The sequence below is a fragment of the Nomascus leucogenys genome, chromosome 11 (assembly GCF_006542625.1).
Source record: "Nomascus leucogenys isolate Asia chromosome 11, Asia_NLE_v1, whole genome shotgun sequence".
Classification (NCBI taxonomy): domain Eukaryota; kingdom Metazoa; phylum Chordata; class Mammalia; order Primates; family Hylobatidae; genus Nomascus; species Nomascus leucogenys.
Window position 1 is genome coordinate 58578548 of NC_044391.1, and position 282471 is coordinate 58861018.

The window sequence follows — 282471 nt, forward strand, 5'->3', positions numbered from 1 at the left end:
ACTCTGAAATTAGAAAACTACCAGCAAGTCAGGAAAATTTAAAAACTGTAGCTCTAAGAGGAAAAGGCTGGAACTGGGCCCGTGGCCTCAAAGCAATGAGTAACGTGGAATTCTACTAATACAGGGATCGACAGAGCTGGATTTATGTGTATGCCGTCACCCCGGCTCACCCCGCCTTGGGGCCTGAATAATCCAGATCAGCTGTAGCTCTATGCACAAATCTAATCAACCAGATTGTGGCCAGAGGTAGAGGCCTGGATTATCTGCTTGGGTTTTTACACTACCTGAATTAATAAATTAATTGTCAGATCTCCACTTCATGACATGGGAATTCACCACATTCTTTCAAATCGTCTTAAAGGAAGGGCATCACCCAGTTCCACCCGAGCAAGAGAGAAATCCCCTCTGGTCACAGAAGCCCGGCCTGGCCATCATCTCATGACAGTCACCTCCTCCCACTGGGGCTTACTATGTTCCATTAAAACTCACTTAATCCTGCAACAGCCTTACAAGGTGGATTTTGTGACTGTCTCTGCCACTGGCCTGCCCCTGCCCAGCCACCCTGCACTTACAAGTCTAACCTAAACTTCTCATCTTCACCTTCAGGGCTCCCCTAGAAGGGACAGAGCCTTTGTTATCTGCCAATGAGGTTACCTCCCATTGCATAAATGAGACCTTCTGGGGAAATGAAGTGGAGAGAGGTCTGACCCCCTTCAGAGCTGAGGACCTTGCCAAAGAAGGAAGCCTGATACCATGGCCCAGAACGTCAGGCTGCTGCCTCCCAGCCAGACTGACCCACAGAGCACAAGCATGTGACAGTCACAGAGCCTCTCTGTAGATTGTCCTCAGAGCCCAGGTCAGGAAACAACCAGCACTCAAACAGCTGGCTCTCTTGCCTGAGACCAAGGCCAAGCCTCTATTGGCAGACCTGTCACCAGCCTTCACTCCACTCTGTGATACTCACAAATAAGGAGGCTGGCAAGCAAGCACATTACTTGTTAAAGAACATACACATGCACTTTCACTCAGCAACATGAAACAAAAGGGAAACCATTCACAGTTTTATTCCTCCGGGCTTTTCCATCATCACCAATTGTACTGAATGACGGTCACACTTTGAAATCATTAACAAGCTGAGAACCAACCCCTAGTCTGGGATAACAGGGGGAGGCAATGCCCACAAGAAAGCAAGACAGAATTAAAATTGAACATTTCAGCCAATCCGGTAGTTTTCAAAAAGTCAAGCAGGAGCATGGTGAGGTTTTCTTTTTATGAAGGCTCCATCGGCACTGTCTGGATTCCTGCATGGGCTCCACGATGGCTTCTGCAACCAAACTAACCCACCTTCTTGTGCCAGGGGCTCCAATGCCTTACCACCACCAATTGGGCTAATGGGAACCTGACAGGGCCTGCAGCATCAGAGCGTCCGGTGTCCAGGATTTAATTATTCCCATGTGAGAACAGTCACTCACCTTCTTCAGCATCATGAACTCGTTCTCAGCTGTGGCTCTGAGGGCCAGCTCTTCTTCATACCTGAGGAGAAACAACCCAGGTGGAAAGGCCCCTGGGACTGAGGACCTGGCCAGGCCAGAGCCCAGGTGTGCCAAACTCCCTGGTTTTCTCCTTTCTCTGTGCCTTTGGAGAAGAGGCTTGGCCTCTCTGGACTTCTATTTCCTAGCCACAAAGAACCCATTGGAAGGACACTGGACTTGAAGTCCAGGTCCCTGGTATCTGATCCCAGCTTAACTGAAGTTGCTGCAAAACCTGAGGCAAGACATTTAATCTCTTTGCGTCTTGGTCTAAATCACCTGAGGTGCAGTGAGTCATTCAGTAAATATTTGTGGAATTATTTAAAAACAGACAGATGTTCCACAGAGCCTTTAAATTCTACACTGTACAAAACATAAAGCTCTATGAAGCCACCCCCATGAGGTTTTATTCCCCCTGCCCCAATATCCAAGGACTTGAATTCCTAGAAGCAACCCCTTGTTCAAGCCATTCCCCCACCCTCCTCCACCAGGCCAGCCCTCTTCCTCTTGCCTGTGAGATTGTAGCCCGGGAACAGCCCTGCCCCCACAAGGAAGACCAGAGTTCCCAGAGCCCAGAGCATGGTTTTCATAACTTTATTTATTTATTTTTTTTGAAACGGAGTTTCGCTCTTGTTGCCCAGGCTGGAGTGCAGTGGCGTGATCTCAGCTCACTGCAACCTCCACCTTTCGGGTTCAAGCGGTTCTCCTGCCTCACCCTCCCGAGTAGCTGGGATTACAGGCACCCACCACCACGCCCAGCTAAATTTTTTTGTATTATTAGTAGAGATGGGGTTTCACCATGTTGGCCGGGCTGGTCTTGAACTCCTGACCTCAGGTGATCCACCCACCTCGGCCTCCCAAAGTGCTGGGATTACAGGCATGAGCCACTGCGCCTGGCCTGTTTTCCTAACTTTTGAATTCCATGGTCATTTGGGGCTACAGTAAGCACTCAGCTCTATAATTACCAGCCTGCACACCCCCAGAGTGGGAGACAGACCTTGACACCTGCACGCTGAGGATTGTGTCTACATTTGCTTCACCCCAAGGGAGGTGAGGACCCACTGCTGGGTCCAGCCAGATGGCAAAACCTGAACTTCCAAGAATCCCAAGGAGGGTTGGAATTACCAGGATTGATTGAGGTCAAAATCACCCTTCACTCTGTCTGTATCTACAAGGTAAGTACAGTGACCCAGTGAGTTTAGACCAGGTAATGAACAAGCTAAACAACTCAGGAAAACCCAGATTTACATTGGTATTTGAATTGTGGAGCCCTGCAGAACGAGAACCTGATGGTTTATCTGCAGAATAAATAAAGGAAGAATCCAAGTTCATCAGATACTTGGAATGACTTCAGCCAGTTCATTTTCAGATATCTCTCCAGGGCCTTTCCCTTTCCCCCCATCCTAGCTCTGACTGCTCCGGGCTCCTCCTCTCCAGCCCTGCTGGCCTTGCTCCTCCTGTTTCATTTGTTCCTATCTCTTCATCTCTGCATCAGTCTGTACCCTGGATGTGTGTCCCATCCCTCCCAGACAGGGAACTCTTCTCCTCTATAAATCTTTTCCCGGCCCCCAGCACAGGGCTTCAAGAACTACAAGCTGACACGAGACAAAGCAGACGGTAAAGCAGAAGTGTCTGATAGCTCGTCAGGGCAACACTGGCCTTCAGCAGTCTCGGCTTCTGGAGGAGTTGTGTGATCTCAGCTAAGACCGACTCCACTGCCTAGAAACATTCCAGCCCTGTCATGCTCACTTCTTCTTGTAGCCCTCGAGTGCCTCCTGCGTGCAGTTCAGCTCTGAGGCCAGCCTGCCGCTGTCGGCCTCCATGCACTCAGCCTCCCGCCACAGAGTCGCAGTGTAGCCCTGGAACAGGGGCTCCAGGTTGCTCTCGCAGCACTCGCAGTTCTGGTAGAACTGCAGCTTGGTCTCCAGCAGTTTGTTCTGCTGCTCCAGGAAGCGCACCTGCCATTCAGGAAGGAGGAAAGAGACTGAGGGGAAAGCCTGAGGGCAGGTTTTCCCTGGTCCCCCAGAGCTCTTTCTGCCCTTGAGGATGGCCCCCGCCCTGCAGCAGCCTGTGACCTTCCCCAGGAGGCCAAATTATTGGCAAAGTCTGAAAGTGCAGGTCACAAGTAGTCCCCAAGTAACTTCTCTCCACCCACCCCACCTCCCAGAAAGAGCACACTATTTATAAACATTCGTTTATTCCACACAGAATGAAATTAACATCCTGCAGAAATATTTCATTCTATGCGTAGCAGGCAAATAATGACCCCCCCAAAGGTGCCTGCACTAGAGGGATCTGAAACATGAGAAGGACTCAGCCCATTATTACTGGCTTTGAAGATGGAGGAAGAGGACAAGCCAAGGAATGTGGATAGCCTCTGGAAGCTGAGAACAACCTCCGGCAGCCAGCCAGCAAGAGAACAGGGACCTCAGTCCTGCAACCACAAGGACCTCAATTCTGCCAAAAGCCTAAATGTCCCTGAAAACAGGTGCTCCCCTGGGGCCTCCAAAAAGAAATGCAGCCCTGCGGACACCTTAACATCAGCCTTTGAGGTAGTAAATTTGTGTTGTTTTAAGCTGCTAAGTTTGCGGGCATTTGTACAACAGCAATTTTTAAATGTACATACCATGACTCTTCCTTACTCTGGTGCTGGGGAACTGAAGCCCAGGACAGGGGATCCCAGACCAGGAATTAGGAGACCTCTCACTCTAACTCTGCCACCAACCAGACCACTTCGCCTCATTCTCACTGAATTGCATTGTAAAACAAGACAGGAGAAATACATTAGCAGTGGTACACTGGCAGCTCCAGGCCCTATCAGACCCACAGGCATGTCTTACTTGCCTTGCGCGCTGTTTTATAGAGATCTGATTAGTTGCCAACATTTAATAACTGAGTAGTTTCAAGTAAGAATCTGGATCTCTCTGACCCTCTTGACATACCAGAAGTTCTGGCAAGGCTAGGTAGGCCTGTGGCTGGAGTGAGCAGCAGCTACTGTCCCTCTAGGTGGGCATGCCTCTCAAGTTTGGCTTCATTCATGTGACCTGCCAAGCCCCTGCTGAAGTTTGCATTTACCAGCCCTAAAGCAGGTGATTTCTTCTCCAACCCTAACCTCTTGGGAGTACAAGCCTGGTACAAACCCTCAACTGTCCAACTGTCCGTGCTTGAGGGACAAGGAACAAAAACTCTGATTATCCAAAAGGCATCTGCCTTGGATTTTAACGTGCAGACCCAGGTCATGGGACAGCCCTCTGGCAGGATTAAACCCACCATATCAATGCACTTTAGTCTGGAGCTCAGTGCAGTTTGGAGCCTGCAGTAAGAAGGCTGGGGGGAAGAGAGTGGCCATCAGCAACCCCAAGGGAGAGGAAAGCCAGCCTGTTGCAGTGGTATAAGTTCCTCTCTCCAGACCCAGAACTGACGCCTCTCAACGGAGACAGCAGCATTCATGGGTGATGCCCAAAAGGCCACATGCAGAGACCCCTTTGAGCCTGCACTCTCAGGGCTCTCACTGTGCTTTTGAGCAAATTAGGAAAAGATGCCTCCAGCCCCCTGCCAGGGCACATGGCTCTGCAAGCAAAGCCTGGGCTGGATTCCAACCTCCCCTGCTCTTGCTAGGTGTCCTTGTGCAATGAATAACCTGCCTAACTCTACAGTGAGCTTCTTTGTGCTGATGGAAGGGAAGAGTAATCTGGACAGCCAGTGGTATGTTAACAATGGACGCCCAGCACCTCTGTGTGCAGATATGCCCACTTCTGATGTAGCGTTGATCTGAGAGCAGAAATTCCACCCACCATCGCCCTGGTTTGTGCCTTCTTATGTAGTCCCAGGGTTTAGATATACACACCATTCAGCCCTGGAAGACGAGCTTCTCCTCCTTTAAACTTTGGTGGCTGTCCTCCCCCAAAGACTGTGAGCTCCTAGGGAGGGCATCATTAGGTTAAAGGAAACCAGAGCTATACACTCAACCAGGAGGACTGCGAAACTGCAGCATCAGAAAAGTCAATTCAACAGTCTCTCCCTGGACCATGCTTTAAGTTTCTCAAGTCACTGCCTTTAATCTATGCATGTGCTGCAGGGCATAAAGTGCCTCAGGCAGAAGTCCTAAGGGTTCACAGCCTTCCTATGAAGTCCCCACCAAGGAGGAGCAGACAAGGAGCCTCTGACCCCTCTGCATCCTGGCTCCTGCTCCATGCTAGGGACGGTGGAATCTCCTCTAAGAGGGAGGCCAGACATGCCTAGGCAGAGCTACCTGCTCTGCCCACACTGTCCTACTGTGTGCCGGTGAGATCGGGAAGATGGACGGCGCACACACATCACACTTGCTGCTTGCCTGTGAGCGGCAGCAGCAAACCCTCCTGTTCTGTCTGGTGGTTTCAGATTCATTTTGCATTTGACTTACATGGCAACATTTGAAAACCAAGACTCTGATTCAGCCACGTTCTCAAGGCCACATGCTAGTCAGTAGCAGAATTTGAACCACCCCATCATCGAGTTCCAAGTCCCTTTCCCCTTCCTAAGCCACAGTCCCAGGAAACAGCTCACAGACCCACCTTGTCAATGGAGGCAGCAAACTTGTTGAGACACTTGATCTGCTCCTTCTCCTCATGCTTCACACACTGGGCATTGGGGTCGATCTCTAGATTGAGGGGCGTGAGGAGGCTCTCGTTGATGGTGACAGATGTGATATGGGGTGGGCTGGGCCTGCAAAGGCCCCCTGCCCAGTAGCCAAACCTGCCCCTGCTGTGTAGGGGCCATCTACAACTCACTGCAATCTGAGGAGACCCCACTGTACACAGGCTCTGACTGCCAAAGCCTCCGAGGTGCCAGTAGCCTATCGCCCCAGAACTGCCCCCATGATGGGCCATGGCACTGACACAGCTGTGATCCCCAGGCTTGGGCACAATGGCAGAGTGGGAGCTAAAGTTCTTGACCCTGCAGCCAGAGCTGATGTGGCAGGATTGGCTCGCCATGCCTCTGCTCTGTGGAACAGTCCCCTGGACTGAGGATTGAAGGATGACACGGTCTCACACGGGAGGCCTGTTATTCCTCCTGCCTTTTATTGGGCAGGGGACAGGCCTCCTGACAACATAAAGGCAGAGAATGTTATTAATGCCATTTATGAGCATGAGAATCTCCCGCTAGGCAGACCGCAAGGGAAACTGAAACCTGCCTCTTTTAATAGGCATATCAAAGAGACCCTGCTTCCCAATAAACCTGCCCTTGCCATTCCAACCTCACAGGCCTAGACACATCTATCAAGCCCCTAATTCCCCTCCAACCTGTGAGAGGACCAGGAATCATCATCCCATCAGGCAAGTCGAGGCTTGGGCCAGCACATTCTTGAAACTCCAAGGGACCTATATCCCACGAAGGTCCCACCAAGCCCATCCTTTCAGGTTAGGCACTTGTGGGGCAGACCCTTCAAGCCTTTCCCTATGATTGCCGTTAGCTACAATTCATCTTATAGGGCAGCCATTGGACTTTGTGTTGCCCCCCTTGAAGGCAGAAGTCATGTCTATTCACCTTTATATCCCCTCTGGCAACTAGTACATACCAGGTCACCAGGCAGCCTTGGTTGAAATGAATGGACTGGACTCAGGAAGGAGCGGCCAACATCTACAGAGCATCTTTATCTAGTCCACAAACACTGACTGACCCTCCACTATGTGCCAGGCCCAGTCATTGGCCTCAGGAGCCTGCCTGGAGCAGGCGCCTTCATTTGGCAGGTAAGGTCTCACCAGAACAGGCCCTCAACTACAGGCTGGGGGAAATAAAGCTAGGTGGACAGTTTGCCTTTGAAGAACCTGACCTCACTGAAGAGACAGAGGCAGGGAAGAGTCACAGCCAGAGAAGGAAAGATGACCAGGTAAGGGGCACAGATAGCATGTTCTTAGCCTTCCTAGGAAGGTCACTTATAGCTGGCCAGAGGGTCACAGAGGAGGCAAGACCAAAGTCAGGTCCCAGAGATTAGCAACGTCTTCAGGGAGAACAGAGGCGGGGGTGCAGTCTCCAGGCAGAGCACAAACCTAATTCCTAGAGAAATTAACCAGTGCATGAGATCCTTCACAAAGCAGGGCCCTTGGCCAGGGACTGCCCGCCCCTGCCTCCCCAAACTATAGGGCACCTTCTATGTCACACCAAGAACAGGATGGAAATGGGGTTTAATGGGGAAAGTGCCTGCCTTTTTATACAGCACAGCAGCAGTCTGGAGGCAATTTTGCCAAACCGCCTCAGCCCCAGGCCCTTGAGTAGAGCTCTCTGTGCATGAAGACAAGAATAAAATATAATCTTCTGGAATTCTCTCTCAGAGAAACAGGCTTGGGGAAGGGGCACTAGAAAAGAGCCAAACACCACAGGAGAGAGTAGGAGTCTTTCTGGTCTTTTTCTCTCACATGTGTGCACACGCATACACATATACATGCATACACATGCGTGCATGCACACATTCCTCACAAGAGAAAGACACAGAGTTCAGAGTCACATGCTAGGAGCAGAGTGTAAGGATGGATGCAGAGGGAGCAGGTTCCATCCCAGCCCCAGGAAGCATCAGTCTGAGATGAGGGCCTTGTTTCTGCATCTGCAGCACAGAGCTCCAAGGGGAACCAAGACAGCAGAGGAGGCCTGGGGAGGCGCCCTATAAATTGAATTCTGTAAAGAAACAACGCCCTCCAGCCATTTGTTCTTGTGGCCATGTGGCTACCTCACCGCTTGCTGGCCACGGAAGGACAACCCCCACACTAATCCTAACCCATGGGGAAGAGTTGAGTGTGTCTGAAGGTGAGAGGGTTCCTCCATGGTGGACACACTAAACAAGGGAAGCAAAATAGAAACCAGAGTTCAAAGCTGATGCTCTGGAGGACCTGTCTCGTGTTGGTCTCTATTTGTTTATTTCAGTCAACCAGCATTTACTGAGCACCCACTATATACCAGGCACCTTTAGATGAACTGGGAATATACCAGTAAATAAAATAGACAAAAACACATACTTTTGTGGATTCACATTACAGTGGGAGAGATAAATGGTAAACTTAGATAAAGAAATTATATGTTAGATGGCAATGAGTGTTACAGAAAGAAGAAAGAAACAGGTTAAGGGGAATCAGGAGAGCTGGGAGAAAGAGTGGGTACAATTTCGGCTGTGGTTAGAGTAAGCTCCACTGAGAAGGGGACATTTGGACAAAAGTTTTAAGGGGGTAAGGGCAAGCCACATGTGCCGAGGAAAGAGCTTGTGCAAAGACCCACAGTGGGAACAAACAGGCCTGGTGTTCCCACCAAGAGCAAGGAGGCTGGTGTGGTTTTTGCAGTGAGAGTGAAGGAGTGAGTATGGGCATGGTCAGAGAGATACAGCAATGAGGGGTCTGCACACAGGTCATGGAAGGCCAGTGAGTTGTTGTAAGGACATCTGCTCCCACACAGAGTGCGGTGTAGAGCCTTGGAAGGTTTTGTGCACAGGACTGACAAGACCTGACTTGTTTAAATGATCACTCTGACAGCTGCCTGGGAAACAGACTGTAGGTAACGTGACAGTGAAAGGAGGGAGAAGGGTCAATCCTAGGAGATGGCAGAGGCTCCTGACAGGGAGGAGGGTATGAGAATCCCTGGAGGGCGTGAGAGGTGGCCAGCTATGGATAGAATTTGAGGAAAGAGCCAACTAGATTTCTTGACTTACTGGATTTGAGATGTGAGACAAGGGGAAGAGTCAAGAACGCCTCCACACTTTCTGATAGGTTAAACTTGTCTCTGCAACAAAGATAAGCAGTAGCACACTGAGACAAATGCCAAGGCGAGTGCCCCAAATGCTCATCGTGGCTTTGCTGACTTGTGCAGCCTGGCACAAGTCACCTCCCCTCTCTGGTCCCCAGTGTCTCAACTGTACAAGAAAGGGTTGGACCGGCTGACTTTCAACATTTCCTAAGGAAGGCATGCGGTCTCCTTTTTGTTGGAAATCCTTGAGAGTCACCTTGGCATTTGTCCTCTTTCCAGGATTAAGAACCAAGAGATCACTATCTATCCAAACTCAGAGCCCCCGTCTTGTTCCCTAAGTACCAAGATTTCTTTTTTGTTTTGTTTGTTTGTTTTGTGTGTGTGCTTAGATTTTTAACCCAGGCTGATTGAGGAATAATTGTCATACAAAAAGCTATATATATTTAATCTATACAACTTAATGAGTTTGAAGATGTGTACACACCAGTGAAAGAGTCACCATAATCTATGAGATAAACCTATCCATCACCTCCAAAAGTTTCCTTCTACCCTGTTTATTTATTTATTTATTTATTTATTTATTTATTTATTATGTGATAAGAACACTTAACATAAGATCTACTCGCTGAGCAAATTTTTAAGCATACAATACAATATTTTTAACTATGCACACTATGCCCTATAGTAAATCTCTTGGACTTATTCATCTTGTATAACCAGCACTTTTTATAGTTATACTGTTCTATTTTGAGCTGATAACTTCAATCACACGCAAAAACCCTATACTTGTACTCCCTCTCCCCAGCACTTTATGTCAGGATTCACTTCTTTTTATATTGTGTATGCATTAACCAATTTTATGGTCATAGGTTATTCCTCATACTTTAGTCTCTTAACTTTTATGCTAGAGTTAAAAGTGACTTACATATTACCAATACAATATTATATTATTCTGCATTTGTCTATATATTTATCTTACCAGTAAGATTTATATGTTTCTATGCTTTCATGTTGCTGTTTAGCATCCTCTTGTTTCAATTTGAAGAACTCCCTTTAGCACTTATAAGGCAGGGCTGGTGATGACAAACTCCCTCAGCTTTTGTTTGTCTGAGAAAGTATTTATCTTTTCTTTATTTTTAAAAGACAATTTTGCCAAATATAGTACTTTTTGTTTGGTGGCAAAGTAAAAACTTTTGCTTGGAGCAAAGTAAAAACTTTGCAAACTTTGAGTATATCATCCCACTCTTTCTAGCTTGCAAAGTTTCTGCTGAGAAATCTGCTAATAGTCTTGGGCAGTGAGGAGGAAAGTTCCCTTGAAAGTGATGAGTCATTTTTCTCTTGCTGCTTTCAAAATTCTTTTTGTCTTTGACTTTTGACAATTTAATTATAATGTGTCTCAGTGTAGACCTCTCTAGGTTCAACTATTTAGGGTCCTTTGGGCTTTATGAATCTGGATCTCCATTTCCCTCCCCACATTTGGAAAATTTTCAGCCACTATTTATTTCAATAAATCTTTTGTACATTTTCTATTTTCCCTCTAAAACTCCTATGATGCATATATTGGTTTGCTTATGGTGTCCTGTAAAAATCCCACGGTTTTTGTCACTCTTTATTTTTCTTTTTCTTTCGTTCCTCTGACTGGCTAACTTCAAATGACCTGTCTTTGAGTTTGTTGATTCATTCTTCTGCTTGATTGGGTAGGTTGGTGAAACTCTCTACTGAATTTTTCAGTTCAGTGACTATTCTTCAGCTCCAGAAATTCTGTTTGGTTCTTTTTTGTGATTTCTATCTCTTTGTTGAACTTCTCATTTTATTCATGTGTTGCTTTCCTAATTTTGCCTAGTTGTCTATCTGTGTTCTCTTGTCACTCACTGAACTTCTTTAAAACTATTATTTTGGGCCAGACACTGTGGCTTACACCTGTAATCCCAGCACTTTGGGAGGCTGAGGCAGGTGGATCACCTGAGGTCAGGAGTTCAAGACCAGCCTGACCAAAATGAAGAAACCGTGTCTCTACTGAAAATACAAAAATAAGCTGGATGTGGTGGTGGGCACCTGTAATCCCAGCTACTCAGGAGGCTGAGGCAGGAGAATCACTTGAACCCGGGAGGTGAAAGTTGCAGTGAGCTGAGACTGTGCCATTGCACTCCAGCCTGGGTGACAGAGCAAGACTCAGTCTCAAAAAAAAAAAAAAAAAAAAACTTATTGTGAATTCTTTGTCAAGCAGATCGTAGATCTTCATTTCATTAGGATCAGTTACTGGGGCTTTATTTTGTTCCTTTGATGGCATCATGTTTCTCTGATTTTTCATTATCTTTGTAGCCTTACATTGATGTCTGTGCATTTGAAGAAGCAGTCACCTCTTCCAGTCTTTTTAGGCTGGCTTTGGCAGGGAAAGCCCTTCAGCAGTCACCCCAGTCAGCAATCTGGGTGGGCCTGGTGCCAGAGTCTACAGGAGGGTGTGCTCAGTGCCAGGGTTCTCAGACAAGTGGGCCTGGTGCTAGGGTCTGGAATCCATAAACAGACTTAGTGATGGGGTCCTCGGGTGGGGCTAGTGCTGGGGTCCACAGACTGGCAGGTTTGGTGTCAAGGCCCATAGGTAGGCCCAGTGCCAGGGTTTGTGGGCAGATAGGCCTGGTGCTGGGGTCTGCAGCTGAGTGGGCCTGGTGCCAGGATCTAGGATCCTCAGTTGGGCCTGGTGCCAGGGTCTACAGATAGGCCTAATGCCAAGGGCCAGAGTCTATTGGTATATGGACCTAATGCCAGGGTTTGTAGAAAAGTTAGAAGTTCACTTCACTTTCCTTTTCACAACAGAACTCCCAGGCTGAGAGGATCTCTCTCTCCCTCTGTCTCTCTCTCTTTCTCTTTGCTCTCTCTCTGCATTGTGTTATGTAAGCTTGGCGAAGGGGTGACATCGGTAAATCCTTCTTACCCTTTTTTAATTCACCTTACATCTTTTCTTAGTTCTTTACTCTACACAGGTGCTATAACCTCTTACCTGGATTCTAGAGCTCTCATAAAGGTATTTTTGTCCATAGAAGTTTGCTAAATTGGTATTTCTCTGGGGAGATCAAGGGCTGGAACTAACCCACTATCTTGCTGACATCACTCTCCCAAGATTTCTGGTAGTTGTTCTCCATCATTTCTACACTTTTTTTGGTCCCCCTGAGTGTGATATTATCTGAGCCCTAGGCCTCTAAGGCATCAAGATGAAGCCTCAATGTCATGCCTTTGACCTTTAGCTCAACACATGACATTCTCCTGCTTTTCAAGAGTGACCATTTTCACTCTGATGAGGAAGAAAGAAGCAAATCAGGCTCTGAGTTCTTTCCTTTGCTTCTTCTAATTGCTAATGTCACACTCTCTTCCTCAACCAATAGACCTGTTCCTCACCTTGTGCCCCATTCCTCACCTGTGCATCCCTGAGCTGCTTCTGGTTTCAAGAATTACTCGCAGAAAATAAAAGCCAACTTACTTTGTTGTCTTTGGAATTGATATTATATAGCCTGCCTTCAGGCTGTTATAAAGGTAGCCTTTTAAAATCTGGGTTCAGGCCAGGCGCAGTGGCTCACACTTGTAATCCCAGCACTTCAGGAGGCCGAGGCGGGTGGATCACCTGAGGTGAGGAGTTTGAGACCAGCCTGACCAACATGGAGAAACCCCATCTCTACTAAAAATACAAAAAATTAGCCAAGGGTGGTGGTGCATACCTATAATCCCAGCTACGGGAGGCTGAGGCAGGAAAATCGCTTGAACCCAGGAGGCGGAGGTTGCGATGAGCCGAGATTGCACCATTGCACTCCAGCCTAGGCAACAAAAGTGAAACTCCCTCTAAAAGAAAAAAATCTGGGTTCAAATATCTCTCTCTTTAGCAACATTGATTTCTTTACATGCCTAGCTCCTTCCTTTTTCATTAAAATTATTTATGAAAATACCTGCAGAATCTTATTTTATATTTCTTCCTAGGGTCTCTTACTATGTGTCATACCAATAATTTCTTGAAATTTAATTGTAAAACATACTTTTCTTAAAATGTTCTTCCATTGCTGTGATGGAAAAGCAAGGAACAAGGTCTCTTTCTCTTCGGTTTATTTATTGTCATATCAGCAATTAGAGCTTTTTGGACCAGGAAAGCACTTAGTCTCATGGATTACTCTGCCCTCTGGGAGATAAAACTGTTGGGGAGGGACCTCAATAATTGCAGGTGCTCTGTTCCTAACATCTGTGTTCAGGTATCTGGCATGTATTCTGATACAGGAAATTGTTCATTCAACAATATTTAAAGCCTTGCAGTCTGTAGTTTTTAAAGCATCATCTCCATTCTCTGGTGAGGTAGTTTTCTTTGCAGTTTTGCTTAGAAAAAGAAGCAAAAGTATTTATCATCACTTAAATACTTCCTTCCTTGATTTCATAAGATTTTCAAATGCCTTCTTCATAGTATATCCTTAAGTCATGAGTTCCATCCCAACAACTGATGAATTTACAATTATCTCTTTTTGTTAACATTCCGTGTTTACCTGCTAATTCCCTATATTCATCATGCTTTTTCAGAATTTTTTTTTTTTTTTTTATTTTTTTTATTATTATACTTTAGGGTTTTAGGGTACATGTGCACAATGTGCAGGTTTGTTACATATGCATCAAAAAGTGGGCAGAGGACATGAACAGACACTTCTCAAAAGAAGACATTTATGCAGCCAGAAAACACATGAAGAAATGCTCATCATCACTGGCCATCAGAGAAATGCAAATCAAAACCACAGTGAGATACCATCTCACACCAGTTAGAATGGCCATCATTAAAAAATCGGGAAACAACAGGTGCTGGAGAGGATGTGGAGAAATAGGAACACTTTTACACTGTTGGTGGGACTGTAAACTAGTTCAACCATTGTGGAAGTCAGTGTGGCGATTCCTCAGGGATCTCGAACTAGAAATACCATTTGACCCAGCCATCCCATTACTGGGTATATACCCAAAGGACTATAAATCATGCTGCTATAAAGACACATGCACACGTATGTTTATTGCGGCACTATTCACAATAGCAAAGAGTTGGAACCAACCCAAATGTCCAACAACGATAGAATGGATTAAGAAAATGTGGCATATATACACCATGGAATACTATGCAGCCATAAAAAATGATGAGTTCGTGTCCTTTGTAGGGACATGGATGAAACTGGAGAACATCATTCTCAGTAAACTATCGCAAGGACAAAAAACCAAACACCGCATGTTCTCTCTCATAGGTGGGAATTGAACAATGAGAACTCATGGACACAGGAAGGGGAACATCACAATCCAGGGACTGTTGTGGGGTGGGGGGAGGGGGGAGGGACAGCATTGGGAGATACACCTATTGCTAAATGACGAGTTAATGGGTGCAGGAAATCAACATGGCTTTTTCAGAATTCAAGGAAGACCCATGTTTCAGCAATTTAGATGATGGGGGAATATGATAAGGCTAACTGAGGACATTAGGGAGAAAAGCATCTGTCTCAGCAGTAGCATCAAGTTTCTTCTCCACGGTGTGCAAAGACTAATGGAAAAAGGCTTAACATTGTTCAGTATCAACGGCATCTCCAATAGCCCACGTGCGGTGTTATCTTCTCAGGAGCAGCTCCCCCTGCTTTCTCTGAGGGGGCTGTACTTGTTTATTCTCAAAGATAGAAAACTGGGTCAGGCTAGTAGATCTGCATCTCATATGCAACACCCCTGTTAGGCAGAATCTCCCATCAAGGCTGGCTTTCTCCCTGATATCCGTGCTGGTCATGTTTACCTCTGGCCCAGTTGCTGGTCTAATCTTGCTAATCTTGTATCCAGGATCACACAGCACAAAGCATGGCAGCTTTATAGAGAGATACGCATCTGGGAACACTTTCCCCAGCAGGACCTAAGTGCAGGGCAGGCAGAATGTCCTGGATAACCAAATGCATTATTGTATTCATGTAGTGTAAACAAAGCTAGCTGCTGTTAAAAAAAAATGTGTAATAGCCCAGGTGATTAATCATCAAAGGAGAATGGAGGATGGAAGAAGTCTGCTCTGATGGGGAAGAATTTATTATCATTGACATTGTTTAGAATTGCTGGTGATTGGTGATAATGAAGACTAATTTTTAGTCTATTTTATTATTGTTGTTAAATTCTGTACAAAAAAACTTACTCCTTATGGTCTATACATAGGGTGGAACAGTCCCACTGCCCCACATGCAGCTCTGTACACCACTGAATGGCTCAAACACAATAAAAGCTTATTCTTTGCTCACTTAACACTACTGAGAGTGTACAATTGTCAGTAGGGCAACTTTATTCCAAATAGTCATTCAGGAACCAAGTTCTGATGTTGCGATTCTTTACCTCACCTTGCAAGATACAGCAAGCCTTTGAGCTGTAGGATGCTGGATAAATTGCCAAAGAAAAGCTAAGAATCTTCAATTCTAGGGACTGAGAGAAGAATGCACTACATGGCCTTTCTGTTTTGCCTTCAGCTTAAGGATAGCTGGATTTTTTACTAACATCGGCAACATTATGAGGGTGTCCAAAAAACAGAAACAAAAAAACCCAGATAGATAGATCTCAGCTTGGATCTTCTGATATGCTCAGATCCTGAAGGAAAGCTGACAATTTTTGGCCATACTCCCCAGAAGGGAAACCACCAGGACTGGAGGTCCCTGTCAACAGAGAACAAAACTACAAAGGGAGCCCCATTCATGGCCCACCAAGCTGCCCTGCCTGGCATTCATCTTTGGCAGTCAGCCTTTACTTAGTAGCTACCTGAATTTGCCTGGTGATGGTATCATGGCCATGCAAGCTGGTGCTCTGTGGCCGATAGGGGTGACATAGTGGTCACTGAGTGCCTATCTTCCTCCTCATCCATGAGTCCTTGGCCCAACCTCATCCACTCATCCATCCATTCAATCCATGTTGTCTATCCAGGGCCTGTTTGTCACCACACTAGACACTGGTGACACCAAGATGGACCACAGCCAGGCTCTACCCTCATGAGTCTCACAGTTACTGCACAAGATGGAAAATCAAACATCTACAGTACAGTGTGATGACTACTGTAACATCTTAATAGAGATGTGCAAAGATGCCTGGCTCTGTTGAAAGGAAATGGCCCCTGAACCAAGTCTTGAGTTTCCAGACCCAGGGAATAATGCATAGAAAGGTAGAGAGGCATGATCAAGAATGACCCTCAGAGAAGTGCAGTTGAGCATAGTTGGAACAGAGTGTTTCCCTGCAGCGTGATGAAAAGTGAGGTTGGAAACAGGCTAGGACAGGACACAGAGGCCTGTGTGCCACCCCTAGGAGTTTAGACTTTCTCCTATCAACAGTGAAGAATTTTCAATTCTTCTGTGTGGTAGTGACACAAAGAAGTGGGTGGATCAGGATGAATGAATTGATGGATGGGTGAGAAGAAGGAGAGACTGGAGGCTTGGCCAGATCAACTAAGTAGTGGAGTGAAGAACAGATTATGGAGCATAATAAATTAAGCAAGAAACCCAGCTAGCAAGCCAACACATGAAATGAAATGAAAAATTACATAGGCCTGAGCTAAGACAGTGTTGGAGGAAATGGAAAGAACCACAAGATATCTAGAAGGCCCATCAATTTATTGGATGTCAGGGGAGAGAAAAGGAGTGGTCCAGATGATGGTTCTCATGTTGTCAGCTTGTGAGAGAGACTAGGAGGTGGTGCAATCTCACTGCATGGAGAGCAGGAGGAAATGCAGGCATGGTATTTGTGGATGAATGTCTGAGCTCAGTTTTCGGTATGCTGAGGTTGAAATGCCCATGGGACATTAGATGGAGAAGCACAGAAAACACTAACTTGTATCAAGTATGTGTGATGGGCAGAATGTGCTCAGTGCTTTCCAGGCATCAGTTCGTTTAATCTTCCCCAAACCCAGTGTGGGAGGGTGTCAGCTAGAATGAGCTAGGCTATTTAGTGGCAACAAACAGCCCAAAAATCTCAGTGGCTTAAAACAGCAGTGCTTTGCTTCTAACTCATCCTCCACATCCACCACTGTTGCCTAAGGGCTTTGCTTCTTAATAAACTTACTCCAGGTCACTGGAACAGCCGTGATGGAGCAGCCCCTCCCTGGAATTTTTCCAGTTGCTGTGGCAGAGGGACAGAGAGGTCTGGGGATCACACGCTGACAGTGCAGCATCAGGACTGGAATAGCCTAGGACAAGCTAGGCTATTTATCACTTTTGCTCACACTTCACTGGCTGGAGCCAGTCACACCAAAGGGCAGGGAAAGGCAATCCTGCCGTGTGCCTGGAAATGGGGAGACCTATAACTATCTGGTGGCCAGGCTAACGACAATCTCCGGAAGATGTAGTATTCTCACTCCAGAGGTCACTAAGGCTCAGCTAAATGGGTTGGTCACCAGCAGGTCAGTACAAGAGCCAGCTTGTCCAAGGCCAGTCTCCTAAACCCCACATCACTCTGGCTGACTGTCCAGAGGAAGCTGGATGTGACAGCACAGCACCTGGGCAGAGGGGAGTCCTCAGTTGCCACTATTCCCCATCTAATGACGAGGACTCACACATCCCCCCACAACAAGGACGATGGTTGGCGTTAGGAACACCTCTGCCGAATGCCTTTCAACTAAGAGCTTGGTATTAAGTGAACTCTGCTTCCCTGGAGGTTGAACTTAAAGCCATCTTGCCATCTGTATTAGTCCATTCTCACGCTGCTGTGAAGAAATACCCGACACTGGGTAATTTACAAAGAAAAGGGGTTTAGTTGACTCACAGTTCCACATGGCTGGGGAGGCCGCCGGAAACTTACAATCACGGCAGAAGGCACCTCTTAACAAGGCGGCAGGAAAGAGAATGAGTGCAACTGGGGGAAATGCCAGACTCTTATAAAACCATCACATCTCATGAGAACTCACTCATTATCACAAAAACAGCATGGGGGAAACTGCCCCCATGATTCAACTTCCTCCCACCGGCTTCCTCCCACAACATGTGGGGGTTATGGGAACTGCAATTCAAGATGAGATTTGGGTGGAGACACAGCCAAACCATATCACAATCCAAGGCACAGTTTTGTGTCAGCAATAAGCATTTAAGACAACAGAATGGCAAACACAAGCCAAATGCCCTTCTCTGGGGAGTACACCCAATGTCAGGCCCTCCCTGTATACAGTATAAGTCAATTAAAAGCATCGAGATTGACCACAGCTCCTCCTGAGCTGGTTGAGAGGATTAAATGAGATAATTGTGCAATGTATTTAGCACAGTGAGTAACATATACTATACTGCATGCTCAATAAATGGTAACTTCTACTGTTGTCTCCACCTTAGGGTCTCACAGGCATCTCAAGCCAATGTGAACTTGAAAATAGCACAGACTATGGGGTCCTAATTTAGCGTGGCTACAAATTATTCTACACATCTCACTGTCCCTGGTTTGCAAGAAAAACTCAGGGTCATTGCACAGGCCAGATGCAAAACGTCATAATCAGTGAAGCGCTACACCACAGTCACTATCCTGCTGGCTGATGCAAAGATGAGGCAGCAACATAGCAAGGACAGCGTGTCATTCCCAGGTCATAAAAGGAGAAGCTTGCACAGGATGGTCCCTGAGAGCCCATGGGGGCTGCACCATGGTCCCTGTGACCCTGAGCCTCCAAGTAAACTTCATGTTATATCCAATGCACTTAATGCAGCCTGAAAGCCAGTAATTCACTTTAGAAATATTTTTGTCCCCACAGAAGAGTTTTGAGTGAAACTTCATGTATTTAGTACCTTATAAAGTAACACCTCCTTCTCTTGTAATTCTAGATCAGCAGAAGGTCCCTGTCTGTGAATTAGAACCCTGCTTCTAAGATGCTTCCAAACTAAGTGAGACTGATAGCTGGGGGAGAGGACAGAGATCCCAGGGCAGAATAAGAGCTTTGATCCAGGACAAGAAGGGGGAGGGTGCAGCTACACCTGAGGCAGCATGGAGGCAGAAGCAGTGTTTCTGGGATGCAGAGTTCTGAGAAGAGAGTGTACATGACCAGGCTGAAGAAAGGGGGTGTCTGAGGGAGCAGCTTAGAATCTCCTGCATCTGATGGGGAAGGGAGACACAGGCTCTTCTGATTTCTAGGGTGAAGAAGTAGCCCTAAACTCCTATGGAAGGCTATGTACAATAAACTAGGATATTCGCTGTGGTATTGTGTGAGGAAGGGGAGAGCAGATGCATTTTTCCTGTGTTCCCTGATTTGCAGCCAAGGCCTAAAGCTGAGCACAAGAGGTTGTCAGCATCCCTCCTCTTCTAAGACAGCTGCACACACCTACCTGGTCACCACCCCTCATAGCCATAGGCCCAAAAGATGGTCTCAGAGGACAACTGAGATGGAAGGGCCATCCAGCAGCACGGAGGGCAAGATGTGGCCATATGTTGCAAAGCAGCACCAGGGTAGGGGACCTTGTGAAATCAACCCTCCAACAACAGGCTTGTGGGCCACCACCTAAATTTAGAGGCAGCCACGGAGCCTGCTGCCCTAACAAGCTATCACCTAGGCAGGGAGCCCTGCCTGACAGTTCCTCCGCTGACTCAATACATGCTGCAAATCTCAAGAGAAGGAAGGTGGAAGTGTGTGATGAAAAGACCCCCATCCCACCAGGCCATGAGAGCCATAAATATGTTAGTTTGCGCATGTGGGGAGGTGGCCTAGTGGCGGGGGAAGACAGAAGAGGTTTAAATGGAGCTAAAACTGAAAGCTTACAATGAATTTCAATTGTCTTAATTTCTGGAATGATGCCAATACGCAACAGTGATTGCAAATTACGGAATCCAGGTAAGTCTGTTCCACTTTACTATAGCAGTTACTAAGTCCTCAAATTTAGTGGCTTTAACAACCAAATTTGTCTTACTTGGGGACTGCAGTCCAAGCAGGGAGAGCTCATTGTATCTGTTCTAAGGAGCTCCTGCACCCTCAGGCAGCACCCACAGAAGCACAGCGTCCAGAGCAGTGGCCACCTTTCCCCTGCTGCTCAGACCCCATGAGGAGAAGAGTGGCCAGTCCCAGCCCCTCACTGCTTCCAGAGGACACTGCTGGCCCAGATGGCACCCAGAGGGGTGCCCCGTGCACCCAGATCCCTGAAAGCCTGCACTGTGAGTGCTCCTGAGGAGAGCAGGCTGGGTGTGCATCTCATGGGAGTGGGTGGGGTGCAGGGTGGAGAGGACTTGGGAGGTGCTGAGCAAGGCTGTTGGGGGACCGGGTTAATGTGTGGGGCATAACCAGACAGGCGGAGGGTGACCAACAAGCTCAAGCACGGGGCTTGGCTTCAGGTTCAACATAAGGCCCACTTCAGGTTGCCCAGCCTGGCTAGAGCCTCCCTGTTCCTGGAGGGATCCAGCAGGAGTGGTACAGCATGGAGGGTGGGGTGGAACACGACGCCCTCCAGGGCTACCCCCTCCAATCATTCAGAAGGCTTGTGGGAGGAGTGTCAGAGATGAACAGGAAGAAAACCTTGGCCCAGAAACGCTTGTCATTACCCCAGAGCTGGAGCTCACCCAGCTTCATCACACCTGCATGACATGCATCCATTTCATAGACCAAAACCCTGAGTTCTGTGGCTCAGAGAAGCCCTGTGAGTCATAGCTGTGCTGCAGAGGGTGCCTTAGAAAAGATGTCCTGGACTGCCAGGATTGCCACAATGTTCCCACCAGAGGGCACCCTAGCCTGGCATCAGGAGGTACCCAGTGCTGCCACCTGGGAGAGCCCTTTTCCTACAAGAAGCCCTCCTACACTGATCAGCATGGAGTGTGGCTTTCCTGGCTCTTCCCTGCCTGGATTTTTTTCACTTTCTCAGGGGCTTCTCTACATGTGCTCAGCACTTGGCTGTGTACCGCTCCCTGGGCAACCCACTACCACCATCCCAGACATTAACTTTCTAAATAGATCTTATGAGCCAGTCTCCCCTCTTCCAGCCCGTTATATGCCTTCGCAGCTTTAGTTCCCAAAAGTTCCACTTTCAAGACGCATCTCCCCAGGCACCAAAGGCTCAGCAGAAGACATCCGAAGGCTCCTGGGCCTGATTTTCAGGCTGGCCCTAGCAAAGCTCACTAACTCATCTGCTAGGGTGCTTCCAACTTCCTTCTGCTACACAATGCCACAATGAATAGCCTGTTCTTTGCATAAGGACTGCTTTCATATGTGGGGTTAGATTTCTCTCAGGAGTGTGAGTGCTGGGTCATTTACACATTTACACGTGCCTGAATTCACTGAACAACTCTACGTTGCTTTCCAGAATGTCTATACCACCCCACGCTCCCAACCACAGTGCCCGAGGGTTCTCATCCTCCCACCACTCCACATCCACCTTCCTGATCCTTGCCATTCTGATGGTACAAACGTATCTTGTGGCCTGATCTGCGTCTTTCTAAGGACTGGGGGGCAGTCATCATTTCTTCATATTCCTTTTAGCCATTTGGGCTTTCCCTTTGATGAACTGTCTATTCAGATCCCTGACTAGCTTTCTACTGGATTTCCTTTCCTTTACTTTTGGATTTGCAGGCATCCCTTATATATATAGACGTTTCTTATACACACACACACACACACACACACACACACACACACATACACACACACACATGTATAAGGAACTTTTATATATATATTTATATAAATAAAACTTCTCCCAGGCTATCAACTACCAACTAATTTTTTTTTCTGTGTAGTCTTTCACTAAACTGGAATTTTTCACTTTAATGTGGTCATGTCAATCCATTTTTTTTCTTTTTTTTTTTTTTCTTTTTGAGACGGAGTCTTGCTCTGTCGCCCAGGCTGGAGTGCAGTGGCACAATCTTGGCTCACTGCAAGCTCCGCCTCCCGGGTTCACGCCATTCTCCTGCCTCAGCCTCTCGGAGTAGCTGGGACTACAGGCACCCGCCACTACGCCTGGCTAATTTTTTTGTATTTGTATTTTTAGTAGAGATGGGGTTTCACCGTGGTCTCGATCTCCTGACCTCGTGATCTGCCCGCTTCGGCCTCCCAAAGTGCTGGGATTACAAGCGTGAGCCACCGCGCCCGGCCATCGATCCATTTTTTACCTGGTCTTTATTTTTAAGGTTTGCTTAAGAAATCTTTCCCCACCCATAAGTAAGGACATTCTCCTACATGGCCTTCTGCTTGCCTTTTAGCTTTATCCGTCCTGGCCTTTAATTCATCCGAGGCTTCCCATGGGACATGGTATGAACTAGACTCCAGCTCTATGCTTTACATATGGTGTGTCTATTTTTTACAAATCTCACCAACTGAATAAATGGCCTTTTGCTTGTTGCAACCCTCATTAAATACCAAGCTTTACTGATGGGAAGGGGCCTGTTGTGAGTGTCTGTGCCGCTCCATTAGTCTATTTACATATTGCTGCACACTTTATTATTACTATTTACTATTTTATCTCTAGTCCTCAGGCACCTCTTTGCTTTCCTTTTTCATAACTGGCTTTGCTATAAATAAGCTTTACTCTTTCAGAAAAAAATTAATTTTATCAAGTTCCTCAAAATAAATCCAGCTGGAATTTTTGTTGGGTTTGTATTGAATTTGCCAACTAATTTAGGGGCAATTTATAACTTTAGAATGCTAGGTCAAAGTATTCCTGAATACAGCATAATTCCATTTAATCAGATTTTCTTGTTTTTTCTCATTATAGAGTTTTATATTGTTCTCCATAGAGATCTTATGCATACTTTACAAAGTTATATCATACTTTATTGTTTTTAATCTCTCTTAGGAATGACATCTTTTTTGAGCTCTTGTCGCCCAGGCTGGAGTGCAATGGCGTAATCTCAGCTCACTGCAACCTTCACCTCCCGGGTTCAAGCGATTCTCCTGCCTCAGCCTCCCGATTTGCTGGAACTACAAACGTGCCGGCTAATTTTTTTTGTATTTTTAGTAGAGACGGGGTTTCACCATGTTGGCCAGTTTGGTCTCGAACTCCTGACCTCAAGTGATCTGTACGCCTCGGCCTCCCAACATGCTGGGATTACAGGCGTGAGCCATTGTGTCCAGCCATATTTTCTATATATTTTCTGATTAGCTGTCACTGATAAAGAAAAGCACTTTTGATTTTTGTAAGTTGACTTTGTAACTAGCAGCACTGCTCAACTTTTCCTGTTCCTTCTACCCTGTATGGGTTGACTGTGTTGGGTTTTCTACACAGCTGATCCCATTGTCTGAAAATAATGGCAGTTCTATCTCTTCTCTTCCAATTCTTACAGACATTTCTTTTCTTGGCCAGGAATTCTAGCATTTTACAGCATGGCCTTGAGAATGGACACCTTTTACTTGTTCTCAGTCTTCATTGGCACTTGCCTCAAGTTCATCCTTTAGGTGTGACATCCTCTAAGCTTCAACCATGGTATCCACCGCCCTGTGAATACGTCTGTGCTCTCTTCCATGCACTGCCTGATATTGCCTCCACCCTTCTGACCTTTCCAAATCCCTCTACCTTTCAAATCCCAGCTCAAGTCTGACTTTTCCTACAAAGCCTCTGACTGCTCCAGCCCAAAGCAAGCTCCCACTCCGAGGAAAAGGAGGCTTGAAGAACTGCTTCATCCAGAATACAACTTGTGCATACTTACAAATCTGCCCAACTACACTGTTGGATCCTTGAGGACAGGGGCTGTGTATTAAATCTCTCTCCCTCCTCTTCAGTACAGAGAACTTGCATAGTAAATAGTAGTGAGTATGTGAAGGTACCACATCTTATCAGCTCTGGAGGTGCGTTGTGAGTTTAAGGCCAGAAGGCAAAACTGGAGGCATCAAGAATTCTTCCTGCCTGGAGCAGGAAGCCGCGTGCACCTTCTGCACTCCTGAATTGCATGCCTTCCACGGGCTTCACATGCACCACCCCAGGTCATCTTCACAAAGGCCTAAAAGGCCAGTATTAGAATCCTCATTTTTCAGATGAAGACACAAGGTTTACAGAGATTAGCTAATTCGTCACACATACACAGTGACCAAAATGTGAGCTGCAGCCATATTTCCAGGACTGCCAGATCTAATGACTTCACTGCAGCAGGCTTCCCATGGAAATGTCACTTCCACAGCCAGGTCAGCAACAGACCTGTGGCCAGGCACACCTGGAGAAGATCAGAACAGTCCCCTTTGACTCAATGATTTCACTTCCAGGAATTTGTTTTAAGGAAATTACTAGACATGTGCCCAAAGATGTGTTTCCTAATGTTCATCTCAGAGCTGTTTATCAAAACTCCATTAAGAAGGGACAAAAAATGTGAAGGAACATGGATATTAAGGCAAGAAAGAAGTGACAAAAGTCAAAGCATCAGGGTGTCAGAAACCCAGCAGACAGGCAGGCAGACACCAGAAAAACACACAGGAATAAGGCCAGGGGGTTGCACCCCAAGAGAGGCAGGCAGGAATCTGAGGACCAGATCAACAGGGCAAGCGGTCATTCCTCCAGGCCAACCCAGACCAGGTGTGAAGGGCAGGCACAGAGTACAGGCCCTGGTGACTGAAACAGCCTGTGGCTCTGCTGGACCCTTTATGGGCCCATGGTTAGGGCGGGAACCAATCACAGCCTGGAGCCCAGGAGGGAGGAGGTAGCCTGGGGATTTGGGTGCTGCTGTCTCTTTTCAGCTTCCTGTCTAAGTCTGTTTTCAAGGGACTCCTGGTCTGCAGTTCTCTTTGTTCTGAGCCATTTACAAATAGATGCTCTAATTAAGGCTTTCTGAGGCGGCAATGATTGCCTTGTAAAACTGCTTTCTGCTTACCCAGGAATGGTACTCTGCATCTCACTAGCTGTGTACACTGTCCCTTTGCAAGGCCCTGCCAGGTGCCTGCAACCAAGACCCAGTCACCCTGCTAGCACAAAGTGAGGTGGGGGTGGTGCTTCCCCCGACCAGGCACTCCTCGGTCCTCCCAGCCTCCAGCAAGCTGTGGATTGCCATTTATATTTCACAAGTAAGGACCCTGGGGGAAAACGCCTGTGCCATGGCACAAAGCTAGTAAGAGATATAGTTGGGCTTCGAATTGTGTCTTTTTTTTCTCCAGGGTCCATGTTATCTTCAGCTCCAATCAGGGCAGGGGTGGGCACGGTCATGGCTCCCCCACCCCAAGGAGGTCATGTGTCTACACAGAGCCCCTCGGTGGAGAGGTCCAATACGATCCAATCCTGCTGGATTGAGACAGATGAGCCAGGTCAGAAGACAGCAGCGCAGTTTCCAGCATGGTGATGGAGAAATGCTTCACAGAAGGTTCACTGCCCTGCAGTCCTCAGCATTTCACCAAGAAACAGATGCCCCATAATCATTGGATATGTGTGGAGAGCATTCCAGGTGCTCACTGGTTCCAGTGTGGGTGAAGAGCCTGGTCTTTCTTGGCTGTCTAGCAGATGTTTGACCCAGCCAAAACTGAACACGACAGCACCAGCCAGCCCAGCCTCCCTCAAAGATGCTCCCCAAATCCCACTAGCCACTCAGCTGCAGTTAGCCACACCCAGGCCCCCCAGGTACCCTCAGGCTGTTCCCCCCTGGTGTGTCTTTCACACCAAGATCCCATATCACACAGCCCACACCCCCAGAGTTCCCACCCCAGACACAAGACTCTGGAAGCCTGTCCACAGGACCCAAGAAGAGGGGCTAGGAGAGTCCTTTTTTTGGATCCATGGCAGATGTCCAGCTCCCTAAGAGACTTCAACAGCACCATCGCCTGCCTTCCCTCAGGCCCACAGAAGATGGGCCCCTCTTCCATCATTCCCAGATCCCCACTCTGGGATATAACTGGCCCACTCACCCTGAGCGGGACTGGGAAGGGCAAAAATGAGAGTCACAGGAGGGTTACTATTAGCCCAGACTGGGTCAGTGTTGGGTTGTGGCTGGGTCAGGACACAGGTTCATCAGTGGAGTCCTCCTCATCCTTTCCTGACAAAAGTAGCCTAGAGATGTGTGTTTGGAAGGGTTGACGGGCTCAGGTCCTCGGTTTAAGGCAAACCTCCTGGCTCGGTCCCACTGTCCATCCATCAAAGCCATTGCCTGTCCTAACCCAAAGGAACAAGGGCCCAAAGTAAGAGAGCTTGGCTTTAGGAACAGCCACATGAGCTAGCACCCTTCTCTCACCCAATGTGTTCTCTGAGGTGAGAGAGTGATCTCATTTAAGGACCCTGCTGACGTCCCTCACCTCCCGCACCTTCCCTCCTTCCTGGTGCGTACATACACCCCAAGACCACATCACTGAGCTTCCCTGCTGGGAACCTAAAGAACACCAATCAGCCTGGACATTGTGGGGGCCTTCCCCCCACCTGTGGCTTCTCATCTTTCCCCCTAGCCAAATGTTGGCTCGCCCACATGCATGCTACTTCCAAGCGCCCCAGGTCTCTGTAGGATTTCCGGAACCTAGCACAGTGGCTAGTGCATAGCTGGTGGGCACCAAATAAATATTTCCTGAATAAATGAATACACATAGTCTAGTCTGCAAATCAGAGCCGGACTCTTTTCTGGTCATCTCTCAACCCTGTACTACCCCACCCCAATCCTCCTCAAGCCCAGGTCCCCACTCTCCTCCATGAGTCCCTGGAGCTCTGAGGTATTCCATACTCCCCGCTCCTGATCCCATCAGCAATGACGCCTGGAACTCTGAAGCATAGCCCTGGCACTGTCCTGAACTCTCGGAATCAGTTTCTTCCATGTCCCAGATGGTGTCCCTGCACTAGGAATACCCAAAGTGCAAAGAACATGCCCTCCTCCCACCCCCAAATCTCTACCCCCACTCCCATCCCTGACCAGGCTCTGGGCAGGAATAGGATAGGAGAGGCCAATCTTGACAACGAGGAAAGGAACCTTCCTTTGAGATAAAGACAGGAAAGCCTACAGCAAGAGGTTGTCTGGGAGGCAGCCCCCTCCTTGGGACAGGCCAGCCACTCCACCCCAGGGCTTGGCCATGGGTCCAGGGCCCATAGCCCAGCTCTGCCCCTTTTAGAACAGAGTTCAGAGAGCAGGCTTCACCCCAGGTCACTGCACCCATTCCCCTCGCTTGGAGCGCGGAATGCAACTAATGCTTTCAGGAACCCCTCTCCCCGCTCCACGGCAGTGCCAATGGGAGGGGCAGGAGCAAGGAGGAAGCTTATAAAGGGCTTTGAAGATGAAACAGGGCCCGTGGCCGGGATTGTTGATGCAGCCACACTGAAGAGGCAAGCAGGGTTCTAGCTTAAGAGGCCAGGGTGATGCCAAGCCAATAAAATTCAGCTATTGTCTCTTTGCTCCCTGTTTTAATGCCAGCTGCTCCTGGCACATAAAAGGGCCTGCCATCAGCCAGGGAGCACAGGCCCTTGGCTCCATCCTCCGCCATCTACTCCACTGTTCAGACACCTCCTAACCTCCATCATGACTTGTGGCTTCAGCTCCATGGGCTGTGGGTTCCGCCCTGGAAACTTCAGCTGTGTCTCTGCCTGCGGGCCCCGGCCCGGCCGCTGCTGCATCACCGCCGCCCCCTACCGCGGCATCTCCTGCTACCGCGGCCTCACCGGGGGCTTTGGCAGCCACAGCGTATGCGGGGGCTTCCGGGCCGGCTCCTGTGGACGCAGCTTCGGCTACCGCTCCGGGGGCGTGTGCGGACCCAGCCCCCCATGCATCACCACCGTGTCGGTCAACGAGAGCCTCCTCACGCCCCTCAACCTGGAGATCGACCCCAACGCACAGTGCGTGAAGCAGGAGGAGAAGGAGCAGATCAAGTCCCTCAACAGCAGGTTCGCGGCCTTCATCGACAAGGTGGGTGTCCTGGATCACACCCTTCCTGACCCCTACTTATGTTCAGGACCCAGGCTGGGCACTGACAGGGAAGTCAAAAGCAAGAACTTGCCCACAGAAGTTCCCAGGCCAAAGGGAAAGGTAGTCACACTTCTAGGACACAGACAGAAAGACAAAAATAGGACCGGGAGCTACCAGACTGATGGGGGAGATTAACTGAAAACACAAAAGCAGAACGAGGGGCAGAGCCTTCCACACTGAGTGATATTATCACCTAGTGAGCAAAGGACCACTGTGTGGGCGCTCAGGGCATTTGAAGCCGAATAACTGCTTAAATGCCAAGGAGATGCTGTCTCCATCAAGGCAGGGCTAGTAAGTGTGGTGCTGAAAGACTGTCTGGAAGTGGGTCTTGTGGATGGCACAGAGCTCTTTCTATACCACACAGTGATTTGGCCACTGAGCAGGGGCTAGAGTAGTTTGTCAAAGCCACTGCTCCTGGGGCTCAGGATCCAGGGGTGAGCAAGAGACATGGTCCCCAACCTCACGGGCTTTATGGGGAGGCAGGCAGTGCACAGTCTGGGTTTGGTCGAAACCATCCGTGGAGTCAGTGTCCAACTCGAGTCCACAGCCACCTTCTCCACTGAATCCAGGCAACCACCATGTGGCAGTGATGTGAGAGACTAGGAGAAAAGGCTCTGACTAGGAAGATGTTCTGGGGTTGGAAAGAGCCCTCCAGAGCCAAAACCTCAAGAAAGGAGTCACACTAGAGAGATGCCCACCAGAAAGGATCGGGAAAAAAAATGTGGAATTTCTAATAGCATGAGAGACCAAGGATAGCATAAGATAGGACCTACCAAGGATGTGGCCAAGTTATTAGACAAAAGAAGCTGAGTGGAGTAGTGGGCCAACCTCATGGCTGGGAGAGGGATGTGAACATTTCCTATAATTGTCAAAGTGAGAGAAGACGCCCCTGCAGAGCAGAAGATTGCAGTTTGAGCTCTTCTCTGCCATTGTGAGCTCTCAGGCAGTCAGGGAATCTCCTTGGCCTCCAATTCTTCATCAGTAAAATGAGGGGGTTGGAGCACAGGACATTCCTACTCTCATATTCCAGGTGACTATTATTCTAATTGCATCGTTGTTGTAGGGTTTGAATAATTGGCACATGCTTTATTTTTCAACTTTCACAGTTTGCCTTTCTTAAAAGGTCCACCTGCCTTGGTGTGACTGAACAGCAGTAGCTGTTCAGTGTGGGGTGACTTTCTGTTAAAGGGTTCTTTTAATCCTCGTAGTAAGGTGAGCTTTAACCTCCCCACTCTACAGAAGGAGTGAGTGCTTTATCCAAGGGTACATTGTTAACAAGTGGCAGCAGAATCTGAACTCTTCAAGCATTTTCCATGACACCAGGTAAACTGACTTAGAAGAGATTAACTCCCAGGAAGAACTTCCAGGTGGTGAACTGGTTAAGCCCTGGTGGCGTTTTTGAGAGAGACGACATAACCCCTTCCAGGGAAGACTCTGGGTCAGAGAGTTGGGGGCTTTCAGGCCCTGGTGCTGGGAACCCCTCTTGCCCTCTGATGCTACAAGAAGAGGTTCTTAGGCTCTGCCTCTGGGTGGCAGGTGCGCTTCCTGGAGCAGCAGAACAAGCTGCTGGAGACAAAGCTGCAGTTCTACCAAAACCGCGAGTGCTGCCAGAGTAACCTGGAGCCCCTGTTCGAAGGCTACGTCGAGACTCTGCGGCGTGAGGCCGAGTGCGTGGAGGCCGATAGTGGGAGGCTGGCCTCAGAGCTCAACCACGTGCAGGAGGTGCTGGAGGGCTACAAGAAGAAGTGAGTGTGGGCAGGAGGGGTTCTGGGCACAGGAAAGAGCATGGTGGCAGCCCCCTGAGCCCGGAGGAGTATCCGGTCTGCAGCTGGCATCTCTGCCTGAGAGTGGAGAAGAAGCTGTACCCCCTGCTGGAGATACAGGGGTCCCTTGGGTGTGGGGGATGGAGGTTCAGCTTGTCTTTCCATCAGCAGATCAGGGAAACAATGCTCTCTCCCTTTCTCCATCCATTTTTCACAAAAACTTGTATTCCTTGGTCCCTTTGAGACCAGATCTCAAAGTCCTGGACATGTGTCTTCCTAAGTTTGCTCTCTCACTCAGCTAACACTATCTGATCACCTACCACATGCCAGCACACCGTGCTGGTGCTAGTGACGCAGGGCCACACAATTCACACAGTGCGGGTCCTTGTGGAGCCTGCAGTCTGCTGGAAGGCAGGCATGACAGAGCCACAGATCTAGCCCTTCAGCTACAAAGTATGATATATGGTATGAAGAATACGCACTGGATCCTCAGAAGGAATCTGCTTTTGAGGGGTGGCCAGCTTCCTTCAGTAACATTCTCTTCATGGACTCCCCAGGCCCAGCATACCCCTCCCTCCCTGTCTCTGAGCTGCCTCCCACAGCTCAGGCCAGGAGGGGAGAGACAGAGCGAGGATCCCACCACCTGCAGCTGAGTGGGGGTAGGGGAGGGCTTGAAGGAAGAAAAGATGGAGACCTGGGTGAGAAAAACAGCACCTCCCACTCGCCAACCGCACACATTCACACACTCAGCTTCCAGATCCTGCCCTCCCAACCTCCACCAAAACAGGGGAGTGAATCACCCGGGCATGGTGGTGGGCGCCTGTAGTCCCAACTACTCAGGAGGCTGAGGCAGGAGAATGGCATGAACCTGGGAGGTGGAGCTTGCAGTGAGCAGAGACCGCGCCACTGCGCTCCAACCTGGGTGACAGAGCGAGACTCCATCTCAAAAACAAACAAACAAAAAAAACAGGGGAGTGGGTGCTCTGGTTCTCCAGTGCATCCCAGTAGGCCCAGGCCAGCAGCCTGGTTCCTCCAGAGCCCCACCCATTTCACTTGGGGGCAGGAGATGGTCAGGGGGAGGTCTAGGAAGGAGGCTCCTTTGCACACATGCTCATGGCCAGGATCAAGAGCTGTTCAGACAAGGTCCTGTTCTCCTTGCTCACCTCAGGTATGAAGAAGAAGTCGCACTTCGAGCCACAGCAGAGAACGAGTTTGTGGCTCTAAAGAAGGTGAGTGAAGCCCAGCTGGCCCTGAGCCCGCCCTGAGTCCCGCCACCCATCCTCTTTGTCCTGCCACGTGGCAGCCAGGTCCTCAGAGCCCTCTGAGGAAAGCCGGCCTCACAGCCCCTTCTACCCCACGCAGGATGTGGACTGCGCCTACCTCCGCAAGTCAGACCTGGAGGCCAACGTGGAGGCCCTGATCCAGGAGATTGACTTCCTGAGGCGGCTGTACGAGGAGGTGAGGGGCTCTCAGCCACGGTGGGCACAGATCCCCCCATGGGATCCCCGACCCTCTGCCCAGACAACCACAGGCATGAACCAGGCCTGCTGACATATGAACCCAGGTTCACGGCTGGAGGGTTGGCAGGGAGCAAGGAGAGGGAAGGAACAGGGAGGCAAAGGGATGGAAAACCAAAAAGGAACAAATTTAGTAAGGGGCAGGAGAGTGAGCACCCCAGACATCTGTGCCTTGGGAACCTGCCCTGCGTCCTTCCCCTGAGCCAGTGGACTGCAGCATAGACCCCACACAGCATCAGACAGACTTGAACCCATTGCTCTGGCCCAGGCCTTTCTCCGGCAGCAGTAGCCTTCCTTCATGGGGTTGGTCTAGGAGAATGGAAAGAGGCCCCCCATACAGGGTCTGAGCCCCTGGAAAGCATCTGGACCAAGCTGGCTGCACATGGGCCTGAATAATTCCAAAAGCAAGCAGTTGAAAAGCGGTTGTGTTTTCCTCTAACGGGATTTCCTATTTGTGCAGAAAGTTATGTAATTTCATCAGGTTTGTTTCTCCAAACATGAGAGGTTTGCTCCCGATGAGCCAAAAGGATGATAGGCATCCAGGTATTAGGAGAAACCCAGATAAGTGAGTTGTCCTTCCTTTCCTCACCTCCTGCAGGAGATCCGCATTCTCCAATCCCACATCTCAGACACCTCCGTGGTTGTCAAGCTGGACAACAGCCGGGACCTGAACATGGACTGCATTGTTGCTGAGATCAAGGCACAGTATGATGACATTGCCACCCGTAGCCGGGCCGAGGCCGAGTCCTGGTATCGCAGCAAGGTGAGCGGCACAGGACACCTGCCTGCTAGACATGGCAGTGGGAGGGATGCGAGATATCTAGTAGAAAAGGCTTCTTTGTCTAGAGATTCTGATCCCTAGATGATAAGAGGGTGATAAGAGAAAAGCCAATAGCTCTCAGGTTGGGGTGGCAGGGCAGGACTGCCACGTGTGGTTGCACAGGCCGAGCACTGCACAATCTGTGCAATCATCTGAGCTGTCCTGAATGAATGGGATGTCTCATCCTGAGCCTCATGAACATCTCTGCTTCCTGCAGTGCGAGGAGATGAAGGCCACGGTGATCAGGCACGGGGAGACCCTGCGCCGCACCAAGGAGGAGATCAACGAGCTGAACCGCATGATCCAGAGGCTGACGGCCGAGGTGGAGAATGCCAAGTGCCAGGTATGGGAGCCCGGCCCACCCCTCAGTGAAGGAAGAGACTAGGGTTAGCCCTCAGCAGAGGGATTTGAGTTAGGTTCTGGAAAAGTCTTCCCAGTGCAGTCTCACGGGTGACAGAGTAAGATGAGAAATCTACTGAAATATTTCTGATTGACTTGGCCAAGGTGTGTGTATCTGGGGTGTGAGTGTGTGTGTGCAGTGTAAGTGAGGAGGGAAGGAAGGTTAGGAAGCTGATTGGAGAGATAATATTTTAAGATAAAAGTTGAATGATCCTATTGGATACTGGCTGGGATTTCAGGAAACTAAACTTCACTTTATCCTCTCCATATTCCCCCTACCCCCCAGAACTCCAAGCTGGAGGCTGCAGTGGCCCAGTCTGAGCAGCAGGGTGAGGCGGCCCTCAGCGATGCCCGCTGCAAGCTGGCCGAGCTGGAGGGCGCCCTGCAGAAGGCCAAGCAGGACATGGCCTGCCTGATCAGGGAATACCAGGAGGTGATGAACTCCAAGCTAGGCCTGGACATCGAGATCGCCACCTACAGGCGCCTGCTGGAGGGCGAGGAGCAGAGGTGGGTCCAACCCAGCCCTAAGCACTCCACTTGCATAGACCTGCCCACCTTTGATTTTTCCCTATCTCAGTCTCAGTCCCCAGGTGACATTGTTGCCTCTATGGATCCCAGATCCATATCTTCAAGTTGTCTCATTCTCAACTCTTCCAAGATCCATACCCTGCCTGGTTGCTAGGACATCACCTATTCTAGGGCAGGGTTGCTGGCCAAACTCCATCCCTGACTTCGTCTTCCCAAGAGGGCCTTCCCCTTCTGAAAGTTGAGCCTATCTAGACCTGACAGATATGGTTGTTCAGGTTGTTCACTGCACAAAGGCAAATGACAGCTGAGAGACAATTAAGAATTGAAATCCAACCATACTCTACTTGCTAAATAGTGTGACCTGACATTGCTTCAACTGCCAGAAAGGCAACTTTTTCTAAGCTGCACAAGGGAATAAATGTAGGTCAGAAATAGCCCTGAGATGACCCATTTCAGCACCTAGGGGAAATTTGACGACCTCATTCTGACTTCTTTTATCTTCCCCTTCCTTACTTTTTCACCACTCAGGCTGTGTGAAGGTGTTGAAGCTGTGAATGTCTGTAAGTAGCTTGAGCCCTGAAAAGGAAAATGTAGACTTGGGACAAAGGACTTCTTGACTATGAGTATATGCAGAGACTTTGGGAGGAGTGTTTCCAATAATTCCCCCAGTAAAGAGGGTAGGTTGGTCATGCAGCAAGACAGACTGAGGTTAGCTCGCAGGAAGAACCTCACAGCATGAATATGTTGGGGAGGGGAAAAAATAACAAGATGGCATTGCAAGAAGGGACCTCAGATGTCACTCATAACCTTCACCTTGTATAGATGAGAAAGTTGAGGCCCAGATAGAGGAAGGGACTCCAAAAGTCACAAAGCAGAACCAGGACCAGAACCCCGGTCTGCTGGCTCCCAGGCTAGGGTTCCCTCCACACCTTCAGAATAGAACTGGAGGCTCTTCACATCCTTCCCTGGATGGTCGACACATCAGACAGACCAAGGAAGGTGGCTGGATGGGATGGCCACCAGCAGGGGTCTCTTGACCCTGCCCTTGTTCCCACAGGTGTCAGCAGCTCCCGGGGTGGGGTTGTGTGCGGGGACCTCTGCGTGTCAGGCTCCAGGCCGGTGACGGGCAGCGTCTGCAGCGCCCCCTGCAACGGGAACCTGGTGGTGAGCACCGGCTTGTGCAAGCCCTGTGGCCAGCTGAACACCACCTGTGGAGGGGGCTCCTGCAGCCAGGGGAGGTGTTAAGTAGCCCAAAAGAGAGCCAGGGGAGCCCCTTCTGCCTGCCAGACATGCCACTGCCCCACCACCAGCTGAAGACAGCAGCACATCGCTGGCTTTTCCCTTTGTGTTCTGAGAATACACCATCGGCTCATTCCCACCAGCGGCTCCTCCCCACCTCTCATCCCACTGGAAAGGGGCCTGTGGCTGGGGAATAGACCCATTCCTTCCCCCATCTCAGCCTTCAGCCCCTCCCAGGGAGAAAGGCCTTCCTTCCCTGGAAGGAGCACTGTGAGACTGTTCCCCCTGCCTCTCTGGCCTCTTGTCTCCGCTTTTCCAATAAACTTGGGGACCTGCTTTGTGTGCTGTAATGTCTTGCTTTCTTGGGGCCTGCCCACACCCACCAAGTGGTGAGCACCCCAGCCTGATGATACGGCCTGAAGACTAGAGTCATTCTGGCCTGTTCTCCACCTGGACACCCATAGTGCCCTGTCCCCAGATGGTTCTGTCATCTCCTGGCCAGGCAATGCAGACTGTGCTCACAGCACCTTCTACCTGTCACACCTGTGACAGTCTGGATGGCTCTGAAGGGGACCAAGGAGGCCAGAGGTCAGCCGGAAGGCAGTGCATGTGCATGCGCATGTTTATATGTGTGCACGTGTATGTGTGCTTGTGTGCGTGTTTGAGTTTTGTCCCCTTCTTGCATACACAGTCTCCACTTTATCTTCCTAGCATATCCTCACTTTGCTCCCCAGCCATCCTACCACAGCAGCAACCACCAAAAGTGCCAGCAGCCACCCTTGGGGGCTGCCCTGTGTCAGTCTGGACCCCACCCCATTGCCACGTCCTCCTCATGCTGCCCACCAAAGAGGGAAAGATGAGAGCATTGGCACCTGCCCCTGGCCCACCCTTCCCCCATGCATACACCTCCTCAGTACCTGGCCGCCTTCTCCACAGCTGACACGAGGACACCATCTACTCACTCCCTCAACTGCCCCACTCACTGCCCTCATCCGAGATACCTCACAGCTTCAACCCCAAGGCTAAGAGGCTCCTCTGCCCGTTGCTTGGCCCAATCTCTCCTGTCCTCCTCTTGGAAAGCTCTAGAGAGCTCTGGAAGACTTTGAGAAGTCCCTAACCCCACCCTCGAGGAATCAGGCCTGGAACAGTCCTTGCAAAGCTGCAGACCACCTCCAGGGTAGCGCACTGCCTTCCTTGCTGGCCCTCTTCATTTCTCCTCTTCACCCAGCCCCTGGCCTCTCCCACCCATCTCACCAGGATGTCCTTGGAGGACCTACCCCCTTCCTTTGCTCCCCCTGGAATCTCCAGGCTCTCCAGGACCTTTTAACCTCCACCCAAGCTCCAGGGGCTCCCCAGTGCCTTCTCTCCCTCCCACCTCCCAATTCCTGAGTCTCGGACCTTTCACCTCCTTGTCTCCCAGGCCAGGCTCTCAGCAACTCCCAGGCAGCTCTGCTCACTGGCTCACACCTCACCCTGCACCTTGCCTCAAGCATCCAACTACCCCAGGGCCTTTTCCCACCTCTCTGCACTCTCCCTAGGCAGTCGCATCAGTCTCTCGCCTTCGGCTACCACCCACAGTTAATGTCCTCCCTGGTTAAAATCCCCCACCTGGGCTTCAGAGCCCTGATGATTCTCCTACCCTCCCTCCTCGGCTTAGACCCACCAGCTCCAGTTCCTACAAGACACCTCCACTTGTCAGTCTTAGAGATGCTTCGAACTCAGCACACCTTCCAGCTTAACTCATTGCTTCCCACCCTCTCAACCGGAGTCTCCTCCAGTCTCTCCTGCCAAGATCATCGACACAGTTGCCCAGACCAGAACCTATGATTTATCCATGCCTGCACCCTTAATATTCATTAAACCCCAAGGACTTCTTTTTCTGCCTCCTAAATACCTCTCCGTCCCCCTCTTTCCTCTCTCCTTACTGCTGCCAGCACATCCAGCCACCACCATTTTGCCTGGAGTCCTGCTCTTCTCCTTTCCATGCCCCACCTCACAGCAGCAAAAGAGACCTTCGTCAAACACAAGGCTGAGCTTTCAGTGGGTCACCACTGTCCCTGGAACAAAGTCCAGACTTAAACACAACATACCATCCCCTGTATGTCTAGCTCTGACTGATCGCTCATTGCTTCTCACTGCTTCCTATTTCCCATTGCCCCCCACCTTTCTCCTCTACTCTGGTTCAAGATGTCCTGAACACCTGTCAAGTGAGGGGTTGGACCACAGGCTCTCCAAGGGCCTTTTCAGTTCTGCCCGTCTTGGGAAGGGGCTCTGATTTCTGCTCTGGGGTTTAACACTGCCTTCTCAGGGGTTAAGGAGGATACTGTAAGGACTGCCAGCCTCGGGAGGTCATGGACGTGCCACCTGGGGGAACCCAGAGGCTCCATGCCTCTGGCAGTGACACATCTTCCTTCCACCCAACCAGCTCAAGGGGCTAGACAAGATTGTTGGCACCTCTGGTCCTGAGTCCCTGAGCCCCATCTTCTCCACCACCACTACCACCTCTCCACCAAGGAGGGGGTGGCTATGAAGAGCCCTGAGCCTTGGTGCTGGGAGAAAAAGAGAAGCACAGCTGGAGGATTGTTAAGCAGGCAAAGCTGATTACTTCTTCAAGGAGGTAATATTGAAGCCGAGACCTAAAGGAAAACCAGGAGCTCATTATTCCAACAACAAGTCATCATTGAGCACCTGCTGTGTAGCAGGTACTGTTACACATGCTTGGGTTCCTATAAGTGAAAAAAAATAATTAAAGATGCTTGTCCCTGCAAAGCTTACATTTGAAAGCAAGAAGTGAACTGAAGTAAGGAGTTAGCCAGGACGAGAGATGTGCTCCAGACATGGGAACAGTATGTGAGAGATAAAGATGGAGCTGGAAAAGGAGCATGGGGCCATCCAGGAGCTCTGATGTATCAGGAAGGCCACCAAGGAGAGTGGGGGCTGCTCTCCAATGCCTCTAAAAGCTGAAAATGAGCACTTCCTTCCTACCTCCTCCTCCATAGCCCCTCCTACCCCAGCTCCAACTCCATTCCATGAAAGCTTTCTTCACCCAAGGGCATTTCTCATTCCTCCTTCCTTCCAGGCACTTTTCTCATCCTCTTGCAGAGGTAGATGCTATGGGCCAATTCATGAGGCCTTCCATGCTTCACAGAGAGCCAGCTGCCTCCTTCTCTGGAAGCTTCCTGCTGGCTGCTGAGGAATGGGAGCTAGCTGGATGGTGGATCCCTCTGTGCTGACAAGCCTAAGTAGGGCGAGTGTGGTAGTGCCAGTACCCAGACTAACAGTGCTGTGACATCCACCCTTCTCTGCACACCAGCTGAAGCTCTCATTCACTCAGTGGGCTGCTGCTGTCACCTGCCTTTAAGTGGGTAAACTACCCAAGGCTCCAAAAGCTGAAGGAGCTTGGCCACACACTCCTGCTGACAAAAGCTGGGATGCCAAACCTCCAACTCCCAGTATTTCCTACCAGCCCACTCTGCCTCTGCTATTCAGAGGCTGAGAATGCTGCACTGTTATGATGTCATGGTAATGGTAATAACAACAAGAGCAGTCATAAACACTAATTGTTTAATATCTGTTATATGCCACACTATACCCCAAACTTATTTGTGTTGTCTCTTTTAATCCTCCTGTGGTAGCTATCTTCAGAGATGAGCCCCCAACAGCTCCTCCCTCTCTGTGCATGGCACTGCTCATATCAAAGGTGGAGCCTGTTTTTCCTCCCCTTGATCTTGGGCTGGCCCCGTAACTGCTTTGACCAATAGAATCTGATGGAAAGCACCTTCTGCAGCTTCTACGCCCAGGAGGTCTTAAAGGGACTGGAGCACATAGGGAAGAACAGAGGCCCCGGCCATCAGCTCCTGAGCTCTTGACCAGAGCTAGCTCCAAATGCCAACCGTACGAGTGAAGCCATCCTGGACCTTTCAGCAGTGCCAGAGCCCCAGTCAATGATATGAAGCAGAAGAATCACCCAGGCAATTCACACAGCTATGAAAAATATTGTTGTTTTAAGCCACTAAATTTGGGGATGTCTTGTTACATAGCAATAGATAAGTGGAGGGCAAGTTGGTACCTGGCAGAGAGATGCTGCTGAAACAAAACTCAAAACCCGTGTCGTTGACTTTGGGCCCAGGCATCAGGCAGAGCCTAAATGTGCTCAAGGAGACAATTAGTGAAAGCTGGAGACCTAGCGAAGAAATTGTCACTGGATGCTGGAGAAAAGGCCTGGGGGTAGGGGCTGCTTCTTATGGCTGCAGCTCCTGTGGTCTTTAGAGTTCTTGCTTTTTACTGGCCAATCTCTGTTATGGTTAATAATGCTTTATGTTAAACTTTCTCTGTTCAAATTATTGTCTTCTGTTTGGACCCTGACTGATACACCCTGGCCAACCATGTCAGCTGAACTCCCAGCTGGTGGCCAGCACCAAGTCCAGCCTTGTGAGATTTTGGCCATATTGGGCCTTTCAGACATTCTAACCCTCCAAACAGCATCATGTAAAATAGAACTACTCAGTAAACCCACAGAATCCTGAGGCATGATAAAGTATTGCTGTTTTAAGCCTCTCCATGTGGGTGACTTGTTGTGTGTAATAGAGATCTGAAACACCTCCCTATGGCCCAGTAGATATCATCATCCCATTCTAAATTTGAAGGAACTAAAGCTCAGTGAGACTTAGTGATTTGTCCACAGTTACAGACTAGTAAATGGCTGAACCAGCACTCAAACTCAAAGGGCATTAACATAGCCCTTTCAAACACGATCTCACATAGGGAGCTAGAAGGACCTTAGGAATACTGTCCAATCTCCCCATTCCACAGCCAAGGCAGCTGAACATCAGGGGATGGAAGCAATTTGTCCAAAGTCACACATGTGGCAAATGGCCATCGAGGCTCAGAATGAGAAGCCCAGTTCTCCTGACTCTCAACCCAAGGCTCTTCCTCCCCTCACAGTGCTTCTCTCACATACTTCCCCTCTCTCACATACCTTCCTTCTATTCTCACCCTGTCTTTTTCCCCATGCACTTTCCCCTCCAGGAAGGCCCTGGGGTGGGGGCGGTGGGTGATCACCTTGGTTGAGAACCCCTAGAAAACATATGGCCACATCCAGAGACATTTTTAGTTGTCACAAGAAGGTGGTGGAGGACCCTTGGCATCTAGTGGATTGAGGCCAGGGATGCTACTAAACATCCTACCAAATGCACCCAACAGCCCTAAAACAGAGAATGACCCAGCTCACACTGTCAATAGTGCTAAAGTTGAGAAATCCTGGTCTAGAGAAACCCATGACCCCATAAGATTCCCTGGCTCCGTGAGTCTTCTCTCGTTTTCCCCAAGGCCTGGGCTGCTTAAGTACAGATGGGCATCACCTACTGTGGTCATTTTTAGCTACTGAAAAATAGTGGATCAACAGGTCCTGAGGCGCTCTGGCAGGGAGCCCCTATCACAGGAAGGCCCTGGCATTTTCAAGACTCTGAGACACTAGACTTGATTCGCTACAATGAGTTTATTGGAAACACAGAGTGAAACAAAGACAAAGGAGAAGGCAGCAGAGTCATTAGTTTTTCAGAAGCTCTTGCGGGCAGCCCCGGAAGGGAGATGTTCTCCCCACGTGTGGGCCTGTCCCTTGCAGAGTCACAGAACCACCATCCAGGGTCCGAGTCTCCATTCCACAGGCAGAAGCACATGGGCAGAGTCCCAGGTCGTGCAGACAGGGACATTCCCGGGCCTCCCCCGTTCCTCCAAGCTTTGGGGAAGAGGTCAGGCAAGACCAATGCATACAGCAAAAAACAGAAGGCAGGCGGAAGAAAAGGACGAATCCTCGGGACAACAAATTGACTACCAGGAAAGGCTACAGAGAGAGACCACGGCGCCGCCCGGGCCTCCCCGGACTCCTGCGACCGGGGATGGCTCCCGGAGCGGAGTGGTGGGGAGGGCACTTAGAGTGCAGGCAGCGGGCGGCGGCTATTGGAAGGCCGGCGCGGGCGGCGGGTTCCGGTGGCGCGGGGTGCTGGCTGGGTGGAGAGTGACGGCGACTGGCGCTGGCGGAGGCCGCAGCCTCCTAGCACTTCTTACAGCTGCCGCCGCAGACGCCAACCCCGATGGAGGGGGCGCAGGCGTTAGTGGTGCCCACCACCACGTTGCTGTTGCTGGGGACGCTACTGACTCTGGTGGAGACAACAGGGGCAGTAGTGGAGGCGCAGAGATCGCCACAGACGACGCCACCGCGGGAGCTGCTGACGCCTGCAGGGGGAAGAAACGGAGGCGCGCGTCAGGCGCAGCCGCGACCTGAGTGAGTGGGTTTGCTGCGAGCCCATGCGCCCTTTCCCCAGAGGCTCCCAGACCCGCCCAGCGGGAGGAGGGGACGGACCCCACTACTTACAGACATTCACCGAGCCGACGCCCTCACACAGCCTGCGGGGAGAGAAGGGGACAGGTCAGTGCTGCGGAAAAGGCGCCGGGCCCCCGTGACTGAGGTGGAGGGGGACATCTGTGGCCCTCCATCTGAGCACTTGCCCAAGGGAAGGGGCAAGAAATGCTCTCCGCCAGGAGCCAGCGTAGACTCGGGTCACCGTGAGGGTCTGGGGACAGAAGGCCTGTGAGCGCCTCCCTCTCCACCGCTTCTGAGCTGTGCAACCCCAGCTTCAACCAACCTCAGCCTAGGCCTCCTCATCACGAAAACCTACTTCGTAGATCTCTTGCTAGGACTGAATCAAATAAGAGGCGCCCAGTGCTTAGTGCCTGGCTCATAGCCCTTAAGAGCTATTAGCTGCCACTACCTCGAAGTTGGCCCTGACTGAATCGCAGCTGCATTTGAGGGGAGCAGATTTAACTTCTGAAATCCGGTCTGATTGGTGTCATTAGATTATAGGCATCAGGAGGGTAGACATTTTCGTCTATCCCTTTCTGCACTACCTAAAAACAATGCCTGGCTCAATACAAAACTGTTGGATAAACGAATGGGATTTTAGAACAGGCTCAGAGACTGCCCACCACCGTCCTCTCATCTGGCAGATGGAAAGGTTGAGGCCCAGAGGGAGGACATATCCAGTGACAAGGCAGGGCTGTCACCCCAGACACTCATTTCTACCCAGCCCGCATTTCCCTCCCGCACAGCTTCCCCTAAGGGAAGAAAATGGAGTTCCCCTGAAAGCACATTGGCCAAGGATTGGTGAAATCAGCTTCAGATAAGAGAAGCCACGGCCACCATCAAATCATTCCATGCCCAGTTTCCCTAGGTAACATACACCAAAGCTCCTGAGTTCATTCCAAGAGCCCTGTGTGATGGAGGAGTGGGCCACTCAGATTCCAATGCCATCTCCATGTGTCTCTCCAACTTCCAAATTCAGACTTGGAAAACTCTTCCTCCCAGAATTCTTCACTTACGAAATTCCCCAGGCCCAGCCACACCCCTGCCTCTGAGCTTTCCAATGGAACAACTCGAGTTTGGTGGAAATCTCATCATGTGGTCACTTTAATTTCTAGGTCCCAAACCTGTGTTCCCCATTTCCCAAATACACAAGATGGTCCCTCTCCATCCCCAACCTTCACCCTCCTCTCCCCAGTGTCAAGGGCCTGACTGTCCACAAAAAAAAGGAGCTTCGAGTGAGACCAACTGACCAACTAGGGGAAAGAAACCAAGGGCAAAGAATGAGCTCACAGTCTGGGAGCGTTGTCCTTCGGGGAGCAGGAGCTGTAGAGCTGCCCTCCAGCCATAGGAAGGCTGAGTGACCAATGGGTCTTCTCCACTCCCCCCACCTCTGAAGCAAGCAAACAAGCAAAAATCCTGAAAGCAAGGCATAACTGTCCCAAGGGATAAGTCCTTGCTCTCTGCCTAACTCATTCCCACCTGCCGCAATGGAAGACTACTTTGGGATGCTCATTGCCACTATAATAGAAAAGCATGGTTGATAGTGTCATCTATCTGAAGCTGTCCTTATGGGATATGTCTGAACTCCCAGGTCTGGAGATGGGGCCAGGGCCAGACTAGGAAAAAGAGAACGAGTCCTGAGAGGCACATGCAGCTATAGCTGGAAGGGAAGAAGCACTACCCAGGCAAGCTGGCCCCAAGCCTTAATTAGGCTTCTCAGTAACAGGAATACCTGCTGCCAGATTACTGGATCTCAACTGAGATGAACAAGACTGCAATCTCAGATCAGTGCCTGGGTGAATATGAGAGACTCAAACGGGGCTAGATCATACTTAAAGGACTTACACAAATTACCTGTCTGGTTGCAGGGTGAGGAGGTTAAGAAACAAAACTTGAATGCTGCCAGGAGTGTGAGGACAGAGCACGCTGAGAACCCTGGCAAGGCTGGGAAAGGGAAAGGTCTATGGGACCCACCTCTGCTCCTCGCCCTCCAGCAGGCGCCTGTAGGTGGCGATCTCGATGTCCAGGCCCAGCTTGGAGTTCATCACCTCCTGGTACTCCCTAATCAGGCAGGCCATGTCCTGCTTGGCCTTCTGCAGGGCGCCCTCCAGCTCGGCCAGCTTGCAGCGGGCATCGCTGAGAGCCGCCTCACCCTGCTGCTCAGACTGGGCCACCGCCGCCTCCAGCTTGGAATTCTGAAGAGAACAGAGAGAACAAGGTAGATTAGAGTCCCTGGGTCTCTCTGATGCTTACCTGGATGAGACCATGCTCCCCACCAAGCTGGGAGCATCCCAGAACAGAGCCTCTTGCCTTCATCACCTGGGACTCACAGAGACCACAACCAGGGACTCTACATGGACAAAGGGGCTGGAGAACGAATGCTGAAATCCAGATACGGCACACATAGGCTGTGTGACAATGGTTAGGCCCTCAGTCTCTCTGACCTTGGGCACAGATGCGCCATACCTGGCACTTGGCATTCTCCACCTCGGCCGTCAGCCTCTGGATCATGCGATTCAGCTCGTTGATCTCCTCCTTGGTGCGGCGCAGGGTCTCCCCGTGCCTGATCACCGTGGCCTTCATCTCCTCACACTGGGGGAAGTAGAGATGCTCGTGAGGCTCAGGGTGGGGCCTCCCATCCATTCAGGGCACCACGGATGATTTGCAGGTTGTACGGTGCTCAGCCTGTGCAACCACACGTGGCAGTCCTGCCCTACCACCCCAACCTCAGATTGGCAGCCATCTCTTCTCATCCCTAGTGCATCCCCAGAAAAGGAAGCCTATTTAATAGATAATCTCAAATCCCTCCCACTGCCATGTCTAGCAGGCAGGCGTCCTGTGCCACTCACCTTGCTGCGGTACCAGGACTCGGCCTCGGCCCGGCTGCGGGTGACAATGTCGTCATACTGTGCCTTAATCTCGGCGACGATGCAGTCCATGTTCAGGTCCCGGCTGTTGTCCAGCTTGACAACCACGGAGGTGTCTGAGATGTGGGATTGGAGAACGCGGATCTCCTGCAGGAGGTGAGGGCAGTGACTTTAGTTGAGAAGACAGCCCCACCCACCATGTCCTGACTCCATCTCCTCAGGCTTTCTCTGGTCCCCAGCCCTGCCCCCTCACACAGCCTCAGGGACTGCAACCTCTACCCACATTCTGTCCAACACTCCCACCCCCATCTCTCCTCTCTGCTGGCTTCCAGATCTCTGCCTGGCCCCTGAGCCCGCACCTCCTCGTACAGCTGCCTCAGGAAGTCGATCTCCTGGATCAGGGCCTCCACGTTGGCCTCCAGGTCTGATTTGCGGAGGTAGGCGCAGTCCACATCCTGGAAAGGTGGGGAGTGTTGGAGCTCAAGGACCCTGGTGATCCAGCCTCTAGATTCCTCTCTCTTCCCACCCATTCCATGAAGCCTGGGGAAAGGAGTCCCGAGTGTCTCATTCCCATGTCCTCTCCTTCCCTTCTGGCTCTTCCCGGGGTGACCTGGCATCCTCTGCCCCTCTGAAGACAAACCCTGTTTGTCTTGGGCATGGCTCACCAGCCTTTAACTGCTCCTTACCCTCTTATCTCTCTTTTCTCCCCTTTCCTGCTCCAGAAAGCCTGCCCAGACTGACCCCCCAGCTCTCACACCCTGACCCTTTCCTGTCCCTCAGCAGTGCTCCAAGAGCCCAAGGGCTACTCCTGGTTCTTCTCCATCCTCCCTTAGACCCTGGGATTGTGTCTCTGCCTCAAGGTCAGACTCCCCAGAATGCTAGACAGACTGCACTGTCTCTCAGCAGAGACATTGAGTCTGCTATGTCTCCAGGGAACTCATTCACAAGCCACAACCTCTGGAACACAGCAGGACACACAGAGGACAGTGCAGCCATCCCCTCACCCAGGGCAGGTGTTGGTGGATATTCCCGGGTCATTGCCCATTGACAAGGCCCTGGATGCTCCATACAAAGGCCTGCATCTGGGCAGTCCTAGCCTGCTGTGGAAAGGTCATTGCACCCCACACTGAGGTTGAGACCCCCTGTATGTCCCCAGGAAGAGCCTGTCATTCTGAGATCCCACAGATCTGTGCTTCTCAATCCTGTGTCACTTGCCTTTTTCAGAGCCACAAACTCGTTCTCAGCTGTTGCTCTCAGAGAAACCTCCTCCTCATACCTGACACAGAGCAGAGAGCAGAGAGGAGAGGTCAGGGCAGGGCAGGTCTCTGCAGAGCCCCCATCACATCACACTTCATCACAGCGATAGGGGCAGTACTAGAAACACCTCCACACAGCCCTGGCCTGGCAGCCTAGCTGAGCCCTTTCTGATTGGATGTGGGATGTGTCTGGGATTCTCTCTCCACTTTGAACTATGGAGGGAGAGGGCTCATCTGGGACCTCCCGGTCCTGTTCCCAAAGGGGCTCTGAGGTCCCCCAGGAGGCAAATAGGACTCAGCCCCCAGCCCCATCCTGGGAGTAAACAGCATGGCCTCCCAGGGACTGTAGCCCCAGCCTCCCTTCACTGGTATCAATCCCAGCTCAGGTATGGGGCCTCCTGGACCCGCAGACCCTCAGGACTTAGAACCCAAGGCAGTGGGACACCCAGAGCCCAAGACCTGTCACTCGTGAGAGACCCTGGGCTCACATCTGACACGTGCTACACATCTGAAAGGGCAGGTATAGGGGCTGAGGGTTAGGAGAGAAAGCCTCGACCCTGCAGAGGCTTCCTCCCCACCGAGCGCAGGGGAGAGCTGCTGGGTGATGTGGCTCAAGGAAGAGAAGGCTGAGGTGGGACAGAGACAGGTCATGGGAGTCACAGCCCTCCTCTTACACAGGTATCTGGGCAAAGATTCCACAAAGGAAAAGACCCCGCCACCCTCGGTCAATCTAATGGTCATGGCCACTCACCCTACCTGGGAGTTCTTATTGTCTAATCCAGGGTACTTAACCTAAACCCCATTCCTGTGCCCAGCGTCCCTCCTGCCCACACTCACTTCTTCTTGTAGCCCTCCAGCACCTCCTGCACATGGTTAAGCTCTGAGGCCAGCCTCCCGCTGTCAGCCTCCACGCACTCAGCCTCCCGCCGCAGAGTCTCGATGTAGCCCTCAAACAGGGGCTCCAGGTTGCTCTGGCAGCACTCGCGGTTCTGGTAGAACTGCAGCTTTGTCTCCAGCAGTTTGTTCTGCTGCTCCAGGAAGCGCACCTGCCATTTGGGGTGAGGAGGGGCAGATGGTTTCTGGTGCCCCAAAGCCAGCTCTGGGGGCTTGTGAGGGAGGTGCTTTAATGGGAACCCCCAAATCTGGAGCTTGTCTGAGATTGAGTAGAGGTGGGCAGTGGGAGACAGACAATTTCTGGATTTCCTGGTCATGATCTGTGTCTAGATTTCCCACTCAGGAGTGGAGCAAGGGCTGGGTGGTGTCAGTGCCTGCTCCCTGGGAGTTGAGTGACCCCCCCCCGCCCCAAGCAGATGAACACAAGTGGAGGCTCAGCCCCTCACTATGAAACTAGGTGATCAGCAACCCTCACAGGCAGAGTACTCAGGTTCAGATCACAGATGGGATTTCTGGGGATGGTGCCAGGAAGAGGGTGTCACAGGCCATCTGGAAGGGAGCTCAGCTGTCCCAGCCCTTCCCCTGTGTCATCTGGAAGTCAGTGCACCCTACTCTGTCACCCTGGGGCTGCCCAAACCCCTCTGAGTTCAGCAGCAGCGGTCACATGCCTCCCACCCCCAAATCCCTGATGTCTAGCTTGTGCCCCAGAGCAGCCTGGCCACACTTTTCCTTCACAAGCTCCCCCTATCTGAACTGTCAGCTGAGTCTGCATCTTGAGTGCATGTGTGTGTATGTGTATGTATGTGTATGTGCATGTGTCTGTCCATCTGCCTGTATGCCTCTCCCATCAGACTGAGATCTCAGGCAGGCAGCGGTCTTTGTGCCTCTGACTCCATCCTCAGTGCCCAGCCCTGGCTGTGTAGGTGGTGGGGGTTCAGGAAGGGTGTGATCCAGGACACCCACCTTGTCGATGAAGGCTGCGAACCTGCTGTTGAGGGACTTGATCTGCTCCTTCTCCTCCTGCTTCACACACTGCGCGTTGGGGTCGATCTCCAGGTTGAGGGGCGTGAGGAGGCTCTCGTTGACCGACACGGTGGTGATGCATGGGGGGCTGGGCCCGCACACGCCCCCGGAGCGGTAGCCGAAGCTGCGTCCGCAGGAGCCGGCCCGGAAGCCCCCGCATACGCTGTGGCTGCCGAAGCCCCCGGTGAGGCCACGGTAGCAGGAGATGCCACGGTAGGGGGCGGCGGTGATGCAGCAGCGGCCGGGCCGGGGCCCGCAGGCCGAGATGCAGCTGAAGGCGCGGCCACCACAGTAAGATCCACAAGTCATGGTGCTTTTTGGGGAAGAGAGGAGGTTCTGAGGATGGAGACGTCCGAATGGAGAGCACAGTGGTCGGGGCGTCAGGCGTTCACTACTTGCACCTCTGTAGGCCTTTTATATAAGTGGGGAGACTGTGACCACGTGGGTCGGAGCAATTAGAAGGCTTTATGGGCTTGGGTTGTTTAGCTGCTGTCGCTCCCCACTTAATGTGCTTAATTGGTGCCCAGAAGCAGCCAGATGTTTATGATCCTTTGCCTATACTGCAGTTTTCTTCTTCAAAGGACCAACTCACGTCCCGCACACCCACCTCAACCTCCCAATACACAGTTGAGGAAACTGACGTCGGACGAAGGAGTGGGCAGTGACTCAGGTTGGAATGGAAGGGAAGGCGCAGAGCTGCTGCTCTTCCTGTCCTGCGGGGTTTGACATTGTCGATGCCGCTGTCCGCGGTGCTCATAGGACTAGCCAGGAATGTTGGGAGCGGGAATCCCATGATGTGGAACTTGGGGGCGCTTGGTGGTTTCTCCGAACTAGATGACCTGTTTCTGCACCCCAAAAGCCCCATGTTTACAGAATCTGTAACTTAGTCACCTTCTCAGGAACCCAGTTCCTCCACACCTACTCCCAAATCCCTTATCTATACCTATCAACATGTTTTTCTCCCTCTCTCTCTCTCTCCCACTCTCTGGTGCACACACACATACACACACAAACTCACACACAATGCACTCACATGCTGGCCTTCCTACTCACAATCTCTCCTCTCTCTTTCACACACACACTCACACACACGATGCTTTCACATGCTGGCATTTCTACCCACCATCTCACACACACACACACTCACAGGTCCTCACCTGCACATTCAACTAGCATGTAGACTAGTCCTCAGCCCACCTTATTAGGTCATATTGGCCAGCCTCGGCTGAGCGGAGGCATTCCCTCCCTCAGAGTGTCCCATGCGGCCTCAGGGGCACACACTAGCCCACTGGCCCCAGGAAAGCACAATTACTTCCCACAATTACCCTTGTAGGCCCTAGACAAGGATTGAATGTCTGGATGTCCTCTCAGGCCTCTGTAACCTCCAGGGCCTAGAAGGTCTGGGATGAGCACCACTGTTATGCATCTGTATAGTATCTGGCTCAGAATATGAGATCAAAAAGAGCCACATGAGGAGAGCATCCAGCCCCTGCCATTATCCCCTGAGTCCCTGCTGCTTTCCACACTATACTCCTTGAAACTACTGCACAGAAGTTTCTCAGTACCCTTGGCAGGTGCCAGAGAACAGATCTATATTTGTATGTGCCATCCATCCAGTGTGAATAGTGTGGGTTTTAAACTCACGAAGGCTAGGTAGGAACCAAGGCTCTGCCCTGAGTACCCCTGTGTGATCTAGGGGAAGGCAGTTGACTTTCCTGGGAAATAGGTTAAGGCTTTCCCTCCTGCTACTGCCTTAGAGTTAAAGAAATGTGTACATGCTCAGTGGACTCCAGAGCACAGAGCAGATGGGCTTCATTACAATCATTAGGAGGCGGTGGGCTCAGGGGCAGTGTTTATTGAGAATTCACGTTCTGACCTGCTAATTGAACCAACCAGAATTTTATTTTAATGAAATTGATTATGATAAAATCAAATAGAGTAGACTACACCAGAAAATAGCAGATTGCACCATATGTCATGGGAATAACTTGTTACATGCCCTTTTTGTTTCAGTTGTATGGCATATGTGTACGTATGTGCATACCCAGTCACTATGTAAAATTATTTCTTACTATAGTTGCAGCTGAAAAGTTGAACTATCTATTTCTCACTGTATACAAAAACCAAATTAAAATGGATTAAAGACTTAAATGTAAGACCTGAGACTATGAAACTACTAGAAGAAAACATTGAGGAAATGCTTAGGACATGGGCCTGAACAAAGATTTCTTGATCGAGACCTCAAAAGCAAAGGCAACCAAAGCAAAAAATGGGCAAATGGGATCACATCGAGCTAAAAGAACTTCTGCACACCAAAGGAAACAATCAACAAGGTGAAGAAACGACCTACAGAATGGAAGAAATATTTGCAAACTATTCAACTGACAAGAAATTAGTAGCTGCAATATATAAGGAACTCAAACAACTCAATAGCAAGTAAACCAAATAATCTGATTTTAAAATAGGCAAAAGATCTGAATAGACATCTCTCAAAAGAAGACATATACATGACCAACAGGTATATTGAAAATGCTCAACATATCATCAGAGAAATACAAATCAATACCACAATAAGATTATCATCTCAACCCAATTAAAATGGCTTTTATCAAAAAGACAAAAAAATAATGGATGCTGGCAAGGATGTGGAGAAAGGGGAACACTTGTACACTGCTGGTGGGATGTAAATTACTATAGCCACTACGAAAAACAGTATGGAGTGTCCTCCAAAAGCTAAAAATAGAACCACCAGGTGATCCAGCAATCCCACTACTAGGTATACATCCAAAAGAAAGAAAATTCATATATCAAAGAGATGTCTGCACTCCCATGTTTATTGCAGCACTATTCACAATAGCCAAGATTTGGAATCAAACTAAGTGTCCATCGATGGATGAATAAAGAAAATATGTTACCGGTACACAATGGAATATTATTCAGCCATAAAAAGGAACGAAATCCTGTCATTTGCAACAACATGGATGGAACTGGAGGACATTATGTTAGGGAAAATAATTGAGGCACAGAAAGACAAATTTCAGATGTTCTTACACATATGTGAGAGCTAAAAATAATTGATCTCATCAGATAGAGGGTAGAATGATGGTTACCAGATGCCGAGAAGGGTAATGGGGAGGGGAAGATAAAGAGGTGTTAGTTAATGAGTACAAAAATACAGTTAGATAGCAGAAATGAGATCTAGTGATCAGCAGCACAATAGAATGACTATAGTTAATCATTTATTGTGTATTTCAAAATAACTAAATGAATAGGCTTGGAATGTTTCCAACACAAAGAAATAATAAATGTTTGAGGTGATGGATATTCCAAGTACTCTGATTTGATCAGTACACACTTCATGCTTATCTCAAAATATCTTATGTAGCCCATAAATATGTTAACTATTATGCACCCATAAAAAGAAAACATAAAAATAAATAAATAAATAAAAAGTTTGAATACATGGCATATTAGTTAAGCACACAGACTCAGATTCCAAACTGCCTTGTTTCGAATTCTAGCTCTGCCACTCTCTAGCTCTGTAAACTCAGGCAATTACTTAGCCTCCATGTACCTCATTTCATGATTTCTAAAATGAAGATAATAATAGTACCCACCTCATAAAGTTGTAAAGATTAAAAGAGTTAATCCATGTAAATCACTTAGAACTAAGCCTGGCACACTCTAAGTGTGTAATCGTATTAGTTGTTGTTGTTGCTGCTGCTGCTGCTGCAGACATATCAACAGCATTGATGGGATATACTCACCCACACGCCTAAGCCATCTGTGTCCAGTTTTCATTAACCGCCTATTTTAAAGAACTTGTAGAAGGATTAAATGAAATAATGCATGGACAATGTTTAACAGCACCTGGCACATAGAAAATGCTCAATAAATGTTATCTACTGTATTCTACAATGGGAGCCAGTCCAAGGGGCAGAGGATCTGAGACCTTCGACCATGGTTACTCCATTTGTCCTCGAAAAGAACCCCAAGACACATGCCCCTCCTTCAATCTCTGCTCCAGCCTGATTGCCTCAGAGAAGGTCCAGTGAGAATCTCTTCCCTTTGGCAAAGCAACACACCACCAATCCTTGGGCAACCATACTACTGGATGAGAAGAGAGGCTTGGATAATCTAAAAATTCTGTAATCTGTGAATAATTCATAAGTGTGTATTTATTATTTGGACTTAACAGACCATCAGAAATCCTCAGTCATAAATTAAATGATGGCACACTCACTCATCTTTATTTTTGCCTGATCCTAAAACCTCCTGATTAGTCAGTAGCCAGAGGATTTCATGAGGTCGAGGATGGGGGACATGGCCTTGATAATTCATCCAAGTATAATGGGGCTCCAATGAGAGCAAGAGAAGGCAAGCTTTCATTGCAGATGGACAAATGGAAGTTGGAGTTGAGGAAGAGCTTCCCAGAAGGAGACAAGTAGTCATTATTTTCTAAAGGAGCTTGCATTATCTCTTCCATTTAGGGAGGCTTTAAGTAAAAGAAAGACACTTCTTATTCTGCAGTGGCCACCATTTTTGTGGAGACAAGGTGAACCAAAAGACCTTCAGATCTGGAGATCAGAATCTCTTCTTTTCGCCCAAGTGGACCTTTATTTCAAGCGGCACCTGTAAAGACTGGGCAAATTAGGTGGTTTTAACATTAGAAAGTTCTTGTTCAGTGCTCCCTTCAGTTCATTCTGCTCCCTGGAGGGTATTATAAGGCAGACTCCTCAAGATAGTTGATTGCTTAGACTCGACAACATTTTCCAGATGGGGGACTCGGGGATTTTGTGACTGATATTTCCTAGCTCTATGCTCAATCCTGTCTTAATTTTGGAGGGAAGGAGGCACTAAGAGGAGGAAGGAGACATGGGTTCTGGAGCTCCCAGTCTGGTAGAGCATATCCGAATTCATGAGAAAGGCCAGAAGTCTAAAGAGGGCTATTTTTCAGACATACTGTCAGATACTGAGGAATGCAATGACTGCTGACAGTGCCCTTTCTGGGACAATGTGCAATTGCAGCTAGTCTGATGGGAAAGGCAAGAAAGGCTCCCTGGAAAGGGTGAGGACAAGTTTTAGGCAAAAGGCGGGCAGGACAGTGTTGATGAGAAGATGTGCATGGAGGCATTTCACACAGTGAGAGACAATGAGACAGGGCTTGTGGGTGGAAAACAGGTGATCCTGTGGGGCCTTGCAGGAGTGGAGAGGATCATGAGATACTGTGACAGTGGAGAGAGAGGGAGAAAGCTGGTTGAGGCACAGCCCTCATAAGCAGGGACAGTGTCGTCCCCAAGACTCTGCTACACAGCTGTGGGCTGGAAGGCAGCCTGTGGGCTCTACATCTGGAGCATCTGCATGCTGGGCTTACAGGTGTCCAGAAGGCCATGCCCTTACTAACCTTGCAGCTGGCTCATGCTTTCTATTCATTGAAAGCAGGTGCAGGCCAGGGTCCAGTGAAGGAAGTTGAGAGGTAGTGGGGTGGCTGCTTACACAACACCTGGGATGTTGAGATGTTGATAATGGAATTGACCCCAGGCGGGTTGGTTCGGTGACTGGGGAGAGGCCCAAGTCAGAGCCCTGCCTTCTCAGCCAAGAGAGCCCAGGATGCTGGCCGATTATCCATCAGAACTCTCCAGAGAGAAGTCCCACTGGACAAAGGGCCAGAAGACCCCTGTAGGATGCCTGGGTGGAGCTGGAGCCTGACTCAAAAGCTCCGCCCTGGTGACATTCATCCCACTAACCAGCTGAGTGCCTGCACCTCCCTCGCCCCATGTCCCTGCCCTGTGAGGGTTCATTACTATAAATCTGGAACTACGGTGCCCACCTCTTCCAGTGGGTCTACACACACTTCCCCTTGGTGCTGTGCTGCTTCCCCCATCCACCTCCTCCTCCTCTGCTCTTTCATCCCTGGAGTGACCCGTCTACCATACTCCCCGGATCTTCTCCCATTTTTCCTCCACTGTCCTCCAGTTTCCTTCGCTTCCTGACTATCTCCCAATATCTCTCCCTCATTTTCTTCCCCACCCATGCAGCACTCTCTTTCTCTTCTTCTAAGTCACCCTTGAGAAGAATAGTCTAAGACCAAGTATTTCTTTCTGCCTCTTTTCCTAGAAATCTCCTCTGATTTGCTTCTCTCTTTCCTTCTCCAATCCGACACCTGGTCTCGACTCTTCCCCAAGGCCTTCAAGATCCTTATTCTCATTGGCTGACTTTCCCTACCACCCCCTTATAGCCCAAGCCAAGGACTTTGCATGGTTTAAGGACACATCTCACTCACTTCATTCTTCCTTCAGGCCCCAGCAAGGAAGGTCACCCCCCTCTACCCCCACCCCCAGGAATGGCCACATCATCTGCTTCATGTGTCCCCACCCTGTCCTACCACAAAGCTTTGCACAATAAACCATCAAGCTTTGATGGCTCCATTACTCAGCACTTAATATGCAGCTGGTATTCTTTTCATTCATTCAACAAATATTTATTGAGCACCTACTATGTGCCAAGCCCTTGGAATATATCCACGAAGAAATCATTTGTACACATTGATGTGTTGCAGGGTTTGCATTTTTGTTGATCATCTGGGTATGTGTCCCTGCTTTTCTCTTAATACTGGAGGCTTGCCAAGAACAAGGGTGAGCTCTCCTATACTCTCTGGCCCTGAACCCTGAGAGCAACCTGCAGGGCCCTGCAGAGGGCATGGGGCAAGATGAGTGTTTGTGTTTTTATGTTATGTACAAACACCAGCTACTGTGTGATACTTACTACCGATGGTCGATGGCGTACAGAAGGGAGTGCAATGGGACAAACGCATCCCTTCCTTTGGGATCAGACACACAGGTTCTGGGTGCCAGCTCTGCTACTAACACACAACCTGAGCCTTAACTTCCCTGGACCTCAGTGTTCTCATCTATAAAACGAGAATAATAACACCAACCTCAGAGGGTAACTGTAAAAATTAAATGAGTTAATGCATGTTGGACTCTTAACATAGTATCTAGTATGGTGTAAGATGAACATCAAAAGATTTTATTATTAAGTTTGGAAGAATAGTCATAAAATAGCTTTCTACATGAAACATCTACTACTTACATAACTTAAGAAAAAAAATAGCCACATACCCCAGAAAATCTCTTGCATAAATGCACCAGAAGACATGAGAAAGGATGTTCATAGCAGCTCTGTTCAATCTACAGAACTCTGGAAACAACCATATGGCTATCGAGGTAGAAAGGCAAATAAACTGTGGCATAGCCATGCAATGAGTGCAATCCACAGTGAAAATGACCACAGGAAAGCTACAGGAAGCAACTTATTTAATGAAAGAAACCAGATGCACAAGGATCCGTGCAACATGAGTCCATTTATGTGAAGTTCAAAAGCTGGAAAAAGAAACAATATGTCATTGCAAGATGGGTACATTGGTTCTAAAACTGTAAGAAAAGCAAAGGAATAATTAAACACAAAATGCAGGAGAGGAGTCACCCTAGGCCAGGAAGGAGTAGGGTACAATCAGAACAAGGTACATAGGAAGCTCCTGAAATACACACGTTCTATTTTTTCCTATAAGTGGTAGGTATTGGTACAGATCTAACCACCTATGCATTCTTTTGTGTTGAAATATTTCACAATAAAAATAATTGTTATCTCCATAAAGTTAAAATCTATCCTCTTTACCTTGCCAGAGCCAAGACCATAGAGTGGAGATTCTGCCATCTTCCCTCCCCTCCTCTCTGTCACCTTCCCTCCCCTCCTCCCTTCCCCATGACAAGGTTTTTTCACTCTGAATAAAACAAGTTGAATGTCCTTTTAGGTCTTCAAAAATTAGCAGCAATTAATTCCTGAAGTTCAATGAAATGGTGTCACATTTGAATTTTTCATACCTTGTTTTAAATTACTTCTTACATCTTTAAAATTGCTTAGTAAGGACCAGCCATTAGTAATTAGCTTGTGTTTATACATGTTGTTTTTATAAGGAGTTATACTGGTAGAAAAGGTGAAGTGTGGATGAGATGTACTTTGACTCACAGTGCTCCTCAGGACACCCAACTGCTGGTTTACTGGGGACATCACTGCTCAATTGTGGGCAGTGCCCCGAATTCCAGATGAGGGTACAAAGAGCTTCAGAAGTTCTGGCCCAGCTGCCCTGAACTCACAAAGGGACAGCAGGTGCCATACTCTTCTCTGGGGTGACCAGATGGCTCAACACAGTCTGTGACCTCCCACATTTGTCCTGTCACAAGGCCACACTCTGAATGTTTTGCACAGATACCCTGAGAGCCCTATTCTCTTCTATTTTTTTCCTCTCCTCTCTTTTCCCATCAATCCTGCCTCTGTTTTCATTCCCTAAGGCTACTCTGCCTGCCTTTGCCCTTGAAGCACAGCAGCTCCAGGGGGCTACAAGCCAGGTCATTTCACTTTTCTTCTCCTCAATTTAATGCAAACCTCTGTAATTTACGAGCTAATTTTTCTAGGACCTGCTCTGTTGGAGTGGGGGGTGGTTCATTGGGTAAGTAGAACATAGTACAATCTGTCAAAGTATTGCCATATACCAGAGGTATGCAAAAAACTAAAACTGATGTTTTCCACCCCGTCCTCCAATTCTTAGCCACGGGGTGCTGCACATCTAACTCATACTCCTTCCCAGCCCCCAAGTAGCCTCACATCGCCTTGTGTCCCTAAATGGCCCCTCATGGTTCTAACCATCCCAACCCACTTTGGCTCTGCCCGTCTTCCTTAGATTGACTCTCTCACACCCTAAATTCACAGATAGTTCCCTGTAAACAACTTTCACTACCCTCTTGAACTTATCCAAAGATTAGGAAGTCAAGGGGTTGTCACAGCTTATGGGTGAGAAGGCATCGCAACTCCTGGCTCCATCACTTACCAGCTGGGAGACTTTGGGCAAGTTATTTAACCTCCCTGACCCTTGGTTTCCGCATCAGTAAAATGGGGATAATGGTACACACTTCATATGATTGATATGAGAATTAGAGATCATTTACGATGTACAATGATGATCACATAGTAGGTGACCAATTAAAAAGAAACATATTCTTGTCAAACTAAGGTCTGTGTTTCTCTACACAGTTCTTTCTAATTCTAATTCTTTACACAGTTTTTCCTAATACAGGGGTAAATGTACTCAAGTGATCCAACCTCCATCTCCTGGATTCAAGCAATTCTCCTGCCTCAGCCTTCTGAGTAGCTGGGAATACAAACACGTGCCACCATACAGGGATAATTTTTGTATTTGTAGTAGAGACAGGGTTTCACCATCTCTGGTCTTAAACTCCTCAACTGAGGCTGGTCTTGAACTCCTGACCTCAGGTGATCCACTTGCCTCAGCCTCCCAAAGTGCTGGGATTACAGGTATGAGCCACTGCGCCCAGCTGTGATTCAATTTAGCATCATCAGTCTGACATTTTATGCTTCCTAGGGTGATATAATAAGAGTTATACAGCATCTTTTATGAAGTATTCTGGCCCAACAATGTTTAATTTAAACCTAATCCAGCCTCTAGCCCAGTGCTGTCCAACAGAATTTTATGTGAAAATAAACAATAAATAAAATAAAAATAAATAATAAAGAAGTGTTCTTTATTTGCACTGTCTAATAAGGTAGGCACTACTTACAGGTAGCTGCTGAGGACTCAAAATGTGGAAAGTGCAACTGAATAACTAGATTTTTAACTTATTTAGTTTTTACTAACTTAAATTTAAGTAGCCACATCTGCCTATTGTCTACCAAATTAGACATCCCAGCTCAAGATTTACTGTCTAGTTTATAGAAAATACAAGGGCTATAGCCACAAATTAAATTATGTAAGATGTAGTTTTAAAATCCTTAGAACAGTTAGGAAAATTGAATCTGAGATGAATACTGAGTGGTGCTTTGGAATTATTGTTAATTTTCCTGCTTAAGAAAATAGTACTCTCCTTATTCTTAAGAAATTCCTGCTGATGTATTTAAGGGTTACATGCCATGCTTTCTGTCACTCAAATAATTGGGCAACTGTGAAAGTAAATATGGTATAATGTTAACTATTGAATTGGGGTAACCAAGTAGAGCATCAATGCATGCGTGTTGTATTATTCCAATTTTTCTCAATGTTTGAAAGCTCTCATCATAAAAAAGATAAAAGACAAATATTTAATAATCTGCTGACGGTTCCCACGGTAGGAAAAGTGAGATGGTTTTCAGCTGCCAACTGAAAAATCTGGAGATGGGGAAATCCAGATTTGTGTTTCAGGAGCACTTTAGCCACAGCTGGGATGGAACTGAGAGATGGTATTTATTGATGCCTCAGCCTTTCCTGAAACCCCTCTCCCCACATCACACTTAACACATAGGTCTCCTCCTCCCAGTTTCTCCCAGCACCTGTCCTCTCTTCTCTTCGCCTCGCCAGGCTCTCCTCCTCCTTCTCCTCCTCTCCTCTGCCTTCCCCTTCCCTCCCCAGTGCCTGCAGATGAAGGAATGCCCTGCTGACAAGACACTTTGAAGATGAAACATGCTGACTCCCCCAGAGCCCAAGGCTGACATCTTTTACAAAGAAGAGGGTGCAGGCCACTCCCCCATTAAAGCACATTCTGGAGAGGCATTGGACCCCGCTAACCACCCAAGCCCATAAAGAACAAATTGCCCCAACACCGTCTTCACAGCCAAGCCCCTTCAGAATCTGCACATAAATAGGGCTGTGGTGCCCTGAGGAGCACATTGGAGTTTCCATCAGGACTCCAGGTCCCCTATCCTGTCCTCTGCAACCCAAACGTCCAGGAGCATCATGACCTGCGGATCAGGATTTGGTGGCCGCGCCTTCAGCTGCATCTCGGCCTGCGGGCCCCGGCCCGGCCGCTGCTGCATCACCGCCGCCCCCTACCGTGGCGTCTCCTGCTACCGTGGCCTCACCGGAGGCTTCGGCAGCCACAGCGTATGCGGGGGCTTCCGGGCCGGCTCCTGCGGACGCAGCTTCGGCTACCGCTCCGGGGGCGTGTGCGGGCCCAGCCCCCCATGCATCACCACCGTGTCGGTCAACGAGAGCCTCCTCACGCCCCTCAACCTGGAGATCGACCCCAACGCGCAGTGTGTGAAGCAGGAGGAGAAGGAGCAGATCAAGTCCCTCAACAGCAGGTTCGCGGCCTTCATCGACAAGGTGGGTGTCCTGGATCACACCCTTCCTGAACCCCCACCACCTACACAGCCAGGGCTGGGCACTGAGGATGGAGTCAGAGGCACAAAGACCTCTGCCTGCCTGAGATCCCAGTCTGATGGGAGTGGCACACAGACACACAGACAGACAGACGGACACACGCACACACAGACACACAGAGGCGCTCAAGATGCAGACTCAGATGGCAGTTCAGATAGAGGGAGCTTGTGAAGGAAAAGTGTGGCCAGGCTGCTCTGGGGCACAAGCTAGAAATCAGGGATTTGGGGGTGGGAGGCATGTGACCGCTGCTGCTGAACTCAGAGGGGTTTGGGCAGCCCCAGGGTGACAGAGTAGGGCGCACTGACTTCCAGATGACATAGGAGAAGGGCTGGGACAGCTGAGCTCCCTTCCAGATGGCCTGTGACACCCTCTTCCTGGCACCATCCCCAGAAATCCCATCTGTGATCTGAACCTGAGTACTCTGCCTGTGAGGGTTGCTGATCACCTAGTTTCATAGTGAGGGGCTGAGCCTCCACTTGTGTTCATCTGCTTGGGGCGGGGGGGGGGTCACTCAACTCCCAGGGAGCAGGCACTGACACCACCCAGCCCTTGCTCCACTCCTGAGTGGGAAATCTAGACACAGATCATGACCAGGAAATCCAGAAATTGTCTGTCTCCCACTGCCCACCTCTACTCAATCTCAGACAAGCTCCAGATTTGGGGGTTCCCATTAAAGCACCTCCCTCACAAGCCCCCAGAGCTGGCTTTGGGGCACCAGAAACCATCTGCCCCTCCTCACCCCGAATGGCAGGTGCGCTTCCTGGAGCAGCAGAACAAACTGCTGGAGACAAAGCTGCAGTTCTACCAGAACCGCGAGTGCTGCCAGAGCAACCTGGAGCCCCTGTTTGAGGGCTACATCGAGACTCTGCGGCGGGAGGCTGAGTGCGTGGAGGCTGACAGCGGGAGGCTGGCCTCAGAGCTTAACCATGTGCAGGAGGTGCTGGAGGGCTACAAGAAGAAGTGAGTGTGGGCAGGAGGGACGCTGGGCACAAGAATGGGGTTTAGGTTAAGTACACTGGATTAGACAATAAGAACTCCCAGGTAGGGTGAGTGGCCATGACCATTAGATTGACCGAGGGTGGCGGGGTCTTTTCCTTTGTGGAATCTTTGCCCAGATACCTGTGTAAGAGGAGGGCTGTGACTCCCATGACCTGTCTCTGTCCCACCTCAGCCTTCTCTTCCTTGAGCCACATCACCCAGCAGCTCTCCCCTGCGCTCGGTGGGGAGGAAGCCTCTGCAGGGTCGAGGCTTTCTCTCCTAACACTCAGCCCCTATACCTGCCCTTTCAGATGTGTAGCACGTGTCAGATGTGAGCCCAGGGTCTCTCACGAGTGACAGGTCTTGGGCTCTGGGTGTCCCACTGCCTTGGGTTCTAAGTCCTGAGGGTCTGCGGGTCCAGGAGGCCCCATACCTGAGCTGGGATTGATACCAGTGAAGGGAGGCTGGGGCTACAGTCCCTGGGAGGCCATGCTGTTTACTCCCAGGATGGGGCTGGGGGCTGAGTCCTATTTGCCTCCTGGGGGACCTCAGAGCCCCTTTGGGAACAGGACCGGGAGGTCCCAGATGAGCCCTCTCCCTCCATAGTTCAAAGTGGAGAGAGAATCCCAGACACATCCCACATCCAATCAGAAAGGGCTCAGCTAGGCTGCCAGGCCAGGGCTGTGTGGAGGTGTTTCTAGTACTGCCCCTATCGCTGTGATGAAGTGTGATGTGATGGGGGCTCTGCAGAGACCTGCCCTGCCCTGACCTCTCCTCTCTGCCCTCTGCTCTGTGTCAGGTATGAGGAGGAGGTTTCTCTGAGAGCAACAGCTGAGAATGAGTTTGTGGCTCTGAAAAAGGCAAGTGACACAGGATTGAGAAGCACAGATCTGTGGGATCTCAGAATGACAGGCTCTTCCTGGGGACATACAGGGGGTCTCAACCTCAGTGTGGGGTGCAATGACCTTTCCGCAGCAGGCTAGGACTGCCCAGATGCAGGCCTTTGTATGGAGCATCCAGGGCCTTGTCAATGGGCAATGACCCGGGAATATCCACCAACACCTGCCCTGGGTGAGGGGATGGCTGCACTGTCCTCTGTGTGTCCTGCTGTGTTCCAGAGGTTGTGGTTTGTGATTGAGTTCCCTGGAGACATAGCAGACTCAATGTCTCTGCTGAGAGACAGTGCAGTCTGTCTAGCATTCTGGGGAGTCTGACCTTGAGGCAGAGACACAATCCCAGGGTCTAAGGGAGGATGGAGAAGAACCAGGAGTAGCCCTTCGGCTCTTGGAGCACTGCTGGGGGACAGGAAAGGGTCAGGGTGTGAGAGCTGGGGGGTCAGTCTGGGCAGGCTTTCTGGAGCAGGAAAGGGGAGAAAAGAGAGATAAGAAGGTAAGGAGCAGTTAAAGGCTGGTGAGCCGTGCCCAAGACAAACAGGGTTTGTCTTCAGAGGGGCAGAGGATGCCAGGTCACCCCGGGAAGAGCCAGAAGGGAAGGAGAGGACATGGGAATGAGACACTCGGGACTCCTTTCCCCAGGCTTCATGGAATGGGTGGGAAGAGAGAGGAATCTAGAGGCTGGATCACCAGGGTCCTTGAGCTCCAACACTCCCCACCTTTCCAGGATGTGGACTGCGCCTACCTCCGCAAATCAGACCTGGAGGCCAACGTGGAGGCCCTGATCCAGGAGATCGACTTCCTGAGGCAGCTGTACGAGGAGGTGCGGGCTCAGGGGCCAGGCAGAGATCTGGAAGCCAGCAGAGAGGAGAGATGGGGGTGGGAGTGTTGGACAGAATGTGGGTAGAGGTTGCAGTCCCTGAGGCTGTGTGAGGGGGCAGGGCTGGGGACCAGAGAAAGCCTGAGGAGAGGGAGTCAGGACATGGTGGGTGGGGCTGTCTTCTCAACTAAAGTCACTGCCCTCACCTCCTGCAGGAGATCCGCGTTCTCCAATCCCACATCTCAGACACCTCCGTGGTTGTCAAGCTGGACAACAGCCGGGACCTGAACATGGACTGCATCGTCGCCGAGATTAAGGCACAGTATGACGACATTGTCACCCGCAGCCGGGCCGAGGCCGAGTCCTGGTACCGCAGCAAGGTGAGTGGCACAGGACGCCTGCCTGCTAGACATGGCAGTGGGAGGGATTTGAGATTATCTATTAAATAGGCTTCCTTTTCTGGGGATGCACTAGGGATGAGAAGAGATGGCTGCCAATCTGAGGTTGGGGTGGTAGGGCAGGACTGCCACGTGTGGTTGCACAGGCTGAGCACCGTACAACCTGCAAATCATCCGTCGTGCCCTGAATGGATGGGAGTCCCCACCCTGAGCCTCACGAGCATCTCTACTTCCCCCAGTGTGAGGAGATGAAGGCCACGGTGATCAGGCACGGGGAGACCCTGCGCCGCACCAAGGAGGAGATCAACGAGCTGAATCGCATGATCCAGAGGCTGACGGCCGAGGTGGAGAATGCCAAGTGCCAGGTATGGCGCATCTGTGCCCAAGGTCAGAGAGACTGAGGGCCTAACCATTGTCACACAGCCTATGTGTGCCCTACCTGGATCTCAGCATTCATTCTCCAGCCCGTTTGTCCATGTAGAGTCCCTGGTCGTGGTCTCTCAATGAGGCCCAGGCGATAAAGGCAAGAGGCGCTGTTCTGGGGTGCTCCCAGCTTGGTGGGGAGTGTGGTCTCATTTGGATGAGCATCAGAGAGACCTAAGGACTCTAATCTACCTTGTTCTTTCTGTTCTCTTCAGAACTCCAAGCTGGAGGCGGCGGTAGCGCAGTCTGAGCAGCAGGGTGAGGCGGCCCTCAGTGATGCCCGCTGCAAGCTGGCCGAGCTGGAGGGCGCCCTGCAGAAGGCCAAGCAGGACATGGCCTGCCTGATCAGGGAGTACCAGGAGGTGATGAACTCCAAGCTGGGCCTGGACATCGAGATCGCCACCTACAGGCGCCTGCTGGAGGGCGAGGAGCAGAGGTGGGTCCAACCAAGCGTGGCCCAGAACCACCCTTCCCCATCCCTGGCACAAGCCTACCCTTGCCCTTGGCTGAGCAATGGCCAGGGCTCTGGGGGAAAACAAAATTATTATTATTCACTTCCGGTGTGGGGAGGGCTGGTGTGTGAGTTTGTCTGAGGCAAGCTGTTCCCTCAGACTCTGTTCTTAATTGACCAGTTGTGGACCCTACCCTATGAACTGGGGAGCTTTTTCAGCCACTCTGGGGCAGTCACTAATGTTGCCTTTTTCTCTTTTGCCCTCAGGCTATGTGAAGGCGTTGGGGCTGTGAATGTCTGTGAGTATTTGGGGTCCAGTGTGGACAGATTTACTAACTCCCTGTGATGGAGGGCAGAGTTTGGAAAAAGGAGTGTCACTGAGATTGAATATAAAAGAGTGGGCTGGCATCACAACAGGAGGGATTTGGGGTTAGACATCCAAAAGACCCCAGCTCTTGGACTAGATGGACCTAGAATTATCCACTAAAGATGCTTCTGACTTTTCATACCAGAGCTCAGGTCTTGAGCAGGGGCGGTGGTCAGGAAGGCAGGATGGCTTGCCCTTCAGAATTTTGACTCAGCCTTCGGGGTTCACAGGTGTCAGCAGCTCCAGGGGCGGGGTCGTGTGTGGGGACCTCTGCGTGTCAGGCTCCCGGCCAGTGACTGGCAGTGTCTGCAGCGCTCCGTGCAACGGGAACGTGGCGGTGAGCACGGGCCTGTGTGCACCCTGCGGCCAATTGAACACCACCTGCGGAGGGGGTTCCTGCGGCGTGGGCTCCTGTGGTATCAGCTCCTTGGGTGTGGGGTCTTGCGGCAGCAGCTGCCGGAAATGTTAGGCACCCCAACTCAAGTCTCAGGCCCCAGGCATCTTTCCTGCCCTGCCTTGCTTGGCCCATTCAGTCCAGGAGCCTGGAGCAAGTGCTCAGCTACTTCTCCTGCACTTTGAAAGACCCCTCCCACTCCTGGCCTCGCATTTCTCTGTGTGATCCCCCACTTCTGGGCTCTGCCACCCCACAATGGGAAAGGCTACCCTAGAAAGAAGTCCCCTGGCACCCATAGGAAGAGGCCTCAGGAGCAGGAAGGGCCAGGACCAGAACCTTGCCCATGGCCACTGCCTTCCTGCCTCTCCCCTTCCTCCTCTGCTCTTGATCTGTGTTTCAATAAATTAATGTAGCCAACCTGGGTCTTGTCTGTGTCTCTATTACCCTCCTTAAGGTTCAGGGTTAGGAAGGGTCCCCGAAGTCACATGGAGCAGCAAAAGGCCAAGCCAAGGGTCTCCAGTACAGTTTTCTATCCCTCGCCTCACAGAAGGTTCAGATTTAGCCAAGGGTTGTGCTAGGCCCCTATTTGATGTAACTTTATCCACAGAACCCTAATGATACACCTTGCAGATGAAGAAGCCAGAACTCAGAGGCACTCAATAATTGGGGCAGGGTCCCCCACTTAGTTGGGTGGTTCATCTGGCGTTTAAGCCCTGTGTGTGTCGCTAGTGCTCATTTCTCTAAACTGCAGCTGTCTCCCAGAAAACATCTCATGCATATCTGTAAACTGATGGATCATGAAAATCAGATTCACCAATCACTCAAAGCTTGAGACAACATCACCCACTGCTTTGGGAGGGAAGACTCATGCCTGAGTAACTTATTGGAATTCTTTAAGGGGTGAATACATGAATATGATTTAAAGTTTCAAAAAGCCTTTGATGTTAGCTTTCTTTTTTTTTTTAATGGCGTCACTCTGGAGTTTTGGAGACCTGCCACAGCTGATACATTTTCCTCAAAGACAGAAAACAGCACATAGCAAGATGATGTGGCATAGAGGGGGGACACGGACTCCAGCCAGACTGCCTGGGCCCCAAGCTGGGCCCTGGTCCTTCCTAGGTGAGTGGGTTGGGCAATGTATTTACCCTCTCTGTGCCTGTTTCCACACCTCGAAAATGAGGATAACAGAAAGGGCAACCACCTCATAAGTTGATGAGTTAAAGGATTTCATATATGTAAAAGGCTTAGATGGTGCATGCCACAAAATTATCACTCTATTTTTTATCATTAGTGTTATTCGTTTGCAGAATGTAAAGTAGAAGTCCCTCTAGGGATCAGGGCCTCTTATGGCCAACCTCTTATTACATTTACATCTGTGATCAGAGATTGCAAGTACAGAGAGAAATCTCCGTGGTTACCAGGGCCATTCAGCTCCTTCATGCCTGGAAGTATTAACTTGACACTGACGAGGTAGGGAAAGGGGAAGATGACAGCTCAGCCCCACTATGGACCAAGGTGACTCCCTGAACATACATCTTTAAGCCAGAGTGAATCTCTAAACTTCCAGTCCAAGGCCCAGAAAATACAGCAGAAATGGGAGTCCCCCACCCCTACCCTTCTGGGCACTAGAAATGATTAAGAATATTAAGAGACCAGAAGTGAGCGGATTGAAAAGAACAAAGTCTCTTGTAAAAGCTAGAATCAAACCAAGGTCTCTCAGCCACCCCGATGGAATTCTGAGCAGGACACAATCCTGGAAAGTTCCAGAATTTGTGATCAATCATTCCAACCAGCCCTCTGTGCTGTGACATCACACGGCTCAGAAGCTGGCCCTAGGCCAGGTGCAGTGGCTCACACCTATAATCCCAACACTTTAAGAAGCCAAGGTGAAAAGATTGCTTGAGCCCCAGAGTTAGAGATCAGCCCGGACAATACGTGAGACTCTATCTCTATAAAATATAAAAACATTTAGCTGGGCGACGTGGTGTGCACCTATAGTCCCAGCTACTTAGGTGGCTGAAGCAGGACAGCTTGAGCCCAGGAGGTTGAAGCTGCACAGTGAGCCATGTTTGCACCACTGCCTCCAGCGTGGGTGACACAGCAAGACCCGGTTTCAAAAAAATAACAAAACAAGAAGCAGCAGCAGCAGCAGCCCCTGTCAGGAGTCCAGACCTGAGTCTGGAGTATTTGGGGTCCAGTGTGGACAGATTTACTAACTCCCTGTGATGGAGGGCAGAGTTTGGAAAAAGGAGTGTCACTGAGATTGAATATAAAAGAGTGGGCTGGCATCACAACAGGAGGGATTTGGGGTTAGACATCCAAAAGACCCCAGCTCTTGGACTAGATGGACCTAGAATTATCCACTAAAGATGCTTCTGACTTTTCATACCAGAGCTCAGGTCTTGGGCAGGGGCGGTGGTCAGGAAGGCAGGATGGCTTGCCCTTCAGAATTTTGACTCAGCCTTTGGGGTTCACAAGTGTCAGCAGCTCCAGGGGCGGGGTCGTGTGTGGGGACCTCTGCGTGTCAGGCTCCCGGCCAGTGACTGGCAGTGTCTGCAGCGCTCCGTGCAACGGGAATGTGGCGGTGAGCACCGGCCTGTGTGCACCCTGCGGCCAATTGAACACCACCTGCTCAAGCACCAGCTCCATCCCTCCCTAGTTCAGAAGCCAACTACAACTCCAGTCCTGATGCACTTCTCACCTCTCCCAACTTCAGCCTAGCTGGGCCTTAGTGACCTGCCATATTTCACTCCCTCACCCTCCCTCTAGCTCTGACCCTCTCTTCCTTCCTACTCCGGCCCCACAACCCTCACCTCCCTCTAGGTTCCCATTCCTGCACAGGCTCAGACAGATGAGCAAGGTGGGAAGGAATCAAACAAATAATGCCCCGGGTGCAGAATGGCGAAGAAAATGGAACATCTCATTGTGTGACCTTTAGCAAGTCACCTCCCCTCTCTGGGCCTTAGTGTATCTGCTAATGAAATACAATGTTAGGGGCTGGGTGCAGCGGCTCGCGCCTGTAATCCCAGCACTTTGGGAGGCCGAGGCGGGCAGATTACCTGAGGTCAGGAGTTTGAGACCAGCCTGACCAATAGGAAGAAACACCATCTCTACTGAAAATACAAAAAATTAGCCAGGCGTGGTGGTACGTGCCTGTAATTCTAGCTACTAGGGAGGCTGAGACAGGAGAATTGCTTGAACCTGGGAGGCAGAGGTTGCAGTGAGCCAAGATGGCGCCATTGCATTCCAGGCTGGGCAACAACAGCAAGACTCTGTCTCAAAAAAAAAAAAAAAAAAAAAAAAATGCTTGGATTAGGTGGCTGCTAACATCCCTTACCAATTTAAAGCTCTATTCTTCTTTTTTTTTTTTTTTTGGGTGTGTGTGTGTGTGTGTGTGTTTGTGTCTGACAGAGTTTCGCCCTGTTGCCCAGGCTGGAGTGCAGTGGTGCAGGCTCAGCTCACTGCAACCTCCACCTTCCGAGTTCAAGCAATTCTCCAGCCTCAGCCTCCCAAGTAGCTGGGACTACAGGTGCCCGCCACCACGCTGGGCTAATTTTTGTATTTTTGGTAGTGACGGAGTTTCACCTTATTGGCCAGGCTGGTCTCAAACTCCTGACCTTGTGATCCGCCCACCTCAGCTTCCCAAAGTGCTGGGATTACAGGCGTGAGCCACCGCGCCTGGCCAACTCTGTTATTCTTTGGGAGAGGTAGGACAGGATTAGGGGCTAGAGGGAAATGGGGAGTCCAGGTTTCATGCAACTGTGCGGTGTATGCGCATGTTGTCTGTATATTCATTCTGCATTGCTCAATGCCTAGAGGTAACTGTGAGTGAAGCAATATGATTGCATCCAGGTACATGCACCTTCCAGGCACCTGTGTGGAAACGTGTGTGTGAGAGAGGTGGCGAGGATTTCTAAATGTGTGATTATACATGTGGACATGTGTGCATCTATGTGCTGAAAACGGGAGGTTTGTGGGTACGTGTGGATGTGAGTGCAGTGTGGGTACATGGGTAGACCCATATGAGCTGGTGAGGTAGGGGTCACCGATGTGAAATGGGGCTAAAGTGGGAGTAGTGATGGGCAGATGCTGCTGGGGGTCATACTAGGGAGGTGCCCCCTGGCTAAGGATCCCTTGCTCTAACCCCTAGGCTTGCCTACTTATTCCTCCTGCCCTACGGTCACTCTCACTCCAGGTGGGGCAGATGGAGTTCAGCCACCCTTGGACTTTGTAGAGCTTTCTTTAAAGGGGCTCAAAACTTGGCCGGGTGTGGTGGCTCATGCCTGTAATCCCAGCACTTTGGGAGGCTGAGGCGGGCAGATCACGAGGTCAGGAGATCGAGACCATCCTGGCTAACACGGTGAAATCTCGTCTCTACTAAAAATACAAAAACAAAATTAGCCTGTCATGGTGGCGGGCGACTGTAGTCCCAGCTATTTGGGAGGCTGAGGCGGAAGAATGGTGTGAACCTGGGAGGCGGAGCTTGCAGTGAGCCAAGATCGTGCCACCGCACTCCAGCCTGGGCGACAGAGCGAGACTCTGTCTCAAAAAAAAAAAAAAAAAAAAAATTGTTGCAGAGGGCTCAAAAATCTTCTAAAGAATTCCAGTAAGTGAAATAATAGTTATATAACTTCCTATGCTTTAAGCACTTTACATGCAGCAATATCTTTTCTCAAACAACCCTCTGATAGTTACTATTCTATTTTGCAGCTAACCTTTGGCTCAGAGGGACTAAGTAGGGAAGAAAATAAGGGAAAAAAAAGCCAAGCACAGTGGCTCACACCTGTAATCCCAGCACTTTGGGAGGCTGAGGCAGGAGGATTGCTTGAGGCCAAGAGTTTGAGACCAGCCTGGGCAATATGGTGAGACCCCATCTCTACAAAACTTTTTTTTTAATTAGCAGTGCCTGTAGTCCCAGCTACTGAGGAGGTTGAGGCAGGAGGATCACTTCAGCCCAGGAGGTTGAGGCTGCAGTGAGCTATAATCCTGCCACTGCACTCTAGCCTGGGTGATAGAGCAAGACTTCATCACTACAAAAATGAATTTAAAATTAAAGAAGAAGAAAAAAATGAATCTTCACAATTTAGATCTAGAGGAGGGCAGGACTGAGGCCCAGAAACAGGTGAAGAATTTGGTCAAGGTAAGAACAAAACTGGGAACAGGATCAAGGCCCTTCCTTCCTTACTCCAGGCTGGTCTGGTTGATCTCTTGCAGCTGAAATCACAGCAGGAAGGACTGCATTTAGACTCCACGAGAGACTTCCAAGGGGTTATGCAGAATGCCACATACCAATGGTCAAAAACAGGGCCCAATACATCTCAGGACAGGACACACCAACCAGGACCATGCAGCCTCAACCCCATCACATCTACTCTGTGGCAGACCCTGGGGATGGATGAGACCTTCACTGCCCTCCAGGGGCTCAGATAGAGACATGGCCACAGCCAAGTTAGCATCTGACATGTTTAAATACAATGGAGTGTGAGGCAGGCATGGAGAGCCAACAGAGGACTCACACCTTATGGTGCCCTTCTGCTGAGAAGCAATGACTGAACTGAGGACAGCCCTCCTCCCTTCAGAAGCCAGCCCGACTCACAAAGCTTATAAATGGGCTGGGGAATGACTCTCCATAAATGCACTGGGCAGTTTCCTCCCACCCCAGCCTGGAATGTGGCCCGTGGCCCATGGCCAGGGGAGCCTCTCAGGGAATTAGTCTCCAAACCACAAACATTGCTTGTGACCCACAGGGCCCTGGCCCAGGAAGAAACTCAAATCTGACCCCAAAGCCCTGGGGATCTTCTGGATTGACATCAGGCAAGTCCGGGTTCAGTATTTGAAAAGGGAAAATGTGAGCAACCAGTCCTGAGTGACGCAGGTTGCAGAATGTAACTTAGATCCTGCCTACAATTCCCACGAAGTTCCCTTGTTGACATGATCATCATAGCAGGAGCTGGAGAAAATTGGCCTTGAATAGCAGAGAATCTCATTATCCCCTAGCAAAATGCAAGGAGCACAGAGCTGGACTAAAGAATCTTGAAAGACTCTTCAGGCAGCTTATTTGCATTTGCGAGTGTTAGCAGGTCAGTATTTATCAACCAGGGCTGATGTATAAGCCCAGTGGGGCCATGCCCCCTACCCCTCAGGAGGGTGGCAGCCTGCTAGCCAAGTTTCAGTCCCATTCCTCTTGCATGAGACTTTTCTGTTTACACAAGAAGAGGGCCTTTTGGATACCTGTCCTCTGGGCAGGCACCCAGAAGAACACAGCAGACACTCTGGCACTAGAGTGCCTTAAAAAGTAAAGCCCAAGCCTCTGGCCAATGACACACTTTAGCCCCACCCAGGGACATAGAAAGCAGAAACTATTGTTGCATTGATGATGTAATTTCATGCAATAGAAAGGAATGTGGGCTCACTGTACAGAAGCTTCTCTTGGGCCTGTGTGGCAGGGAAAGAACCCAGAAATCCAGCCTTTATCTTAGCCACCCCACTCCCCAGACTGATCTATCTTCCGACCTCCAAAGTCTAATGCCTTGTAAAAACTCAGACCAACTTACACCCTGGATCTGATGTAGAGACAGAGCTGGAGCCTCCGTCTGATTTCACAGCCCACGATTTCCTCCACCATAGTGTGTTGTTCCTCTGCCCGCCACCAGATCATATTAACACAACTGGGTGGCCCAATTGTGTGTTAAACCAGAACCCAGGCTTGGGCCACCCAATTGTGTTCCTATCTCTCCAGCCCCCATCTGCAAGGGCCACCTGTCCTCAAATGCCCCATCAGGGTGATAGAAGGCACTGGCCCAATCCCCATCCCACCCTTTTCTGTTTCTGCTCGGTTTCCTCGTCTATGGCCCACCTCCCTACCCAGAACCTCATCTCCAGGAATCCTAGAGTGTCTTCCTCACCATCCTGTCCCCTGCACCAAGCACTATGAGGCCATTCAGTAAGTATGTGTGGAGTGAATGGATGGATGGAGAATAGAATTCTCAGCTCTGCTGCCCAGAAGCTATGGGCCCCAGGCTAGACCCTTCTGCATGAATGAACACTTTCTCTCGCTTTCCCCACGGACTCCGGGCTTCCCATCCTAAAGACTCTGGTTCTATAATATCGAATCACCATACACTTAAGTCACATAGACCCTCACACCAGGAGGGGAGGAGGTTGCTTCCTGGTACTCTTCTCGCCCTGACCCCTCCACCGCAGCCAGGTTTGTCTGTGCTCTGGGAATGGCCTGGAGAATCCGGGTTTAAACATCTGGCAGCTCAGACCACTCCACAACTTTCTATTGCAGAGAAGTCCCTGGAAAGAAGGGGTGGGAGCAGTTCAGAGGGACAGGGTTCTTGGTCCAGGTAAGCTGGCCACCTCTACCCAATGGCACCAGCGTCCAGGCCACCTGCACTGGGGATGGTCGGTCATAGTCCTGTAAGCTGTGCTCCAACGCCTCACGTCCCGGTGTGGGAGGCAAAAAGGAAAGATGATGTGGGGTCAGCTCTATGGGAGGGGGCATCTGACACAAGAGGGCTAAGTCTTTAGGGCAGAAGCTGAGGGTTCCTTGTCTTCTCCGGAGGGAGGCGGGAAGGGTTCAACATCTGCGGGAGCTGCTGCAGCTAAGCCCCCGACACAGCCGGGAGAGCCGCAGAGCGCGTAGCCGCCGCCAGGGGCGCTCGTCTCCATGGCGCCGGAGCCTGCTCGCGGCTGGAGCAGGCGGGCGGAGCCCGGGGCGGGGCCCGGCTGAACGGAGGACGACTGTCCGAGGGAGGAAAGCCCTTCCTCCCCCAACCCCAAGCCCCAGAAGACAGACTTGCAGACATCTCCTCTAGCGGACAGATACACAGACCCTCCTCCCCACCAGGAGACAGATGTACAAACTCCCCCAAAGGAACAGGTACACAGACCCCTCCCCAAAGAACAGACCACAGAACCCCCTTCCCCACACAGGCAAACACAGAGTCACCCCCGAGAGAAGAAATAGCCCCCGACAAAAGGAGAGGCACAAAGGGAGCTGTCGCAGACACAGGAACAGAAACACAGCCCTTCTGCCTTCTCAAGAGGAGGCACGCCAAGGTGTGGACGGGGAAGGAGGGAATAAGGAGAATAAGATAATAAGATAAGATCCGACCACGCCAGCCTACTGTTTACTTACTGATGCTCCCTGCCCCAAATCCCAGACCAAGCCAGCGGGAAGAAGGAAGCAGGTGAGTCCATCTGTCTACTAGGTTTGGTATTCTGCATTCCCCAGGACACACACTCCTGACCCTCCCAGACAGCAGTTCTTCCACCCTGCAAGCTCCCTGGAGCGCTCTGATCACTCCTGTCTTAAATTCATATAACTCACTTTTGTTGATGACTTTTTGGAGGAAAGAGAAGACAAAAAAAAAAAAAAAAAAAAAACCACAACACTTTCTTTGGCCTCACTTGATCTTGGAAGGTGAGACCATGAGGGAACATTTTAAACCTCTAAAGGAGACCCCAGAGCAGGTAGCTCCATAATCTGAAGACTAGTGTTCAAATCTCACTCAATCACTCTACCTGTGTGTCCCTAAAGCTGTCACTTAACTTCTCTGAAACTTACCCCTCATCTGTAAAATGGGGATAATAGGACCTCCCTGCCAGGGTTTTGTGAGGTGTAAAGGAGGTGATCAATGCAATATGCCTGTGGCATGGGTGATCAGTTCCCCCTCCCTCCCCTAGCCTGGTGACAGCCCTTGTCTCCTACTGTTGTCTACTGAGTTGAAAGCCAAGCCCCACCTGGTCATATAACCCCACCTTCCCCAGGCCTGGGGAGAGGGGCAGAGTTGAGAAGAAGGCACTTCACACAGAGACTTTATTCCCACTGGCTAGGCCTTGGTCCCTGCAGCTGTCTCCATGGACAAACCGGCCCCTGGTCTCTGATACTGGGGTGGATGACTATGGGTCACCCCGTCCCAGGTGCCAAAAGTATACATCAGCTAGAACTTTTTGTTCAAAGGGCTATAAGATGGTGAGAGAAAACTAGCTCTAGAGGAACGAGTTCCTGGATACCCAGGTCATCTCTCTCCACCCTTCCCTAGCTGATGAGCGTGGTGGCTGCCCTGTGCCCCTGCACTCCTCACTGCAGCCACATCTGAAGCACTTCCCAGTCCACCCATCACCCACTCTCTTCACCCTCCAGCAGCTTGTGGTAGGCGGCAATCTCAAAGTCCAGGCCCCACTTGACGATCACAGCTCCCAGTACTCACACAGCTGCTGCGTCACATCCTGCTTAGCTCGCTGCAGGGCAGCCTCCAGCCAGGCCAGCTTGCCCTTGGTGCTGCCACAGCCACCCTCCTCCTGCAGAGCTGGTGGGTCCTTGGCTTCCTCTAGTTCACAGGGCTTAGGGGGCGAAGGGTAGACCAAGGACAGAAGGACATTCTTGGCCCTCACTCCTTCCCCCTTAAGGATCCAGACCTTGCTCTGAGGCTGCAGAGCCAATGAGGGATTGGAGATTGTCCATGGTTGCAAGGAGTGAGCACACCTGTTCCAAAACTTGTGTTTGTGTGTCTGTATGGCAAGATGAAAAGAACCTGCCCACCTGTCTACCTTCAGGGTGAAGATTTGAAACCGGATATCTAGGATGGCTGAGAGAGAGCCTTTTATGTCTAGTATGGAGAAACTTCTAACATGAGCCAGGATCCCAGAAGCATCCAATGCTCTTTGGCATGTAATGCTGTGGTTATTGTTTCCTAAGGAAAACTAGCAAGAAGAATATCCATTCCTCACAGGAACCTAGAGTTTATAGTATTCAGGAGGAAAAATATTAAGACCTTGGTGAAGTGGATTTGCTGCTTGGGAAACCAGAACAGCTGTGGCTGGTGGGAGCCTGACCATGATGGCCCACCCACTCACTCTGTCTCCTCGGAACCTCGGCAGCTTATCCCTTCTCAGAGTCACCCATTCCTGTACAAGGGAGATCTCTCTCCATGAATACCCTTCCAAGCCTGAGACACTTGCATCTGCAGAAAGCAAGAAAAGACCAGGAACAGAAGCCCTTCCCTCCATGGAGTGAGACCTGAGCCAGCGGGGGTGTGAGAGGGCTGGGAGGGGGGTGGAGTAAGAGAGGAGGCTAAGAGAGCATGGGAGAAAGAAAGCGTCCTGGAGGACCGGCTCCTTTCTAAGGCTCACACATGCAAGTGCTTGCAGAGGCCTAGCTGGAAGCATCAAAAGGTGAAGGCTAAACACATATCAGGAGTACCCAGTTCCACAAAGACGTCTGCCCTCTCCCATTTCCTGAAATCACCAGGACCTCTTTTATATTTTCAGACTTGCATTTCTCTAGCGACATTGACTCAGCACCTTTTCTCTTCTGCAAGGATAATAACATGCAGCCAGGACAGTGATGAATGGCAAGGGACCCTCTGCCTCACATCCAAAGGACGGGATTGGGAGTGGTGGGGACTGTGGCACACGAGGCAGCCTATACTGCATGTGAAAAAGAGATGATAGAGGCCTCTCTCCTCTAGCCAAAGGTTGCCATTTGAGAATCATAATTTAACATTGCCAGATCTTCACATTTTGAAATAGAACCCAGAAAACTGGGTTTCTAGGTAATATCTTGCAATTTCTGAAGATGGGCTCAAATTTAATACTGAGTGAGAAAAACAAAACACAGACATAAAAATGAACATACACAAGTAAGAAGATAATGATGTACAAACAAGCATATGTCTTCATACAGATTTACCTACATGTTCATTACTTACATAAAATACACAGGGTCCTAGACAAAGGTAAGCATGATATATGCATGCAGCTGCACGGCTGTATGCTTAGACATTCACTAAGAGAAAGTGTAGCCATCTAATCCAAAGGTAGGTGGGGAGGGGCAGTGGTCATAAATAATGGTCACCATCCCGCCATGGCCACTCTGTTGCCCCCCACTCCCACCTCTCATCTGACAGTCAGCACTGCCCACCTCCACAGTCAGCCGCTGGATGGCCTGATTAAGCCTGTTCAGATCCTCCTTGCTGGGCTTCAGGCTCTGCGTGTGTTTCTGCACAGCTGCCTTTAATTCCTCACACTGTGGAGCAGGCGGCAGAGGGCAGCTGTAGTCAGGAGTTGAGGAAGGCAGACAGGGCTGCCCATCTACCTGCTGTCACCAGTGGTCACCTAGCCTCTCTGGGCATCCCTTTCTCTATCTGTGAAATGGGAGTGATCATTTTTCCTATCTCCAAAGGTTGTTGAAAGAACACAGTGAGCTTGCCTTGTGCCCATGGGGCCAGAAGATGCCAAAGGAAGCCTGAACTCAGGCAGGAAGGGCAGCAACACAGGGCAGCGATCTGTTGAGGGGAGCTTTGGGACTGAGATCACACAGGGTTTATCCCAGGAACAGGGAGAGTTAAACTCTAGGAAACTGATTATTGTAGTTTACAACATCTAACCATTTAAATTAGTACAAAAAAATTAATGAAATTCAGTATTTCCTAATTTAAAAAACACATTTTAAAATCTAGGATTAGGAAGAAATGTCCTTAACTTGAATGCCATTAATCAGAAACCAGGGACAGTGATTTAGATTCCAGCTTCTTCCCCAAACCCAAGGCTGCTATGGGAATTGCTGTCTATGAAATCAGGGGACCTCTTCCCTTCTTGCACCTCGCCCCCATGTGCATTCAATACACGAATAGCCAGGGAACAGTAACTCATACTTGCACAGTGCCTGATGCTTTTCACAAGCTTTTACTCCACCATCTCACTAGGGCCTCATAACCACCCATGAAGTTGGCCAGATGGATGTGACTTCTCCCATTGTCTTTCCTCAGGCAAACTAGGGCTCATTCCATCCACCATGTGCAAGAGGGGAGTGAGTGACCCTGCCAGCCAACAGTTGAGCCAGACTGCATTTTAAGCCCATGCTCTTTGCTCTCCACCAAGGTCATACACACCCCCTTAACCCAGAGAGCAAGAACTGTTCACACCAGCCCATTGCAAACTTTCTTCTAGGGCGGATGGAGTGTGGGGGAACAGACCTCAAAACATCATCTCAATTTCTGCTGTGTTCCCACTGCCCCCCACTTTTCTGCTCCTGTTCCCAAAAGCTGTATGCCCAACAGATCTGGGTGGAGTCCAAGACACCTCATCCCTGTGTGACCAGGGAGCCACGTGTATGAGTCTCACCATGAAGAACTGTGGTCTCCTCCAAGCCTCTCTTGAGCACCAAAGCCCAGCTCCAGCCCAAGAGCTACCAGAATCCTTGCCACTGAGGACTAGGGCCTCTTCTTCCTGGGGGCTCTGTGACCTCACCTCATTACAATCACAGAGTTCTGCCCAGGAGGCCTCAGGGGCATAGGGTAGAAGGGGGCCCTACCCCACCTCATTACAATCACAGAGTTCTGCCCAGGAGGCCTCAGGGGCATAGGGTAGAAGGGGGCCCTACTCTGACCCCAGATGGGAAAATGGAAGTTTCTGGGCTGAAGTGGAACTTGAAGGAAAGTGGAGGAGGGGAAGACTACCTCAGGTGGAGGAAATGTGTGGAGCTGAGGAGCTTAGGCTTGTGGATGGGCACTGGGGAGCCACAGGGGGTGTCTGAGCAGGACAGTGGCCTGACATGAGATGTGATTGTCTAGAAGCAGTGCAGAAGATTGACAGGAGGGCAAGAAATTGGGACTGAGGACGCCAGTCCCAAGACTTGGTACGAAATCTTGGGTAGGGCAATGACTTTAACGTGTAGGAATGAGTAGGGGCTAGAGAGCACAAGCTGTGGTTAGCATTTTCCTTTTGTTTTATAAATTTCTCATACATGCAAAAGAGTATGCAAAACCTACATTTATTGATTTCAATAGCAACAATAATAAAACAAATCCTTGTGCACCCACCAGTACCTTCAAAGTCCCCTGCGGGATTTTTGCTGATCCATCTCTAACCCCATCTGATCCCCAAAGTAACCATTGTCCTGAGTTTTTATGTTGGTCATTCCCTTGCTTTTCTTTATTACTATGTCATATGTGTGTATCCTTAAACTAGTGTTGAGTTTTGCCTACCTTTAAGTTTTATATAAATAGAATTACACCTTGTACATTCCTATGACTTGCTTTTTCCTCCTCAACATACTAGTTTTGAGATTCATCTTTTTGATGCATGTAGCTTTATTTCTCAGTGCTGTATAGTATTCCAAAGTATGACTACATATATATAGATAGATACAGATATATACACACACATATACATATATATATATATACATATATCTCCATTTTCCTATAGGTAGCACATGTGTTTTTTGTTTTTGTTATAACAAACAATGCTGCCATGAACTTGCTTGTACATATCTGCTGGTGGACCTCAACAAAAGGTTCTTTGGGGTACTAGTTGTCAAACTGTTTTTTAACCTCAACTCTAAATAAGAAATATATGTTGTATCACGAATCACTACCTACGTACAAATACACACACATCTACTGAAATAAGTTTCATGGAAAAATCATTTACTTCTACTATGTGTAAGGCAATCTGATCTAACCAATCACCTTAACACATTCTTTTACTTTCAACTTATGTCCTCATGTTTTAAGTTTATTTCTTATAACTAGCATATTACTTTATTATTTAATAATATAATGAAAATGAAATACTCATGAACCCACTTACTGATCCCAAAACTAAAACCTTACTAGTAATTTACATTTAGCTCCATGCTCCTTCCCTACCCTGTCCTCTCCTAACCACCCCAGAGGTAACCACTTCCCTAAGGTTGATATAATTCCTTTGTTTTTTCTTAGTTTTATCAAATACATGCATATGCCTAAATATATATTTGTTTCAGATTTTTGTTCTTTTTTTTATAAAAAGCGTGTCACACAGGGTCTTGTTTTATTCAACATTATATAGCTAGTATTCCTCCATTATAATATTAGTATTCCATTCTTACAGTATTCCATTGTGTGACTATACCACACTTTAGGTAATTCTATTACTGTTTTGTTTTGTTTCTTTCTCTTACAAAGGTGGTGCCATGAACGTTTTTCTACATGTCCTCCGATGCACATATGTGAGGATTTGTATACAACTGCAAACAGAACTTCTGACTCATAGGATGGTTAGAATCTTATAAAGGTGTTAACTTTATAAGATAATATAAAATTATTTTCCAAAGTTGTTATAACAATTCACACTTTGCTCAGCAATGTGAAAAAGATTCGTATCCTCTTTAATGTGTCTTAATTTTCAACAATTAAATAATGCAATCTCATTTTTGGTCTTGCTTTGTATTTTCATGATTACTGTTAAAGTTTAATATCTCTTTAAATGTCTATTACATGTGTATTTCCTTTTCTTTTGTCCACTTTTTTCTATTGGGTTTTTGCCGTATTCTAAACGATTATAAGTGTTCTTTATATTTCTGAGTATTACTATTATATTACTTATATATATCACAAGTATTACCAAGTTTACAGCTTATCTTTTCACTTTACCACCTATTTTGAAAAATAAAGTTGTTAATTTTAATGTAATCTAATTTATCAATCTTTTATGTTGAGCATTTTATGTGCCATGTTTAAAAATCCTTCTCTACACCAAGGTCAGAAAAATATTCTCCAATATTTTCTTCTAAAACTCTTAAAGTTTTGCCTTCGACATTTGTAATTTAAATTAATTTGAAACTGATTTTGTGTATAAGAGAAAACAGGGATCTAATTTTATTTTTTACATGTGGTTAACCAATGCATAGTCCTTTTCACTACTGATCTGCCATACCACTTCTATTGTACAACAAAATCATTTATTTATTTATAAATAAATTCAGGGGCTATTTTGTTCCATTGGTCAGTTTGTCTCTTCTTGTGTAGGTACTATATTTTCTCAATTATTATAACTCTATAATACATTATAATCCCTGAAAGGGACAGTACCTATTTCTTCCTTCTCATCATTCCATAGCTATTCTTGACCTTTATTCTTCCCCATAAATTTTTTTTTTTTTTTTTTTTTTTTGAGACGGAGTCTTGCTCTGTAGCCCAGGCTGGAGTGCAGTGGCTCGATCTCGGCTCACTGCAAGCTCCGCCTCCCGGGTTCACGCCATTCTCCTGCCTCAGCCTCTCCGAGTAGCTGGGACTACAGGCGCCCGCCACCACACCTGGCTAATTTTTTGTATTTTTAGTAGAGACGGGGTTTCACCGTGGTCTCGATCTCCTGACCTCGTGATCCGCCCACCTCGGCCTCCCAAAGTGCTGGGATTACAGGCGTGAGCCACCGCGCCCGGCCTCCCCATAAATTTTAAAATCAACTTGTCAAGAATTACGTAAATCTTTATTTGGAATTTGAGTGTAGTTGCATCAACTCTGTACATCAATTTAAGGATAATTAACACATTCATGATAGTAAAGCTTCCTATCTAAGAACATGGTATAGCTCTTCATTTAATTATATCTTCTTTATCTTTTCTTTCCTATAACATTTTGTGTAATGTTTATATTTCTCTAGGTGTCTTTCACATATGTGTTAGATTTATTTCTAAGTATCTTATGCATTTTAAATCATTATTTTATCAACTTAATTGAGAAATAATTTGCATACAATTGTATCTCAATAAAGCGCACACATTCTAAAAGTACAGTTCAACAAATTTTGACAGATGTATGCTCCAATCTAATCACCACTGAATGAATCTAGTTCATTATTTTTTGTTGCTGAATGATATTTTATTGTATGACTACATCTCAATTTGTTTATCCATTCATCTGCTGGTACACATTTGGGTTGTTTCCAATTTAGGGCTATTATAAATAAAGCTTCTATAAAATTCATGTACAAGTCTCCGTATAGATCTGCTTTTATTTCTTTTGAGCAAATACCCAGGAGTGGAATTGCTGCATCATTTGATAAGTGCATGTTTAACTTCATAAGAAATTGCCAAACTGTTTTCCAAAGTTGCTAAATCATTTTACACTCCATGAAAGTTTCAGCTGATTCATTTACTTGGTATTGTCAGTCTATTAAATTTTAGCCTTCTAAAGGAGGCAAGAAGTAAGGAGGAAAAGAAGACCGGAGAAGGGAAGGGAAGAGCAAGACAGCAAGGGAAGCGGAAGGTTGGAAGATGGCTGGTGAGAGGCTATCCTCTTCGTGGGTTCAGTCAGGTCAGAATCCTCAAACAGAACATGCCCATGGGCTATGTGCCACTCCTCTCAATAGCCTTTCTCAGCTTGAGGGCAGCAGGGGCCAAGGAAGAGAGATTCCCACACAACAAGAAGTAAGAAGTGGGAAGCAGACAACATGGATCAGGGTGGGTCAAGCAGTGGTGCCCCGCCACCAGGCTGCACAAGGTCAGGTAGGGCCAGCTGGGACCCTCTCAAGGGTGAGAGGCTGGGCTGGGTGCATCCTCAAGCTCTGCCAACTTAACACTTCTTGCAGCTGCTGCCACAGGCCCCATCCCACAGGAGCTGATGCCGCAGGTGCAGGTGGCCAAGAGGCCCCCACAGGCAACCCCACCAAGGAGCTGCTCACACCTGCACAGAGACAGCAGTGAGAAGTTAAACCCTTTGGTCGGGGTGGGAGCTGGTCCCAAAAAGCCCCACCTCCAATCAACTGGCTTCCTACCAGCTGGGAGCAGCTAGGAGGATGGCTTCTGCTCACCTCCATCTCCAGGGGTGAAGATGGCATTGCTTCCCTGTAGTCTGTGTGAGGGACTGACACCCTGACTAGGAGGGACTCCATCTTGGGGTTTAATCTCAATCCCTTCTCTTTTTTTTTGTGAGATGGAGTCTCACTCTGTCACCCAGGCTGGAATGCGGTGGCACGATCTCAGCTCACTGCAACCTCCACCTCCCAGGTTCAAGCAATTATTGTGCCCCAGCCTCCCAAGTAGCTGGGATTGCAGGCACGCACCATCATGCCTGGCTAATTTTTTGTATTTTTAGTAGAGATGGGGTTTCACCCTGTTTGCCAGGCTGGTCTCAAACTCCTGACCTCAAGTGATCCATCTGCCTCCGCCTCCCAAAGTGCTGGGATTACAGGTGTGAGCCACCACACCCAGCCTCAATCCCTTCTTTCTATAAATATGACCTCTTACTATATTGCCCAGGCTGGTCTCAAACTCCTAGGCTCAAGCGACCCACTTGCCTCAGCCTCCCAAAGTTCCAAAGGGATTACAAGGGTGAGCCACCCTACTCAGCTGAGACCCTGTCTCAAAAGAAAAAAAAAATCAGGACGACCTCAGGATCTACAACAAGTGGATTTGATTACAGCTCATTCAATCCACATGTATTTAAAGAAGATTAAACGCATGTTTTAATCCAGTAAAGTGACTGACATCTTGAACACGGACAAGTATGTTTGGACAGGGAGAGAATAAGAGCTTCCTACTGAAGGGGAGAAATTATAATTTTCCTCAACCCACATAAATTTGTAGTTGAGACAGACTCCTGCAACAACAGACAGATTAACAATAGAAAAACAAGCAAGTTTACCAACAGGAGCAGTGCACGTCATGGAAGGAGAAAAGTAACAACCAGGGACTGTACATGAACAAACGCACTGGAGAATGAATGCTGAGATCCAGGTAGGGCACACACAGGCTGCGTGGCTTATGTAGTCATTCATCGGTACTCATGGGGGACTGGTTCCAGGACACCCGCAAATATCAAAATCTGAAGATGTTCATGTCCCTTTATATAAAATGGCACAGTATTTGCATTTAACCTATACACATCCTCCCATATTCTTTAAATCATCTCTAGATTACTTATAATATCTAATACAATGTAAATGCTGTATGAATAGTTGTATTGTTTAGGGAGTCATGAAAAAAAAAAAAGTCTGTGCGTGTTCAGTACAGTTTTTTTCCAAATATTTTCAACCTGCAGTTGGTTGAATCCACAGATTCAGAGGGCCAACTGTATATTCATCTTCGACAAGGAATAATCAATTTTAGAGAAATGGCAAGACAAAGAAAAGCAGTTTAAGGCTTCCAAAGGTGAGAAAGAGTGGGAAGGTAAATTTATGGGTAAACTAATGGAGTAAAGTCTACCCACATTCCTCTCGGGCCACCTCTAAGTTCATAATGGTTGTAGGGAGAATTTACATCTTGGCTTTAGGCAGGAAAGCAGAGAGGATAGAAAGACCTTTGTCTTTGTAATTCTCTGTTCTGCTTTTAGGCAAACACGGGGAAAGCAGAGAGCTCCCTTGCATCTTCTTAATTGCCTTTAGCTTGATAAAATATTTATGTCAGGCCGGGCACGGTGGCTCACACCCATAATCCCAACAGTTTCGAAGGCCAAGGCGGGTGGATCACTTGAGCTCAGGAGTTCAAGACCAGCTTGGGCAACATGGCAAAACCCCATCTGATATGGTTTGGTTGTGTTCCCACCAAAATCTCATCTTGAATTGTAGTTCCTATAATCTCTATGTGTCACGGGAGGGACCTGGTGAGAAGTGATTGGATCATTGGGGCAGTTTCCCACATGCTATTCTCGTGAAGATGAGTGAATTCTCATGAGATCTGATGGTTTTATAAGCATCTGGCATCTCCCCTGCTGGCACTTCTACTTCCTGCCACCTTGTGAAGAAGGTGCCTTGCTTCCCCTTCACCTTCTGCCATGATTGTAAGTTTCCTGAGGCCTCCCCAGCCGTGATGAACTATGAGTTGATTAAACCTCTTTCCTTTATAAATTACCTACTCTCAGGTATGTCTTTAGAGTAGCAAGAGAACGGACTAATACACTGTCACTACCAAAAAAAAATAGAAAAAAATTAGCCAAGTGTGGTGCTACACACCTGTAGACCCAGCTACTCAGGAGGCTGAGGTGGGAGGATGGCTTGAGCCCAGGAGGTCAAGGCTGCAGTGAGCCATGATCACACCACTGCACTCTAGCCTGGGTGACAGAGTGAGACCCTGTCTCAAAAAAAAGATATATATTTATGTCAAAGATACATATTTTGAGGTGACACATTCTGGTTCCTTCACTATGGTGAGGATAATAAGACTGCCACTCTGACAAGTCTGGCGTAAGGAATGATTCCATTCAAGACTTGTCAATCGGCTCCCTCTTTGTAGCTGTATAGCTATAAATGAATGGAACCACCTCTCCCTTGGTATTTCCACCTTCAGAGCTAAAAAAAATTCGTCCCACTGGCAAACCTCAGAGTCTCCCTTCAGGGCCAGAATTACTCACAGATATTCACAGCACTGATGCCATCACATAGCCTGGTGCAGGAGAGAAAAGGTCAGCTTAAGCACTGGGCATTAATTCCTGACAATGACACCAGAGACCATGTGGTCGCCGGCTCTGAACTCAGTCAACCAAGAGGTCACCCAAGCCCTTCCCAGAAAGTGAGAGGAGGGAAGACCTGGGTCTAGCACCCTCAAAGGCCCAGCATCGTCCCAACCCTGTCCCAAAACAACACAAGTCCCAGGCTCTCCCAGATCCCCCCGGGAAGTGGAGCCTGCGAAAATGCAGCAGGACACAAAAGAACTCTCCAACTGTCCCAATAACTCCACACCAGGCTGACTCCCCAACCCCCACAGTCTCCCTAAGCCTCAGGTTTTTCATCTAAGAGAAGAGACAAATATCTTCCTATTTGTCTTTCAGTGTGATACACCATTCCACCCTGGTCCCAACCAATGGTGTTCTTGAACAAGTTCCCACCAGCTCACAAGAGCCTATTGTGAACATTTCTAGCCAATTCTACATGAAGTCACAGCAACAGCCTGAAATCAGCCATGACAGAAGTATATACAACTCTGAAATCAGTAAGTATTATAAATTAGGGCGTTGTTTATCTCAGAGAACAAGTTCTCTGAGACAAACCATTGTCCCTAATAGATCATACAAGGAGCCTATTGGAAATTGGCCTGCGGACTCAACTAAGACTCCGCTCCTTGGACCGTGCTCAATACGGTAGAGATCCTAAAAGGGTTCCAAGATGAAAACAGAAGTAGTAGTGAGGGCTGGGTAAGTGATGGTGCTAAAAAGTGGGGCAGGTCTATGCAGATGACCTCTGGGCCCAGCTCTGCAGGCTGCACCCACCTCTGCTCCTCACCATCTAGAAGTTGGCAAGAAGAGGCAGCCTTCACATTGAGGCCCAGCTTGGAGTTCATCACCTCCTGGTACTGCCTGGCCTTCTGCAGGGTGCCCTCCAGCTCGGCCAGCTTGCAGTGGTCATCGCTAAGGGCCACCTCACCCTGCCACTCAGACTGGGTCACCGCCACCCCCAGCTTGGAGTTCTTGGGGACCAGAAGAGAACAAGATAGGTTACGGTCTCTCTGTCCATTACCTGGATATGTCCAGTCTGCCATTCAGCTGGGAGCACCTCAGAAACAGGGCCTCTTGCTTTCATCATCCTGGCACTCCCTGACTGACCACAACCAGGGACTCTACGTGGACAAAGGGACTGGAGAATGCATGCTAAGATCCAGGTAGGGCACACATAGGCTGTGTGACAAAGGTTAGGTCATCAGTCTCTCTGGCCTTGGGCACAGATGCCACATACCTGGTACTTGGCATTCTCCACCTTGGCCATCAGCCTCTGGATCATGTGGGTCAGCTCCTTGATCTCCTCCTTGGTGCAGCCCACAGTCTCCCCATGCCTGATCACCATGGCCTTCACCTCCCCCAACCGGGGGAAGCAGAGATGCTCATGAGGCTGAGTGTGGGATATCCCTTCCTTTAGGGATGATTGTGCAGGTTGTGCAGTGCTCAGCCTGTGCAACCACACATGGCAGTCCTGCTCAGCCACCCCAACCTGAGAGCATTGGCCTACTATCCAGAATCCCCAGGCAAAATAAGTCTATCTAATAAGTATCTCACATCCTGCCCTTCCAACTGCCACATCTAGCAGGCAGGTGCCACATCTGGCAGACAGCTGTGGTACCAAGACTCAGCCTCGGCCCAGCTGCAGGTGACAATGTCGTCATACTGTGCCTTGATCTTAGCAATGATGCAGTCCATGTTCAGGTCCTGGCTGTTGTCCAGCTTGACAACCACAGAGGTGTCTGAGATGTGGGATTGGAGGACGTGGATCTCCTGCAGGAGGTGGGGGCAGCGACTTAAGTTGAGAACATAGCTATAATTTGAACAAATAGTTGCATTAGGAATGTCGCTGAAGTCGGCCAATAGGTGAACTTTGTAGGTCATGTAAAGATTTGATTTGACATGACAGATACAATACTCCATCAAGTTACTCTCAGAAGGTTGGGCATGGTGGCCTACTCCTGTAATCTTAGCACTTTGGGAGGCTGAGGCAGGCAGATCACCTGAGGTGAGGAGTTTGTGACCAGCATGGCCAACATGGTGAAATCCCGTCTCTACCAAAAAAAAAAAAAAAAAAAAAAAAAACCAAAAATTAGCCAGTGTGGTGGCACATGCCAGTAATCCCAGCTACTTGGGAGGCTGAGGCATGAGAATTGCTTGAACCCGGGAGACAGAGGTTTGCAGTGAGCCAAGATCACACGACTGCACTCCAGCCTAGGCAATAGAGACTCTGCCTCAAAAAGAAAAAAAAAAGTTACTCTCAGAAGCTACTGATTATGAAATTTGAATTACAGCATTATCCTGCCAAGTGAATGAGGAAGGCGTAAGCAAGGAAAATTTTAAGAGAGTTAAGAGTTGCATGACAGCAGAGAAGTCTTGATCCATGGTCTTGGGAAAGTTGTCCACATCTAGAATACTGTCTGTTTCTGGGAAGAAACTTCTGTGCTTGGCTTTATCTTAAGGTCTCCAATGGATGTGCAGTTCTAAGAGTCTGAATGGGCCCTTTTGAGTTGTGAGATGTAGACCCAAGGTCCAAGGCCCTGAAGTTTTGCTGAAGAGTGGGTGATGAGAAGAATTTGATACGGTCCCCTCCAATGGGGCTCAATGGCAGTCTTTCTCAGATATCCTCTCCAGATGACCTGATCTCTGCGTTCTAGATTGTGAAGGGTTTGATTGTCCTCAGTTGATAGATCTTGAAAAGCTTCCTTTACCTGGTGAAAATATACTTTGGCATAATGCATTAAAACCTTGCAGCATGTAGTTATGTCAGAGTTTAGGGGAGTAGAAAATAAATGAGGTTCTATTATTAGGGCATAGGCCTTCCAGTAGCTATTTCATAAGGGATCAATCTATGATGTATTATAGCACTGGTCCCTATTATGGAATTAGACTTCCAGACTTATTTGTTCTCATGACCTGTTTTACTTTAACCCAGTCATGTGATTTAAGAACCAAGACTAATGAGTATATTACAAGGCAAGTTTGCACCAAAATCCCAAACAGATTTTCTTGCAAATTGACTTATGTGCCAGGGTACTATAGCACTTTTTTTTTCCCGAGACAGAATCTTGCTCTGTCACCCAGGCTGGAGTGCAATGGCGCAACCTCAGCTCACTGCAACCTCTGCCTCCCAGATTCAAGCGATTCTCCTGCCTCAGCCTCCTGAGTAGCTGGGATTACAGGTGTGTGCCACCACGCCAAGCTAATTTTTGTATTTTTAGTAGAGACGGGGTTTCACTATGTTGGTCAGGCTGGTCTCGAACTCCTGACCTCGTGATCTACCTGCCTCAGCCTCCCAAAGTGCTAAGATTACAGGCGTGAGCCACCACGCCTGGCCAGCACTCTTTTAACCTATAATAACTCTACCTCAGATCCTTGGCCAGAAACTGCTAATTCCAACATTCCTAGTTGGAATTAGGAATACATGCCCTATAAAACCTTGCAATAGACTATAAGTGGGGCTGCCTCCTCTGCTTTTGTCAGGAGGCAGCCCGACAGGACTGACAATAAATCAGCTTGCCTGAACTTGGGTCTATTGGCCTCATTCCTTTCTCGGCTGTCCTTCCAAGTATCCCTTACAAACCTAACTTCAGAATTTTCCTTTGTAACAAATCGCTGAGTCTCAGCCAATCACAGTAACTGAGCTTCAGTCAATCACAGGCAGCCAAATGTTCACAAACACCAGCTGTAAACAATCCAGCTGTTTTTGTACCTCACTTCTGTTTTCCATGTGTCACTTTCTGTTTTCTGTCCATAAGTATTGTGGGACCCAGTGCAGCCAGAGTTCCCCTGATCAGTTCTAAGGGCTGCCCAATTCTAAAATTGCATATAAAATCCAACTAAGATCTCTAAACTAAATTCGTTGAAATTTTGAAATTTGGCATCTTTCCTCCACAAGCTCTCCGTATCTGAACTGTCAGAGTCTTTCTGGGCCTGGGGTGCCTCTGTCTGTCTGTCTGTCTGTCTGTGTGCTTCTCCTACCAGACTGGGACCTCAGGCAGACAGAGACTTGACTGCCTCTGATTCTTTCCTCAGTGCCCAGTCCTGGCTGTGCACATGGTGAGGGTTCAGGAAGAGTGTGATCCAGGACACCCACCTTGTGGAGGAAGGCAGTAAACCTGCTGTTGAGGCACTTGATCTTCTCCTTCTCCTCGTGCTTTATGCACTATGCAATCTCCAGGTTGAGGGGCATGAGGAGGCTCTCACTGATCAACACAACCGTGATGCAGGCAGTGCTGGGCCCACACATGCTGCCAGAGTGGTAGCTGAATCTGTGTCCACAGGAACCAGTGCCAAAGCCCCCAGTAAGGCCATGGTAGCAGGGGCTGGCCGTGATGCAGCAGCCGCCAGACCAGGGCCCGGAGGGCAAGATGCAGCTAAGGGTGGGGTCATAACCATATTTCTGAGTGGTTGCACAGGACCTGGATTTGCAGACTCCACTCGGGAGCCTAGGCAAGACAATCTACAAGTCATGGCAACTCTCTGCTGGAGGACATGAAGCCAGAGGAAGAAGAGGACTCTGACCTCTCCGTCACTGCTAGCACCTTTTATAAACCCAGGCACCTGGGTCTGTCTGCCTCCCCATGTGGTGAGGCCATATTGTCACCTTTATGAGCTTGGGAAATTTCACTGTCATTTCTCCTCCCTCCTGGGGTAACATCATCAATATGTGGCTTTGGAAAATCCTACACTCGGGCAATTCTGAAACATTGGCAGCATTTCTTCCACAGCTGAGGGCTGGCGGTGCCCAGGAGTCAAGGTCAGCCAAAACCTGTGAACTCCACATTTTGTGAGGTAATTGTGGAGCCAGGGGGAAGCCAGGTTGGGACACTTCCTTTCAGGTGGTTAGCTGAGCTCACAACCTCACAGTTTTTCAGTTTGGGCCATCAGATGAGCTGCAACCAGGGACAAAGGACAGGCCATCCTCACTCCAGGTGGTGAGCTCTTCAAGTGGAAGAGCCTTCCAGGGGCTCCCCAGGAAGGGCCCTAGGGCCGAGTCCTAAAGGCAGCCTGTGACACCTGACTCCTGGCACGGCCAGTAGGAGATTGTGTTTACCTCTACCAAGACATGGAAGAGTCAACCATACAACCAAAACAGTTTTGTTCAGCTCTTCTTGCCACAGGAGCCATGAAGTGGGTATGTGGGGGTTCAGTCAGGCTGATGGGAAAAATTTTAGTTATAATAGCCACAAAGCCTCTTGGAAGGCCTGAGAGTTGGCATAACTTTGGTAATAGATCTGGCTGAAGGCAGCCTAGTCCCTTTTCCTTCAGTTAAATAGATTAAAAGTAGATACAAAGGAATGTGGGGGAGTTTATCTAACTAGCTTGTTTACTCATGTGGTCCTAAGACTAACCTTTGATCTACAGTGGGTGCTTAATTGCTTTCTACTCGGGAGGTCCACAATGTCAATTACCCTCTAGTGGCGTTGACTCAAGACTTTGTCAATTAATCTTTACTGAATAAATGCGAGTCTCACTGGCTAGTCGAGGCCATGGTCACAACTGTTTACAGCACTCTCCAGGGAGTCTGTAAGCAGCCTGGACTCTCAGCTGGACTGACAAGCATAATATCTGCGCTGGTGCACGTTATTCATCCATCATTGGGTCAGGGTCTGCTGGACAGACCCCCGCATGGGTGGATGTGTGTAAGCATCTGGTTTGAGGGTTCTGAGTATCTGGATCCCTCTGCCTGCCCACCCACCTCCCTTCCTTCCTATGTGCCTTTAAGATTCCTCACCCCCACCCAACAGTGTCTACCTCAACTCCACCAGAAGCACAGGGCACTCCAGTCTCTATTGGCTCATTGCAAAGGTTCCAGTCTCTTGCAAAGGTTCCCTCTTTATTGGAGGTACCCCTCAAGAAAGCTTGTCCCATCAGCTTTGAGACAGGCCCACAGGAGCCTAACTGAGGCATGGAAGTGGGGGTCCCCAGCCAGGAGAGCAACATTGTGTAGGAGGCCACAGCCCCCAGACCTGAAAGAGCAGGGCAGGGGGCTGGGGGGCTCTGGATGGTGACCAGGACAGTGAAATAACAACAGCACTCAACAGTGGCTAGAATGTACAGACCACTTACTATACAGCAGGCAGCATGCTAGTGCTTTACACACACCTCACCTGATCCTTGCCATGTCCCTGGCAAGTTATATTACCTCAATTCTAGACACAAAAGAAACAGAGGCTCAGAGAGGTTGTGTGCAAGTTTTCACCCACATTGTAAGTGGCAGAGCCCAGGCATGTCTGATTCCAGAGACACTTTTGATCACTATACCATAAAGAAGGAAGAAATGTATTTCTGAAATGGACACACTAGTGTTCAAGATGTTTCATAATGAAGTTACCAGAAGAACACACATGCTCGTGTGTGCACACACACACTTTTACACATATACACTCTCTGTGTACTATCCCTATGTTCCGTTCACTCACACACCTCTGAGCATGACCCTCTGCAGGTCAAGCACCTCCAGCACTTCGCTTGATATTCTAAGCCTACCCTGCCCATCCACCATATTCACCATGTGGCCTCAGTCAGCCTCCTTCCCCCTGCTCTCACCAACCCCTGTTTTTCAGCCAAAGCAGATGACCCACTATTCCGTTCACATCCTCTGGCCTCCCTTGCTTTGTGTTTTTGCTTACACCATTCCCTCTGCCTGAATCCTCCCCGCTCTCATCTCAGCATTTCCAAGTCCTCACCTTCTTCAGGCCAAACCAAAGTGTCATCTCCAAGGACCCTGCTCTGACCCCTGGTCCCAAGCTCCCATGGCATGGTGTTGCCCCACTATAGCCAGACTCCCTGTGGCTTTGCACTAGGGTCCTCTGTAGGCATGCCTGCGCTGTCTGAGGACTCCAGTCTCTCCTTCATGCTCTGAGCCTGGTTCCTGATGGTATTCACTAGATGTTTGCTTCCTGCCTTGAACTGGCCCCTGGGACCCACTGGGAGGTTAAAGAAGAGGCATGATAACCCAAACAGGACATTAGCTTTCTACTGATAGACTGGTATATTGGTGATAAAAGGGGCGGGGGGTGTTTTCTAGAAGATCTGGCTGACAATGAAGAAGCCCTCCTCTTCCCTGGCACTTGTGACAACCAACCCTCTCTATGAAGAAGTATGTCCTTAATTGTTTCTAAAATTTCTAACTTCTAAAACGAAGTTACCAGAAGAACACACATGCTCGTGTGTGCACACACACACTTTTACACATATACACTCTCTGTGTACTATCCCCATGTTCCGTTCACTCACACATCTCTGAGCATGACCCTCTGCAGGTCAAGCACCTCCAGCACTTCGCTTGATATTCTAAGCCTACCCTGCCCATCCACCATATTCACCATGTGGCCTCAGTCAGCCTGTTTCTCTCCCCTGAGTTCCAAGAATAATAAACAGACCACGAGGGATCATGTTTCCCTGAGGCTGGGCCAGGGATTAGCATTAACATTGTGGAAGACCACTGTGATCTAGATGTCAAACCTCTCCATTCCAGCCCCTTCACATTGTTTTCTTAGAGAGAACAATGCAGCCTGCAGATCTTCTGTTTCTCTGGATTTTAAATGCACGTAATTATCTGTGTGGACAAAGGCTGATTATTAACATCTTCACTGATTGTAATAGCATAGAAAGTCCAGTCCATCCACCCACCAGAACCCAGAAAGGGGTCCAAGCAAGAATCATGTTAAGTGCCTCCACAAGTCTAATTTAAATCCTCCGTGCTCCAGGGTAAGTCCAAATCCTCTCGTCCAGGAGACACCAAGGGAACACTCTTCCAATACTACTTATTCTCAAAAGAAAATTGGAATCGAAATACATAATCCTGAAGCCAAGCATTAGTCACACAGCTGGTGACTGACACAGCAGGAGCACTGTCATCTCAGACAAACACTGCCACTTTAAGTTCCAGCTCCCTTTCTAGCCTCATGCATTTCAAGGAAATCACTTCTCTTCTAACTACAAGCAGACAGAAAGAGCGGGCAGTAAAACACAGATAAGACAGCTCGGGCACAGAGGGAAGTAGGAGGAAAGTCTTGTGGGTAACCGCCAAACTTCATCCTCATAAAATGGGCCCCAGTGAAACAGTGGGCCTTAATAAGCACATTCCTTTCCCTTCAGGTGCACTACGAGAAGCTAAAAGCAGACTCAGGGGATATGCCTGAAGCTGCAGAAAGATGTATGGGAACAGACACACACCCCTCCCAGATAAGCACAACAAAGACACATAAGCAGTCCAAGCCTCTTCTAAACTCTCCCACCTTGAATCCTTAAAAAAAAAACTCTTAGTCTGTAAGAGAGTGTGCCTCTGATCTAACTTGGCCAGACACCCCTCTCAGGTTTTTCTCTAAAATAAACCTGTCTTGACTGGCAAGCTACCTTTCATGTTTCTTTCCTCTTTCTTTAATTCTTACACTGACTGCTGGAGCAGGGGCACAAGCCTGTGGGGTTGGGCTCCAACTTCTACAGAGGACTGAACTAAGGATGGCCTTAAACTGCTATAAAACAGACCAAGGCTGGGCCAAAGGAATCCAAGCCCATGAGAGTACAGAAAAGACAGGAAAAGGGGTAAGAGGAAATGCGATGCCAAGCAGCTCAAAGCCAGGACTGGCTGTGATGACCTCTGGAGTTCTAAGATTTAATTACTGCTTTCACAATAATAACTCGTATTTAAAAGCAAAGGAAGCCAAGGGTGATTTGCATGCTTCTCTTTAATGCTGGCTGCTGAGTGCACACTCCTGGTTTTCTCTGCCAATAACTGGACACATAATTAACCTCCTTTATAATGGATTATGGCCTTCTAGAGTTGGTGGCCATGACCAAGCCTCAGTTGAGGGGAAGGCCTTGGATCAGGCCGATTTCTCCAAGGGCCCAAAGCCCAGCAGCAGTCTGTGCTCCTGCCGCCAAGAACTCAATCCTCACTCAGCCCCCAAAGATTCAGACCCTGGGTGAGACCAGTGTGGACGAGGGCTTGGAGGAGGAGGGGTCGCCTTTCAGATTCCAACTCTGCCCCTCTATGGATCCTTCTATGCATGACCTTAAACAAGTCACTGGACTACCCTGAGCTCACCTTCCCACTCAGGTAAATGGGCACAATAATACCTCAGAAGGACGCCCTGGGACCTAGAGGAAATAATACAGTATAAAAAGGCCTCAGCACAGTACTAGGCACATTACGGGCACTCCATGAATACAACTCCCTTCCCCTTGCTCAAGCAGAGTGGAGAGGGGTACAGGAAGGAGAGGCACTTACGAGAAGAGGAGGTATAAGCTGGGTCCTGAGATAGAAGAGAAGAGAAAGTTTTTGCCCAAAGGGACACAGGATGAATGATAAATTAACAATAGAATAAATAGAACAAATAATGAATAAATAAACAAACATTTACAGAGTTCTTATTAACTGATGGGTAGGGCCCTGAATGCTTTCTGGTCATTATCTCATTAGATCCTGGCAACAGCTCTCAGTGCTTACTATTATTATCGCTATTTTGCCTGTGAGAAAACTGAGGCTCAGAAAGGTTATTCAGCGGCCCAAGGTCATGACACGAACCTGCGGCACCGACTTCAGAGGCCCCATACTCTCGACGCACGCACACACTCGCCCCATACACCGTGCAGGGATGCTAGATAACCCCGCGGCAGGGGACCAGGGCTATGGGACTGGGACCGAAGTGGGGGCCCGATCCAACAAGGCAACGCTCCGAGTCCCGGGAAGGGGCGGACAGGTGGAGGGGTTCCATTCGCACTGACCGCAGCGCACGGGCAGCGGAGCTGACCAGGCGCTTCCTGGCCCCATAAAGCTCGGGCGGGAGGCGAACGCCGTTTTATGGAAGCGGCCGGGCGACCTGGCTCGCTTTTATTCCCGGCTCCGCGAGGCGCAAGGGCCGAGCCCTCCAAGCTCGTAAACGCCTTGGCCGCGAGCTCCCTCCCCGGGCCCGCGGGCCGCCATATAAGGCGCAGCGCCGGCTTGGGGTCCAGCCGCCCGTCCCTGCCGCCACCGCACCATGTCCTGCCTCTCCTCCCGCCTCAGCGCCCCCTGCGGGGTCCGCGGCTTCAGCTGCATCTCGGCCTGCGGGCCCCGGCCCGGCCGCTGCTGCATCACCGCCACCCCCTACCGCGGCGTCTCCTGCTACCGCGGCCTCACCGGGGGCTTTGGCAGCCACAGCGTATGCGGGGGCTTCCGGGCCGGCTCCTGCGGACGCAGCTTCGGCTACCGCTCCGGGGGCGTGTGCGGGCCCAGCCCCCCATGCATCACCACCGTGTCAGTCAACGAGAGCCTCCTCACGCCCCTCAACCTGGAGATTGACCCCAACGCGCAGTGCGTGAAGCAGGAGGAGAAGGAGCAGATCAAGTCCCTCAACAGCAGGTTCGCTGCCTTCATTGACAAGGTGGGTGTCCTGGATCACACCTTTCCTGAACCTGGAGTCCTGGAAGGAGATGGAAATTCCCAGAGCGGTCTCTCTAGAAATGGGGAATGAGGATGGCTGATATTTTATATAATTTTAGGCGGTGCCGGCCCATCGTATTAAATAACATTGAAACACGTCGTAAGAAAATACATCTTCTTTAATGTCTGTTTCAGTCCTTAAGATTAGGTGGGGGAAAATATCATTGGATGCTAATGTTTTTAGCATCTCTCTAATACTTGCTTCCCTCCTGTTTCTAATAAAGAGATCAAGCCCCGGCTTCAGAACTGTCTAGGACAACTGTTTCGACTAGAATTTAATGTTCTGGTATTTCCCTTTATGTATGCCTAGTAATGATGGTTTTGCATCTCTGGTGGTAATATGAAGCTACTCTTTTAACCCCATACGTGTGAATGTTAATTGAATCCACTTATAGATAAATTAGGAGTAAAATAATATATGGGATGGCAAAATCCTGAAGTCAGCCTTGGGTGTACACAGAAGAGAAAGGAAGCGAGAGAGGGTGAGGGGCTGGCCCAAGGGCCCACAGAGAGCGAGTGCCAGAACAGGGTTCCAAGCCCAGCCCCTCTCCAACTCTCCAGCCCCTGGGCTAGAAGGTCCATAGCTCGGGATCCCAGCTGCCCCACTCCCTCTAGAAGGGGCTGGTTCACCTCAACAGGCACTGCACCCTGGAGAGGTGACCAAGGAGCGGCTCATGGAATGGACACTGGCCCAGGAGCAGGCCACCTGGCCTCCAAGCTCAGTTCCTCTACTGACACACTGTGTGGCACTGGGCAGAGGCTTCCCTTCTCCACCCCAGTGGCTTCCTCACCAGGGCTGTGTGTGGTGCAGCGTGTGAGTTGGCCATGACTCTGAAAGGGAAGATGGGGCCCAAGGCAGCCATGATACCCCATAGCCAAGACCACCTGAAATTATCCCATGTAATATCAGCAGTCCCCACTCCCCATGTCTGCAAGTTCCAACCTGGGAATTCCCAGCTGCACTCATGGAGTTGGATGAAAAGGACCCCAGGGCTTAAAGGCAAGGAGACATCTCAGCTCCAGCTCAAATGTACGAGAAGTGGAAAACTGGAAGCCAAGGGCCCTAGTTTGTTTGCTGACATCCTTTCTGGCCAGCACAATGTATTGTTGCCCTGTGTTCCTCCAGTTTCTGTGAAATCCAGGAAAAGCATACAAGCCTCACTTCCCTAGGGTCCTCACCCTCCCTGTTTTCCAAAACCTCTCCCCATTCACATTACATATGTCTGGCCCCCAGAGACATATGACACAGTGTCCAACATAAGAGTTTAGGCCACCTAGGACCACGCCCCACACTTCCCGATGCCTCTTCAGGCCCCCTTTCTCTTCTGTGTACACCCAAGGCTGACTTCAGGATTTTGCCATCCCATATATTATTTTCGCTTGGTAAGAGCCTAGCTTCTTTGACCTCCCCAGCTAGGAAGCCCTTCCCACCTTGACCATCTGTTCAATCAAATGTTCACCAAGCCATGGGCTGGCTATGAGGACATCAATAAATAAGCCATAGGCCCTGCCCTGAGGGAGCTTATAGTGAAAGGCATTCTCCCTACTCTATCCCTCCCAACACTGCTCTACATTCCTTTCCTCCAGGAAGTCTTCCCTAATTGTCACTACCCCCTACCCCCATCTGTCCCCCGCTAGCCTGACAGTAACCCAGCACAGCCCACAGGCCTCTCAGTTTCTCACTCATCCCATCCAGGCCCACCTGGACAGACCCTCACTTAGCCCTGAATAAGCAATTACGAAACAAGGATTCTCCAGCTGCCTCCTCAGGCTAGGAGAGACCAGCAGGGGCCATGTGGTCTACCCCTTGCCTCTTCACATCTTACTGCCAGTTCTATCTTGACTCTGGCTGTTCCCCAAGGAGGGCTGGGGATATTGGCTCCTCCAACCAACTTTTCTCCCACTTCCACACCAGGTGCGCTTCCTGGAGCAGCAGAACAAGCTGCTGGAGACAAAGCTGCAGTTCTTCCAGAACGGTGAGTGCTGTCAGAGCAATCTGGAGCCCCTGTTTGAGGGCTACCTTACAACTCTGCGACGGGAGGCCGAGTGCGTGGAGGCCGACAGTGGGAGGCTGGCCTCGGAGCTCAACCACGTGCAGGAGGTGCTGGAGGGTTACAAGAAGAAGTGAGTGCAGTGGAAGGAGGGTTTGGAGAAACTAAATGGGATTAAGTCAAAGTATGATAGATTTGGGTTAGACCATAAGAGGACTTCCCAACAGGAAGAAAATAGTACAATAATCTTGTGGGGTGGGGGGAATTTCTTTTCTAGACTGGGAGTTTAAACATTGGAGATTCTGAACTGCTCCAGCTACTTCATCATTATGTGTTTATTTCATTAATTCATCAAACATTTTATTGAGCATCTACTCAATGTTGTAGGTGCTATGTTGGGCTCTGAGTGGGAAAGGAGTAAAGAAGTAAGAAGGAGGAGAAAGGAGAGGTACCAGAACTGGGCAGGGTTCCTGCCCCAAGGGAGTTACAGCCCAGAAACAGAGAGGAGGTCTTTGAAAATGTGCAGGGCCCCCACCCTGACTCACATCGGGAATGAGAGTCCCTGAAATAGAAAGAGCTTTGAGAAACATGGGTTGGTTTGAATGCCCATAAGAAAGGGATGGACAAGTTCCCTTTAGTCCAACACTTTTTTGATTCTTGTGACCACCTCCAAAAGATCCAGTTCCTGGAATGTGTTTGCCTGTGCCTTCATTCCCATTTTTTTTCCTCCCCAGGTATGAAGAAGAGGTGGCACTAAGGGCCACTGCTGAGAATGAGTTTGTGGCCTTGAAGAAGGTGAGTGACCCAGAATCCTTGTCCCCTAACTCAGAACGGAGGCCAGAGACAGAAAGGTCCTAGACCCAAAGGTTTGAGCTGGGAGGCCTTGACTAAAATCAGGCTCTCTGTAGTTCGGAGCGGTGGAAGGACTCCCTTAGAATCACATGGCCCGGCTTCTTTCTATTCCTTTCTCCAGTGCTCCAGTGCTCCCTGGGTGCCTCTGGCAGCAGAATACACTGCCTGCTTCAGGCAGGGCAATATCTCCCCCACCTGAGGTTGCTCCCATATAGCCACCAGATTTTCACCTCCTTCGGCCCTGCGCCTGGCACAGAGTAGGCACCCTGTAAATATTTGCGAGTGAAAGAGCATGTGAATTGTAGACAATGGCTGCATCCTCAGGCCAGCAACAGCTCAGAACCACAGGCAGGGGCAGTGACCGCCATTCTTTGCCTCTTAGACTTGACTCTGTACAAGTGCCTGGACTCTCATTAGGCCCTTCCAGCCACCTCCATATGAGGAAAGCAGGGGTTCTTGTGAGAAAATGAGGTGCAGAGGTTAAGGGGACTGCTCAGAGTCACACTGACTTGGAAGGGACAGAGTGGAGCCCTGAGCCCTCTTCTGACCACAGATCTAGATTATCTTCCATCAGATTCCAGAGCGGAGAGGGGTGGGGCATCATTAGAATTTACCCACTGTACACTAGATCTTAAGTTTTGGTGATAGTGCATGACATGGATTCTAGAGGAATCATCCCAATGGGTACCAGAGGAAGTACCTGCAAACCTCAGTGTCCCCCTCCCTTACCCAAACCTGCTGTTGACACCACTACTAACTGCATAAGGGGCTTCACCACAGCATGATACCAGGCACTGGGATGAGCACGTACAGAGGGTTTCCAGGGAAGCTGCTCAGCCTGATGGGGTGCCCCTCCCTGGTAGGAAAAAAACAGGGGTTCTGAATTGTCTCCCAGTGCAATTCCTGTGCCATCTTCTCCCCTTTAGGATGTGGACTGTGCCTACCTGCGCAAATCAGACCTAGAGGCCAACGTGGAGGCCCTGACCCAGGAGATCGACTTCCTGAGGCGGTTGTATGAGGAGGTGCGGGGTCACAAAGCAGCGGGGCAGCAAGGAGGATATGAGTTAGACATTGGAAAATACTTGTCACCATTCAGCTTCTGACCCCATGGTGGGACAAGGGGAAAAACCCCAGGCACATTCACCGTGAGCAGGTGAAGAAGTGTGGCTTGACCTCCCACTGCCATTCCCCAGGCAAGCTGGTGTTCCTGGTTACTAAAGTGACAATTGCCACAAGGTGGTAAACTCTGGTCCTAGACCCAAAGGTTCAAGCTGGAAGGTCCTGATTAAAATCAGGCACTGGGCCTCAGACATGGACTCTCTACCTCCAAGTCCTCTAGGCTCAGGACGCTGGGCTTGAGGAGTCCCAAGGGGGTCCCAGGGTTGAGGTGGAAGACTGTAACTGGGAGGGTGGGGCTTCAGACATTAAAGAAGCAGGGAAAGGGGACAGGGGATGATGATGAGGGTGGGCTACCAAGAGTAGGGCTCTGGTCTAAGAAGCTCTTGCCACTCCCCCTCTCCTGCAGGAGATCCGCGTTCTCCAGTCGCACATCTCAGACACCTCAGTGGTCGTCAAGATGGACAACAGCCGGGACCTGAACATGCACTGCGTCGTCGCTGAGATCAAGGCTCAGTACGATGACATTGCCACCCGCAGCCGGGCTGAGGCCGAGTCCTGGTACCGCAGCAAGGTGAGTGGCACAGGACACCTGCCTGCTAGACATGGCCGTTGGAGGGATGCAAGGTATCTATTAAATAGGCTTCCTTTTCTGGGGATTCTGGTCCCTACAGATGGGAAGATAAGGGCTGCTTCTCTGAGGTTGGGGTAGCAGGGCAGGACTGCCATGTGTGGTTGCACAGGATGAGCACTGCACAACCTGTACAATCATCCGTGGTGTCCTGAACGGATGGGAGGTCCCACCCTGAGCCTCATAAGCAACTCTACTTCACCAGTGTGAGGAGATGAAGGCCACGGTGATCAGGCACGGGGAGACCCTGCGCCGCACCAAGGAGGAGATCAACGAGCTGAACCGCGTGATCCAGAGGCTGACGGCCGAGGTGGAGAATGCCAAGTGCCAGGTATGGGAGCCCGGCCCACCCCTCAGTGTAGGAATAGAGTGGGGTTAGCCCTCAGCAGGGATTTGGGTTAGACCCCTTGCCAATGTGTGGGGACAAGGGCAAACACCCAGCATGAGGATGGACAGCCTCCTCCATGGAAAACTTTCTCCATTGTCACTGAATGGAGGCATTGGGGCAATATGGAGGGAATGAGGTGCTCCCAAGGGCAGAGTGGGGCAGAGGAAATAGCACCAGTCTAAGGGGCAAGAAACCTGGGCTCTCAAACCAGCTCTGCCACTAGTTTGCCATGAGACTTGGGAAAGGCATTTAACCTCTCTGGCCTGTTGTTCTAGATCAGTGATCGCACATTCAGACATCAACGGGGTTAGTAAATGAGTGAAGCAAGCAAGCTGTTCCCAAGGCACTTGGGTATGATAGGGACTATGGTAAACTGGAAAGCACAAAGGGCAGGGCTAGGCAGATCCAACTGAGGCAGGCCATGCAGAAATGCGGGTCCAGTGTGGCCAGATCTCTGATCTTTTGAAAGAAGCCATGAATTTCAATTATTGTGTTAAATTTCCAAAACTGAAGACACTGTGCAAACATGCCTGGGAGCACTAATTTGCAACCCCTGGCCTAACAAATAGATAAGGCGTCTTTTTCTTCTGCTAGTCAGTGGTCAATGGTTACCTGGCCTCTGACCCTGAAGCCAGAACAGAGATCCTTAATAACCCTCCCTTGCCTCCCAGAACTCCAAGCTGGAGGCCGTGGTGGCCCAGTCTGAGCAGCAGGGTGAGGCGGCCCTCAGTGATGCCCGCTGCAAGCTGGCCGAGCTGGAGGGTGCCCTGCAGAAGGCCAAGCAGGACATGGCCTGCCTGATCAGGGAGTACCAGGAGGTGATGAACTCCAAGCTGGGCCTGGACATTGAGATTGCCACCTACAGGCGCCTGCTGGAGGGCGAGGAACACAGGTGAGGACCACAGCTGTGGGGAGGGTGTCCCCTCAGTTTCCCCCAGGCAGTGCTGCAGTGCTTCAACACCCAGGAGCATGTCTGCATATTATTTACTTGGAATGTGCATCAACGCTAATTGGAGGAGAGAATTTGCAGGTTAAACAGATTTCACCAGCTTTGCTCCCCACAACTAATTTCTGTCTCTTTGCTTTCCCTGTAAGGTTGTGTGAGGGCGTTGGTGCTGTAAATGTCTGTAAGTAATCCATTTTGTGGGTCCTGAAATAAGAGCTTGGGGTTCTGGGCAGGCAAACTTTTTCTTAAAGCTTCAGATAGTAAAAACTTTAGGCTCGTGGGCCATGTAGTCTCTGCCTCAAGTGCTCCACTCCGTTGTCATGTAAAGCAGCCACAGCCAAAGGCAATACTTGAAGGAAGCGGTATGACTGGGTTCCAAGAAAACTTGATTGACAAACAGGAAGACTGCATGTGGCCATAGTTTGCAGACTCTAAAAGGAAAGACGGAGTGGGGCAGTGAGTGCTTATAGTAACTTAATTAGCTACAGTCATGTACCACATAAGGACTTTTAGGTCAAGGATGGATGGAATATAGGACAGTAGTCCCATTAGATTATACCATATTTTTACTCTACTTTCCTAGGTTTAGCTATGTTCAGATACACAAATACCTACCATGGTGTTACAGTTGCCTTTAGTCTTCAGTACAGTCACATGCTGTACAGATTTGTAGCTTAGAAGCAATAGGCTATGCTATAAACTTGTCAAACCTGTGGCCAGAAGGCTGCATACAGCCCAGGACGGCTTTGAATGTGGCCCAGCACAAATTTGTAAACATTCTTAACACTTACGAGATTTTTGTGTGTGTGATTTTTTAAAGCTCATCGGCTACCATTAGTGTTAGTGTATTTTATGTGTGACCCAAGACAATTCTTCTTCTTCCAATGTGGCCCAGGGAAGTCAAAAGATTGGACACCCTTGGGGCCTGGGTGTGGTGGCTTACACCTGTAATCCTAGCAATTTGGGAGGCCAAGGCAGGTGGATCACTTGAGGTCAGGAGCTTGAGACCAGCCTGGCCAACATGGTGAAACCCCGTCTCTACTAAAAATAAAAAAATTAGCCGGGCGTGGTGATGGGCACCTGTAATCCCAGCTACTAGGGAGGCTGAGGCAGGAGAATTACTTAAACCCGGGAGGCAGAGGTTGCAGTGAGCCGAGATTGCGCCACTGCACTCCAGTCTGGGTGATAGAGAGAGACTCCATCTCAAAAATAAAAATAAAATAAAAAAGACTGGCCACCCTTGCCATAGAGCCCAGGTGTGTAGTAGGCTATAACATCTAGGTTTGTGTATGTGCACTCCATGATGTTCGCACAATGACAAAATCATTTAATGCTGTATTTCTCAGCACATGTCTCTGTTGTGAGGCGAAGCATGGCTATGTCTGCCTATAGAGAGCACCTGGGCTAACAGTGTATCAAGGACGCTTGAGGCTAAGACTGCAGGAAGGAGTGCCCATGTGAGGGTTTGAGGGGAGCGGATAGAAACAGAGGGGAGAAGCTCTGAGCAGAAGGGGCCTCTGGCCGCCAGGGGACTGAGCCCTGTCCTCCCCCTCTGGCAGGTGTCAGCAGCTCCCGCGGCGGGGTCGTATGCGGGGACCTGTGCGTGTCGGGCTCCCGGCCGGTGACGGGCAGCGTCTGCAGTGCCCCCTGCAGCGGGAACGTGGCGGTGAGCACCGGCCTGTGTGCGCCCTGCGGCCAGAGCTGCGGCAGCGGCCGCTCCTTGCGCTTCGCCTAAGCGCCCCACTTTGTACCGACGCCGCCTCACCAGCAGCAGCCCCAGCCTCCTGAGGCAGCCCGGAGCTCCCACGGTCCCCAGACGTGGGGAAGGAGGGCTTCGGGACCCAACCTCCCTACCGGCCGCCACGCCGCGCCTTCCTGTCTCGCATCCCCGCCCGCTAGTCCCTTCACTGCTTCCGAGAGCACAGGGCTCCTAGCCCGCAGCTCTCCCAACCCCCGAGTCTAAAGGACTGTCCTCGCAGCCCTAGGCAAAGACCCGAGTCCGGAGGCCTGGATGCCTGTGGCTTCTGAGGGACAGATGGGCCTGGAGCCCCTTGGTGTGGACTTGCTGTGCCTTCTAACCACTGTCTTCTAATACACGTGCAGGATAGGCCACCTCTCCTGCCTGGCTGCCTGGCTCCCTCCCTCTCCCCTGTGCTTGTCTCAGCATTTCCAGTAAAGCTCCTGGTCATATGCATTGTGCCCTGAGAGTCTCTCCTTCCTCTTGCCCACTTCGTCTTCTTAGTCGGGAGGGAGAGGGCCTGGATCTCCTGACACCTTGGGTGGGAACCTCATCACTGTGGCTGCTGGTCCACTTTTTCCACTCTCCACCCCAGCCCCCACCTCAGCATTTGAAAGTTCCCTGACCATAGAGTCAAATATACAGACTTCCTCTCAGAAGCCAACACACCCCAGATAGCTCCCCCACCCACACCACCACCATCACCCCTTGGGGTCCCAGACACAGAGACCTCCCTGTGGCTCCACAGTACCCATCATATGTGCTGCTGCCCATCAGGGACACATTTCCCCCATGCATAGGCCCTGCCACAGCACACCTGCCACACTCACAGACACACAGACCTGTGTGTTGGGGACTCTGACATAGAGGCCCCCATCAAGCACTGACTTAACACAGATGTCCTTCCCCACTCCCATGGATCCAGATACAGACCCATCCCTCTGCTAAGGTCCTAGGCACAGACCTGTTACCGGGGATCTAGACTCTAGGACCCTCCTCGCACGCACATGCACACCTCCCCCCACAACCACCACCCCCACAGAATTCAAGATGCAGAGGACCTCTCCAGGCCCCAGGGCCTGGCTGACCATGAGCCTGGCAGGCCCAGCACCAGGAAGGGCTGAGGACGGCTGGCATGAAAGTTGGCTGGGCCACCCGAAACTGGAACCTGGGGCAGCTGAACGTCTGTGGCCTCCTCACAAAAGGAATGTGCTCTGGCGGCTCTGGGCATGGGGGGAGGGAGGCAAACAGCCTTTCCACCCCCTTAGCAGGGCAGCACTCCAAGGCCCAATTGCTGGCAGAGCCTGCATTTCCCCGTGGCTCTTCTGGGCTTCCTCAGGAGAATCTTTGGGATCAGCCCCAGACCTGGAGGCCAAGGCTCACACTAGGTAAGCGTCCTGCTCCTTAGAGCAGCGCCCCATCCCACCATGTGCCTTCTCAGTCTCCTGCACAAAAGGCTTCCTAGTCACCAGGGAGACCCTGCCTTCTCTAGTCCTGTCTTTCCCCCTGCCCAGCCTCATGAAGCCAGGATACCAGGCACGTGGATCACTCAGGCCTCAGAATGAGGCTGCTTTATTGGAAGCTATTCTGACATCACTTTCCAGACTGTCTCACGGTCTTGGGACCAGGCATGGGAGGCAGGGATGGGAATCTTCTTGTGACTGTGGGCGGTGGGCGGGGGAATGGAGTGGTGGGAGGCGGCTCAGTTGCGGGCACTCCTGCGACTGGCGGATGTGGTCCTGATGGAATAAGCCTTCAGCGGCCCAGGACCCGCACTGCTGGAGAAGCTCAGGGCATTGCTGCCCATGGTTCCCCCGAGGGTCAGCCCAATGCCACCGCCACTGCTACTGCCACCAGTGGAATTCACCACAGCTGGGAGAGAAAAGAGAAGGGCTCTCTTCAGCGTGAGGCTCCCTACCAGGGACCCCATCCCTTCACTGCACCCCACCCTCCTGCCCCAGCTGCCCCTCTCCCTCACCCCTGCCCCCCCACTCCGTGGGCCAACCCAGAAGGAGCGTCTGACAGGGGTAGGGCTGCTCCCCAGGTGCTCCTGGCCCCACCCTGCCCTCTTGTACTGCTTCCCAGGCCATTGAGCCTGGAGGTATGTGCTCCAGGGGACCTGCCAATCCCTGTAGAAAGGAAGGAGGCACTTGGCCCCTCCAGCAGGGCCCTGGGCCAGTCTGCCATTCTCTAGACCGAGCCCCATCTAAACAGCACAAGGGATGCTTCCCACGGGCCGCAGCCAAGGACTTACAGATATTCACGGCTCCCACTCCATCTCCGGCCAACCTGGGGGCAGAGGACAGACAGTGAGGATGGCTCTTTCCTAGAGTGGGAGGGAAGTGCTCTCAGCCCTCTCTCCTTCCAGGCCCCAAGCAGGATCACTGATTTTTCCTTCTTGCCCCACACTTCCAGCCTGCCTTCAGACTTGTAAAAGCAGCGAGGAGGCATGCAGGAAGGGAGTGTTCACCTTGGTGCTTCTATCCACTGGCCACCTGACCCCAAGCAATATCTCAGGGCCTCCATTTCCCACCTATGCCTTGGGCCCAACTACAGGACCAAATTCATGGGCTTGTTTGTGAGGGTTAAATGATATAGTCTGTCTTAAGCCCTGAGCACCTGGGATTCGGTGAATGGTAGCTGCGTGTGTTATTTATGTAGATGGCTGCCTTTCCTCACCATATCATAAAAAATCCTAAAGGTGTCTGTGGTCTATTGATACTTTTATCCCCAGTATGAGGCCTGGAGAAGTCATTGCTTAATATATGTCAAAATAGTTAGTGAATCATTGACTGATTGAATGGGGCTCCAGCCAGGACTAAGGAAGGAGCAGGGAGTGGGGGTGGCTTTAAGCAGCCAGTGGGGCTGAAACAGGTCTTGCAGTAGAAATTAAAAATCCATTCGAGACAGCTGGCTATGTTTGTTTTGTGACTCACAGTCCCATTGTCGCCAAGCCCTTGGCCTTGGGGATCAGTTTGCTCTGTGGGGGCAGGGAAGACCTCACTTTGGTGGAGGGAATGAAGGGAGCCTCGCTGGCCTCTGTGGCCCCAAGCCCAGGAATCCGGCAGAGCAAAGGCTGAGGGAAAGAGAGAGGTTTGCTGAAAGCTTCCAGGGCGCTTGCTTAAATGGCCCCTGCTGGTGGTGGGAGTTGCTGGCACTTGTGGGTGGGGAGAGGGAGCCAGGTTGCAGTCAGGCAGCAACTCGAAGAATTTCTGGTACGATGCCTAAAGAACTCAGACGGAAGAGGCCTGAATGTCCAAGGCTCTAGTGATCTGTGTGACTTTTCTCATTCTAAGTAAGTGGGGGTTTTTTTGGTAACTTTGTATTCTTAAAGTAGGCCTCCCAGTTTGAATGAGTTTCTGGACCACAACTCTGATAGGTTAAGGGATAAAAGCAAGGTATCTACCTCCATATCCCCCTAGGGTTGGGGGGACCATATCCTCTCAGAGTACCGGATCTAAGCCTGCTTATAGCAGCTCAGACTGAGATTAAGCTTTCGGAAGAGGATGTCTCTGCGTGCTGTGTGACCTTGGGCACACTACTGACCATTTCTGAGCTTCAGTCCCCTTTTCTTCCCATGGGAGGAAGCCAGATCAGGTACCACTCTAAAAGTCCCCCAAATCTGACTTCTATGACAACAGAAGGCCCAGGGTATGGGTTCTAGAGAATGTGGGGGCCCCGTGCCTGTGGGAGAGGCAGAAGCAGAGAGAGGCATCTTGGCTGGAGCTTCCTGTGCCCAGATCAGCTTCTGTGATCCCAGAGACCTTTGGTGTTCAATTCTTCTTCCCACAAAGAAGACTGGGTGCTAACCCGGCAGAAGGCGGGTCAGCAGCAGGGGCAAAGCCCCTTCCTCCTCCTCTCCGCCTCCTACTCATACCCTGCGGCCCTGTGTCTCCTCTCCTCCTCCCAGCACCCAGGCCCTCGGCCCTAGCACCCCTTCACTCCCCAATCCCTTCCTTGCTGCTCCATTCACCCTCCATCATGTCTCTCTCTGGCCCCTCAGAAATAATACTCAGAAAAGAAAAGGTTCTTGTATACACTCAGCATTTTACAAATGTAAGTTACTGGTCTCTGGGGGTTTCCTTTATGGATGTTTTGTCTCCTCCACCCTCTGCAACCTCCCTGAGGGCAGAAACATGTCCTGTGTGTTCTCTGTTGCCATGGTGTCTTATAACAAGCCAAGAATGAAGAGGGTGAGTTCGAACCCAACAATATGCACATGAAGGCCCAGCTGCATAGACAGAGGTGGCGTGCGGTTCATGAAGAATGTGCTATCAGACTCCCCTATTTCAGCCTCCTCTCTGACTGCAAGTGAGTCTGCAAATATCTCTGGGGACAAACACAATGATCCCCCTCCACCACAGTCAGTTAACACCACATGATGTAGCACTTAGTTCTGTAGTGAGAAGCAGCCTGGCGTCCTGGAAGATCCTTGGAGCAGGAATCAGCACACCCTGACTGCACTCTGGCCCTGTTCCGTCAATTAATGAAACAACCACAGCTTTCCCCTCTGGAGACTAAGGAATCAATCATCTCTGACCTGAATACCTGAATGTGTGCTGAGGATCAAATATGATAACCCTAAGAAGCCGCACACACAAAGGGACTGTTGTCATTTCAACCTGCCCACTGAGCTTCACACTCCATGGTCTTTCCTTCTAGAAGGTCATCTCATTGAAGGCAAAGAGGCAAGCATCAGCTCTGTGTTCCCTGCATCCCCACACCCAGTGCCCTGCAGAGGAGGGGCATACAGGAAATGCTTGTAAATGGATGAATGTCAAGCCCCAGACCCCACAGAGCCCTAGAAGCGTCCCCTTTCCAGCTTCTTTATCCTCACCGGCTCTCCTCGCCCTCCAGCAGCTTGCGGTATGTGGCGATCTCGATGTCCAGGGCCAGCTTCACGCTCATGAGTTCCTGGTACTCACGCAGCTGCCGTGCCATATCCTGCTTGGCCCGCTGCAGGGCGGCTTCCAGCTCCTCCTGCTTGGCACGAGCATCCTTGAGTGCCAGCTCCCCACGCTCCTCAGCCTCAGCAATGGCGGCCTCCAACTTGGCACGCTGTGGGCAGCAGTGCAGCTGTAAGCTGGGGCTCACCAGTCTGCCTTCCTGCCTGCCCATCCTGCCGTGAGCACCCGGGCAACTAGCTTAAGGTGGCTTCATTGGCACCACCTACTCCCCTAAGCACCAGAGAATCCCAAGGGTTAAACACATAGGTTTCGATATCCAATGCCTATGTTCCAGTTCTGGCTCTGCCACTTACTAGCTATGTGGCCATGGATGAATCAACCCTGCTAAGCCAAAGTCCCCGCTTTTCTAAGAGAACAATAATCACAGTGTTTACCTCCATCAGGAGATTTTGAGGATGAAATGAGATAATATACAAGATGTCTGTGGCATAATGTCTAGCACACAGCAAATGCTTAATAAATGCTATTGTGATCATTTTTAATGAATGCTATTATGATTTTCAAACCCCCAGTCCCCCAGCCCCAGCCCCCAGCTGCAGGAGCTCTAAGACCATGGGATCTTAATTGAGTCCCCAGATGTCAGGCAGCTGACAAAGACCAGAAACCACCTATAAAATAGGAACCAGTTGAGAGCAGGCCCAGAATAGGAGGGCCTGGAGCAGAGAGACCCTCCTAGATGCCCCCAGATGCCATGAGATGCATGACTCACAGTCCCCAGGTTTGGTCAGGGATGCTCTGGTTCCAGACCTGTGCCTGCCTGGAGCAGCTGCCACTTTTTCCCTGGCCTTACAGTGCCCTCTGCTTTGGGCTCAGCCCCCACTGCCAGGAGCCTGAATAGTCCCAGGCCTCATCTTGTTTAGCTCAGAAAGCCACCATCCCTTTCCGCTGGGCAAGGACTTCTCTCCCTTCTTACTGGCCATTGTCTATCCTCACATCCTCTTCCCTCAGTGGAGGCAGCCTGCCTCTCTGCCAGAGACAGCATTCCCCAGGAGGCCCTCTGCCACTCTGCCCCTCGGCCACAGCTCAGTGCCCTGCCCTGTCACACTGGTGCCCCCAGAGCCAAGGCCATCCCCACTGCCTCTGGAGACCCCTTGTAGCTCCCCAGTGGTGGTAGACACCCAGCTATAGGCCTGGATCTGCCCTGTCATGTGAGAGGAGAACCGGATGTGGTAGAGGCTGCAGGGTTTGGGAAACCACTATTTGTTATTCTGTGCTTCCCCTCCTGGCCTGGAAGCTGGCCCACTTCATGGGGTGACTCATGGCCCTACCTCTGTGCCACAAGGCAGCCTCCGCCCTCCTGTAAACAGGCCCACAGGGCTCCAAGGGGAAGACATTTCTGGGTAAATCACTCCCACATCCCCCCACCACCCACAGCTCATCTGGAAATCAGCTTTCCGAAGCTTCCACATGTGTCGCCCTCCCCCTCTCTCCACTGCAGACACCTGCACAGGCTGAGCTACCCTGGCCACACCCTACTCAGCCAGGGCTGGGGGCCCTTCCCTCATCAACACCTCCACTCCCAGCTTCCAGCAAAGCTCATCCTCCCAGGCAGTCTCTCGTCTGAGACCCGTGCCCCTGCCATGTGCCAGGTGCTGGAAGAGAGGAGCGGTGAACCAGACAGACAGGGTCCCTGCTCTCCAGGCATCTGTTATATTCCAGTGGAGGTAGGGACCATCAATCACTTAATGAATAAGACAGAACATTTCAGAGAGTGACAGGGGCTTCAAAGAACTTCAGACAGGCTGCCGAGAGAGGGGCTGGTGTTTGAGGGTGCCGTCTCTGAGAAGGGGTCTTTTCCTAAACCCCAGGGAGGAGAAAACAACAACCATGGACAGAGCTGGGAGAACCACATTCCAGGGGGAGGCAACGCCAAGTGCAAAGGCCCTGAAGCATGACCATTCTTGGCAAATGCAAGATGCCGGAAGCAGGTTAGCATGGCCAGAGCAGAGTGAGGGGAGTCGTGGAAAGTGAGGTTGGAGTGGGAAAGGGCCATGTGAGCCATTACAAGGTCTTCTGCTGTCCTCTGTCCCTGCAATGAACGATGAGCTCCCAGGGACAGCGCCCTGCACCCAGAACCAGGTGCAAACAGAGTGCTCAGTATCAATGTGGAAGCGGTGGTGGCTTTCCTCTAGCCAGCCAGCCTGAGTCTCCCTCCACAGGATCTGTGCACATCCAGGACCCTTCTCCCATCAGCCCATGCCAGGACCTGGCCAAGAACATTCTGTCCTGGAGATCTCACAAGGGGGTCTGAGACAGTGGCACCAGCTTTGGCCGGGAGAGGGGAACCTCCTGCTCCGCATCCTGAGTTTGGCCTCAGCTGGCCACCCCTGCATGCCCCAAGTAGCAGGGGGAGCCAGGAGGGCTTGTCCCACCTGGTTCTTGATGTTGTCGATCTCAGCCTGCAGCCTCTGGATGGCCCGGTTCATCTCTGAAATCTCATTCCGGGTATTCCGGAGGTCATCCCCATGCTTCCCAGCCTGGGCCTGGAGGGTCTCAAACTGGAGGGGCCATACAGAGAGTTATGGCAGAGAGGTGGGCAGTGAGTACAGGTAACTCATCCCTCTCCCCACCCAAGGCCCCTCCCAACTTATATTTTCAGGGAAGGACCATCTGACTCCCATCAACTTTTGCCCGATGCCAGGAGACCAGATAGCAGTGTGAGGAAGGGATTCGTTCTCCTCCAAGTCAGGCAGGGAGGGACAGACAAGGCTCCGCAGGCCCATCCCCATGGACCCCAGGGCTCTTCCACTCCCACCATGCCCTTCTGCTGGAGAATCACTGAGAGTTTGAGATTCTCACCTGTTCAACACCCAGAACACCCATTTCACAGGTGAGGAGAGTGAGTCTCGGAGAAGAGAAAGCACCACCCAGGGATCACACAGCCAATCAGTGGTGGAACGAGGGCCTGAACCCAGGTCTCCTCGTTGGCATACTTGTGTTCTCACCCAGGCACCACGAATGACTCCCTATCTCTGCAGGGGCAGACTCTCTCAATCCTTGCCTCGGGATCCCTTCTTCAGGAACACTGGTTCACCCCAGCACCCACTCCTGCTCCCTCAGCTCCTGCCTGCACCATCAACTGTCCTGCCACCATGAAGTAGATGTGATGATTAAGCCTCCCAGGTCTAGGGCCCTTGCATTCAGGATCCAGTCCCTGCTCTTCCATCTACTAGCTGTATGCAGTTAGGCAAATTACTTAACCTCTCTGTGCCTCAATTTCCTCATCTTTAAATGGGGGTAATAGGCTGGATGCGGTGTCTCACGCCTGTAATCCCGGAACTTTGGGAGGCCGAGGCAGGTGGATCACCTGAGGTCAGGAGTTTCAGACCAGCCTGGCCAAAATGGTGGAACCTCATCTCTACTCAAAATACAAAAAAAATTAGCCAGGCATGGTGGTGCACACCTGTAGTCCCAGCTACTCAAGAGGCTGAGACACGAGGATCACATGAACCAGGGAGGCAAAGGTTGCAGTGAGCCAAGATCGCACCACTGCACTCCAGCCTGGGTGACAGAGCAAGACTCCATCTCAAAAACTAAAACTAAAATAAATTAAATTAAATAAAACAAAATGGGGGTAATAATGATGCCTATCTAATAGGGCTGTTCTGTGGATTACATGAGTCAATAATGGCAAAACATTTGAAAATTACCTAGTACTGCGTAAGTACTTGCCATATTTTAGCTATTATAATGATTAATCCACATCTATTTCCTCTGCCCTGTCCTCCCATCTTGGGATTTTCTCCAGGGCAGAGCACCACAGACTTAAACCACTGGTACCTGCCAGAACAGTGGGACCCAGGCCCTGAAGGCTTGAGACAAGTTGAGGAGTAAGGGAAGCTGCCACCAAGGACCCTGGCAGGAGGAAGTATGCCCCTGGTGGCCTCACACCTTGGTCTGGTACCAGGCCTCAGCCTCAGCCCGGCTGCATTTGGCCATCTCCTCATACTGCGCCTTGACCTCAGCGATGATGCCGTCCAGGTCCAGGGAGCGACTGTTGTCCATGGACAGCACCACAGACGTGTCCGAGATCTGGGACTGCAGCTCTGTCAACTCCTGTAGGGACCAGATGGGACATCAGGACTTAGGGCAGGATCCTATGCCCATGCCCACCCTGGGATTCCCCACTTACAAAGGAAAGAAAAGAGAGAACAGCTGGGAGTGGGCTGAGTCACCAGGCAGCAAGGGGGCCCAGACCCAGCACACATTAAGTTACTTCATTCTGCCCACCCTTGGCTCCCTGAGGGCCCATTAGCAGTGTCTCAAATGAGAATCTGTCACGGTTAAAGGGGATAAGGAAAGGGACAGTGTGGTGCACTGTGCTGACTTCTCACTGTGAGGTTCTGTAGGTGCACGAGCTGTATTGTGAGGGAGGCCATGGGGAATGGATGAAATTATCATATTCCACCGTGCTGCAGAATATTCTGCAGTCTGTACACTGATGACACGGCTCCAACTACCTGCGGGGAATATGCCCATGGTGTACTGTTGCATTAAAAAAAGCATGATGCGTTCTCACTCGTAGGTGGGAATTGAACGATGAGATCACTTGGGCACAGGGCGGGTAACATCACACACCGGGGCCTGTGGGGGAGTGGAGGGAGGGGGGAGTGATAGCATTGGGAGAAATACCTAATGTAAATGACGAGTTGATGGGTGCAGCACACCAACATGGCACATGTATGCCTATGTATCAAACCTGCACGTTGTGCACATGTACCCTAGAACTTAAAGTATAATAATAAAAATAAAAACAAAGCATCATGCTATTTTTATTGAAAATGTATATTTCTATATCTTTATGTATATGTAAGCACAGAAAAGTCTGGAAAGATAGACACAAAGATGGTAACATTGGGTATAAGTAATCCATTTTCTTTTTTTTCTTTTTTTTGAAACAGAGTTTTTGCTCTGTCACCTAGGCTGGAGTGCAGTGGCACAATCTTGGCTCACTGCAACCTCCGCCTTCCAGGTTCAGCCAATTCTCCTGTCTCAGCCTCCCATGTAGCTGGGATTACAGGCACCCGCCACCATGCCTGGCTAATTTTTGTATTTTTAGTAGACACAGGGTTTCACCATGTTGGCCAGGCTGGTCTCCAACTGCTGACCTCAGGTGATCCGCTCACCTCAGCCTCCCAAACTACTGGGATTACAGGCATAAGCCACAGCGCCCGGCCAAGTAATCCATTTTCAATTTACGGTTTACTTAATTTTTTGGTTGTTTTGCAATGAGTATGTATTACTTCCACCATGAAAACAACTTTATATATATACACACAGGTGTGTTTACACATAAATAAACTAAACTTTCACCATAAAAAGAAAACAACTTTATATATATATATAGTGTGTGTGTGTGTGTGTGTGTGTGTACACGTGTGTTTACACATAAATAAACCATGTGATAGACCCAGGAAGACCTGAGATTGCCTGAAGCAAGCCTCAAAGAAACGTCCCCTGAAATTAACACATGTGTGGACATTTGCTCTGAGGGGCTGGTGGAGACTGGACGTTCAGGCAAAGACTAGACTGAAGAACTGGTTTGTAATTAACCTCACAAGCTAATTATGCCCAGCCTAGCCTCTGCCAGGTGACTGGCCACCCTACCTTCTGCCTAAGGCCAGAGACTCACATTGATGAGAGTGGAGAGATTTTTAAATCCTTTTGAAGAAAAAGAGCTGGAAACCCCGGAGAACAAGGGTGAGAGGGAGAGAATGAGAAAGGAAGGGAGGACATTAGAGTGGTAAGTTGGCAGGCAGCTACCCACCCAGTCCCTCTGGGAGTAAACGCTCAGGCAATCCAGTCTCTCCTGACTTGGGCTCCCCTGCTGGCCCCACCTAGCCCACCTTTGAGCCCTGTCACAGCCTGGAGTCCCCTGACCTCCTCCTGGTTCCTTCCAGTCCCACCCAATCCCCCTTCCTTAGAAATGCTGTGATCATCCCATGTCTCTCCAAGGTCAATCCTGATTGACTCACCCCCACCTCCTCCCAAATCCTTAGCCCATCCTGAATTCCTGAGTCCAGAAGGGATAAAGGGCAGGATAAATCCTCCCAACCCCTGATGAAGGAAATAATGTATATAATGGTCCATTTCCAAGACAAAGTGCCTTAAATTGGCTTAGGTCAGCAAACTACAGAAGAAATAGGATATACTAGCCCTCTGCTTGAATAGCCAATGCCTGCTTGTCAGCCCCCCAGCTTCTCTTGCCCTCACCTGAACCAAAGAAGTTTAGTCTAAGATGAAGTTTTACTAGCCTGCAAAATGGCTCACTTTGTCCGTTCTTATCAGCCTGCCCAGCTACTTAGGTCATAAGTCAAATACTTTAAGAGCCCTTGAGCTGACTAGGATTGCAACGCATTGTGGGCTGCAACAAAACGCAGCAAGACAACCTAAAAAAAAAAACCTAAAGCCCCGACCCAACAACCAATAGGCGACATCCAGGAAGACTGTGACCCTGTAGTACTCAGCCTGTGAGGAACTGAGGGAGGGACCTGTGCACTAGGGGATAAATTGCTTGTTGTGGCTGTGCTGGGCCTGCCTGCCCATCAGACACCCGTCTTGCAAGACTGTCATTAAAATCTCACTTTCGCTGTTCTCCAGGTCTCTGAGTCCATTCTTTGGGTTTGGACGGGTGAGTTTGTTTCTCTCACACTGACACATATCTGGACTGACCCAGAGGCGGGGGGCTGGACCAGATGGCTCCCTGGTTAGAATGGGTGGGATAAGACATGTCACCCAGCCCCGTGGTCCTCACCGTCTCATTGAGGGTCCTGAGGAAGTTGATCTCATCATTCAGGGCATCCACCTTGGCCTCCAGCTCCACCTTGCCCATGTAGGCAGCATCCACATCCTGGGGGTTGGGGCAAGATGGGGCAGAGGGAGACCATGTCCTCAGTACAGGGAACATTTAGTAGGGGTGGGAGCAGGCCTGCCCTGTCCAACCCACAGGCCAAACACTACCGCCCTACCCAGAAACAGTTTCTACAGCTGCCGGACATGGTCACAGCAGGAAGCTTGCCCTGCTGACCCTCCAGACTGCATGGCGGGCATCAGCACTGGTATCCCAGAGCAACTGAAGCCCCAACCTAGCACTTGACCAGTTCCTAAAGACCTAGATGGTTTTAACACCATTAGCTCCACCTACTAACCGTGTGACCTGGAACAAATCACTTCAACTCTGGCAGCTCAACTTTTCATCAGTCAGTAGCAGAACACAAAGTTATTCAGATTCCCAGCCCCGCTCCCAGAGATGGAAAATCTCCAGGCTATGTGTCTAATTTGCAGCATGGTAACTACGATGCAGGCAGGCCTCAGATAACACGCCAGGTGAAGATGGTGTCTGAGCGTCTTCCAGCTGCACTTTCCCGAGGTTAAACTCCTATGGACAGGCCTCACTTTTACTCATTCCTGAATCTCCAAGGGCCCAGCTCCCAGGGGCAAGTTGCAATTCTGTGGTTTGGCCTGGAACACCAACTGCTCAGTGTATTGAAGAGAATCTTAAAGGGCATGTAGACAAGACCCCTAAGATACTTCTAAGGCCTTCCAAGCTTGCACATCTCCAGGAACAGAGAGCTCATGCTGGCTCGAGGCAGCTCATTGCATTCATTCAGCAAACATTTCAGGCCAGCCAAGCAACACCTTTGTGATGAAAATGTTCTGGCTTGAATAGAGCACTTCCTTGTTCAGTGTTGAAATCTCCCTCTATAACCTCCATCCTTTGCTCTTAGTTCTAACCCCTAGAGGCCTAGAAATGAGTCTAATCAGTCACCACACACACACACACACACACACACACACGTACATGCACCCAAAGGACAGGCTGTGCAGACTTCCTCTTGGACAGCTCAGGCAGGTATGGCCAGAGGTCCCCATGGGCTGATCAGGTGAGAGGATCCTGTGGTCCTTTGTTCCATATGTTTTCAAACAACCCTCCTCCAGCCTGTCTTCCCCACTCACCTTCTTCAGCACCACAAACTCATTCTCAGCAGCTGCGCGGCGGTTAATTTCATCTTCGTACCTGCAGTAGAGGAGTGCCTGGTGTTGATGCAGCTTTGCCTCCATACTCCCCCTGCCATATGCAGCTGTGAAATCTGCCCTGCCTCCCTTCCCCTACTCTTTAAAGACACACCTGAAAAAACAGGTGTCAACTACAAAACCAAATTTCCCTGACTTCCACACGGCCATTCCTACGGCTTTGAGTCTTGGCATGGGGGGTTGTTGGTGGGGCACATAGGAAACATGTGAATGACAGCACAAAAGCTGCATGTCCCGGGAGAAAAAAAGCAAATAATAACAGCCATACGCATGAGACTGTGTTCTACAAGGTGTGCATCATTATGTGCTTCTTGTGCATGAGCTCATTTCATCCTCACAGCAAACCTATAACAATGGTACTGTGATTATCAGAGAAGGGAACAGAGACACAGAGAGGCAGCGTAATCTGCCCAGGTCACTAAGCTGCCAAGTGACCAGACTTGAACCCTGGCAGCTGACTCCAGCCATACCCTAATCACTACCTAATCCCACCCCTTGGGGGCAAAGAAGGAGTCTGAAGGGGAGGAATCCTGTAGAATCAGGATGAGGGATACACAAAGTCCTGAAAGAACCAGGTCCCGCCTAGATGATCCAGTCCCCATCCTTCCTCCCGTAGCTCCCATCACTCTTCCTCCCAAGGAGCCACTCCTGGCCCTTAGGAGGACCTGGGCAAACAAGGCACAGAGGAAGAGACCACATTGGCTTAATCTAATGTTTATGCTGAGACTCAAAAAAGGGTGTTGGAAACAAGAGTTCCAAGAGCTGCTGGGAGCAGTGGGGACAACCTGGGGTGGAGGGCAGGACATCCAGGTAGGCCAAGCCCCTTCAGGAGCCCAGACTCAGGGTGGGAGGTGCCCGTACCCTCAAAGTTGCACTTCCTCAAGTTCTATAGAAGCTGGAGAAATATCTGCAAGGCTTCCTGTCCACCCCTGCCTTGGCAGTGCACGGCCAGGTCCAGAGGGTGCACAGATCGGAACTCTCTGAGCAGCTGCACACAGGGACCCTCCCTGTACCCCTTCCCTGGACTCCCTTCCAGTTCCTCTTTCAGTCCCAGCCTGGATCTCAGGCTGGCTCCACAGGAAGGTGCACTGAGGGTTTGGGGTGGGGGGAGTATGGGGGTGGGCAGCAGGTGTGCACACACACATGCACACACGTGTTAGTCCTGACAACAGGGGCTGAATGGTGGCCCCACGCCTTCCCTACTCTGCACCTGTCTGGTTCCATCTGCTATGGGACTAATCCTGTTGACTTTTGCCCTAGGGAAGTGGGAGTGTGGTGGGGGGGGCACTCCACAGAGACCTTGTTTGCTGTCCTCCAGTCAGAGCCAAAGTACTTGGTCCTGCTTAGTCACACAGCCACAGGCAGGGGACAGAACTCACTCACTGCCCCAGTGCCCCTCAGGTGTGCCAGGGTGGGGCCCAGCCTGAGCTTCAGGCTTTTGTTTCTATTCAATGAGAAAAGAGGGCAGAAAGGCCTGTCCTCAAAAGCCCCAGTCCCAGCCTTCCTGGGCCTCCTTCTGGCTCCTGCCATGACCACACCCACCCTCAGCCTCTGCGGCCCTCCCATGGCTCACAATGACCATTTTCCCTCCCCGAATCTTCCCTTCCCAAATTGGCTCTGTGTCCCCTCCTAGGAGTCAGGGACCTAAAATTCGAGTCCCAGCTCTCCCAGTGACCTTTGCTGTGTGAGCTCAACCAAGTCCCTAAACTTCTCTGGTCTCTAATTCCTCCCCTGAACAAAAGAGAGTTGCTTTAAAATAATCTGTGAAGGTCATACCAGTTCTGAAGCACCCCTGTCAGAAGACACTTTCTGCCCTATTCTCTCTCGGGGCCTTGGTCAGGCACCCAAAGCAGACAGTGCAGGTCAGGGCTGGGCTGAGACATTTCACTGGGACTGAGTCAGGGGAAAAGACCAGAATAATTTGGAAACAGCCCCCAGGGACAAAGAGGAGAGAGGAAAGGCAGGAAATGTGTTGGTCAAGACTGGCCCCTCAGGGAGTTATTGGACTGAGCAGCTGCATGCTGATTCCTGAAGCAGGGAGACTTGCACAGGGTCAGCGGATGAGGGTCACATTGGCCCGGGGCAGGGGTCTTCGCATGTGGCATAGGGGGCATTACTTATTCTTGAAGTCCTCCACCACATCCTGCATGCTCCGCAGCTCCGCCTCCAGGCGGCCCCCATCCACCTGCAGCGCCTCGAGCTGCCCCCGAAGGCCAGCAATCAGGGCCTCAAAGATGTCTGGGAGGCGGCTGCTCTTGGCCGACTTCTGCTCCTGCAGCAGCGTCCACTTGGTCTCCAGCAGCTTGTTCTGCTGCTCCAGAAACCGCACCTAGAAAGGGCGAGAAGGAGGAAACTCAAGAGGAGCCGGAGCGTGCCACCCATAGCGGGATTGAGGAGCATCGTCTTTAGCCACTTAGCAGAGCCATGCTCCCCCTGGCTGTTTCCCTGCCTGGGGCTTCCAGCCCTCTCCCTTTGGACTCCAAATCAAGTGTCCTACAGAGTGATCCAGGAAGCAGGTCTGCCTGGTGCACGGATGTGCCCCGTGGTTGACTCTCGACGAATGTGCTCCAGGGCCTCCTCTCCACTCCCCATCACATTACAGGTGGTGTTCTCCACCTCCCTCTCTGAAGGGCCACCTCTTCCTGTCAATGGATCATGAGGACGACCAGGCCCAGCCCTCCCTTCTGTCTGGGACCTCTTCTCTTCCTTCCTCAGTATCCTTTCTTTCCTTCCCCTTTCTCCAGCAAGGCCTCAGTCAATCCATGGTAAAATGACCCCAGCCTGGAGCCCACAAAGGCCCTTAAGGAATAGGTGGTATGACTGGAGGTGGGAGGCAACAGATGCCTCTGCAAAACCAGCAGCTCAGGGCCCCAGGCCCTGGGGACCACAGAGAGTAAGACGGTGCAGCTCAACACGTGGGGGAACCTGGGCCTGGAGCAGCTTGGGGAGGCCCCTACGAAATCTAAAAGACTGGTCTGGGTGAATGGTAAGGAAAGGAGGCCATGAGGGAGGGGGGTGTGGGAGTACACTTGGTCTAAGCCTGAGGAAGGGGGCCCTGGCCAGAACAGCCCAGCAGGGCCAGCCCTGAGTTCCTGGCTTTGGCCGCACTCCTCCCAAAGCCACCAGTCAAGTCTGCCCCTCGCCCCCTCTAGAGGCCCCATGTGTGGCGGAGGCCAACAGCCAGGAAAAATATCTCCAAAATGGACCCTTTTCGAAGCCCCTCTCTGCCACTCCCTGCCCCCAACTGGGCTGTCTTTAAGGGCAGGTGTAACCTCTCCTCCTGCCAACTAAGGGAGGCTGGAGGACCAGACAGGTGGGGGCGGGGCGGGGCGGGGCGGGGCGGGAACCTCCCCCACTGCAGCCCTAATCTCCAGCACCTGCATCCGCATCAGCATCTGAGAGAGCCTGGGTCTCCCCCGCTGGGAAGGGCGTGCCATCCAACTCCATTCCTGACTCTACACGGTCCCCTCTCAGGGAAAGGGTCCCAGAGAGAGAACCCCTGGCCTAGGCCTCTGGAACTCCTAGCCCGAGGCAAAACTGGTCCAGGGGACCCACAGGCAGCCAGCGAGGGCAGCCCTACAGCACTCAGGCCCGTACTCCGGGAGGAAAGGGAGGGGCAGCTGGGCAGCTTGCTGGAAGGGAGGGCTCGGAAACCGAGGGGATAAAATAGCCACGGGGTTCATGCGAAGGAGGAAGGACCCCCAGATCGTGTCCCCAACACTGGCGGAAAGAGAGAAGGGCGGCAGTGCTCCCCAGCGCCTGGCCCGCGCGCAGGCAGGGCTAGTTAGGGCGGCTGGTGTGGTCTGGAGCGCGGCTCGAGGCGGGGCGAGGTCCAGTCCCGCTCACCTTGTCGATGAAGGAGGCAAACTTGTTGTTGAGGGTCTTGATCTGCTCGCGCTCCTCCTGGCGCACCCGCTGGAGGGAGGGGTCGGCGTCCAGCCGCAGCGGGGCCAGCAGGCTCTGGTTAATGGTGACCTCGCGGATGCCGGCGCCCACTGGGCCCCCGTAGGCAGAGCGCACCGCCACGCGCGGCCGCGAGGCGCCCAGGCCGTAGAGGCTGCTGCTGCCAAGGCCGCCGGGGCGCGCGGAGCTCAGGCGCACCTGGGCACCGCGGCCCGAGAAGGTGGCTGAGCGCGAGGTGAATACCGGGGAGCTGAAGTGGATGGACATGGTGGCTGGGCCGGGATGGACCTAGCGGCGGGCGAGGAAGAGCGCGCACTCGCTGACCTCGGGGACACTCCGCGCCTTTTATCCGCCGGCGCGGGCGGCTGGGCTTCCACAGGTAGGGGCGGGGCTGGCCGCGGGCCACCTTTCTCTGCTGCCAGGCCCCTCCTGGGGCCGCCCTCCGCCCGCCCGCCCCGCCGAAGCCCAGGCTTTCAGTCCAAGCAGGGATGGTCCGGAGTAGGCAGGGGCGCCATCCCTAGACGGCCACAGAGAACAGCGGGCGACCGCAGTTCCAGCCCATCGGAAACGGACTCAGTGAGGGAAGGCTTCCTGGAGGAGGATGCCTGGAGAGAGGGTGAAGAACATAGAGATCCCTGAGGCCGGAGCAGAGAGACCCAGTGGCAAGAGACTGGGGCAAGGGGTGGGCTGAAAAGTTCCAACCCAGGAGTCAACGCCCAGACGCCCCCATCCTCCAGGCTGCTGAAGCCAGAAAGGCATTCCTTACCACTCTCCCTCACACCGATCCAGCTCCTCCTTGAGAGATCAGCTCACTTGTTCAGGAGTCTGACCCCTCCTGGCCCAGCTAGTTTCCCTGGCTGCGTTCCCTCCTACTTCATTTCCCATAGAAACTAGGCTGAGAGACACGACCGCACTTCTGGCTCCTCCCCTCCTCACTCCAGTAGGCCTCGGAATCCCAGGGGCCTTGGGAATGCTTACCCTGGACCCTCACCTCCCAGACCCTCCACTCATATTCCTGCCCATTTATTTTATGCGTCCCTTTAGAGGAAGGGGACACTTGTATTTGTGACACTTTGTGGATGTGTGTACACTTTGTGGATGCGTGCACACGCCTGCAGGCCTCTGGGCTCTGCTGTACTCACACTCCCAGGCGTATGCACGCGCATGTCTGAGCCTGCTTACACAGATGGGGGTCTGTGCGTGCATCCTGGGCGAGGGGACAGCTGTGGCTACACAATGGCACACATTTTCATGCCTGCCTGAGTGCGTGTGCTTCTGTTAGCACTCATCTCTCCTCCCACTCCCCCCCACCATTTTCCTGTTTAAAGGCCCTCAGCTCTCATCATCTTTCTCCTGTGAAGCCACCACCAAACAATTCCCAGCAGTTTCAAACCCAGTCAAGAGGAGTAAGCCTCGTGCTGGAACAGAATACCTGACAAAGCCTAAGTGTTGGCCTCACTTCCCAGTAGGGCCAGCCATGCTTGCCACACCCTGTTCTCAGGCCTGGCTTCCATCTGCCCTTAGCCCACCTCTAGCCCCTCCCAATAAGCTGGCCAGGTTCGTCACCTCAGACCAAGCCCTTGGGGGAGATGAGGGTGGGGACGGAATGTCCTTCCTGGTTGGCCATTTCAGTTAAAGCACAAGGACTTCCAGTGAGGCTAAAGAATGTCACCCCTTCTCAGTGATCTTAGTGGAGGCTCACCAGCCTCCCTCCCTGCCTCCCCTCCTGACCCTAGCCATTGGTGTTGGGTCAGCTCAGGCCAGAGGCAGAGGGGTGCCCAAGGAGACCTGCTGTGGTATCGGCCGTGGAGCACGTATGTGTGCGTAAGACCGAGAGAGATTTGACCTGGAATTGTGCCTGGTTGTAGCTTGAAGAGCATACGGATTACCTGGTCCTGTGATATTTGCATTCACAGGAATCTCACTGCCCTCCTTCCCCAACGCCCAAGAAGGCAAAAAAGACCAATTGTTTAATTTACACACATGCACACACACACACACACACTCACACACTCCAACTTTCTCACCCCTCAGGGCTCATCTTCAACTCTGTTTTTACCACTGCCTCTCACACCAACGCCTGCTCTCCCATACCTCCCCTAACAAGTTCTGCCTCTGGCCCTCTCATCCGTCCCCACCTCCAGCCCCCTACAGGATCTGCACTCTGGAGGCTGTGCCCACCCAGACCAGGAGTTCCTGCATCCACTTCTCCCCTAAAGCCTGGCTGGGAAATCTTTGTCAGGGCACTGCTGTTGCCTTGAGGCCCTGGACGTGTCACTGCCCCCCCTGGGCCATGGATTTCTCACCCAAAATGAAATCCCCAGATTCCATACCTAGAGAGGACTGGGGACGACAATGGGAAGGAGAAAAGGTCTCTGGGCTTTTCAGGCTCACGTCTGGGGTTGGGGGTGGGGGGCCACTTTGAGCAACATTTCCGCATTCCAGGGCCTGCCTGACATTCACCCCTTGGCCTCTCCTCCCCTCTCTGAAGCATTCCAGGCCGTTCCAGCCCTGGCCAGTCTCCTCCTGCCTCTCCATTCACAGGCCAGCACTAGGAGCCCACTCGGTGCCAGGTGGCACACGCAAACATCCTCTGGAGGGCTTCCCAAAGCGCTGCCAACCTGAGAGGCTGCAGATAAGATTCCTGCCCACAGCTCAGCCATCCATCCAGCCTCTGTCTCCACCCCACCTGGCCTTTGTTGGCCTCACCAAGACCACCTTAGGAAATCCCGGGCAGAATCATGAGGCGAGTTAATCCCACAGTCTTTCCCCATTGGTCATCTGCCTGCCCCAAATGCAGGCTCCTGTCTCCGTAGCACTCTGTCACACACACACAGCCAAGCACACCCCCACTGTCTTCCCACCACCCTCCTAGCTGTCCCCCCTCATGCTCTAGAACTGAGCTATGAACTCAAAGCAGCCCCGGGTCCTCCACATTGCCTGGCTCTGTTAAACCTGCCCTAGACACCTCTGCCCCTGTGGCCCCTACTCCTCCTTTCCCAGAGAGGAGGCATTCTGTTTGGCTCCTTGCTGCACTTAGAGAACTGTTACTCATTGTCTATCCCCTAAAAACACGTCCTCTGACTCATAAAGAAAAAAATATTAATTTTTTCATTATCTTGGAATTCCAATTAGAATGTGGTATATTTGTGAAAAATAGAAACATTCTAAATGCCTGTCAATAGGGAAGTGATGAAAGGAATTGACCAATTCATTTAATCCAGTGAATTGACCATTCACTGGAATGCTATTGGTTGAAAAGAAAATCCTTTATATACTGATTGAGTTTTTAACCTTTATATATTGATTGCACAGATCACTGTGATTCTAAAAATCCTGCGGGCTCCTGCGATCCAGCTGCACTACTCCTGCCTCTCTCCCTTGAGGCTGATCCCTGCTGGCCCCACAGCCACCTCCTGACCTGACTCCCTTCATGCTCACTGTGGACTCTGGCACCCGGGTCCTGCTTCCTCTCCACCCCGAGCTCCCTCATTCTCAGTGCAAACAACCCACCCAGCATCTTCTTACCCTTTGAGTTCCTTGAGCTTCTCAATTCTTTCACTGCATCCTTTTTCTCTTGCCTACACCTGAGGTCACACTCTAGATCCTAAACTGCAGGACCATTGATAATAACTCTCACTGTCATTGGTGGATTCCTCAGCTACACCAGCACCCCCAGTCCTGAACTTGGCTGTTCCGTTTTCTCCCCACCCACCACCCTCCTTTCACCTTTCTTTCCAGCTTGGGCTCCCTGACCATTACTCTCACCCTCTGACCCCTGACTCTTCAGTCCCCACCTGGATAAATCTCCAGCCCTATTCAGCCTAAACCTCGGACTCCTCTCCTCGAGCTCTAGCCTGAAGAGCATTAGTGGAGAAAGCCACATCCTCGGGGTCGGGTGTGACCACCAATGCAGTCCCCAGCTGAGCGGCATCCCCTTTGCCACTGGGCACTTCTCTCTGCCTTTGGTCAGCAGTGTCTCCTGGGCCTCCCCATTGCTGGCCATTGACATCCTAGCATTTCCCATGTACCTGCTGAACTTTATGGGCTTGTAGAACTGGATGTGCAAAAATGGTTCCCCTACTTCTTGGTGAGGTTCACTGTGATGTACAAAGAACAGATGGCAAGCAAGAAGCGGGAGCTCTTCGGCAACCTGCAGGAGTTTGTGGGCCCCTCCAAGAAGCTCTCCCTGCTGGAGGTGGCCTGTGGCACCGGGGCCAACTTCAAGTACTACCCACCTGGGTGCAGGGTGACCTGTATTGACCCCAACCCCAACTTTGAGAAGTTTTTGATCAAGAGCATTGCAGAGAACCGACACCTGCAGTTTGAGCGCTTTGTGGTAGCTGCCAGGGAGAACATGCACCAGGTGCCCGATGGCTCTGTGGACATGCTGGTCTACACCCTGGTGCTGTGCTCTGTGAAGAACCAGGAGCAGAGTCTCCATGAGGTGTGCAGAGTGCTGAGACCGGTGAGTGAGTGGGGGAGGTGTGCTAACCTCGATGGAGCATCAGGCTGCATCCGGACACCTGTGGGCTCAGGCACAGCTCACACTGAGGGCAACCTTAGACAAGTCATTCTACTCATTTGTTTGTTCATTATTTATTCAACAGACATTTCGAGAGATTTTAAGAGTGCTGACTATGTGCAGCAACACAGTTTTCCTGGAGTGGGAAAATTAGTCTCAGAGGGATTAAATGAGTTACGCAAAGACATATGGCTCAAAAATGGCAGAGACATAACTCAACTGAGGCACCTTAATTTCTAGGCCAGAGACCTTGTCACCATGCTGCTCCATTGGTGGCTTTCAACCTGCTGTCTTCTAAATCCCATCACAGAGTCCGGTTTTCTAAAGATGAGGATTACAAATCCCTTATAGTGCATGCCAGAGCATCTCCCTTCCCTAACAAGTAAGAACTTGTAAGTACACAGATAGCCATCTTTATTGGCATCACTTTATTCAGTTCTTATTCTGGGCCCTCACAAAGTCACCTACATGCCATTCTCTAGCCCTTTTCCCTAGTGACAGTCATTAGTCATTGTTTCTGGGTAGCGGGGGAAGCATACAGGGAAAGAATGCAAGAGATGGAAGAAAGGAGTTTCTCCAAACACATTGCTTATGGCACCACAGGGTATCTTTGAACACTATTTACTTTTCAGTGTTTCTTACTTCATTGATTATAATTATAAAGGCAATTAATCAATGCAACCTCGTCATTAAAAAGAATTCAAAAATTAAAGAACACTGGCCAGGTGTGATGGCTCATGCCTGTAATCTCAGCACTTTGGGAGGCCAAGGCAGGCAATTGCTTGAGCTGAGGAGTTCAAGACCAGCCTGGGCAACATGGAAAACCCCGTCTCTTCAAAATATACAAAAAAAAAGAAGAAGAAGAAGAAGAATAGCTGGGCGTGGTGGTATGCACCTATAGTCCCAGTTACAGTTACATGGGAGGCTGAGGAGAGAGGATCTCTTAAGTCCAGGAGGCAGAAGTTGCAGTGAACCGAGATTGTGTCACTGCATTCCCGCATGGGTGACAGAGTGAGACCCTGTCTCAAAAATAATAATAATAATAAAAAAATAATTAAAGAACATAGAGGGGGGAAAATTGTAGCTACTCGTGTTTCCCCTCCCTGGTATTTGGAAGTTTTTCTATCTACTGCAAGTTTACTAATAGTTACTTTCATCTTTCAAGTTATATTTGAACCTCTATTTCACTATCATCATACCAAAAGCATAGTGACGTGATCCCCTGAATTTAGATCATACCTATAGCACCTTTTATTTCCCCATCCTCATCCGCACAAGCCCCTCCATCCCAAATCCTGGATTTGATGGAAATAACCTGTCATTTTAGTTTCAAGCTATTTCTAAGGATTTTTCTTCCTTGTCTTCTCTTTCATTCGTCATTCATTTATTTACTACACGTTCCACTAGATGTATTGGTCTCCACTGTTTCTCGTACTATTTGTCTTCCCCTATTGTGAGTTTTAAATTGTTTTGCTCATTTGTTTTTCAAATTTAAGTTTCAATTGCCTAGACTACCTTCTTGGATAGTTTCCTAAGAAATGGTTCATGGGGATACCTTCGTATATCTGAAAATGTCTGTCTTCTCCCCTCACACTTAAATAATATTTTGGCCACCTTCTTAGATCTGAGAACTTTCCCCAGAAATTGTGAGTATTGTTCCATGGTCCTTGGGCTTCCCAAATTGCAAAAGATGCCTTCAGTGGCCTTCTGATTCTCTTTCCTCTTCAGGTAACTGGTTTTGTTGTTGGTTGTTTTTACATCCGGAATTTTTTAGGATTTTTTTCTTTTGAAGTTCCTTTGAAGTTCAGAAATTTCACCAGCATATGCTTAGGTATGTGTCTTGTTTTTGTTACTATATCTAGGCACTCAAAGAATGCTTTTGAGCTCAATACTCAAGTCTTCTTTAGATCAGAGAAGTTTTCTTGTCTTGTTTCTTTCTTTATTGGCTCTACTCCGTTTGTTCCTTTCTCTTCTTCTGGAATGAATATTATTCAGATACAAGATCTCCTAGCTTTAGCATCACTGCTCTTCTCACTCATTATTTCCGTTTCTTTATGCTTTTGTTTCATGTTGCAACATAGTTCCTCCATTCGACCTTCTAGATGACCTCTCCCATGGCCCAGCAGTATTTATTCTACTTTTTGCTTCCTCTGTTGAATTTTAAGATTTATTTTTAATTGCCAAAACCTTATTCTTATTTCCAGGTCATTTCTTAGTAATATGCTGCTGGATGCCCATGGAGGTTATATTTGGTGCTGTAGATTGTTTTAAAGTTCTGTTTTCTTGGCCGGGCACAGTGGCTCATGCCTGTAATCCCAGCACTTTGGGAGGCCGAGGCGGGCAGATCACCTGAGATCAGGAGCTCGAGACCAGCCTGGCCAACATGGTGAAACCCCATCTCCACTAAAAACACAAAAAAATTAGCTAGGCATGGTGGTGAGCACCTGTAATCCCAGCTACTTGGGTGGCTGAGGCAGGAGAACCACTTGAACCCAGCAGGCAGAGGTTGCAGTGAGCCAAGATCGCACCATTGCACTCCAGCCTGGGTGAAAACAGTGAAACTCCATCTCAGAAAACAAAAACAAAAACAAAAAAAAGTTCTATTTTCTTTGTTCCGTTGTCCTCAGTAGGAGGCATCTGTTTGATTGTTGGTTCCATCCTTCAAGCTGGCAGCACTCCGAAGAGGGAGGAGAGCCCCTAAGTTCTCTCGCTGCTCCAGATATTAACAGGTAAAGGCACTTTTCTCCCAGCTCAGGTAAACAGAGTGAGTCCCCCCTCTACAGATGGCAGCCAGTGTCAGTAGATTTTATGGCCAGGGCTGGATCCTTCTCTTGTCCTGAGAGAGTAGATCTACCCAGCTCAGGTAACTCAGAGGATCTTGGCTCTGCTAGACAGACAAGCTTCCCCCAAGGCCTTTGGGTCCAGGGTTCTAGGAACTCAAAGCTTCTGATGAAGCTGCTTTGGACTCTAGCAAAAGACCAAACTTCTCCATCCACCATCATTAGCTGATTAGCTTCTTATACTATTGGCTGATTTTCCCAGCAGCACAATGAGGAAAAAAAAATAAAAAAATTTAAAAAAAAGTCACCCTTCTCCACTTCCACCACCACTTTCCAATATGCTCCAGAGATAGATATCACAGCTATACATGCTGGCTGGGCATGGTGGCTCCCACCTGTAATCCTAACACTTTAGGAGGCCAAGGCAGAAAGATCACTTGAGTCCAGGAGTTCAAGACCAGCCTGAGCAACATAGTGAGACCCTGTTTCTACAAAAAAAAATTTTTGAAGAGCAAAGTGGCATGCACCTGTAGTCCTGGCAACTCAGAAGACTGAGGTGGGAGGATCGCTTGAACCCAGGAGATGAAGCCTCCAGTGAGCTATGACTGTGCCTTTGCACTTCAGCCTGGATAACAGAGACCTTGTTTCAAAAAAAAATTTATACATGTGTGATTTAAAGAAGTAAACCATAAGACTCATTATGAAAAATAACAGCCCTTACCTACACACGATTTCTACTCCCCAATGGCAACCACATTCAAGTTTTAGCCTTCTATTTTAAATTTTATATCCATATCTCTAAATAACATATTTATACTGCTACTTCTCAACTTTTCAGGCTTGAGCATTAACTATTGACTACTCACTCTGAAAAGAAAGAATTTACCTCTCTTTAACAACCATCCCAGGGCCACTATATTTCTCATCTCCCCTCATCCTGATAGAATTATTTCATTAATTGATATTCAGAGCAAAGGGGTATAGTATACTTCATTTACTTTTGGAACCATTCAATCAATATGCTTCCCTACTTTCACTTTTCCCAGAGTTAATGAATCATTCCAGAATCTCCCTCATTGATAGACTGATAGAACACGTCAACTATTCTATCAATCTCATCATCTGGAGCCATTTTTCCCTGAATCTCTCCCCGTTCCCACCTGGACTGGGTGCTCTCTAGACCTGATGCACTGCTCTCACCTTGGTACCTCCCATCACCATCATCAGGCTAAGATTTGTCTCTTGTTGGGGGCTTTCTCTCTCCTACATTCTATCTCTTCCTTAGTTTACTTTCTAGTTTTGATAGAGCATATCCTCTGGTAGCTTTCTGAGGTTTGTGAGGAAAATGTGTTGAGAAAGTACATGTCTGAATCTTTTTATTCTCAAGACTAACTCATAATTTTGGCAGCTGTGGAATTCTGAGTTGTAAAATGTTTGCCCTCAGTATTTTAAGGGTGTCCATTGCCTTCTAGCCACCAGTATCGCTGCTAAAAAGTCTGAAACCTTTCTGATTCTAGATTTCTCATGTGAAATCTTCTCCCCCCAATCATAAGTTTGTTGAATCTTCCCTGTGTCAGTGAAATGACTTGATCCTTTGGGGATTTAGTGGGCTATTGCATCAACAAGCTCATATCTTTCAGTTCTGGAAATTTTCTCAGGCTATTTCTTTGAGTTTTCTTCCTTTACATTCTTTCTGTTTTCTCTTTCTGGGAATCTCCTTATTCAGTGCTGGAACTAACGCCTGAACTGGGTCTCTGATTTTCTAATCTTTGCTCTCCTGTTTCCTAGCACTTTGTCCTTTTTCTCTACTCTCTAGATTTCTTTCATATTCTCTTCAAAGCGTTTTACTAAATTTTTCATTTCTGCTATCATTGTTTTAACTTCCTAGGGCTCATCTTGTTTTTTGACTACACCTTTTTTATTGCATTCTGCTCTTGTTTCCAGGATGAAATATCTTCTTTTTCTGATGATATTAATAAAAGGGAGAATATTGGTATTAATCAATCTTAATTATTTTTATTTTTATTTTTTACTTTAAATAAAATTTTAATATGTATTAATTTTTAAAATATTTTTCTTTTAATATTTCCATCTTTCCATTTAGTCTCTGCTCCTAATTTTTCATTTTTTTATTTTTTGGATTGTTGTTGTTGTTGTTGTTTGTGGTCTGAGCTCCAATTTTTGTGTGAGGGGCTCTTCTCCAATGACTAGTGACCCATGGATGACTCACATTTCAGAGGGTGTCACTAAAGGCTGGTCGGTCACTCCATAAGCATGAATGAGTCATGTCCACCTTGGCGAACTAAACTGTTCACATGGAGAAATCACGGTGCCAATGTTTCGGGGTTTTTCCTTTTCAACTGGGCATACGCAGAGAAGAATCTTCCAAATGGCTGCCTAGAATGTGCAAGCTTGGCTTCCAACATTCTGGAAACAAAATGAGAGAAGAGGACAGAGGGGTCTCAGCATTCAGTTGTGAACCTTCACTTACTCTCTTATCTTTTCAGTAAGGTACCTATGCCCTCAATAGGATGTACTGTACCTTGTTACAAAGACCCTCTATCTAGCCATCTCCGGAGAATAAACCTCCGCTGAGGTGAGGAGGGACAGAATTTGGCTATTCCGAGTGGGGTAGGGGATCCCAAGTTCGAATGGCTTATTAAACAGACTTCAACCAACCCTCAAAGATTTTTTTAAATCAACTTTATTGATTTAAAGTTGACTTAAAATCAACTTTACAATTTCCTCATGTCTCTGTGTACACTGTTAAATAAAACAAAATAACACATGTGGTTCCCATAAGGGCCTCAGCAACTCGGGGACTCAAGGCCTGTCCTTTATCAGTCAGGTTCAATAAGGAGACAATACCCACACCAGTTCTTTGAACAGAGTAAAGAATTATTAACTAAGGCTGGCACGGTGGCTCACATCTCTAATCCCAGCACTTTGGGAGGCAGAGGCAGGTGGATCACTTGAGCCCAGAAATTCGAGACCAGCCCAGGCAACACTACAAAACTCCGTCTTTACAAAAAACTAAAAACTAGTCAGGTGTGGTGGTGTACATCTATAATTCCCGCTACTCAGGAGACAGAGGCAGGGGGATGGCTTGAGTCCGGGAGGCAGAGGTTGCAGTGAACCAAGATCATGCCACTGCACTCCAGCCTTGGTGACAGAATGAGACCCTGTCTCAAAAAATAAATACATAAATAGAATTATTAACTAGGTTTAGAGTTGTTGACTGGGTAAGTGAAAGAGTAACTAACTCTAAAATATCACAGAACTAGCAGAAGTAGCTACCATAGCTAGGGCTGAGGTGACAGAGGGAAGAAGTTAGAGGTTACGAAAACTTGGAAACTTAGAAGAGGAGCCCCTAAAACTCAAACTGTTAAGGAGGAAGCACTGCTCAGCAGGTGCTAAAAGCAGGGCCCTGTGGGCCTGGGGCCCAGAGCTCTGAGAAAGAGGTAGTACAGTAACAGTACCAGTACCAGGCTGGCTGGTGCTGGCATCTCTGAGTGGGAGGACAAAATGAGGCTGATTCTCCAAGTGTAGGGAAAACTGCCAACCGGATGGCAGGGTGAAGACACACGGCTCACAAGAACAGCAAGCAGACCGGACGCCCACAGAAAGCAACGCCTTGAAGTCTCCCTCTGGCGCCCCCTATCTGCACATCCCAGCCAGGAGCCAGCTGACAATGCACATGTGAACCATAGTCGGCTCCAGCACCCCAAAGCTGAGAGTCTAAGTGTGGGTTTGGAGCTAAGAGACAGTAACTTAGTAACTGTCACACTCATCAGCCGGCAATGCCACCTACTCTGCATCACATTTTCCCTGAGCTGATGAGACCTACCCATGTTTTTGGCATTTGCACCCATATCACCAAGGCTTCTTCAGCACAGCCCCTGAAACCATCAGCTGAGTGAGTCATGGGCTAGAGTAATTGAAACGCCCTGGTTTTGGCTTTCTGAGTGAGTCGTATAATACAAACACCTGTGTATCTTCCATTCCTACCGTCATTCCTGGTATACAGCAGGTACCCTTTAAATGTTTCTTGAATAAAGCCAAGCCTGTATTCAACTATGTGCTGATTAAACCAAGATGCTGTTGCCTAAAAAAGCATCAACTATTTTTTTAGATAATAATATGCTATTACGGTTTAAGTGTGGCATTCAAATTAGGGCAACCCTTTAGAAAAACAATTTGGTTAAAAGCCATATCCATGAAGATATTAATCATGGTATTATTTACAGAGTGAGAGAAAGTAGCTCATGTGTTCTACAACAGAGGCGTGGTTAAGTTGTGAAACCATCTCTCATTAGCATAATACGTCTGCATGTAAAATCAGAGTTATGGGAATAGTGTTGTACTATCAAAAAAAATACTTACGCTTTGCGGGGGCTGGATATCACAATGGGTAGGGCAAAGATTTCAGAGTCAGAGATATCCAGGTTCCCATCCTAGCTCTATCGCTCATCCAAAGTGCAAGTGAGGCTCCCTGGCCCTGGTTTCTTTATCTCTAGTGTCAGGAAAATGCCTGCTTCCCAGGGTTATGTTAAGGATTAAATGAGAAAGAGAAAACAACCTATACAGATCTTGGTATGTGCCAGGTATTTCGTAAGTAGTGAATGTTTTTATTGTCTTAAGTAAACAGCAGAATGGAAAGAGGTAGCAACATTATACTTACAATTATGCTTAAAAGAAAAACAGGTGCACTGGAGGAAAAAACTAAAAGGAAATACATTTAAATACTAAACAATGGTTGTACTGAGGGCTGGAATTATGATTGACTCCCTTTCTCTGTTTTCCAAATTATGTCGTAATTTAATATATATATTGGGTCTCTGCCCCCAGCACCTGACCCAGAGCTCCTAAACCCTTGTAATATCCTGAGTGATAGGGGTGCTAGGAGCAACTTTTGTTCTAATATTTAATCTTCAATCCATGTTCCTGACACAGCGCTCCTAATTTCCTGGACAATATGAGTGGGGTTTTGGTTCTAATGAGCTGACTGCCAGTGGGCTCCTGGAGAGATCAGTATAGGGGCTGGTCATAAGAAAGGTCAATGTCTGATTAGAAGCTTGGAACTTTCAGCCCCATTCCCCACGCTCTGGGGAGGAGAGTGGGGCTAAAGATTGAGTAATAATCGATAATGCTTATGTGTTTAAGCGTCCATAAAAATCCCTAAACTATGAGCTAGGAGAGCTTCCAGGTTGGAGAATGCATCCACGTGCCAGGAGGGCAGTGCCTCGCAACTCCACAGGGATAGAAGCTCCTGCACTCAGGACCCTTCCAGACCTTGTCCTATTTCCTTTTCATCTGGCTATTCATGTCTATCTTCTATAATCTCCTCTATGATAAACCAGTAAACCTAAAGTGTCTCTCAGTTCTGTGAGCCATTAGAGTAAATTATTGAACCTAAGGAGGGGGTTGTGGGAACCCCGGATTTGTAGCCAAACTAGACAGAGGTGTGAGTACCCAGTACTTGTGATTGGCATCTGAAATGGGAGCAGTCTTGTAGGACTGAGACTTTAACCTGCAGACTCTCCCCTACCCTGCGTAGTTAGTGTTCAAACTAAATTAAATTGTAGGACACCCAGTTGGTGTCTGCAGAGAACTGGAGAATTGTTTTGTGTAGAAAACCCACACATTTGCTGTCAGAAGTGTTGTGCATAGATAAATGGTTTTCCTTTGCAGATATTATTCATGAAATTTGGTACTTTAATAATGGCAAAACAGGCCAGGCATGGTAGCTCATGTCTGTAATCCCAGCTCTTTGGGAGACTGAGGCAGGTGGATCATTTGAGCTCAGGAGTCTGAGACCAGCTTGGAGGAACATAGCAAAACCCCATCTCCACAGAAAAAAAAAAAAAAAAAATTAATCAGGCATGGTGGCATGAGCTTGTGGTCCCAGCTACTCAGGAGGCTAAAGCAGGAGAATCGTTTGAGTTTGGGAGGCAGAGGTTACAGTGAGCCAAGATCGTGCCACTGCACTCCAACATGGGTGACAGGTGTGAAACCTTGTCTCAAAAAAAAAATTGCAAAACGTATCATTTTTAAGAAAAAGTTATGAGCAAAACATTCCAAAGATCAGGAAAAGTCATGATTCATTGGTCAGCAAAATGTCCAAAGAGCTGCCTGCCTTCCTGAATAATTTAGTCCCAAAGCTATTAGATGGGGCCAGGAAGGCAGACATTGTGCCAGGGCAGCAGTGGGGAGGTTTTTTGTCCCAGTACAGACAAGGGCACCTGTGCCGGCAGTGGTGGCTACACAGACAGACTGATTATACACACAGCTATGATGGAAGACACGCTTCTCACTAAAGGAGAAAGGATTTATAAGTATAGAAAGGGAGGAACTGAATGAACCATGGGATCATGGGTTTGGTATTAGAGTTTTCAGTGTGGACTCAAGGCCTTCAAGATAGGCAGATAGATAGATAGATGGATGGATGGATAGATAGATAGATAGATAGATAGAAAGAAATAGATACAGATTTAAATTGTGTAGATGTATATTTACATAAACACATATACAGGTATGCACATATATTTGCTAACTCCACTGATGATTTTATTTCCTATAGAATATTGTTTATTCAATCAATAGATTATATTTTTTCATTAAAGGTCCATTATTTCCATGTTGCCCACCACCCAAACAAGCCTTAGAGTTGCTGGTTTTGAATATTAAAGCTTAAAGGAAACATCCTTCCCCTGACTCCAGTCCAAGAATCACTGACAAACTGAACAACTCTCAAAAGCAATGAGAGGAGCTAGTGCCCGGATCTCGGTGTCCATATCTCATTCTCCACCAAGAGAAACGACTGTTCCTTGGAAAGATGGCCAATGCCACAGGTGGGACAGGGAAAGCACAAGATGAGCCAGGAACATCTTGTTTTAGAAAGCAAGGAAGTGACTAAAGAATGGAGGGAGTATCACAAAAGGACATAGAAGCCTGCTGAAGGGGTGACCCCTTGGCCAAGCAGGGAGATTTTCAGCATCAAAATAAATAATGAGGCCAGGTGCTGTCATCCCAGCACTTTGGGACACCAAGGCAGGAAGATCACCTGAGGCCAAGAGTTCAAGGCCAGCCTAGGCAACATAACAAGACCCTGTCTTTAAAAAAAAAAAAAATTAGCTCGGCATGGTGGTGCACACCTGAAGTCCCAGGTACTTGGGAGGCTGAGACAGGAGGATTGCTTGAGCCCAAGAGTTCAAGGTTACAGTGAGCTATGATCACACCGCTATGATCCCACCCCAGCCTGGGTGACAGAGCAAGACCTTATCTCAAAAATAAATTAACAAAAATAAATTAAAATTAATAAAATAAAACCAAAATAAATCATGAGTAAAATAGGAATCCCTGAGTCTACACTAATGTAAATTAAAAATGAATAAATAAATGTAGAGAAGAGAAAGAGTTTTTTTCTTTTTCTGTACAGAAGATGCCAACTAATAAATGCAGAAGTAATAGTGGACTTGGCAACTATCACAATAATAATTAGGCCAAGAAACATCAGTGATGCTAAAACCAGTGGGAGGAAGTTTGATGAAGATCAAGATACTTACATAGTCTCAAAGGATCTCTCCATAAAGTGCTTTTTAATTACAAAGAGGAAAAAAGTAATTTACCTCGGAGAAGCCTGGCAGACACCATCTTAATCAAGCAATCAAAGTTAACATCACGGGTAATGGAACAAATTAAGATGGTGCAGGGCCTGACAGGATGCCGTAGGAAGAACACAGCATGGTTTCTGTGATTTTCCTACCAGAAATGCAGAATCAGAATCTATTCATGAAGAAACATCACGCAAACCCCTACTGAGGGATGTTCTACAAAAAACAAGTGTCAACGTCGTGGAAATCAAGACGAAGGAACTATTTCAGATTCGAGAACGCTAACCAGACATGACAGCCACACGCAACCCCCTGACTCTGAACTGGAACATTTTGCTCTAAAGGACCTCACTGGGACAACTGGGAAAAATAAATGGGGTCTGAGGACTTGATGAGTAATGTATTGAGATGAAATTTCTGGTGTTAATGGCTGTGTTGTGGTTATGTGAGAGTGAGAATGTCCTTGTTTGAGGAAATACACATTAAAGTATTCAGGAGCGAGGGGCCATCAGGCCAGCAACTTACTCTCAAATGATACAGAAAAAAAAGTCCTTTGTACTATTCTTGCAACTTTTTCATAAGTTAAAAATTATTTCAAACGGGAAGAAAAAGTCCCAAAACTTCATTCTGGCTGTGGCTGAAAGCTCTGAGTCTTTCTTTATCTCACTAAAGGCAAAGGTTGCAGCCAGTTCAGGTGGCCAAACCTGTTCATCCTGACTGTCTTGGGGCAGGCTGCCAGGCGTGGGCAGACAAACACCTCCCTGTGCAGGGGTTCAGGCCCGAGGCTGGCCAGGGAGGGCTGGATGCTGGCTGCAGGCCAAGGCTCCAGTGAGGAACCTCAGCACTAAGCACTCCAGGAGGGTGTCGGTCGCCTGTGGCCTCTGGGGCTTGGGATAGGAAGCGAAGCAAACTGGGACTTTTCCTACCCTCCACTGGGACGGAGACCTTCCCATCAGGCCCTGAAGGCTCAGGGAAGGAGGAGCCTGGGGAAGGGAGGAGGGGAGAGGAAGAGAGGAGTGCCTTTGCTCTCTGGTATTATCACATTTTATATATATATATATATACACACACATATATATACATATATACACACATATATATATATACACATATGTATATATATACACATATGTGTATATATATATATTTTATCTAAGTCACCAGAACCTGTTGTCCTTGGCCCTCTATCCCATTTCCCCTTCACTGTTTCCCCAGCAGGGGTGGCAGGGGTCCAGCTTGTGCAGTTGCCAGTGGAACCAGGAGAGGATTGCCTTAGGAACCAGTGTTCAGTGACCTGTCACTAAGGGTTTCTGAGGTTTGTTTTTCCCCACAGCAAAAGCTGCTGCTTCACTTTTTGCATATTTTAACAGGTTCGATGTTTTCCTTGGGATAGTCCTACAAATTTCAAAAATGGAAAATCAGTAAGCATTTGCTGATGCACGTCTTCTCCATGCAACTGTGAGCTGCTAAAGGCAAGCGCTGTGCAAACTGACTTTTCCATCCACTCCCTCCCGGTGCCTAATAAGGGTCGGTACACAGCAGGCGCTCAATGAATGCTTTGTTTCTCTGTCCAGGTGTGTGTGTGTGTGTGTGTGTTCCCGCACTGCCTTTTTCTGCATATCTGGGAGGCAAAGAGATAAATCCCATCACCACACCACTTCCCTCCATGTTTCAGCCTGCAAAGGCTCTCTCTGAGGCACCTAATTCCTAAATAAGGTCATTCATGTTTGTGACTGTCTAAAGTGGCGTGCTTTGTTCCTAACAGATGGATAAACCATCTTTATCTGCCATAAGAAACAAGAGAGACAATGGCTGCTAGAGATATGGAGCTGGGCACTGGGCACATGCCTAGTGTGGCTGAAACACTGACTTTTGTACAGCGCAGAGAAGCTTGTCCCCACCCCACCCCACTCATAAGCACTATCCGTTGTACTGAATGGTCACAGTTTGCAGCAGCAGCGGATAATGGACTCCTGCTCAAGAGTCAGAGGTGTAGGAAAGAGGGTTAAAATAGGAATTTCCACTCCTCAGATGTTCTCCAAAGCCTGGCGGAAAGCATATCTGGGTCCTCACTGGTGACTGCTACGATCTAGATAAAGAACAGAGGCTCTCAGGAAATCAGAGACGGGCTCTGGGCTGGCAAGCTAGATTCAGGAGCTCTCATGGAGGTGATGGGGTCCCCAGGCTGGGCAAGCTCTAGGGCTGGAGGTTCTGCCCCCAGCAGTAGTGGCAAAAGTAGCTGTGAAGTCAATGCCTTCGGGGGCTTGCTGGCCCTTTTCAGGCTGTGCTATCTGAAAAGCATCTACGCATCGTACAGCCTATGTCAACAACATTTCGGCCCATAGAGCTGGAATGCTTCATTCAGCCCCAGGGCCTTATCTTCTGAGATCCAGTTACTAGCAACGAGCATCATGATAAGGTGGAAGCCAGGCGCCTGTCTGATCCTACCTGGGTCCGGCATCTGACCCCAGTATGACCTCCCTCCTCTCCCACCTGGGCCTGACTCATGCTTCCAGAACAGGAACTCGAGGATCCCTGCTGCCCAGCCATAGCTGACTCATGGCTGGTCCAGGGGTTGCTCTGGAAGGGGCTCAGGGCAGCTGTCAGCTCTCAGGGAGGAGACACCTGTCACTTCTTGAGCACCTACCATGTGCCAGGTACCAGACATGCCTCTGAATTTCATTGGTATAATTAACTTGAAGGGGATTTCTGATCTTTCATAGAAAGGATAAAAATGAGGATCAGGCAGAAGTGAATTCAAAGGCCAATCTCTTAGCGCCGAGCACAGCCATCCACTCACCCTCAGTGCACTCCCTGGGGCCAGCCACCACCACACCTGGGAACCACTGTTTCTTTTTTAAAATTAAAAAAAAAAAAAAGAGATTGGGCCAGGCGCAGTGGCTCACACCTGTAATCCCAACACTTTGGGAGGCCAAGGCAGGCAGATCACTTGAGGTCAGGAGTTGGAGACCAGCCTGGCCAACACGGTGAAACCCCATTCCTACTAAAAAATACAAAAAATCAGCTGGGTGTGGTAGAATAATCCTATAATCCCAGCTACTTGGGAGGCAGGCATGAGAATTGCTTGAATCTGGGAGGCAGAGATTGCAGTGAGCCAAGATCGTGCCACTGCACTCCAGCCTGGGCGACAGAGCGAGACTCTGTCTCAAAAAAGAAAATGTAGAGACAGGGTCTCACTATGTTGCCAAGGCTGGTCTCCAACTCCTGGACTCGAGCAATCTTCCTGCCTCAACTTCCCAAAGCTCTAGGATTACAGGTATGAGCTGCCTCACCATTTCTTCATTCATTCCTCCAACCCACATTTATCAAGGGCTTCCTCTCCTCTGCTTCATGGCCAGTCAGTCCCAGAGGGCAGACTTTGGGAAGCCCACCAGCTCTCCTGAAGGAGCCAGGCTTGCCTGGGAAAGGGGGCACATGGACCCCAAGTCCACCAAGGCAGAGACAGGTATCCCTACTCCCTGCAACCCTCTCTCAGCCAGGGGTGGGGCTAGCATGGCCTCGGTGGCTGCAGAGGGGTCTCTGGCCTGGACTGCAGCATGGTCTTGGCAGCACACACCTGCACCCAGCAGGTGCTTCGGGAGGCATCTTTGCTCTCCCCTGGCATCAGCCCTACGGTGGATGAGCAGGTGAGGTGGCAGGAGCAAGGAGATTACCTTTCATTCCTGTGGTTTCAGGTGCCTGGCTGATGTCAGGCCTGAGTGATGTGGCAGTGGGGGCAGGAGGTCACTGTGTCTGGGGCCTGAACGGGGGCTGAGGCTTTTCCTTAAAAGCTCATAAATCACTAAATATGTCCCCTTTCAGCACAGCCACACCCTGGGCCTGTGAGGATGCATCTCCTCATGTAGACACAGACAGCTTCCCTCAGGCCCTGCTCACTGCTCACACATGCCTTTATGGCACCACAGACCTCCCGGGGCTGGGGATGGTCTCATATCCCTCACACGTGCAGTGAATACACATGTGTGCACATAACTCACACAGGCAGATAGTCCCTCTTGGGCACACAGGTGCATGCTACAAGCAGCCTTGTGTAAGTGCCCACAGCCCCCTCCCACCTCACACATGGCCACGTGGCTTCATGCTATTCCCGTGCCCACTGGTGTCCCCAGGCACAGACAAGCACACACTTGGCAGGGCCCTTAAGCTTCTCTAAGTATGCAGGGAAACACATGACTTTGTGCTATCGCACATGCTCCCAAATATACACACTCACAAATATGCAAAGTCTGCAGGAGCCTGAATTCCATCACACACCTGCACACTCATGTGCACTCAGCACTCACACATACACTGTGGTTCCCAGGGGTGGTGCTCACTCAAGGCAGAAGGTACACACTCAAATCATGCACACACACCAGATGCGCACGTGCATGCATGAACAACAGACTATGCCCAGGTGTCCACACAGCATTCACACGTTCATGCCCACCAGTAGACATATAAGTGGGACCTTCAGGACATCAGGAGTGAGAGTACAGCAGGGAGGGAACTGCAGCGGGTAGGATGCTGCAATCCCCAGCCTCACCTCTGGGAGCCGCTGTTGGGTCTGCAGCCAAGACCCGGGCTTGAAAAGGCAGGAGCCTGCCTGAGGCACAATCCCACTGGCCTGAGCCAGCAGGTGGCACAGCTCAGGCTGGACCCAGCCAGCCTCGAGAAGGGAAGAGAGGGACATCATGGTGGCGCTGGACTCCCTGCAGGGTATGGGATGAACTCTGCTGCTCAGATGGGCAGGGGCTGCAAGAAGGAAGAATGGGCAGCTTGAACTCAGGGAAGGGGGTCTGCAGTGGGGCAAGTGGATGGAATAGAACTGGAGAGTGGAGGAGGAGATGGGAAATGGAAGGGCAGGGGGTTAAGGAAGAAATAAAAAAGACAGAAGGAAGGACTGCGGGGAGGGAGACGAAAAGCTTGAGGACAGGAGGGGAGTGAGAGAGAAGAGAAGAAGAGAAGAAAAAGTGAGGAGAGAAGAGGGGCCAGATGGAGACAGAGCAGTGCAGGGCTGTGAGGAAGGAGGTAGAGGGATGGGCACGCCCTGCACCACCAGCCACCTAGCCTCCCTGTCCTGCCAGCTCCATCCCCCCGTCAGGAAAGACAGGCCAGGGCTCTGCTGCGCTGTGCCACCTCCCTTCTCCAGACCCAGGATCTCAGCATCCCTGGATTTTGAGATCCAAAAGGCAGGGCTCAACTTACCCCACGTGGAAGACAGTGACTCACACAGATGAGCCTGCTAGAGCACCTTTTCCAGGAGCAGAGACCCACAGGGTGGACGGGGACTTGCTTTCCCCTCTTCTGGGGCTGGCAGGAACACCCCACTCTTACCCCAACTCACAGTGATCACCGGAGGGTGGTGCACTCTGCTCCAGCACCTGCCACCTGCCTAACACCCACATGGGGACAGCTTCCAACAGGATGCAAGTGGCAGACAAAGGTACCCCAGGAGGACAGGTGGGGGAGGCCGAGAAGCACTGGGGAATGGACACCCCTCATCTCCTACAGGCTCAGCGGCTCCCTCAGGACAAGGAGAAAGCTGGGAACCTTGAGACAGAACTGGAGGTTCTTGTTGCCTAAATCTCTCCTGGTCTGCTGCACATGGAACCCATTTCTTCCCATTCAGGGCTCTGCAGAGGCAGAAGATGAACAGTAAAATGCAAAGATCCAGCAACCTTCAGAGCTGGGTGAGTCCTGGGGTCCTCACCCCATTATGCCTAAGCTACAACCCCATATTCCCCATATTCCCCCATATTCCCCATATTCCCCAACTCCCTCCCAGCCCTGGGAGCCCTGGTCCCACTACGCAGGGGTGGCTCAAAAGCCCAATGAGCTGGAAGGGTCTGAGAGAGCACCCCATGTCACAGGGGAGGGGAGGGAGCCTTGGACCTGGGATCTTGTTTGCGGCTCTTAATCATGGACACACTCCTAGAACGCCCCAGTCCCTCCACCTCCTCCTAAAGTACTCCAAGAGCTGGTCAACACTGAGAGCCCACCTCAGGCTGTGGCGCGGCTCTTCGGGGGGCCTGGTGGGTTATGGGCTTGCCTCTCCCATAACTCAGGGCCCAGATGGAGACACCGTGACTGTTCACTAATCAGATACCTGAGTGTGTAGGAGAAAGGCCTTGCCCGCTCTGTTCTTCAGATGAGAACACTGAGGCTCAGCGAGGCAGCAAGTCTTTCTGAGGGCCAGTGGAGCAGACTAGCCTGGGAGGCCTAAGGGAAGTGCTGGCAGAGCTGAAGCCGCAGTTCCCCTGCCTGGTCTTGCAGTCCAGCCCTCCACCTCACCCTTCCCTCTCCCTCAGCCCTGCCCTGGGCTCCAAACCCCGACCTGATGGAGTCCCCACACCCTCTCACCTGGGCAGGCCTACCTCAGACTGCCTGCTCCAGACCCATACACCCCATCCCTTCCTCCCTCTGCAGGAGCATGCCCCTGCCATCACTCCCCTGCTCCATGAAACCGAAAGGCAGACCCCTCGCAATCCTCCCCATTCCCATAGCACTGCAGCCCCTGCATCTGACCACATCCCTTCCTGCTTAAAACTCTTCAACAGCTCCCAGCTTCCCTTGGGACCGAAAGCTCACTCCTCATATCGGCATTCAAGAGCCCTGCATACTTTCCTGGCTTCATCTCCAGCCACTGTCACCCCCTACCGCCACCTCCACCAGACTCTCTTAACACCCTGGTCTGCTCTCCAAACACTCAACTGCTTGCATGTCCCTGGCTCAGCCTACAGGGCCAGCTATGTCTCACCCTCACAAAACTTCACACGGCCATTCTAGAGAGGCGAAGTGCACCCCTCAGGGCTCCCGTAGCCCCCAGGCTTCCTCCCTTCCTGGTGCGTATCCTCTGTGTGCTTGTCTGAATCCTCCTCTAAACTGTAACCTCTCTGCAGGCAGCGGCCCAGCCAACCTTGCCAAATGATTATCCTCTGCACCCAGCACACCCATGAACACCTAGTGTGTGTTAAAGAAATAGTGTCTAATATTAGGCTCTAATTATTTCACTGATAGTGTGGTCTGGCTCCCCACTCCATCCGCATGGGCCGAGGAGACACTCAGTCGGGGGTCAGGGAAGCTGGCAGTCAAGTTCCCCTCAGCTCCCACCTCCATGCTCCCTCTCTGGGGGATGGGCCTGCCCCCACCATGGGGTTCCGGAGCAGCGGTAGGCCCACTGCAGTGCCTGAGGCCCCAGGGACTATCCCTGAGAGAAATGGCTTAACATCTTGTCAACACCAACCTCCCCAAGCTCCTTAATCACTTTAGACACTACACAGCTGATGGGTGAGCAAGAGGACCTGAGACCTCCCCCATCCCCTCTCCAACTGCCTACAGGTCCCTGGGGCCTCTGCAGAACCACCCAGAAGCCCCAAACTGTGACATCACCAGTTCAACAGCCTTCCCCACTCCCATCACTTCCTGAAACAGCCAGAGCAAGAAGATGATGCATGTGAGCCCTGCCCTTGGGAAGCTTCCAGGTTGGGAAATGAGGAATGAGCCTGACACCCAGGGCCCAGAGACACCCAGGACAGAGGCAGACCAGGAGGCAGACACGCGCTGCTGGGTAATGACGACAGCACCAGTAATCACAGCTACTCCTTGTTAAGTACTTACTAAGTGCAAGACTCCAAGCTAAGCAATTAATAGACCTTTTCTTGTTTAATCCTTACCACAATTCCATAGGGTGAGTATAATCCTTATTTTATAGATTGAAAAAGGAGGCTCAGAGAGATCTAGTAATGTGTGCAGCATCACACAGCTAGTCAGTGGTAGAGCTGGAATTTCAATCCAGATCTGCCAGCTGCAAAGCCAGTGCCCTTTCTACCCCACTTCAAGCTCTAGGTAGGGGTTTGTTACTTCCCTTCCAAAAAGCCTCATGGGAGCCCCATTACCAATAACATAAGCCCCCCACAGCTGAGGCCCCTCCAGTTTGACCCCTGCCTGCCTTCTCACCACTGCTCCCAACACACCACCATCACACGTTAGATTTTAACACTGCCGTTTTTGAAGTGTACCCCTCTGAGTCTTGGCTTCTGCTGTTTACTCAGGCTCAAAAGCCAGCCCCACTTTACAGATGACAAAACAGAGGACTAAGAATGTTAAGTAAGTAGCCCAAGGTCACGCAGCTAGAAAGCAATTGAGCCTGGTTAGAGCCCAGGTCATTAGAGCATCAAGTAATCAAGCATTAATTTGTGTTACAGACAATTAGGGAATGAGGATTAGCAGGACTTGTCGCTAATGGTGCAGAAGAAGTTAGGGGAGAGGAATCAGGCAGGTTCCAGAGTGAAGGAGGGCCAGGCTAGGCCTTGAGAAATGAGCAGGCTCTGAAAGGGGAGGGCATGAGAAAAGTACAGAGATGACAGCAAAGAGAGAGAAAGAGGAAGGGAGAGGGGGTTGTCAAAATTAGGGAGAGAATGTGGCATGGTGAAGAGAGCTGTGACTAGGAGTCAGGAGACCCGGCTGTATCCCCTCAACTTCCTGTGTGATCTTGGGCAAGGAAGGCCCTTCCCTCTCTGGGGGGGTGCCTTGTATATCAATGAAGGATAGATGCACCTAGGTGGTCTCTGGGGTCCCACCTGGCTCTGGCATCCAGGAATTTGTGTGTGTGTGTTGCTATTGGACCTCGAAACACAGAATCTGACCCCAGACCCCTGATACGGGGCACAGGCTTGGACACCAAGGGCAGACAGGGCCAGCAGCCAACATGACACCTGACAGAGAGCACCCGAGGGCTGTCCCCAGCCACACGCAGTCATTCACGCACCCCTTCTCCCCTTGCATCCATGCTACTAAGCATGTGTGGACTCGCTACAGTGGAACGCAGCAGGGGCGAACGAGTCATATCAAGGAAAGGTGTTTATTCTCAAGGAAAGGCAAAGGGAATGGAGGTCCTTAGAGAAGGGGCAGAGAAAAATTCCTGAAAGTAAGGGTGGACTTTTCCAGATTGGAATACATGGTCTGCCAAATTGGAGGACATTTGAGGAAAAAGAATGGTCCCCAATCAAGACAGCACTGCATCCAAACATAAAGTACCTTTCAGACCATCAGCAAAGGAAAGAGTCCTCTCTCAGGGGCCTGTGCTCACAACAACAGATGCTGCTGGAGATCTCAGAGCCCGTGGAGGCAGAAGATGCCTCACTAAAGACTGTGGACACACATATCTGGGCACACACACATGCATGCATATGCAGGTGCTCACACACAAGCCTGAACAGAGACCCCACCGTGGGCCATCCATCCTCCCACTTCCCAACTGAGCCGGTAAGCAGCTCTCCCTCTCCAGGAAACACACCCCTCACGTGTTGATGACATGCAGCCCTGGAAGTCAGAACGTCTTGCTGTCTCACCTCGATCCCTCTTGCTGCCGTTCTGATGTGCTTGCTTCTTTTCTGACTCAAGAGATGCCAAACAGAAACAGTCCCACCCACCTCTGCGTCCTGACTTTCGCCCTCTGGAACATGAACTCAGCTCTTACCTTTCCTACATGTTTGACCTCCAGACCCCTGTCTTATTCACAACTGAATGCTAAATGATGGATCATGGGCACTTGGGAGCCCACGTGATCCTCCAGTGTCCAGCCTCACTGTACCCTCCAGATTTATCCCACAGCTGGAAGCTCAGCACAAGCACCAGCTCCTTTGCTCACTGGCTGCAAAAGCTCAGCCTGAGTTTCTGTGCTCTACAAGGTTATGGTAAAGATCACATGAGAACTACCTGCAAAGCACTTAGCACAGAGCAGGGCACAGAAGAAGCCCTCGATGATGAATAATACACTTATTATTAATACGTGTTCCTAATTTTAACTCCCTCTACCCTTATCCTACCATCCCATAGGTTGAGTAGGAAGTCCTTCTTGAAGTCTAATCTCAAGAATTCATGCCATGGATTGGGCCAACGTTCCACCTTTATTGGAGTCTGGGGACTTAGGTGGAAAAGGCAGAACTGGCTGGTTGGAGGAGCCACCTCCCCGCAAGGGGCCAGGAGGGAGATTACAGAGGCGCCAGGCCCAGAGCTCCAACATGCACCTGCCACAGCTCCAGGGGAGATCGGGGGCCTGCCAATTTACCCCGCCCCATGATCTCATGGCTGTGTGTGCCAGGCACTGGCTCAGGGAGCAGGTACTGACAGCAGGGCCTGGGCAAGAAGCCCAAGACAAGACGGAAAGGCTGTGGAGAGCCGGCAACAGAGCTGTCCCCATGGGGCTCAGACACGAGCTTCCTCTGGCCTCCACGTGTGGCCTTTAGCTAGTGACTCACCATCTTTGTCCCTCCTTCCAGGCCCTTCCATGCTCCCCAATAGCCTCCCCGTGCTGCCCCCTCACCCCAAAAGACAATGGGTGAGGCAAGGGGAGGCTCTCCTCCTCGCCAGGGGCCAGTCCCTCCCCTGCATCTCTTTCTGCTGACCCTGAGCAGGACACCCTTGTTTTAAAGCACGGGAAGTTTGCTGCACAGGAGATAGGTGGCCAAATGCTGTCACTCCTGAGGCTGCTGCAGGCATGCACCTAAATGCCAGCTGTAAAGGGACTATAATCCCCAAAGAGATGCCTCTCTCTCTCTCTCTCATTTCAGGGTGTCCGTAGAGATCAGACAGACCAGGAGTCAACCCCAACAGCAAGTTCTCCTGTATCTTGACCCCCAACCTCTCCTTCCCCAGCTAATTGCTGGATACGTCTCTCCCCAAATTATCCCCTCCACCTACCCCAAAATCCACCACTGGGGATCCAAAGACCCTCCCCTGAGCCTGACTGGACAGGCTGCAGCTTCTGGAACACAGCATGGGCAGGCCTGGCTGGCAGCCCCAGGTGAAGGAGCTGTCTGGTCCTACTGGACCACCAGGGGCTCCCTTTGCCTCCTGATTACAGGAAGAGGACTCCACATGGCCCAGAGTTCTGCCCTCAGGGTGCTTTCTCTGCTCCCCATCTCACTGTATGCTCTCAGGCCTTCAGCTCCAGCACAGCCAGACACACATGCCTCCTTGTCCCCACCAAGGATCTCCTCACCTAGGTCCTACCCCTTCCAGCTTCCTGGCCCTGCTTCCTCACCTACCCTTCCTGCAGGGAGCCACCTGGGCTCTGCCTGTCTCTCCCTCCGCAGCCACCACCCCAGCACTAGAGTCCAGGTGCCCCTGCTGCTCCCACCTCAGACTTTGGTCTGGGAGACACCAGCCTTCCCCACCCTCAGGGAATTCCTCAAAAATCAAAAACCTCATAACCTGGGTCCATCCACCCTACACACACACACACACACACACACACACACAAACACACACAAACATATACACGCTTTATCCTCCCTTCCCAACCCCTGGCCCCCACCTCCCTCTCTGTAAGGAAACTGGGGAGACTCAAGTTCCCTCCAGCCCCAGAGCTCTGTGAATCTGAAGTGTCTCTCCACGGCCTCAGGTCCAGGCTTCCGCCCCGGATGCATCCGAGTCTGGAAGCAGGCTGACCACAGGGCACACACCCTCCTGACTGGCCTCTGGCTCCTGAGGAGGGGGGTGGCTGGCCTTGGTAGCACTCTCCACTCCACTTCCCAGAATCTCCCTCAGCCCCACCTTGGCAGAAGCCACACTCCCCTCTTTTCTCTCCCCAGCATCTCACAGAGAAGATATTTGGATGGGCCACAGGCCAAAACTGGGTCAAAACCCTGGAGAGGAGGACCTGGCTCAAGGCCACACCACATTTCCATGTCATTTTCCAGTGGCACCAACTGAGCTGGACAGGCATATGGCTGGACAATCCCCACCCAGGAGGCAGGGCAAATTCCCAGAGTACCAGGTCACTGAGCCATCTCTGGGGTAGGGCTCCCAAGGACTGGCTGGTTCTGGAATGATGATGCTAGGATGCCAGATGCCAGCTGCTCCCCCTGCCTGCCCCAGCCTCAAAGAAAGCCTTGTCCCTCCCAGACCATCACACACTCCCCGCTCTTGGAAGCCTTCCGTGGCCAACCCCACCCAACTTTTACCACTTACTACACCACTTACTTCGCGTCCCCTCGGCACTTAGATCCCAAGTTACCCTGTACTCATTTGCCCTTATTTATGTGTTACTTTTCAGATGTTCTCACAGAGCTACACATGCCACGATCATCACTAGTTGTGAGAGTCTCCAGTGTTCGTTAAGCCCATTTTGCTGGAGGATTAGTCCCTGCCCTTAAGGAGTGCCAAAGAAGACTTTGGAATCTAAGTCACATCTCCCCTGCTGCATTTTTTTCCTCTTGATAATCAAGGAATCTCACTGATAAAACCCTCAGCGAGGAGCAGCTCTCCCCATGAGCAAGTTCTTGCCTTCATTGCCAGGGAGGCCCCAGCTAAGGTTATACTGGGAAAGGAATCTCTGGGGAGTACCTGGAAGAGGTCAGCTTCTCCTCAAAGGAAGCCTCTCCAGCTGTGTACTGCAAAGCCTTCCAAGACCAAGTTCCCTCCTCCTGGCCTCTGGAACCAGCCTGTGTGCCAGTGCTGTGTCCCCAGTAACACACATGAGTCTCTCCCTCAGAAGCCACAGAAGGATGCAGAGAGAGACCAACCTGGGATTGATTCTCAGCCCTAGCACTTACTAATTGTGTGGACATAACTGCTCTGGACCTCAGCTTTGCTATCTATAAAATGAGCACCATTTTATAGATATGAACACTTTAAGAGAGTCATAAAGATTGAAGCTGATCTGTGCTGCACCTGGCACAAAGGCCTCCCTCAGTAAATGGCAGCCGTTGCTATTGGGGTGCCCCAACACCTCTTGCCCCTGCCCACTAGCTTTCACTTAGGCCCATACTGAGGGTGTGGCTGTTGTGTTGGGGGAAGGAAAAAAAACCCTGCCTGGGTTGCAGGGCCCCCACCCCCAACTGGTCTGCCTTTGTGGGAAGCATTTTCTGATGCCCTCACCCTACCCCTGGGCTGGTTAACTAAGTGTCCAGCATCATGAGGAAAGGAGCAGGGTTCAGGGACAGCTTGGTTCAGCCCTGAAACTCATCCGGGCCTAGGTCCAGATGAGAGACAAGCCTGGGAGGCCGTCCCTTGTACCCTTGCCTGTCCTGCAGCACCCTCCAGCCTGCAGGCTGCTCCTGGGTGGCATAGCACCTTGGATGTTAGGTGTGGGCCTTCCCAGGCACATGGCATGAGGGGGCACTTCTGTGGGTTGTTGGGGGCAGGAAGGGATGTGTCTCCAGCTGGATCTGGGCTCTCTCATTTTGGGGCCCAGCCATGCCAGGACAGCACACAAGGGCCCTTAGTGCGAATCTCATGATGGAGCAGAGGAGGAGCAAGGCAAAACCAGGGAGTCCCCAGGCCCCTGCTTCTGCCCTGCCCAGAGACAGTGGAGCAGGTGTCTCCAGCTTCTTAACCTCAAGGCACAGTAGGAAATACATTTTACAGCAACCAACAGACACATACATTTACGAAACGATACTCTGTAATGCCCTGGGCTGGCTTTCTCTCCTCACGACCCTCTAGTGAGTCACAGATGAGTCCCACTATAAGTAATGTAAGCAAGCCACAGTCCCTGGCTGGCAAGTGAGGGAGTGCCCCACCAGGACAGGGACACTGAGGCAGCAAGGAAAACAGCCAGTGCAACCACTCCTTACTTTTTCCCCCGCTCAGCCCCTCATGGGTGAGGAGAGAAGCGGCCAAGCCGAGGACCCCATGAGAAAGATGCCGGAGCTGCCCCACTCTGCAGCAGGCGCTTCCCCTGGATTCTCACTAATCCTCACGACAGCCATGAGCACCAGCAGTTATCTGTTCCATTTTGGAGAGGAGGCAATGCAGGCTCAGAGGCTTTAAAAAGATTTATTGTGTGCTTGCTGTGTGCCGGCAATGTTCTGAATGGTTTACATAATGCACAGCGCTTACCTAGCCCCAGAGCAGCCCTGGGGAGCAGGTGCTGCTGCAACCGCGCTTGGCAGAGGAGGATGCAGCAGCTCCCCCAACCCCTGGCTCAAGGTCTCACAGCCAGTTGCAGGCCTGCATCTCTCAACCTGGAACACCTTTAAGGAGTCCCTCCTGCCCCAGGCAGAGTCCTAGGCTTCCCTGCAGATCCAGGTAAACTTCAGGTAGGAGGAGGCCTGCCTGCAAGTGGGGAACATCAATGGGAGGGCGCAGATTGAAAGCTAGAAGAGAATATGAAGAAATGGCTGTGGCTGTGGGCTCACAGAAAGGGGGCAGCCCCCCTGCCCAGCTCTCCTCCAGAATCCAGAGGCTATTTTAATTTAATGTTGATCATAAAAGAAATATTGATGGTGTGGCTGAATCAAGCTCTGCGGTGGCCTCCACGTAGGCAGCCTGCTCTGGACCCTGTGGTTCCCTGGCTGCTCCAGACCCCCTCGCTCCCCAAGATCAGCTGCAGGTCAGAGCTTCGTGGGCACAGAGAGCCCTGCTCAGAAGGGACATCTGCATTTGCAGAGGTGAGAGGGCCTGGGGGTTTCATGGTGGAAAGGAAAGCCCTGTCTTTGGAACCTGATATGGATCTGGCTGCCAGGGTCCAGGGTCCAGGGTCACCTATGGGGTGGGGCAGCAGCCGCCCAGCTCTGCCGAAGACAGAGGGCAGGGCCAGACCTGGGGCTTCCCGCCCAGGATGCCATCAGCCAGCTGAAATTCCAGCCCACGACGGCACCCTGAGGGCTGTCGGGGAGGGGTGGGATTTATGACTCCCCCCCAACCCCCCGCAACACCCCAATGGGAAATGTGTTGAGCTGGTCAACATCTCTCTGGTCACAGGGCCAGTGCTCCTGAGGCTCCTAAATGATGGGGCAGGAGCCAGGTCATTAGGCAGGGGAGACTATCATTAGTGTGGATGATGCCACCACCGCTCAGACAATGGCAAACAGTCATTAGCGGCTGTGTCACAGGGATGAGGCAATGCCGGATGGCTGGGGGGTGGCACTTCCCCAGCCACACATTCACACACACACGCACATGTTCACACACAGAGGAGGAAGTAGTCATGCTGAAACACTCACTCCCACAAAGACATCTAGAGACACACACATCCACACGTGGGGGCATGAGTGGGTGTGTCTGCACACTCACATGCTCACATGTCCACACACATTCACATGCAGGGTGAGGAGGCATGCGCTCCCACGTGTTTGCACAGTCACATACAGGAGAATGAGAAGACAGCCACATTTGCACACTCACATGTTCACACAGAGGAATGAGTGAGCACAGGGCACAGGGACACATGTTCACACACTTACAGTCACAACAAATTCACACACACACACAGGCACACTCACATGCTCACATTTCCAGATTCACACGCAGGGGCTGAGAGACACATTGCCCAGAAAGGGCCACAGTGTCTGGGACACCCTCCACCCACACACACCACAGGCGCAGGGCCCTCGGATCCTCCCCACACCAGGCACCCAGACACCCCCTACCCTGAGATAGCCACACAGAACCTCAGGGACCCCTGAGGAGAGACCCAAAGACACCCCCTCATCCCACCCTCCCCCTGCATCAAATGATGCAGCAGCCAGGAAGGAAAAACCCAGTGAAGCGTGGAGGCAGCCAGGCTGCGTGGACCTCGGCAGAGGCGGTGTCAGCTGTGCCGCTGCAGTGCTCTCCACGCTCCCAGCCCCGACGGCCAGCACAGACCTGCCCCCAACATGAACCCCCAAGAAATGGGCTGCTGTAGGCGCGTTTCTCTGCCTGCCTCCCTATGGGAGAGGGACACGAAGCGGGAGGCTGGAGTTGGAGGAAGAGGGGAAGGAGAGCAACTGAAACCCAGCCCCTGGCCCTGGGTTGAATCTTCTCTCCTGTCCTCACCAGGCATTCCCCTGGCCGACCTATGGAGCCGCCCTTCAGAAAACAGGCGGGGAGTGGGACAAGAGGCAGAGAAAGTGGCAGGCACAGCCACACCAGGCCAAGACAGCAGCCTGGAACCCAGCCCTCCACTCTGGGTTCAACATCTAGCTCCACCACTTATCAGCTGGTAGTATTAGCTTCCTGCGGCTGCTGTAACAGATTTCCAGAATTTAGGGGCTCCAAGCAACATAACTCTATTTCTTTATTTAAATAAATCTTACTGGCTGGGCGTGGTGGCTCACGCCTCTAATCCCAGCACTTTGGGAGGCTGAGGTGGGAGGATAACTTGAGGTCAGCAGTTCAAGACCAGCCTGGGCAATATGGTGAAACTCCATTTCTACTAAAAATACAAAACTTAGCCAGGTGTGGTGGTGCATGCCTGTAGTGCCAGCTACTCAGGAGGCTAAGGCATGAGAATCACTTGAACCCAGGAGGCGGAGGCTGCAGTGAGCCGAGATCTCACCACTGTACTCCAGCCTGGGTGACAGAGCAAGACCCTGTCTCTAAATAAATAAATAAATCTTACCACTGCAGCTCTGGAGGCCAGGAGTTCAAAACAGTCTCACTGGCCGAAATCAAGGTGTGGGGCTGCGGTCCCCCTGGAGACTCCACAGAGGAACCCATTTTCCTGCCTTTTCCAGCTTCCCACGTCTGCCCACGTTCCTGGGCTCCCTTTCATCTCCCTCACACCACCTCAGTCTCCTGCCTCCCTCGTCCAGTTTAAAGGACCCTAGTGATGACACTGGGCCCACACAGATAATCAGGATAATCTCTCCACCACGAGATCCTTAATCCCATCTGCAAAGTCCCTTCTGCCATGTAAGGGAACATGTTCATGGGTACTGGGGATTAGGATGTGGACATCTTTGGGAGACTGTTATCCTGCCCACAATGGGACAAGTCATTTAAGCTCTCAGAGCCTCAGCATCTTCAACTGTAAACTGAAAATAACTCCTCCACATGGGTGGCCATGGGATTTGGAAAGCCACGTGAGTCCTCAAATCACTGCGCCTCTCACCCGGGCCACCTCAGTCAGCAGCACTGCCCTCTCCAGCTGGGGCTTCCTGAGGATGGCTTTGAAGCAGTGTGTGGCAGGAGGGGGTTGAGAGGGACCCCTGAGGCCAGTGAAGGGGTCCGTGTGGACTCGGGCAGGGGTCGACAGTTGGGGTAAGGACTGGGGGGCGCGGGCGTCCGTGGGTGTACCCTGGATCTGGGTGGCAACGAGCCTGTGGTGAGGGGAGCCACTCTGAGCTGAGGACACACAGCTGCAGTGACCCAGCACTCAGCTGCTGTAGGCGTGTTTCTCTGCCCGCCTGCCTCCCTGTGCGAGAGGGACAGGAAGCAGGAGGCTGGAGTTGGAGGAGGAGGGGGAGGAGAGCAACTGAAACCCAGCCCCTGGCCCTGGGTTGAATCTTCTCTCCCGTCCTCACCAGGCTTTCCCCCGCCAAGCTGTGGAGACGCCCTTCAGAAAACACAGGCAGGGAGCCGCCCTTCAGAAAACACAGTGGGTGCTGCTCCTGTTTATTCCTGCCCTCCCCTCCCTCATCTACTGCCATCTGTTTGCAGGGCCCTAAGGCCAATGGGCAGGCAGAGGCCCCAAGACCAGCGTGCTATTACCCTGGCAAGTGCAGACTGCAGAATGATGACCCAGGCAGATAAACCCCACATAGAGGAATCGCCTGCTGGAAAACAGTCATTAGCCCCAGATCCCGCCCGGCACTGTTTGCCCTCTCAAAAGGTAGCCAGTGGCTGTTCAGAGAGGAGCTGGGGTCATTGGATTCCCACCAGCCGGCCCTGCTCCATCCAGCAGCCCAGGCTGGGGGCCCGGTCCTGAGCCCATCTACGCCCACTGGCCCAGCCCGCCCCTCCCTCTGCTCCTCACCTCATCTCCATTGGCTGCCCTTCCCCAGCCCAGCCCAACCCCAGCTCTTATCTCACTCAACAGAGGGACTGCAAGCCTGGGGAGTGGCAGGGCTTCTGGAGATGCTTATTTGGAAGTCCAACTAGCTCCCTTGAGCCTCAGCTGCTGCCTTTATCTGGCCCAATAATAGACCGAAACCATATTCTGCTCCCTGTTAAGCTATCTGTGAGCCCGCCAGGGTGGCAGCGGCACTCTGGGTGCTGAAGGATGAGGCGGAAAATCTGGGCGCAAGCCCCATTCCTCTGCAAAATGGGAATGCAGCAGCCCTATGCCTGCCTGCTTGTGCTGAGGAGATGGCATTGGTCACATGAGCAAGCACTTGCTGTTATCCTAGGCACTGATGCTTCCTCCCTGAGACACGGTGGGCAGGGCTGGCCCCCGACTGGGCTTTCACAGACCAACTGCCTTGGAGACTCCCCGCCTCTCACTGCATCAAGGAATCCCCCAGCGGGTGCTGAAGGAAGCATATAGAAGGATGGGGAGGAGAAAACACAGCTTCCTGCACATCGTAGATGTCTGATAAATAGGGCTGAATGCTTAACGTTCAGCCACGGAGCTCCCACTATATGCCAGGCACCGTGCTCAGTGCTGGAAATACCACACACCACAACAGATGAAGCTGCCCTTCTCCAGATATGTCCTGAGCCTCCTAGACAGGCACTGAGGACCCCTGGATGGACAGAACAGCCCTGCATGGCAGGCAGCCTGCAGGCTGGTGGCTCCCCACCCTATGTCAGCTGGAGCAGTGCTCAGCGCCACCCTGGGCCGCTGTCATCCTGGCAGGCCCACAGATCGTTCAACAGGGAGCAGACTATGGTTTCGGTCTATTATCGGGCCAGATAAAGGCAGCAGCTGAAGCTCAGGGGAGCTAGTTGGGCTTACAAATAAGCGTCTCCAGATGCCCAGCCACTCCCCAGCCTTGCCGTCCCTCTTTGTTCTTTCCTGAAAGCAGCCCCAGGGAGGAAGATACCTCCTAAATAGCTGTGTACAGTGTCAGGAGTGGAAGGGTGAGGAGGCTGCAACCAGCCGGCAGCTGGCCTGGAGGCCGGGCTGGATGGAAAGAGACTCCAGAGCTCAGAAAGTGCTGGTCTCAGGGGCAGCAGGGATCCAGAATTGTGGGGTGAACACCCGTCACAACCCTGCCTCGCTTATCTTCATATTTGCCCCACTGCTCAGCACAGGGACAGGCACCCAGTAGAGACTCAGAAATGCCCAAATAGCAGAGGTAGGTAGAACTGGCCAGTTTCTGCAGTGAACAGGATTCCAGGCATGGGAGACTAGGAGGAGAAGAAACAGGGTCCTCAGCCCCGTCTAATGGGGGAGGGAGGGAAGAGACCCTTGCCTAAGGGAGCCAAACAGAAAGTGCTAATAATAGAGGGCGTACTGTGTCTCAATTGAACAACTGTTTACTGCACACCTGCCATGTGCTGGTGGCAACAGAACAGTGAACAACACAGCCGCTGCTGTGGTGGAGGTTGCTTTTGAGAGCTGTCTTGCTCAAAGGAGAAGTGAGGGGGCTTCCTGCAGGGAGGAAGCAGGCAGAAGTGGCTGAGGGCCACTGTGAAGCCCAGAGACAGAGGGAGAGAGGGGAGCGGCTGGGTGTTTGTCTGAGGCCTAAGAAATGAGGGCTGTAGGAACCTCCCTCATGGGTCACAGCCAGGCACAGAGGGTGGCATGGAGAGTGGGCATGACAGGACCCTTGTTTCTGGGACCTGGCCTCTCCTCCCGGGAGAGGACACAGATATAAGGACGTGGTGTTTCCCAGGGAACCAAGGCAACCTGTGCTGCCCCTCGGCCCTCCCTGCAAGGCATTGAGCAGCCAGAGGAAGTAGGGCTCTCCTGCCAGTTTCCCTTTGTGCAATCCTCCTTCCTGCTCCTCTCCACCCAGAAGCAGGCCTGGCAGCCTTGCCAAAATGCCACTGGCATGAACCAAGCACCCACACAGCGGGGCAGGGTCTAAGGTTCCCCAGGAAGGCTGGGCCTACCCTACACCTGGACCAGAGGAAAGCTGCCCACCCCAACGTGCTCCATCCCTGTGTCCCACCTCAAAGGAGAGGGACCTGGGGGCTTAAGGCTTGGTCCCGCTCGGCCCTGCTTACATGTCTGACAAAATTCTAGGCCTGGTGGGGCCTCTGCCATCTTGGGGAGGCTTCCTTCTGCTTCTTTGCTTTGCAAGAGGGACCCTAATCTTTTCACCCCTCCAAGGCATTTGGCCATGACCAGACGCTGGGCCAGAAGCTGAAGGAGCAGGATGCCAGGCCTAGGAGTCAAATGGCGGTGGTCTGCCTGACTCCTCCAGGCAGAGGACCCAGTGTCAACCTGTGACTCATCCCAGTGAGCCCAGCACAGCCTACCAAGGGTGGGGCAGGGGCCCCAAAGCTGGCTTCCAGAGATGGGGGGACACCCACCCTGACTTCCTTCCACATCCCGCCTGGGCTCTGTCACTCTACAGCATCCCAAAGCTCTTGCGGTTGTACCCTGTGTCAAAATGCAGTGTAACATGGGTGCTGGGAGGAAGGGTGGCCTTTTACTCACTCCAGAAAGAAATAGTTATCAAGCACCTATGATGTGTGCCAGGCACTATGCCAGGCATTGGGACACTAAAGAAACAAAGCCACCACACAGTCCGTGTGCTCACAGAGCTGTGCAGGGGAGGCAAACACAAACACGTAAACACCAACAATAAATAATTACAAATTGGGCTGAGTGCTGTGAAGACGGGAAAGTGTAATTAGCCTGTGCCTACCTCTCCCTGGCCCCAGAGGCCTGGCCTCATTACAGAACACCCGCACCTGCCCAACCTCCCAGCATGCTGCTTGGCCAGGGACCGTGGATCGCACTGGAAGCCAAGTACCCGGCAGAGCAAGAGGCTCCACTACAGTTTGAGGAACATTTGTTGAACTAAACTGGAAAAAAAAAAAAAAGATTATGTAGTACAGCCTAATTTTACAGGCCGTCGAGGCCCAGAGAGGCCAAGCATTTGGCTCCAAACCACACAGCTGGTGAGTGGCAGAGCCCCAGACCAGAAACCAGGTCTCCTAAGTCCAGGTTCAGTGCTCCTGCCACATCCCAGGCTGCCCGCTGGACAGTCTTGAACCCTTTCACAGCCTCCAGGAATCTGTGGCCTCCTGGCCCATCTCAGATGCCTGCTTTGCAGGTCAGCACTGTCCAATAGGACCGTATGTGATGATGGAATAGTTCTATATCTGTGCTGTTCAACCCAATCACCTGACACTGCTCAGCAGGTGCAGGGAAAGGTGGCCAGTGTGGTGGGGTCAGCGGGTGGGAGAATGGGCAGGGCTGTGGAGAGAAAAAAGGCATAGTGGAGGTGAGACCCAGCAAGGAAGAAGGATTGGGTATGGCATTCCAAGGAATCTTCCATCCCCAAAGCCACAGGGAGCCCCTGAAAGATAGCATGCACAGTAAGGACATGCCTTGATGAAAGCCTCTGTGGGACCCCAAGGGCGTCACTGCTCCTCTGAGCTCTACAGTACCTCCAACACTCCAGTATCACCAGCTGGAGTGGTCATTCATTCATTCAGTTGTCATTCTCTGTCAAAACCCCACACAAACAATTTCTCACATCTGCAGCTCATAATGCTGGCCCAGCCTGAAATATCCTTCCCCTCCCTTGCCTGGACAGCTCTTGCTCTTCCTTCAGGCCTGAGCTCACTGTCCCCATCTGGGAAGACATCGTAGACACCGTCACCTGGGTCAATGCCTCTTCCATGTCTCCATAGCCTGCCTGGCATGTGGAGGAGGCTTAATTTCTCTATCTTTGCTGTTAGTTCTCCTTTCTTGACCCTTCCCACACCTACACTTACGTCCCCAACCCCCAGCTCTGGGACCCTCAGAAATTCTGACCACAGGCCAGGCTCAGTGGCTCCCACCTGTAATCCCAGCACTTTGGGAGGCCGAGGCGGGCAGATTGCTTGAGGTCAGGAGTTCAAGACCAGCCTGGTCAACATGGTGAAACCCTGTCTCTATCAAAAAATACAAAAGTTAGCCAGGCATGGTGGCGCGCACCAGTAATCCCAGGTACTCGGGAGGCTGAAGCGGGAGAATCTCTTGAACCTGGGAGGCGGAGGTTGCAGTGAGCCAAGATCTCACCACTGCACTCAAGCCTGGGTGACAGAGTAAAATACTGTTACAAAAAAAAAGGGGGGCCAGATGCCGTGGCTCATGCCTGTAATCCCAGCACTTTGGGAGGCCAAGGCAGGCGGATCATGAGGTCAAGAAATCAAGACCATCTGGTCAACCTGGTGAAACTCCATCTCCTCTAAAAACAAACAAAAAAAATTTAACTGGGCATGGTGGCATGCGCCTGTAGTCCCAGATACTCGGGAGGTGAGACAGGAGAATTGCTTGAACCCAGGAGGCAGAGGTTGCAGTGAGCCGAGATCATGCCACTGTACTCTAGCCTGGGCTACAGGGCAATACTCCATCTCAGAAAAGAAAAAAAAAAAAAAAAAAGAACTTCTAACCACATAGTCACACTCTGTCCCCAGCCTAGGTCCTCTCACTCCCAGGACTTGGCCCCTGGACCAGCCCTGCTCAAAGAGAAGATCCAGAGAAAAAAGGCCAGGAGTTGCTAACTTCATAAGGGAGATGGCACTCACCCAGATCATGACCATAGGTGGGGACATGCATTTAGGAGAGAAGATGAAAGATTGACAGAAACTTGAGCAGGCTCATGTGGGAAGGCTTCTTGGAGGAGTGGCCCTCCTTCCCATCGTGTCCTGCAGTGATACAAAGATTTTCCCCTGTAGATTCCAAACCCTTTGCTGGCTCCCCTGCCCAGAGAGTCCCTGTCTGTCTCTCCAAGAGTCACATCCTGCCCCAGAGCTGGACCCAGGCTGGGATGTGCCCATTGGAACATTCACCCAACAACTATGTCTTGCCATCCAGCATTTCCAGAGATCTGATGCTCCACAGGCCAGGAGGCCTCAGGCCAAATGGGGAGCAGGGCAAAGAGGAGGCGCTGAAACTATGACACAGGGATGCCATTCTCATAAGGACATCCAGCTGGGCTGCAGGGGCACAAACCCTGTTCCCTCTGCCCCCACCCAGGGCCGAAAGGAGGAGCTCCAGGCCAGGACTCTGAGTGGGCAGGTGACTCCGAGAGGGACAGGCAGACAGTAAGATAAGTGAGAGAGAGCACGACAATCGAAAACACAGAGGAGGCGATTGAGAATGCGAGGGAGACAGACCACAGGTTGGGTGGGAGTGACGTGGAGAAGGAAACGGGAGGAGGAGAGAGAAAAAACAAGAAAACTCCCCCTCACTTCAAGATCAGTTCCAGGAGCCTCTGGCAGCCCAGCCTAAGCCTCTTCCCCATTCCTCGCCTCTAGCCAGCCCTGCCCCTCCTCTGCTCTTTCTCTGCCTCCTGGATCATTAGGATCGTGTCCTGTTACCAGTAACAGGGGACTGGGGTAAAGGGGATAGACTCAAGAGGCAGGAAACGGAGACGTAGATTCCTGTCCCTGGACCATGTAAGGACTAGAAGAGCAGGGTTCCGGAATCCCAGAGGGTACAGGATGCCCAGGTGTCATTTCTAGCTGGGGTTGTCCAAGCCCGTCCTCACCTGAAGCCCCAAGCAGGTTTGTTTATTTGTACATCCAGGAGGGAGTTGGAGACTGCTTGGGTACCTAAACATCCTCAGAGAGACTGAAACCTTCCCCCACTTTCCATCTCCCACCTCCCAACCCCTGCCAGGCCTCCTGCTTCCCTGGGTGGGGGTCCAAGCCCCCAGGTGGTTCAGGCTCTGTACCAAGGCCAGGAGAGGGTGATGTCAGGCCCTCGGTGAGGGTGGAGGTTGGCACTGATTGGGACAGAGAGCCCTGCTCAGAGGGTGCAGCCTGGACCAGGACCCCCAGGGATGCCAGTTCCAGAGTAAAGGGAGTACAGCTCCTCACTCCAACTGTCCAGGTTCCCATCCGTCATAATTGGGTGACCTTAGACTAGGCACTCAAGCCCTCTGAGCTTCCTCCTCTGTCAATTGGAGTGATGAGAATTACAGCATCCACCTCAAGTGGTGGTTGTCAGGAGGATTGAAGATGAGGAAAGGAGACAAGGGGTGAGGAGGGGAGAGGGAGGAGGTAGGGCTGGGCTGTTTGTGGAGTTTTGTTTATTTGAGGCTTTTTTGTGGCTGTTCCTGTTTGGCAGCCAGAGCAGTGACAGTCAAAGACATCTCTACTGACTGCACCCAAGGAAGACTGTCCAGCCAGAAAGGAAGCAACAGGGAAGCCCCACATACCTCCCTCAGCCCAGAGCCCCAGGCTAGCATGCCTTCCATTCCTCCAGGGAGGTGAAGACACCCAAAAGCAAAGCCCCCTGGTGTGGGGCCCCAGAGGCAAGCCCTGCAAAGCCAGCCTAGGAGCCAGGGACTTGGCAATTAACCAAGACCTGTCAACTCTCAGGAGCTGACTGAGGCCAAAGGAAGGAAGCAAGAAATAGATTTAAGTCATGCACAGGCACTTGCGAGAAAAAGGCGTTCGGCTCCGAGAGAATTAGGTGGGGGGACTGCCCTAAACTGCGCCCCAGACAGTAAGAAGGCAGCTTCCTTCCCTAACCCGCTACCCTTTCTAGGGGTCCTAAAACTTAGAGGCTCAGATTAAAGAGCTCCTCACCCCAACTGTCCAGGTTCCCATCCATCATAATCATGTGGCCTTAGACTAGACACTCCAACCCCCTGAGCCTCCTCCTCTGTCAATTGGAGTCATGAGAATTAAAGTGTCCACCTCAAGTGGTCATTGTCAGGATTGAGGAGCTAATTTCTGCAAAGCATCTGGGACATATCTGATGTATCAGCTGTTATTCTGGCCTTGGCAGAGCCCAGATGCCACTGCTGCCCCCTCCCTTCCCCACAGAGCACACAGGGGTGACAGGGTGGGGGGCAAAGTGCTGTGCTTGACCACATGCCATTCGGATACCAAGCCAGACTGAGGATGGTGGGAGGCCAAGGTGGCCCCACACGTGGGTGTTGAGTGGGGAGCACGGCGCACGTCAGTCACCCACCAGTGCCTCGCTACCTGACCCAGAACCAGATCCTGGGATCAGGCTGAGGATGGACCTGTGGCCTCTGGACAGGGTCCTGTGCCCTTGTGAGCCAGAAGTGCCTAGTGTGTGAGAAAGATGGCTGCCCCGGAGGCGGAGGCCCAGGGTCGGCGATGTGACTGGCAAATGGTTCTCCCCTGCTCAGGGGCTCTCTCTTCCTCTGGGCCCAGAGGGAGCTGCTACCCCTTCTATCTCTGACCATCTGTGACTCTCCCAGACACGCTCCTCTCTCTGCTCTGGCACCTGCCACCCAGAGCAGGGATGAACCAGGTCCAGGAAAGACATGTAGATCCAGCCACCAGGGCCAGAACATCAGGACCGCCAGGCCAGGAAAGGAGATGCAGGGCTGGGAGAGCTGGTAACCCCCTGGGGTGGAAGAGTGGGGTCTCAGGCACTGTGGGAAGGTAGGCGTTGCCCTGGTCTGGGTGGGCCTCTGCCACCCTGTCAGAGGCTCTGTGGGGGCAAAATGGGGTCTTTTCTATTTCTACTTCACAGATGGTGTAAAAGAGGTCAAAGGAAGAGAAGAGAAAGAAGAGAGGGGAGGAAAGTGTGAGGAAGGCAGGGATTCTCATTGCCCCAGAGCAAAGCTGCATTCAGTCATACCCATCGTCCCTGCTAAACTCAGCGCCCGGAAGGCAGCACCACTGATTGAGGCCAACTTTGTCCCCTGTCCTCTACCAAGTGCTTTGTACATGCTACCTCCTGTGAGGTGGGTGTTTTCATCCCCACTTTACAAATGAAGACAAAAGTAAAGGAACGTGCCTGAGGTCACATGAGTGGTGAGCAGCCCAGCTGAGTCTTGAACCAGGTCTCACGTTTCCAATGCTGAAAGCTTCTTGGCCTTGACCATCTATGTCCTCCCAGCCTCTGAGACAGTGGGGTGTACATAGTAGGTCCTCAATCAATGCTAGTTAAAGTGAAGGAAGGAAGGAAGGGAGAGAGAGTAGAAGGAAGGGGGAAGATAAGCCAGGGAGACTCTTTGGCAGCCAGAAAATAAATAATAAGTGCTGTTTTCCAGTGCCAGGCTGGCACGGTGCCCAGGATAGCTGCCCTACACTCGGGAGCTCAAGACCTACGCTTGCCTCATCTTTTCCAGAAGTATGTGAGCCCAGATACGTCAGCCTTCAAGTATGCAATGAGGTCTGCGGTGAGGCGCTCTCTCTTCTCTCCTTCCTCCTTGAATGGCCTTCCTTTTGCCAACTCCCCACCCCCAACCCACCCGGCCAGTTCAGCCTTGGCCCCCTCCCCAGAGCTAGGCCTGCTTTCTTTGTGGCAGGGGGCTATGGACCAGCCCCCTAAGCAATGCAGATACCTGTTGGGAGGGAGACCTACATGCTGCTGGGGGAGGGGCGGGAGCACCCACATCATCCAACAGGTTGGTCAGGCTGGGAGGCGTCCCGCCCTCCTGCAGCTAATGAGCACTGTGCAACAGGTGTCTGCTCCTCAGTCCCCAGCCTGCCCCGGCTGTGACCAGAGCAACCAGAGCCCGCCACCCGCCGCACCCCCAGGCTCACTCGCTCACCCCCTCCAGGCCCTCCTGCTTCCGGCCGGGGGCGCCATGGCCTGCCGCTCCCGCGTGGTTGGCTTCAGCAGCCTCAGCAGCTGTGAGGTGACCCCGGTGGGCAGCCCCCGGCCTGGAACCTCGGGATGGGACAGCTGCAGGGCCCCCGGGCCGGGCTTCAGCTCCCGCAGCCTCACAGGCTGCTGGTCGGCTGGCACCATCTCCAAGGTGACTGTGAACCCCGGCCTGCTGGTGCCCTTGGATGTCAAGTTGGACCCCGCTGTTCAGCAGCTGAAGAACCAGGAGAAGGAGGAGATGAAGGCCCTCAATGATAAATTTGCCTCCCTAATTGGCAAGGTGAGCACAAGTAGGGGGGTCCCAAACATGAAGGGCTGCCAGGCCTGGGCAGGTAGCCGAGCTCTGTGTTTCCCTGAGCATCGATCACTGCGCCCCACCCCTGCACCCAGCCAATGGGGAGATGGCACTGCTAACCCGGCAGCCTAGCTCTAAGCAGAGGCTGGGGGAGGGAAGTCCCTGATCCATCCTGGCATGTGGGGAGAAAGGGACCCCAGGATGGCCTTTGAGGGACGTGTTGATAATAATATGCTGCATGACCTGGGGTCACCCACCACCCAGGCAGGGACTGGGGAGGACCACCTAGTGTGGCCAGGGGTGCCCTCTCACGGGAATGGCTGATGGAAGCATGCTCTGCAGTCCTACTCTGAGGCAGGTGGACAGGGGAGATGGCCTCCCAGGCTCCACGCTCCTGTTTATCCCTCAAGCCTGTGGTCCCGCAGCATCTCTCTCAACTGCCCCAGTCAGAAAAGCCAGCAGGGTGGAGGGTGCGTGTGGGGCTGCTGGAAGGAGGCTGCTGCCCAGACTGCTGCAAGTGAGGGTGCAGCTCAGGTGTCAGGAGATAGGAATGCAGGGGACGATGCCTCGAGTCAGAACAGGGAAGCCAGCTGGGCCTTCCTGCACCCTGCGCCCCACCTGACTGCGGGAAGTGCATCCTCGGCATCACAACCACACTTCCTAGACTCCACTGCCCATGGCCTGCAACAGGTCTGGGGCACTCGTGTCCATCTCCGCTCCCAGGGCAAGGGAGCTCCCAAGGAAGTCCTATCCACTTCCCAAATCTGTTCTTTACTCATCTTCTCCAAGAAACTCCTCCTGACTCTGCACCCTCCTGCACCCTCAAGAATAATCATGATAGTGCCAGCTGCCATTGGTTAATTGCTCATTATGTGCCAGGCACTGTGCTGATGCTTTTTCATGTTCATCTGTATTTCTCTCAACAACCTTATGGGAGAAGACAATTTTATGTCCATTTCACAGAGAAGGAAAACTGTACATTTCTCACCCTGCCAGTAAACCAGAGGTCCAGCCCTCAGCCCCCGGCTCAGTCCTTGTCTGCTCTTGGCCTCTGATTCCATGTTCCTCTGCATGTTGCTGGTCTCCCCCATGAGGTGGGAACTCACAGAGAGGGGCAGAGGGAAGAAAGTAATATGCATCGAGCATCTACTTGTGTCTCACCCTCTGGAGGAACGTTGCAAATGCAATGAAATTCAAGCCACACGGCTACCCTGCGGTGGCTGTTATTTTCCCAACTGTGCAGATGAGGAAACTGAGGACCAGCAAGGCTAAGTGCCTTGCCCAAGATCACACAACCAGCAAATGGTATTCTGGATTTGAACTCAGGTCTGTTGAGACACGAAGTCAGTGGTCTCTGTGGTGGGAGTCTTTTCTTTCCTTCTTCCATTCATGTGCCTAGACCAGAGTTTCATCATCCACCCCTGGGGTACACATGGGTACCCAGAGGAGAAGGACCACTGTCCACTGAGGCAGAGCATCCCTTCCCCCAGCCCTAGCTGCACAGAGCCCTGCATTGCTGAGTTGGTTCTCCCTCTAAGAGCAGCCCAGCTGCCCTGGGGAGGCAGGTCCCTACAGAGCCACCTCCTCACCAAACCCAGTTTAATCCCTTAGAAGGAATGCTTCAGTGAGCTATGGAATTTGGCTCAGATGGGTGGCTTTTCTCCCTCGAACGCCAGCACTGATATCACCCTGTGCCACTGCCATGGGGATGGGGGCATGTAGGCACAGGGAGGAGGCCCTCAGGGTTGGGGTCCTGTGCCCAGAGACCAGGGCAATGCCCTTGAAGTTCTTGAGCAGAATTGGAGCCTCCCAACCCTTAGCCTTGACCTTGACATGGGGCGCCCTTCAGGGTGGGACACAGGGAGCCGTGGGTACCAGCCGTTTGGGGGCCCTGGTTGCAGGGCCCCAAGGGGCCCCAGCTGACCCTTCAACTCTACGAAGATCTGTTAGCCCCACCCTCCTTGCCTCCTTGTGGAGGCTGTGAGGGCCCAGCTGGAAGCAGGCAGTGGTTAAGGTGTGAAATCTGGAGCAGCATTGTGGGGTTTAAATCCCGGTCCACCACTGACCAGCTGTGTTATCTCAGGCGGGTTATTTAACCTCTCTGTGCCTCAGCACCCTTTAGATTAGCAGGCTCATTAGAATCAAATGGGAGAATTTTTGAAAAGCATTTAGAACATACATGGTACATATTAAGTATATTATAACTGTTAAATAAAAAATGAAATAAATGGGCCTGGCCCAGGGAGCAGCTAGAACCCAGTTAGCCCCTTCCAGGCAGGAGCCTGGAGAGGAGGTGGGGAGAGGCTCCCTGCCGGGTAGAGGAGTGAAGGGACTCAGTGGGCAGGGGGTATGGCGCAGGGCTGTTGAGCAATTATGGACCCAGAGGAAGGCCCAGGGGTGAGATGCCATGACCAGTGGGTGAGGGCTCTGGGTAAAGAGAGGAGAGGGGTGGGGGCCCTCTGAGGAACTGAGAGAAACCAGGGAGCACTCAGGAGGCACAGAGACTCTCAGAAGGTGGCAGAGGCCCTGGAACACTGTCGTTCCTTCCACTTGCTGGCTGCTTTTTCCTGGGCAAGTCATTTACCCTCTCTGCGCCCCAGATTCCACTGTTCTGCTCTGCTCTGCCAGTGGCCCTGAGCTCGTCCCAGTGGAAGGACTGGTAAGGCAACAGTCACGAGATGAAGGGGGATGAGGAGAAGCAGTAGCAGCAGGAGAGGCCAGGGGAGGCAGGCAGAGGGCAAGGCCGACCTCCAGCAGAGGCTGCTGGCTGGGCTTCTTGCCTTCATGCACACACGGACAACAGAGGGGATGGAGAGAGAGACAAGAGGCAGGACTGCCTGAGCTCATCCTGGGGAGGCTGTAGAGAGGGAACCCGTGAGCAGTGGTGAAATGCCTGGAGAGAGAGGGATGCAGACAATGTCTTCACCGAGGCCTGTGTGACCTCTGGAAGAGCTGAAGTCAGCCATCCCCCTGCCTGTATGCAGAAAAGCACAAACCAGCCACTCCTCATGAGTCTTTGAGGCTCCCTGGCCAAAGCCAATGTCTAGCTGAAGGCCGGGGATTCAACAGCCCCCGCTAAGGAACACTACCTGTGTGGCCCAGAGGGACTCCCCTGTAAGACCTGCAGCCTCTGGGATGTCTGGCCTGTTTCCCTCCAGGAGTTCCAGTTTAGGCTGCTCCGTTTCCCCTACAAAACAACATGCCTCTCCCCTAACCTCAGCCCCAACCTGGCCCTACTTTTCAACTGCGCTTCAGTTTCTTCATCTGTAAAATGGAGAGGTCCCTGCTACAGCTGCTACTGTATGATCTAAGGGCAGAGGGCCAAGCAGAACAGAGAGGAGGAATCAGAGATGAAGGCTCGGCAGCCTTCCTGGGTTGGAGGCAATTAACCTGGCACCTCTCAGGGCACCAGGATTATCAGCCCTCCCTAGGTCCTTGTTCTGAGAGGGAGGAGCCTTTCTGCAAGGAAGGTCCCAGGTGGGGGATGAGTTTCCATTCCCGCCCACTGAGACAACCAGAGACTCCCCCAAGGGCAGCAGAAAACAGGGGGCTGTCCCTAATCCCCTAAGACCACAAATGCCTTCTAGCTGGACTGGCTGGCCAAACGCACACCATGTCCCAGCGAGCTAGTGCTGAAGCATAGGGAATTGAGGTTAGACTGCAGGAAGAACTTCCCGGTGTGACGATTTCTCTGCTGCTCACGGGTGGAGGAAGGAGCCTCACATCTCTCCTCTCACTCCACCCTCAGTGTAAACATGGGGCTCCTGCTTGTCAAAACGGAGGCAAGGTGGGGTGAGCAGATACCTGCCCCCCCAACACTCCCTCTCACACACACAAGGCAGGGCAGAAACCCTCTTGACCTCCATCCCTACTGAACCTGTTTGGCTGTGAGTACAGCAGAGAGCAGGATTAAGGTTGGCTTCAAGCAGAACCTACCAGTACAGATACGCAGGGGAATGGCAGCCCGCAAATACTGTCAAACACCATCATCCAGTATTCCTGCTGGCATTGTCTGCTGTGAATGTCGAAGGGTCGTCAGAGCACTTCAGGAAAAACAAGGACACCCTGAAGAAGCAGAGCAGAGAGAGAGCGGCCGGCCCCACCTGACCCTTCGGGAGCCCACGAAGGTGCAGAGTGGGCAGTGGCCATCAGACGGGGCTGTCTGGGAAGCTGGGCCACTAAGCTGCTTTGGACCCTGGAGAAGTCACTTGACACCCCTGGCCTCCATTGCCTCCTCTGCAAATGAAGGGCCCAGCTCAACTGATCCAAAAGGCTGCTGGCAGCTCTTGCAGGCTACGATTCTGGGAGCCTGGGTCAGCAGCACCAGCAGTGGTGGGAGAAGGCCCAGCTACTCACCTGTGACCATAGGAAGCATCACTGGGCTGGTTATCAAAACATCCTCATGACAAACAACCCACACTGACGGGAGCCAGGCCCCAGCCAGGCCTGCAACCTCATGGCCTGCCCTCATGGCCTATCCCTGGCACCAAGGGAGTAGAGGCCCCAAGCGGGAGCAGGTGGCTCCCAGTGTGATGGGGAAAGTGGTGGGTCAGGACAAATGAGAAACAGGTAAACTGGGGGCCTTTCAAGATATGAGTCATGGAGGGCTTCCTGCAGGAGGGAGCTGGAAGAACAAATGGGGAGGAGAGGAGGACCTGGTGATGGGAAGGAGAGTAGAGAGGACAGGAAGGGTGGGGAGGAGGGAGGCAGGGGGAGCCCCAAGCTGAGCTGGGCTAGACTGGGTAGAAGGAAGGAGAGGACTGCGCAGGACCCTGCCAGCAAGAGGCATATGGGAGGCAGAGTCTGAGAGGCGCAGCAGGGCTCAGAGCCCTCCCGGGGTTTCACCTCCAGGCAAAACTGTCCCTAACTGGAGGCAGAAGCCAGCTCATGAAGGGTAGCTGGGATCCCAGGGCCCACAGTGACCAGCAACACACAGGACGCATGTGTCATAGTAGTTAAAAGGTTCTAAACCCAAAGTGCTTGGATTCCAGGCCTCGCTCTGCCACTTGCTAATTTTGTGACCTTGGGCAAGTTTCATCACCTCTGGTGTCCTCATCTGTAAAATACAGCTTATAATAGTACCCACCCATTGGGGTGCTGCAGGGATTTCATGGGTCAAGCATGTAGAGCAAGGCCTGGCACACAGCAAGCGCCATATGAGCACCTGCTGTTGTTCCTATCCCAAAGCACATCCGCAGGTGTCCCCACAGTCTCATTGGGAGAGTGGTGGGTCAGGACAAAGGAGGAGCAGCTAAACTGAGGGCCTCGGTGCTGGAGGGAAGAGGGGAGTCTTTCAACATGAGTCACAGAGGGTTTCCTGCAGGAGGGAGCTGGAAGAACAAATGGGGAGAGCAGAGGTCCTGGTGACGGGAAGGAGAAGAGAGAGGACAGGCAGGGTGGGGAGGAGGGAGGCAGGGGGAGCCCCAGGCTGTGCTCGGCTGGACAGGGTGGAGGGAAGGAGAGGACTGCGCAGGCAGGTGTTATTACTCCTAACTTCTAGCTGGGGAAACTGAGGTTCAGAGAGGCTCTGTCCTCAAGAGGATGAGCACTTAAGGACAGTACTAACCAGACCCTACCCTGCTGAGTTTCCAAGACAAGATGGGACCACGCTTGTCGTGGTGGGAAGGGGGCAGATGGGCCTCTGACACCCCATGTTCCCTGGGGTCTCCCGCCCCAGGCCCAGGCAGGCACGGAGAGCCTGTCGCATGCTTGGCACTCTCACACCCTCACCCCCCCTTCCTCTGCCAGCCCTGCCCTGCCCTCACCTGGAAACCTTTGCTAATTGGCTCCACCTTGCTCTGATCCTGTCCTTATCTTACCATCTTCAGTTTTAATGATCAGTCATTGGAGGTGTGTTCTGCTGAGTGAGGGCCCTGGGTGGTGTGCATAAATGAGCTGCCACTTCCCAGGGAGCCCTCCGCGGGCTCTTGCTGGTCAGCCTGGGGCCTCAGCCCCCGACTGGTCCACACCTGACCCATTCGCCGCCTTCCTGCTCTCCCAGGTGCAAGCCCTGGAACAGCGCAACCAGCTGCTGGAGACACGCTGGAGCTTCCTGCAGGGCCAGGACTCAGCCATCTTCGACCTCGGGCATCTCTATGAGGAATATCAGAGCCGGCTGCAGGAGGAACTGCGCAAAGTGAGCCAGGAGCGGGGGCAGCTGGAGGCCAACCTGCTGCAGGTGCTGGAGAAGGTCGAGGAGTTTCGTATCAGGTATGTAGACCCCCATGGGAGCCATGAGCAAGTCCTGAGGGCTGGGACTAAGCTGTGCTCAGATGGGAGGTACTTAAGCCAGAGAAAGAGGAAAGATGTTCTGGAACATTTCTTTACCTGAGACATTTATTGAGGGACTGGTATGTGGCAGGCAGTATTCTAAATACTGAGGATATGGCTGTGAACCTATAGCCGCCCCCTCCCTAACAGCAACCCTTGATTGACAACAAAGTCAATCTTGTGCTGGCTCCCAGCTAAACCCTGTGCCTGCTGGCCCTTGGGCATCATCATAACCCTCACCCCCTGCCTCGAGCAGCCATCCTCTTATACCTATGGACACACTTGCTCTTGTCCACGTGTTGCTCTGGCAATGGGAAATTATGTCACTAGCTAGAACAGATGGGTTTCTGTTTTAGATGTGGCTTTAGATTTTGATCTCAATTGGGTCGGAAAGGAGAGGAAAGCCACCAGGAAGCAGGAAGGGGATGGAAAGAATGGGTTTTATTTGAATAAAGAAGCAATGCATGCCAGACATCAAGGTAGACTTGGAACGAGACAGATAAGGAAAATAGCCCCAGTATGCAAGGTGCCTTTACAACTTAGTGGGGCAGACAGACAGACAGACAGACAGTTGCTGGGCAGTATATCCCAGCATTTATGGGCCCAGGCTTGGGCATTAGACCAGGATGAGGTTTAATCTTCACCCTCACCCATCACTAGCTTTGTGACCTCCAGTAAGTGGCTTAATATCTGAACCTCAGTTTCTTCCTGTGTGAAATGGGAGTGATTATGGTTGATGCCAATCTAAAGTAGGTATCTAACCAGAGGAAGAAGTTGAGAGTGTGGCATGGTGACTGGCAGTTATAAATGGCAGCTTTTCTATCCCTAGAAGGCTGAAGTTCTCGGCACACAGCAGGTCTTTGACACAGGTTTGCTGAACTGAATTGGCCAGTCTAAAAGGGAAGGCTGGTCACTCGGGCTGCTTAGAGGAGAGGGAAACACACAGGGCATCTGACCGCCCCTCCCGAGAGGCCCAGCTTCCTAGCACCTGACAATGACCGGGCAGTCAGGGCAGCTCACCAGAATCTGTGACCCACTTTCCTGATCCCTAGCAGATCTTTGGCCCTCAAAGGATCAGAGAATGCCAGAGCCAGAGGGAGCCCTGGATCCTCCTTTTGCAGGGAAGGAAACAGGCCCAGAAAGGGCAGGGCTTGTCCTCAGTTACACAGCCTTGCATGCTAAGTCCCATCCCTAACCCCAGCCAGCCACTGGGTAAGGCTGCTCCCACGAGCTCCGCCAGATCACGTCCATGGAAGCACTTTGTAACTAGAAGTTCTATACACACACTACCTGTTGTTTTAATCTGGCTCAGCCCCCTCATTTGGCCTGCCGCCTGGTTTCTATCCTCCTGCTACCTGGCTCTACTGCTTAGGCTGAGCCTCTCTTCCTCTCTCTGGGTAGGGAACCCACCCCAGTTGGGAAGGAGAGACTGGGCAAACAGCCTGGCCGGAGGGCTTCTCGGTCTTCAGGCCGGAGCCAGGGGAACTACAGCCTGGCTGTGCAAAGCCTAAGGCCCCCAGGAGCCAGGAGACGCCAGGCCAAGCCCCAATAGGGAAGGGCTGTGCCCTGTCTCTACGGAGCCGATGAGATCAGCCTCACTCCCAGAAATAAACAAGTTTGGGGGGGTGGTGCAGGTGTGACAAGCTAAAAAAGGCCTGAGAACGGGTTTAGGAGCTGGTGGCTGACAGACTGGCAGAGGATTGGGAGTGGAGTAGGGGACCTAAGCCTCTATGGGGATGGAGACTTCCGAAGGCTTTGAGGTAGCAGAAACCCCAAGGATCAGCAGTCTAGCCCTCCTATTTACTAAGAACAAAGCAGAGGCCCAGCAAGGGGAAGCAACTTGCCCAAGGCCACACAGCAAGTGACTCAGGGATGCCACATACAGCTGTGCAAACTGTGCGCTGCACAAGCGTGTGTGATTCAGGCGGTGGATAGGGACTGAAATCCAACCAAGCATCAGGCCATGCAGGCTGGTACCAGGTCAAACAGCCTGTGAGGAAGGGGGCTTTTTTCTAATTGGCACAAAAGCTGGAGATGAAATAGTATAGGTCTTAAGGGGACTGGCTCCAGACTGGAACCCAGCATCCAGCCTCAGCCCAGCATTCCCTACTGTCCTCTCCCCTGGGGCTCAGGGCTTGCTCCCACCCCACCCACAAAGCACACCTAGAGGTCCAGGGTCAAGGCAGACCCTGCCTAGCCAGGATACCATGAGGATGCCCCCTCCAGTCCCCTGACTCCTGGTGTCCTTCTCTGCCAGAGGGGGTTTCCCAGGGCAGCTGCCAGGCCAGCTGTCTCCCTCAACTCACCCTACTTATGTTCCCCCATGCAGGGTGAGTGGCAGAGAGGCACCTGTGCTGTGCCGCAAGGCTTCCTGAGGCGGAAGCAGAGAGGCTGAGCCCCAGCAGGTGCTGCCCCCTGCTGCAAGCACTCTGTGAATTGCCCCATTTAAGCGTCACAGCATCACTATAATCGTGGCTGAGGCACACAGGAACTCACCCCAGGACACAGCTGGTTAGCAAGGAAGCCAGGATTTCAGCCCAAGTAGCCTGGCTCTGGTCCCCTTGCTTCATCAGCACACTCCAGGAGCCCCCAGTCCTTCCTTGAGCCTCCATTTCCTCATCTGTAAAATGAGACCAGTGGGACTTCCCTAACTGGTTGCTCTGAGGGCCACAGGAGAGAGCGCAGGTGAAGCACTCAGCACCTGTTATTCCCTACTCAAGTCCAATTTAGTTCTCTCTGGGGATGCCTAGACAGGAGAACATTCTCCCCGGCCAGCTCCTCTGCCCCGCCCCCAGGACCTGTACCATCACAGCCCCTAACAGACTCTTGGCAGCCAAGGCAGTGGCCAGGGAGGGTGTGGGCCTCTGGTACACTGAGACCAGAAACCCATGTGCCCTGCCATTGAGTCTACACCCCTCAGCTCCTTGGGTGGGCTGGTGGGAAAGAAGAAGGCATGAGGGGTGCCAGATACAGCCAGCTCAATGGGTGATGAGTGACGCGGCCCTGCTGGGAGGCCAGGGCCTGAGGTAGGCAGGCGGCTGTAATTAGAGCCGCCAGGGATTCAGGCATTCCCCGAACAGGAGGGAAAAAAACAGAAGCTGCTGAATCCCCACAACCGCTGGGGCCAGCGAGAAGTCTGGAGCCAGCAGACACCCACCCCGGGGCTAAGACAAATGTCTTGACTGGAGGAAGAGGGTCGGGCCAGGGATCTGGGGGTCCTGTCCTCCCCACCCAATGGTGTCCTTGTTCCAAACCCAAGGTGGGAGCGAGTAAGAAGTCCAAACTGAGAAGAGCGTTGCGCTTTGTTGAGTATGGCCTATAAGGCCTGTAGCTGGCTGTCACTGCATCAGGGGTGGGTTTGTCAGCCCCCTGTACACGTGGGCACACGCATATACCCCTTAAAGGCAGGAAGCCAAGGGAGGAGGGGTGATGCAACTTGCCCAAAAACACACTGGGGGTCCATCTGACAGCAAAGTTCACACTCTTTCCAGCCTCCCTTTGGAGGGAATACAATGGGATGGTGTCTTACTGGCTCGCAAAGCAGAGGGGAGGTGGCTGGGGCTGCAGGGAAGGCATGGAGGTGGGAGAGGTGAGGTGTGAGCAAGATGCTCCCAGTGGACTTGAGTGAACCTGAAATTGTCAGGGAAGGAGGTCAGGTAAAGATGAGGAGACAAAGTGCCAGGGTGAGGGGCTGCACAATCAGGGAGGCCTCCTGGAGGGGAGTGGGTGTGCAGCAGAGCCAGGAAAGGGCAGAAGCTGCTGGGAGAGGATTGTGTCATCAGGAGGGAGTGAGGAACGGGTAGCCAATGCCAGGAGGTCGGGGGGAGAGAGAGAGGACGTGTCATAGAAGACGCAAGAGGGAGAAGGATGGGCTGCTTTTTTTTAATTGGCAAAGAGACCCCAAGTGGGATAGCAGAGGCCCTGAGCCCCAACCAAGGGGAGTTCACCAGGCCCAAGTCCCCACCACATCCAGCTGAGCAACTCCTCTCTCCCTCCCAGGTATGAAGATGAGATCTCCAAGCGCACAGACATGGAGTTCACCTTTGTCCAGCTGAAGAAGGTAGCCTGCCCAGCCTGCCCCAGGGGCTCCTTCCTCCTGGGCCCTGGGCCCTCTTTCCCTCCAGATATCCTACTCTCCTTTATGCCCAATCAAAGCCCTCAGAGCCTTAAGTCCCAGGACCAATAGACAGACAGGGAGATACCCCCATCCCCATCCAGCTCCTTTTTCGAGGCTCTGAGCCAGATCTCCTCTGGAATCACCCCCACTCTCACCCAGGAGGCAGCCCCCCAGCCCACTCCTGCCCTGGGACCCTCCATTCCCTCTCCCACCACTCACCACTGCTCCCAACCCCAGGACCTGGATGCAGAGTGTCTTCGTCGGACTGAACTGGAAACCAAGTTAAAAAGCCTGCAGAGCTTTGTGGAGTTGATGAAAACCATCTATGAGCAGGTGAGTGAGATGGGGCCAGTGTCCTGCCAAGCCCAGAGCTGGCTGGTCCATAGGTAAAGGACACAGGGGAAGCACAGCCATCCAGTGGGGCATGGAACCTCCAACAGTCACTTAGGATTTCCGGCCCCAGCATAATAATTTCCTAAACCCCTTCCTGTGATGGTGTCAATAACCCTGCATGACCCCTGGCCATTCATCTCATGGAATATGGGCTGGTTCCCCAAAGGCCACTCTTTCTGGAAGAACTGTATCTTTGTGTGCTAGAGTACTGAGGGCATGCGGGGGACCAGGTGCCTCAGACAAGGGTCAGGAGGCTGGCCTCAGTGGCATGAAATCCAGGGGCCTGGAATGAGCATTCTGATTGAACTGATCTCTCCCTAATTCCTGCAGCCTAAACCACAGCACCCATAGTGCTAGTTCTGATAGGCCTACCTTTCCCTCTTCCCCATTTTTGGCTAATAATCTAGTAAATGGAGACAGAGGAAACATTTGCATTTGTTTCCTAAGTCCTCAGTGGGGCCTAGTGTACAAGGGCCCATAACAGCATAGCATGCATCAGCACAGCCATTAGATGGGCACGGCCGCTGGCTTCTGGACACCACTCCTCCATGCCAGCTGCTGACTCCTAGGCACCTTTCAGGATATATGTCCTCCTCTTCACACCGCTTCTTTCAGGGGTGAGGAGGTTCAGGGGTGACACTCCTGAGCTAAAGTCCCTTCCACAGAGGTCTGCAGTTCAGCTAGGAGCAGGCAGCACCGCTGTTGGGGATAACAGGGCTTGCCCACCTAAGTGCTGCACGCTGCTGGTGCCAAGCTATGGCAGTGCAACCAAGGTCAAGGCCGAGATCAAAGTCACCACCACAACTTACAGATTCTGCTAAAATGGCCCTATGATCTGCTGACCATAGCTTCATGGCTGCATCCTGTGGAAAGGAAGACCAGGCCTCGTGGCCCTGTCATGGGCCACAGTCCCTTCCAGCAGTCCCAGCTGCCAGCTGGGGCCTCCGTGGAACTGAGTCTTGTTTGCTTGCAGCCATGAGATGTAGTATAGCAGAGAGAACAGCAAACCCTTGGGAGCAGCAGGAAGGCAGCCCTCCCAGGCAGTCTGCTCTCCCCACAGCCCTGAAAAGCTTCCTGGCCCTAGCAAATCCCCCCACAGCCAGGCCAAGTGCTGTGGGGCTGACCAGGGCACCATGCCCACTGTCTGGGTGGGAACTGGGCCAGGGGCTCCTCTGCCCAAACTCACTGTGGGCTGGTGCAGCCCAGGCAGGCATCAGCAGGGCCATCTCCCGTCTCCACTGGGCTGGATCTCTGCCACCCTTGGGCCTCCACCCACTCGTACCACCTCTGAGAGGCTGAGTCCATGGGTGAGTGCAGATTCTGCCGAGCCTAGGTGGAGTGTAGATTCTGAAAACCGAGCCCAGGGTTTCTCCACCTGCTCACTGATGTCTCAGCAAGCTCAGAGCTCAAGCTCTAAGCCAGGATGCAGGCCCTGCCGCTGTAGAGGCGTAACTGGAAGAAGGCTGGGCATAACCAGTGATACTCCTGAGCACCCCACAAGACTTCTTGGCCCCTGCCCCAGTAGCCAGGCCTGTGGGTTCCCTTTGGATTTTGCAGTCCTTGGGCCCCAATCCCAACTTGGCCTTGTTTTTTGTTTTTTTGTTTTTTTTACTATTTCTGTAACTTTAGGCAAATTTTTTCTCCTCTCTGTGCCTTAGTGTCCTTATCTGTAGCATGGAGAGAGTAATAGGACGAGCGTCATAGGGCTGTGAGGAGGACTCAGTCCACTCATTCATTTAACAAATGTTTATTGCATGCCTACTAAGTGCCAGGCACTGATACCACAGCCTGGGCAAGGTCCCTTCTCTCAAGGAGGGCATGACTTAGCTGAGAGAAGTCATGAGCAAGCCAGCAAATATCTGGGCAAGATCGCTTCCCAGGGTGACAGATTCTAGGATGCAAAGAAATCAGGTGCTGTGCTGGAGCTGGAAGGAGGGAAGAGCCTCAGAGCCCATGGGCGGGGCCTCTCAGAGGCGGTACCCTCCCTAAGAGTGGCAGAGATCCAGCCCAGTGGAGACTGGAGATGGCACAGAATTGCTATGCAAAGACCCTAAGGCAGGAGGGAGCCTGGCGATTAAAGAAAAAGAAAGAAGCCTCTGGTCAGAGCACACAGGGCAGGGCGGGAGCTTTGGGTCAGAGAGCACCTCACAGGGTTGGCTCACAACTTGGACCTTGTTCTGAGTGTGACGGGCAGCCTCTGGTGGGCACTGGGGCGGGGCGGCACGCAGCGGGTTTCGGGTGTGGTTGTGCTATCCTGAGCCTGCTGTGGAGAAGGGCTTGCGGTGAAGGCAGTAGGGGCCAGGGAACCTCAGCAGTTATTATTACTTTTGGAAGCAGCAAGATGAGGTTGAAATTGGAGGTTTGCCTTTCTCTCCATACACTGCTGCAGGCTAAGAGGGCAATGCTGACTCTTTGCCAAAAATATTCCCCACACCAGAGGGTGTCTTAAGTCAGTGCTGCCTGACAGAAATACAGTGTGAACTGCACATGTAATTTTAAGTTTTCTAGTTGCCACATTTTAAAATAACAGAAAAAATAATTTTAATAATATATTTTATTTAGCCCAATATATCCAAAATATAATCATTTCAACATCTACCTCATTGCACAGAGCAGCTCTGAGTAAAGACTGTGCCAGCCACACCTGCCTCAGGTGGAAGCAAAACCTGGCAGAACACGAGTGGCCCAGGAGGCCCCAATACTCTAGTTTCAGCTTTGGAGCAGACACCAGATCAGAAATATAGGCCCACCCCTGTGTCCCAGAAAACAGCCCTCTCGTCTTTCCAAAACACGTGTGTGTGCACATACACACACACGCACACACACACGCACACACATGCACACGCACACACACACATGCACACGCGTGCGCGCGCGCACACACACACACACCCCGCCGAGATACATCCTGAAAAGCCCTTCCAAGCCAACTGAGCAGGAGCTCATGGCCATGATCTGCTCAGGCCTCATCTACTGCAAACCCTCTGCCTCTCTCCTCCGGGGGCACAGGCTGGAAGGGTCCCCCGCAGTTTCTGAGACATAGTCCAGCTCCCAAGTGTGTTTGGGGCCTGGCTGCATCCAGTCGGAATGCCACCTACCCCACCCCTACACTCTGGCTCCAGGGAAATTAGCTGTGTAATCTGCTGACAACCCCCTGCAGCCAGGCACACCTCGAGGGAGGCCCATCCCTGCAGAGGGAAGCCAGTGCTGCCTAAACTTTCGCATGGAGGCTGCCCCAAGAATAGGCTGCTCTGCCCCTGAACACTTCGTCCCAGCTTTATCACTGTTACCAATTACCATAATAGAGAATCCTTAACTGCTGTTTAGTGAGCACCCTAATATATTCCAGACACTGTGCTAAGTGCTTTCCAGACTAAATCTGTTAATCCTCACGACAACTCTATGAAGTAGGGATAATGATTAAGAGAGCACAGATTTTGAACAGCTTGGATTTGAATCCTGGCTCAGTAACTGTGGGAACTGCAGCAGGCTATTTTATGTCTATATGCCTCAATTTCCCCATCTATAAAACGGGGACATTAATAGCATCTACCTCACTGGGCTGTTGTGAGGATTTGTTTTGTTAACATATCCTAAAATACTTAGAACGGTAACTGACACATGGTAAGCATTCAATAAACATTAGCTGTTTTCAGCTCTATAATTAGATCCATTTTACAGATGAGAAAACCAAGGCTTAGACACATTTAAAAACTTGACCAGGGTTACTCAACTAATAAGAAGTGATTGGCTGGGCGCAGTGGCTCACGCCTGTAATCCCAAAACTTTGGGAGGCTGAAGCAGGCAGATAACCTGAGGTCAGGAGTTCGAGACCATCATGACCAACATGGTAAAACCCCGTCTCTACTAAAAATACAAAATTTAGCTGGGCATGGTGGCGCATGCCTATAATCCCAGCTACTTGGGAGGCTGAGGCAGGAGAATTGCTTGAACCCAGGAGGCGGAGATTGCAGTGAGCCAAGATTGTGCCATTGCACTCCAGCCTGGGCAACAAGAGTGAAACTCTGTCTCAAAAAAAAAAAAAAAAAAAAAAAGAAGTGATGGTATTCAGTGTCCAGAGCCATTAGTGCTATATTTTACTCTCCAACACTATTACCCCATAAGAATCACGATCTACTCTGACGTGGGGAACACAATGAGGGTGCTCACACGCACAGCAGCCTCCTAAGGGAAACCCTAAACTGTACTTCGGCTTAATTCTTAACCATTTGGAAGCTCACGTGCTTTCCAGGGGGTCCATCCCATGGGGAACCTCCACACCGCACAAGCCAGCATTGTCATACTCTCCGCAGCCCAGCAGGGGCCTGCATGTCTGAACAGGTCTGTGGATGTTCTGAACGCTCCATTTCCTGCTTTTGTTTACCAAGCTCCTGCTTAGCCTGCCTCCTTCCAGAAAATGTCTGGCCAGTCTTTTCACCCTGACTGGGAAGTCCTGCTATAGTGCATCCTCACTGTGCACTGGCCTTTCCTGGGGCCATAACGAATGCCAAGTTAGGCCCTCGTGTAGAAGCACACTGGAGGGCTCTATCTGGGCCCCCCACACCCACTGATGCCCACAGTGTGTCAACCAAAACAGCCTCAAAGCTGCAACTCTGAAACTGTCCCCACCCAAGCTCCAGCCAGGGTGCTGGTGCCACATGGGAAATGTCGGCTAGTGACTGGGGCAGCAGAGGTGGGGCTGTGGTAACAATCAATCTTATTCTGGCATGGGTTGGGCCATCAGCCTGCTTCTGCCCAGAGATTTCTATTTTCATTTGAAGATCAACCAAAACCCCCAGCAGGAGACACCCAAGGGCAGCTGGCCACTGAGCTCAGGGTCCTGCCAGCTCCAGGGCAGAGACAGGCTGTCCCCCTTTCCGAATGCCCACCACTACCCTACCATCCTTGTCACCAGGAGGTGCTGGTGGGCAGAAGCAGTTCCCAGACAGGCCTTTGCAGCTACCCACACAGCCCCAGCTGGCCCCTCATCCCTGTCGTCTACAGCTCAGAAGTCCAGCCTCCGCCTGAGACAGAAACCAGGGGCCTCAGCACAAACTCTCTGAGCAGAAAGAGAGACGGAGGATCAGGAGGGGGCCCAGAGTCAGGAACCAGGGTCAGAACACAGTCAGGAACTAAAAAGCTGAGCCTGGATCCCAGCCGGCATCCGGGTGCACCGGCCAGTTTTCAGGAAATACTGGGGCTGGAAGAGCACGTTGAACATTGGCACAGGGTACAACAATCAAACCCAGCTGTGGGGACTCTGCAAGGCAGACAGCCAGTGTGTTCAATAAGAACAATGGCAAAGAACAAAAAAGAGAGAAATGGAGATTACAAGAGACCTACAGACATATGGACTAACTGCAGTACATGGGCCTTGTTTGGATCCTGATTCAAACAAACACATTTTAAAAATGATGAGGCGGTCAGCAAAATGGGAACACTGACTGAAATTTGATGATTGAAATAGGGGTTGGGGTGGACTGTGAATGCCAGAAGGAGCATGATGTGTCTGCACCCAACACCCACCTCCTGCCTGGCTCCCTCCCCGCCACCGACTCACTTGGTACAATGCTCAGTCAACTCCCCTTGCCCCTCCTTCCCACAGGAGGCCCTACCGTTTTCAGCATCTCCAGGGTAAGCAGCCAAGGGCCCTTTGCAGCCTCCAGAGATCCCTGGTCCCACCTGCCTCCCTACACACCCCTGAGCATTCTGGCTAGAAAGCTGCGAGGCTGTGGGCAGGAGAGAAAGCTGGCCTGGGGCCAGAAAGACAATGAAGAAGGTGTCAGTGCCTTGTCTCCACCCACTAAGGGAGCGTCACAGCAGCAGCAGCAGGGGCTGTGGGGCCCACCCTGCCACTCACTGCTGTCTCCACAACATCTTTTTGCCTCAGTTTCCTTCTCTGGGGCTGCAGCAGTGCCAGCCTGGTGAGGATGTGTGGAAAACGCTCAGCGCACAGTCCGGCCTGTAGGGAATTCCTCAGGGAATGGTGGGTTTTACCGTTTCCAGAAATCTCCAGGGATAGGGAGGAGGCAGTGAAAATATTGTGGTCGTCCAGGCAATGTCCCTTGGCTAGAGAGGGAGCGGGCGGTGAGTCTCCAGGAGGACCCTGAAGTGAGAGCGCCGGAGACTGCGCCCAGGCCCCTCACAGGCTGTTGGCTTTCAGTGGGGCCGGGAGAGGGGAGTACAGGTTTGTCAGCCTCCAGCCCACCCCACCCTGGTCACTCCCTGGCTTCCCTCCCAACATTTACCAAATGAACTGAGGCACTCCTTTCCCAGACGTGGGGACTCAGAGATGAACACGGCTCTGCCAGGCCCACAAGGAGCTCCTCATCCAGTGGGAGGGGCAGAGCTGTACCCCACAGCACAGGAATAATGAAACAGTGAACAGAGGGGCCCAACTCACAGCCCCAGAGCCTGACTTCTCGGGCCCTTTCCCATCAGCCAGGAGGAGGCTATCCCTCCCGGGAGAGGGCACAGGGCAGGCAGTGGGGAAGCTTACGGGGTAGCCTTTAGAACCAACAGTCCCAGCCTGCCCTCCACTCAGAGAGGGGGACCGTGGACGGGTGAGCAGTGGGCAGTGAGCTGGCTTCCGAGAGTCCTGGCTGGGGAGACGTGGCAGGGAAGCATTCGGCCTTCTATCATCTCTCCAGAGGGACAGGAAGGGAGCAGCTCCGCTCTCCGCTCACCCCAGGGACAAAGGGACTGTGTGGGGCTGAGGGTCCTTGTGCCCTCCCCACCAGCCCTGAGCCCCCACATCTGTGCCCGGCCAGGAGCTGAAGGACCTGGCAGCACAGGTGAAGGATGTGTCGGTGACTGTCGGCATGGACAGCCGCTGCCACATCGACCTGAGCGGCATCGTGGAGGAAGTGAAGGCCCAGTATGACGCTGTCGCAGCTCGCAGCCTAGAGGAGGCCGAGGCATACTCTCGGAGCCAGGTGGGGCTGACCACACAGGGCAGGAGAAGCAGCCTGGACAGTTCCCTGGGTGGCAGGAAGGGCTGGACTGGTGATGGCTGAGGTTGCCTGCAGCTCTCTGTCCTGAAAGTCTATGAGAGAGGAATGGAGAAGCACACGGACGGGGCGGGCGGGGGGAGACCACAGAAGTTGGTCTGTGCCCTCCGGGAGTTCAAGGTGGTGCTGTTATCAGCAATGCTAGGCCAGATGTGGGCATGGCCCATGGGGCTCAGCTAGGGCAGCCAGGAGGAGGCCACCCAGAAAGGGAGGTGGTAGGGGAAGCAGAGGGAGCCTGGCGTGGCGTGGTGGGCTGCAGAGTTGGAGATGGGACTGGGGGATGCAAGAAAAAGCAGAGGCGGGTAACAGGTGCTGGGAGCGGCACTGAGCTGCCCCTCACTGAGACCTCCACGTACCTCCAGCTGGAGGAGCAGGCCGCCCGCTCGGCAGAGTATGGGAGCAGCCTCCAGAGCAGCCGCAGCGAGATCGCGGACCTCAATGTGCGCATCCAGAAGCTGCGGTCCCAGATCCTCTCTGTCAAGAGCCATGTGAGTATCTGGCGGGCGCGCCTGGGGGCGGGGAGGAGAGCAGGGAGACACACAGTCATGTGTGCTGAATACAGGCAAGACATGACTGAGTGATCCTGAGTGGGTTGCGTAGCGCCTCTGTGCCTCATTTTCCTAATCTGTCAAATGGGATAATAGCACAGCCTCCTAAAGTAGTTATGAGGATCGTGTGAGCTCTGCATACAAAAATACTCTGTAAACTGGTCAAGGCTGCTGGAACGTTAGAAAGCCCCCCGACCACGCACACCCAGAGCCCACTGCCTCCCTCCTGGGAGCCCCCCACCAACTACACAGAGAGGAGGGAGTAGAGGCCTAAGTCCCAGCTTCCAGCCAGGACAAACCTTCAGGGCAGGTGCTGCCCCATAAGGACAGCCGGGACAGACTCCTTTAGTGGCTTGTAGTGCTCTCCTCTGGCCTTGGGAAGGTGCGTCTTCAAGTCTAACTGAACTCCCTCTTGCTGCATGGCCACCAGTTACCACTCCCAGAAATGCCATTGCTCAGCCCTGCCTCCCCACACCCCCCCCCACCAAGGACAGAGATGACTCCTGGCCCTGGCTTCCTCCTCCTTCCCCTGCTCACAGGCCCTTTCCCTCTGTCCTCCTGGCTGCAGTGCCTGAAACTGGAGGAGAACATCAAGGCAGCTGAGGAGCAGGGTGAGCTGGCCTTCCAGGATGCCAAGACCAAGCTGGCCCAGCTGGAGGCTGCCCTGCAACAGGCCAAGCAGGACATGGCGCGGCAGCTGCGCAAGTACCAGGAGCTGATGAATGTCAAGCTGGCCCTGGACATCGAGATCGCCACCTACAGGAAGCTGGTGGAGGGCGAGGAGGGCAGGTGAGAGCCAGGGCTGGTGAGGAAGGGCTGGAGGGGAAGGAGGGCTGGTGGCCCGGGCCTACACAAAGTCAGTTCTCCTTTCCAACATGATACAGTGAGCCTGGCAGGCCTGGGTTTAAGTCCTGGCTCAGTCACTTACAAACTGGGACCTTGGCCCAGTTCATTTCATCCTGTTTCCCCATCTGGAAAGTGGGCTGATCATAAACACCTGCAGCAGGGATGATTCACGTGGTTATGCATGCAAATGCCTGTCAAAACTCAGTGCTCAGTGCTATTAGCCATTTATGCCATGGAGAGGGGACAGAGGCCCAGAAAGGACAAGTTGGCTAGCCAGGGCCACACAACAGGGCAACCCCAGGGCTGGGAGTGATCACCAAGAACTACCCTCCACTTGCCAGCCCCCAGGGGAGTTTAAGCCACAGGCTCTCTTCACATCCCATCATATCCCTCTCCCACCTCCCCCTGCCCCCCATCCCCAGGATGGACTCGCCCTCAGCCACTGTGGTCAGCGCTGTGCAGTCCAGGTGCAAAACCGGTGAGTCCTCTTGCCTCAAGAACCCATGGTGGGGTGAGGGTGAGGGTGTAGGGGATCATGATCCTAAAGGCATCATTTTAAGTGGCTCCCAAACCTCCAGCCCCTTCCCTCCCCTACCCCTTATGTTCCCTGTAGCTGCCTCCAGGTCAGGCCTCTCCAAGGCCCCCTCCCGAAAGAAGAAGGGCAGCAAAGGCCCCGTGATCAAAATCACTGAAATGTCAGAGAAGTACTTCTCGCAGGAGTCAGAGGTCTCAGAGTAAGGCGGCTGGACCCCAGGAACCCCAGGGCACTCCACTGTAGCAGGAGGGACTTAAGCTAGACTCAAGAAAGCAGCTTGGAGCCTCTAGGTTGAGAGGAGAGGCAAAACCTGATACTGAACTGAGAGGGGGGTTCAAAACTGACTGCTGTTTTGTGGGCTGCCAGGGTGGGAGAGGAGCATCACCAGCTGCTCGGAGCCACTCCGCTCCATGTCAGTATCTCACAGTCCCATCCTTCCAACCCTCTGGCCAGAGGTTTTCCTGATGGGTGAGCTGGAATTAGCGGTCAGTTTTGTCTCCATCTCCTCGCTCCTCTGAGGCCCCTCCTCCAGCATCGGGCTCTGCCAAGTCCCCTCTGACTCTTGCCCAATCCTTGACCTTGACTCCTATCTCAAGCCTTGCCTCGCCTCTGCCTCGGAACTGAGACTAGGACCGGCTCATCCACCTACAGGCGGGAGCCGAGGAGGATGGTGTGGGCCCTGTCCTGTATCTGGAATTCCTGGGAAGGCTGGCTGCTGAACACCCTCTTGGCTTTCCCATGCTCCTTGGGCTCCCCAGAGACCTGACAGTATTAGGGAGTGAAGGGAGGAGGGGCCCTGGCTGTTTGGGACCTAAGCCTAGGCCCCAGAGATCAGCCCGAACACCTGCATCCCTTCCTCCTCCTGTGGGTCCCTCCCAGTAGGCCATAGTCAGAACTGGACGGGCTGCCCCCAGCCAGCTCCCAGCACCTTCTCCAGAAGCTATTCTTGCCATAATCAACTCCCTGGGAGTGGAAGCCAGATGGCAGCTTGAGATTGGGCAGGAGCATTAGATCTTCCTTTCACCTCCCTGCCATGCTGGGGTCCTACCCAGCCTGGATCTGAGCTCTCTGCCCCCAGCCCGGGTTGTTCCCAGCCTGAACACCGGGCTTTGATGCACCAGGCCCTGGAGACCCCTGATCCCACCCCTGCCATGAAGCCCCCAGGCCCACTTCCCAAGAATCTCACTTCTCAGGGCCTCTGTTCTCCTCTCCATTGGGCCAAATAGCCTGGCCCTCCCCTCCTTGGCATTCATGGAGGAGCCCAGGAACTCCCCACACCTATGGGGTTAGAGCTCCTCCTTTCTTCTCACTCCTTCCCCTTCCTCCCTCCATGCCCACTCCCCCTGCCTCCAGCAGGCCAGGAAGAAGGCACAGTCCAGGCAAGTCTGGGAGCTTCCAAGCCCTTGAGGTCCAGCTGTGGGTCCCAAATGACAGCCTTGCAAGGGCTCTACCAGAGAGGAAAATTCCACATCCCACCAGAAGACAGGGGTGTTGGCAGGCATACTCCTATCTCCTCCTCTTGGCTCTCAATGCTGAGGCTTGCAGAGGCATCCCAGCGGCACCAGCCTCCCACCGCACAGCTTCCGTCCCTCCTCCTCTCTTCTCTCCCCTCCCTGCCCCTTGCCTCACCTCCTCTTCTAGACTGCATTAGATTCATTCATCTCATTTTCCAGGACATGCTGGCCAGAGGTTCGGGCCCATCCCAGGCCTCAAGGCCCTCCAGGCCCACGGGGAGCACTGGAGGGTAACTGAGACATTCTCATCCCCAAAGTCCCAAAAGAGGGTGCTGATTGGTGCTTTTCCTCAGGCTCTTCATTGGTTTCCAAGGAAGCAACTCCTCAGTGGGGATACAAGATATATAAATTATATATTATTTTTTCATAACTTATGTGGCTTTTAACTTATTGCTTCCCTTCCTGTTTCTGCACGATCAGTCTGTATGTACTATCTGGATAGATAACACATGCTCCAGCCACCTCACCTGACTGGCTATCTTGGGGCCATGTCCCCTTCTTGCTGCCACAGGATGAATAAAGTGTTGAGATTTGTCTATGGAGAAAGCTGTGTGTCTGTTTTTATCTCCCCTCTCAGGACCGGTCAGCCACTGGTCAATCAGGCTGACCACGGAACATTAGGAATTCTCCAATTAAGGGAGAAAAAGTCCAGGGAGTTAGTTATATCTTCAGACCAGTGCAGCTGGGACACACAAGTTCTCCTGTCTCACCATCTGATATGGTTTGGATGCTCGTCCCCTCCAAATCTCATGTTGAAATGTAATTCCCAGTGTTGGAAGTGGGGCCTGGTGGGAAGTATTTGGATCATGAGAGAGGACTTCAAGCACCATCTCCTTGGTGATGAGTGAGTTCTCACTCAATTCACGTAGATGTGGTTGTTTAAAAGAGTCTGAGACCTCTCCCCTCTTTCTCGCCATGTGATTTGCCTGCTCCCCCTCCACCTTCCGCCTTTACTGTAAGCTTCCTGAGGCCCCCCCCAAGAAGCTGAGCAAATGTTGGTGCCATGCCAGTACAGCCTGCAGAACTGTGAGCCAAAATAAATGTCTTTTCTTTATAAATTACCGAGTCTCAGGGATTTCTTTCTTTTGTGTGTGTGTGTGCGTGTGTGTCTGTGTGTGTGTCTGTGTGTGTATGTGTGAGACAGAATCTTGCTCTGTCATCCAGGCTGGAGTGCAGTGGCTGGATCTCGGCTCACTGCAACCTCTGCCTCCCGGGTTCAAGCAATTTTCCTGCCTCAGCCTCCCGAATAGCTGGGATTACAGGCACCCACCACCATCCCCGGCTAATTTTTTATATTTTTAGTAGAGATGGGGGTTTCACCATGTTGGTCAGGCTGGTCTCGAACTCCTGACCTCAAGTGATCTGCCCACCTCGGCCTCCTGAAGTACTGAGATTACAGGTGTGAGCCACCGCGCCCAGCCAGGGATTTCTTTATAGTGTGTTTAAGTGTGTTTAAGAACACACTATAAGCACAGCCAGGCCCCTGGGCTGACTAATACACTGTCCTGCACTGAGACTGCACCAACGTTGACCTATGTTCCCAGCGCCTCCTGACATATCCAGGCACCACACAGGCTGCTTTAGCCAGCACACATGCTGGGGATTCCCCAGTGGTAGCAGGGTTTCTTCTTAAGCACTTCTGCCCTACTGGGAGTTGACACAGCCCAGAATGTATTCTGATGGGTATGGGCCCAATCCTGCCAAATCAAATTCCAAGTCAACACACACGGATTGAGGACCTTCTCTAAGCCCAGGCTTGTGCTAAGACTCCTCCAAGACAGGGGTCCACCCCTCCATTGCAAGTAGTTCACAGTCAGGCTGAGAGTTGAGATATCCACCCAAGGTAGCCACCCTGGACTTCATCACCACGTGCAGAAGTGGGTGCTATCAAAGGTCAGGGAAGAGAAGGGCTTGTGGAGGGAATCAGAACAGCCTGCTTAGAAGAAGGGGGACTTTAAGTGAACACAAAGGAACTCAGTTAGGAGACAGAACAAAGGAGGAACAGGTGTCTCAAAGGAAAGGAATAGCGGGAAGGGACGTGGCAGCATTTCTGTCCTGGCCCACCCACTCACCAGCAAGGAGACTTCAGGCAAACAGGGCATCACTTTCCTCATCTGTAAAATGGGGCACACCCCTTCCCTACTTAACTCACAGGGTGCTTGGGCATTTGATGAAGTGGCTACGTTTATTCATTTCAGGAAAGCCACATCTCTTGCTTCCGGCACTCCGAACTATAATAGCTCAACAATTGTAAAGGATTATTAGTGATGGTGTGATTATTACAGCAGACATTAAGGATTAAAGGTGACCAACATTTGAGAGTGACTCAAATGCAAGCAAATAGACCTCGTGCTGGCTAAGAGCACAGCACAGCCAGGCCCCTGGGCTAAAGTTCAGAGGCCTGAGTTTATCCACTCTCCTGAAGACCCTGAAGGGCAGGCTCCACCCTCAAAACTCAGAAGAGACTGATAAGCCACATACCCGTCCAAGAGAGGCCTAGAGCTGAGACCAGCTCTCTCATTTTATGTTTGTTTTCTATTTTATTAATTTCTGAATCAAAGTTTGCATTTCTGAATATGAATATGAATTTCATAGTCAAGAATTTCATGAGGCCAGGAGGTGATGGCTATACCTGAAATCCCAGCACTTTGGGAGGCCGAGGTAGAAAGATTGCTTAAGCCCAGGAGTTTGAGACCGCCTGGTCAACATAACAAGACCCTGTCTCTATGGAAAAAAAAACAAAAATTAGCCAGGTGTGGTGGCAAGCACCTGTAGTCCTCGCTACTTGGGAGGCTGAGGCAAAAGGATCGCTGAAGCCCCGGGGTTGGAGGCTGCAGTGAGCTATGATCGCACCCACTGCACTCCAGCCTGGGCAACAGAGTAAGACCCCATCTCAAAAAAATTTTAAAAAAGAAAGAAAGAAAAGAATTAGATGACATATTTGTTATTTCCTTCCTATTTTCTTTGAGTTTATTATTTTTATTGTTTTTCAGCTTCTTGAGTTAAACGCTTTAATTTTCTATCATCTTTTTTAATATAAGATGCTTTGAAGACCATGATACTCTAAGTATCATTTGACTGCTTCCAGTCATTTTCATTTGTAGAATTTTTATTGTATAGTTAAAACGACTTGATTCTTTGACTCATAAGTTTTTAGAAACTTACAACCCACACATGGGCCCTTCATTTCACAAACATTTATTGAACACATACTTAGCCTGGGACTGACCCTGCTCTGGATACTTAGGGGGACATTAAATTCATCCAACATTTCTCTTTGTATCCTTGACTCCCCATTCCTGTACTTAAGCAGTGCTTCCGTCACCTGCTTTTGTGACTTTTATCCCCAGAAGACTCTAAACTCCTTGAGGGCAGAGATCATGTCCTACTGCCTTCCCAAGGCCTTACACAGTGCCTGCCACATAGTAGGTGTTCAATAAATGCAAAATGAATGAAAGGATGAATGAGCAATGTCCCTCCCCAGCCAAGATCTCTAGCCTAAAAGTCCTATGAAGGTGAGGACATGTCTTCTTGACCTTTGCGTCCCAGGTGCTGGTGCAATGCCTGGACATTGAAGGAACAGAGTGAGTGTGTGCAGGATGAATGAACAGATGGGAGGAAACAAGGGCTTCCCTACCCAAACGAGGAAGTGCTCCTGCCCCTTTCAGGCTAGCAAATCCTAAACCGTTTCCAAAAGGTGCAGAGTCTGACCCCCCTTCTCATACAGAACTACCTCCTCTCTCCTCCTCCCCGCTCCTGCCCTCCTGAGTTGTTCAGTGAACCCCTGGCCAACTGTGCCAGCCTTCCTCTGGCTACAACAATAAGCCCCTGTACAGGTTTGGCTCTTTCTCCTGTCATCAGCTGAGACTCAGAGTGGCCAAGCACTGTAACTTTGGTCACCAGGCAGGCGAAAGGAAGCATTGTGGTTGCCTGGAACGATTTCTTACCTGCAGACTGCCTGCTATAGGGGCAGAAAAAATGATCAGACCTAACAGTTGGTGAGGCAGAGACTGAAACACAAAATGTAGGTGGGTTCAAGCAGGCACCCAAGAGGTGGTGCCCAGCCCAACTCCCCAGGGTCAGCCTAGATGACAGCTCAGAGGCCTTGTGCCAGGACTGGCAAGTCAGTGCCCTGGTGGCTCCAGAGAAACCTCTAAGAAAGACCCAGGACCAGAACCCAAGGCAGGCCCTGTGTGCTGCAGGCTGGCTGCACACTCCCCTCCTGCCCCTTCTCCTCATCTGTTCAGGCCTGAGAGAAAATAGCTGGGGGCTGGGACAGGGGCGGGGAAAGTTGTCCTTGTCCTCCAGAGCTGATGAGGGAGACCCACACAGAAGCAGAGAGACAGACACAATCAGAGCCTCCTGGGCAGAGCTCGAGACCTCAGCACTGGGGCCTACAGAACAGCTGGGGAAGTTAGTCAAAGAGGGCTTCCTGGAGGAGGGGAGGAGGCTGCTGGGAAGGAGGGGTGATGGAGCTAGCAAAGAAGAAGGGAGTGGAAACGGCCCAAGGGAGGGAAGTGGAAGGGACTTGCTCAGCCTTCAGCCTGGGGCTGTGAGTTACCAGACAGGAGCGGGGGAAACCTGAGTTGAGAATGAGGAAAACTTGGGAGCACACGTTGTAATGTGGGGTGACCCCTGAAGCCCCCACAAGGTGTAAACCAACTGGTGCAGGGACTACATCTTACTCAGCTGTGCCCCCCAGTGTCCGGTAGTGCGCCAAGCATGCAGTTGGCACTTACTAAATGCTGGCTACATGAACAGAGGCCTAAGTGACCGGGGGCTGCAGCTGCGGAGGGATGAGAGGTGGGTCCACCGCCGAAGATGTTTTGAGCACCTACTCTGTGCTCCACCCTGTGGTCGGCACAGTGGGGCAGAAGGAGGGAATAAAGGGTGAAATGGGGTCCTTGCCCTTAAGCGCCTCTGAACTGATGTGGGGTAGCCAGGATCTGGCCCAGGGCTCCCTGTTGTGCCCAAGTCCCCCCATTTCTGGTCAGCCCTGTGCTGTGTGGGACCTGGGGCAAGTCACGTCCCTCTCTGGAGTTTCCTTCATTTGTAAATAAAGATGTTAGACTGAGTGACCCTGCAGATCCCTTCTACGCCAATACCATGAAATTCTGTTTAGCCTGCCCACCCACCTCAGTTCCTCGGGCAGTCCCTGCCCGGGAGGTAGCAGTGATCGTCATTGAGACCATGGTCTGTAGAGCAAACCCCTGTTCCAGCTGTGTGGTCTTGGATAGCCTCCAGGAGGTAAACAGCGTCTGTCTGCTTCATAGATTTGTTGTGAAGCTTTAAAGCAATGATACATGATAAAAGAATTTAGCGGCCTGTGCAGTGGCTCACACCTATAATCCCAGCACTTTAGGAGGCCAAGGCGGGAGGATCAGTTGAGGTCAGGAGTTCAAGACCAAACTGGCCAACATGGTGAAACCCCGTCTCTACTAAAAGTACAAAAATTAGCTAAGCATGGTGGCGTGCGCCTGTAGTCCCAGCTACTCGGGAGGCTGAGGCGGGAGATTCGCTTGAATCCGGGAGTCAGAGGTTGCAGTGAACCGAGACTGCACCATTGCACTCCAGCCTGGTTGACAGAGCGAGACTCCGTCTCAAAAAAAAAAAAAAAAAAAAGAATTTAGCACAGTGCCTGGCACATGGTAAGTGCTTAATAATAACAAAATAGTAAGCACGCTAAACTTTGAGAGCCTTTTCCCTTCTCCCCTTATCCCTAGTCGGGTTGGAATCAGCCTGGCCCAGGAGGCTTGACTTGAAGTGATCAGGCAAGTGTCCACACAGTCAGCCAGCCTCACCTGCCCCCTTCCCCACAAGAGAGGCCAGGGCTCCGAGACCTGTCTCAGGGGAGCTGAGGATTGGAGAGGGTGAGGAAAGTGGCCCAACGCCCCCTTCCCTTCTGGAGCTGACTGCTCAGGCAGCATTCCATTCCGGAAAGGTCGGCTCCTGCCCCGCCAGCCTGCACCACAGCAACTGCTGCCCTCTGCTGGCCGTGACGAGACCGTGCCCCTTCGGAGCCTGAGTGAGCCCTGCTGGCTCTCTCCTAGGGAGGGGAGGAGAGAAGACAGCTGGGGCAGGAGCTCAACCCAGAACTCAGATCCCCACACACTCAGGCTCAAATTTCAGACTTAAACTCAGAATCCCCTAGGGCTGAGCCATCTCTCCTGCCCTGGCCTCCCCTCCCCTGCAGGTGCAGGCTCAGTGCCTTCCACAGAGAGGGCTGCCACAGCCCACAGGCCTCAGGGACCTTGATCCCACGTGAAATCCTCACCCCAACCCCTAGATCTAGCTCTTCCTCATCTTCCAAGTCTCAGCCCAAATGTCTCCTCCTCACAGAGACCTTCCCTGTTGCCCATCTCAGATAGCCCCCTCCTTCCTCCACAATACTTTTTTTTTTTTTTTTGAGACTGAGTCTCGCTCTTTCGCCCAGGCCGGAGTGCAGTGGCGCGATCTCGGCTCACTGCAAGCTCCACCCCCTGGGGTTCACGCCATTCTCCTGCCTCAGCCTCCCGAGGAGCTGGGACTACAGGCACCCGCCACCATGCCCAGCTAATTTTTTCTATTTTTTAGTAGAGACGGGGTTTCACCGTGTTAGCCAGGATGGTCTCGATCTCCTGACCTCGTGATCCGCCCACCTCGGCCTCCCAAAGTGCTGGGATTACAGGCATGAGCCACTGCACCCAGCCTACTCTTCATTTTTACTTATTATTATTATGCTGTGCTCTTCACACAGCACAATCTACTTTCTCTTTAGTTGATGCTTTCTTCTCTAGTGAATCAGTTGGGGTCCAGTCAGGAAAAGAGAAGCCAAGCTATTTCAAACACAGGGGATTCAATGCGAGGAAATGATAGAGTGGCTATTAAAACTTCAAGGACAAAGCAGGAAAGCTGCAGTGTTGTAGATGTTAGTCAGCGGCAGACAATACCTCCCCTAGAGCTAAAAGAAGTGGCCTTACCCAAACTCAGGAGCACAGGCAAGGGCCCTGGGGGGCTGGTTCTTGGGCCTAGAGGCAGAGATTGGAGGGAGTACGACATTTTCCTTCTATTAGGAACAGCTGGGACTTAAAGAACTGGGTAATTGTCCTGACAAGGCGGCCAAAGTCAGCGTGGGCTTTTAGAAGGTAGGCTGCACGTGTGCTCCAGGAGGGTAATGTGTAACACCCACAGGTCCCCTGCCAGAACCCCTCTATTCACAAACAATAAACACCCTTCCATTATTTGCTAGCTTTCTTGTAGTCTTAATTTTCTTTCTTTTTTGGAGTCTGGCTCTGTCACCAAGGCTGGAGTGCATTGGTGCGATCTTGGCTCACTGCAACCTCCACCTTGCAGGTTCAGGCGATTCTCCTGTATCAGCCTCCTGAGTAGCTGGAATTACAGGCACGTGCCACCAGGCCTAGTTAATTTTTGTATTTTTAGTAGAGATGGGGTTTCACCATGTTGGCCAGGCTGATCTCGAACTCCTGACCTCAAGTAATCCGCCCGCCTCGGCCTCCCAAAGTGCTGGAATTACAGGCATGAGCCACCGCACCTGGCATTTAATTTTCTTCAAGGGGAGAAACCTACCCCTCCATGTCTCAACTCAGGTATGTGAGTTTAGTAGATGTCCCCCAAACACTCAACTTCTGTCCTAACAAGAGCAAAAAAGAACCAGAATACCCCTGCCCCCCACCGTGGTTTGACTATGTCCCACAGCAATCCCCAGTGCAACAGTGTTGAGAGGTGGGACCTTTAAGAGGTGATTCGGTCATTAGGGCTCTGCCCTCATGCATGGATTGATGTGATGTGGGAGTGGGCTTGTTAGAAAAGCAGGTCTGGGCCAGGCGCGGTGGCTCACACCTGTAATCCCAGCACTTTGGGAGGCTGAGGTGGGTGGATCGTGAGGTCAAGAGATCGAGACCATCCTCACCAACAAGGTGAAACCCCGTCTTTGCTAAAAATACAAAAATCAACTGGGTGTGGTGGTGCACACCTGTAGTCCCAGCTACTCAGGGGGCTGAGGCAGGAGAATCACTTGAAACTGGGAGGCAGAGGTTGCAGTGAGCTGAGATTATGCCACTGCACTCCAGCCTGGTGACAGAGTAAGACTCTGTCACACACACACACACACACACACACACACACACACACACACACACACACACAGAAAAGAAAAGCAGTTCTGGCCCTCTCGCAGTGTGTGCTGTCTCACACACTCTCACCATGTGATGCCTTCTCTAGACACAGGCCGTTGATCTCAGACTCCCCAGCCTCCAGGACTGTGAGACAAATAAACTTCCAATTGCTGATAAATTACCCAGTCTGTAGTATTATGTTATAACACCACAAAACAAACTAAGACAGGAAACTGTTACCGGGAAGTGGGTCTCTTGCCGTAATCAATACCTGGAAATGTGGAAGTGGCTTTGGATCCAGGTAACAAATAGAGGCTGGAAGAATTTGGGGGAGCAGGCAAAGAAAAACGCAGATTGCTATAAAAGGAGCATTAAGGGCAATTCCAGTGAGGGCTCAGAAGAAGACAGCAGCTGTAGAGGGAACCTAAATCTTCTTAGGGATTGCTTATGTGGTCATGATCAAAATGTTGGTAGAAATCTGGACAGAAAAGGCCAGTCTGATGAGGTCTTGGGGGAAAAGCAGACTATCTTACTGGAAAACAGAGTAAAGGCCATCCTATTGGAAAATAAAGGCCTTCCTTGCTCTGCAGTTGTAAAGAACCTGGCAAAATTATGTCCATGCCCGAGGACTATATGGAAGGCAGAACTTTAGAGTAATGACCTAGGAAATCCGGCAGGAGCAACAGCAAAGCAGCAGAGTGCCGACGGTGCCCCATGGCTTCTTTTGTCCACTTACGATAAAGTGAGAGAAGAGAGAATGACTCAAAGATGGAATTTATAATTTAAAAGAAAGCAGAACAGAAAGATTTGGAAAACTCTCAGCCTAGCCATTTAAAGAATAAAAAAGCAGCCGTGCGCGGTGGCTTATGCCTGTAATCCCAACACTTTGGGAGGCCAAGGCGGGCAGATCACAAGGTCAGGAGATCGAGACCATCCTGGCTAACAACACGAAACCCCGTCCCTACTAAAAAAAAATACAAAAAATTAGCCGGACGTGGTGGCACACACCTGTAATCCCAGCTACACAGGAGGCTGAGGCAGGAGAATCGCTTGAATCTGGGAGGTGGAAGTTGCAGTGAGCAGAGATTATGCCATTACACTCCAGCCTGGGCGACAATGTGAGACTGTGTCTCAAAAAAAAAGAATAAAGAAAGCATGTTTGGGTGAGAACACTAAGCATACAGCCAAGTGACCATTTGCTAAAGTGATTAACATGGCTAAAAGGAAGCCAGGTTCTATTCATCAAGACAATGGGGGAATGAACCTGAAGGCATTTAAGAGATCTTCAAGGCAAACAAGGAGCTTGAGGGCAAGGTTTCCAGAGAGCTGCCCAAGGGAAATCGGCATTCACTGCCCCATCCACCTGGAGACTCTGCTCCCTGATTTCCAGTGCAGTGCTCCTTGGCTGCCCCAGCCATGGCTCAAGCAGGCCCAGGTGCAGTTTGACCCATCACTCCAGAAGGTACAAGCTGTAAACCTTGGTGGCATCCCTGTGACGCTAATTCTGCAGGTGGGCAGAATGCAAAAACTATGGGGCCTTGGTGGCCTCCACCTAGATTTCAAATGATGTCATCGACAGCCTGAGGGCCCAGACAGAGACTTTTCACAGGGGCAGAGCCACCACAGAGAGTTCCTGCCAGGAATGCCTAGTGGAGCCATGGGAGTGAGGCCACCTCAGAGACCCCAGAACTGTAGACTACCAATATGCCACTCCAGCCTGGGAGAGCTGCTGCATGGGCTGAGTTCAGCAAAGCCGTGGGAACGGGGCTGCCCAACCCTTTGGGGCCCAAATCCCTCAGTGTAGGAAGCACATGGAGTGAAAGATTATCCTGGAGTCTTAAGTTGTAATGTTGGCCGGGCATGGTGGCTCATGCCTGTAGTCCCAGCACTTTTAGGAAGCCAAGGTGGGCAGATCACCTGAGGTCAGGAGTTCAAGACCAGCCTGGCCAACATGGCAATACCCTGTCTCTACTAAAAATACAAAAATTAGCTGGGCATGGTGGTGCACACCTGTAATCCCAGCTATTTGGGAGGCTGAGCTAGGAGAATCGCTTGAACCCAGAAGGCGGAGGTTGCAGCGAGCTGAGATTGTACCACTGCATTCTAGCCTAGGGAACAGAGCTAGACTCCGTCTCAAAAAAAAAAAAAAAAAAAAAAGATGTAATGTTGTCTGCCATGTTGGGTTTTGGAATTGCTTGGGGCCTATTACCCCCTTTCTTCTTGCCTATTTCTCCTTTTGGGATGTGAACGTCTGTACTATGCCTGTCCCACCATTGTATTTTGGAAGTAGATCACTTGCTTTTATGTCACAGGCTCACAGATGGAGGGGAATGTGCTCCAGGATGAATGATAACTTCAGTCTCTCTATGTATGATTTAGATTTAGACTCTAGACTTTGGACTTTTGAGTTGATGCTGAAACAAGTTAAGACTTTCAGGGCCATTGGGATGGAATGAACGTATTTTGCATAGGAAAAGGACATGAATTTTAGGGGCCAGGGGTAGAATGTTATGGTTTGAGTGTGTCCTGCAAATTCATGTATTAGAGCTTAATTCCCAATGCAGCATGTTGAGAGGCAGGACCTTTAAGAGGTGATTAGGTCATGGGGGCTCTACCCTCATGAATGAATTTATGTTACTGCAGGAATGGGTTTGTTATAAAAATGAGTTTGGGCTGGGCGCGATGGCTCACACCTGTAATCCCAGCACTTTGGGAGGCCGAGACGGGCGGATCACGCAGTCAGGAGATCGAGACCATCCTGGCTAACACAGTGAAACCCCATCTCTCTAAAAAATACAAAAAAATTAGCCGGGCATGGTGGCGGGTGCCTGTAGTCCCAGCTACTTGGGAGGCTGAGGCAGGAGAATGGCATGAACCTGGGAGGTGGAGCTTGCAGTGAGCCAAGATTGCGCCACTGCAATCCAGCCTGGGCGACAAAGCGAGACTCCATTTCAAAAAAAAAAAAATGAGTTTGGCCTTCTCTTGTTCTCTGTCATGCACTGTATCCCATGTGATGCCTTCTGCCATGTCATGATGCAGCAAGAAGCCATCAGGCCATCACAAAATGCAGCCCCATGATCTTGGACTTCCCAGCCTCCAGAACCATGTGCCAAATAAACTTCTATTGTTTATAAAGTACCCAGTCTATAGTCTTCAGTTACAGCAGCACAAAAGGGACTAAGACATCCCCAGGCCCCTAGCCCCCAAAAGGTTATGCCAGCATCAACTCAACTGCAGCCTTTAAATCGTGCCCCCCCCAACCCCCAACCCATCATTAGCCCCCGTCAGGAAGAGGGGTGTGCCACTGCAGGGCCAGCACTCAACATTCACTTGACAAACATGCATTGACAAATATTTATTGATACTTACAATGTGCAGGCACATTCTAGGCCCTGGGGATACAGCTGTGAACAAATCTGCCCAAATCCCTGCCCACATGGAGTTTATGTTCTCATGGGAAGAAAAAAAAAAGGAAGAAATATATTCATGTAAAAGATGTAGTTGACTAGATGTTGATAAAAAGTGCTATGGAGAAAACTAAAGCAGAAAGAGCATAGGGAATGTTGAGAGTAGGGTGATTAATAGGGAGGTCAGGAAAAGCCTCACTAAGAAAGGAACATTTTGGCCAGGCACAGTGTCTCACGCCTGTAATCCCAGCACTTTGGCAGGCCAAGGCAGGTGGAACACCTGAGGTCTGGAGTTCGAGACCAGCCTGGCCAACATGATGAAACCCTGTCTCTACTAAAAGTATAAAAAAATTAGCTGAGTGAGGTGGCAGGTGCCCATAGTCCCAGCTACTGGGGAGGCTGAGGCAGGAGAATCGCTTGAACCCAGGAGACAGAGGTTACAGTGAGCTGAGATTGAACCACTACACTCCAGCCTGGGCGACAGAGTGAGACTCCATCTCAAAAAAAAACAGGAGATGAAGAAACAAGCCATGCAGAAGCCTGGGGAAGAGCATTCCAGGAAGAGAGAACAGCAAGGCCAGAGGCCCGGAGGCAGACCAGCAAGGGCAAAGGCCCGGAGGCAGAACCTGCCTATTATGTTTGAGGACTTGCAAGGAGGGATGAGGGAGAGGCGGGGGGTTCAGCCTACACTAGACCTCAGGGGCCACTGTTGAACCTCAGCTTTGACTGAATGAGATGGAGGGTTTGGATCTGACCTCTGCAGTAAGAGGCAGGGGACCACAGCAGTACCATATCTGGACTTTTCTCAGCCTGCATTTGATATGCAATAAAAGAGGAAAGGGCCTTCCCTGACAGTCTCTGCCTTTTGTCCCCTAATTTCCACTTCAAATAATCAAATGGGGGGAATAGTGATCATTTTGTATCCCAAGTATCCTAAGATACTCCCCCCGTTAGAATGTTAGCTCCCTAGCAGTGGCAGGAGCCACTGAGTATGACTTGATCATCACCGTACCCCCACTGCCTTGCAGTGGACCTGGCACTTAGTAGATGCTTGGAGAAATGTGCAGACATACCAATGACAGAGGCTCCGACAACCTCTCATAACCTCCAGGGTGATGTTGTGTGTCCAGGCCTGAGCTGGACACCTGGCAGACATTGCCCCATTCAGGAGAGCTCAGGTCACCCAGAGGCAGCGCTGGAGTCGGACCTTGAGCGTGCCTGACTCTAGAGCCCTTGCCTTCCTTCCCCCTCCTCACTGTCACCAAGAGCCAGCACCCCCTGCCTCCAGAGGGACATGAGGGCCAGTGTGGTCACTCTCACCTCCCTCTGGCTCAGTGGGCCCAGAATATTCTCAAGAGGGTGAGGGATTGTCCCTGTGTCTGTCCTTCTGAGGGTCTGTGAGTCTGTTGGAGAGGGCCTGTCCCTCTGGGGAGGATGTGTATATCTGGCCCTCTGGGAGTCTGCCCCTCATGTTGCAAAGTTCATGTTCCTCCACGCTTTCCCCGCAGGTAGGTCTGTGCCCGTGGTTCAGCCCTACCCTCCCCACTCCCATCCCCACCTGCCTGTTCCATGGCTCCCCACCATCTGCAGGCTCTGAGCGCCCCCTGCTGACCACTGCCTCATCTGCACCTCCACGCCCAATGGGGAGCCAGATACCTATGGCCTGGGATCTGGGACAGTGCAAAGAGCTGTTCCTGGGGCTGGAATTTGGCCTTAGCCCTTCTATCCAACACCTGTGAACTTCAGAGGAGGTTTAGCATTCCCATCTTGTCCCCCACCCCCACACTTCCATTCCCTCAGAGGATTGCCTGGTACACAGATATGGGGACAGGGCACAAACATGTCCTCCCTGCCTGCGTTTCCCTAGGTAGTGGGGCTGAGTCTTGAAAGAGGTGGGTAGGCCGAGCGTGGTGGCTCACGCCTGTAATCCCAGCACTTTTCAAGACTGAGGTGAGAGGATCGCTTGAGCTCAGGAGTTCGAGACAAGCCTGGGCAATATAGTGAGACCCCATCTCTACCTAAAAATAAAAATAAAAAATAAGAAAGAGGTAAGTACAGGGGGCAGGATCAGGCTCCTGTGAGGCCTCTACCCCTGACTGGGGGCTGAAAATCACCTAGGCCTGCCTCCACACCTGGCCTTAATCCCTTTCATCCCATCTGCCACCTTCCTATTCAACACTCATCCCTGCCAATCCTACCTCTCCCCAAGTGCCCCTCCTTCAAAGTCCCTGTACCACCAGCAAGGCCATCACACATCCTGCTGTGACACTGACTCAGTGGGACTGACATGCAAATAGAGTCCACACATGTGCTCAGTCAGGAGCCTGAGAAGGGGACAGAGGCTGAGTGAACTGGAGTGAGGTCAGCCTTTGGAGATGACCACATATATCCGGGGACATGGCTATCTGCAGATATGAACACACGTATGCACAGCCTATGCACACACCTACTCATAAATGCAGGCACACTGTGCACAAGCATATGTTCTTATGCATATGTTCACATGTGCACACATACAACACATACATGTGTACCAACATAGGTGCATTGTGCAAACATAAGTGCATGTGGATGTCTGTGCACACACCTCCATCCCTGGGCAGAGACATCCCCACCTACATGCAGGTGTCCTCAGCAGGCGCAGGCAGACTCAGGCCCACCATCAAAGCACACATCCGCACATGTGCGTACACACAGCCCTTGATCAGTGCTCACATGCACACACATCCACAGGTGCCAGGAGAATAACTGGACTGAAGTCAGACAGACCTCAATTTGAACCCTGGCCTGGCTTTATCACTCAGTTGCTCTGTGACCTTGGGCATCTGCAACTTTCAGAGCCTCAGTTTCTCCACCTATGAAACTGGGTATAAGAGTGCCTGCCTATAGGGCTGGGAAGATTAAAGGAGACACTACATGGAGCAGACCTGCGACACAGCAAGTGCTCAGCAAGTGTTAGCTGGCAGGACCCCAGCCTCAGACCTGTAGATAACTGTGACTATAAAGTAATGAGAAGGGTCCCCTCTGGGGCGTGAGTCCCCCAGCACAGGCACACACATACACACACACACACACACACACACACACACACACACACACACACACACAGAGAGAGAGAGAGAGAGAGAGAGAGAGAGAGAAGCTGCTCTGTGTTTCTGCTGTTTACAAAGCTGCCTAGCTACGACCTGAGATCAGGACCATGCGGGCTCACCTGGGAGCCCCACCCTTCCTCCCCAGCCTGTCAGAACAGGGCCTAGCGGGAATCCTGCATTCCTCCTCCTCTTGGCTACAGACTTTAGGGGTACAAAATGGAGGCCTTGGAGTCCTACTTCCCCCAGGCCCCCCCATAGGCTTTGCCCTGCTGCAGTGGATTGTGGCTGCTTTAAGGAGCTCCCTGAAATTGGGGGAGCCTGGGGTCCCCCTGGAGGCTCTCCAGACTGCCTGACAGTCCTCTCCTCAGCTCCATCCCCCTACAAGCCCTTGGCTGCTAAGACTATGTTTCTGGTGGACGGAGGCCCACGGTGTCCCACCACATACTCTCCCCATGACCTCCTGGAAAACAGAAGATGGCCAGTGTCCTCCTCTCCCAAGGATGCTAAGTCCCCTTGCAAAACCCTGCCCTGACAGGCCACTGCCACCCCCACCCCCATGGCCACCCTAGTGCCTGAGCACTGAGGGAGAGGAGTTCCCTGTCCTGTACTCAGAGTGGAGAACAACTTGAGCTGATAAGCTAACTCTGAAGACCTTCCAGGGGATCAGGGATAGCCACATGGCCCCACATAGTTTCAAGGTCAACCCTCGAAAGTGTAGCTTTCCGGCTGGGTGCAGTGGCTCACGCCTGTAATCCTAGCACCTTGGGAGGCCGAGGCAGGTGGATCACCTGAGGTCAGGAGTTCGAGACCAGCCTGGCCAACATGGTGAAATTCCATCTCTACTAAAATACAAAAAAATTAGCCAGGTGTGTTGGCCCACACCTGTAATCCCAGTTACTTGGGAGGCTGAAGCAGGAGAATCATTTGAACCCAGGAAGTGGGGGCTGCAGTGAGCCAAGATCGCACCACTGCACTCCAGCCTGGGTGACAAAGTGAGATTCCATCTCCAAAAAAAAAAAAGTGTAGCTTTCAGCTGGGAGCAGCTCATGCCTATGTGTGATCCCAGCACTTTGGGAGGCCAAGGCAGGTGGATGGCTTTGAGCACAGGAGTTCAAGACCAGCCTGGGCAACATGGTGAAACGCCATCTCTACAAAAAATACAAAAATTAGCCGGACATGGTGGCATGTGCCTGTAGTCCCAGCTACTCAGGAGGCTGAGGTGGGAGGATGGCTTAAGCCTGGGAGGCAGAGGTTGCAGTGAGTGGAGATGGTGCCACTGCACTCCATCCTGGGTGACAGAGTGAGACCCTATCAAAAAAGAAAAGAAAGTGTAGCTTTCAGACACCAAACACTTGACCTATCAAGCCTCAAAAGGCTAATATGGGTCCCTTCCCCTTGCCTGACCTTACCCCAAGCAGAAGAGAAACACAAACTCGTGCCTGTTCTGGTACGGCCTGGCCTGGCCTCTCCTACATGAGGCCAGGTTGAAGGGGAACCTGAGGGGAAGTTGGGGCACGTTGGAGCCTGGAGGAACAGCAGAAATTGCTGCCATACTTAGCAGACAATGATCCCCTTCCTTTAGTCCTCTGAAAACTAAACCGGCCAAAAAGTAGCTGGTACAGTCCAGGTAGGCCCATCCCCTCCCATTTCCCTCCAAAATAGGTCAGAGCCACCTCACACCTCAGGTTTGGGGGTATAGTGGGTAGCACAGGCATCCTCCAGGGGGTGACACACTAAAACCATGAATGTCACCTACCCCTCATTTTACAGATGGAGAAACTGAGGCCCAGAGAGAGGAAGGGCCTTGCTCTAAGATGCACAGCCTGTCGACCAGCAGAGCAGGACTTTAAACCAGGAGCTGGACTTCCTGACCCCTCCCCACAGTTTTTGAAGATGGTCAGGACTCAAGTGACCCTCACGCTCTGAGCGTTGCCCTGTGTCCTGGCACTGCCCCGCTGGTGGAGAAGAAAGGGAAAGAGGGGATATACCAGTGGGAACGGCTGATGCCCTCTGTCAAGGAGCAGGCTGAGGGGACCTTCCCCCAGGGCTGAGCCTTAGGGTTGGTGGGATTTACGTTGCCCAGACAAGGTCCCTTCTGGAACTTCCAAGCCCAGACCATGGCCAGGAGAGTGTCACTGGTATGGCCACAGCCAGACCTGGGCTTGGGAAGGGGACCCTGGACATATTCTGAGACCCACCCCCTCTCTTTGCCATTTCAAACCAACCCAAAAAATGTGGAGACAGGAAAAGGGGAAAAGAGCACCATACTGGGAGTCAAGGGCCCTGGTTCTCGTCCTGCTTCTGCTGCTAACTTGCTGGAGGAACTTGAGCCTCAGTTTACCCATCTGTCAGACAGAAATGAAGTTTGTGCTCCCCTCCCCCCACCACCCTCCTATGCTGCCAGAGCCTGCCCTTCATGGCCTCAGTCTCTCCCTCCAAATGCCAGGAATGTGCCTCCCACTGCCCTCTCTGTCCTGGCGGTCAAAGGCAGGGTCAGCAGGGCCTGAGGGGTGAGCCACTCTCCAGCCCATGGCTGCCCATGGCCCTGGCTTCCCCTCAGAGACACCAGGCAGGGGAGGCCAGGCCAGGCAGTACCAGAACAGGCCAAAGTTTGTGTTTCCTTCTCAGTCTCCCACCTTCCACCCACTCGCCTAGCCTGGGAGCCACGGGCAGCCATGGGATGGAGCTGGGGCCCCAAGAGGCCCGTTCCTGAGGAGTCTTGCCCTGGGGGGGCTGCCAGTCTGATAAGGGAGGTGCCTGATGTCATAAGCCTTACCTACTGGTCAACACCACAGTGCTTCGAAGTAGGATCATCACTCTCTTTTTTGCTTTGTTTTATTGGGATTTTGCGTTTTTTCAGAGACTGGGGTCTCAGTATGCACAAGCTGGAGTGGAACTCATGGGCTCAAAGGATCCTCGTGTCTGAGCCCCCCAAGTAGCTGGGACTACAGGTATCACTCTCTTAACAGATGAGGAAACTGAGGCCCAGCCAGGACTCCAGCACAGGCCAGGACAGGCAGGAAGCCAATGAAGCTGGGACTAGGGGTCTGGCCCCCCAGTCACCCACCTACAGGGCAGGTGTGTCTCACGCTGCCCTGGGTTCCTGCCCGCCGTGGGTCCCCGAACCCCAAACCCAGGCATTTGGGGCGTGTCCCCCGCGGCGGTTCCCTCCCGGACCACACGCCCTTGCAGCGCCCACCCTCAGGCGCCCGGCGTGGGGTTGGCAGGGTGGGGCGCCAAGTCCCTGGGCGGGGCTCAGAAGCCTCTGTTCCCGCAGCGCCGACACCTGGTGTCCGCCCGCCCCCCCGCCCGCATGCCAACGTGCCCGGGCAGGAAGGCCGCTCGGGGCCGCCCGGACGGGACAGGACGGAACGGGACGGGACCGGACGGGACACTGGAGGCGCCGCCACATCTGAGCCCCGCCGCCTTCGCCTTCGGGACGCCCCGCCTGGGGCAGGGGAGGGGAGTCTCCCAAAGCCGGTCGGGCACCGCCCCCTGCCGGCTGCCACGGGCTGCTGCAGGCCCCGAGCAGGCCACGGGAGAAGGCGGCGCGGCGTCCACCCAGCCGCCAGCCCTAGGGAGCCTCTCACGTCCTGCCACCCCCATCAGTCACTCATCAAACACTTCCTGCCTGTGCCCGAGGTGCGGCGAGGGGTCTTGGAGCTAGACACAGCTCCCCTTGCAGGGGCCTCGCCCTCCACCCTCTCTGACCTGCCAAGGCTCTGAGCCACCCCACCCGACAGACCACACCAGCCACGCCGTCTGCACAGCTGGCAGCCAGGCTGGAGAAGCAGGCCTCCAGTTTCTGGACTCCCCTTGCCCAGGAGGTGGGCAGAGCTGGAGCCTCCTTCTCTTTCTGACTCAGCATCTCCAGCACCCCTCCAAGCCCACGTGTCCTGCTACCCCTGAGGCCCACTCCTCCTGCCCACAACTCAGCCAGAGTCCCCCACCTGCAACCCATCCAGTCTTTGCCTTACCTAGGCTAAGACCCCTCAAAATAACAGCATAGTACTTACTATGGGCAACACTGTTCTTCCTGCTTTATCACATTTCATCAACCTGCCCACAACATACCCTGCACAGCCCCTGCCACCCACACATGCACACGTATATGCACGTGCACACACACACACACACCTCTTGGTGCCTGTTGGTAACTCCATGTTCCTGGGAATGGGCTTCTGCAGATCTTTCTGGGCCTCCTTGCCACTGGCAGCTGTGCTTCAGAACCTTGAGCACGGTCTGTTGCTCCCTGGGCCAGAGCCTCCCCTTCCCCGCTACTGAGTTCCCAGGGAGCTCAGGCAGTTCCTTGGGGAGTAGATGCTGGGGAAGGAACACGGTCTTGAGTCCTAGCCACCACATATTGCTGTGTGGCCCAAGGCAGCACATGTCCCTCTCTGGGCCCTCAGTCCCTGAATTAGTTGGAAGAGCCCATTTCTAAGACCTACATCAGACCTGCGCATCTGGGGTTCAGGGTGGGCCTGGACTAACTCACTTTAAAATGTGCTCTCCTCTCCCAGCATCATGGGGCTTTGTATCCAGTAAGTGCTCACTAACAGTTGTTCACAGACTGTAACTCTGCTCAGGCCTTCTCTGATCCCAGGACCTGGGAGAAGCCACACCTCTGCCTCCCATGCCCTGGCTCTCCTGGCTTCTAGAACCTTCTCATGAATCCTTGTCCAGGCCCAAAGAAGCCACATCAGTGACCCGGAGGGGGTGGTGATCTGAAGTGACCCTGCAGTCCCCTCTTCTCTCTAACCCCCTCCAGGGCTTAGTATCAGCCTACAGGCCAGGAGAAAAAGATAGTCTAAGTTTTCATGTGGTGTTCAGATGCCCCCAGGTAAAACATTGTGAACCAAAGGTCCTAGTGGGTTGGACCTACAGGGTCTACTCTGGAATTTCCATTTGGAAAGTCAGGAGGAGTCAGCTGACCATGGTTCTCAGCATGTGTTTGAAGGGCTGCTGGCCTGGGAAGAGGGTGGAGACCCTGTCTGTCCTTCCCCAGAATGGAGGTTGATAGGAGGTAGGTGTCAGTTCCGTGCCAGAAAGACCTTTCAAAGAATTAGAGCTTCCCACAGTGGTTGGTGCCATAATGAGGTAGTGAGTTCCCCATTGTGGAAACTGTTCAAGCTCTTAAATACTTATTGAGCACCAACTAGTGTCAGACACTGGCGAAGGCACTGGGGACATGGGCTGGCAGGGGACACAGAGAGGATGCGGGGACCGACTAAGATGCAGAATCAAGGCTAGACGGGGGGGCAGCAGCAGGCAGTGCTTCCTGGAGAGGAGAGCATGCGTGAGGTGTGGAAAGCCAGGACAGGCCAGTGGGCTGGGGAAGGAGAACAGAGGGCATCCCCAGGGGGGGGCTCAGCATGGAGCCTCACTTTGCCCAGACCCCACAGATAGGGACAAACAGGAGAGAACTAGGGCCCCTGTAGCTCTGACCTCCAACTTACTGTGGCCTGAGCACTGGGCAGTCTGCTCCCTCCAGAGGACAGGGCAAGAAGAGAAGGGGCTTGAAACACAGCAGGAGAGACTGGAGCCAGGCAACAGGGAGAACTTCCTGCTAGGACTGCCTGGATTCCAAACTGGCATGATACTGGGGGACTCCCTGAGCCCCAGGGCTTTCAGGAGGGGGTGCAGCCACAGGGACTTGGAATTGAAGGGTCCTTTGTGCACTTGGCCGGGGGAGCACAAAAAGCCTCTGAGGGCCACTGCATGCAGGGGAGGCTGGGAACGGGAGAGGGCAGCTGTGCATGGTGGCCGTGGTCAAGTGTCTTGCCTTGTTTTCTTCACACAGCAGGAGTTGCCTTGTCAGTCCTCCTGCAAAACCTCTGTGCAATTGCTATGCTAGAAATGGGCAAGCCAGAAGACTCCACGGGACAGTGGCAGAGGGAAGGAAGGCCCACAGCAGGGATCCTCCATGAGGTGGAGGCTTGGAACTTGTCCCAACCCTGTCTCCCCTGGCTGGGCCAGAAAGACAGGGAATAGGGAGAGCAGGCAGCCTCTGGCCAGGACAGGGGGCAGGAGGAGGGGGCAGGATCCTGGGCTCTAGGCCAATCTGGGCTCCACAGTGGGAGGCTGGTCTAGACATTATCCAAGGACACCCCCAGCTCCAATCTTCCCAGGACTGACAGAGACGAGACAGGCTCCCTTCCTTTACTGTGCTGCCCAGGGGTCCAGGGCAGAGAGCGCCGGCCATGCTGTGAAGCCTCACTCGCCAAAGTGTCCTGTAGACAAGAGTCAAACCAGATAATGCTTAAAAGACACTTTGGAAATGTGGAGTCAGGACTTTTATCTCCAAAGCCAAGTTCCGACGGGCACCAGAAGGTGCAAAACACATTGTACATAAGGCCTGGCCTGGGGGCTTTGGGGACGGTGGGCTTGTAGTTGACAGCTAGAAATGGAGGCATTTCTGGCAGAGAAACAAGTCTAAGGAGGCAGCGCCGGCTTCCTCAGGTCCTGTCTCTACAAGGCCCCATTGCTGTAACTAGCCAAGCCAAGCAGGCTACCCTGCTTGGAGAACTGACTGACCTGCCCTGGAGCCCCTGCTTCCCTGGAACAGAGAGGGGGAGCCCCACAGGCAAGCTCTGGGTTTGGAGCAAGGGGGCTGAGACTACGCCCCTGGAGACGGGTGCACCCTGGGCCCATGTTTCTAAGTGGAGGGACACCCTATGGGGTTCAGAAGCCTCGGGAGAATTCAAGGCCCCTCGCACACCCACTGATTGTATAGAAGAGAAAGCTCAGGCTTAGGAAGGAGGGGTCACCTGGCCAAGGTCACACAGCCCCCAAGCTGACGCTCATGAGGCTGCCCCTTCTGCCTCCCAGGTGGGAGGGCCAGGCTTCCCCATGCCAGGTGCCCCCACCCGAGTCTGGGGCAGGACAGCCGGAGCTCCATGGGGTGAGGGGGTGTGGGGTTGCTGGGCTCGGGCCAGGACTGAGATGCCACAGAAGCTGGTGTTCTGCCAGGGCAGGGCAGGCAGGCCTGGAGGCAGAGGCGGGCCTGGCCTCTCCCCACCTGGCAGAAGGCATTTCTTACCTAATAAGGTTCTTTCTTCTCTGCCTCGAACAGCTTCTGACAAAGCAGGGTGGTGCAGGGGGTGGGGCCAGTTCCTGGGGCCACACCCCGCCTGCTCACCCCACTGCACCAGGCTAGGCCTTTCTGGGGGCAGCAGGGTCCGTAGCAGACACTGGTCTGCCTGAGAAAAGCAGGCAAGCTCCAGCTGGCCTCCAAGAACCCAAGCCTGGCCTAGGACGCAGGGCCCCTGTGTGCCCATCCTCACCCTTGTGGGAGGGGGCTGTCCACACGCAGTTCAGGGCCCAGGTTCCCCGAACCTGCACTGCTTCCCCCCAACACCCGGCATAAGCCAAGCTGCCTCTCCTGCCCCATCCCACACACACAGATATGCACACACTTCCTGCGCTGTCCCTGGGCACAGTGAGGCCTGGATCCCCCAAGTAGGGAGCTGCCCCTCAGGGCCCCAGGACCTCCCACTGTTAGCCCAGAGAAAGCAGGTCAGGGCCCCTCCAGGGAGTCCAGCAGAGCCCTGTGTCTTCATCCTCAGAGGCAATGGAAGGGCCTGGGCGCCAGGCCCCATGCCTGGGAGGGACAGCGACACCATTCCCCATGGGAAAATCTGGCCCCAGGCCCTGTGGGCCCCTGCCTGACTGAGTAAGGGGTGGTGTTGAGGGGGTCCTAGTGATGAGCCGGACTGAGCGGAGGAAGGGCCGGGGCCAGGCCACACAGAGCACCTGAGGAGGAGCGTCCCGGTGGGACACATGCTAGTCGAGTGACTCTGGATAACTATTAGCCACCTTGGTGTCCTCATCTGTAAAGTGGGAACAATGCACCTTCCTCTCAGAGCTGTTTCAAGGATCCAATGGGTGCACAGTTTGGACAGATGACACATGGTCACCTGCATATGCCCTTTATCAGGCAGCTGGGGAAGGCTCTGTGTGCCCCTCAGGGTCTCCAGCTGTGCCTGCAGGTCCCCCTCCAGGCCCTAACCAGGGAGTAACCACGAAGAGAAGGAAGGTCTTCTCAGCAAACAGCTGAGTTTGCTCCAGGGGCACAGGGCCCTTAGTCACCAAGGAGCTTCTTGGGAATGTCTCACAGCACCACCGAGGGAAAGGCACCAGTGACAGCACCCACACCAGGGGGGCCTCCGCGACAGCACCCACACCAGGGGGCCCTCCGCTCTCAGGGCGCCGTGTCCTGAGCTCCAGTGTGTAGTTCTCTGTGACTGTAGCCGTGTATGTCTCTGGCGTCCCGCCAGCAGCTTGGCCACACCCAGGTGACTCAGGGCTGCAGCATGCACCCTACCCAGCCAGTGGGAGAACAAAGCCGCCAGCTCAAGGCCTGGGCATCCAGCCTGAGTCACACACAGGCACACCCAGCCCAGCCAGGTGCCCCCACCTCTCCGGACCCACCCCAGCCCAGGGCTCAGGAGCCCCCCCAACCCCTGCTGCAGTGAGGAAACCGAAGTAGCCCCTCACACTGACTGGGCTTGCCCAGGTGCGACCAGCTGAGATGAGGAGCTGGGCCCAAGGAAGCCTGGAGGTCTCGCTGAGACCAGGAGCAGAAGCCCACGACCAGGCCCCCAACTCCAGCTCAGCGCAGTAGCAGGGGACAGGCCCTGGCACGGGGAGCATCAGGCCTGAGGCCCAGGAGCCCAGCTTCCCCATGGGGCTGAACTTAGAGGGAAACCACGACAGAAGGAGAGGACCTCAATGAGAGCCATGGGCCTGGCTCAGTCTGGGTTGAGGACACACTGCGGACACAACCCTGACTCCCTGCCCCTGGGTCGCTCTCAAATGTGGAGGAATCATGACAAGTTGAGACAGCCAGGCCTTCAGGTGACCGCTCTGCTTAAGACAATGAGGAGCAGCCCGGCCTCCCCACCTAGACCTGGGTTTGTGAGGAGAGGGGCCAGGGCATGCTCTGTTAAGTGCCCCAACACCACCAGCGGCTCAAGGAAGGTGCTAAGATTCCCAGACAAGGACCCAGAGTGAGGCTGAGGCAGGAGGGCAGGCAGCAGGCAGGGGTGGGGACCCTGGATTCCCCAGCAGCGGGGAACCCCAAACCCCAGGCCCTTTCCAGTGTGAAATGGGGGCACCTGCTTCAGCTGATACTCCAGCCCTGGAGAGTCTGGGGCTCCACTGCAGAATGCCACCTCCTGGAGCCCCGGTCCAAACCCAGAGGGTGGCGGGGTCTGGCCACCAGCTGGGTCTCCAACCAAGGCCATAGCTGAGAGCAACCCTGCAAAAAGGGAGAAAAAGCCCATCAGGGACACCACAGGGCAGAACGAGCAGATCCTCGGATACTCTCAGCAGGCCCCGAGCACCTGACCCTACCCCAGAAGCCCTTGCCCTGACCCAGCCTCACCCAACCCCGAGCTGTGCCCAGTGCTAACTGCAAATGGCCCTCACCCTCAGCCCTGGATCCATCCCTTCATCTGACATGGTACTAATCCCAACCCTAACCCCAAATCTGAACTGTGCCCCAAACTCTACTTGCTTCTCTATGCTCAAGCCCTACTCCATCCTCACAACCCAGCCCTAAACCAATCCCATCCTAAACCCCAGCTCTGACCCTCACCCCTCTCAGATCATCTGCGTGCCCAAAATTCCACTGTCAGCCCTACCACTGCTCCAAAACCTAACCAGCCCTCCAAACCTTGCCTTCCCAGGCCCTTTCTAATCCTCCTCCCTATTCCACAGCCCAGGAGCACCGCACACCTCTATCTTCTCCAGTAACCCTCCGCTAAGACCCCCAGCATCCATGCTGTCCACAAACCCCACTTGTGCTCAGACTGCCCACATTGCACCCACCCTGGCCCACTCTCCAGCCATCAGGAGCCTCTGCTGCACCCGACTGTGCACGCCCAGGCTGGGAGCTGACACAGAGGGACAGGGGCTGGGGACATGACGTGTCCCCCACTAAGAACAGCAGACGCCCTCCCAGCACCAGTGGCTTTATGACAGGACTTGTATGGGGTCATTCAGACTCAGACCCCAGCCTGCCTGCCCTGCAGAGGTGGGGGATGGCTCAGAGCAGGTACTTCTGCGCCTTCCCAGCTCAGAGCCCCACTGCACACAGCCCCAAGCCCACTCCTCTCCCTCAGGCCCTGGGAATGCGCACCTCAGGGGAGGGAGTCAAACCCAGACCCCTGGCATGGGTTCCAATATGCCCAGGGGACTCAGCTCCCCCCTCACCCCACACCCCTCGATCCTGCCCCGCCCCCAGAGCACCCCAGCCCCCTCCCTGCTCTAAAGGCCCAGCAGGCTGAATTGGAGACACCCCACTCTCCTAGTCAGACTGGGGCCGGCAGCGGGTGGGGGCGGTGGTGCAGGGCCCCTGGCTGGCCTCCCTCGCCTGCCCTCAGGCCCAGGCTGCATTCCCAGAAAGCCCAGGCCTGCCACTCAGGGACACACAAGCTGAGCTCAGCGCCCTCCTCCGCTTCCCAGGAAGCTGCTGGGACTCCTCCCTCAGCCTCAGCCTGAAGTCCTCCTGCTGCAGTCACTGTCACAAGGCTTCAGGGACCCCTCGCAGGCAGGCCCAGGTGCCCCAGACTCACCAGGCCCGTCCAGCCCTCTCTCACCCCCTTAGCCTTCAAGCCAAGGTGGGCTTGGTAGGTCCTTCCCTTGGCCTGCCACTGTCCTGTCAGAAGCCCCAGCCTATGGAGCAGGGGCCCCAAGCCCCCACCATGGTGGGCAAGGAAGACCCAGAGAGGTCGCAGTGTGGCACTTATCACTCAATGGAGCTGGAACATAACTCTCACCCTGCAGCAGGCCTCGGCCAGGCCAGGGCTCACCCCCGGAAGCCCAGACAGGGGCAAGGGGTGTCTGAGGACAGCGGGAGCTGGGGAGAGGCAGGGGATCCAGGGATGGGTAAGGGCCAGGCCTCTGGGCCAGGGCATCCCCAGATCTGCGCCAGGAAGTTCTTCTAGTCATCTAACCTCGATTCCCTACAATGCAGTCCAAGAGGAAAAGGAGATTCTCCTCCCAGTGAACCTCTCCCTTCCAGCTGCCATCCAGGCCCAGGCCCTGGCCCCTCTTGCCTGCTGACCACACGGTCCCCTACCCCCACCCCACCTGGTCTCCCTGCCTGGGGCCCTGCCCTCCATTACGGGCTCTTCACTAACGGTCAAGGCCCCAACACTCAGCCATCCCACCCAGCAGCCTGACCCCCATGGAGCCTCACCATACCAGACCGCTGTTGCTGGCCAGAGGCCCCACAGCTTCCACCTCCCTGGTTTTGCTGGGCTGCCCAAGGCCTGGAGTGCACTCCCTGGTGAAATCCTGTCTTTCCTATGAGGGGAGCGTCCCCTCTCTAAGCCCGGACCACTGTGCCCCGTGGTCTGATGGCCCTTTCCCTGCCCCTGCCCCACAGCTTTGTGGTGGGCCTCTGCCACCCTCCAGCCCTTCAGCTTCCTGAGGGCACACCTCTCTGGGCGCAGCTCTCGCTGCCTGGCACAGCTGTGACACCTCCATCCCTCCTGCTACTGTGTGGAGGCCAGGCCCTAGGTGCTTCCCACTATCCCTTCAACAGTCCTGCAACATTGGTGTCCTTCTCCCCATTGTACTTACAAGGACACTGAGGCTACAACCGTTTTAGGGATGGACCAAGGTGAAGAGTGGGGATTACACTCAAAGCTCGCCCTCCAAAGGGTCTGCTGAAGATCTGCCTTGAGTGGGTGATGAGGTGGGGTGCCCTGGGGAAGGAGCTGGAGGGCAAACAGGACCAGGCCCAGCCTTTCACCTAAGTCCAAGGAATCCTACCGTGAGGTCCCCAGGCTCCACAGAACCCACACCATGAACTCTGCCCACACCACACACACACACACACACACACACACACACACACACACACACACAGAGCTAAGCTGCATGCACACACCCACCCAGCTCCTATACCCCCACACCCCGAGGCCTGCACCCACACACAGATGTGCTCCTCCCCAACCCCTCTCCTGGCCTCCACCAACCACACCCAGACCTGCCGGGCAGGCCGAGCAGGCCCAGCTGCCAGGAGAGGCTCCAGAGGCTCCCCACCCCCACTTGGAGCCGGGATACTGGGGTTCTGTGGGGCAGGAGCGCCCCCAGCTGACAGGTGTGGGACACATAAGGGATAAGGACCCAGTCCAGGCCCCAGAGCAGAAAAAAAGAGTCCTCCGTGCCCCAGACCCCCTGGCCACCCACTGCTTCTAGACCTTACTGAGCACCCAGGCCCACATTAGAGGGCATGACCCAGGAGAAGAGAAGAGGGGAGGTCAGGCCTTGCACCATGCTAGCCTGGCACCACAGTGGCCAGAGGCAGGCAGCGTGGCCAAAGTGTAGGTGTTGCCTCGGGCTCTCTGAGGGATGGAGTCCAGGGGCTGGAGATGAAGAAAGGATCTCATGTGACTCCCCGGTTTCTGGGACTGGCTGGCCGGCCGGGGAGACCAAGGGGCTGGGAGGGCGGCTGAAGAGCTCATCTCAGACATGTTGAGTCTGAGGGACCTGAGCAGCGTCCTGGTGGAGGCCAGCAGGAGGGGGACACTCACGTCTGAAGCTCTGGCTAGTCAAGGGACATGGCAGGGAAGCGGGGAGATTCCTTAGGGCTCACTGTCCCCCTGTCTGGCCTCTGCCCCATGCTCGTACAAGTCTTCTCTTCTCAAAATGGGCTTGATGCAGATAAGCCTCTGCTAAGGTCCCTTCCTGCCCTTGTGCTTGTCATTACCCACCCACCCTCTCTCCACCGGGCCTCAGCGCCCTGCAGAGCCCTCCTGAGGACACACACTGAGGATACAGGTTCTATCGACTCCCATTAATTGAGCACTTACCATGTGCTAGGCACTGTGCTAAGGAGGTCACCAGCCTGTGGGTGAACATGGGGTCACTTTGACATCAATGCCCAAGTCAGAGAGGCTCCTGGCCCTCAGCTGTGTGCTGCAGGGCCTCATGTAGTCCCTCCGAAAGTCCTCCAGTTAATTCCGGGCCCCAGGAATACTGCCCTATAAGCAGGAGCAAGCCCACACTGGCTGTGCTCTGCTTCCCTGCGAAGACACCGCTGCCTCCGTGGCATGAGAACTCTGCTCTGGAGAGCACCCGTCCTCCACCCATGGCCAGCTCAGTCCTCCACCCTCAAAGCCTCAGTAGTCTGTGACAGGATGCTGAGGACGAGGGATGGGGAGTGACTCTTCCACCTCTAAACACCATGCCTCCAGGCCCTGAGGCCACACTGTTTAGGCCAGAATCTTAGAGGCCTTCAAAAACAAGTCTCCCTTATTCCCTGGTCCCAATCTCCTTAACCTCTAAGGGTCCCCTCTTGGCTGCCCTTCAAGCAAGCAGGGCTGACACCGAGCCTACCCTATCCACTGTCTCCCAGCCCCCTTACTCCCCAAACACCTGCTACACAGGCCTCCAGCCTCTTCCACCGGTGCAGACACCAAACTCACCAACTACACCAGATATTATCATTACTGTACCCAAACACTTTACTGTACGCTCTAGACTATGCCATTCCCTATATTATCCCTATAATAAGGACAACTGAGGAGGAGACTGAGGGTCAGACAGGTTAAGTCATCTGCCGAGGTCACACAGGTAGATTGGAACCAAGGCACATGCAACTCCAACCCTTCAGGGTAACGCCTGAATCCCCAGCACCGCTCCATGGAGAAGCAGCAGAGCCCGGGGGTCTGCACTCTCTTACCCCTGTGCTTGCATTCATGCCCACAGGCTGCCTAGGCCCCGACTGGCTTCCCCCAGCCCTGTGTCCATCTTTTCAGACCCAGCTGTCTCATGCGTCCTGGCTGAAGCCTTTCCCCATGCCCTCTGGCTGAGTGACGTGCTCCTTCTCTGTGCTGACCTCTAATGTGACTCTTTTCTTTCTCACTTTAAGAAATCTTCATTCTAGATGCTGCAGATCCTAAAATACTACTGTGGACAAAGCCCAGATCCCTCCTCTAGTAGGGCTTACCTCCTGGGTGAGGAGGAAGGACCATAAAATAGCAAAACACTGTGAGGGCTGCTATGCGGGCAGGCAGCCCAGGCAACCACCCAGGGCCCCGCTCTGCTGCCTGGGAGTTCTTAATAATTTTCAAATGAAAGTCCCCACATTTTCATTTTGCATTCAGACTACAACTTATGCAGCCAGTCTTAAAGACAGTACGTTAGGCGGCAGCCGCTATAGAGAGAAATAACGCAGGAGAGGGGAATGGAGGGGCAGAAGGAGGGATCATACATTTAAATAGCGTCGTCAGGGAAGACTTCACTAGAAGGTAATGTCTCTGAAGACCTGAAGGAGGCGGGAGAGCCAGCCATGTGGTCGAGGGTGGGAGGGGTGATGGATGGAGAGAGCGTGGTGGGAGATGGGGGCTGAGAGCCTGAGAGGCTCACATTAAGACCTGGCTTTCCTTTGCTGAGACCAGAAGATGCACATCATAGCATAGTGCGGCACATAGCAAAGTGACATGACCTGATTAAGGATTCAGCAGGACCTCTGCTGCAGGGGCAAGGGCAGAGGCCAGTAGATCACCTTAACACTTTCTTGAAATCACTTTTCTGTCTCCCAGTAGGCCTGTTGGACTGGGGTGGGGAGGAGGAGTGGAGGCATTGGAGGGGATGGCCAAGCGTCTGGTCTGGGCAACCACGAGGGCAGAGGAGCCACTCAAATGAATCCAGAGACCATCAGAAGAAGACAGAGTGAGCAGGGTGAATGATGGGGAGACGAGGGGCCCATGGATGGCAGCTTTCACCCAGAAGCTGACCACAGGCCCTGCCAAAGTCAGGGGCCCACCCGCAGACACCTACACCCCACCCAATATTGAAGCCCGACCATTCCTACATATTGACAGGGAGGATAAAGGCCTAGAGCTGCCTCTTACCTTCTCCTGCTCTCTGGAATCAGGGCACCTTCTCCTCCTGATTCCCTCAGATCTTCCCACCCCTTCCCATCTCTCTCACAACCTCAGGAAGCATGACAGCTCCTGCAATAGTGAATTAGCATTTCACTCACAGAGGGGACCTCCAGATAGGACTGCAATTCTCAGTCCAGCCTGAAACCAGGGTCTCCTCTGCAGCATCCAGTGTGGCAAGTGCACTCTGCTTGTGCACTGCCAGTGCCCAGTAACTTACTTCCTCACCAGGAAGCCCCTTCCATTCTTCAAGAGTTCAGATTGCAAATCTGCCCACCCATTGAGCTCTCTCCAGGCAGGAGACCCTGCCTGGTCTCCATGGAAGACACATGGAATGCAGCGACCCCCTCCTCCATGTGATAGGGGCAGGGTGGAGAGAGAACTAGCTTCTGAAGCACTTCCTCTGTTCTGGGCCCCTGGGACACAGGTATCAGCAGCCAGCTATGGTCTCTGCCCTCAGGGGAGAGAGGATACTCTCTCAGATAGATCACTATAATGCAAATGAAAAAAGAAAAGAGGCCAGTTGCGGTGGCTCACGCCTGTAATCCCAGTACTTTGGGAGGCCTAGGCGGGTGGATCACTTGGGGTCAGGAGTTAGAGATCAGCCTGGCCAACATGGTGAAACCCCGTCTCTACTAAAAATACAAAAATTAGCCGGGCATGGTGGTACACGTCTGTAATCCCAGCTAGTCGGGAGGCTGAGGTGGGAGAATCGCTTGAACCCAAAAGGCAGAGTTTGCAGTGGGCTGAGATCACACCACTGCACTCCAGCCTGGGCTACGGAGCAAGACTCCATCTCAAGAAAAAAAAGAATAAAGAAAAGAATATTGAACTTTATTGAGCAATGACCATGTAATATGCACTGTTCTAAGCACTTTATATAAAGCAAATTATTTCGTTATTCCCAAAGCCCTAGATAGGTCGGGTTCTGTTATTCTGTTTACTTCACATATGCAACCAACCCAGTCATGCACATCCTGACAGTGGATCAGAATGTGAACTCTGGAGCCATGCTCAGAGGAGCAGCCAGCTGAAATTGGCACCTAGCTCTGCTGGTTTTAAGTTTGGGCCAGAGTTCCACTTTTCCATTTAAAGCATTTCTCTCTTCCATCATCTCCAAAATACAAAATGCCTCTTTTCCCCAGAACACCTGGACCCGGTGGGAAGGGGCACGGTACAGCAGTGCCATCTAGGGACAGAAGCGTACACTGCAGAGGTTTCAGTGCAGTGGCACCTGGCCCTGGGGCAGAGACCCAGAATCCCCAGCGCCATCCACCTCCCCACTATGGGATGCCATTCAAAGCTGCACACTTGATCTGCTTCCTAAAGTTACCCGTCAGAAGACAGCCTGCTGCAGAGCAGTGCCACTAAAACTCTGTTGTTTGTTCAAGGGTCCCATCTCCTTTTTGGTATGAACGTAGGTGACTTTAAGAGTTCTGAAACTGGGCGCAGTGGCTCAGGCCTGTAATCCCAACACTCTGGGAGGCTGAGGCAGGTGGATCACTTGAGGTCAGGAGTTCAAGACCAGCCTGGACAACATAGTGAGACCCCCATCTCTACTACAAATACAAATACGCCAGGCATGGTGGTGCATGCTGGTAATCCCAGCTACTCGGGAGGCTGAGGCAGGAGAATCGCTTGAATCCAGGAGACGGAGGTTACAGTGAGCCAAGATCGCCCCACTGCACTCCAGGCCCCACTGCACTCCAGCCTGGGCTCCGCTCCAAAAAAAAAAAAAGAAAGTTCTGAAACCCAGTAGTTTAGCAGAAAGACTCATACAGTCCCTGAGCAGCTAAGTTGTACCTGTTTCTGGTGTCAGGCAAACTTGAAACAGTGACCTTATCAGGACGCCCAAAAGGGAGAGGGTATCCACCCACTATGCTGGCAACACTCTTCCTTAAGCCGGGTGGTGGATACATAGATATTCATTTTATTAAACTTTGTATATATTTATAGATATGAAATATATTGTTTAAAGTGTATTAATTCTTTAAGACAAACTTTCCATTTCAGACCAACTCTGTATCATGCATTTGAACAGAGCACCCACAAGGAGCCACAAACAGCCCTGGAGGAGAAGCCCACAGGGAAAGCTCAGTTTGTGGCTCTGCACTACCCACCAGCGAATCAAATCAGCCCAGAGAGCAGATCAGGAAGTTGCATGCAACTCCAGCCTTAGAACTCTGCCAGTGGAGCTGCTGGAGTTCAGTGTACAGAGCTGCATGGGGTAGTTTATTCATTTGAAAAATAATTAGTAAACACCTACTACATGCTAAGCCCTGTGTGAGCTGCTGGGAATCCAAGAGTGAGGTGGACGTGTCTCCTGCCAACAGAGCATGACCTCTGTGTTGGAAATGAGTTCTGCCCATAAACAGCAACAGACAAGATAGAAAGTGGGAGGCATCATAGGGGAGACATGGGGGATCACCTCCACCTCAGGAAGATCTTGGGAAATGATCACTTCCACCTTAGGAAATCCAGAAAGGCTGCTCGGAGAGAAAGGCATAAAGTTGGGCCTTTAAAGATGGCTAGGGTTTGATTTGCTGGAAAGAAGAGACTCGCTCTAGAAGGAGGGAACAGTGTCAGGAAAATCCCAGAGGGAGAGGATCCAGGGAGAGGTTTGGAGAACAGCCAGAAGGGGAAGGATTTTAGAAAAGGAATCCTGTATTCTCAGGCTGGAGAAGTAGCTGAGTTCCCCATGACGGCAGCCCTTGAAGGAGTTTAGCCTTGACGCAGCAAGAGCAGGGAGCCGTGGGTGGTGTTTGAGCAGGAGAGTGCTCCAGTCGGTGTTGCAGCTGTGTACTGTGTGGTCAGAGCAGGGAGCAACTGGAGGCAGGGAACCCCTGAAGCTGCCCAGTGAGCAGACCCGTGGGCCTGTGTGGGGAGGTGAGCAGCGGGGAAAGGAGTCCCACCATGGGTCTGTCCTGCCAGTGAGTCTCTCCAGGCCAAGGGGTTTTACTCAGCAGGCCCTCCCCCAGCCAGAGCAGATGGGAGTTAACCAGCCCAAAGCCAAGGGTGCCCATCCCTTTCCTGCCTAGCTCCATTTGCCACCAGCCCGCATTCCTCTCTCAACATCTTTCTCAGCCCCTCAGCCCATGCTACCTCCAGCCCACTGAGCACCCTCGGAGAGAGGCAGACAGTTTAGCATGCGTTGAGTACCTTTGTGTGCACAGCATCCACTGGGCCCTGAGGGGAGAAGCAGGGAGAGAAGCTTAGGCCTCACCCTTAGGAGTTTAGATCTGAAAGGACCAAAGGCAGCTAGATAGGAAAGCTGCACTCTACAAGGTGGAATTTTTAGGAGCCCACATGCCATCTCCTCCCATTCAAAAAAATTCTCCCCACCCATGAGAGATGCATTGCTTAGATCCAAAACTTTGGTCCTTATAATGGATTGAATGGTGGCTCCAAAAAGGGCTAGGTGTGGTGGTGCACACCTGTAGTCCCAGCACTTTGGGAGGCTGAGGTGGGCAGATCACCTGAGGTCAGGAGGTTGAGACCAGCCTGGCCAACATGATGAAACCCCGTCTCTACTAAAAATACAAATATTAGCCAGGCGTGGTGTCAGGCACCAGTAATCCCAGTTATTCGGGAGGCTGAGGCAGGAGAATTGTTTGAGCCTGGGAGGCAGAAGTTGCAGTGAGCCAAGATCACACCACTGCACTCCAGACTGAGAGACAGAGCAAGACCCCATCTCAAAAATAAATAAATAAATAAATATAAAAATAATTTAAAAATATATATATACCCAATCCTAGAACCCGTGAATTTGACCTACTGATAGAAATGTCTTTGCAGATGTAATCAAGCTAAGGATCTCTAGGTGAGATCATCCTAGGTTGTCTGGGTAGGACCTAATTCCAGTGACAAGTGTCATTAAGAGACAGGAGAAGACATGGACACATAGAGAAGGAAAAGGTGATAGAAAGATGGAGGCAGAGTTTAGAATGATGTAGCCACAAGCCAAGGAACACCTGCAGCCATGAGAAGCTGGAGGAGGCCGGAAAGTTCTCCCCGAGAGCCCTCAGAAGGAGCACAGCCATACACACATCTTAATTTGGGACTTCTGGCCTCCAGAGCTGTGAGAGACTCCATTTCTGTTGTTTTAAGCCACCAAGTTGGTGGGAATTTGTTACAGCAGCCACAGTAGACTAATACTGTCCTTAAAATGAAAACATCTCTGGGAGAAGAATTCCATGATTGCAGGTCTTTAAAAATTTCAGAGCTGGAAGGGGTCATAGAGGATGTCAGACCAGCTGCCCCAGTCTGACACTTGACAGACTTAGGCCCATAAAGGGGAGAACTTTTTCTCACAAGGTCAGAAGTAGAAATCAACTCAGAGACCAGGGCTCTGCCAGCCTCCCCTGTGCCCAGGTTGTTAGAGAGGAAGAACATTTACCATTAGGCAATAAAAGGCAGCAAGCAGCCAGAGAATGGGGACCTTGGGGTTCCTAAAGACACACTTCCCAGTTTTTGCCTATGCAGTATAGATGAGACTTTTCTCTTCCACCTTCACTCCAGCCCTGGGGTCTCAGGAGTGGCACTGTGAACACCATCCAGCTTGACTCAGCAAAGTACAATGGATCATAGGAGATAAGTAGAAATAAATAAGAAGTAGAAAGAACAGGCCAGGAGCAGTGGCTTATGCTTGTAATCTCAGCACTTTGGGAGGCTGAGGTGAGTGGATCACGAGGTCAAGAGATCAAGACCATCCTGGCCAACATGGTGAAACCCCATCTCTACTAAAAATACAAAAAATTAGCCAGCCATGGTGGCAGGCGCCTGTAGTCCCAGCTACTCGGGAGGCTGAGGCAGGAGTATGGTGTGAACTTGGGAGGCAGAGCTTGCAGTGAGCTGAGATCATGCCACTGCACTCCAGCCTGGGCAGCAGAGCGAGACTCTATCTCAAGAGAAAAAAAAAAAAGAAAGAAAAAAGAAATAGAAACTACAGAAGGAGGGTTGGGCATGGTGGCCTGTAATCCCAGCACTTTGGGAGGCCAAGGCAGGTGGATCACCTGAGGTCAGGCGTTCGAGACCAGCCTGGCCAACGTAGTGAAACTCCATCTCTACTAAAAATACAAAAATTAGCCGGGTGTGGTGCCATGCACCTGTAATCCCAGCTACTCAGGAGGCTGAGGCAGAGAATTTCTTGAACCCGGGAGGCGGAGGTTGCAGTGAGCTGAGATCGCGCCACTGCGCTCCAGCCTGAGCAATAGAGCAAGACTCTGTCTCAAAAAAAGAAAGTACAGAAGGAGAGGTAGATGCCAAAAACTAGAAGGCATCACAGACAATAGCAATAAATTGATGATGATAAGTAATTGATAGGTATTTTCATACACATACCGATAACATAGATGAGAGGTATATGGGGCGAAAGGTCTCCCCTGAGCTCCAGACTCTTATCCCCACCTGCCTACTCACATCTCCACTGGAATGCCTCATGGACATTTCAAAGTCAACATGTCAAATAAGACTCGTTTCTCCCCTTCATTTACTTTGTTAGGGATGTCCTGCCATGTACCTTGATCACTGGACCCTGAAAGTTTTACCAATTTCATAGTCCTCTGAATCTTTGTAGCTTTGTTTTGTTTGTTTGTTTGTGTTGAAACCGAGTCTCACTCTGTCACCCAGGCTGGAATGCAATGGCACGATCTCATCTCACTGCAACCTCCACCTACCTACCTGGTTCAAGTGAACCAGCCTCCTGAATAGCTGGGATTACAGGTGTCCGCCACCACGCCTGGCTAAATTTTGTATCTTTAGTAGAGACGGGGTTTTGACATGTTGGCCAGGCTGGTCTCGAACTCCTGACCTCAGGTGATCTGCCTGCCTCAGCCTCCCAAAATGTTGGGATTACAGGCGTGAGCCACTGCACCCGGCCAATCTTTGTAGAGTTTATCTCCCACCATCAGAAGAACATGTATCTTGCCTCCAGAGTACTAGCCACTTCTTGCTCATCAGACCCTATTAACACAATACCATCCATGTGACAGATCAATAAAACATCTGCAGATGTCCAGAGAATCTGGATCACTTCAAATTCATATGACAGACCGGGTGTGGTGGCTCACACCTGTAATCCCAGCACTTTGGGATGCTGAGGCAGATGGATTGCTTGAACCCAGGAGTTCGAGACCAGCCAGGGCAATATGGCAAGACCCCCGTCTCTATAAAAATTTTTTAAAATTAGCGGGTGTGATGGTGCATGCCTGTAGTCACAGCTACTGGGGAGGCTAAGGCAAGAAGATCACTTGAGCCCAGGAGTTGGAGACTACAGTGAGCCATGTTCATGCCACTGCACTCCAGCCTGAGCACAGAAGACCCTGTCAAAAAAAAAAAAAAAAAAACTATCATATGACAGCGTGCAGGAGATTTAACATGACCCCAGAGCAAAGCTGCAAATTATATGACTGCCCAGTTCATATGAATGTGAACTGTGTTATGTTCCTCTTCTCTGATTGGAATAGAAAAGAATGCATCTGCCAAGTCCATGTTTGTATATTAAGTGTCTGAGGCTGTGTTGATCTTCTCTAGCAAAGACACCACATCCAGCATGGCAGTTGCAACTGGGGCTTCTACTTGGTCAAGTATGTGGTAGTCTACTTCCACCCTCCAGATTCTGCCTGGTTTCTGCTAAGACCACGTGGGGGAATTAAATGGAGATGTGATGGGGACCACCACTCCTGCATTTTTTCAAGATTAAGGATGGCACTAATGGCCATTCCCCCAGGATGAAATGTTGTTTTGACTTCACTCTTGGCTGAGGGGTGGTGGGGAGGGGCAGTTTCAGAGGTTTCCACTTGGCCTTTCCCACTCTGATAGTCCTAGCCCACAGGCCAAGGACCTAAGGTGGGGGTTGCATGCCCTCTTAATCCCAATTATACATTTCAGGATCAAGGAAATGGCCACTGGGTGTATGTGATTAACTTTAAGCCATTGTAAGCCAGACCTTGGCTAGGACACCTTATTATCCAGCCCCTACTTGCTCCCCGATATGTCATCTATTGCTGTGTAACAAATAACTCCAAAACTTAGCAGCCTAGAACCAAAAACATTTATCCTCTCATAATTTATGTGGGTCAGAAATTTAGGCATGGTTTAGCAGCTGGTTCTAGCTCTGGGTCTTTTATGAGGTTGCAGTTAAGCAGCTGGTGAGGCTTGACAGAGGATCCATTTCCAATATGGCTCATGCATGTGGCTGCCAGCAAGAGGCCTCAGGTCCTGCACCTGCCCACATGAACCGCTCCTTGGGCTATTCACTTCACCTCATGATATGGCAGCTGGCTGCCTCCAAAGAGACTGATACAAGAGAGGACAGAGAAGAAGTCAGGATGCCTTTTATGAACCAGTCCAGGAGTTGGCAAACTCCAGCCTGCTGGCCAAATCTGACCCAACTTGGGCCAAATCTGGTCACACCCATTCCTTTACATATTGTCTACAGCTGCTTTCACACTACAATGGCACAGTTGAGTAATCAATTGCACCAGAACCCATATCGCCTACAAAGCCAAGAATATTTACTCTCTGGCCCTTTTCAGCAAAAGTGTGCCAACCCCTCATCTAGCATTGGAGGTGACAGGCCTTCCCTTCTGCCATAATCTATTCTTGAGAAATGAGTCACTAGGTCCAACCCACCCTCAAGGGAAGGGTAATTAAGCTCATCTCTTGAAGGGAGACGCTTCAAAACCACCACACATCACTCTAACGGTGATGCTTCTTGTTCCTGAGTGTCGAGCTCAACTCAGGCTCCACGTCCAAAAGCCCTCAAATGTTTGGCTACTCCCATTTCCCCCATCTACAGTTTCTCCAAGCAAATGGCCATAGGACCCTTTGGAAAAGGACTGGGGATATCAATCCTGTTAATGCTGTTGTGGTGTTGCAAGTTCCTTCCTCATAGAGACCAAACCTCCTCTTCATTCTCTTCCTGTTCTTCCAGGTCCAGAAACCAGACACAGGGTCATAAGTGCCCAGTCTTATGGTCATCCATCCTTGGTTTCTCCTGATGGCATGAGTTGGGTAGTTTCTGGATTGGCTCCTCATCTAACTTGCCCCTAGGAACACTGTATTCTATTAACCATCTCTCCTAGCTCTGTATGTTAGGTTTCCTTGGCTGCAACCCTGTGCTCACTACAATCATCACGAGAGATGATGGACAGGGTCTATGGACAGGGCTCTATCCTCCCCCACCCCAACCCACCCCTCCCCATGCAATCACTGAGCCTGGTCTCTAAAAGCCCCTCCTACCACCAGCCTGGCATGAGAAGGAGGGCCTCCCCACATATTTAGGGGTTCTGTGCCCCTCTCTCCAGCCCATTTCTTTTGCCTTGGTGTGTAAATGGTGTGTGCTCTGGTCCTGCCCTAAGAACGTATCAGGATAATCTCCTGGCCATACATACTGTATGCCCTCCAGCATGCCCCACTCCCAGAGCCTTTTATTCCCCTCCTCTACTCTGCCACAGCAAGGCTGGCCTTGCAACTTCACTTAGTGCAATCTGTCTCTTCTGGGCTTCTAGGTTCCATCCTAGTAGTAAGTTGACCCTATCTGCCAGAGTCTTTGCCAAGGGGTGAAACCCTGTCTCTCAGGATTGTGCTCCCAAATCAGTAAGCTCCTCCCCATCCAGCCTTACTGCACCAGCCTCTCTGGCTTTTTTTTTTTTTTCTGTCAATGGTGCTCACCACCCTCACCTGTCACCACCATGCAGTCTCAGCACATGCTGTTCCCTCTGCCTAGAATGCTCTTCCATCCCCTGCTGACTCTCCAGTTAACTCCTCACACCTCAGATCCACTAAAGCCACACATCATTTCCGCACAGACACATTTCCAGTTCCCTATGCTGCTGGCTAAGTCTCTGCCTCTCCCTTGTAGCCTTTGTTGAAGTTTTTCATCATTTGAGGGATGGGCCGACTAATGTCTGTAGGACCCTACCAGACTGTAGGCCCTGTGTGGTTAGGAACTGTTCATCATTGTACCCTCAGTGCCTCACAAAGTGTCTGGCACATAATATGTGCTCATAAAAGGTTTGTTAAAAGAAGAAATGAGGCCAGGTGCAGTGGCTCATGCCTGTAATCCCAGCACTTTGGGAGGCCAAGGTGGGCGGATCACGAGGTCAGGAGATTGAGACCATCCTAGCTAACACGATGAAACCCCATCTCTACTAAAAATACAAAAAATTAGCCAGGCATGGTGGCAGGTGCCTGTAGTCCCAGCTACTTGGGAGGCTGAGGCAGGAGAACAGTGTGAACCCGGGAGGTGGAGCTTGCAGTGAGCCAAGATAGCGCCACTGCACTCCAGCCTGGGCGACAGAGCAAGACTCTGTCTCAAAAAAAAAGAAGAAGAAGAAGGAGGAGGAGAAGGAGGAGTAGGAGGAGGAGGAGGAAGAGGAGGAGGAGGAGAAGAAGAAGAAGAAGAAGAAGAAGAAGAAGAAAAAGAAGAAGAAGAAGAAGAAGAAGAAGAAAGAAGAAGAAGAAGAAGAAGAAGAAGAAGAAGAAGAAGAAGGAGAAGAAGAAGAAGAAGAAGAAGAAGAAGAAGAAGGAGAAGAAGAAGAAGAAGAAGAAGAAGAAGAAGAAGAAGAAGAAGAAGAAGGAGAAGCAGCAGCAGCAGCAGCAGCAGCAGCAGCAGCAGCAGCAGCAGAAGAAGAAGAAGAAGAAGAAGAAGAAGAAGAAGAAGAAGAAGAAGAAGAAGAAGAAGAAGAAGAAGAAGAAGAAGAAAAAGAACAAGAAGAAGAAGAAGAAGAAGAAGAAGAAGAACAAGAACAAGAAGAACAAGAACAAGAAGAACAAGAACAAGAACAAGAACAAGAACAAGAACAAGAACAAGAACAAGAACAAGAAGAAATGAAAGAGTCAATGAACCAACCAACAGCTGAATGGCTGTTCTGGCCAAGAAGCACAGAAGTCACAGCTGGAGGCAGACAGCAAAGGGGAAGCTGGCAGGGAGGAGGCCTCGGGCTGCCTGGGCTCCTGAGTTGTCTGGGAGAAAGTGGCCTTCCAGGGCTTGTTTGCAGAGAGGCTGGAGGAGAGAGGCATTTGTGCAGGGCCACCTGAGACTCACAGTAGGAGCCAGGGAGGTGATTGTCATTGTGTGGGAACTGGGCAGGTGCGTGAGCAGCACACCGAGGGCTGTGGGCTGAGCCCAGCACTTCGATTCAGCTCCTTCCTTCCCAGGACCCCTAGTGGGATGCCAGATGGCGGAGACCCTCCTCCCCAGAAAGAAGTGAGCAACTCCTCTCAGCCTCTCTCTTTTGTGTGTGTGTGTGTGTATGATTTGTTTACTTTCAACTTTTTTATTAAGTATAACACACATACAGAAAATATATATGTACATATACATGCATTCACAAAAACTAAATGTACTCAATAAATCATAGCAAAGCAAATACCTATTTAATCCCCACACAGGTGAAGAAAGAGAACTGTTACTACCCCACTAACCTCTCTCATGCCTACCCATCTATCTCCACACTAGAAATTTCTCTTTTTTTTTTTTTTTTGAGACAGGTTCTTGCTCTGTCGCCCAGGCTGGAGTGCAGTGGCAGGATCTCAGCTCACAGCAATCTCCATCCCCTGGGTTCAAGTGATTCTTGTGCCTCGGCCTCCTGAGTAGCTGGGATTACAGGAGTGGGCCACCATGCCTGGCTAATTTTTGTATTTTTAGTAGAGATGGGGTTTCGCCATGTTGGTCAGGCTGGTCTCAAACTCCTGGCCTCAAGTGATCCACCCACCTCAGCCTCCCAAAGTGCTGGGATTACAGGCTTGAGCCACTGTGCCTGGCCTACTACACTAGAAATCTAATGTTATAGTTTAGTTCTGCCTGATTTTGAACTTAATCTAACTAGAATCATACAATATTTTTTCTTTCGTGTCTGGTTTCTGTTATTCATTTGTTAAATGTCTCCAAATCCTTATCAGCACTCTATCAATGCTTATGGAGCTAGAAGTCTTCATAATACTTGCTCATCCTCCCCATCCATAACAAGCATAATGCAAGCTCATATTTATTGAGCACTTACTAAGTACCAGGCTCTATTCTCACCCTTTGCATGCATTGCAGGTAATTCATAAATTCTCATTGCTGTGTAGAATTCCATTGTCTACATACACCATAATTTATGTATACATTTTTTTTTTGAGGTGGAGTTTTGCTCTTGTTGCCCAGGCTGGAGTGCAATGGCACAATCTCTGCTCACCACAACCTCTGCCTCCCAGGTTCAAGCGATTCTTCTGCCTGAGACTCCCAAGTAGCTGGGATTACAGGCATGTGCCACTGTGCCCGGCTAGTTTTGTATTTTTAGAAGAGACGGGGTTTCTCCGTGTTGGTCAGGTTGGTCTCAAACTCCTGACCTGAGGTGATCCACCCACCTCAGCCTCCCAAAGCTCTGGGATTACATGCATGAGCCACCACGCCCGGCCACATTTTTTTTTTTTTTTTTTGAGACGGAGTCTTGCTCTGTCACCCAGTCTGGAGTGCAGTGGTGTGATCTCCGCTCACTGCAAGCTCTGCCTCCCGGACTCACGCCATTCTCCTGCCTCAGCCTCTCAAGTAGCTGGAACTACAGGCAACCGCCACCATGCCCGGCTAATTTTTTGTATTTTTAGTAGAGACGGGGTTTCACCATGTTAACCAGGATGGTCTCTATCTCCTGACCTCATGATCCGCCCACCTCAGTCTCCCAAAGTGCTGGGATTATGGGCATGAGCCACCGCGCCTGGCCTTATGGCATTTTACTGTTGATGAGCACTTGGGTTGTTTCCATTTGGGATATTACAAATAAAGTTACTATGAACATCCTTGACCATATCTCTTGGTGCTCATATGCATGCATTGCTATTGGGCATAAACCTAGGATATAGGATATGAGAATCTTCATCTTTGATACTTAATGTCAAAATAGTTTCCAAAATATCTCTACCAATTTGTGCAACCCCCCGCAATGTATGAGAAATTCTGTTTCTCCAAATCCTTACCAGTTCAGTCTTTTGTGTTTTAGCCACGCTGATGGAAATGTAGAGCTAGCTATCTCATTGTGGGGGTTTTGTTTTTGTTTGTTGTTTTTGCTTTTGTTTTTGTTTTGAGACAGAGTGTCGCTCTGTCACCCAAGCTGGAATGCAGTGGCACAATCTCAGCTCACTGCAACCTCTGCCTCCTGGGTTCAAGCGATTCTCCTGCCTCAGCCTCCTGAGTAGCTGGGATTACAGGCGCCCACCACCACCCCTGGCTAATTTTTGTATTTTTAGTAGATGCGGGGTTTCACTATGTTGGCCAACCCTGCCCCCAAGTGATTCACCCATCTCGGCCTCCCAAAGTGCTGGGATTACAGGCATGAGCCACCACACCCAGCCTCATTGTGGTTTTATTTTGTATTTCATTGGTAACTGGTAAGGGTGAACAACTTTTCATCCTTATTGGTTATTTGGGTATTATCCTTTGTAATGTGCCTGTTCAAATCTCTCAGATTTTCCTAGTGGGCTGTCCGTCTTTGTCTTACTGATGTATAACAGTTCATTTTTATAGCTTTATTGAGAAATAATTGATACACAAAAAAAAACCCTGCACATGTTTAGCGTATGCAATTTGACCAGTTTGGACGTATGCATACACTGTGATACCCTCACCACAATCAAAATAAACATTCATCACTTCAAATGTTTCCTGGTGTGCCTTCTTCTCAGCTTCTCTTGATGGTCTCCCGACTCTCTCCCACCTTCCCCCATGATCTCAGAGGTCCCAGCATCTCTGATCTTTAGAGCTCCTGCTTGCATCTCACGTCCAAATAATAATAGTCCAACAGTCACAGGTGGTTAAGAGGAGATCCGGCCTTTGCCAGGCCCTCCCTAAAATCCCCTGGGACCATTTCTGAAGAAACTGTTCCGTTGCCAGTCTGTCCTCACATGGAAGGGCCAGCCTACCTTCTTATGGGCCTGGGCCCACCCTCAATCAAGGTTGCCCCAGGCTCTCAAAACCAGAGAGTCAGCATATACTCAATTCAGACCTGCCTCAAAAGGGATCAAAAAGGTCCCCAGGGATGCCCCTCTGCTCACAGTTAGGATGACCTTAGACATGCCCGTGCCAAGCAGCTGAGCCCCCACCCTGAATTCCTCCATTCCAGTGAATCCCAATCTCCACTTTCAGTGAGACAAAACACAGCTTACTACCCCCACGCTCTGCCTTCTAGGTTTTGTTGGGTTTCCAAATCCTTATCAACACTGTATCAACACTTACGGAGCTAGAAGTCTCCATAATACTCACCCCTCCCCCAATCCTTCCTCCATCCATAACAAGCATAATGCAAGCTCACATTTATTGAGCACTTACTAAGTGCCAACCTCTATTCTCACCCTTTGCGTGCATTAATTTAAACATCCAACCCTTCCAACACCCATATAGCAGTTACTATTACTATGCTGATGCACAGAGAGGTTAAGTGACTCCCCCAGAGTCACACAGCTTCTGATTGGTGGAGCTGCAATCAGTGCCCAGATTCCCGGTCTCTGCACCCGAAACTGCTGCAGGGGCCCCTACCGCAAGCTCAGGACTTGCTGCCTCGCTTCTCTCACAACATTGCTCTGCCTCCTTCTTGCGGAGACAAGTCTTGTAAGCCCTCCCTTTCTGCCCCAGCTGCTGGGAAACTAGAGACAATGCTGATACTCAAGCACAGCAATGGTACCACCCCTCATGGCCACCAGGTCTGCTTCTTCCCTCATTTTCTATTTTTTCAGTAATGATAGACTGAGAATGTAGGAGGCAACATCCTTCAAAGATGTAAAATGCTAGGCCACAGAAAACAGAGATTGTAAAAGGCAGACCTGAGCGGCAACAGATGCCATGATTACGTCTCAAGGCAGCCAAGGGGAAGAAGAAATCTGATCCATTACTATCTGCAGGAAGCAGACTGTTTGCTCTGCAGGGACAAAGTTTTCCCCTCACAATACATTCTCATAAGATTTGCTCACTTGGGCCTTCCTGTAAGGAACGCTGAGGGATGCGATGGATTGGCTATGGCCTGAAAAATCACTTTTGCAGCAAAAGGAAAGCATACTTCATGTGACTGTTGACCAACGCAGAAGACACCATGCCAACAACCCTCAGGGATGCAGAGTCCTCCAGAAGAGAGGCCAGCGTGGTCCAAGGACACACTCTCCCAGGGCAGAGGGTCTGGTCAGGGCCAGAATTCGGAGTAGCTGGCAGCTGGCTGGACAGCTCAGCCCTTCAAAGCCCTGCTCTGAACACCCTCCACCCACTTTTGTTTGCCGAGGAACTGGTTGTCCCTTAAGTCCAGAGACTGGTTGTCCCTTGAGTCCAGGAACTGGTTGTCCCTTGAGAGCAGGGACTCATCTTTCTATCTCTGTAACTCAGCCCCTGCCCCACCCTCAACAGTTGAGGTGACTGGAAAGGGTGGGTGGGTGGATGATCCAGGCAGGTCCCTCAATCAAAAGAAGTGGCAGACACTTCTTTTGTCCCCTAACTTCTGTAGAAGTCATGGAGCCCTAATTGTAGTTGGGCACATGGCTGCCTGTGGTGCTTCCTGGCACCCCTGGCAACTGGGAGAGTCACACAACTGAGTCCTGAGCAACAAGAGGGGAGTAGAAGTGATAAGCTGGGGACATCCTCTCCCTGCCTCATCCCCTCTCTCTGGCTAGAACACAGAGGAGGTGGTGGCTGGCCATCTCAGACCAAACTTGTCCATCAGCCTTCAGAGCAACCAGACGGAAAGAGCCTGAGGCACTGGCCCTGTGAAGCTGCTGTTCCAGCCCTGAAAGCTTCCTGCCAAGACTGTTCTGTGAGAGAAGTCCAAGCTTCCATGTTGTTTAAACCACTGTTGTTTTGAGTCTCTAATGCAACAGTCAAGTCTATAGATGAGTTCATGTCCCAGGAGCTACCAATGAAATGCCACTGCCTTCCCCCGGGGCCGCGTGGCCGGCACCTGAGCACTGTGTCCAGCTGCATGTCTTCCTGGCACAGTCCCCACTACCAACACTCCCAGAGGGAGAACAGCCCCCCACAAGGGACTTAACACCATCCCTGTTTTACAGATGGGGAAACTGAAGCTCGGAGGAATGGCCAAATCTGCCTAAGGGCTCCATAGCAATGGCTGGTGGAGCCAGTCCCAAATCCAGGCCTGCCAGCTGCATGGTGTTTGCTCCCCTGAGAGAGCTGGGTTGTGTTGTTCACCTGCTCAACCAAGCAGAGACTGCTTGCGCAGTTAGCGGTGGAGGCCCTATTTGTGGGGAAATGCCTGGATAAGCCTGTCTGGAGGCCAGGCCAGCACCTAAGGTCTGCAGGGCAGGCTGTGACCAGGAATCAGAGGGAAGCTCCTTTGCATTATAAAGGGAGAAACAGTGGAGATGGGGTGCTGGGGGCTGGAAGGGAGGGGGAAGGGGGAAGGGAAGACTGGTGAGAACAATGGGGGGAGGCTGCCTTCCACACCTCTCAGTGAGGTCTTGCTAAACATCACAAAACACTGCAGTCATGGGATTTCTGCGGAGCCGGGTGAAGACACTGAGCCTTGTGATGGGGTCCACTTGTGACCCGGCTGCCAGGTGAGGGTGGCACATACAGTGGAGGGGAAGTGAGCCACACATTTCGTGGATCTCAGAAGGTGCATCTGGGAATGTGACTCTAACAGGGGCCGGGCCCCACCACAACCCACTGATGATGGAGTCAGCAACCAGCCCACAGCAAGGCTCTCGCAGGGACAGTGACCCCACGTTGCACTGAGGTGCTGCTGTGTTTTGAACCACCTCCAACATCATGGACTACAACAGCCATCACTGTATTATGTTTCAGAGTCTGGGGAGGTCAGGGGTTTGGAACTGGGTGTGGGGTGTGACGGGGTGAAGCCTGGAGCCTCAGCTGGGAGCACTGGAATGACTAGGGGTGACTGGGACGGCTGGGTTGGACTTACTGCTCCAGCTTCTTCACTCCCATATCTGGATGGGACCATGGCTCAGCTAGGACTGTCAACTGAAGCACCTCCAGGGCGCCTCCCCATGGCTTCTCAAAGCTTGGCAGTGAGGTTCTCAGAGGGAGCGTCAGAGAGGGACATCTGAAGAACAGCATTTCCAGAGACCCAGGCCAAAGCTGCCTGGCCTTTAATGACCTGCACTTAGAAGTCATGTGGCCTTTGGGCGTGGTGGCTCACGCCTGTAATCCAAGCATTTTGGGAGTCTGAGGTAGGCGGATCACTTGAAGCCAGGAGTTCAAGACCAGCCTGGCCAACATGGCAAAACCCCATCTCTACTAAAAATACAAAAATTAGCCAGGCGTGGTGGCGGGCGCCTGTAGTCCCAGCTACTTGGGAGGCTGAGGCAGGAGAATCGCTTGAATCTGGGAGGCAAAGGTTGCACTGAACCGAGATCACGCCACTGCATGCCAGCCCGGGTGACAGAGCGAGACTCTGTCTCAAAAAAACAGAAGAAAAGGCCAGGCGCAGTGGCTCACGCCTGTAATCCCAACACTTTGGGAGGCCGAGGCAGGCAGATCACAATGTCAGGAGATCCAGACCATCCTGGCTAACATGATGAAACCCCGTTTCTACTAAAAATACAAAAAATTAGCCGGGCGTGGCAGCAGGCACCTGCAGTCCCAGCTACTCAGGAGGCTGAGGCAGGAGAATGGCGTGAACCCGGGAGGTGGAGATTGCAGTGAGCTGAGATCGCGCCACTACACTCCAGCCTGGGTGAAAGAGCGAGACTCCGTCTCAAAAAAAAAAAAAAATACGAAGAAGTCTCTTGGCCTTGCATCCCCTGTGCTCTATTGGTGGCAGCAGTCACAAGCCTGCCCAGTTTCAAGGAGTGGGGACATAGACCCCACTTCCGTGGGAGGAGGGTCAAAGAATGCGGGAGCTTGTTTTAAACTGCCATGCTCCATAACACCATAAGCAACTCCCTCTTGAGGTCTCTCCTCAGCCAGCTCAGGTCTATGATTTCAGTGTGTCCTAACATCAAAAAATAACACCCCTTCCCACAGCTGAGGCTTGGAATTCCCAACAAGAGATCAAAGGCTTTGATCTGGAGGAGACTTTTATTCTAAAGCAGCTCCTCCCAGCCCCTCTCCCACCACCACCCTTGAGACGGCACTGGGCCCTGACGCCCCTTCTGCCTCCATGTCAGTGGGCTCGCCAGGCCTCTGCAGGGAGCAGCTGTGGCTGAGGGAGGATGGAACACCTGGGCCATTGTGTTTTTACCAAAAGTCCATCCTGACAGGATCCTGGGAAGGGTGAGGAGAGGAGAGTCTAAGGTCCTGAAGCTCAGCTCAGCCAATGTCACCATTTAGCCAGAGGCTGCTCCTCCCAGGAGCTTCTGCTTTACACCCCAACTACACTTTCCCCTCCCGCCTCACACTGGCTTCTATCACACAGGACTCCATCCACCCTGCACCTCTGGGGTTCCTCCTACTTCCTACGGCCAATCCACTGTGGCCCTCCCTTTTACAGCCAATGGTCCCAAAGATCTGTTTAGAAGTAGATTCAGCCAGGCGCGGTGGCTCACGCTTGTAATCCCAGCACTTTGGGAGGCCGAGGCGGGCGGATCACGAGGTCAGGAGATTGAGACCACAGTGAAACCCCGTCTCTACTAAAAATACAAAAAGTTAGCCGGGCGAGGTGGCGGGCGCCTGTAGTCCCAGCTACTCGGAGAGGCTGAGGCAGGAGAATGGCGTGAACCCGGGAGGCGGAGCTTGCAGCGAGCTGAGATTGCGCCACTGCACTCCAGCCTGGGCAACAGAGCGAGACTTTGTCTCAAGAAAAAAAAAAAAAAAAAAGAAGTAGATTCAACATCCTGTTTTATCCATCCAAGCCAGCTTTTGCTGTGTACCTACTGCATCAGCAGTGCAGAAACAAACCATTCTAGGTTAAAAAAAAAAAAAAAAAAAAAAAGGGGGGGGGGGCGAGTGGGGCACAGGAAATCAGGTGCTTGTAAAATCACGGGAGTGGGTGGTGGGTGGCAGCTGGAGAGGCAGGAGGCTCCCAGTGGGGCTGTTGAGCTCAAGGACACTCCCACCCCCCACCATGCTGCCATCTGTGGATCAATAATTGCTGCACTGCCTCTGCTGCCACCACAACTGCCAGGACACCCAGGGCACTCATGACCAGACACTAGAACACAGAGTCCAAAGGCTACAACCACTTTCTACAACCCTGCTGGTCAGCAGAAGCAGCGGCAGGAAAATGGCCTTCACCACGCCAAATCCTGCCGAGCACTATTAGAGGCGCCCAGTGTGCTCTAGCTGCAGGGAGTTTGGGAAGTGCATTTGGCTTTCTCAGCAGTCCAGAAAGACATGTAGAAAGAGGAAGGATGGATACTGAGGGCTGGGACACTGTGCCCAGCACATATGAAGGAACCGTCATCTGTGCTCCTGGAGCTCCTAGGAAGCTGGAACCTTCCTTTTCTTCCCAGGGTGGGGTTGGCAGAATTCTCTGTTCTCTGGGCACCATCAGAAGACCTGGTCTCTGTCACCACTGCGTATGTCCTCTGGTTTATTTCTCCCACTGCCGTTTTGCCACCTCTAGAGCCGTAGATTGCCCCATCAACCTCCTGGCTACTCAGCAGGCCGACATCTTCTCTACTGGAAAGTGGAAGAAGATGAGTGCCACGGGATCCCTTTGCCACTGCATCCGTTAAATCTCCCGAGGACACATTTACCAGGCATGCACATTTCTTTACTGACATGTTTGAGCAATTTCAAGAGGGAATTATTCCTTTTCTGAGAGAAAACTGTTGAAAGTCCCAACTGACTTGGAATTTCCCTTGAGTTGCACGTAAAAATGTACCTAAAGATCCCGGGCCTTCCCAAGGAAGTGACTCCCTACCCACAGTATCCCCACTCCAGCTGCTCTCGGGGTCTCCCCACCCCACAGCAACTCCCTCCTTCTCTCCCTGCCCGTCAGGAAACCACCTTGCTCCCAGCCTCCTTCACCAACACCTTCCTTCATCACCAGCGTTAGATCTGAGTCCTGCGGTTCTAAATAGCACCCCTGGCCTCAGCGAGGGTAGGGTAGGGGAAGAAGAGGCAACTCCTTGTTGCCGGCCCTCAGCAGCACCGTGGGAGGGGGCTTGGAGGGAGAGGTGGGTGGGGTACTGGGGCCACAATGAACCGAATCCTGGCATTTGGTTCCTTCTCAGAATCTCCCACTAGAGGGCGCGACGGTCCCGCCGGTTCCTTCCCAGGTGGCTCCAGCTGCAACGGACAACCGAGCATCTCCCGGGGACTAGAAGTTCAGACTAATGAGATTGAGAAAAGAGCATTTCCACATTTGCAAGGCGCCTGTGCTGCTCCGGAGGTCCCCATTACTCTGTCCAGAATCCTTTATTGCTTCCTGGTCCCCAAGGGCCTGCTGGAACCAGAATGCGAGAAGGGCTCTGCGCGGTTGGCCTTCCTGGACTCACAGCTTCCCAGTGAAGAACCTAGCGGGCTCTGCAACGCCCTGGTCACCCTTTCAGAGTGCTTGAGAGCTTCTACGGGGTATGTTTAAGGTGAGACAGGTCCCCAGCCACCCACAGCACGGGTAAGGGAGCATGGGCAGGGGACCCTCGGGGGAAGTGTTCCAGGCCATAGGCCCAGCCTCAGAGGGCCCTGAGGCTGGCGAGGGCAGCATGCTCAGAGGAGATGAAGGCCAGTGCGGCTGGAGCTGGGGGGACGGCGGGTAGGGGCCACCACCTCCCCAAACTTCTCCATTAAGTAGCTGTGGGCAGAGGCTGTTCCTCTCCCAGGCTGGAGGAGGGAAAGAGTGGGGGTGCCTCTCGGATTTTTACACACTCCTACCTTTTGGGGGGGTGTTGCTGCTGCCTCACGTTTACGCACCTTTGGGAAAGTCGACAGATCCTCCCCAGCAACCAGCCACTCCTCCTTTTCCTCCTAGCCAACTGTCAAAGGTGTGTGAACCGCAGCAACTCCATCTTGAATAGGGGCTGGGTAAAATGAGGCTGAGACCTACTGGGCTGCATTCCCAGATGATTAAGGCATTCTGAGTCACGGGATGAGATAGGAGATCAGCACAAGATACAAGTTGTTCAAGACCTTGATTATAAAACAGGTTGCAGTAAAGGAGCCAGCCGAAACCCACCAAAACCAAGATGGTGACAAGAGTGACCTCTGCTTGTCCTCACTGCTATACACCCACGAGCGCCATGACAGTTTACAAATGCCATGCCAATGACAGAAAGTTACCCTGTATGGTCTAAAAAGGCGAGGCATGAATAATCCACCCTTTGTTTAGCACATAATCAAGAAATAACCATAAAAATAGGCAACCAGCAGCCCCCGGGGCTGCTCTGCCTATGGAGTAGCCATTCTTTTATTTATTTACTTTCCTAATAAACTTGCTCTCACTTCACTGTATGGATTCGCCTTGAATTCTTTTTTGTGCAAGATCCAGGAACCCGGATTGGGACCCCTTTCTGGTAACACAACCACTCCCCTCCTTGGTAACATCCCTAATTTTACTTCTGGTGTACACACCTCCCCAAGCGATCCACGTCTTTGTTGGGTCTGACTCCTCCATGGGCTCTAGGTTGGGCATACAAGGTTCTCGCTCTGTCGCCCAGGCTGGAGTGCAGTGGCGCGATCTCGGCTCACTGCAAGCTCCGCCTCCCGGGTTCACGCCATTCTCCCGCCTCAGCCTCCCGAGTAGCTGGGACTACAGGCGCCCGCCACCACGCCCCGCTAATTTTTTTTTTTTTTTTTTTTTTTAATTAGAGACTGGGTTTCACCGTGGTCTTGATCTCCTGACCTCGTAATCCGCCCATTTCGGACTTCCAAAGTGCTAGGATTACAGGCGTGAGCCTCTGCGCCCGGCCTGATGTAGGCTTCTTAGTTGCTTCCTCGCCCTCCTAGGAGAGCTTCCCAAAGCCTCTCCCTCCCGCCGGGGACCTGCACCAGGTAGCCCAGGTCCTGGGAGCGGCTATACTCTTAGGGCCACACGGGGGCGCCAGCACCACTCCCGCCTGGAACAGGAGACCCCAACACCCCAGAGCTCAGTCAAACCGCCCTGCACTGGCCAGTTACTCTGGCTGATAAGCCCCCTTCACTGCTTAGCCCCAAGTGAGTGAGGTGCTTCCTCGCAAATGAAAATCTGCGGCCAACCCTGAGCCACTTCTCAAGATGCGGGCTCCCATCAGCTCCCCAGCCCCAGCCCCACCCCTGAGTGCCGCCTCCCGAGCTAGGCCTGGAGAGTGCAGACAGGAAGGAAGCGCAGCTGGACCTCACCCAGAGAGGGGGACAGATTATCAGCAGGGTGGGAAGTGCTACAGGGAGCCCTCAAGGGCATCCCGCTTCTGCGGGTGATGCAGGCAGGTGCATGGGGGAGGGTGGGGTGCTACCAAACCCCAAGTCAGCCCTGTTGGAACTGAGCCTGGGATGAGCTGGTAAACAAAGTGCCAGGAGGCGCTCCAAGCTTCAGGGCCAAGGGCCCGGGATCATGAAGGTAGAGACAGCCAGGTGGGAGTGGCTGGAGAGGGTGCACCTGAGGACAAACAGGAGGAGGGGCAGCAGGAGGGTGAGGTGGTGACAAGGGCGGGGAGGTAACCTCGACCAAGGAGACTGGACTCTAGCAGGAGGGCAATGACCCCCAGGGCGGGCTTAGGCAAAGTAAACATGATCACAGGGCAACATGCTCCCACAGGACTTTCTGCTGTAAGGGAGTGCGGCTATTGAGCCCTTGAAATAATGAAGCTAGTAAGATGAAGGAACTAATTTTTAAACATTATTTCCTTTTAATTAATTTTTTTTTGAGACAGAGTCTTGCTCTGTCACCCAGGCTAGAGTGCAGTGGTGCAATCTCGGCTCACCGCAACCTCCACCTCCTGGGTTCAAGCAATTGTCCTGCCTCAGCCTCCCGAGTAGCTGGGACTACAGGCACGCGACAGCACTCCCGGCTAAATTTTGTATCTTTAGTAGAGACGGGGTTTCACTTTGTTGGCCAGGCTAGTTTCGAACTCCTGACCTCAGGTGATCCACCGCCTCAGCCTCCCAAAGTGCTGGGATTACAGGCGTGAGCCACTGAGCCTGGCCCCTTTTTAGTTAATTAAAATGTACATAACTGCACCAGTTAGGAAGCTGTGAAGATGGTCCAGGAGAGGGAGGGTAGGGGCCTGAAATGGGGAGGCAAAAAAATGGGGCGGGCATGGACTCTCGGATTGTCAGGGCACTGGCTATTTAATATTTAACTTAACCACTCAGCCAGTACTGAAACAGTTGTTATGGAGGCCTGCCTTCGTGAGACCTGGCATGCCACAAGTGAGCAGAGCAGGAAATCGTGGAGACCCACTGAAAGAGGGGAAGGAATGCTCAGGGCCTCAGAGGTCTCCTGGGGGTCTGGCCAGGGCAATGGGGTGCTTGTATATCATCACTAGAAACAGGAACACACGATGAATCAGCTTGGAGATGACAAGTGTGGTTTTGAACACATGGAAACTGAGAGGCCTTAGGACATCCCAGTGGAAGCATCTGGTAGGCTGTTCTGTGTATGGCTCTGATGCTCAGGAGGGAACTGAAACTGAAGACAGCCCTGTCAGCCATCAGAGGTCAAAAACTGGCAACCCATAGGCCAGCTTCAGGTCACAGATGGAGGTTTAGACTGACTCACACCATTGATCTCCCGAAGTGCTGGGATTACAAGCACTGCGCCTGGCCTCCTCCTACTCCCCGCTTCTTTTTTTTAAATTTAAGTTTTTCCATTTACTGTACTTCAGGCCAAGTATACACTCCCCTCCTGCCTGTTCCCAAGCCAGGGACCGAGGACTACAGGCCGGTACAGGATTTGTGCTTGGTTAATCAAGCTACGGTGACTTTACATCCAACAGTACCTAACCCGTACACACTGTTGGGATTGCTGCCAGCTGAGGAGAGCTGGTTCAACTGCTTGGACCTGAAAGAAGCTTTCTTTCTATCAGATTAGCCCCCGAGAGCCAGAAACTGTTTGCCTCTCAGTGGGAAGATCCGGAGCCAGGTATCACTACTCAGTACACTTGGACCCGGCTTCCCCAAGGGTTCAAAAACTCCCCCACCATCTTTGGGGAGGCGTTGGCTTGAGACCTCCAGAAGTTTCCCACCAGAGACCTAGGCTGTGTGTTGCTCCAGTACATTGAGGACCTTTTACTGAGAAACCCCACGGCAGTCAGGTGCGCCAAGGGAATGGATGCCCTACTCCGGCACCTGGAGGACTGTGGGTATAAGGTGTCCAAGAAAAAAGCTCAGATCTGTTGACAGCAGGTACATTACTTGGGATTTACTATCCAACATGGGGAACGCAGCCTGGGATCAGAAAGAAAGTAGGTCATTTGCAATCTACCGGAGCCTAAGAGCAGAAGGCAGGTGAGAGAATTCTTAGGAGCTGTGGGGTTTTGTAGACTGTGGATCCCAAACTTTGCAGTATTAGCCAAGCCTTTGTATGAGGTCACAAAGTGGGGGGACTGGGAACCTTTTGAATGGGGATCCCAACAACAGCAAACCTTTCATGAGTTAAAGGAAAAAACTGATGTCAGCCCCAGCTCTGGGGCTACCCAATCTGACAAAGCCTTTTACATTGTATGTGTCAGAGAGGAAAAGATGGCAGTTGGAGTTTTAACCCAAACTGTGGGGCTCTGGCCGAGGCCAGTGGCCTACCTCTCTAAACAACTAGACCGGATTCCTAAAGGATGGCCCCCATGTTTGAGGGCCTTGGCAGCAACTGCCCTGCTAGTACAAGTAGCAAATAAGCTGACTCTTGGGCAAAACCTGAACATAAAGGGCCCCCATGCTGTGGTGACTTTAATGAATACTAAAGGACATCATTGGCTAATGAATGCTAGACTCACCAAGTACCAAAGTTTGCTCTGTGAAAATCCCCATATAACCATTGAAGTTTGGAACACCATAAACCCCACCACCTTGCTCTCGGTATCAGAGAGCCCTGTCGAGCATGATTGTGTAGAAGTGTTGGACTCAGTTGACTCTAGCAGACCTGACCTCCGGGACCAGCCTTGGGCATCAGTAGACTGGGAACTATACGTGGACAAGAGCAGCTTCATCAACCCATAAGGAGAGAGATGTGCAGGGTATGCAGTGGTAACCCTGGACATTGTTGTTGAAGCCAGATCGTTGCCCCAGGGCACTTCAGCCCAGAAAGCTGACTTCATTGCTTTAATTTGGGCCTTAGAATTCCATGAAGACAAGACTGTAAACATTTACACTGATTCTCGGTATGCCTTTTTAACCCTTCAAGTACGTGGAGCATTATAGAAAGAAAAGGGCCTATTGAACTCTGTGGGAAAAGGCATAAAATATCAACAAGAAATCTTGCAATTATTAGAAGCAGTATGGAAACCCCACAAGGTGGCAGTTATGCATTGCAGAGGACACCAACGAGCTTCCACCTTGGTGGGTTTGGGGAATTCCCGCGCTGACCCAGAGGCTCGAAAAGCAGCATCTGCCCCCTTCAGGGCATCAGTCACAGCCCCTCTGCTCCCTCAAGCACCTGATCTTGTACCTACTTATTCTAAAGAAGAAAAGGACTTTCTCCAGATAGAGGGGAGGACAAGTGATGGAGGAAGGATGGATTCGGTTACCATATGGGAGAGTAGCTGTGCCACAGCTGCTAGGAGCTGCAGTTGTACTGGCTGTGCATGAAACCACCCATCTAGGTCAGAGTCACGGGAAAAGTTGTTAGGCCGGTATTTCTACATCTAGCATTTGTCAGCCCTTGCCAAAACGGTAACACAGCGGTGTGTTACCTGCTGACAGCGCAATGCGAGGCAAGGTCCAGCCGTTCCGCCTGGCATACAAGCTTATGGAGCAGCCTCCTTTGAAGATCTCCAGATAGACTTCACAGAGATGCCGAAGTGTGGAGGTCAGAAGTATTTACTAGTTCTTGGGCGTACCTACTCTGGGTGGGTGGAGGCTTATCCAACATGAACTGAGAAAGCTCGTGAAGTAACCCGTGTGTTTCTTCGAGATCTGATTCCTAGATTTGGACTGCCCTTACGGATCGGCTCAGATAACGGGCCTGCGTTTGTGGCTGACTTGGTACAGAAGATGGCAAAGGTATCAGGGATCACATGGAAACTGCATGCCGCCTACCAGCCTCAGAGTTCTGGAAAGGTGGAGCGGATGAATCGGACTATCAAAAATAGTATTATTGTCTTCCCCGCTGGATATTAAAAACAATACCACAAGGGGCATCAAACCACCTGCCGAATTTGAGGGAATGTTATCCCGTCCCCCCCCGCCGCCCCCGGATATTAGAGACAATAACACAGGGGTAATGTACACCCACTGCTTTATTGGGAGAAGTATCATCCTCTCCCTTCTTTGATATTAGGAACAATGTCACAGTGTGCGTGTATGCCTCTCATGAAATTCAGTGGAATGTCATCCGGTACCTCTCTGGATATGACAAACAATGTCACGGGGGATGTACAACTTCTGAGATATTGGGAGTGATATCATCCTCTCCCCTCTGAAAGTTAGGGACAATATCACAGGGATAGTGTACACCCTCTGTGACGTTGGAACTAATATCATCCTCCCGCCCCCTGGATATTAAAAACCATATCACAAGGGGCGTGTACACACACTTCGATATTGGTATTAATACCATCCTCTCCCTCTTTGGATATTCGGTGCAATATTTCAGGTGGGGTATGCACCACCTGCAATATTGGAAGTCATATTATTTTCTCCCCCCCTAGAATATTAGAAACAATATCACAGGGGGTATGAACAACCCCTGCAATATTTGGAGTAATATCATGGTCTCCCCTCATGAATATTAAGAACAATATCGGAGCGGGAGCATACACCCCCTTTGATATTTGATATCATCCTCTTCCCCCTGGATATTAGGAACAATATCAGGAAGGGATGTACAGACCCTGCGACATTTGCTGTCATCTAATTGTCTCTCCCCTAGATATTAGGAAAAATGTAACCGGGGATGTGAACACCCCTGCAATACTGGGAGAAGTATCATCCTCTCCCCCCTTTGGATATTAGGAACAATATCACAGGGGGGTGAACTGCCTCTGTGATATTGGAAGTAAAATTATCCTCTCTTCTCCTGGATATTAGGAAGGGTATCAGAGGGGGAGGGAGGGTGTACATTCCCTGCAACATTCAATGTAATCTTATCCTCTCCCTCCCAGGGTATTAAGAACAATATTACAGGAAGGGTGTACACCCTCTGAGATATTGAGAGTCATATCTCAATATCTCATATCTCATACCTCTTTCGCTCTGGATATTAGGAACAATATCACAGGGTTGCATACACCCCCTGCAATATTGGGAGTAATATCATCCTCTCTCCCCCTGGATATTAGGAAGACTTTCACAGGGATGTGTGCACCCCCTGTGATATTGGAAGTAATATCATCCTGTCGCCCTCTGAATATTAGGAAGAGTATCACAGGGGTGTGTACACTCCCTGCCACATGGGGAGTAATATCATCTTGTGCTCCCTGGATGTTAAAAACCAGATCACAGGGGTTGTACACCTGCTGCGATATTGGTAAACATTACTTCTAGTATCACACAGAGGATACATCCTGTGATATTTTTCATAATATCATAGGGAGATATTGCTTCTAATAACACAGTGGGCGTACACCATGTGTGTACATTCTGTGATGTGATAGCTTATATCCTAGGGAGATATCCTTCTAATATCACAGTGAGTGTACACCCTGTGATATCATTCATAATATCCTAGAAAGATGTTGCTGCTAATATCACAGAGGGTGTGTCCCCAGTGACATTATTCATAATATCCTAGGGAGATGTTACTCCTAATGTCACAGGGGGTGTACACCCCGTTATATTATTCATAATATTCTAGGCGGGTGTTACTTTTAAAGTCACAGGGGTGTACACCCTGTGATGTTATTCGTAATATCCTAGGAAGGTGTTAGTCCTAATACCACATGGGTTATCCTAGGAAGAGGTTACTCCTAATATCACACTCCTAATACAACACACCCTGTGATAGCATTCGGAATATCCAAAAGGGATGTTACTTTTAATGTCACATGGGGTGTACACCCTTTGATATTATTCGTAAGATCCTAGGGACATATTACTTCAAATACCACATTGGGTGTACACACATGGTGCACACATTATGCGTGAACACGTCCTGTGATATTATTCATAATATCCTAGGAAAATGGGACTCCTAATATCACAGTGAGCGTACACACTGCAATATTATTTGTAATATTCTAGGGGAATATTACTCCTAAACCAAAGGTTTGTGTACCCCCTATGATATTATTTGTAATACTCTCATATACTCACAGTATATGAGAGGGATATTAGCACTGAAGTCACAATGTGTGTAAACCTTGTGATATTATTCATAATATCCTACGGAGATGTTGCTCCTGTTGTCACAGGGGGTGTGTTCGCTGCGATAGTATTCGTAGTCTCCAAGACGGATGTTACACCTAATGTCACAGGTTGTGTACATCTTGTTATATTATTCATGATATCCTAAAAAGACATTCCTCCTCATGTCGCAGGGGCTGTATACCCTGTGATATTATTCATAATATCCTAGCGAGATGTTACTTTTAATGTCACAGAGGGTGTACACCTTTTGAAATTATTTGTCACAATTTCTCGGGATGTTACTCCTAATGTCACACGAGGTGCACACCAAATGATATTACTTGTAATATTCTATAGAAATCTTACTCATAAATCACAGGTGTTCTACATCCTGTAGTGTTATTGGTCATATTCCAGGGGAATGTTACCTAAATTAATGTCACCTGGGGTGTATACCTTGTGATATTATTCGTAATATCCTAGCGGGATGTTACTACTAATGTCACAATACGGGTACACCCTCTGATATTATTCGTTATATCCTCACGGGTTATTACTCCTATGTCACATGGGGTGTACTCCCTGTGATATTATTCGGAATATCTTAGGGGGATTTTACTTTTAATGTCACAGGGGTGTACACATTGTGATATTACTCGGGATGTTCTAGAAAGATGTTATTCCTAATGTCACAGGGGGTGTACACCTGTGATATTACACAGGCTAACGCCCTGTGACATTATTCATAATATTTTAGCAGGATGATACTACTGAAGTCCCAGGAGGTGTATGCCCTGTGATATTATTCGGAATATTCCAGGGGGATGTTACTCCTGACGTCACAGGGCTGTATACCCTGTGATATTATTCACAATCTCCTAGCGGGATATTACTACTAATGTCACCATGTGTGTACACCTTCTGATATTATTCATAACATCCTGGGAGGATGTTACTCCTAACGTCACAGGGGTGTACACCCTGTGTTATTATTAGTAATATTCTAGGGGGATTTTACTTTTAAAATCACAGGGAGTGTCAACTCTGGGATCTTATTCGTAATATCCTAGGAAGATGTTACTCGTAATGTCACATGGGGTGTACACCCTGGGATATTATTTGGAATATCCTAAAGGGATGTTATCTTAAAGCCATAGGGTGTGTACACCCCTTGATGTTATTTGTAATAGCCTAAGGAGATATTACTTTAAAAATCACGGTGGGTGTGCACACATGGTGTACACCCTGTGATATTATTCACAATATCTGAGGGAGGTATAACTTTTAATGTTACAGTGGGTGTACACACTCTGATATTATTCGTCATATTCTAGAAGTATATTATCCCTATTGTCACAGGGGTTTAACATCCTGTGAAATTATTTGTAGTAATCCAGGGGGATAATTATCCTAAAGTCACAGGGTGTGTACACCCTGTGATATTATTTGGAATATCCACAAGAGATGTTACTTTTGATGTCACAGACGGGGTCCACCCTTAGATTTTTTTGTCATATCTTAGGGAGATATTACTTCAAATATCACAGTGGGCGTACACCCACTGTGATGTTATTTGCAATACCCTAGGGAGATATAACTTTTAATATCACAGTGTGTGTACACACTATTTGTGTATCCTAATATCCTAAAAATAAATAGGACACCTAATATCACAGTTGATGTAAACACTGTGATACTATTCGTAATATTCCAGGGGGATGTTAATCCTCAGGTCACAGGGGGTTAATACCCTGGGACAGTATTCCTCATATTCCAGGGTGGTGATACTCCTAAAGTCACAGGGTGTGTACCCCCTGTGATATTATTTGTCCTATTCTAGGGGGACATTACTCCTAATGTCACAGGGAGGTACACCCAGTGATATTATTTATAGTATACGAGAGGGATATTAGTACTAATGTCACAATGCATGTACACCTTGTGATATTATTCATAATAGCCTAATATCACAGGGGGTGTGCTCCCTGTGATATTATTCCTAATATCCTAGACGGATATTGCTCCTAACGTCACAGGCTGTGTACACCTCCTCATATCATTCATAATATCCTAAAACTACTTTACTCCTCTGTCACAGGGGTGTTCACCCTGTGATATTATTCGTAATAGTTTTGTAGGATGTTACTCCTAATGTCACACGGGGTGTACACAGAGTCACACAGTGATATGACCTGTAATATTCTATAGAAATGTTACTCGTAAATCACAGGGGCTGTGATATTATTCATCATATTCTAAGGGAATGTTGCTACTATTGTCACAGGGGGTGTACACCCTCTTATATTACTCGTCATATCCTAGCGGGATGTTACTACCAATGTCACAATGCATTTACATCCTATGATATTATTTGTAATATCCTAAAGAGATGTTACTACTAAGGTCACAATGCATGTACACCCTATGATATTATTCGTTATATCCTTAGGGGATGTTACTCCTGATGTCACACGGGGTGTACTCCCTGTGATATTATTCGTAATATCCTAGGGGGTGCTACTTTTAATGTCACCGGGGGTGTAAATCATGCGTATTCAATGCCTGTGATACTATTCCTAATATCCTAGGGGCATGTTCCTCCTAATGTCACATGGGGCAAACACCATGTGTGTACACCTGCTGTGATATTATTCGTAATATCCTAGGGAAATGTCACTCCTGACGGCACAGGCGGTGTACACCATGTGTGTACACCGCCTGTGTCATTCTTCGTAATATCCTAGGGGGATGTTTCTTTCAATGTCACAAAGTTGTGTAAAAAATGTCACAGAAGGTGTACCGCTTGTGATGTTATCTGTAATACCCTAGAAGGATGTTACTCCTAATATGTCACAGGGGTGTACACCCTTTGATATTATTTGTAATGTCATAGAGAGATATGACTTCAAATATCACAGTGGATGTACACACAGAGTGTATACCCTGTGATATGATTCATAATATCCTAGGGAGATACAACTCCTGATATCACAGTGCGCGTACCCCGTGTGTGTACACCCTTGATGTTAGTCGTAATATCCAGGGTAAAGATTACTCCTAAGATCACACAGTGTGCACACCCTGTGATATTTTTCTTCATATTATAGGGAGATATTGCTTCTAATATCACAGTGGGTGTACCCCTTGTGTGTATACTCTGTGACAGTGTTTTTTATATCCTAAGGAGTTATTACTCCTAATGTCACAGTGGGTGTTCACCCTGTGTTATCATTCTTATTTGACCTTACTGCCTTTTTTAACCCACACTACAAAAGGAATGGAACAGATAAAAAGATATTGAGATTAGACTGTGCTGCTGTGTGGCCGCTACAGGACACCTTTAATATCCCTGTTTCTCAGGCTGTTGACGAAGGGGTTCAGCATGGGAGTGACCGCTGTGTACATCACTGGGGCCACTGCCACCTTTCTGGGGGAAGAGGACACATCTGAACTGAGGTCCCCTCCAACGCCTCTTCCATAAACTCAGCAAACAACTGACAGGTGAGACCCACAGGTGGAGAAGGCTGTATACTTCCCACCTGACGATGAAACCCTCAGAACGGAGGAAACCATTTTATAGTAAGAGAAAAGGGTCCCCGAGATGGGAAGGAACCCAAATACGGCAGCAGGGAAATACATGATTATGTTATTGGTGAAGGTGTCACAACATGCAAGATGGGGGAGTTGAGAAGGGTCACAGAAGAAATTAGGAATTTCCGCATCCTTGAATCAGGTCATTAGCAAGGCAATCAATTTGTGTAGCTGGGAGTCTGAAAGACTGAGAAGAAAAAAAAAAAAGACAACAAAACTAGGAAGCCACAGAAACACGGGTTCATGATGGCCGAATGATATAGAGGGTGACAGATGGCTACAAACAGGTCATAGGCCATCACACTCAGGAGCGTGTCTCTCTTCCATGCCTCCAAAAATGGCAAAGAGAGACGTCTGAGTCAGGCAGCCTGCCTAGGAGATGACTCTGCTGTGAGATTGGATGTCCACAATCATCTTGGGGACGGTGGTGGAGGTGAAACCGATGTCAGGCGAGGACAGGTTGGAGAGGAAGAAGTACATGGGGGTGTGGAGGTGGGAGTCAGGGCTGATGGCCAGGATGATGAGCAGGTTCCCCAGGACCGTGACCGGGCACATGGGCAGGAACAGCCCGGCGAGGATCGGCTGCAGTTCTGGATCCCCTGAGAGTTCTAGGAGGAGGAATCTAGAGACGTCCGTTAAATTCTGTGGGTCTGCATGGTCTGGACACCTTTTGCCTAGAAAAGGGGGTTGAAAAATGGGAAACAAGTAAACCAACACCCGGCATTGTGTCTGTATTTTGGATAGAAGCAATTCACAAGTAATGTTTTCAGATTTCAGAGCAATCCGCACTCAGCAATATTTTGCAGTTCTGACAAACTCAATTGTCTTCTAATGCTTTCATCATTGATTTCTGTGTTATTCACTTCTTGCTGTACACGCCAGCCTTAGAGACACTAGATTCAAGAATGTTCCAAGAACCAGATCATCATAGATAACAAATGTGTAACTGCTAGAAAATACAGCCTATCTTGTCTGAAGAAAAATACGTAATAAAACCATTCTCTTCACTTGAAGAAAAAGGTTATCCTAATTAAAGGAAATTAAGAACTCAAATATTTTATTTTATTCTACTAGATTGATACAAATTCCCTTGATTTAGAACATTTATAAACACTGTATAACAGCTGAGACCGGGCGGGGCGCAGTGGCTCACACCTGTAATCCCAGCACTTTGGGATGCTGAGGTGGGCGGATCACCTGAGGTCAGGAGTTGGAGACCAGCCTCAACATGGGGAAACCCTGGCTCTACCAAAAATACAAAATTAGCCGGGTGTAGTGGTGCATGCCTGTAATCTCAGCTACTCGGGAGGCTGAGGCAGGAGAATTGCTTGAACCTGGGAGGTGGAGGTTGCGGTGAGCTGAGATCAAGCCATTGCCCACTCCAGCCTGGGCAACAAGAGCTGAGACCATGTCAGCTGGAAATGAAATGAAAGTTGATAGTTCATAAGCAGAAAATAGTTCCACATGCAGGTTAGGTCCTAGTGATTTCATTGCTCCGTTTTCTGACTTTTCTCCTTCAAGAGAGTAATTGCTTCCTCAGATCTGGGGGTCTTCTTTGAAAATTCACATCAGCTATAACTCCTGTCCTTAGCTTAGGTGGACTTAGAGTTTTCATCAGAAAGCTCGGCCGGATGCGATGGCTCACGCCTGTAATGCCAGCACTTTGGGAGGCCGAGTTGGGTGGATCACGGGGTCAGGAGATCAAGACCATCCTGGCCAACATGGTGAAACCCCGCCTCTACTAAAAATACAAAAACTTCTCCCGGTATGGTGGCGCGTGCCTGTAGCTCCAGCTACTCGGGAGGCTGAGGCAGGACAATGGCTTGAACCTGGGAGGCAGAGGCTATGGTGAGCTGAGATCACACCACTGCACTCCAGCCTGGGCAACAGAAGCAAAACTCCGTCTCAAAAAACAAAAAACAAAAAGAATCAAGTAAGTCAAAGTCACACTGATGACAGCCAACTGTTGTGAACCAAGGAAGTGTCAATTCAAGAATTAACATAGATTTTGACTTTTGCTATCTCTTCTGTGCCAAGCAAGATACAGGCTCCTGGGAATCAGAAACAAAAGAGACTCACTTGTTCCTCTCACAATACTCAGTACTTACTGAGATAAGGACAAAAGAAAGTGTCTTGTCTGGAATGCAGGGAAGCTGGAACTTCAGGTCAGGGGATATTTCCGTTGAACTGTATGGAGTTGAAGCTTAAAATATTAACGAATGTATCGAAGATTCACTTTGCCTTGACTTTATGCATCCATCCCAGAGAGATCACGCAGCAGGCACCCACGATCGGTTTCGTCATCGCTCGCTTCCATTGGATCAACTAGAAATCAGCTCAGATGAGAGTGCTGAGTCTCAGAGGATGGACATCTCACCACCTGCCATACAGAGAAGTAGAAAGGGTGGTATTCCAAATTCATGGCCAGACTCTAAGTCCTGGGTACTCTACTTCACGGTCTTCCAACTCTGAAAAAGTTGTGGTTTGCGTTTTGTTTTTGTTTTTGCTTTTTTGAGACGGAGTCTCGTTCTGTTGCCCAGGCTGGAGTGCAGTGGAGTGATCTCGGCTCACTGCAACCTCCGCACCCCAGGTTCAAGCTATTCTCCTGCCTCAGCCTGCCGAGTAGCTGAGATGACAGGCGCCCCCCACTACGCCCGGCTCATCTTTTTCTATTTTTAGTAGAGACGGGGTTTCCCCATGTTGTCCAGGCTGGTCTCGAACACCTGACCTTGTGATTCATCTGCCTCAGCCTCCCAAAGTGCTGGGATTACAGGCGTGAGCCACCGCGCCCAGCTTCCAAAAGTTGTAAGCAGAGCTCAGAGGTCTTAACCATGGGCACATCTGAGGAGCATTTTTTGAAGCAGTTTCCAGCTTCCTCAGTAGGAATGGAAGCCAAACTCCAAATCAATGACTCCTTTGAGGAAGTCGAGAGCTGTAAGGAAAGCCAGGAACAGGGGCAAGGGAGAGATGCGTCCCGAATGATCCTGTGCCCATTCTTTCTGGAAGCTTTGATGTGATCTCAGCTGCCCTTTCTCTACTTGACACAGTGATTGTGGCACCCACTGGTCTAGCTGTGGTCTACAAGGAACCCCCAAAGGGAAGGGCACAGTGAGCAGGGGCATCGGCCTGAGTGACAAGGATTTGAGAGGGCAGGTTGGATGCGGGGAGAGGACTGGCCAAATGCCATGTGTCCAGACTTAGACTGCCTGGTTCAAATTGGACTTCACCCTTTTTGACTTCATGATCTGGTACAAGTCCTATGAAAATGCGTTGCTCCTCCTCTAGTCTGTAAAATCATCATGAAATGTGCACTCGTAACTGGGAGACTACACAGATGAAATGAAACAAGCTGCATAGAGCACAGAGCTCACAGCCTGGCCTTTAGGAAGCCCTCAGTAAGGGTTCATGATGCCCTGGTGTCTGTCTTCATCCTCTTTATCCTCATCATCCCCTTCATCATCTTTGTTGTTCTTGGGGAATAGTTTAGAGGCACTCATTCCCTGCTATCATGGGTGAGGTGTCTATGAAAAGGACAACCAGTGGGGGAGGAGGGCAAAATTTTGAATAAGATTTCTGAGACCCCCCACCACAAGCAAGAACAGAAACTCCAGTCTGCTGAGTTGACAGGTTGCACCTTGGTCTCCTGCCATCTGCCGACCGCAGTGTCCTGTTTGTCCTGAGGATGAGGAAACAAAGCAAGGCTCCCGACCGTCCCTCAGCACTCACTGAACTGCCCTTCCCCTCTGCCAGGCCATGACCGCAGAGAACAGGTCCACTGTCCTCCCTGCGTGGTACACGATGGAGGCTCAGACTCCCTCCTCAAGGCTGGCAAGAAGACAGGGTGAGACATGAGCCTCCTGATACAGGTGACAGGTGTGGAGCCCACAGGACCGGAACCTCACACTGCAGGGCTGGGGGCACAGACTGAGTATTGACTATTCTATGGCCTGGGGGGCTCAAGGCACAGAGCTCCTCATTAGCCAAAGTCGCCCAAGCTCCCCAATCTCTAAAGATTTCCTCATAAGAATGCAGGAAGAAGAAGAGAAAAGGGAGTGTCCATGGAAGCTTTGGGTCTCTTCCTGTAATCAGGAGGAAGTTTGTGTGTATTCTTCGCTTCTTTCTTCCCTTTTTAAAGATCCAACTGCTTTCATTTTCATCTTTTATTATGGGAAAACATACCACGTATCGACACTAAAAATTGTAAATATATATGATTTCAGCTAGAATGGCCGGTATAAACATTGACAATTTCCACTATTTTTCAGTTGACAGTTGAATGACATTAAGTACATTCACATTGTTTAGCAACCATCACCGCCGTCATCTCCAGAAGAGTTTTATCTTTCAAAATGGAAATGGCACCCATTCACCAAACTCTCCATTCCTTTCTCTCGCCCACCCCGGGGGCCACCATTCTAATTTGCAACTTTATGAGTTTAACTACTCTAGGCACTTGATAGAAGGGGAATCATACCGTGTTGAATTTTTTTTTTTTTTTTTTGGAGACAAGAGTCTTTCTCTGTCGCCCAGGCTGGAGTGCAGTGGTGTGATCTCTGCTCACGGCAACCTCCACGTCGTGGGTTCGAGCGATTCTTGTGTCTCAGTCTCCCAAGTAGCTGGGATTACAAGCGTGTGCACCCACGCCCAGCTAATTTTTGTATTTTTAATAGAGACGAGCTTTCAGCATATTGGCCAGGCTGCTCTCGAACTCCTGACCTTAAGGGATCCGCCTGCCTCAGCCTCCCAAAGTGCTGGGGTTACAGGTGTGAGCCACTGAGCCTGGTCGTGTTTATCCTTTTGGGATTTCTCTATTTCACTGACGATAATGTCTTCAAGGTTCATCCATGTTGCAGCCTGTGTCAGAAGTGCCTGTCTGGTTTTGTTTTTGTTTTTTGGTTTTGTTTCATTTTGTTTTGTTTTGTGTTTACATGGAGTCTCACTGTCGCACAGGCTGGATTGCAGTGGCACAATCTGGGCTCACTGCAACCTCTGCCTCCCAGGTTCAAGCAATTCTTGTGCCTCAGCCTCCCGAGTAGCTGGGACTATAGGCACACGCCACCACGCTCGGCTAATTTTTTGCATTGTCTTTTTTTTTTTTTTTTTTTTTGAGACGGAGTCTTGCTCTGTCGCCCAGGCTGGAGTGCAGTGGCATGATCTCCGCTCACTGCAAGCTCTGTCTCCTGGACTCACGCCATTCTCCTGCCTCAGCCTCCCAAGTAGCTGGGACTACAGGCGCCCGCCACCACGCCTGGCTAATTTTTTGTATTTTTAGTAGAGACGGGGTTTCATCGTGTTAGCCAGGGTGATCTCGATCTCCTGACCTCGTGATCCACCAGCCTCGGCCTCCCAAAGTGCTGGGATTACAGGCTTCAGCCACCGCGCCCAGCTAATTTTTTGCATTTTCAGTAGAGACAGGGGTTCACCAAGATGGCCAGGCTGGTCTTGAACTCCTGACCTCAGGTGATCCGCCCACCTCGGTCTTCCAAGATGCTGGGATTACAGGCTTGCGCCACCGCACCGGCCAGAAGTGCCTGCCTTTTGAAGGCTGAATAGTCTTCCATTGTATGAATGAACTGCAGTGTGCTTTTTCATTCATCTGTCCACGAACCCTTGGGTTGCTTCCACATTTTGGCTGTTGTGAATAATGCTGCTATGAATATGGGTGCAGAAATCTCCCTTCCATTCCTAGCTTCTAATTCTTTTTAGTAGATAGGTACCCACAAATGCAACTGCGGGAACGTCTGATCATTCTGTTTCTGATTTTTCCAGTACACGCCATACTATTTTCCCTGTTCCTTCACGGTTTTACATTCCCTCCAATCATATTCGAGCATTCCTACTTCCCTCTAGTCTCACCAATGCTTGTTTGTTTATCATATCCATCCTAATATGTGGTGTCACATTCTTGGTTTGATTTGCGCTTCCTTATGATTAGTGATTTTGAACATCATTTTAGATGCTTATTGGCCATTGCTGTATCTTCTTTAGGGACACGTCTACTCGAGTCTTCTGACCATCGTTAATGGGATGCTTTGGGTTTCTCGTTGTTTAGTTCTAGCTGCTCCTGATGTATGACGGATATCAGCCTCTTTTCAGAGATATGATTTGCAAATATTTTTCCTAATCCATGGGTTATCTTTTTACTCAGTTCACAGTGATTTTTGCTGCACAATAGTGTCTGTCATTTAGATGGAATCCAAGGAATGTAATTTTCTTTTGTTGCCTATGCTTTTGGTGTCATATCCCAGAAAGCATTGCCCAATCTGACGTCATGAAAGTGTGGCCAATGTTTTCTTTTAGGCATATGATACTTTTAGCACTTGGGGTTAGGTCTTTGATCCAGTTTGTGTTAAGTTTTGCACCTGGTGTGACATAGGGTCCACCTTCATTCTTCTGCATGTGGAAATCAAGTTCCTCCAACACCATATCTTGAAAAGGCTGCTTTTCCACCAATGAGCTTTCTTAGCACTCATGTGAAAAATCATTTGAACATAGAGGTGAGAAGTTATTTCTGGGCTCAAAAACAAACAAACAACAAGCGACAACAGATAAGGATACAGCATGGGCCGGGCGCAGCGCTCACGCCTGTAATCCCAGCACTTTGGGAGGCCGAGGCGGGCGCATCACCTGAGGTCAGGAGTTCAAGACCAGCCTGACCGGCAGGGAGAAACCCCTGTCTCTACGACAAATACAACATTAGCTGGGCGTGCTGGCGCATGCCTGTAATCCCATCTACTCGGGAGGTGGAGGCAGGAGAATCACTTGAACCCAGGAGGCAGAGGTTGCGGTGAGCCAAGATTGCACCATTACGCTCCAGCCTGGGCAACAAGAGCGAAACTCCATCTCAAAACAAAAAGCAAAAAACAAAAAACCAGCATGATTTCAAGAGCAGAAGGAGAAGAGCTTCAAAACCAGCATAATGAGAAAGTTAGGAAGCTTCTTACCAAAGCACCTGGAAATAGACAAGAAATTCTTGTGAACTCACATTTTCATACTGTACTGTCAAACACTCGAACTCACTGATTCCATCTTTCTGTATTTTGGGACCCAATTATCCACTTCTTTTCATTTCCTATCCCACCCCCTTTCTTCCTAGCGTCTGCTAACCCCCTTTGTACTCTCCACCTTCCTGAGATTCCCTTTGTGTGTAGGTGTGTGATGGAGTCTCTTTCTGTTGCCCAGGTTGGAGTAAACAGGCACAATCCGGGCTCACTGCAACCTCCGCCTCCCGAGTTCAAGCGCTTCTTGGGCCTCAGCCTTCCAAGTAGCTGAGACTACAGGCACGCGTCACCACGCCCGGCTAAGTGTTTGTGTTATTAGTAGACACGGAGTTTCACCATGTTGGTCAGGTGGGTCTCCAACCCCTGGCCTCGAGTGATCCATGCGACTCGGCCTCCCAAAGTGCTGGGATTACAGACCTGAGCCACCACATCTGGCCAAGATTTTCTTTTTTGTTCCCACATCTAAGTGAGGACATGTAATATTTGTCATTCTGTGCCCGCGTTACTTCACTTAACATACAGACCCTGCAGTCTCATCCATTTTTTCTGCAGTGGAGAGGATTTTATTCCTTTTTAGGCTGAATAATACCGCATAGTGTGTGTATACCACAGTTGTTTCTTCATTGAAACAAAATTCTAAAAAGCAAATATTTTTAAAATGTCTCAGAATGTGAAACTTTAGGGATACTGTGCCCATTTTATTCTTTTCTATTTCCCATTTTATGTATATGTAAGTGTATAATAAAGCAGCAATCAATGTGTGTAGAAATCTGTAACTTCAACAAATGTAAAATGAAAATGCTAAGTGGTGGATGGGCGCCGTCGCTCACGCCTGTAATCCCAGCACTTTAGGAGGCCGAAGCGGGTGGATCACCTGAGGTCGGGAGTTCAAGACCAGCCTGACCAGTATGGAGAAACAATGTCTCTACTAAAAATACAAAAAAAAAAAAAAAATGAATGGGGCGTGGTAGCACATGCCTGTAATCCCAGCTACTCGGAAGGCTGAGACAGGAGAATCGCTTGAATACGGGAGGCAGAGGTTGCAGTGAGCCGAGATCGTGCCATCGCACTCCAGCCTGGGCAACAAGAGTGAAACTCTGTCTCAAAAAAAAAAAAAAAGGAAAGAAAGAAAGAAAGAGAAAAAGAAAAGAAGAAAAAAAAGAAAAGATTACTCCCATTATCGCAGGGGGTGTTCAGCCCTGATGATATTGTTTTCTAATATCCAGGGAAGGAGAGTATGATATTACTCCCAATATCACAGGGGGTGTACACCTTTTTGTGATATTGTGTCTAATATCCAAGGAAACAGAGGATGCTATTACTCCCCATGTTGCAGGGAGTGTATACACCCCTGTGATACTCTTCCTAATATCCAGAGGGTGACAGGATATTATTCCCAATATCGTAGGGGGTGCACATATCCCTGTGAAAGTCTTCCTACTATCCAGAGGGAGAAAGGATGATATTACTCCCAATATTGCAGGGGGTTTACGCAACCCTGTGATATTGTTCCTAATATCCAGAGCGAAAGAGGATGATATGACTCTCAATATCACAGAGGGTGTACACCCCTCCTGTAATATTGTTCTTAATACCCTGGGAGGGAGAGGATAAGATTACATTGAATATTGCAGGGAATGTACAGCCTCCCCCTCTGATACCCTTCCTAATATCCAGGGGAAGAGAAGATAATTTTACTCCCAATATCACAGAGGCAGTTCACCCCGCTGTGATATTGTTCCTAATATCCAAGGGGGGAGAGGATGATACTTCACATCCCCGGTTACATTTTTCCTAATATCTAGGGGAGAGACAATTAGATGACAGCAAATGTCGCAGGGTCTGTACATCCCTTCCTGATATTGTTCCTAATATCCAGGGGGAAGAGGATGATATCAAATATCAAAGGGGGTGTATGCTCCCGCTCCGATATTGTTCTTAATATTCATGAGGGGAGACGATGATATTTCTCCAAATATTGCAGGGGTTGTTCACACTCCCTGTGATATTGTTTCTAATATCCGGGGGGGAGAAAATAATATGACTTCCAATATTGCAGGTGGTGCATACCCCACCTGAAATATTGCACCAAATATCCAAAGAGGGAGAGGATGGTATTAATACCAATATCGAAGTGTGTGTACACGCCCCTTGTGATATGGTTTTTAATATCCAGGGGGTGGGAGGATGATATTAGTCCCAACGTCACAGAGGGTGTACACTATCCCTGTGATATTGTCCCTAACTTTCAGAGGGGAGAGGATGATGTCACTCCCAATATCTCAGAAGTTGTACATCCCCCGTGACATTGTTCCTCATATCCAGAGAGGTACCGGATGACATTCCACTGAATTTCATGAGAGGCATACACGCACACTGTGACATTGTTCCTAATATCCAAGAAGGGAGAGGATGATACTTCTCCCAATAAAGCAGTGGGTGTACATTACCCCTGTGTTATTGTCTCTAATATCCAGGGGCGGGAGGGGGCGGGATAACATTCCCTCAAATTTGGCAGGTGGTTTGACAACCCTTGTGGGACTGCTTTTAATATCCAGCGGGGAAGACAATACTACTACTCTCAATATCACAAGAAATGTACATCCCCCTGTGATATTGCTACTAATATCCAGGGGTAGAGAGAATGATGTTACTCCCAATATCGTCAAAGTGTCCACCCCGCCTTCGGTATTGTTCATAATATATGGAAGGCAAATATCATATGACTCCCATATGGAAGGGGGAATACACGCCCCAGTGATATTGTTCCCAGTATGCAATGGAGAAGAGAACGATATTACTCCCAATATCGCAGGAGGTGTACACCCCTCTGTGATCTTCTTCATAAGGTTCAATAGAAAAGGTGATCTTACTGGAAATATCGTAAATACACTGTGCATCCACAGTGGCTGCTAACGTGCAGGGAGGGACGGGGGTTGATATCACTGTGCGCATCAGCGGGGAGTGTCCACGCCCCTGCGATGTGGCTCCTAATATTCGGGGGGGGGGGTGATATTTCTCCCGGCATCGCGGGGGTCGCCCGCCCCCCTGCGATGTGTATCGTAATATCCAGGGAAAAGAGGGGGGTGCTAGTACTCCCCGCATCCTGGCGGAGCATATCACAGGTCGGGATACTATACACCCCCTAGGATATTGGGAGCAATATCATACTCTTCCCTCCGAATATTAGGAACAATATCATGGAGGGGTGTTCACCCCCTGCCATACTGTGAGTCATGTCATTTTCTCTACCCTGGACATCAGGAACAATATCACAGGGGTGGTGTCCAACCCCTGCGAAATTGGGAGATATAGCTTCCTCTCCACCTTTTGATATTAGGGACAATATCACAGGGGAGGTCTACACCTTCTGGATTATTGGGATTAATACCGTCCTCTCCCTGCCTGGATATTAGCAATAAGATCACAGAAGGGATGTACACCCAGTGCGATATTTGGAGTAATGTCGTCATCTACCCCTGGCTATTAGGAACAACATCACAGGGGGGTGTACATTTTCTGCGATATTGTGAGGAATGTCGCAATATTACATATCTCAATTAATATCAATTATTAATTGATATAAATTATCAATATTAATAACTGATAATAATTTTAAAATCAATACCTATAATAATGATAATATTCAATAGTTATAGTGATGATAACAACAAATTATTAATATTAATTTTTAATAATGCCTGATATTAATAACTGGTACTGATCTTATTCATTAGAAAACAGTAATATTAGCTCCTAATAATTAATATTAATATTAATAATCTGAAAACTTTTTATTAGCAATTATTTCTTAATATTAATATTGGTAATTCATATTAATGTTAATAATAAATGAGTAATAATTAATACTAATATTACTCCTAATACCACAGTGGGTGTACCCCCACCTGTGATATTGTTCCTAATGTCCAGGGAGGGAGAGAGCATGGTATTACTTTCAATATCACAATAGGTGTACACCCGCCCGCTGATATTGATCCGAATATGATATCCAGGGGGTGGAGTATGACGTTTCTCCCAATGGAGCAATGGGTGTACATCCACCTGGTGATATTGCTCCTAATATTCATGGAAGAAGAGAATGCTAATACTACCAGTATCTCAGGAAGTGTACACGCCTTTGGTGATATTGTTCCTAATACCCAGAGGGGGAGAGGGTGATATTACTCCCAATATCGCAGGCTGTGTACACCCACCCTGTGATATTGTTCCTAATAGCCAGGAAGGGAGAGGACGATAAGACTCCCCATACAGCAGGAGGTGTACACCCACCCTGGGATATGATTCCGAACATCTACGGAGAGGAGAGGCTGATATTACTCCAATATCACAGGGTGTGTACATTCTTTCTGTGGTATTGTTCTTAATATTCAAAGGCAGAGAGGTTGATATTACTCCCAATATCACATAAAGTGTACAAACCCATGTGATATTGTTCCTACTACCCAGAAGAAGACAAGATGATATTACCCCCCATATCGCAGGAGGTGTACACCCACTCTGTGATATTTTTCCTAATACGCAGGGCGGGAGAGGATAATATTCTTCTTAACAGCGCAGGGTGTGTACAGACCCCCTGTGATATTGTCCTTAATATTCCAAGGCGGAGAGGATGATATTACTCCCAATACCACAAAAAGTGTACACCACCCCAGTGATATTGTTCCCATGATCCAGGAGAGAAGAGGATGATATGACTTTCAATATCGCATGGGGTGGACACGCCCCCAGGGATATTGTTCCTAATTTCAACTTGGGAGAGGATGACACTGCACCCAATGCCGCTGGCAGTAGAAACATTCCTGTGATATTGTTCTTAATATCCAGGGGAACAGGATGCTATTGCTGCAAATACTGCAGAGGATGTACACCCGTCTGTAATATAGTTGGTAATTTCCAGAGGCAGAGAAGATGTTACTGACAATAACGTAAACACACTGTGTGACCACTGTGAATCGTAATATCCAGCGGGGGAGAGGGGGGTGATATTACTCCCTGCATCGAGGGGGGCGCCTGCCCCCTGTGATGTGGATCGTAATATCCAGTAGGGGGGAGACCAAGGAGAGTGGATCACTTGAGCCCAGGAGTTCAAGAACAGCCTGGGCAACATAGCAACACCCCATCTCTACAAAAAAAAATTTTTAATTAAGTGGGTGTGATGGCACATGCCTGCAGTCCCAGCTACTCCAGAGGCTGAGGCAGGAGGATCGCTTGAGCCCAGAAGGCAGAGGCTGCAGTGAGCCGAGATCACACCACTGCACTCCAGCGTAGATGACAGAGTAAGATTCCGTCTCAAAAAAAAAAAAACAGGGGGCAGGGGTGTAGGGGTGGGCAGTATATGTTCCCTCTCCTTGAATCTGGACTGGCCTTGTGACCTGCTTTGACCATTGGTCATATTATAGCAGAAGGTCATCAACTAAATTCTTGGGACCTAGCACCATGTGAAGACACTCAAGCTAGACTTCAAAATGAGAGACCCAGAGGAGAGACAGAAGCTCCACTAAATTCAGAGAACACCTAGACTGATTGACAACAGAGGAAGCAAGGACAGCAAAGGGCACTGCAGAAGCCAAGAGGTGAGAGCACAGCAGGAGGGAGGAGCAGTGAATGGTCAGCCGCAAGTGCCTTTGGAGGCCAAGCCATAGCTTGACCAACATCCCAGGGGGTACAGAGGCACAGGTTACCTGGATGTGCATGGAAGAGTTTCCCTCTTTGAGTGAGCCATAACCCAACAAGAACAAAGCTTTGTGTTGGCCGGGCACAGTGGCTCAGGCCTGTAATCCCAGCACTTCGGGAGGCCAAGGCAGGTAGATCACCTGAGGTCAGGAGTTCGAGACCAGCCTGGCAAACGTGATGAAACCCTGTCTCTACTAAAAATACACGCCAAAAAAATTAGCTGGCCGTGGTGGTGCACACCTGTAGTCCCAGCTACTCGGGAGGCTGGAGCAGAATTGCTTGAACCTGGGAGGCAGAGATTGCAGTGAACTGAGAGTGTGCCACTGCACTCCAGCCTGGGTGACAAGAGCAAGACGCCGTCTCAAAAAAAAAAAAAAAAAATTCAAAAAGCTTCATAGGAATTGTTCAAGGTAGATTTTTCTTTTTTTTCTTTTTTTTTTTTTTTTTTTTTGGAGATGGAGTCTTGCTCTGTCGCCCAGGCTGGAGTGCAGTGGCGCAATCTTGGCTCACTGCAACCTCTGCCTTCCAAGTTCAAGCAATTCTCATGCCTCAGCCTGCCGAGTAGCTGGGATTACAGGTGCCCACTACCACGCCCAGCTAATTCTTGTATTTTTTGTAGAGACAGGTTTCACCATGTTGGCCAGGCTGTTCTCGAACTTCTGATCTCAGGTGATCCACCTGCCTCGGCCTCCCAAAGTGCTGGGATTACAGGCGTGAGCCACCGTGCCCCACCCGGCCAGATTTTTCCAAAAGCGTTGCTTTTGTTGGATGACAATCCAATTGAATAAAGAATCTGTCCATTTCTATTATGTTAGTCCAGCAATAGAGCCAACCTGACAATCTTCAGCCATAACCACAGAAGCCAGCATTGCAACTCAGAAGCTAAAGTTCCAAACGTATAACATGATAAAAACATACCAAGATAAGTTTGATTAATTTAGTAAAACATTACCAGTCTCTTGGCCAATACAGCCAACTTCCCAGCAGAGACAGCAAGTCAGGCCTTTAGGCTCCCTGGGTTTGGCCCCGAATCCCCATACCTCAGCCAACGGCCCAGCCTACTGACCCCAGTCTCTGGGTCAGTTCATTTTAGACAACAGGGTTGCCGGGCTGCCACAGAGATCAACAAACAAAATAGTTCACCTGCAAGGAACAGGCCTTCCTTGTGACAACCATGCTACAGGAAAACCAGCCAAGTTGCCAGAACCACAGAGTACAACAAAGTTTGGGTAAAATAGTTGTGGCAAAAATGAAATTCTGGGGCTACATTTCCATCCTGTATGAAATTATTGAACATCCTTGGCCAACACTCCCTGCAGAGATTTGTTTTATGTAAGTTGTAGTTCCAAAATGTGTGGGTTTTTTGTTTGTTGTTGTTGTTGTTGAGATGGGGTCTCGCTCTGTCGCCAGGCTGGAGTGCAGTGGTGAAATCTCGGCTCACTACAACCACTGCCTCCCGGGTTCAAGCGATTCTCCTGCCTCAACCTCTCGAGTAGCTGGGACTACAGCTGTGCACCACCACACCACGCCAGTCTAATTTTTTCTTTCTTTTTTTAAATTTTTTTTTGTATTTTAGTAGAGACGGGGTTTCACTGTGTTAGCCAGGATGGTCTCGATCTCCTGACCTCGTGATCTGCCCGCCTCAACCTCCCAAAGTGCTGGGATTACAGGCGTGAGCCGCCATGCCCGGCCTAAAATGTGTGTTTTCTAAATCACTCTTTAAAAGAGTTTTTTAAAAAACTACTTTACTAAAAAAAAGTAAATTTAAATTTAGTAACATGGCATTACAATCCTTGGGAATAAAATTAATTTTATGCTGTTGTCCTGACAAAGCAAAGGAAATGCATCTGAAGTGTCATGGTTTTGTTTTGTTTTGTTTTTTTCTAAAATTGTTCTACTCTTCCAAAGGAAAGGTTTTAGAATGTTTCCCAAAGCATGTCTGTCGGAATGGTGGTCCCATGAGATGCTCCTCTAAAAAAAGAAGGAGGTAAAAGAATTATTTGGCCAAATCTGCTTTGAAATCCTCTCCCTTTTAGATTCATCCTAATATTGGCATAGTAATGCCTTTTTAAAGAACTACAATAAAGAAGCCTGTTTATCTTTGCTTAACACAAAATCCTCAAGTTATTAACCACCCTTTTTTCAAGTAACACCCATAAAAGTCCCTTGTCGCTAGAGGACCTTGGAACCCACTGAAAAAAAAACACCGCCTTGGTCTCTGGGGGAGGAGAAGTGGGACATAACTCCCTGCTTTCTGACAAATGGTTTTGAAATATTCGTCATTTCTCTCAAATGACAAAGGATGAAATATTGTTTCTACTTTTAATTCATTTCCCCTACAATTCTTGTAACATTTGGTTTGTAATAAAGACATTTTAAACAAAAAGATATGTTCAAAATTGAGAACCAGCAGGCAGCAAAAGGTTCCATTCACCAGCCACCTGTGCCTTTGAAGTGGTTGAGTCTGCTCCCAATGTTTTCATAGCCTTTGGAGCGCCCTCCCAGGTACAAGAGCATGTTGTTCAAATTTTCAACCAATTACGTGGCCGTGTCCCTCTCCACCCTGCCTGCACACTGGGAGAAAATGCAAATCCATGAAGAGTGGTATTTAAAGAATTGACAGCCTTGAAAACATTTTGGAATTATTTGATTTCCTCACAAAACTTCATTATTGCTAAATCCAAAAGACGAGCCTGACAATATCTGTAAGTCTACCAACTGTCCTCTTTAAACTTTGCTGTTAACACTTCCCTAAATCTTCTGTTCACGCCAGCAGCATATCATATGACCAACTCCAATGTGCCTCCATTAGATTCTGGGACATTTCTGGGAGTTCATACATTTTTGTTTGAGAAAGTTAAGGAGCTATCATACATTTGCAGATCCCCCCCTCCTCCTCACTCTATGATCAAAGGAAAAACTTAAGGGGCATTGCCACTTGTTCAATAACATATTTCTCCATGGTCCTCCATGTGCAGTGCAAAACAGCAGAAATCCCCATCCTAACGGAGTTGGCATTTGAGCAGATGGCTCGGGCAGGGAAGTTCCCAGCGAATATAGTGGCTCTTATCATGCAAACCGGTCCAAGAAGCAGACACATCCACCTTGAGCCAGATTTATCTGCAAGGAATGGGTTCAAAGCCATGAAAAGAGGAGAGTTCACACAGACTCAACTTCAACAAAGAGTAGCTCTCATAGGGGTGAATGGGTTTAGGTTGCTCAAGAAGAGAGAGATTCCAAAGATGGAGCTTGAGATGAAGCCCCCAGGAGCTCCCCCTGCAGAAAGAGCAGAGGCTCAGGCTGAGGACAGCTCCTTGAATGGCCACCTGAAACCTAAAACCTGTGATGGGAACGCAGAGGGGACCGTGGAGCAAAAACACCAGGGAACTCTATATGGTAGAAAGGAGATAGCCAGATGTGGTGGCACACGCCTGTAGTCCCAGCTACTGGGGAGGCTGAGATAGGAGGATCACTTGAGCCCAGGAATTTGAGACTAGAATGAGCCATGGTTGCGCCACTGCACTCCAGCCTGGCAAAAGAGTGATACCCTGTTTTCATAAGAAAAAAATAAAATAAATAAAAACAAGAAAGGAGAAAGTTGGTTAAGCTTCATCACCTTTGTGGGTTTGGAACCCTTACCTGATCCTTCACTAAAGTACTTCTTGGGCGTCCAGTGAGTTTCAGTGTGTATTGGGAGGATGGTGAGGATGGCAGCCAGGCATGGGACCTGTATTCAAGAAGAAGCTGCCCCACTCTCTGGCCATCTATGGATTTCCAGCCAACAAGCATTTCCAGCCATCTATGGATTTCCAATAACTGAGAACTCATGAGACCGGCTGCCCGGTCTTTCCTCTCTGCCAGAGCATGAAGAGGCCTCCGTCATTTCAGGTTGACTGATGCTCTGGTTCGAGTAGAGCACACTCTTCAGTGGCTTCCTGAGAAAATGTGCAAGACAAGTCCATTTTCTGGCTCTCCATGGAAGACCCACTTCACCTGCAGCCTCTCTGTGTTCTCATCGGTGCTCCCTTGCTCACTCACTGCAGCTCCCTGGGCCTCCCCATGGTTCCCCGACCACAGCAGGCACACTCCTTCCTCTGGGTCTCAACACTTGTTCCGTGGCCTGGAGTGCCTTCCCCCTGCCCCCTCCCCACTCTCTCTATTGCCCATTCTCATTCAGGTCTTCGCTCAAATAACACTTTCTTGGCCAGGCGCAGTGGCTCACACCTGTAATCCCAACACTTTGGGAGGCCAAGGCAGGTGGGTCACTTGAGTTCAGGAGTTCGAGACCAGACTGACTCAGCCTGACCAACATGGTGAAACTCCGTCTCTACCAAAAATATAAAAAATTAGCCAGGTGTGGTGGTCGCGTGCCTGTAATCCCAGCTACTCAGGAGGCTGAGGAAGGAGAATCACTTGAACCCGGGAGGTGGAGGTTGTAGTGAGCCAAGATCACACCATCACACTCCAGCCTTGGCAACAGAGCAATTCTCTGTCTCAAAAATAAATAAAAAACAAACAAACAACACCTTCTTGGTGACACTTTCCCTGATGATTCCATTTAAAATTTCAGCCTTTCCCCTGCTCTCTCCATGCACCCTCCCTGCTTTGCTTTGCTCCATAGGTTGAACTGTGTGCCCCTTTAAAAAGACGTGCTAAAGTTCTAACCCTGAGTACTTCAGGATGTGACCTTATTTGGAAGTAGGATCATTGCAGATGTAATTAGTTAAATGAAGACGAGGTCATACTGGACTGGGGTGGGCCCCCAAATCCAAAAGGACTGGTGTCTTCATAAGAAATTTGGAGACAGAGACGCGGGAAGAACACCATGTGATGGGACAGAGCTGGGCTGTGCAGCTGCAAGCCAAGGGACACCAGATATTGCCGGCCACCACCACCAGTCACCACCAGAAGCAAGGTGGAGGCAAGGACGGATTCTCCTGCAGGTTTTTGTTTTGTTTTGTTTTGTTTTTTTGAAGGCAGGGGTCTTGCTCTGTTGCCCAGGTTAGAGTGCATGGCACAATCATGGCTCACTGCAGCCTCAACCTTCCAGGCTCAGGTGAGTCTCTTGTCTCAGCCTCCAGAGTAGCTGGCATGCACCACCATGCCCGGCTAATTTTTTAATATTTTTGTAGAGACGGGGGAGGTGGGTCTCACTATGTTGCCCAGGCTGGTCTTCAACTCCTGGACTCAAGTGATCCTCCTACCTCAACCTCCCAAAGTGCTGGGATTATGGGTGTGAGCCACCCCACCCGACCCCCCTACAGGTTTCAGAGGGAGCATGGCCCTGCCAGCACCTGGATTTCCTACTTCTGGCCTCCAGAACTATCAGAGAATAAATGTCTGCTGTTTCAAGCCACCCAGCTTGTGGTATTTGTTATGGCAGCCCCAGGAGCTAATACACCATCTGACAGGCTCTATTTTTAAATTGTGTACTTTATCATCTGTCTCACCTCACAAGAAAGCAGGCAGCACAGGGGCAGGGAATTCCACCGGTTTTGTTCCCTTGGTGCCTGGAGCAGTGCCTGGCACACAGTACAAGCTTTACAAGCAGTGGCGGCTGGATGAATGAGGGGTGAATGGTTGGAGCCTAGCACTCCTCCACGGCCACTGAAGACTCGGTGCCTGGCAGAGGAGTGGGCACAGCATCCTCAAAGGCCCAGAAGACTGGAGATGGTGGAGCACGTGAGGGACAGTAGTGAGAGATACAGGAGCAGGGAATCAAGAGGGCAGCAGTTTGGGGGGGGCCACAGGAAGATGCCATCCTATGAGCAGTGGACACCACATTGAGGAAGTATGAAACAGGGACCAGACAGTATGGCCAGACAGAACGCTCCTCTGCTAAAGATGACTCTGACAACAGTGTGGAGGATGGGTGGGCTGAGAAGCCCCAAGGGACACGGGGACCAGGTGCAAGGCGAGGTGGCGGCCGGGGACATGAAACGAAGCTTTCCATCAGGCAGAAGGGACCATATTTGGTGACTCACTGGCTGTGGAGGGGAATCGGGGACAGCTGCTGGGGTGGAGAAACCATCCTCTAAGACGCAGAACCTGCCAGGGAGATGGCTCCCGAGGGAAGAACCTGGCTGTGGGTATGCTCTGGCACCTTCCACAGTCCTTCCCCGTCCGCACTAGCTTCTTCGTGTCCCTTCAGACACACCAGGCTCATTGCCACCCCAGGAGCTTCCCGCCCCTCTGGCAGGAACACTGTGCCCCAGATCTTCCCTGGCTGGAGTCACCTCACAGGTCAGGTCTCAGCTCAAGTGTCACCTCCTTGGAGAGGCTCTCCCTGGCCACCTTCATGAAAGTCCCCCACAGGTCTCCATCCCGTCACCCTGCTGTCTTTCCATTGCAGCACAATCACTCTTTGCAGGCACCTCATGCATTTGCTTACAGGTACACTGAAGGCCCTTCCCACCAGCAAGTGCGCAGGCTCTGTGAGACAGCGACCTCTCTGTCTCATGTACCACACGTTCTCCAGTGCCTGGGACAGTAGCTGCTCATAAATCTCTGTAGAATGGGTGGGCAGATTAACATGGCATTCAGGGGCCAGGTTAGGCTGGGGCTGCTGATTTCAGGGCCATGGGCCGAGAGATGGCGATTTGCATCCGGGGAAGGGCAGGGAGCCCATGGAAAGATCTAGGAGAGAGCCCAGAGGAACTTGGTGTTGGGACAGGAAAGAGGAAACCCTGGTACAAGACTCTCAAGGAGAAACGGGAGATGCCCTAAGGGCAGGCCTAGGAGCTGAGGGAGCCTGGATTCAACCCGGCAGGCACTCCAGAGCCCCAGTGCCCAGACACTAAGGTGCCCTTCATCTCTGAGTGTTGCCAAGTGGGCATGATCACTATCTCATTTTCCTAAGGATGGAGAGGATTTAACTCACACAGCAAGTGGCAGGCTCGGGGGGAAGCCCCAGCACTGTTCTTCTGGAGTCCACAGTCTCATCCTTTCCTGTTGATGGCACCGAGCTTCTTCGGGAACTGTCATAGGAGCAGGAGGAGATCTGTGAGAAGGGATCAGCCACAGCAGATGTGGCCAGGAGAGCAGCCTCTGGAGCAACCACCCAGGGGATCTGACGACCTGGCCGTCAGCTCAGCTGGGTGGAGGCCAGGCTGGAGGCCAGGCTGAAGAGGATGGAGACATAAACAGGAGGCAAGGAAGTGGGGACGGCAAGCGTGGGTAACTCTTTGGAGAAGTTTGGCTGTAAACACAAGTGAGACATAGGATAGTAACCGGAGGCGGCAGTGGGTGCAAAGAGTGCTATTTTAAGGTGGCAGAAACCGGAGTATGCTTGGACGTGACAGCCAGCAGAGGAGCAACTGAAGAATCGAGTTAAGGAGGAGGTGGGGCGGCTCAGCACCGGGGTGGAGGGACTGCAGAGGCGGAGGCCCAGCCCTCCTCTGGCCACTTATTTTCCATGGGAAGTAGGAGGAGAAGAGGACACCTGAGCAGAGTTGGGAGGTGGGAGGGTCAGGTTTGAAAGAGCAGGGAAGGCTTGCAGTAATGCAGCAGGAGAGAGAGCTGGCTGCAGCGAGGGCCAGGCAGTGGGACCCCGTGACCATTCTCAGTGCCATCAGTCTACTCAAGGGTGTGATGTTCTTTGGGGGCACCCAGCAGCCTGGGTAAAAGTTCAAAGGACAGAGAGTTGAAGTCATCCAGGAATGAGGTTTCACCGGGATGGTTCTGTGGATGGAGTGAAGTTAGGACATGGGCAAGACAGTGACTGAGGTAATGAGCCAGGCAATCTACACTGGAAGTGGGGCAGCCAGGAACAAGCTGAGGGTCAGGGAGGAAGCAGAGGTAAAAGAGGTCAAGGGACCAGAGTGACAATGTCAGAGTGAGCAGACTGAAAGAGTAGAAGGCATGGCCATAAAGCACAGCCTCTCAAGGAGGGATCCCAGAGGGGCCGCAGCTCTGAGCCGGGGCAGGTGGACACCCAGAGGAGCCGTGGGTGTGGGCGTGCAGCTGCAGCCTCAGCCTCGTGGCAGGACTCACAGAAGCCTCATGGAAGTCAGCTGTGGCTGGGAAGGGCAGACCAGCAGCTGTGGAGCAGGATGAGGATCCTTTTTGCGTGTTTGTTTTATTTTTTTATTGTCTTTTTATGCCTAGGTGAGACATGTGCCTGGGAAGGCATTCATACAGCATGAAGGAGTATATTCTAGTAAGTCTGTTCTTCACCCTGCAGTGGGCTCACAGACCAGAGGCAACCACACCACCACCTTCCTCTGTGTGGAGCTTTTTTTGGAGCCTGAGGGGTAGTGGTGGGAGCAGCTCAGATGGGCAGAAGCCTTCCCCACTTCTTCCTTCCAAGGTCCCAGGCTGCAGGTCCCCTCTCAGCACTCCAGAACTGCTCAGGGTATGGAGGCTCCCGGCCAACCCCTCAGTTTCCCAAATCCTCTCTTCCTCAACTGCCAAAAGAGCCCACTCCTCGGGCTCCTTCCCCCATCCCTGAGCGCTCCTTGTCTGCCCCTGCCTTTAAGTGGTGGTCCAACAGGGCTGCGTCCTGCATCCCCTGCCTTCTCGCCTCATTCTGATGCATTCCTGCAGCTTTAATTTCCACCTCCAGCAGCATCAGGGCTCAGAACTCTCTCTCTTGAACTCCAGTCCTATATACTCATTGTCCACCTGACAGCTCGCCTCCAACTCAAGGAGCCACAGCTGAGCTCATCAGCTGCCTGTCTGCCCATGGCCCCATCAGCAGGGGACATGAGTTACCTCATGGCCACCCAGCACCTGTTCACCCCAGGACTGAAAAGGCGCAGATTTGGTGCACAGACAGCCCTCTGCTTTGGACCCTGTGGTCTGTGGTATTCCCTCCACCTCTACCCCAAACCAAGTACAGCATGTTACCAAAATCTAGAACATTCCATACTCTCAGTGTAGTACTATTTCAGGGTTAGCACAGAATCAAACAGGCCCAATAGCAGCAAACCCCAGGGTTTGGCCCGAGTGACATGGGAGAAGACCTCCCTCTTCCCTGATAGGTTTGAACCTGAGAGGCTTAAAGCCTCACGTGGAGGCCGGGAACGCACACCATCAACACTCAACATTTTCTTGGCATGAGGTATGTGCCAAGCACCCTACATGTGCGGATCTCACTTCATCCTAATAAAACATGGCACGAGCTAGGCCCCATTTTTCCCCACCCTAAAGAGGAGGGAATTGAGCCACAGAGAGGTTCAGGGCCTTATCAGGCCGTGCAGCCAATAACCACGGTGCCAGAATTTGAATCCAGACCACGTGATTCCAGAGTCCTTGCTCTCAACCACCAGGCTCTACTGCCAGAAGCCGACACAGGCAAGCAGAGCTACGAGAGGAGGGGAAACTGAGGCCTGCTCCCACCATGGAGCCCTGAATCATGCTGGGCCTGCGGCCAGAACCACCCCTAGACTTTTCAGTTACATGGGACAATGCGCTCCCTTCTGCCTGAGCCAAATATAGTTTGGGTTTTCTGTAAACTCAGACCAAAAGAGTTCTAACTGATAACACATCCTCTCAGTGGGTGGCACCACCGCACACACAGTATTCAGGCTGGAAACCAGAACATCGTCCTCCCCTCCTCCCTCTCCCTCATCCCTCACATCCAACCAGTGACCAAAGCTGGTGTCCCAGCCCTGGCGCTCTTCTTACCCCTGGTCCAGGCGACTATCATTTTTGTTGGGTTTTGACAACAGCCTCCTTGCCTCCTCTCTACTTCCAGCCTGCTATCCCCACCACAGACTTACCCCCAAGTTCTTTAAGATCCAGATCTTAACATGTCACTTCCCGCATGAAACCTTCCAGACACCTTGCTGCTCCTGGGGTAAGCTCCAACTCCTGCCCAGGCTGGCCCTACCCACCACCCTGGTCACACCTCCCTCACCCGCCCTGCCCCAGCCCCCCTGCTTCCAAAGCTCACTGCTTCACACCTCCAAATCTCTGCCTGAAATGCTCTTGCCCTCTTCTTGCCAGGTAAATGCCCAGTGCTGATGCCACTTCCTCTGTGAGTTGTGCTTTGCTAATCCCAGCAGAGCTCTCACTCTCTGCTCTCGGCTCTTTCACTCTGGGCTCTTTTCATTGTCTACTTTAACTTCAGTTTTGTGAGCACCACTTTTTACTAGAATGTGAGCTCTTCAGGGGCAGGGGCTCTGTCTTGTTTTTTTTGTGTGTTTTTTGTTTTGTTTTTTTTTTTGTGGTTGATGTTGTTGTTGTTTTGAGATGGAGTCTTGCTTTGTCACCCAGGCTGGAGTGTAGTGGCACGATCTCGGCTCACTGCAACCTCCGCCTCCTGGATTCAAGCAATTCTCCCCATTATAGGCATGCACCACCACACCCAGCTAATTTTTGTATTTTTAGTAGAGACAGAGTTTCACCATGTTGGCCAGGCTGGTCTCAAACTCCTGACCTCGTGATCCACCTGCCTTGGCCTCCCAAAGTGCTGGCATTACAGGCATGAGCCGCTGCACCCAGCCCTGTCTTGTTTATCTCCTCATCCCCACGTCCCAGAGTATGCCTGGCACAGAGCGGTCACTCAGTAAATACTCATGGAAAAGAGAATAAAATGGGTGTTCCCAGGAATAGAGGGCTGGTTCTGTACCTCTTCTCTCCTCTCCTCCTCTCTTCTTTCCTGTCTTCTTCTCTTCTCTCCTCTCCTCTTCTCTTCTTCTCCTCTCTAGGAATGGTCAGGTTCAGGGAAAATAATGATGCCACAGGATGATTACTATGCAGAAAGACTTTTTTCAATAAATAAGCATGTTACCTATTTGATCAATGACAAACCTATGATATTGTCACCTACATTTTGTAAACTAGGAGACTGAGGTTTAGGAAGGTTTTGCAATCTAGAATTCCATGCACATGCTCACGATACCCACTCTCATCTCAAAGCTGAGGCTCAGGCTGGACTCTGATGAGACAGACCCCAACAGTGACTGGTTGAATGAAGCGGTGCTCTTACCCACACTGGCCACAGGGGGGCAGCCGAGTGCTGGCGTGAGGGTGGCTTTCTGCCCCACTTCACACCTACCCTCGGAAGATGTGGATCTGAGGGTGCAAGGGGAAAAGCCACCACTGAGGAGAGGCCAGGGGACAGGGGCTGGAGTTTCTTTATCTGCTAGAAACAGGTAAAACTGGAGAGGAGTCGGGGAACAAACCACTAATTCCTAGAGTCAAGGGCTGGAGACATAGATCGTAGACCTGAAGCTTGCATCACCAGCATATTTAATAACAGGCCACAGAAAGCGATGTAGCATTCCTGGATTGCAGGGGTGCCGCAGGCCTGCAAATGGGAGGCACTGACTTGCAGCAGGGGCCGGTCACTGTCAGATCATTGCTGCCTCACACGAGACAGGACAGGCACTGCACTCATGTCTTCAGAGGCCAGAAGGCAGGGGGCACAGCCAGCACCTGCTGCACCAGGCATCCAGGATGTGTGGCCACTTCAGTGCCCAGGACATGCAGCAGGCCTCAAACGGGCTGGGAGTGCAGGTCTCCCAGGTCCGGGCCCACAGTGAGCACTTCCGGAGGTCCAGTGGAGCAGTTCAGAGGCAGCAGCTGGGTGCGAGGATCCCAGGTTGAGGTCTCATCACAAGCCAGGTATCTCCCAGTCTGTCATCTGCAGCAAGAATGGGCTGAAGGTGGCAGGGGATCCCCAGAGCGGCAGCAGGAGAGCAGGCTCTCTGGTTGGCAGATGATGTGGGGCTCAGGAATCTGTAGAGAGAGCCACCACCGTCTTTGCTGGAGAGGGAGCTGCACTATGTGGAGACTGAGGAATGGACTCCATAAACCTCTCACAGGCTTTCCCAGCTTAGGGAAAATCTCAGGGGCTGGAGGAAGGTTAGGGCAAGTTCTGAACCCATCAGCCACCCCAGCCCTTCCCCTATGGACGGTGCAGGCTAAGTGAGCTGGCTAGGAGTTCGGGTGCCTGGCTTCTCTCCCTGGCACTCAGACCTGCACCCATCCCCCACATCTCACTCCCAGCTGGCGCCTGATGGGGTAACAGCAGCACCCACTTCCCAGTTTTCCACATTCTTTCCTGCCCACTCAGCCTGACAGCCTTGACCAGGGTCAGAGTTCCACAGCAAACATCTCAGTCCCTTCCCACAGGAACACCGAGGTCCCTGGCACACCCCACGCCCTGCCCTCCAAGCACTGGACTCAGGAACAGCAACGGGAGGAAGTTGGATGAAGAAAGCCTTTGCCCCCACCTCTGCACCCCCGCCCCAGCCCTGTCCTGGGTGTGAGCAGACACCATGATGCTGCGGGCACAGCCCTTCCCGGCACCAAATCACTCTACACCTTCACACCACAGGAACTTGAGCCCAAAGGCCAAGCGGAAAGTCATCAGCCTTCGGCCCTGATCCCTTGGCTCTGACCGCTTGGATTTTTTTCCACGGATGTTTATTCCAGCTGACCCTCTAAGCCCAACCCCCTCAGGTTCAGGCCAGGAAAGCTGAGCCCAGCTGGCTGAGGAGCTGCTGCCGGCATCTGGAAGACTGCTCCCCACAGCAGGAAGGTAGGCAGGGCCCCGGGGAAGCAGGATGGGAAGGGGGCAGTGACACAGGGGTTTGGGGGTCCATCCCTGATTCGCAAATGTATGAAAAGAGGCCGCGTTTTGCACCAGCATCTCAAAGAGTGATGAGAAAGCAGGGAAGGTAAGAAGACAGAGCAAGAGGGGCCCCCAAGTGCCAGAAGGGGGCCTGAACTTGGAATCAGGGCCCAGGGTCTGCTTTCAGCTCTGTTATTCATGTGAGCATGTCACTTACTGTTCTCCCGCGTGTAAAAGGAAGGGGTTCCCAGCGATCTGGAGACCCTCTCTCCCAGCTGGGAAAGGATAGGAGAGTATGGGGCCAGAGGGTGACAGGCAAGGCAGCTGGGTGAAACCGGGTACAATCAAGAGAGGAAGTTCCCACCCTCTCTCCCAGCAAAGGGAGGGGGGAATGTCCCCTGGGCCCAGCCCCCTGCCTGTGCCAGGTGCAGTAACAGACACACCACGCACACCCCTCAGGGCCCTGAACAACCCTCCCTCCTAGGGGGTGGAGTGGGGGGGTGGGGGGCCCTGAGGTGAGAAGTCCCTGGCTCAGCAAGGCCAGTGTGGCGCCGCTGCCCAGGATTAGTGCCAAAACCTAGGCTGCTGGACAGGGATCACACGTCGTCGTTAGCTTCGCAGCTGCTGAGCTGCACCTGCCCACATCCTCCTGCTGCCCCTCACAGACACCCAGCCTGACTCCTTTCTCAGTTGGAAACTGGGACCCTGCCCTACCCCAGATAAGCAGGGGAGGGGCTCCAGAACCGGGGGTGGGCAAGAGAGGCCAAAGTCACCCCTGACAAACAAACACTCCCACCCACAGAAACCCCCAGGGGCTCCTAGGTGCAAAGCTGAACAGAGGGAAGGAACAGAGAAGGCCTCTCCAGCCCCTGTGGCTCTGTCCCAGGTGGCTTTCGCCTGTAGTTACCTTGTCCTCGGGCCATCCAGGCCCTTCCCTCCAGATGGCTCCTGTCCTTGGAGAGACAGAGCAAGACACCCAGACAGAGCCCCCACAGCTGGAAATCCTCAGCCCCACTTCCTGGAGCAGTGCTTCTGAGGTCCCCCAGCTGCCGGGAACCCTGCCATCCACACCCCCCAACACACACCACACAAAGCTCCTTGCTCTGGGCTACACCTACTCCCCCACCCCTCACCACCTCCTCCCCACGACCTGAGCAAGGTCCAGGGAAGGGCCTTCCACACACCTCCCCATTCCCCAGGGCCACCCAGGCCCCTGGATCTGCCCTCAAACATGACCACACTCCCCTCCCTGTCTCAAGAGGGAGGCCAGGCAAGGAATCTCCCTCAAGCCCCCTCCCAGGGAAAAGGCTTCAGGAAGCTGAGGTCAAAGGCTGGCACTGTCTGCCTGTCTCCTCAGCCCCGTGGAGTGGGCAGTGTTGAGGCCCGCAGAGTTGGGCCTAGGACCTATAGGGGCTGGGGCAGATGCAGACCGTGGAGGTGAGGGTGGGGGCTAGGGAAGAAGCCCCCAAAGCACACTGTGGCCTCCAGACTCCCTCCTCTGTCATCCTCCTGCCTCCACAACCACCCCACAGTTAACACAGCAGCCTCTGTTTCTAGAAAAATAACATAAGGCTGGAACACTTAAGATGGGAGGAGAGGGCCAGAGCTGCAGGAGACACAATCCGGGGCTGGGCGGCCTCCTCCTGATCCCGCACACCTGGGTGGGCTGCAGCCCCACCGGCCGTGGACTTACAGAGCTGGGAACCCGAATCGCTGAAGAGCCCATTCTCCAAAGACAGGTGCCTTGCCGCGCCCCAGGAAGCCTCCTCAGTAAGGAAGCTACTGTAGTCCCCCGAACCCCCGCGCCCACACTCCCGCTACCCTCCCTCTCACCTGTGTGGGGCGAGCCGCTTCGGGTAAGGGGTCGGGACCGCAGCAGCCGTCGGGCATGCTCCGGACCGCTCGGAGTCAGGGGCCGCCTGGAGGCCGCGACCACTGAGCGCAGCCGGGCGCCTAGGAGTCGTCGTCGCCGTCCTCTCCGCTAGCACTGCCGGGCTCCGGCTCGCGGGACGCGCGCTGCTCGCGGGTCAGCAGCGCTGTCAGGCCCTGGGCGCGGAGGAGGAAGCCGCCGCCCAGGAACAGGACCCGCAAAGCACCAGCAGGGACAGCACGCCGAGCACCGCCGCCTGCACCGCGCGCGGCCCCTCGGGGGTCTCCGGCGGCGACCTCGACTGGTTACAGCAGGAGCTCAGCCAGGCGGCCTGAGCCGCAGCGCCCGCCTGAGAGCCGTTCATGCTCCAGCGCCGGCTGCCCAGATGTGGCCGGATCGCCAGATGTGCTGGAGCCCCGACTGGCGGGCGGGCCGGCGGCTGCGTCTGGGAGGGAACCAAGGGGCGGACCCCAGGCGCCCTACTCCCCTACCCCTTGAGCAGAGCGCTCGGGCACTTCCTAGACAAAGAGCTCCAGCCATTGTGGCTATGGCCCTTTCTCCATAGGCCCGGACTCCGGGCCTGCCGTATTTCTTCTCATCCCCAGGGCCCACAGGCACCCCCATGAGAGTCCAGTCAGCCAAAACCAGGAGCCCTGTCCCCAAGAGTCCCTCCCCTTCGCAAAGTGGGCCAATAGGTACACCTGGGCAGAGCCCTGAGAAGATCCTCAGACCCCATCTCAGCTGCAGGCTGGGGTGCTGCCCCTCTGAGCAGGACACAAGACAGAGGTGATTGTCCCCATTCTTGGGCTTTTTGTCCCTAGACGAAAGTTCTATGCTGCTAGGTGGCCCAGGTGGCTGCTGAGCCAGGAGGCACACGGGCAGCCATAAGGGTAAGTCCCACCCTTCCTCGTCCATCATCCCCTTCAGAAGCCTCCTGGGGCTGGACAAGCAGGCCAATGCCTCCTGCACACTCCACAGCAGGGAGACATTCGGGTACAGCAGAGCAGAGCAGAGCATGGGAAATTCAAGGCCCACCCCCACTCCTTTTCTCAGGCCCCATAGGCCAAGGAGAGTCACATTTACAGACCAATGGGAGAGCACAGATTTGATCCACCAGGACTCCAGTCCTGACCCTGGATAAATCAGTCCCCCACTTCAGAAAATCGCAATGCCAGAAGGGAGGGGAATGTTACTGTCCCCTCTACTAGGGTAGCCCATTGCCAGCTAGGTGTCCCACAGCCAAGCCAGGGTGGGAGAGTGGAGCAGAGTCCAGCTGCAGAAAAGCAGAAAGACTGGAAAAGTGGACAGAGAAGCAAGACCCTCCTGCCAGGTCTACCAAAAAATTCTGTAGCAAGCCTTGAGTCCTCTTCTAAAAAATAAAGTCACTGCCAGCCAACCACCTGTACTAGTCCCCTCAGAAGGGATTAGAGTAGCTGATGGCTGTCTGGTAGGAAAACAGGAAGAGTCCCCAGACTGCAGCAGGTCAAGTCAGGGGTCACACGCTATCAAGGACTTTTTAGAAATTGGCCTTCTTCAACTATAAACCCCCCTCCTGAGTCCTCCAACTCTCTGATGCCCCAGAGATCAACAGTAGAAACATCACGTGGCCAAGGGTGACTCAGAATGGGAAAAGCGCATTCCAAGTGCAAACACTTCCTGGTCATCCCGACTACCTACCCTGCTCCAGGACCATGGACAAGACCCCCTACTCCCACCCCATTTCTCCCTCAGCATCCCTCCCTACACACAATTCATTTAGTCTGGTTAGAACTGGCCCAGAAGCAGCCAAAAAGTATTGTAAAACATGGACTGTATTGATGAGAGCATAGCACACAATGGGGGGCTTGAGTATGTGGGTATAGAAATGAATGTGAGTTACCGAGGCAATGGCAAGGGCCAGCCCAAGCTGGAAGAAGTGTCACCAGATGCCAGATAGTCTCAAGCTGGCCAATGTGTCTCCAGACATGACCCACATCAAATGACCTTTCTGGTGCACATGGGGATCTGTGTGCCCTATGAAGACAGAGAAGGTACTCTCTGGGGCCATGGTGAAGCAAGACCAGACAACATAAAGGCCAGGGATGTCACAGCTTCCTTAGAAAAGGTGGAGATAACATGGGAACAGAAAACCAAATACATGTTCTCACTTATAAGTGGGAGCTACATGATGAGAACACATGGACACACAGTGGGGAACAATGCACACTGGGGCTTTTTGGAGGGTGGGAAGAGGGAGAGGATCAGAAAAATAACTAATGGGTACTAGGCTTAATACCTGAGCGATAAAATAACCTGCAAAAGTTTACAAAAAAAAAAGGAAAGTGAGTTTGGAAGTGTTGAAATAGGGAGTCAATTGGTGGGGGAAAAGGGAGGAGCAGCTCAGTCACATCCACAAGCAACAGACCCTTACCCTACAATGCACCTTCCTTCATGAGATTGGCTATGGCCACATCTGGGTAACACCTGCTTTGTGTGAATATCCAGCCAAGTGCAAAATCTGTCAATTTTCATATACCTTTAATCCCATCCACCCACTCCCCTCACCTTGGAGCAATGCCCTCAACACACACCTGTGTCCTCACAGGAATGCCAGAAAGTGTTAACACGTCAGGGCAGACACAAGACAAGGGAGAGATGGCTCAGCTCAAACTCACATTCTCAACTTTATTCCCCATCCCAGTGGTGGCTCTTCTGTACAGTGGATGAAGAAGGGGGACCCCACCCGGGCTATGGAGAGACAGTAGAGGCAGGACTGAACCGTCAGCAAAGATTAAAAGGATGACCAGAGGCTGGCAACCACAAAACCAAGAAGCCAGTGGGGACTGTCCCTTCCAAGTCTCACCAACGACCCAGAGCAGGTTCCAGAGCCCAAAGGCCCAATAGTACAATCCCCAAAAGCCAAGGTCTGGGAGCCATCAAGGAGCTCCCAGGGATCCGGCCACACTCAGAGGGCAAGGGTGTCTTTGATGAGCCTGCGCATGGTGGTGGTGACTGAGGTGCCCAGGGCATCAGTGATCTGAAAGGAGATCTTGTAGAGGTAGGGCTGCACGTCCCACAAGCCTGTGTCAAACACGTTATCCACCTCCGACTGTGTGGGCATCTTGGGCAAGTACTCATGCCGATTCATCACCTCCACGATGTTGATGATCTTCTCGCAGAGTTTCTCGCCCACCTTCTCCCGGCAGATCTGCCGCTCCTGCTCCGTAGCCAGGGCTACCACATGCACCTTGACTGTCCACACTTCCCATGGGATGCACTCGTCTGAGAAAGGCCAGTGAGACTTATTCTTCTGGTAGAACTCCAAGGACATCTGCCCCAGCCCATCACCACCAGAGTTGTGCAGCGCATCCTGGGGAAGAAGGGAACAAATGAGCAAGCCTAGGCCTCTTGAGTTCCCACCTGTGAGGGTCTGCTTCCCACACCCCAGGGAATTATGCTCTCTTAGCTCTAGTCATCATCCAAGCATGGCAAGGAAACAAGACTGGGAGAGGGTAAACGATTTGGGTTTAGTGACATAGCAAACTGCCAACCTGAAATTGTGTAGTTCAAGCAAACCAACAAAATCTGTCTCCAAGCCCAACTCCTCCAGCTTGGTGAAGAACTGACATTACAAGAGTAACTACTGGTCTGCAGACACGTATTCTGTGCTAGGAACTTAACACACGCAATCCCACTGGCTCCTCCCAACAACCCCATGAGCTTTCACCAAGGCACGATGAGGCTTAGAGAAGTAAGGTAACCTGCAAGAGTCACATGCCTATGGATGGCTGGACCAGGGTTTGAATCTGGATTGTCTGATTTCTAAATACTTGCTTTTCACCTTACATTGCATTAAGGGCCTTCTCCTTCCACACCACCCTTTTAGCCCATATCCTTCAAAATGTTCTAATCATGTCATCAACATCTCCCTCTTCCCCTGTAAACTCTATTTGTCTTCTCCATTGCCAATTAAACATAATTCTTTCGATCTTTTTTAAAGAGACTGGGTCTTACTCTGTCACCCAGGCTGGAGGGCAGTGGAGCAATCATGGCTCACTGCAGCCTCGGACTCCTGGGCTCAAGCGATCCTCCCACATTAGCCTCCTGAGTAGCGGATACTACAGGCACACTTGGCTAAGTTTTAATTTTTTTTATTTTGTTAGAGACGGGGTATTGTTACATTATCCAGGCTGGTCTCGAACTCCTGGGCTCCAGCAATACTCCTGCCTCAGCCTCCCAAAGTGCTGGGATTACAGTCGCAAGCCACTGCGTCCAGTTCACAGTCTCTTTTATGAGCTAAGGAAGAGGGAACTGTAGAGCCCAGTGGTCCTTGCTCAAAAAGAGGGAAACTAAGCAACAGAATGGGGAAGGGAAGTTGAAGGACAGACCAGACCTGGAGCTTCTCCCTCCTCTCCCCTGAGAAGCAAACAGGACCATCCAGTCCAGTGATTCTGCCTTTGCCACCCCATGGGTGTGAGTGGCCCCATACTCCTCTTCCTAGGGCAGCCAGGACCCTGAAGCTCCTTTCCATCTGAGTTAATACCAACCCCGAGGGTAAGGATGCCTGAAATCCTGAACCACACGCATCAGGGAAGAGGCTCTCCTTCACTGACAAACCAAGGTCAAGTAACCTTGAATGGCTAACGCATCTGTAATGTTTACTGTGTGCCAGGCTCTGTTCCAAACACTGGGCATATTTGACTTATTCAGTCCTTGCAGTGCACACACCCTTTGAGGTAAGCAGGATTATTACTGCTATTTTGAGTGGAGCCACTAGCCCAAGGTCACACACTTGCTGGGTGGTACACCCCAGCTCCAAGGCCCATGCTCTTCACCACTGTGGTCCACCTGCCTCTCATGGACACCTGGAGGACACAGGGCTGAGTGCTGCTGCTGCTTTTAAGGGTGACTAGGAAACCACTTATGAACTTGCCCTTTCTGGGTTTGGTGGGACAATGAGGGACAGCTTTCACCTGACACTGGGCAACCCCCTGCAATGAGCACACAATACCCAGCACAGTGAAGGGCTCTGCAAATATTTATGGAATGAAAGTCAGACACACAGCTCCCCTGTGTTCTAACCCCAGAGCAGATGCCTTTAGGCTCATGCCAGTAATTCAAGACCAGCCTTGAGTTCAAGACCAGCCTGGGCAACACAGTGACACCCCATCTCTACAAAACAAATTATTTTTTTTGGAGACAGGGTCTTGCTCTGTCACCCATGCTGGGGTATAGTAGCATGATCATGGCTCACTGCAGTCTCGAATTCCTAAGCTCAAGCAATCCTCCCGCCTCAGCTGCTCAAGCGTCTGGGACTACAGGCATGTGCCACCAGGCCCCACTAATTTTTGTATTTTTTGTAGAGATGGAGTTTCGCCATGTTTCCGGGGCTGGTCTTGAACTCCTGGGCTCAAGCAATCCGGCCATCTCAGCCTCCCAAAGTGCTGAGACGACAGGCGTGAGCCACCAGGCCTGGCAAAAAAAATCTTCAAAAATTAGCCGGGCATGGTGGCGGTAGTGTACACCTGTGGTCCCAGCTGCTTGGAAGGCTGCAGTGGAAGGACTGCTCGAGCCCAGGAGTTCAAGACTTGGGTGACATAGTGAGATTGTCTCTCAAAAAAAAAAAAAAAAGGAAAAAAGAAAAATTATCTTTGCTACTTTAAAATTTAAAAGTACGCACTCAATGAAATGGTCAAACACTGTGACTCTGAACAAAGACCAGAGAAGAAGGCACACTACCACTCCCACCTCCTGAGGTGACCAATAGCGGCAGCCAGCCGTGTCCCTTCCACATCTTTCTCCTACCCAGGCACATAATGCCACACCGCCAAAAGGGACACTCCTATCTTGGATGGCAGCCACCTGAACCAAGAAAGCCACCCTCTCGGGGAGTTTCATGTGGGAAAGGAAAAGTGGAAGCAGAAGCAGAGAGAGCTGTAGCCAGAGAGGTCAAGACCACAGAAGCAAGGATGGCCGCAGGGGACCTGGCCGCCAACACTGCTCAGCTTCCTGCTCTCCCTTTTCCCCCAGGCACATTTATGAATGTCTCCCTCCCCCACCACACACACACACACACACACACACACACACGCTCTCCCCTGACGAGGAGCTCTCAACACGCCTGTTTCTCAGAACCTGAAAGAACCCAATTCACATACTCAGGAAGAGAAGGCTGGTTCAACAGCAAGCTGGGGTGGAGGAGCAGTAGAGGCCCCCCTGCCATCTGCTATGCCATACCCTTACCTTGAACTCCCCGACAACCTTGCGCAGGGCACGATCCAGTTCCTCAGAAGAGACATGCAAATAAGTGAAGTCGATGAAGTCACAGTCAACATCCTGGGTGCCCACGGTGCCAATGGAGTAGGTACCCTTCTTCTTGTAGTGGAACTTGCCCGTGCTGCGGTGCAGGAGCACTGTGTGCAGCACAGCCAGCATGGCCTCCTCCACCTGCCGCCCCTCCGACACCTCCAGCACCTCCGAGCGACAGTTCATCCTGCACCCAGTAACCCACACCAAGGTGGGGAACTAGGATAAAGACAGGGGATCTTCACCCTACCCAAGGGCCACCCTGCAAGAGGAGTCCAGGTCAGAATGCTGACAAGAATAGTCCATATGTTATCTGTTCACTTCCTTCTAGGCTCAGCTCAGCCTCCACCTCCACTGGCCCTTCTCTGCATTTTGGCAGCACACACTATCAAAGAATCATCAACTCTCAGGATCAGAAAGCTCAAGAGCTTCAAAGTGATCAGTCCAAATGACAGGCTGGGATTCCATTTTACAGCCTTCAATGTAGTTTACAGCAGATGCTTACTGTGCAACATTTGTCAGGTACTAGACATCAAAGGCAAGCATGGCCCCTGCCCTCAGGCTGACAGGATGAAGAAAAAGCAGACAACTAAACATCACCATGGAGAGAGTACAAGGTGGGAGTAAGAAGTACAGAAAGATTGGAGTCTGATTTCCTGGGACCTTGAATGAACAGTTTAAGGCATTTGGACTCTGTCCTAAAAGCAGCGAAGGGTCAATGCATCACTGTGCCAAGATCAAATCTGCATCAGAAAAGTACCTCTAGGCCGGGTGTGGTGGCTCACATTAATCCCAGCAACTTGGGAGGCCGAAGCAAATCACGTGAGCCCAAAAGTTCAAAACCAGCCTGAGCAACATGATAAAACCCCATCTCTACCAAAAATACAAAAAATTAGCTGGGTCTGGTGGCAGGTGCCTGTAGTCCCAGTTACTTGAGGGGCTGAGGCAGGAGGATAACTTAAATGTGGGAGGCTGAGGCTGCAGTGAGCTGAGATCATGCCACTGTGCTCCAGCCTGAGTGACAAAGTGAGGCCCTTTCTCAAAAAAAAAAAAAACAAAGTAATAAAATAAATTAAAAAAAAAAAAGACAAGTACCTCTGGCTAAAGGGCAAAGAATGGCTCTAAACTGTATTGGGGTCACAAACTGCTCTGAGAAGTGAATGAAGCCATGAAGGCTGGGCTTTAAAGACATGACTCTCACACACACACATATACCAAATCTCACCTATTTCTAGGGACACCCACATCCACAGACTCCAGGGTAAAAACTTGTGGATTTAAGGCACAAAGTCTGGGCAGGGAAGTCAGTTAGAGACCACTACAGTAGACGTAGTTACAGAAGCAGCATAATCAGGTGTGGGGGGTTTTTCATGTCCTACAGTCCTGGGTTTGAATCCTACCTCATCTACATCTTGCTCTGTGACCTTAAGCAAATCACTCAACATCTCTGAACTTATCTGTAAATGGGGACAGTAGTGAGAATTAAGGTAACACATGTAAAATACAGTAGACTAGTGGTTAAAACCGATGACTTGAAGGCCAGACAACCTGGACTGGAACTCCAGCTCTGCCACTTGCTCCATGCTCATGATCTTGGGCAAACTGCTTAACACCTATCTGCCATATATACAAAAGAGATAATAATGCCTACCTTTAAAGGGTTGAGGGCTGAATGAGTTAGCATGTATAAAACACTTAAAGCAGTACCTGACAAATAGTAAACATCCACTAAGTATTAGCTGCTATAATTCATTATTACATTGTTATTGCCAAGAAATGATGCAAGGCTATACCACAGCAGTGGTAGAGAGAGTGGGAAGGAGAGAACAAGAGACTTGAGAACTAGAACATAGTAAATAACTAAATACATGCCCAGAGGAAGAGGGAACTTCAAGTTCCTTATAACTCAGAGTATTCAGCTTGCAAACCGCCCCTGACAGGAAATTCACTAGCTCTCACAACAACTAGTCAATGTTCAGGAAGTTCTATTCAGTTATTCCGATTTATTTATTTATTTTATTTATGAGATGGGGTCTCACTCCATCACCCAGGCTGCAGTACAGTGACACAATCTCTGCTCATTGCAACTTCTGCCTCCCAGGCTCCCATCCCAGCCTTGCAAGCAGCTGGGAACACAGGCGCACACCACCACACCTAGCCCCGCTCTGATCAGTGACACCCGTGTTCAAATTCATGACCACATATCCCATGGCCTAAAAGTTTAAACCATTGCAAAAATGAAGCTGAAGCATACCCCTGTGTTTATTGTTACGGGGAGTCATTACTGTAATGATACGGGTAATGTTACGGGGAGTCATTACTCCAAGAATGCACAACTGTGTATCTATTGCTCCCCACCATTTAAACACCTCTCAGTAGTTCTTTGGTTAAGATTGTTAGGTAGAAGTGCCGGGCGTGGTGGCTCACGCCTGTAATTCCAGCACTTTGGGAGGCGGAGGCAGGCGGATCATGAGGTCAGGAGATCGAGACCATCCTGGCTAACATGGTGAAACCCCACCTCTACTAAAAATACAAAAAATTAGCCGGGCATGGTGGTGGGCGCCTATAGTGCCAGCTATTCAGGAGGCTGAGGCAGGAGAATGGCGTGAACCCAGAGGCGGAGCTTGCAGTGAGCCAAGATGACCCCACTGCACTCCAGCCTGTGTCACGGAGTGAGACTCCATCTCAAAAAAAAAAAATCAAAAATTTTAAGTATATGAAAAATTGACCTTTAAGAAGAGCGCATGAGCTGGTACATATCCGGTAAGACTAATAAGTAGTGCCTAAATTGACAAAATTACAAAGTTGATTTCATATTCCATAATTGCAATGGAATACATCTTCAGAGGAAAAATATTTTAGTATACAATTTATCTGAACATGGTTGACAGAATCTAAGAAACAACTACAGAGGAATTTGACAAAAAGTATCTTGTTCTTAATAGCATATAATTAAACATAGTATTGAACATATACTGAAGGGTTGCACTCAGCTCTGAGTAATAGTAAACTCCAACAGTCTGCCTGGTATGAGAGAGGTGATTATTCTTTTTTTTTATTAATTTTTTTTGCACACGAAAACAATAAACATTTTCTAAAAATACATACAAACAAAAAGATGCATATCAAACATATTAGGAAGGTTACACATGGGAAGTCGGGGAATAGAAATGGGGGGTGGGAGTTAAAATAAATGAGAGAGGGACTTTATATGGATCAGTGATAATAACTCAATCCTCGATTTGACAAAGAAGAGGGAGAAGGAAAAGGAAGAAAAAGAAAGTGGGATAAAGGATCAGAAAGGGAGGAAAATAGAAAAAATTAGAGTATGACTCCAGGGTAGACCTGTTTTGTTGTCACTGAGTTGGTTGGTTTGTCTGTTGTATTTTTCATGTTTCGCCAAGTTGGCCAGACTGGTCTCGAACTCCTAGCCCGAAGTGATCAACCCGCCTCGCCCCCCAGAGTGCTGGGACCACAGGCGTGAGCCACCAAGTCAAGAGGTGATTATTTTTACATGGACTAAGTAGTCATTCAGTGATGCTGTGTGTGATCAAACGTGTGTGTGTGTGTGCTTTTTGGCTGGTGCATAGGCTGTCATGGTTGTGTCTGCACACAGAACCATAAGCAGTACTAAGAGAACAAAAGAACAAAATGTTTAGTATAAAAATAAGGTAAGACCTGGGCTGGGCATGGTGGCTCACGCCTGTAATCCCAGCACTTTGGGAGGCCAAGGCGGGTGGATCATGAGGTCTGGAGTTCAAGACCAGCCTGGCCAACATAGTGAAATCCCGTCTCTACTGAAAACACAAAAGTTAGCCGGGCATATGGTGGTGCATGCCTGTAGTCTCAGCTACTCAGGAGGCTGAGGCAGGAGAATCGCTTGAACCTGGGAGGCAGAGGTTGTGAGCCGAGATCACACCACTGCACTTCAGCCTGGGCAACAGCAAGACTCTGTCTCAAAAAAATAAATAAATAAAATAAAAATAAAGTAAGACCTAAAGGAGGGAGTCAGAGCTTCAGAGATGATCACCACTACAGGATCAGTGGCCTGGTGGACATGGCAGGTGTTGTAGCAATCCACACTAAATGTCTTCATGTTGGGAGAGCTCATGGAGATGTCTGGCTGAAAGTTAGGCAGCTGGTGTCTGTTGTAGAGATATTCTTCATTAACAGGGACAGGAATCAACACAATGATCCATAAGGCTGTGCATGGTACGCCTGTGTGCCACCTTTATGTCTCTGAGTATGCTGGCTCTACAAAGCGGGTAATGACTTCTCTCGTCTTGACTGCCAAACCTCATGCAAAGTAGAAAATCAGCAGATTTTAACTTGGTGCCATAAAGGAAAGACATTCAGGGAAATGTCATTCCCAGCCTTACACATATATCCGTAACAAAACCTTCTATAGATTTCATTCTTGTTTTATAGGTCCCCATTCCTAATTCAAAGGCTACTTTCTAACTCCCAGTGAGAAATGAGGAAAAACAAGTTGCAAAAGATGATTAGAGACTATACTTTATAGAGAACTCTGCATATTTACAAGGTTTTGCAAAAAAAAATTTGGGAAGGTACAATATATAAAATAGGTAAGTGATATCCACTATCTGTAGCAGTAGGCCAGTAAGAATAAGAAATACCAAAGTTTCATTGTTGTAATGATCCCATACAGAAAAATATAGAAACTATAAAAATTATGTCATGTTCGGCCGGGCATGGTGGCTCATGCCTGTAATCCCAGCACTTTGGGAGGCCGAGGTGGGCAGATCACGAGGTCAGGAGATCGAGACCATCCTGGCTAACACAGTGAAACCCCATCTCTACTAAAAATACAAAAAATTAGCCAGGTGTGGTGGCGGGCGCCTGTAGTCCCAGCTACTTGGGAGGCTGAGGCAGGAGAATGGCATGAACTCGGGAGGCGGAGCTTGCAGTGAGTGGAGATCGTGCCACTGCACTCCAGCCTGGGCGACAGAGCAAGACTCTGCCTCAAAAAAAAAAAAATTATGTCATGTTCAAAGTACACTTCAAATCACCATGTGTCTAATGTGGTTCAAAGTGAAAATATTTAAGAGATAAAACACTTAACTATTGAAACTTAGGTACTATAGCTGAAAGAAGACTTAAAATAAATAAACATTTATTTTTGAAAGAGCTGGAAATTCACGACTAATGGGTCTGTTTTACAAATGAGGTATTGACAAAGACAATATCATACTTGTAAGATTTCTCTCCTGGTGTGAATTTTCTGGAGCATTATATATGAATTAATGTGAGGTTACCCCCTGTTACTGAGTTATAGAATTTCTCTTTAGTGTGTGCTCTCACTGGTTTTAGAAAGAATGACTTGGCAACTGAAGGCTTTTGAGTGTGACTGACATTCGTGGGATTTCTGTCCTGTGTGCATCCTCAGATGGTTCCGGAAGGAGGAGGGCCACTTGAAGGGCATCCCACATTGTTTACATTTGTGAGGTTTCTCTCCAGTGTGCATCCTCACATGATTATGTAAGGTTGAGGACCAAGTGAAAGCTTTTCCACATTGTTCACATTTGTAGAGCTGCTCTTGCGTGTGAATTCTCACATGTTCTCTAAATGTTGAGGACCAAGTGAAGGCTTTTCCACATTGTTTACACTCATAAGGTTTCTCTCCAGTGTGCGTCCTCAAATGACCTTGGAATGATCTGGAAGAGGTAAAAGCCTTCCCATAGTTTTCACATTTATAGAGTTTCTCCCCAGTGTGGATCCTCATGTGGACTCGCAAGGTTTCAGACCAACTGAATGTTTTCCCACACTGCTTGCATTCATAGGGCTTCTCTCCCATGTGCGTCTTCTCATGTCTTTGAAAAGCCTGGGGGTAAGTGAAGGCTTTCCCACAGTGTTGACATTTATAGGGCTTCTCTCCAGTGTGTGTTGTCATGTGTCTTTGCAATGTCGAGGGATAAATGAAGGCTCTCCCACATTCCTGACATTTATATGGCCTGTCTTTTGTGTGAGTTCTCACATGTCTTGTGAAGCTTGCGAACCCATTAAATGCCATCCGACACTGCTCCCATTTATAGGTTTTCTCTGCTGTGTGAGTCTTGACGTGGTGAGAGAGGGAATGGGGATGTTGGAAAGTTTGCCTGCATGCTTGACACTTATACGGCTTCTCCTCAGTGTTGGTTCTTCCATGACTGTGTAGGTGTGAGGGACAAATGCAGGCCTGCTTACATTCCTCACACGGAGGCGCTGTTCGTCCACAGTGAGACTTGACGTGCCTTTTCAGAGAAGAAAGATGTGTGAAGACTGTTCCACACTTGGTGCATTCATATGGTTTTTCTCCATCAGAAATTTCCTTGTACAGGGTAAGATTTGGCATTTGATGGATGGCTTCTTCATATTGATTACCTTCATTATTTTTACAGAATCTGTCCACCATATGATTTCTGTTAAAAATGAGAAACATTTTTATTTATGGTATGTTTAGTAATGATTTGTTGATATGTATTAACAAGTATTAGAAATACATTTCTAACTACATTTCAGTATACATGAAGTTTTTCTATTCTGAATTGTTTGAAGAGACATATTTATTAATGCAGTATTTATTATATATGGGGTTTTCTTGTAATTTCTTTTTATTTATTTCTTTGAGACAGAGTCTCACTCTGTCGCCCAGGCTGGAGTGCAGTGGCGCAATCTCAGCTCACTGCAAGCTCTGCCTCCCAGGTTCACACCATTCTCCTGCCTCCACCTCACAAGTAGCTGGGACCACAGGTGCCTGCCACCACGCTCGGCTAATTTTTTTGGTATTTTTAGTAGAGACGAGGTTTCACCATGTTAGCCAGGATGGTCTTGCTTTCCTGACCTCGTGATCTGCCTGCCTCAGCCTCCCAAAGTGCTGGGATTATAGGCATGAGCCACCGCTCCTGGCCCCCTGTAATTATTTCTAACAATTATGTTTCAAATTCTCAATGTCTAAGTCAAATACAAATTTTTTTTGTTGTTAAAATTCTGAGAAATAAACAAATTTGGAGCAATGCTTATATTTGGAGCAATACTTATATATATATATTTAATTGCATACAAGGATTTTTCTCTTGTGAGTGTAACTCACCTCAGATTTTTGTGGTGGTCTTTAGTGCCATAGCCTTCACAATTTTTTTCTAAAGTGTAGGCACAGGAATTATTTCCTGTGAAGTTTGGTATTGTCTGTTCCTTAGATTTTTCTTGCCCGTGCATATCCTGCTGAGAAACTGACCCATTGGCTTTAAATTGAGTCTCATCATCTGAAACAAAAAAGTAAACAAATCTCATAAGGAATAAGACACTTATTAAGCAAAGGAAGACACTGAGGAGTTTAGCATTTTGACGACTTCATCAATAACAGACATAAGGGGTCAAAATGTTAGGTATTTCACAAATACAGTAAGTCACAGGTATCTGTGAACCACAGATACAAGGAACACAGAGATCAAGGAACCACTCTGTGATCCTAAATGACCAATGAAATCTATACCCATACTAATGACACTAAAGGAACTTCAGGTCTTTTAAACTGAGAGAGAAATAACATCTGTTTCACACATGTTTCACTGTCAGGGAATAATGATTAGATTCTAGGTCCACGGTGGCTGTGAACATGTCTGTCTTAGTCCTTTCCCACATTTCAAATCTTGCAACAGAACTGATGAGAAAGAAATGAGTTCATTAAAAACCAAGTAAAGGAATGATGTCATCCTTACTTACTGAGGCCAGGTTCCGGAAGGTCTCCAGCATCACATCTCTGTAGAGGTTCCTCTGAGCAGAATCCAGCAAAGCCCACTCCTCCAGGGTGAAGTCCACAGCCACATCTTCAAAGACCACTGAGTCCTAAGACAAACCACATAGGTGTGCAAGAGGATTGGTGACACTGAAAGTACTGGGGAACTGGACTCAATTCATAAATTCAAACAAGACTCTGTGGCGTCCCAACACCTCCTCTATGATGTGAATGTTAGATCTTATACTTAATCACTTCCTAATAAACTTCATAGCACCACTAACAGTCTGAACTTACCTCTACCTTTTTACTGTGACTGCTCTTATTTTCCTCTACCAGCAGGGTCTAGAGAGAGATGCCTTGAAGATGAAGTAACTTTTCCATTTGAAATGCTGCATAACGCAGCAGGCCTCAGTTGTCCAAATGATGCACATTTCATTAGGTCTTTCGGACAAGCCTTCGATCGGCTACTGGAGAAAACCGTAAGTCCTTGGAATCCACTGCCTGGTAAGGGGATCTTTGTATAGACAGGCCTGAGGCCAGCCAGAGAGTTTCTAACAATGTGACTTAAGAATTCCTGTTTTTGTCTGCCTGGAGCCCTGGGCAACATTGTATCAGTTTTTTCCCCCTTTATTTTCTTAAATTATTTTAAAGGCAACTGTATAAATATGTTTGTAAAGTACTGTTGGATGTATAATACATAAGAATACTTACCTATTTGCTAGTAACAGTACAGAGGAGGTGGGTGGGAGGGAGCAAAGGCATATTTAAGCAAGGGACATGACTATAGATGGTAAAGTACTAATTAAAATGCACTGTTTTAGCGTATAATATTCATGGATGTAGTATGTATTAATAATGCCATAAAAGTTGGGGTGGGGGCAGGAAGGAATAGAGCTACACAGATGCAGCATTTCTGTATCTCACTGGAATCAAGTCATTAATATAAACCTGAAGCTCATCTGATAAGCCTCACATTTATAATACAGTAACCCCTAAAGAAACCAACAAATAGTAAAAAGTTAAACAATTGAAAGGTTTCATTAGAAAATACTTAATGAAAATGAAATTAGTGGCCGGGCACGGTGGCTCATGCCTGTAATCCCAGCACTTTGGGAGGCCGAGGCGGGTGGATCTCCTGAGGTCGGGAGTTTGAGACCAGCCTGACCAACATGGAGAAACCCCTGTCTCTGCTAAAAATACAAAATTAGCTGGGCGTGGTGGCACATGACTGTAATCCCAGCTACTCAGGAGGGTGAGGCAGGAGAATCACTTGAACCCAGCAGATGGAGGTTGTGGTGAGCCGAGATGGCACCACT

General features: G+C 50.9%; 11 protein-coding genes, 4 long non-coding RNA genes and 2 pseudogenes across 16 annotated transcripts in view; 7 read left to right on the forward strand and 10 right to left on the reverse strand.

The window, feature by feature from the left end:
* LOC100603109 (keratin, type II cuticular Hb5-like) overlaps window positions 1-6502 on the reverse strand; it is a 12659-nt gene extending 6157 nt beyond the window's left edge. Inside the window, exons 1-4 of the mRNA XM_003252461.2 lie at window positions 6083-6502; window positions 3279-3487; window positions 1414-1533; window positions 450-468 (exon numbers count right to left, since the gene is read on the reverse strand). Coding sequence (XP_003252509.2) covers window positions 450-468; window positions 1414-1533; window positions 3279-3487; window positions 6083-6502 — 768 coding nt within the window. The remainder of the gene's footprint in view (window positions 1-449; window positions 469-1413; window positions 1534-3278; window positions 3488-6082) is intronic.
* Window positions 6503-27536: 21034 nt separating this feature from the next.
* Window positions 27537-34639, forward strand: LOC100602541 (keratin, type II cuticular Hb3). Its single transcript, XM_030822615.1, has 9 exons — window positions 27537-27977; window positions 29574-29782; window positions 30969-31029; window positions 31163-31258; window positions 31916-32080; window positions 32355-32480; window positions 32823-33043; window positions 33593-33624; window positions 34122-34639. Exons 1-9 carry the CDS (start codon window positions 27594-27596, stop codon window positions 34307-34309), a joined length of 1482 nt encoding a protein of 493 aa, XP_030678475.1. The 5' UTR covers window positions 27537-27593; the 3' UTR covers window positions 34310-34639.
* A 5142-nt stretch (window positions 34640-39781) lies between these two features.
* Window positions 39782-101093, reverse strand: LOC100602869 (keratin, type II cuticular Hb6). The gene is made up of 10 exons (XM_003252105.4): window positions 100965-101093; window positions 46645-47017; window positions 45625-45833; window positions 44747-44807; window positions 43891-43986; window positions 43514-43678; window positions 43131-43256; window positions 42639-42859; window positions 40677-40708; window positions 39782-40537 (listed from the first exon to the last, which is right to left on the reverse strand). The coding sequence occupies exons 2-10, from the start codon at window positions 47011-47013 to the stop codon at window positions 40356-40358; spliced, it is 1461 nt and encodes a 486-aa protein (XP_003252153.1). The 5' UTR covers window positions 47014-47017; window positions 100965-101093; the 3' UTR covers window positions 39782-40355.
* LOC100603673 (keratin, type II cuticular Hb1) lies at window positions 57425-63054 on the forward strand. Its single transcript, XM_003252108.4, has 9 exons — window positions 57425-57856; window positions 58665-58873; window positions 59691-59751; window positions 60512-60607; window positions 60820-60984; window positions 61242-61367; window positions 61641-61861; window positions 62144-62175; window positions 62474-63054. Exons 1-9 carry the CDS (start codon window positions 57488-57490, stop codon window positions 62710-62712), a joined length of 1518 nt encoding a protein of 505 aa, XP_003252156.1. The 5' UTR covers window positions 57425-57487; the 3' UTR covers window positions 62713-63054.
* LOC100603454 (keratin, type II cuticular Hb1-like) lies at window positions 71836-83785 on the reverse strand. Its single transcript, XM_012510197.1, is given in 10 exon segments — window positions 71836-72075; window positions 72196-72254; window positions 73540-73672; window positions 78989-79080; window positions 79083-79094; window positions 81759-81790; window positions 82614-82810; window positions 83077-83193; window positions 83436-83609; window positions 83768-83785. Coding segments are annotated over 10 exon segments (1074 nt in total).
* Window positions 91826-99927, forward strand: LOC100604683 (keratin, type II cuticular Hb1-like). Its single transcript, XM_003252110.2, has 9 exons — window positions 91826-92209; window positions 94184-94392; window positions 94994-95054; window positions 96038-96133; window positions 96637-96801; window positions 97064-97189; window positions 97918-98138; window positions 98342-98373; window positions 99752-99927. The coding sequence occupies exons 1-9, from the start codon at window positions 91826-91828 to the stop codon at window positions 99925-99927; spliced, it is 1470 nt and encodes a 489-aa protein (XP_003252158.1).
* Window positions 101094-101467: 374 nt separating the features above from the next.
* Window positions 101468-117155, reverse strand: KRT7 (keratin 7). Its single transcript, XM_030822616.1, has 9 exons — window positions 116778-117155; window positions 115049-115260; window positions 112854-112914; window positions 111652-111747; window positions 108789-108953; window positions 107270-107395; window positions 104768-104988; window positions 102185-102219; window positions 101468-101802 (listed from the first exon to the last, which is right to left on the reverse strand). Exons 1-9 carry the CDS (start codon window positions 117099-117101, stop codon window positions 101633-101635), a joined length of 1410 nt encoding a protein of 469 aa, XP_030678476.1. The 5' UTR covers window positions 117102-117155; the 3' UTR covers window positions 101468-101632.
* On the forward strand, window positions 102954-105374 carry LOC115837260. The gene is made up of 2 exons (XR_004032313.1): window positions 102954-103225; window positions 103934-105374. It is a non-coding gene; the product is annotated as an uncharacterized LOC115837260 (long non-coding RNA).
* On the forward strand, window positions 117117-121684 carry LOC100603798 (methyltransferase-like protein 7A). Its single transcript, XM_030822799.1, is given in 5 exon segments — window positions 117117-117213; window positions 117985-118030; window positions 120625-120905; window positions 120908-121302; window positions 121670-121684. Coding segments are annotated over 5 exon segments (834 nt in total).
* A 4445-nt stretch (window positions 121685-126129) lies between these two features.
* On the reverse strand, window positions 126130-139089 carry LOC105740429. Its single transcript, XR_001116464.2, has 5 exons — window positions 138999-139089; window positions 137862-137974; window positions 136961-137388; window positions 127987-128038; window positions 126130-126566 (listed from the first exon to the last, which is right to left on the reverse strand). It is a non-coding gene; the product is annotated as an uncharacterized LOC105740429 (long non-coding RNA).
* LOC115837261 lies at window positions 136404-145157 on the forward strand. Its single transcript, XR_004032314.1, has 3 exons — window positions 136404-136471; window positions 137267-137445; window positions 143814-145157. It is a non-coding gene; the product is annotated as an uncharacterized LOC115837261 (long non-coding RNA).
* A 12830-nt stretch (window positions 145158-157987) lies between these two features.
* KRT80 (keratin 80) lies at window positions 157988-180703 on the forward strand. Of its 2 annotated transcripts, none has more exons than XM_003252112.2 (9): window positions 157988-158394; window positions 164411-164619; window positions 168679-168739; window positions 169034-169129; window positions 175960-176124; window positions 176562-176687; window positions 177316-177536; window positions 178016-178071; window positions 178172-180703. In XM_003252112.2, the coding sequence occupies exons 1-9, from the start codon at window positions 158095-158097 to the stop codon at window positions 178204-178206; spliced, it is 1269 nt and encodes a 422-aa protein (XP_003252160.1). In that variant the 5' UTR covers window positions 157988-158094; the 3' UTR covers window positions 178207-180703. The 2 variants fall into 2 exon arrangements, with proteins under 2 accessions (XP_003252160.1, XP_003252159.1); XM_003252111.2 differs by having other exon boundaries at window positions 178207-180703.
* Window positions 180704-239777: 59074 nt separating this feature from the next.
* Window positions 239778-240793, reverse strand: LOC105740427 (annotated as a pseudogene).
* Window positions 240794-255047: 14254 nt separating this feature from the next.
* Window positions 255048-262545, reverse strand: LOC101176824. Its single transcript, XR_004032402.1, has 3 exons — window positions 262462-262545; window positions 259620-259716; window positions 255048-255313 (listed from the first exon to the last, which is right to left on the reverse strand). It is a non-coding gene; the product is annotated as an uncharacterized LOC101176824 (long non-coding RNA).
* A 4670-nt stretch (window positions 262546-267215) lies between these two features.
* Window positions 267216-267496, reverse strand: LOC115837343 (annotated as a pseudogene).
* A 2469-nt stretch (window positions 267497-269965) lies between these two features.
* LOC100584377 (autophagy-related protein 101-like) lies at window positions 269966-273674 on the reverse strand. The gene is made up of 2 exons (XM_030823104.1): window positions 273355-273674; window positions 269966-270481 (listed from the first exon to the last, which is right to left on the reverse strand). The coding sequence occupies exons 1-2, from the start codon at window positions 273601-273603 to the stop codon at window positions 270077-270079; spliced, it is 654 nt and encodes a 217-aa protein (XP_030678964.1). The 5' UTR covers window positions 273604-273674; the 3' UTR covers window positions 269966-270076.
* A 5048-nt stretch (window positions 273675-278722) lies between these two features.
* On the reverse strand, window positions 278723-281550 carry LOC100584709 (zinc finger protein 57-like). The gene is made up of 4 exons (XM_012503949.2): window positions 281512-281550; window positions 281136-281262; window positions 280508-280679; window positions 278723-279836 (listed from the first exon to the last, which is right to left on the reverse strand). Exons 1-4 carry the CDS (start codon window positions 281548-281550, stop codon window positions 278723-278725), a joined length of 1452 nt encoding a protein of 483 aa, XP_012359403.2.
* Between the last annotated feature and the right edge of the window lie 921 nt (window positions 281551-282471).

Bases quoted from the DNA above. Each gene is read 5' to 3' on its own strand.
- LOC100602541 (XM_030822615.1), top strand. From the start codon at position 27,594: ATGACTTGTGGCTTCAGCTCCATGGGCTGTGGGTTCCGCCCTGGAAAC. The intron at 31,030-31,162 runs GTGAGTGAAGCC...TACCCCACGCAG, and splicing joins AGTTTGTGGCTCTAAAGAAG to GATGTGGACTGCGCCTACCT. The intron at 33,625-34,121 runs GTAAGTAGCTTG...TTGTTCCCACAG, and splicing joins TGTTGAAGCTGTGAATGTCT to GTGTCAGCAGCTCCCGGGGT.
- LOC100602869 (XM_003252105.4), bottom strand. From the start codon at position 47,013: ATGACTTGTGGATCTTACTGTGGTGGCCGCGCCTTCAGCTGCATCTCG. The intron at 42,860-43,130 runs GTATGGCGCATC...TGTTCTCTTCAG, and splicing joins TGGAGAATGCCAAGTGCCAG to AATTCCAAGCTGGAGGCGGC. The intron at 40,709-42,638 runs GTGGGTCCCATA...CTCTCCCCGCAG, and splicing joins CTGGAGGGCGAGGAGCAGAG to GCTGTGTGAGGGCGTCGGCT.
- LOC100603673 (XM_003252108.4), top strand. From the start codon at position 57,488: ATGACCTGCGGATCAGGATTTGGTGGCCGCGCCTTCAGCTGCATCTCG. The intron at 59,752-60,511 runs GCAAGTGACACA...CCACCTTTCCAG, and splicing joins AGTTTGTGGCTCTGAAAAAG to GATGTGGACTGCGCCTACCT. The intron at 61,368-61,640 runs GTATGGCGCATC...TGTTCTCTTCAG, and splicing joins TGGAGAATGCCAAGTGCCAG to AACTCCAAGCTGGAGGCGGC.
- LOC100604683 (XM_003252110.2), top strand. From the start codon at position 91,826: ATGTCCTGCCTCTCCTCCCGCCTCAGCGCCCCCTGCGGGGTCCGCGGC. The intron at 95,055-96,037 runs GTGAGTGACCCA...TCTCCCCTTTAG, and splicing joins AGTTTGTGGCCTTGAAGAAG to GATGTGGACTGTGCCTACCT. The intron at 98,139-98,341 runs GTGAGGACCACA...TTTCCCTGTAAG, and splicing joins CTGGAGGGCGAGGAACACAG to GTTGTGTGAGGGCGTTGGTG.
- KRT7 (XM_030822616.1), bottom strand. From the start codon at position 117,101: ATGTCCATCCACTTCAGCTCCCCGGTATTCACCTCGCGCTCAGCCACC. The intron at 112,915-115,048 runs GTAATGCCCCCT...CCTCTACTGCAG, and splicing joins GTGGAGGACTTCAAGAATAA to GTACGAAGATGAAATTAACC. The intron at 101,803-102,184 runs GTAAGTCCTTGG...TTTCTCTCCCAG, and splicing joins AGTGGGAGCCGTGAATATCT to CTGTGGTGAATTCCACTGGT.
- KRT80 (XM_003252111.2), top strand. From the start codon at position 158,095: ATGGCCTGCCGCTCCCGCGTGGTTGGCTTCAGCAGCCTCAGCAGCTGT. The intron at 168,740-169,033 runs GTAGCCTGCCCA...TCCCAACCCCAG, and splicing joins CCTTTGTCCAGCTGAAGAAG to GACCTGGATGCAGAGTGTCT. The intron at 176,125-176,561 runs GTGGGGCTGACC...ACGTACCTCCAG, and splicing joins AGGCATACTCTCGGAGCCAG to CTGGAGGAGCAGGCCGCCCG.
- LOC100584377 (XM_030823104.1), bottom strand. From the start codon at position 273,603: ATGAACTGTCGCTCGGAGGTGCTGGAGGTGTCGGAGGGGCGGCAGGTG. The intron at 270,482-273,354 runs GTAAGGGTATGG...CTTCTTCCCCAG, and splicing joins AGGTTGTCGGGGAGTTCAAG to GATGCGCTGCACAACTCTGG.
- LOC100584709 (XM_012503949.2), bottom strand. From the start codon at position 281,550: ATGCAGCATTTCAAATGGAAAAGTTACTTCATCTTCAAG. The intron at 280,680-281,135 runs GTAAGGATGACA...TTTTTGTTTCAG, and splicing joins CCGGAACCTGGCCTCAGTAA to ATGATGAGACTCAATTTAAA. The intron at 279,837-280,507 runs GTGAGTTACACT...CATTTTTAACAG, and splicing joins GACCACCACAAAAATCTGAG to AAATCATATGGTGGACAGAT.